Below are 251,489 nucleotides of genomic sequence, written 5' to 3'. Positions count from 1 at the left end.
GTGCCAAGACAGGTGAGGTCAGGGAGTCTAGAAAGTTGGGGTGTCCACCCGTCCACCATAAGCAGGCAGAGCATACCAGGCTGAGCACTGGTGCAAGCTTTTAAAATCTCAGGAAAAGAAAAGGAAAAAAGACCCAAACTGGTGGAAAAAAAAAAAGGACAGTTCCAAGACCAGGACTAAAATACCTGCCCTTTCTTTACCCCTGTTTTTTCTCGCTTCCTTCTCTCATGTTTTATACAAAAACTCAGCCACCACAGAGAACCTTCTAGATTCCAGTTGGAGCCTGGGGCAAGGCAGTCAGCAGCTGACTGTAAATAGCACTGTTTCCCTGCCACTGTCATGCTGGGTTAGAGAAATGGTTTTAGCCTCTGGGATTCTCAATCTGATGTTTCCCCAGTGAAATATCTGCATTTATATTTATAATGGGGAAAAAGGAGGAAATGAGTTTCATGGGTCATGGGTAGGTCAAAGTGGGCCAGCTGCGCCGGGCTGAGTTTTGGAGCAAGCTGTGCGTCCAGCAGTCCGGGAGCTTTGGAAAGATGGCCATCTGGGGTCACTGGCCCCAGGTCCTGAGTACCAGCTCTTTTCCAGTGCCCTTTTTTTGTACCCAGGTATACAAAATCCAACAGTAATGAAAGTGAGGAGACGTTAGGAAGGAACATTCTAGCTGGATGACGTTGGGCCTCAGTTTACTCATTTGTGAAATGGACCCCCAGATGTCTATCTCACCGGGTCATTATGTGATAACTAATGCCAGCATACTGGGGGCACTCAATAAATAAAGTGTCTCTTTTTTTTTCCTGAAGGAGTACAAGTATTTTTTTACAACTATTATAATTTATTTTTATTTTTGTGTCTAAGAACATGGTTTCTCCTACCGACGGCTCTTCATAAACACCCAGCATTTCATTGTCTCATTTCCACTTTCCTCTTCTTCCTCCACATCGCCTCTCTGAACACTTCACCCCATGTCTTTGAAGTGCAGCCTCAGGAGGACTGCCCTGGTCACCGGTGTCAGGGACTCAGCTCCGGGAACCTCTGAGAAAGTGGCCGTCTGGTTATGAATACTCCCCTCCCGTCAGGCAGACAGACTCCAGGTTGCTAGCTGGTGGTTTCCCAGGCCACAGACCAGGCGACTTTTGGGAGAGTCTTCTACGAGATGGCAGACTGACCAGAACTTACTCCAGGAACTTTGCTGGGCAGCTCAGTCGCGATCTAGAGCTGACCTTAGAGTGAGGAGGTGTGGCATGGCCATGGTTCAGAGGGCTGCCCCTGGCTCCGGTCCTGCAGCTAGGCACTCAGCCCTCTGTGGGAAGGCACTTGGCCACCTTCTACAGTGGGCCAGGCCCTGTACTGGGCCCTGGGTACCAGAGTGACAATCTTTCGGGGTGGCAGATGACTGGCAGGTGGCCTGGCTCTGTGATGGGTGGGGCAAGGCTTCTTGCTAGATGATGCTTAGTAAAAGGTTAGAAACTAGAAACCGAGGGGAGAACAACCAAGTTCCCCATGGAGGGTACTGCACAGGTGTGTGTGTGCGCGCCCATGCGCATGTGTGTGTGTGTGTGAAAAACCCGGGTGAAGGATGGAATCATACATTTGGATAGCAGCCAGCAGGTCAGTGGACCCAGAGCTTAGCTCTGCTTGAGGGAACGGCATGTCCCAGGTGGCCCAGGCAGGTCGTGACCAGGGCCCTCTAAGCTCGGTCACATCACAGCATCCGGGTCCTCTCCTGCAGGGCTGAGGCATCACCCAGGAACTTCAAGCCTCGTTCTGAGACCTCCAGGCCCTTCTTTCCCACCAGCAAAGCCAGGAAGTCAGTAGGGTACAGACAGTGACCTGGGGGCAAGACAGAAGAACTGAATTCAAACCCCTTTCCTGGTTCACCTTTTTGAATCTCCACAGCATCATTGACAAAATGGCGGGAACGGCACTCACCCCTAAAGGTCAGGACCTGAAGATAACCAGGGACGGGTGCCTTTATTCCCGCCTGTGTGGCATGCGCTGAGGCTGTTCCAGCACTAGATGGCGCTCTGCCCCCACACACCGGCTCCTTCCTGGCCCAGGACCGGCAGGGGACAGCTTCAGCCACCAGTCTGGGCATCTGGTCCCTTTAGTGCCCTCACAGTCTAACTCTGCTCAAAAGGCCAACGTCAGCCCCATGCAGGTTCACTTTCCTTTTCTTGCTTCTTTGCTTCTGCTTAGTTTTGAATGGATGCCCTGAGCTTTTACAAATCCTGTCCTGCAAGTAACACATAGCTTTTTTGTTTCTGAAAAAGGCAAAACTATGTTTTCAAGCTTTTATTGTAAAGGCGTCTCCTTGAGAGACACAACCATGCCCAGTCCACTCACCCATGAGCCCTGCCACCTAGCTTAGCCCCTAGCTTGATGCCGAGCTCATGTTTGAGGTTCACCGAATGAATGGACAATTTTTGAAGTAATTCAGGTGAATCCTGTCACAAAAGAGTCAGTGTGTATTCGAGATGCTAACCGAAGATGTTAGCATATAAGGGTTGCTTACAGAAACGTAATGATTGTCCTTGAAAAAGGTCCCTCTGATGTGACCCAAGATAGTTCACTCTGGGGTCCTGGGCCATACCCTGGTCCCAGGGCCAGTTCAAACCACCCCCCAAAAGCTCATTAGACTCTCCCTGAAGACATTCTTATTTTGACATTTTGGGGACTTGGACATCATTTTCTCTTACGTATTCAGAATTCCTCCTCCCAAAAGCATTAACCATCTGGGACAGGTTCCGGAGCCTTTTACTTTCCGCGGAAGCTATGTGAGCCGTGGGAGGTAGCTGGTCCTGGGCCAGATCCAGACTGAGGTGAGGCCAGGTTGGTAAGTCCTCCTCTCCACTCTGAGCTCACTCAGCCTCTCCTGCTTGCAGAAGCAGAAAAGGCCAGACGTGGTGTAGCCCAATGCAGGCCTGGTGGGGGTAGTGGAAGGTAGTGGAAGATAGTGGAAGGCCTCACCTTTCAGGGAGTCTGGTTGTTTTTTGTTTCCCTGACCAGCTGTCCATGGGGCCGAAGATGAGTTCCCTAACTTCCTAGCTCAACTATTTTAGGAAGTTATGTGTGCAGTTGGGGGAACTTGGATTGTATAACTTCTAAATCTGCCTCTGGACAGAACAAATTTGCAAGAGCACAGCCTGGCTTTAAAAAAAGATGCCTGCTTGAGGCCAGCTCTCCCATTTCCTGGTGTAAGTTCCCTTCACGAGTCCCAAATGTTCCCGTCTGCAGTCCGGAGGGTGCCCTGTGGATCGCATCGGATCACACACTTCAATAGCTCAGCCCAGAACCGGGCCTCTGCTGTGCCCTCTCTATTAGGGAAAAAGCTAGATGGTTTCTTAACCGGGGCAAAGCAGAGGCCACAAGTCTCTGATGCTTGATACCCAAGCTTCCATTCTACTTAGAAAACATCTCTTGGAAAGCTTTCATACAAAAGATCTGGTTCCCAGATTCATTTTCATTCTGGCTGAACGAGGGGATTGAAATGAGGGTTGTTTTTGTTCTGACTTCCCTCCCACTGGCTTCACATCAAGTCTCCCCCAAGAGAAAACCTCAACATGCTTGACATTGCCCTCACACAGCACTCAGACCAATTTGTTCATCAACAGGGACGGTGGGATGCAGCCCTGTGGCCACCTAGCGGGCAGCAGCTCAGACCCAGCGGGAGGGCCAGGCGTGGGCCCCTAGGTTGCTTCCTCCAACCTTTTACCCTTGGTCCCTCACACACTAGGGGAAGTGAGCCTGCTTCAGGTTCCTTGGCAAAGCTGGCCCGTGTGCTAAACCTCACTCCCCAGAGTGCGGTTGGGGGTGGCCTGGGGGCAGCTCAGATGGGTAACTCACCAAGAACCTTCTTTTCCTGGTCTTTGGCAACTTGGGAAGGAAGAAACCAGAGATTGTGAGAGTGCCCTTGGCCTGGGGTTTAATGCAGAGAGGACCGTGGTATTCTTGAGGTGTGGACACTCGGCTCCTCAAACTGCTGCCATCTCCTCATGAGTGGAGGAACTTCTCGAAGGAGCGGGGTGCAGGCAGGCTTCCTGCGGACTCTAGGAGTCTGTGATAAGCTTCTGGGTTTGCAGACGTTACGGGGAAGCGGTGCTGTGAGATGGTTGCTCAGGCCTGCTCATTGCTCCAGATCCGTGCCCCGTGAGCGTGAATGTGTGTGTCCCACACCCAGGCGTGCAGGAGTGGTGGCGGCTGCAGGTCAGGCAGGGCCGGGCTGGGAGGCTTGGGAGCTGGCAGGAGAGGTCTGAATTCAGTGAGTTGTGCTGTGAAATGTGGGGTCTCCCGGGGGGGTAGAAAGGATCCTGGGAGGAGGTGCTGGCGACATGGGAGACGCACTTGACCAGAAGCCAGTTGGCTTGTTCCGACCTCTCCCCTGCCACCGACAGGCCGTGCGACTGTGTGGCCTCAGGAACATTGTTAAACTTCCCGCAGTTGGTGGGAACTCCTGCCTCATAGGATGGTGGTGGCAAAGACTAAATAAGATTTGGAGTGTGAGAGAGCTTTGCACACTGTATAGTGGCGGTTTCGCACACAGCCGAGGCTTAGTGCTCTAGGAACAGACCTGGCATCATGTGCATTGGCTGGATGTTTTGAGAATATTTGACTCGGCTCTAGAAAATAAGGGAAGCCAACGGATGAGACTCGATCTTACTAAGTGAGGAAGCAGACGGCACGTTAGACGGAGATAGAGGGCTGCTGGGGTGTAAACAGATGGGGGGAGGAGCGGAGTAGACACAAAATATACCTGAATGTACGTGAGCCACGGGGAGCACCAGACACTCGGGATACAGCAAACACATGAGAGGCCCCCGAGGCCCTCCGTCCTGCGTCGTTTGCCCATCAGTGCCCCCCCATGGCTCCACTGTAAGCCCGGGAAATGCAGTCTGGGAGTCCACGCTCCCAGCTGATGACCTGGCTCGCGGCCACTGTTGCCGGCCAACCCTGTCCCTGGATCTCTCTGATGGAGTAGCTGTGTCATTGGGCACCAGCCCGTTCTGGCTTGTAGGCTCCTTGCTCAAACCTCAAGTCTGGTGCTTGCGACCCCACCGTCAGCAGGAAGGGCTGATGTGGTGAAGACAAGATTCAAGGTTTGGGTAGAAGGGACCCTTCCGTGCCCACCCCCCACCAGTCCACCACACCCAAACCAGCTGCCATGAAGAACACCGAGCAATGCCAAAGACCACACCGCCTGGACGATCTGCCGGTAACCCCCACTACCTCCTCCCCTTGCCCTAAGCAAAGAGCACAAAGAAAACAGGGTCAGAGTCCAGCCTCTGCTACGTACAAGCTGGGGGAGTTAAGTGAGGCAAACTCTATGTCTTGGTTTATTTGTTAATAAGCCCAGGCTCTAGTGACAGCTAATGTTTATTCAACAACTAAAGCACAGATAAGGCAGCTAGTCCTTTATTTTTTTTCCCCCCATAGGTACTTGATTTTATTATTTACATAGTTTTTGTTTAAAAAAAAAATAGGCTAGGCTAGATCCTAGGACACAGAGATGAAAATTCAGCTCCTGTTCTTAAGGACGTTGCAGTGTGGTTGGAGGAAAATGCAAGAAAGTCAGCCCAGCGCAGGGTATAGAGAACACACGGGAGATCTCGGACTTACCTGGGAGTCTTGGAAGCATTCCTGGAGGACGTACTCAGCATGAAGCCTCAGAGACGAACCCCAGGACAGAAGGACGCCCTGGATAAGAGGAATAGCATGGGACAGGACCGAGCTTGAGAAAGCAGACTCCTCAGGAGAGGGACTCTGGCTGTCAAGACAAGCGGCTGTAGCAGGGTACATGTTCTGGAGAGACTGTTCTAGTAGCTTAGCAGGGGTCAGGTTGGCAGAGAGAGAAATGGGAAGCAGTTTAGAGAACATCAGTGGCGACCCAAGGTCTACAGGAAGTAGGAGGTTCTCATGACTTCTCTCTTTCTGGGCCCTCTCCCCCGGTTCTTAGAACCCCGGAAGTCCTCACAGGTGCCCTTCCAGTCAGATCTACTGCCTGTCCTCACTCTCATGGCTGAGGAATGAGTTGTTCTTATGAGAGATGGGGCAAGGTGGCTGCCCCATCCCACCTCATGTCTCAGAGACCCAGGCAATGGCTTATTGAAAGGGCGATAGGACAGGGCAGCCCTGGGAAAGGGTATACAGGAGGTGTCCCCAAACCCTGCTGTCCTGCCCAGGCCATACTCCATCAGGGGAGTCTTGAGGGAGCTAGGGAAGAAAAGGGAGGAAGAAGAGGCTAACACCTGACTTCATAGATGTGTCTCAGCTTTGGTTTTCCCCAATTAGCTGGAAAGGTATTTCTGTCCAATTCATTTTTATTTTTTTTTTTTTTAGATTTATTTATTTGAGAGAGACAGAGTATAAGCATAAGGGGTAAGGGCATAGGGAAATAGAGAGAATCTTAAGCAGACACCCTGCTGAGTGTGGACTCAGGGCTTGATCTCACAATCCTGAGATCGTGACCTGAGCTGAAACCAGGAGTCTGATGTTCAACTCACTGAGCCCCCCAGGCGCCCTTCTGTTCCACCCATCTTGTGAGGTGTGTGATAGACATGGTCCAAGAAGCAAACGACACGTGCAGTGAATAAGACAAGGCATTTTCTACCTAGACTCATGCCAATAAGACCAGACTTTCCGGACAGGAGCTATAAAACTTGCCTTTTGCTACCACAGAGTCTTACTGAACACTGTGGGGCTGTTGAACACAGGACTTCCTTTCCTGGGGATGATCTTTTGGAGGAAACCATCTTATTGTCAGAGAAGCTATCTGGGCCCAGTCAGGAGAGAGAAATGCACAGGATGGTGAACAGGAAAGCTTTTCTATGAAGACTTTGTAACTGTAAGGGGATTGGAGTAAGGAGAGATTGGGTGAGAAAGCTTAATGAGAGAGTTAAACAATACAACACCGGCAGGAATAAAGTCATGTGCTCCCCCCACCCCCAGGGCTGAGACAGGGTAGCCAAGAGCTAACTTCCTTCCCCCTCACAGAGCCGGCCCAGACTTTGATGAAGAGGGCACATCTGTGGCTCATGAATGGCAGAGAAGTCCCTATGGTGCCATATGGCAGAACCTATGGAAATGTGAACCCTGGAACTTGCCGGAAATGTGCCCTCTCGTGTGCCAGGGAAAGCTATTCACCAGGAAGTGTCTCCCCGGGGTATTCCATTGTTCATCTCTCTTTAAGTGTACTTTCCTCACACAAAATATGAAAAGGCATGAGTTCAAGGGTTGAGATTTAATCAAATTAGTCATTTTTACTGCTTCATCAAAGATATTCTTAAGTGAAATTGGCATATATTCCCCCCTTTTCACTGGGAGTGTGGACTGGGGTGAGAGTGTGGGGTTCGGTGACAACTGGATGGATTGGGTGCAGGACGCCTGCTGTTTACCCACACTGCTTCTGCACCATTGGTGTACATGCTGCCACAATGCACAAGGACAAGAACAGCTTAGCACTATTACTCAAACGGTTTGATCCCTCTGGGCCCTGGAAGGATCTGCAAACCACCCTTGGAGTTCTGTGGGGTTCCATGACTTGCCCATATACAACCAGAAACTAGGGTCAGGATTCAGACTTTGGGCTCCTGGCTTCAATCCCTGTGCCCTTTCCCCCAAAGCTGTTGAGAGACCCCAGTACATAGCATCCCTCTTCCTTGTTCAGATTCTCAATAAGTTGAGAGATAAAAGAAAACTCGAGTCTAACTGTCATTTTCATTACTGGTAGAGGCCACGCTGGGGGACATAGCATCAGGTCTGGTAACCAGGTGGGTTTGCTAATAGCAAGTGCTCTCAGCCGTGCAGTGCCGGCCATGTGTGCATACAGGGTAGGGAGGGTGCAGGGAGCACTGCATCAGGAGTAGGACTCGTGCAGTCGGCTCAACCCCAGGAAGGAGAGTGCAGAGCTGAGCTGAAGGTGGTCAGTTATTCCCAAGTCTTGACTGTCCTAAGAGATGGGAGAAGCCCAGCCTTCGGACAGGGTTCTCAGACACTTGCAGCCCTCCCATTCCACAGCTGGGATGTCTTCCCTTCGCCCCACGGCTGGTTCCTCATTCTACCCAGCTGAAGACAGTCTCCATGTGGCCAGTTCCCCGGATTTCTCGTCATTTCTTGGGTATGCCTTTCAACGGTCTACATTCTACACTAAAAACAATCCGATGCTTTTTTAGATAGAGAAAGCATGCTGGAAGTCCCCTTGATGAGAGGCAGTGGGAGGCTGAGGAGGAGAAGCAGCTACTTTCTAGCTGGGTCTCCGATGACCTGTGGGACCTTCCCAGTTCAACGCTCAGCTGGTTGGAAACCCCCAGGTCAGGGCACCCAGAAGTGATCCGTCTCTGGGAACCCGGGTCCTCACCCATCACGCTCACGTATGTGGAGTGAGGTGTCCTGGGAATTCAATCCGTCCACTGTCAACGGAGGCTGTTCCTTTGGAGTGACCAGGTGGGGACGCCCGCCCTCCGAGAAGGGCCACCTCTGGGCACCTGGAAAGGCAAACAAATCATTACATGGCTAAACAGTGAGATGAGCCAGAGCCGCTGTAGCGGAGGCCTTTCCAGTGATTAAATATTTGTGCTGCCAGCTGTGCACTCCTGTCCCCCCGGACAGCCCTCTGCCACGGCACTGAGCTCTGCTTCCCCGCCGCGCGCCATCCGCTGTCAGTTACTGTCACCCGTCTGCTTGCGCGCATGTATGACACCGCCGTCCTCCTGCGAGTGCACGGAGCTCGTGGCCGTCCACGCTGCCCAACTTTCCAGGTGATTCTATGTTGGTTTGCGTCGCCGAGTGTGCAGGGTGGGCCCTCTGGCACCCGTGGGTGCCCTCCCTGTTGTGCCTGCAGCCGAGCTCCCTGTAGGCAACACACCCCTCTCAGGAGTGCGGGTTCCCCTTGGATCCGAGCAAAGAGACTGTGACCCGCCCTTGAGCTGCATGGAAAGCCTGGCATGGGTGAGTTTATTTCACTAATAACTGTGCCCTTGAAGCCTACTGGCCCTAGGAGCCCATGGGAGCTTAGATAAATACCATTTATGCCAAAAGTAATAGCAAGTGTGCACGGGACTTAAGCAGAGCCAACCTTTGACTTTAAGTTTGGGATTTTGAAACTCAAAGCTCTTTCTCCCTTACAAAGAATTAAAAAAAAAAAAAGGTAAACAAACAAATTTTGTTAATAGGCATTTAAAAGCTAATCTTTAGGAGAAACAAGTCACTTAAACCCCAGGTCTGCATCTTCAAGTGTGAATCCCTCCTTAGAGCCCCAGACTTCTGAGGTTCCTTTTGGGGACTGCCCATGAGTTCCCTAATGGCTCCGTCTCCTCCCTGATTGTACAAGCTCTCGCTAGTACGGCCCCATAAGGAAAGGGGGCTGGAAAGCAGTCCGTTTGCTTCAAAACTGAGACTCTTCCTGACTACCTTGGTTTTAAACCGTGAACTCCAGGAGTGTGGGTGATTTACATGGTGTGGGTTGCCTGGACACCCCCCAGGGTGCCGACTGGTGGGGCCTTACTTAAATCAGAACCCCGTGGGGAGGTTTGAAACATAGCTTCCAGGGTTCTTCATCATAGCACATGACACTTTCTTTTTCTAAGATGTTTATTTATTTATTTATTTAAGATTTTATTTATTTATTTGACAGAGATCACAAGTAGGCACAGCGGCAGGCAGAGAGAGAGAGAGCAAGGGAAGCAGGCTCCCTGCTGAGCAGAGAGCTCGATGCATGGCTGGATCCCAGGACTCCAATATCATGATCTGAGCTGAAGGCAGAGGCTTAACCCACTGAGCCACCCAGGTGCCCCAGATTTTTATTTATTTATTTGTCAGAGAGAGAGAGTGAGCGAGAGAGCACAAGCAGAGAGAGCAGCAGGTAAAGGGAGAAGCAGATTCTCTGCTGAGCAAATAGCCTGATACGGGTCTCAATCTTAGGACCTGAGCCGGAATCATGACCTGAGCCCAGGACAGACATTTAACCATCTGAGGCCCCCAGGCACCCCCAGACATGGCACTTTCATGGTATGTCACGTTCGTCAAGTTTATAGATGACTCTGTTGGTTGCATCTGCGGTTGCTGCTTCCCTGGGCGTGTAGGGGGCACCTTCATTCACTAATTACATCTGAAATTCTGGGCCAAGATGTGAAAATTCAGCTTTTTCATGAATGCTCCTATATTCATGAAAAATCACTAAAATGCTTCTGATGTCTGCAGAGAGCTGTGTTTCAGAACCTACCCACTTCTCTGTTAGCTTCACATGTTCTGTCCTCCTTCAAGAGGGGCTCTGGTCAGGGGTGTTCAGAACACAGCAGACTCCTGCCAGACCCCTGCCAGACGGGCGCTGGCCGTGAGCACCTCCCGGCATAATGGAAAATGCTGGTTTGTACATTTCCTCACCCTCGCTCCTGCGCTGCTTGCTCAGACCTGTGCTTGGTCCAGAGCTGCCCAGTGCCAAGGGGACCTGCAGACGCTGAACCTGACCCATTGGCAGCTCAAGGAGAAGGTGAGGAAATGAGCGTTTGGCTTACTGGGGCTGGCACACACATTAATTTTAGGGTCTTCATCTGCTTTGGTAGATAAATCACAAACATTTCCATGAATAACCACGTCTGTTATGCAAATTGGTTTCCAACCGCTGGTCTGCTGAGAATTATGTTCCGTAATTACAACGGTTATTTACTTATGGGTAAATCAGCTTTCTTACCACCTTCTCCCTTTGAGAGGAGCCTCCGACTGCTGCCGGAGCCTGTGGGTCTGGCTGGGCTGCCGGGCTCTGTCTCTGTGAGCCTATGGTCTGAGTTTGCAGGTCCTGGGGCCAAGGAGAAGCTAGATACGTTCAGCCAATGAGTGGAGATGAGCTCCCCCCTCCACTTTGGCTTCTCTGTGCTTAGATGTCTAGGACACGGTCCTCAGGGGTTTTATAGCTAGCTGGAAAAAAAAAAAAAAAAAGAAGAAGAAGAACCCATGTGGAACAAATATATGAGAATGAAGGCCTGAGATAAAGGATTCTACCTAGGATCGATGTAGTAAGTATTCATCAAGGAAGACATCCTGACCTGGCTTCCTGGAGGGGAAGTCGCCCTGGGCTTTAGAAGCTGGGAAGGGTTCATGGAGAGGCCCCAGGTGGGAAGGCATTGCATGCCCCGAGTAGAGACCGGAGGACGGATCTAAGGTAAAACGGGCTGTCTGGGGGCGGGGGTGGGGGGCCTCCCATCCTGGAAGGAACGGACGTGAATTGAGCCTCTGCTCTCTGGCTGGAGCCACATCATATTCCTCTGGTTAGCCTCCAACAGTGGTGAGGCAGGGAGGGATAGCTCCAGATCAGGAATCAAGCAGGGGGATGTTAGAACAGTTTGCCTGAGGTTATAAAACCAGGAAAAGGCAAGGTTGGAAAAGAAGGCAGGATCAGAGGACAGTGGATGTTCTAGAATCCCAGGGAGAGATCCTAAAACATTCGATGAAATGAAAAACAATGGCAGGGTCATAGGGAAGCTCTATTTTTAATTTCTTGAGGAATCTCCACACTGTTCTCCAAAGAGGCTGCACCAACTTGCATTCCCACCAACAGCAGAAGAGGGTTCCCCTTTCTCCACATCCTCTCCAACACCTGTTGTTTCCTGTCTTGTTCATTTTGGCCATTCTAACTGGTATAAGGTGATATCTCAACGTGGTTTTAATTTGAATCTTCCTGAGGGCTAGTGATGATGAATGAAAAACAATGTTGCGAGGACCAATCAGGGGAGACAGGGTGGGCGGAGGAGTGGGGACAACAATCTCACTTTCTTTTCTGGATCTCTTGACTTCCCTCCCCAGATATCTTTTTCACCTTGGTTTTGTAAATTGAACCCAAGGAATGTTATCTGTATATTTTTTTAAATTTTCAGTATTTCACAGATAATGAAAATGAGACCAAGGAAAAGTACATCACTAGCCATATGTTTGTTTTCCTAGCTAGCTACAGAGTGCTGACTCTCTTGTGCTGTGATGTGTCCCCCTCTCTTAATTATAATTAATAATGGTACTCATGTCATAGGAAATTTCACTTTACACTTTCAATACTGCCCAGAGCGTCTGGTATAGTCCTCGTCTTCGAACAGCTTCCATTCCAACAGGGAAGCATTCAGTGTCTACTGAGCAAAGGCATAGAAGAGGGACAGGACGATGTGCAGAAAAGCCCTCTTAGTCTCCCTGGAGGCTGTCTTGGTGGGAAAAGATCAGAAATCTCAAAGATTCAGTATGCTAAAGAGTGTGAGTTCTGCAAAGAAGCTGCTGACACATAAAACTAAAAATCCAGCCAGATAAACCAAATACAGGATTTCCCCCTCACTATCTAGCAGGTGGAGGGCAAGTGAGCAGAGAAGGGGAAGCTTCTGAGAAAGTCAGATGAGCTATGGAAAAATAAAACAATTTTCTGTGCATAGTTACAGTGTCAGTAACTGTGTGGCTCCGTTAATCCCATGGGCACAAGGACTTTTATAGAGGAAGCGTTTGTACGTTACTCATTCATACCTTTATTCCATGTCCAGAACTGTGCGAATAGAGATGGACAGACCCAGTCTGGTTCTCTGTGATTCACATCCTAGTTAAGGGGAGCCGAATATTCAGGTTTATTAAGATCACTGTGGAGCTCCAAGTAGAGCTAAGTGTCAGGTGTTACGCGACACCAAAGGGGGCTCACAATCCAGGATCGAGAAACACTTCCAGGCAGAAGCAACATCTGCCCAGAATGCTCAGCCACACCGGTCTTCTTGCAGTTACAAGTTCCCTGCTGCTTCAGGGCACCTTCATTTGCTGTTCCCTCAGCCTCACATGCTGTTCCCTCCCATGTGACTGTCTCCTCCCGTATGTCTTCAGTCTCGGCACAAACCCCACTCTCTCAGTCTTCCCCTGGGTAAACCTCCCAACCGATGTGGTGATTCCTGTGTTGTTTTTCTTTCCTGCTACTCTATTCCTTTCTTCTGTAGCATGAATGTATCTGTATCTCTGTGAATCTTTATTTTTTCTCAAATTTTATTTATTTATTTACTTATTTACTTTCTTATTTATTTATGAATAAATATGAGCAGAAGGGAAGGGCAGAGGGAGAAGCAGACTCCCAGCTGAGCAGGGAGCCTGATACAGGGCTTAATCCCAAGACCTTGGGATCATGACCTGAGTGGAAGGCAGATGCTTAACCGACTGAGCCACCCAGGTGCCCTCTATGTGAAACTTTTCACATCTCTTTTCCTTGCTAGCATGTAAGCTTTTCAAAGTACACTTATCTCCGCTGCGTATGCAATAGTGTCTGCCACACAGAGGACTCTCGGTAAATATCAGTGGGACATATGTGTGACCTTACCCAACAAAGGCAAGTCAGTTTCTTCATCTGCAAATTGGGATTTATGGACCCACTTTCTAGGGTTTGTGCAGTGTGGTTGGCTGAGTAACGACTCCCAGAGATTTTCACATCTGCATTTCTGGAAGCTGTGAATTTGTTACCTTAAATGGCAAAAGGGGTTTTGCAGATATGATCAAATTAAGGATTTTGGGGTGGGGAGATTATCCTGGAATATCCATATGGGTGTGATGTGTTCACAGGAGTCCTTGCAAAAGGCAGGCAGGAGACCTGCGGGATAGATGGGGATGTGGTAATAGAGGCAGAGGGAGATTGAAGGTGTTACATGGTTGGCCCTGAAGATGCAGGAAGGGGCAACAGGCCAAGGACTGCAAGTTAGAAAGGACCAGAAACAGATCCTCCCTTGGAGCCTTCAGAAATAACCACCCTGCTGATGCACTGATTTAGCTCTGGAAGGCTCACTTTGGACTTCTGACTTCCAGGACTATAATAGAAAAAAAAAATGTGTTATTTTAAGCTTCTCAATTTGTAGTAATTTGTTACAGCAGCAATAGGAAACTAATACACGTAGGGATCAAATAAGATAATGTGTGGGAAGACTCTTGGAAAAACACAAAGCGAGGAATCATTATTAGTTTATGACGGCTCACCCTTGTTTATTACATTTCTGTGTGGTGCTTATGTAAGTTCCAGCTACCCTAATGAGGAGAGATGCTTGAATAATAGCCCTCCACCCCAAGGAAGGGTATTTTTTCATAGTTTATAATTGCCATAGAGCTTGAAAATCTTCCAGGTCTTATAGTTCTTAATTATGCTCTCATGCATATGCATCAATTACCCACATGCTCCTACCTAGCTTGTTACTGCAAAGATACTTAAAAAAAAAAAAAATTTGGAACAGTTTCCTCTGCATGCATCTCCCTCTGAAAATATCCTATGAAATATTTCACCTCCACTGCAATAATCTGCTCCAGTTGGGAAATGCTTGCCAGTCTTCCCTGCTCGACAGAATTAAACCTCCACCCTTGTCAGCAGCCTCCGTGCCTGTTTGTTTTACCTGCCAATTCTCCCCTCCTGACTCCCGGTGGCTTAATTGCAGGTTTGGTCCTCTGGGCTTGTGTCTGCTTTGCTGGGTATGATCTGCAATCCAGTAGGGGCCAGGGAGTACCTGACCCAGGTGGTTATACTTAAATGCCAGCAGAGGGGGAGGAGAGGGTGTTGATGTTTTTGCTTGCTGTTTCTCCCTGTAGAAATGGCTCTGCAGGGAGTTTCTGTGCTCCAGAGGCCATTTTATCTGCAAGCAAATGACTTTGTCAAGCGATAGCAGCATGTCACTCCCCAAGTGGCCGTCCTGGTGATTTTCAGGCCTGCCTGACTCGGTTTACCAACCCGTGAGTCAGTTTTGTTCTTCCCTGAGCCTTTCTTTTCCCTGTGTTCCCTCTCTCCTTGACTGCTCTTTCTGTGTGAGAGATGCCCCTAGGAACTCTGCCTGTTTGTTCCTGTTGGGAAGATCATAGATCTTCATGAAGCATTTTCTTCCCATGGACCCATGCCATTCTATTGCCAAGCTAAAAGGCAGTGGTCTGTCTCAAGTTTTGACTGTCATGTTGAGCTTTAAAAAAATGTCGCTTGTGAAACAAGAGATCTCACCTTTGGAAACCTTCATTTTATAATGTGAGTCGTGTCACTGGGTCAATTCCTTATCCTGTGTTTCCTTGTCTGTGAGACGGAGGTCACGATACTAGAAACATGGCGGAGGGTTGAATTCATGGGGAGGGTTTAATTAATTAATTAATTAATATGTGAAATGCTTGTCACGCACAGAGCACAGTCACCTGGAGAATGCTTGTTTCCTCCTTTGTCCCCTCACCCCACTTTCACACTCGAGGGGTTTGAGGGGTGTCCAGACCCTCCAGTGAGGTGGCTTTGAAGGGAGGTTCCCAGCCCAGAGAGTCAGATTTGGTTGGTCTGGGGAGAAGCCTGGGAGTCTAGCTCCCCCAGTGACATGGATGCTGGTGGGCTTCGGACCGCCTCAGGGACTGCTCCTTGGGCTGTGAAGATGATAAGCTTGGGCCGTAGCATTCGAAGGGTAGCGCCAATGTGATGTCAACTTCTATCATGACAATGCCTGTCACGGAGAAGACATCCGACACACACCGGCCAGTGTTAGATGAGTGTCTCTGTGCTCTTTCAAGATAACCTAATTTATTTTTTCAACTTTTACTCCTCACCGGGCAATTAGAAAGCTATGTATAAAGCACACTAGGACTACAACCCATCTCCTGAACTGTGGAACAGGTTCGCAGGGAACAACTGGGGTCCCCAGTCTCCCCCATTCCTGCATGTCCACATCTAACCATTATGTTCAGTAAGCCTCAGCTCAGAAGTATGTCCTTTCTCCATGGTGCCTTTCCTGGTTAGAGCTAACACAACCCTCCTCCACTTCAGCCAGTTTCTCTCTGTCCCATTTAAAATAGGTTAACTCAAAAAAATAAAAATACATAAACAAAATAAAACCGGTTAATTCCTACAGGCCATGCATGTCCAGTAGCTCTCTCACTACACTGCACAGCCCTTGCTGGTTTCTCCCTCGAATATCTCTCAATTCCATGCCCTTCCCCATCTGGGCATCACGGGCCCTGTCCCAGCCCCCAGTCTTGCTCGTACCTATGACATGGCTTCTCTGATCTGTCCACATAATTCTTTCCCCTTCCAAATTGTTTTTCTCTTTGCAGCCAAAGGGAGTCTTGGAATACAGGAGCCTGATACTCTCAGCGGTCTGTTAACCTTTCCTCACCCACCTGCCACTTAGAATCCTCTGGAGGCTCTTCTTCCCTGGGCTGCTGGGATAAAGTCCACAGATCTGAACATGACCTTGAAAGTCCTGTGGAGCTGAGCTGCCCTTTGCCTCTCTAGTCTCACTGGACATTATCATCCCTCCACTCGGGACAGCCTCTTCTTCCTCAAATGCAACACACTGCCTTTGGCTACATGCCTTCGCACGTGCCAGCCTTCCCCTCCTGGAGTGCTCCTCTCACCCTTGCCCCCTGGCCTAGGGAACTTTGTTTTCAGCACTGAATGCAAACGTCACATCCTTGGGAAAGCCTCCAGTTCAGCCCTCTCCCCAGTCTAGATAAAATCCCTTGGTTCCGTGTTCTCCTCTAACTGTTCCCTCATTGTCCTCGTCTTCCTTTGTAATCATGTCAATAGTACAGAGACTCGGTTAATGTATGTCTCCAGGAGACCAGGGACCTGTCTGCGTTTGCTCTGCTGGGTCTCCTCTGCCTAGAAGGTCAGATGTAACACACACCAGGTGAAGAGTTGGTAAATAAGGGAATTATGTACAGCTTTTCCTTTGAGTGGGGGCTACTCTTGAACTCACTCCAAAAGCACCTGGTTTTCTTAAGTTCTAGGGATCAGAATTAAGCCATTGGTCTCTAGAAGTCAGAATTGAAATATTTGTGAAAACTGGTTTATGGTTTAACTTGGACTCAGGCAACCATGCTGATTGATGTGTTATGACTACCTTTATTAAGGATAAGTCCTCTAATTCCCAAAGGAAGTAGATTTTGCTGACTAAATGACTTACAGAACAGACTTGCATAGACAGATGGCTATAGGGTACTGCATCAACATGAGCTGGGGAGACAAATGTTTTCCAACAAGCAGGGAAGCAGCTGTGTGCTCAGATAAGTGGGGTGCAGGCAGGTGATCATGGAGGTGGCCATGTGGAATGTCTGGATGGAGATCCTGTGCCATCATATACCACATTGTATATGGTATCCTCCCTCCAAAAAGGAATCTTGGACTATCATGTGAGAGTAACTGTGGTTGAAGGCCGCCTGTGTGGCTCAGTTGGGTTAAGCATCTGATTCTTGATTTGAGCTCAGGTCGTGATCCCAGGGTCCTGGGATTGAGCCCTGTGTTGGGCTTCCCACTCAAAGGGGAGTCTACTTATCTCCCTCTCCCTTTGTCACTCTTCCTGCTCATGCTGTATCTCTCTCTCTCTCTCTCAAATAATAAATAATTTTTTTCTTTCAAAGAGTAACTATAGTTGAGGGTAGGGAGTATAAAAGTCATGGTCAGAAAAAGACATTCAAAAGGTGTAAAGAAAGCATGGAAAAACAAAGAGAAGTATTGAATGACAGGCAGCAAGCATAGAAACTTCAGGAAATAAAGGGGCTCAGGAGATTCCCCATCTTAGAAGCTGCAGTCGACATAGCTTGAGTTTCTGCCCCTGCCAAGGCTTCCTCTTTGGCCAGTGGCTCCCAGCCCAGATGGAGGAGGTTGTCCAAGGCAGTCATGACTATAGCGTGCGACCTGCTCCTCCCCCTTAATTCTTATATAATTGTTTGGTCTAGAGCAGTTTCCTGAATCCATTAGATTCCGCTCTCAAAATCTGGAAGTGGGATAGTGAAGGGACTAAGAGAGTTCTTTGTCATAACTTGGGCCCAATGTGTAGATAGAGCTGGGGTCAGAGTCAGCCCAATGTGGGGCGGAAGCTGAGATTACAAGTGCAGTAGCCAAGAGTGACAAAGCAGAGAGGAGAGGATAGAACAAGCTGGAGAGAGGCTGAGATGAAAGACTGCTCGTGTCAGAGAGAACCAGAGAGGGTTCTGTGCCTTTCAAGTACTTAGATCCTCTTTCCAAGAGGCCCAGCTGGGTCAGGTGACCACAAGTTCCATACCTTTTCAATAAACTCTTCTTTATGTGGGCTAGCTTAAAGGCGTCTCTCTATTCTTTATTTTCAAAAGAAATGTGAGAAGCAGTCAGTGATTGAGCACATGCTGGAGTAAAGAGTTTCCACTTGAACTTGAGATGTACCTGGGAGGGCTCAACTTTCCTGAAGAGCCACAAACATGGCCTCAGAAGACACAAGCTGGAAAATCCATGCTTGCAGCTAAGCTGAAAGCTAGTTCTTGTGTGTACGCATATAGCTGGCATTCTCTGTTGCACTTGAGTGGGGAGATTTTCCTGCCTGGACATCAGACCCAGCATGAGTTGGGCTAACGGGTCATTATGGAGGAACCCCTGAACCTGAGGTCCAACATGAAGAGTCTTCTTTGTTGCCTTGGGAGATGGTAGTGGGAATGACAGGCAGAAAGAATTACTTTAGCTTTTCCCTCTTCCCCTCTAATCACCACGTGGCCTACCAAAGAGCTTGTAGTCCCTTCCCTGCTCTTCTGGATTATTTCTAAGGTCTTACCACCATGCTGATGCTCTTGTAAAATCACACTGGTTGCTATTCCCCTTGGATGGTGTCTCAGCCACTAGCTCTAAATGCTTCAGATGTTTAAGGCAGGAGATTAAGCACCCTCTTCCTTGGCCTTGGTGTTGTCAGCTAGTCAGCAAGTGTTTACTGAGTATCCCCGGGTGCCCAACTCTGCACCAGGTGTTCCGTGCCCTTGGCGTCTATGTGTGAAGAAAACAGTTAATTGACTACTGGATGTGCTATTTTGTTGGAAGGTTCTGACGCTTTGGTGAGCATTGCCAGGGCAACCAGACCAGGAGTCTCTTAATTAATTAATATCACAGTGATTGCACCCAACTCTAGCTAAAGAGGAGAGGAAGCTGGTTGAGATGATTTTCTTCTGGGTGAGGGATGGATGAAAGAGAAACATGGAGTTTTATAGCATAGTAGGGGGGTTTGTCTCATTTTAAAGTCAGCCGGGGAAAGATACTGAAAGAACTGGCAGGAACAGGGGCAGGGCGGAGGTGGGGATGAAAATAGTTCAGCTCATAACCAGTTGGATGACCCGCGGAAAAAGAGCTGAAGGTTAAAGGAAACCATCACTGAAGCATCTATCAGCATAGAAACTCAACTTGCTGAGTTAGTCAAGTCTAGCCTTCTGATCAGTGTTCCCGAGAAGATCCACTAAAAAGGGCTCTCAGGGAAACAACTGGGCATTAACAAAGAAAGACACGTACATGTGTGTTTTGTGCATTTTAAAAAATATCTTGTGTGTGTGTATGTGTGTGTATAATAACAAAAACTGATTAGTGATTGTCCAACTTCCCAATGGGAACACAGAATTAAATAAAACAAAGACTGTGCACGTGATGGTTTTTTACGAAAGATGCAAATTCCTTCTTCCCACAGTGCTGGCTGCCTTTTTGTGCTTCGGTGCCATTCTGCAACTAAGGGTCTTGGGACATAGAGTGGACTCCAAAGGAACTCACTTGTAGTTTAAACCGAGCCAATCGGATTCTTTCTCTCTTCAGGGATTTCACTAAGAAACTAAATTAGTCAATAATCAGGAGCTTGAATTGGGGAGGGGACTCAGGGGAGGTCACAGGGACTAGTGCTAGGCAGCCATTTTGTTCTATGAGTACCCAGAAGCAGAGAACAAGCCTGGGGAGAGAAGGAGGATTTATTCCCTCCCTCATTCATTCTTTATTCACTTAAAACAATCGACGAGCACCTTCTATGCATCATACTCTCTTTAGGGCACAGGTGATGTAATGTTGCCTAAACCAAAGTCCCTTTCCTCATAGGGTCTGCATTCTAGTGGGGCAAGGGAGAGATCTAGAATAAATAAACATAGCCTGTGTGCTCAGGCCATCGTAAGTGCTATGAAGGAAAAGAAAGCCCGAAGGTCATAGAGGTTGATATTAATGGTCGTGAGGCTACTATTTTTGACAAGGAAGGAGAGGTAGAACAAGGGACCCATCCACGTGGCTATCCAGGGGGATATAATGAAAACAGCCGCTGAGAGGATTCGTAGCAAGGCTTCATGTGGTGCTAGAGAAACAGAGAGAGAAATTCTTCTGAGATTTGGCTGTCCTGATCGTCCTTACTGTCCTTCTGTTAGCTACTCAGCTATATATCCAATGAATTCCTCCTTTTTGCTTTTTGCTTAAGCCAGTATGAGTGGTTTTCCTTTCTTGCAGTTAACAAATTTCAAAGTCATCTACAAATCCACAAGGTGAGTCTACAACAGTGATAAGCTCTCTAGAATTTCTGTTAAGGCTCCCTGGTCGGAGCACAGGCTCTTTATCACCACCGATGATGGCCGTAAAGGGCAGGGGCCTTAACCAAGGGGCAAAAACCAACCAGTCTATGAGTAAAAGAGGTGTCAAGATGTAATAATGCTGCAACTGTTGTTTTTTTTTTTTTTTTATGCCAGTTCAGCAAGTCTTGAAAATGCAAGGAATTAGAGTCTTGAAAGCATTAAAAGAATATTTGCACCAGGATTATCCCATTTCATCTGGGGGATTTGGGGAAACTTAAAAAAAAAAAAAAAAGGCTTTATTTATTTATTTATTTATGGAATGAGGGCCTCTGTTGGTCCGCAACCCGGCTGCATCTCATACAGATCACTGTTGATGGCTCTGAGTGATGCAACATAGAAATGTGTACGGTTTATTTGACGTACAAATGTGTACATGGTACGATTTATTCTTGGCCTCATGACCTCACTCTAGCTAGAGAACCAACTGACAAGATGGAATCTCTCTAGAACTATGTGGGCCCCCAGGGTACACCAACACTCCAAAGCCAAAAATGGAACACAAGGCAATTTTGTGGCCGCCACCGGAGTTACGCTATAGGAAAATAATATTTATTGAGTCCTTTGGTGCCAGATGCTTGGCATAGATTTCCTCCTCCTGCTGTCCCTAAGGCATGAACCTCCTTCTAAAGATGAGGAAACTGAACTGCAGAGATTCCGTCCCTTGCTAGATCTGTCAAGTTTGGGGTTGGAAGCTACAGGACATTACCATGACTGGTAGAACAGAAACAGAATATCGAGAGGAATTGGGGTGAAGCTTCCAGGGGTACACCGAGCCTTGCACTGCAGAGGGGGTCCACTGAGCAAAGCTACCGTTACCCTTATAGAACTGGGTGCCAGGGTGCGCCCGGCTGCCATGTCCGGCAGGTATGCGGCCACCACTGCTCCGGCCACCACTGCCACCACCATGCCTCTTTTGCCCCCTAAAATTCAACCTTCCTGCTCTCACAACTCCCACAGCTCTCTTATCTTATCAGCTCCCACGGAAAACTTTGGCAAACTGGGTTCTTGTTTTGAGATTATAAATCTGGGCTCTCATTGCAAGGGAGGCTAGAAAGGGCAGTGGCTGGTCTTTTCAGCTCCCAAGACAGACCGGTTCAGTCCCTCATGGAAGTGGGGGGATTCCTCTAAAATAGAAAGTGGTTCAGATGTCAGCAGCCAGACACAAGTCACATGCCCACCGGAATTGTCAATATGGCTCATTCCCAGAGGAGTGGAGTGGTGCTCCATTTCCAGCCTATCACTTTCCATTCCCTCCTGTAGGGCTGTCGATGGAGTAGAAGGAGATGCTCACTTTTAAAAAATGTATTGAACAGGAGTGCCTGGGTGGCTCCGTTGGTTAAGCGTCTGCTTTTGGCTCAGTTCAGGAACCCGGGGTCCTGGGATCAAGCCCTGCATCGGGCTCCCTGCTCAGCGGTGAATCTGTTTCTCCCTCTCCCTCTGTCTCTCCACCTGCTTGTGCGCTCTCTTTTTCTGTCAAATGAATAAACAAAATCTGTAAAAAAAAAAAAATGTGTTGAACAAACATGGTGCTGAGTATTTTCATTGTGTCACTACGTGGTGAGGGGTACAAAGGTGCAGAAGACGTGGTCCTTGTCCTCAGGGTGTCAGCCCCTCTAGCCGGCCTCACATGGTCCTGAGCAGCAGTGACAGATGTCGAACGTACTGATTACCTTCTGTACCAGGGACGTCGTATTCACTGTCTCTAAACTCTGACAACAACCCGCCAGGAGATATTCTGAATGCCATTTTGTTTTTCAGATGGCGACACTGACATTCAGAGAGGCTACATAACATGCCCAGATCACACAGATAAGAAGCAGCAGGTCCCAGATGAGAACCAGAGGTTCTGTCTGACCAATTCAAACCTGAGGGCCCTGGGGGACAGAGAGATCAGTAGCCACAGCTGCTGGCTGAGCTGGGATTTGAACACAGGCCTCTGATTCCAGCCCCCGCAAGCTAAACCACTAAGTGAGATTGACTCCATAGGTTAATGGTCTGCCTCTTTTGCCTTCATTGGTCTGGATGCCTTTTATTCAGTCTTGAGGTTATAGAACTTGTCCTTTCCAGTTCCGTCTTTTTGAGAGATGGTGACCACCTCCGCTGATTCTAGGATGGGGCGTGTCGCTAAACCAGACCGCCCAACGCTCCTCTGAAGGCAACTAGAAAGAATCAGGGCACCGGCCAGCTGACCTTGAAGGTCACTTCCCTGTCTGACTCCCCGTGAAGAGGGCTCATTCCTGGAGTGTGTGGCTTCTCTAAGACAGAAAGCTCTAGATTTTAACTCTCATCTGTGAGACTGTGGGCTTTCCGATCTCAGACCAGTCACCCTGACCACTGGTGAATTCCATCCCTAAAGGCTGAGGACAGGCTGCTAGTGGTGATAAAGTTTGTAATGAGGGAAAAGGATTGCGAAGAAGAAACAGGCTCAGCGCCTCTGGTGGGGGTGTCGAGAGTGACGTTGTGAGGGCCTGGCTCCCAGCTGGACAGGCCTGGCTGTGCTGAGGGTAAGAAGAGCAGATAGTCTTCGAGAGGTCATGAGAGGTTGAGAGACAGAGACAGAGACCCAGAGAATCAGGCGGACTTGGTTCTTTAGCCCATGACTTTTCTCCCATCTTGCACGGCTGGTCCAGGGTCCGCCATAGTTACCCAGCCTCAGTTCTCCGGTGGCTCCTCACCGCACCAGCGTGGTCTGCATATACGCACGCAAGCACTTCTGTTGTCCTGTTAGCACTATCCGTTCCTGTAAGCTGGAGCCCACACCGCCCCCCACCCCCAGCGTACACACACAGGTGCACACACACACCACCCCATGCCTCCTACACACACTCCCACACCACACACACCATACCATCCACACCATACTGCCCTACATCCCCCCACACATCCCTGCACACCCCCACACTCCCCCACACTCCCCGACACTACACCCCCAAGTACACTTGCCCACATCACACACACCACACCATCCACACCATACCACACACATCACATCCCCTGACCGCCCCACCACATGCACACACACCACACACATACTACTAACCACACCACACACATCATACCACACCCACTGTATCCCCCAAAACCACATACATACCCCTCACCACACCACATACAACATACCCACCATGGCATGTACACACAGTACACACACACCACACCCACCACAGACACCCCCATCCCCCCCCATCCCCCCACCATACACACACACACACACACACACACACACACACTCCTGATCCCCACCCCCAACCACACATCCTACCAGTAAAAACCTCAGAGCCAAGGCTGTACCCTGGAGATTGCTTTGTCTTTGAAGAGTCTGAAAATAAAAACCCATCAGCCATCAAAGATTTTAATTATTTATTTTTAATTACACAACCAATGCATGAATATGTTCTACTTGTAAAAAATTCACACAATACATATAAAATCAAAGTCTCCGTCAAGTCAAGAATTTTAAGTAGTTCCAGTCCTCACCTGTCAGACAGCAGTCTGCTGTGGACCAGCTCTGGGGAACGCTGGGGAGCCCAGCAGGGGATTAAGGAAACATGGAGCCCTTGTTAGACAGGCAGGGGTGAGGACACTGGGGTCCCTTGTAAAATAGAAGGGGGGTCTCCAGCTGACTAGCTCCTTTCTGCTTAGAAGCTGTTGACGCTGCCAGGAACATGCTCTTAGATTTTTTTGAGTTTGCTTTTTAAAGAACAAGGAAAAGGAGGCTCAGACTCCACAGAGATGTGCCCTTTCCTCTTACACTTGTGGCCTCAGGCCAGCCAGACCCACAAGAAAATGCCCAGCCTCCCGGCCTGCTGCCTTCTGCTCCGGGAGGCTGCCTTCCCAGCCTGGGCAGATGAGAGAGAATCTTCCTCAGGCTCACCCTGTCCCACCTAACTTACTGAAATGTTTCTCAGTATTGGCTCACACCCTCCTTGAGCTTAAGGGACCCGGCTATATTTGGCCATCGGAAGTGGGAGAATTTTTGTCAACTCCACCTCTTTCTCCACAACATTCTATTAGTGGGTGTTTCCTGATGACTCAGTAAACCCATGTATACATTTGCTATGGAACTGAGAGGAGATGAATCAAGGGTTTTGAACGAGGACTCAGAGATGCATTGAATTGGAGGAAGGTAGAAGCAGAATCTTAGAGACCATCGGTTTCGTTCTTCCGTTGACAGCTGAAGACTCCAGAGAAGGGGGGTGTCCGATGCCCTGCGTCCCATAGGCAGCGCTGAGAACTAGGATTCCCGGGGTCAGACCCTCCGCTCGGTGCTCTCTATTCATTGCACCAGAGTAGGAATCCACGCGGTCACCGGGATCTACCCGCAATGATTCTTGTCCCCACCTGCTACATCACTTCTATCCACCTTAGAGTAGCTTTGCAAAGACATCACATGAAATAAGGACTGTTGAGTGCCATACAAAGCGCCCATTAATTTCCCAGCAGCTCAGCTATTAGAAAGACAAGCGTTCTTAATTAGTCACCTTACAATAGTGTCTCTCAGAGCACAGTTGTCACCTCTCTGGATAAACATTTTTGGGAATTTGGACAGGAAACTTTATTGTTTTGTTTCGGTCTTTTTAAGTCCCCTAGAAATTTGCTTACGGATGAAGTGTCCAATTATCTTAGGAAACTATTTTTAATTCAGTTAGGCGTGATAATGGTGTTGTGGTTATGCCCATGATGTCACTAATTTTCAAAACTGTGTGCTGAAGTATCTGGGGGTTATTTAGGGTTATTGTTTTAGTGTTGTGTATCATGATGTCTGTAGTGTATTTTTTAAGGGTTCAGGAACTGTGTGATGTGCATACCTGTGCAGGCCCACGTGTATATGGCTAAACATTAACCACTTCTGAATCTAGGTGGTGGCTATGTTACAGGTGTGACCGTTGAGTGGATATAATCTATCTGTGTGTTCGAGAACTTCTACAGTAAAAATGACTAGTAAAACTTTCTCCAGGTGATTCTGATTCGCTCCGCTGGTTTGAGAACCATTATGGAGCTGCACTTACCAATGACAGTACATGAGTGGAACAGTCTTTTTAATTCCCTCCTTGGTGTCTCATTAGAATTGGATCCACTTTTCCCCAGCAATACTGGTAAGGTTCTATTTCCTTTTTCTTTGTTTTGTCTGTCTGAGTCATCGGCAGAGCCAAAATATTGATCTAATAGGCTGTCTTTCTCATTTCCAGGCAGGCCGAGAAGCGTAACGAACTCAATTGGAACCTAGGGACTAAGGCCAGTAGTTCCCAAACTTGGGAGCCTAGAAACATTACCCAGGGAATTTCAGCAGGCTTAGGGTGAGACATAGCTATCTGATTTGACAGCCATCAGAGGTAATTCTAATAACGTGCATCTAGGTTTGAGACCCATATTTTTTATAATAACGACCACAAAGCCAAGGTCACAGGTTTGATTTCGAGCTTAAGAGGTACTGAACTTTGCATGAAGAAAAGTTCCATTCCCCCAATGACATCTTGCACACCTTACCTTATTCTACCAATTTGATTATTTATTTTTCGTTTTTAAATATTTTATTTATTTGTCAGAGAGAGAGAGAGGCAGCGAGAGAGGAGCACAAGCAGGGCAAGTGGGAGAGGGAGAAGCAGACTTCCCACCCAGAAGGGAGCCTGATCTGTGGCTTCATCCTAGGGCCCTGGGATCATGACCTGAGCCAAAGGCAGACGCTTAATGACTGAGGCCCCCAGATTCTCCTGTTCTCCTGAAGGTTTTGGGGAAAGAAATTAAAAAAAGAAAAAGAACCAGGATAAAGAAGATAAATGATCAGAGCAATTTACTGTTGCAAATACATATACAATTTCCCTTCTTCTTCTGAGGACCTGCTACATTCTGTTGTAGAGGGGGGCTGTATTTTATTGTTGGGTGAAAAGAGGCCTTTATTTGTCATTCCTGGATTACCCTACGTATCAACTACTTCAGGAATTTCGGATGGAAAGGTGAAAAAGTTTTGTCAGCATCAGTGAATTGTAATCAAAATGAATGGGGCTTTTAATGAAAAACACCTGATAAAAATTTCCCCCACAAGCCTGAGAGGAGAAATTGAATGTCAGGAGACAGAAAAATTAACCACTCCCCCTCCTCCCCCAACCACCTTTACGGTGAACCCTTTCTGGGGCTCCTTCTGCCATGAAGGAAGGTGGGAGCCGCCCTTCAGTGGAGCCCTGATTCCTGCGGCACAAGGCAGCGTCCCTTGGTCTTACGTAATACGTCTTTGCAGCTTAAACCTTTAATTAACCAGAGATGTCATCAAGAAAAGTTTGCCAAGGAAGAGGATGCCTGGTTTAATTAAAAAGATCTTTAATAGTTATTAAGGAAATCAATTTGGAAGTCAGGCCTAGAGCGCGGTGATGGGGGAAGAAATCAGTGAGAGGAACTTGGCCATCTCTTGGGGTAATGGATTTTAACCCTTGGATCCGCGTGGCCTCAGAATCCCTGGGGCAGCGGTGCAGGGATTCAGAGGAAATCTTATCAGCCCTCATCGCTTTAGAATTTACATTCAGGATCCAAGAGGCGGGTCTGCCTTACGGACGCGAAGCCTAACCTTTCTGGAATGCAGTTATCCTGGCAATTGAAGGAAATAGGAAACCTTTATAAATTGAAAATCTCCTACCTCATAAGTATAAGCTATTTTTTTTTTTCAAAGAGATGCATTATTTCTCCCTGGGGATTTGTGCTTGGACTGTACATCAGGCTTCTTTCCATTACCGTGCAACCCCGCCTTCTTCGGATCAAGCTAGAAAAAGGGATTTGGCTCTTCGCAGCACAAGAGAAATATTATTTTCACTTGTCTCATGAAAATGATGACACAAAAGGTGAAATAGCCAGAGGATGGGCAAAATAAATTGTCGGGGTGGAGGAAAACTGCACAAGGGAAGGAGTTTTTCTTTTTAAAAAATAGCATTTTGCCAACAGGGGGATGATGTTAATACCATCCTCTGATGCAACCCAGTTGAGTTCAAATGCTAAAAGCACTTTTCAAATAGTCTATGTTTAATTAATATTTGTACAGCACTTAGAGAGAGAAACTGAAGACAGGTGCAGAGTATGGCTACAAAAATAATTTTTCCTGTTGCAATGTAGACATTTCTCTGGTGGGCCTAAGAGCCTGTCCCTGAGACGCCAGTCATCACTCACTGGAAACTCAACAGAGAGGAGGAACGAGGTCTTTGAACCCTCAAGCCTGCTCCCTAATGGCAACTTCCACTTTCTCGAGAGCTGGACACAGTCCTTGTATTTCTATTCCTTGCAGGAAATTGTCCAGAATCTGCACTCCCAATGGATTTGTTGATTGCTCTACTGATTACCTGGAAATCTCTGGGCTTAGCAGTGTCCCCCCCCCCCCCCCCCTGCAAAGTGCCTTAGCTCCCTGTTTCACTCGAAGGACATGGCTTAGGGAATTTGGGCGGGGGGGGGGGTGGATCTGCCTAGATACATGATAACCCAAGCTTTAGTAACAAACTTGTTTTCTTGCTGTACCTAGATCATGTAGCTTCTCAGGCTCCACTTTTCTTAATTACAAAGCAAGGAGCACTGAACTAGATGTTCTCCAAGGCCCCTTCTGACCCTAACATATTCCGATCCATTATTTCCCCTTGGCCTGAACGGCATGTATCTGTTCTAAGTCAATAGAATGACGGTGCCTGGGAAATATCAGGGCTTATTAAAACATTGACGGCTGAAGGATGGGTTGTAAACCGGCCAGCAGCGGGCTGGCTCTGGACTGGACATCTGTTTAACTTAGCCCACCTGATTATCTTCCCCCTCCCCAAGGGTGGGAATTGAATTAGTTACCAATAGTTAAAATCCAGGAGATGTCTCATAGTTATCTAGACTTCTATTTCTGTTGAGAAGTTGGAAAACTCAGGCAATCATCTCCACTGCCAGTGATCAGCTGGAACTGCCTCCATGTGTGGCTTGCACCCTCCCCCCAAAACTGTGTCCTCAGCACGAAGCTTGAATGTCAGTTCCATTGCTCCCACTTAATTCTTTTATTTTTTAAAGACTTATTTATTTGACAGAGAGATCACCGGTAGGCAGAGAGGCAGGCAGAGAGAGAGAGAGGGGGATGCAGGCTCCCAGCTGAGCAGAGAGCCCGATAGGAGGCTCCATCCTAGGACCCTGAGATCATGACCTGAGCCAAAGGCAGAGGCTTAACCCACTGAGCCACCCAGGTGCCGCATTGTTCCCACTTTACTTACGCTCTTGTGTCCCTGACCCTATCTTATTGTACTCGTTCATGTTTCTTTCGTGGCCTGTGGAGGTACAGGGGTGACAGGAAGAGGTGGTTGGAGGGATAATTAGGGTCTGATGTCAGGAAGCCCTGTCCTCTGAAGGGACACCTGGCTGCTTTCTGGGATGTATGAGCAGCTAGGTGTGTAAAATACCTTCAGGCAGTAAAAGGGATTGGACCCTGATGTGGGCCATAGAACTGTTTCCTATTTTTTTTTAAAGATTTTGTTTATTTATTTGACAGACAGACATTACATGTAGGCAGAGAGGCAGGCAGAGAGAGAGGAGGAAGCAGGCTCCCTACTGAGCAGAGAGTCCGATGCGGGACTCCATCCCAGGACCCTGAGATCATGACCTGAGCCAAAGGCAGAGGCTTAACCCACTGAGCCACCCAGGCGCCCCAGAACTGTTATAAAGCTTGCTCAGTTTGTCCACATTGCCTCCTCTTTGGAGAAATGTCTTGAATATCATTTACTCCTAGAAGTGCCCCACATGAACATTCAGATTACCTTGAGCTCAGCACCCACACAAAAGTACTTTTAACAGCAAAGACCCCCATGTTCAGTCACCTAAGAAAATCAATCTTGTGTTTGGCAACATCATCAGAAGCCCTCCTGTCCATTAGTGTGGTCATCTAGTGTATTGTCTAAAATAGCACTTTCTTAACAGTCAAAGGGGGTACTGTTAATAATCACGCCGAGAAAGTAGGAAGAAACCAGGATTTTCTCATGCAACCTGGGACATGCGGTCACCCTGCTTGATATCTAACATCTACTAATGACCTGGTTACAGAATCTGCCATTGGCCCCTGGAAGTTGTCCTGGGAAGGAGGTCTGTCCCACTGGAACCCATACTGGGTTTCTCTCGCTGTTGATGATCCTGCCAGATTGGAAAGAACCCACACAGTTCTGTTCCTTCTGGGCCTCCAGCCCTTCTACCTTTCACAGGTGCCTCTAAGCATAAGCCTCCGAAGTTCTGTCTTTGACAGTCAGAGAGGATGCAGATGGCTGTCCGAGCTGGCCGTCTGAAATTCTGGGGTCCCGGAGAGTAAATGACAGCTGACTTTGAATCCCTTCATTCCTTCTGCTTGTGCTCCCCTCTTTCAGAGACTTTTCTAGGTAATTCAGGTTAAAGAATTTTCCTCTACTTTTCTTTAAGCTAATTGGGTCACCCCTTCATGCAACTAGAACTTTGTACTTTCTTTGGGGGTAGCAGTGTGGGGGTGGTTCATGGCTCAGGTCAAGGTAGGACACTACCACTGGAGACAGAATCACTTTCTACAACCAGTGAAGACCTATCGCTGTGGCAATGGTAAGTTCTCCGCTTGGTATTTGGGGAAGAAACAAAGAAAGTTTGGGGGCATTTCAAATAATGAAAGAGGAAGCAGGCTTTTGAAATGCAAAGATATAAATCCCTTTCGAGGAAGCAAATTACACCTGGGGAACAAAAGGGAGGAGGGGCGGAAGGGAGTGGGATGGTGAAGAATTGTTTAATGGATAGAGAAAGATCCAGAAAGGTGATTCTCAGATGTCTTAGATAAAGCCACCCATCTACGCATCAAAGATGAGAGGAAAAGCCAGTGGCTTTATTCTTCTGACAAAGATGCACCAACGTGGCAGAGAGAGGAGGGAGGAAGGTTAGCAATGGCTCGTGCTCATTCCCCATGCAGCTGAAACTATTCTCTCCCTCACGTTATCAAAAGGCCTTGCAGGAGACTCAGGGCATGTGGTTGTGACAGAATCTGCAGTGGCAGGGAAAAGGGAGAGGAACACAGAGGAAAAGGGGCTGATGTATTATTTACAGTTGGAGAACTCGAACAGAACAGACTGCAGGGGTCGGCCCGAAGACCTCTGTCTGTACGACTGTGGAATAAAGACAAGACATCTCTGAATTCTTGGTGTGCTCCTTCTGCTGCCAGGGCCCCCTGCCAGGGCTGGGCCAGTAGGCGCACATGCCCTCTCTCCACTGTGCCACAGTCTGCCCTCCCCAATTACCTCTTCCCATGGCCCGAAAGGGGGAAAGACCTCAACAGAAAGCTGCCCCCGGCCTCTGTGGGTAAGAATCTCATTAGGTGGGCACAGAGGGCATCTCGCTGGTGGTGACAGGTCTAATAAGCATGCAGATGGAAGACCCGCGTGTACGCACACTCTCTCCCTTAAGTGACACAGTGGGCAGAGAGGAAGGATGCAGGAAACCGGATCTGAAAGGAACAAAAGGCTGCAGGCTCCGCAGCAAGCTCGGTGAGAATGACAGGAGGAAACCAGAAGGAAAAGTGTGAAAGCCCAAAGCCAAAGCCACTGGAGAGCATGTGCCTTGGACTTCCCAGCTTCTTCCTGTTTCCAGCTTACATTTGCTCCATATGCTGTTTTACACAGCTTTCCGGGGCCATAATGGGTTTTATTCCATAGTTTTTATATGAACATGAATGACTCACATCTGCTCCAATACCCAATTTCCTCTCTAATGTCTTCGGCTGTGAGGAGAGAACAGCTTACACGGAACTTGCCAACGACAGGAGTAGCAGAGAAGTCCTGATCCAGGGGTGAGGAACGTTAGGACCCTCCGTGCGTGAGCTGGAAGGGCCTTTGAGAGGGCATGACGTTATGGATGGGGAAACTGAGACCCGGAGAAATGAGGAACTGGCTCAGGAACGTCAGGACCAGGGAAGCGGATCTGTTTTAGGGCACGGGAATCTTCCTAATTCCTTATTCCTAATGAGTGTACTTGTTTAATTCATCTTATTTCCTGCTATGTTAAATCTTTTGCTAGGAGCTTTTCCTCCCTGTATAAGCTGTGATGAGAAAAAAAGTAACTTGGATTAATCACCAACGATAGCTAATCCCCCACTGCGATCAACTGTGCTCTGCATTACTTAAGCTGGTTATTAAAGTTTTAAATATCCACCAGAGTGTGGGGGACCCGGTGCTGGGTCCTGGAAGAGACCTATGGGGTTGGGTCCTGTGTGGGGACTCCCCTGGCTTCCAGATGTTTCAAGTCCCATCTGAAGTGGATATCAATCCTGATGACAGTTCTTGGTCTGACAACCCAGACTAATATGGCTTTGGGCTGGATCAGGTAATGACACTTGGCAAAACTGGATTCCCTTGACAGCTTCCACAGGCTCAGGGAATCATCTCCACTTGAGTAGAGGACAAAATAAGGATTTAAGAAGCAGGCGCCTCGGAAGGCACTCCCTGCTTTCCCAGACATTGTAGTCCCTGTGTGGAGCTGCTGTGGGAAACCCGGGGCCTCAGTTTCCCCAGATGCCCAACACAATGATGCCCCTCAGCCCCTTGCAGCAGGCACTATCTCTAAAGCCTGGCGGTTGTGTAACTGTCGACCATCTGTTACCCAGGAGCAGTGTCACAAAGCGCTGAGCAATGGACTACAGGCCGGTGCGGCAGCTCCCGCCTGGAGCCAAGAGCATCTCCGTGGCTTGCCTGGGGGTCCCCTGCAGAGCCTGAGGAGCACACTGCGCCAGCCTGAGCCTGCAGGCCGAAGGTGAGGCCCCTGGAAGACACGCAGAGGGCTTGAGATGCTGCAGGGATGGGTTCTCCTTCTGCTCCCCTCACTCCTCCCATTACAGTGATCTACCTGGATTTTTGCCCAGCCAGAGTGGCGGCTGGGGAGCCTACCCCAACACTTGAGTGTGCAGAGTTCTAATAAAGTTGAGTTCTGGAACCCCCCTCCCTGCTCCCTACCCTTCCCCCTGCCCCACCCTGCCCCCAGGTTCTATGTGATGGTCTGAGAGTTCAGCCGAACCTTAGGACAGGCTGCCAAGAGTGTTCAGCTTTTGTGGGCTCTTTGATTTCCACCTCTGTTCCCAACCCCAAACTTTTTATCCACAGCCTGGCCAAGGACGCGTTGGGGCTGTGGGGCAGGACTGCCCTGTGGCTGGATGAGCAGGTACCAAGCACAGGGTGCTTCTGGCAGATTCCTCCATATCTGACTCCACTTCTTGGGGGCTCTATTTTACTGGAGAATGATTTCCGAAGTCCTGCTCCACACCTGCCCCACCTCCACACAGGGTATGGGGCTCCCCCTCTGCCAAGCTCTGCAGGGAGAGGCAGGTGGTGGGGGCTGGGGAGGGGGGGCTGGACAGTGCTAGTTACATCATCCGCGCCTCCCCATCAGTCAGCTCCCCTCCAGCTCTGGCTGGGGACATGAAAATGACACTGGCATTTTCTGGCAGCTGCTGTCCCCCAGGCAGGACAGAGTTTTTCATACCCTTCTTTGAGGGATCAGGTGATCAGAAACACAGCACCTCGAATTCAGCCTTCACAACTATTCCCTCATTGTCAGAAGTATTACCATCCCCACCACTGTATAGGTGAAGAATCCAAGGCTGGGGAAAGGTAAAGGACTTGCCCACTATTCACACGGCTCCTAAATCTGACCCAGTCCAGGAACCCCTCGTCCAGTGACAGCAGCATGATTCCAGCCTAGTGGAGGCCTACAAGGGAATCCAATCCCTAATTTGCTCTGCATCTAGACCCAAATAGTTTGCATCTGCAAAAAGGAGGAGAACGCACTTTCCAAGGGCGTTTGGGAAAAGGCGGCTTTTCCCAGGGTCATTTTCCAGGTACACCATGAGTTGGCGCAACTTTGGACCCCTGCTTCCTTACAGGCACAGAGCCCTGATGCTTACAGGGAGAGAAAACCCTTAAGGGAGATAATTGCGCCTTAATTTTAAGACAGATTTCTTTAAAGTTAATTTTAGACCTGCTCAGCGTTCCATCGTTCCATTAAGCGGAAAAAGTTGCCAGGCACCTTCAGGCAGGCGTAGAAACACCCTGGGGAGCTGGCCGAACTCGGCCTCGGGCCTAAGCGGCCCAGGACAGCGAACCATGGTTGGGGGAGCAGCTCCGCCAGCGCCCGCGTCCCGCGATCCCACAGTCCCACGCCGGCTCCCGGAAGGCAGGTGCATTGGGGGCGGGCCCCGGGAGTGAGCTCCACGTGCAGCCCCCGCGGCGAGCGGGAAAGTCCTCCCAGGCCCCGCTCTGCCGGGCGCGGGTCGGCCCCGAGGTCCCAGCTGGGCGCTGGGGTGGCGGGGCGGCGGGGGCACAGTTCCTGCCCGGCCCCGCCCCAGCCCAGGCCGGCCCGGGAGCTGCGTGCGGGGCTCGGCTCGGGCGGCCCCAGAGCAGCACGGTGCGCCTCGGTCGGCGGGCGGCGGTAGCGCCCCCTTGCAGAGCCCCGCTCGCTCCCGCCCGGGCTTCCTCGGAGTCGCTCTGTCGGGCCCACGCTCTCCCTTCGCTCCCTCTCCTCCCTCCTCCCTTGTGTTCCTCCCGGGGTGCCGGGCACAGCCTCGGATTCCTCCCTCCCCGCAGCTCCAGTCCGTTTCCCTCGCGGCGGCGGCGGCGGGCGAGGCTGCGGCGGCGGCGGCGGCTCGGGGAGCATCTCGGCTGCCACTGCGCTTCTCCGGCGGGAGCGGGTGTCCAGCTTGGCTGCCTTTCGGTCCTTCCCTGCCGCTCTGCGCCCCGAGACCCCTGCCCTTGCTCCCTTTCCTCCGAAGCGGGCGGGGCCCCTGCCTAGCAGCTTCCCGCCGGCCCTGCACCGGGATCCCGGGGCCGCGGCTCTCGCGGACTCCTGCCCCTCCGACCCTGACCGCCAGGGGGTGCCCCAGGGGCGTAGCGCCGCGGAGAAGGCGAGGCAAACGGGACCATGCGGCGTCTGACTCGCCGCCTGGCGTTGCCGATCTTCGGGGTGCTCTGGATCACCGTGCTGCTGTTCTTCTGGGTAACCAAGAAGAAGTTGGAGGTGCCGCCGGGACCTGAAGTGCCGACCCCCAAGGTATGGGCTTGGGCGGCGTGGTGGGCGCGGGGCACTGGTTTGCAGGAGTGCGCGCAGCCCGCGCGCCGGGCTCGCGGGCTCCCGGGAAGCCGGGGAGGGGGTCTGGGTGCCGCGGGCAGGTAACAGGGCGCCGGATGCGGCCACAAGGCGCTATTTCTAGATTTTAAGAAGCTCTGGGCACCGCGGGTCCCGCGGAGCGTGGGAGTGGGAGTGGGTGTGGGTCGCGGGCGCGCGCTCGCGGACAGAGAGTGGCGCCGAACTTGGGCAGCGCGCGGGGGTCCCGGGGCGGAGGGGGCGCTGCAGACCAGCTGCCCAGGGGTGGCGGTCGGTGGACGCCGCGGCGAGTCGCGGGCGGTCGGGTCGGGAGGGCAGGGCAGGTGGGTGCTGGCGCCCGCGGGAAGTCTGGCCGCGGTGCTGACCTCCTTCCTTCCCGCAGCTGCCAGGCCCGACCAGGGGAGGCCGGAGGCCCGGGGTGCGCCGTGCGCGCGTGTGCATCGCGGGCGAGCGCGTGCAGCCTCCCGCAATCTTGCTGCCGGGGCCCACCGGCCTGTCGCCACCCGGCTTTCTAATTGTCCCCGAGCTCTCCAGCTGCGTGGGAAGTTGAATGTGCCCTGAACGCCACTGAGGAGCCTGTAAAAGCAGACGCCTTGGTGTTGGTGGGGAGTTGGGGAAATGAGGATCGAAGTGGCTTTTCCAACTCCTGCCCAGCCGTTCCTCCCAGCACAGGCAGAAGGTTCTCCCTTCGGGCTCACTCTTACCTGTCATTCGGAGCCCCCATTTCTCCTGCTCCCCTCTTTCACAGACCTCGCCACGGGACACAGAAGGAGGCCTGGGGGTTCCGGGCCAGGCAGGCATCATTTATGAACGGGGTCCAGAGCAGCCCTCCAGGGACTTGGGAAAAAGCCCTTGGAGGAGGTTATGGTCTCAAGCAGGAAGCTAATAAAAGGGGGGAGGGGCCGAGAGGGGAGTCTCCCCAGTAAGTTTGGTACAGAGGACCCACTCTGTGTCTGGTACACTGTGGGTGCTTCTTCGTAAGTCATTGTGTAAGTTGGGGGGGTCTCCTAATTTCATAGATTAAGAAGCAAGTTCAGTCTTTGTACCTTGCCTTAGTCATTCTGATTCGAACTCAGACCTCAGATATTCAGAATCTTTCCACTATATTAAGTTATGTCTTTCAGAGCCCCTTTTAGCTAAGTGTTCTGGCATGTAGGTTTTGGGATCTCACTAATGCCGAATTTATTGGTAGTGTGCTGTGTGCCAAATAGTGTGTTAGGGGCTATGGGTACAGAGATGTAGAACTTGCTCTTTGAGAATAGGAGATTTGCTCAGAAAGGGCCCAGGACCCTCCAGTTTGCAGAGGGCCATCAGGGTTCATGTCTCTGGGCATCATGGGAGCCTGGGGCCTTCCTGGAGGAGAAGGATGTAACAGAACTGAGTTGAGAAGGATGAACAGTAGGTTTGCCAGGAGGTAGGGAGGGCATTCCAGGTAGAGGTTAACTGTACCCAACAGGCTCAGAGGAATGACACAGCAGGTTGTGTGCGTTTGGCATAATTTGAGCATAGACCACGTGGCTGATGGCACGAGTGAGACTGAGGGCAGGTGGATAAGGGTCGGATTGAGTAGGACCTTGTGGGTGCTAGGGGCCCTTGGAGGGGTAGCAAGTAGGGGAGTGACGAGATCAGACTGGTGATTTCAAACAGCCTTTGGAGCACTGGATCAATTTTCTCACCTCAGACCTGCCTGTAGATCTGGAGAGCTTTTCTTCTTTTTCCCCCGGGGTGGGTCTGCTCCTTGTGTTGCGGTTAATGAAGCCTGCAGGGACATGAACTCTCTCCTGTTTTGCGTTGAACCTCATTACCTTAAGCTTACTTATTCTTAGTTTACACCAGGGAGCTGGGACAAGAAATCTCTATCCCTCTTTGTGCACTCTGTCTTTCGTCCTTACCCGCCTCTCCTTTAGTGTGCGCTGAACACACAATTATCGAATGCAGCTGTGTGCCCCGCTCTGTGCTAGGTTTGAAGGTTGCTGGGATGAGGACACTGGGTCCCTGCCCCCTTCCAGGGAGGTGGGAAGCTTCACAAATTCCTGGTTGAGGCAGAATTACAAACAAATGAGTAGTGGGTGGGGTGGAGGGAGTAATCTGATATTGGAATTCTGGGCAGAGTGCTGTGCAGGCATGGAAGAAGGGGGTCTTCTGGTTTTGACCCCTTGCTTTTTGTCTTTATTGCTTATTTCTGTTTTTTCCCCCATTTTCTGTGTTCTTTAGAAACACAAATTCTATAGACTTCTAAAATCGTGATTTCTTTTATTATTAGGCACCCTTATTAGTATATTTCTCCTTCCTGTTTTTCCCGTTTGTCTGACTTCACATGTCCACATATATTTGTTGTGTGTATTTGTGTCTGGCACACGTATCTGGAGAAAGAGATGGAGAGACAAAGAGTCCTTGGCGCCAGAATGATTTTATTGCCATGATGGATCTATTTCTGAAATTTGCACATCTTGCCCAGAGGAGTGTGGTTGGTTCCCAGACCCGAGTGCATGTCAGAATCCCCCGGAGAGCTCATTGAACACATGAGCTTTGCGGGTTATTGCCGTGATTAGGATTCTGTGGGTCTGGGAGAAGGTCCCAGAATCACTGTCTTTACAAGTGTTCCGTGTAAGTCGGAAGCCGCCTATTGATGGATAACATTTGGAGCTAGAAGAAGAATAGGAAGTATATTGATTTTTTTTCTTTTTCTTTTCTTTCTTTTTTTTTTTTTTTGCAGTTTAGCTGGCCCCATGTAAATATGGCTGAGTGAGTTCCGCCTTCTGGAGCTCCTCAGGGACCACGCTGGCATGAGCGTGTGTGCACATGTGAAATAACGGTAGCTAGAATTTATGTAGGGCTTCACATGTTCACAAACTCTAGTTCATGCATATTAGCTCATTTAATCTCCACAACAACTGCAGGGGTGGAAAATACTTTTATGCAGTTAAGACTGGATGATGAAATTTTACAATCGGCCCAAGCTAACAAGGTTATTATTAAGTGGCCACATCAGAGCTAAGAATGGAACCCGGATGCCTTAGGGAACTGCCCACTCAAAGGCCCAGTCCATGGTGCTCACTATGCTATGTGGACTGCCCGGGTCTACACTTGTGGGTGATGGGGGGAGGCTGGGGTATTTATAGCATGTGCTTCCCAACCTACTGTCCAGCATATCCATGGCTCAGTCCTAGGTGCTTGCCTTTGGAAAGCTCCAGGGAAGGCCGAGGGTGTTGGTGTACTTGGAGGGACGTCTGGCTCTGCCCTTGGAGGAGATCTCCTGGGGCAGAGGAGGCTCCTCTGACTGGACACACTGTGGTGGGGAGGGTCCCCTGGGAGGCTGCATCCAATGGTTGGAGCACCCCTGGTTTAGGAATCATTGCCAAGATAGAGCTTGTTTCCTCAACAGCAGAGATTCCGATGGGACACTTGTCTATTGTAGGGAAAGAACTCCGTTTTGAGCAAGTGCAGTACCCTGGCTTTTTCTAAGAAATAGTCCTGGGGGAGCTCTTGCCTTGGGTGTGTGGAAGCCTTCAGGAACTTTTCGTCTTGCCTGGGCATCTTCCCACTGTGGGAGAGGGTGTCAGCTTATTTTCCAAAGCATGAGCAGTGGGCTCCTTTCCTTTAAACAATTTAGAGAGGTCAGGGGTTTGGTGGAGGGACCAGAGACTGTGGCCGGGGCTTCTGGGCCCAGGTCCCCTCTGTGTAGCTTCTATGTAGCAAGCTGCCTTTCCTGGGGTCTAGGACAGTCTCTTATTCCCAGGCCCTTCCTTGCCTTCCCTGCCAGCTTTGGGAAGCATCCTTATTCACCTAGTGATGGGATCTCTAAAGTGGGCCTGATAATAAAATAAAACCCATGCCTTGTCACAATTCTGCTGATGTAGAGAAGGCATGCTGCACTCCTAGTTTAAGGAAATTAATTGGATTTCTTTCTTTTTCTTTTCTTTTCTTTTTCTTTTTTTTTTTTTAGTTCCAAGAAGGTCTGGTTCTATTAATAGCTCAAGTAAAGATTTCTTGAAGTTTGACTTTTTAATGTTGATTTGATTCTTTTACTGCCCCCCCACCAAATTCTGCAGAGCTCTAATTCCTAATTGAAAATCATAGAACAAGTTGGATGTCTTAATTCAAACTGTATTTCAGTGATAAATACTGTACCACTAAAAATATGTGAAACATGTTTTTATTTCTTCTCTCCCCTATCATTTGTTTGCCATTTGGAGAATTATACAATAACCGACAGAATTAAAAAAAAAAAAAAAAAAGGCAGCAAATTTGTCTCTGACTTCCAAGAAACTAAATTTAGTCCAGGGGCTTAGGGCTTAGTAAAAGCAAAAGAATTTGAAGCCTGAGGGTACTTTTTGAGGAAGGTACTGGAAATGTGAAGGCTTTGAATAAAGTGCCTCGGGCCCATGTAGATGTATTTGTGCTCTACTAGAAATAGAGCAAACACTATTAGAAAGGAGCTTGTCTCTCCGTAATATTTGCATACCACAAACGCCTGGAGTATGTGACACTGTTATTTTATTCCCCATTTAGAAGATGATTTCTCCTGTTTAAAAAAAAAATTATGAATTTTAGAAAGAGTGACCCTATTAATCTGCGGATACTCTGAGCATGCATATTGGACTCTGTCCAGGGAATTTTGACTCTGGCACGACCAGAAGTAGCCCGCTGTCAGATGAATGTTCATCCTTTCATTCATTCTTGTGTGTGGGTGCCTGTGCCCTGCGCTGGGCTGTTTTCCCCCCACTGTGGAGGTTCCTAGAGCAGGTGGAGGGTCGTGTTGCTTCGGGGTCCAGCAGGGGTCGCTATAAGAGGTTGGGAAATAAGAAAGCAGCAGGTTGGACTGTCGGGTGTCCAAAAATGGCATATCTTTGCTTTGTAGATATGAACAAGCTGCTTTTTTTTTTTTTTAAGATTTTATTTATTTATTTGACAGAGAGAAATCACAAGTAGATGGAGAGGCAGGCAGAGAGAGAGAGGGAAGCAGGCTCCCTGCTGAGCAGAGAGCCCGACGCGGGACTCGATCCCAGGACCCTGAGATCACGACCTGAGCCGAAGGCAGCGGCTTAACCCACTGAGCCACCCAGGTGCCCAACAAGCTGCTTTTTTAAAAAACCCTGCCCTCTCCCCCAGTCCTTCAAATCCAGGCCATTAGGCTGGTGAGAATCTCTTCACCCTGGGTTGTTTTTGGCCTGCCCAGGTTGTACCTGTGTCCCAGCTTGCTTTCCCAGCCAGCAGCACCCCCCACCCCCCCAGGACCCGACAAGAAGCCCTGTCCTAGGGACGGATGGATCTGTTCTGAGGGACCCTCTTTGAGTCAATTTGGGGAGCTCTCTGTCTCCCTAAACCCTGTTCCCCTGAGTGGCCTCATGCCTTTGGAAACTAAGACCAGGAATCCCTGTCTCAAATGTTCCTGTTGGCGTAGAATGATGCCAGCTCAAATCAGAGAAGACAAGGGGCAAAACCAAGAAGAGACATTAATGTCCCTGTCACAAGCCTCCCCAGCCTGTCTAGAGACAACCCTTTATCCAGGTTGCTCTGTGTTCGTATCATTTTAAAGTGTTAATTTCCACTCATCAGAGGTCATTTGTAAACAAAGCAGGGACAGAATGAGGCTACCGGGGCTGGTGCCCGAGGCCCAGGGTTTCCGCATGGCCTGCTTCAGCGTGTCTCGTCTACCTCCCTTGCCTGCATCCTCTCCCGCAGCTTTCCATCCCAAATTTCCTAAACAGTCTTAGCCATTTCCAGGCATGTGGGAAGGGATGTGTTGCCGTGCCCTTGTTGAGGGTCTGATGTGTACGGTTCTGTCGCTCTTCCAGAGCATCTCCAAGTCCCCATTGCATTTCTGGAAAAGCATCTGAATTAGAGAGCGGGGATCTGTCCCCTCCCCGCTCCTCTCTTCGGGGCAGTCTGTGAACCCTGCCATGGCTTTGCACATTCCGCCCCAGAGACCAACACTCTAGACCCACCATCTGCTGGGGAAGTGAGCGTGGCCGTGCCCGCTGCCCGCACCGGCGGGCTGCTGACTCTTGCCACGGGCTGTAGCGCCCTGAGAGGGTGATTGGCCTCCCTGCTCCCCAGCAGCCTCAGAGACACGCATGGCTCACTGGAGTCGGGAGACAGAGTCCCCATCCTCTCCTGGGAGCTCCTGTCCTGTAATCATGTGCAGTTTCACCTTCTGGCTTTTCTTTTATGTGTGGCAGCCTGTCGGCGGGCGCCAGGGGTAACTCAGGTCCTTTCTCCCAGGCCCAGTCTCCCCAGCTGTGAAATGGGGGTGACTTGCCATGGCCCCGGGGCCCGTCTGCCACTTGCTCCACCAGCAGTCTCTGTCGATTCGGGTGACTTGCAATTCACTCCAAAGTGAGACCTCATGGCTATAAATAATTATGCCACAGATACTCCGTGTCTATTACTTATCTTTTAATTATTTTACCAGAAACGCTAGATTAACCAAAAAAATAAATCAGTCTCCGAGTCCTCAGATGTTGAGCTGATTAAGAAAGAACCCCTTTGGGATATGTGAGAACACACACGCGTACTCGGGTGCCCTGGGGAGTTCTGCAGAAGCTCTGGAAATCTGCTGGCTCTGGTATTTTGGTATTTCAGAATAAATGGCCTGATGTGACCTTCTAGGGCAGCAGCCTTTACTTTTGGCAGCAGCTGCTGCCATCCTAGGACCTAATGAACGTGAGGAAGCCAAGAGGGGGGAGAGAGGAAGAGGTCTCTATGGCGTGAGCAGGGGGTCCTCCGTGCTCCTGCTGTCTTCCCTGCACTGTGTTCTTCCTCCTCTTATCTGCATCTCCTGAAGATCTGGTGGGGTCCAGAGTACAGAGCCCCGGGACACTTGGCTGAGAGCCCCAGGAAGAAGTCTGGAAGGACAGGAGCCTGGGACTTCCCTTGCAAGGCTCTAGCCAAGGTCAGGAGCAGCCTGCGTCCCTGCCGCTCTGGGTGAAATAGCGCTTCTTCATGAAGGAGAGAAGTGGCTGCCTTGCCCTGGGCCACCCTGGACCATTCCACTTGGATGCCCTGAGAGGGGCATCAGCCCTTCCCCGAGGGAACCCGGGAGCCCGCTGACCCCACTGCCTCCTGGACACTGCCGCTTCCTAGTAGCACGTCTCTTCCGCATACCACGCCCAGAGACAAGATTAGGCACTTAAAAAAATAATTAAATTCTCCTCATGTCACTTGTCTTCGTAACTGTAAGCACTACAGAGATCTTTCAAGGAAATGCAGGGAGGAGCGGCACACTCACATGTTCCTGCCATTGGGTTTGAATTCCCAGATGAGGAGAACAGCCACCCAGCTGCCTCCTTCCTAATGATCCCGGCTGTTCAAAGCCAATTTGCATCTCATTCCGGCCCAGGAGAGAGAGGGAAGCATCTACAGACCGGGTAGGACCACCCCGTCTCGACAGGATCTCTCCGAAAGAGGGTCGTCGTCTCTTTCCCTTGTCGCACTAAGGTTTAGAAATTAGGATTTTCTTCCCCGTGGTCGGGACTTGAGATTTATGTAGCTTCTCTTGTTCCTCGGAGAACAAGGTAGTCATTCATTACTTCCCTAACCCCCCCGCCCCCTCGCCACCCCGAGCCACAGAGAGGCTGGTCCAATCAATATTTATGCGCCCATCACTCGCAGCTGCGACATGCAGGCATCGAGGACGCCGTATTCCTTGATGGCCCCGGAAGAATTAGCTGGTGCCTGTAGATCAGGCTCATTGTTTTCCGGGATCTCGGGGAGATCAGGGCACGTGGTGCACAGATCAATTACGCTGCCTAGATAATTGGCTGCTAATAGATGGCCAATTGATGGCTGCCAGCTGGGGGCTGAATGACTGGCATTCTTACGGTGGGGCTGGGGTCTTCATCAGCAGAAGAGCGGCCTCAAAGCCTTGGTTAATTAACGGTGAATCAGGAACAGGACGTGAGCTGAGTGGGAGCTTCTTTCCCATACTACGTCCTGTGATGTTTTGTAGTTTACACAGTGTTCGCATTCACAGATGCCTCATTTGATCTTTCCTGCCGCCCCATGGGGTGGAGTTATTATTACTCTCCCTTTCTGAAGTGGGCAGGAGGCTCTGGAAGCACCCCCCAACTAGTAAGCGGCCTTGACCTCACTCTTTTGACTCGAAAGCTTGCACTCGCTCTATTATGGCCATGCTCAACTTCTGGTTAGCTCCCCGCTCCGGGGGAAATGAAACCTATTTTACATATGTGTATATTGTATGTATGTTTTCTTGTGGACGAGAAGTTAATGTTCTTGCTTAGAAATGACTCCCGACCTCTCAAACACCAGCATTGCTTTTCTGCATGCAAGAGGGAACTGAGAAGTGGATTTTAGGCGCACCAAGGAGCCAATCTCAGGAGGGCCACTGGAGGGGGCCAAGAGGACTTTGGGTTTTCTTTTAGGATGGGCCGAGTGTAACTTGCCCATAGGCCCTACAGAACCGTTCCACAGGATGTGGGAAGATGCTGGGCTTGAGTAGCTCTCTCCTTGTGCGGGTGAGCCCATGCTCGCCAGCCGGGTCCCTTCTGGGTTGGCGGGGGTTGAGGGGGGGTGACAGCAGGAAATGAGGCTCTGCCGTCAGTCAAAGTCAACAGGACTGTGCAATTAAGACAGACACCGTTGCTCTGAATCCCTTTCGTGATGAATGTAGTCCTTAAACAATCAGAAGCAATTCCCCTCTAAGAGGAAAAATGTCCTTTGAAAGAACCTCATAGGTTCTGTTGGAGATGCAAGGCAGGCGTGTGGGGGAGGACTCTAGGGAAGGGTCTTTAGGACACGTCACCTGAGCCTCTTTCTGGACGACAGAGGGCGCTCTGCCTGTGTCGTGCTCCTGGGCTGTGAGGACCCTTGATGACTGACTGCTTACTCCTGCTCTGTAATTGGGTTGCTGGCTGGACCCAGCACGGGGCTCCGCTGCTTTGTGGCTGCTTGAGAGGACCGGTGTGAGTTACAGTTGCTGCCCTGTGTGCGTGGTTCAGGGGCCGAAAGCATGAAATCAGGAGCTGCTAATGTCTTCCTGGATATTTCGTCAGTAATTCCGATGAACTACCGGAGGGCTCCTGGTGGTGCTTTTCTTATGTGGCCTGAATGACAAAGTCAGTGTCTGCTCCAAGATCCCAAGCAGAAACACGACTTTTCCACTCCTGTCGATTTCCGCTGAGCGCGGCAACATTAGAGGGAACTGTATTTTTAAAGCGCATGCATGGAGTTAGAAGGAAATAAACGGAAACCTCGAGCTTGATATTTTCCCTCTCCACTCGTAGGTCCCCATGATTTTCTAAGCATATTTGCTCAATTCTGGATAAGATGACTTGCTGTAATTCTCCCTGCCTCTTTTAAAACTCACATTACGGTTTCTGCTCTGGGTTTTAGCTTTTCCCTTAAAAACGAGGAATATTTTTGGAAAGCTTCTTGGTAGCGTCTGCGAAAGCCTAGCATAGGTACACACCTATGTGTCACTCCTAACTGTGAGCCCAAGAGAAGCACAGTCGTATTTCAGTGAATGTCACGCACCTGAGTAGGAGTTGGCGGGCTTTTTCTGGAAAGGGCCAGATAGTAAGTATTTTTGGTTTTTTAGGTTATACAGCTTCTGCTGTATCTACTCAACAGTGCTCTATCTACTCAACAGTGCTCTTGTAGAGCAACAGTACGTAAACAAATGGGTGTGGTTGTGTCCCCCAAAACTTCATTTATGGACACTGAAATTTGAACCCCATAACTTTTGCATCTTATGAAGTATTCTCCTTTTAGGATTATGTATTTTCAAATATTTGTACGTGTGAACTGCTTTCTTTGCAGTTCACAGGATGTGCTAAAACAGGTCAGGGGCAGGCCAGACTTGACACTGGGATTCTGTTTATATTCAGTATGGAAACAGGCAAAACTCATCTGTGATGTTAGAAGTCAGTTTCACAGGGACCTTTGGTTGGAGTCTGTGACAGGAAGGAGGCAGGAGTGGGATGCCTGGGTGGCGCAGCCAGTGAAACATCTGCCTTCAGTTCAGGTCATGATCTCAGGGTCATGATCGAACCCCGAGTTGGGCTCCCTGCTGGGGTGGGGGGAGTCTCTTTCCTCACTCTGCCTCCCTCCAACCCACTCATGTTCTCTCTCTCTCTCTCAAATAAGTAAATAAATAAATAAGATCTTAAAAAAATAGGGGACATTTGGGGAGAACTGGTTCTGTTCAGTTTCTTGATCTGGGTACTGGTTACTCAGGTGTGTTTACTTTGTGAAAATCCATCCGACGTGTGCCCTTTTCTGTGTGGATTTCGCTTCAGTGAAAAGTTAAAAAAAAAAAAATCTGGACTGCATGTGTGGCTTCTGACTCAGATTTTAGCACCTTCTCTGGGGTCAGAGCATAATGGTTTTTATTCTTTTTGTAGCTCTTGATTCCTGTTTCCCAGATGAGACGGTCTCTGGAGAAAGGTCTTGGTATGTCTTTCCGGTTTCCCAAATCTCATTCCCTTTTATAATCAGGGAGATGTTTAACAGCTGGTGTGGTCCAGCCAACCGAAGTTTTTCTTGACACCAACTCATGTAGGTTCTATTTCTTCAGTAATTTGAATTACTGGTTCAGCAGGAAACAGGAAGAACAATAACTTTGTAGTCAGAATGTCATCCAACTCTGTATTGTTTACTTTATTGTAAATACTGGTCCACAGGGGTCAATAATATAGTTTTATATTCCTTAAAGAAGGAAAACCAAAGTGTGTACTGAGTGTTAATCCCTTCATCACTGGATCATAGGAAGATGGGGAGGAGTCCAGGAGGGTGGGTGTGGCTGGAAGGCTTTCAGGACAGTGGGAACTGTGAGTAGGACGTTAGCTGGTGTCACTGTCCCATACTGAATCCATAGCGCTTCTGGGAATGAGACACATCTTGTTTCGACCATAAACTATTGGATGCAGTGGTTTTATGTCGGAAGCCAGCTCTTCTAGGACAAGTCATTTTATAACAATATTCAAGGAGGAAACTTTACAACAGTTTCAAAGAGAAATATATTGCGCTTTCGGCACCGTTTGACAGCCTTATGAGCACTTCGCTCCTGTGGATGACTGGAAATGTTTCTGGTCCCAGGGTTGAACTTGAAAAAAGGAAATCTGCAAGTATCACGTTCTTGTGAGCACAGAGGCGTGCTTCAGGACTGATCGGAGAGGGGGCAGTGAGAATTGATCCACAGATGGGAAAACGCTCAGGCCGTCGTAGATGGCTAGCTGCTCCAACATCATCTCTCCGAGAGGAGGACTCCCTCATCCCGCATAATAGCACCAATTATTCCGTTGTTTGTGCTAAGGAGTTGAAAGCTATCGTGTGCCGGGGAAAATACTCAGCACGGAGCAGTAATTACGGATCAGCTGATGATAAAAGATGCATTGGATTGACTGCTAATTAGATTATTAGCACCAAAAACAAATATCTGCTATTAATACCATAAATAAGCCACGTTTATGATATTTTCTACTGCAAGTGCATATTTCTTTTTATAATGTGCAATTGCCTTTCTTCTCTTTGGGGGCCAAGACTTTCAGTTTTCCCCAGCCATACTAAGTATATTTGTTCATTGAGCTATAATCCGGGTCATCTTGTTTTCTTCCAGTCTCAAGCAGCGGGATCGAGAGAGCTGGTATGTGTAGTCAGTGCCACACATCAGGTCCTGAAATGTGTTAGATCCTTCCAGAGAAAAAGCATCCAGGTCTTTCCCACTGGGCACAGCATTATTGTGAAGGGCAAGGAATTGTAGAGTTTTCCCTGTGAGATCAGTGCTGGAGTTCATTGCCAAAGAAATGAGCCAGTTGCTTTTTTGGTGGCATTTTAAGATTTGGTCCTTTTTGTCCTGGGCTCAAGGTGGATGGGACAGACACTTGGGTGTTTCAGTTGCCAGCACCCCCCTCCCCCACTGAGTTGGCCATCTTTCTACAAGTAAGTTGATGGTGTGTGCCCAGCAGTGTGAGACTCCAGCTGTCTTCCCATCTTGGGTGGCTGTGAGTTTCAAGGCTAGGACCATTGGAAAGAGCCCTCGGGAGCTTCCTGGGTTGCCTGGAGAGAGAGGCCCACTCCAGCAAGAGCCAAGGGACAGCTCTGGCCATGACCTTGGTAAGCGGTGCAAGTGACTGTCGAGTGTCTTGTGTGAAATTGTAGAGATGGATTTGGTTCAAGACCACCATTATGTGCCAGGAGTCTTTGCAGGAAGGAGAGTTTTCTTTGGGGGGAGGGGTGCATGACTGCCTGTTGGGAGAAATGCTAGGTGCTTATCTGAGTTAAGTCATTCATTCATATATTTTTTTAAGATTTTATTTATTTATTTGACAGAGAGAGAGATCACAAGTAGGCAGAGAGGTCACAAGTAGGCAGAAAGGCAGGCAGAGAGGGGGGGGAAGCAGGCTCCCCGCTGAGCAGAGAGCCCAATGTGGGGCTCAATCCCAGGACCCTGAGATCATGACCTGAGCCGAAGGCAGAGGCTTTAACCCACTGAGCCACCCAGGTGCCCCAAGTCATTCATTCTTAAAACCATCCTAGGAGATGGGCAGGCTCCTCATCACAGTCACGCTGGGTGTGGAAGGCTGGCGCCCTTCTGATTACACGGTGTCTGAACTATACAGGTTGTTCAAATGTTCTCTGGGTGATGCTGATTAGCCTTATTTTACCGATGAAGACCTTGAGGTTCAAGTTCCAATAACTTGCCAAAATTAGTAGAGCTGGTAAGTGGCGGAGCTGAGACAGGTCTGGGTGATTCTGGACCCCATGCTGGGGCACCGTCAGGATGGTTCACAAGGGGGGGGCAGTGAGTTCCTTGAAGGAGTTCCCCCTTTTGAGTGCCTCGCCAGTGTGGAGTGACAGAGTGAGCAAATGCCCCTGTCCCTGGGTCACACTCGTCAGTTCATCCTGCAAGCCACTATGGGGTGAGTGTGAAGCCCACTGCCGGCGGTGTCCCAGCTGGGTGCTGCCCTCCTTGCCCAGGGCAGATCTGGGGCAGTCGTGGAGTATGGAGGTGGGGCTGCCTTCTGGCTCCTGGCTGCCCTTCTAGAACCGTCTCCCTCCTGGATTTTATATCGTGTTGTGTATTATTGGAAGGATACAACTGTGTCTCTACGATGGCTTTTTCACAGTGAAAGGGACTGAAAGATGAACAGGAATCTTTTCTCTCTTTTGAGTCAAAGTGGAACGTGAGGCCAAGGGGAGAGAGAAACCTTATTTGACTTCACGGGATAAAGGTTTGAGAAGATTGCCTTTGAATTTACTAGTTGTCTTTGCAAGGTTGACTTTCTTCCCTTGATCATGTCCCTCTTGTGTTAGCTCAGAAAACTCAGTTGAAGGTCAGTCTCATCCTGAAAAGCTGTTTCACTGAAACAGGAACCTGTTATTCCACAAGGCCTCTTATTAGAAGCAGCAGCATTTAGGGGATGGTCTTTGAAAGTCATTTCGGTGATTTTTGAAGAAATACATTTGCTTGGATCTACTCATCCCCAACGTGTTTGCTGTTTGAAAAGCATAGGCGCATCTAGGTGGCTCATTGGTTAAGGCTTTGCTTTTGGCTGGGGTCATGATCCCAGGGTACTGGAATTGAGCCCCGCATTAGGCTCCCTGCTTCTCCCTCTCCCACGCCCCTTGCTTGTGTTGTCTGTCTCGCTCTCTCTCTCTCTGCCAAATAAATAAATAAAATCTTAAAAAAAAAAAAGGAAAGCATAACACTAGTTTCAGGAGGACAGGAAAGGAAAACCAACTTCAGGATAGAAAATAGGGTGACAGAGCAACCCAGTTTGATTGAATTTGCCAGGCATGACTGTTGGGTTTCTATACTTTTGGGGTACCCAAGACATGGCCCACAGCCAGTCCCTTCTTCCTGTTGTTTATGGATGGCTGGGGAACTAAGAATGGCTTTTTTAAAAAATATTTTTTAATGGCTGGAAAAAAACTTGGAAGAAAAATAATATTTTGTGACACATGAAAGCTATATGAGATTCAAATTCCAACGTCCATAAATAAAGTTTTATGGGGACACAGTCATGCTGGCTCCTTTATGTGGTGGCCTTTGTACTGTAGCGGCAGAGCTGAGCAGCGAGGAAGGCTGGATGGGTTACAAAGCCAACATTTTAAGGGGCCCTTGAGAGGAAACATTCGCTAATCCCTGCCCCAGACCTTTGTTTCTCCAAGTAGGACTTCTGGGCAGGGATGTTGATTCCCCTGAAAGTTGGTTAGAAATCCTAAATCTCAGGCCACCCCTACCGATTATACACCTGCATCGAGGCACAGCTCCCATGTGGTTTCTGTACAATTCAAGTTTGAGAAACGCTGGGTTAGAGGTCAACTAACTCTTCCAGAAAGCTTGTGTGGGACAAACTGAGGTCTAGAGTCGGTTTCATTATTTCCCTATTTATTGTGGATTCCACCGGATTGGATCATTCAGGACTAAACTCCTATCCTCCCCCGCCTCCCCATGTTGGACTGGGGATTCTTCTGCTACTTTGAGCTGCACAAAGAGCCAGTGCCTTGAAACAGGATAGGAGTTTAAATTCTTGAATCATCTTGAATCTTCCAGGCATTGTGGTCAGAGCGAGAACATCATTGACCAAAGCCTTTCCTCCGTGCCTTGAAACAGGATAGGAGTTTGAATTCTTGAATCATCTTCAGTCTTCCAGGCATTGTGGTCAGAGCAAGAACATCATTAACCAAAGCCTTCATGGTTGTGCTGCTCCCAGGCTGGTGGGTTCCGTGTGACACCAGAGGCCCCCCGCACTCAGGGTCCCGCCTCCTTAGTGTCAGCAGCGAGCCATTCTTCTTGGATCTTGTGACCCTCTGAGCACTCGCCCCCCTCTCAACTCTTAGGACTGACTGCCTCAATTGTCTTTCCAAGTTGGAGGAATTCCCTTTTTCCGTTACACCCTGGGTTACGTATTCATTCAAGGACATTGGCTTTTACACATCACCTCTGCAGAAGCAAGGGAGCATTGAGCCCTGGTTATGTGCTGAGATGGGGGGTTAGGGTAGGGCTGGGGTTGGAGAAAGTGGAGAAGAAATATAATGAATATCCCAATACATTATCTCACCACACTTGCGGTATATTATGATACAGTTGATGGGACAACCCATGGCATCTAGGACAGTAGTAGACAGACGGTCTTCCTGTAGAAAAAGAGGTAACTCCTACAAGAATTTAGAGAGAGGGAGACTGTGTGGGTGACAGGGGCAAGGGAGGTCTTCTGAGGTGCTGGGACTCCCAACAAGAGTGACCAGAGGTCAGTGGAAACCAGGTGTGGAAGAGTTTGAAAATAAAGTCATTTGCTTATTTTTGCTCTAAGATGCACGTTATGTCTGAAGGTAAACAGCTATCCCCAGTTGGGAATATTATACCCCTACCCCCTGGGGACTTGGTTCAGTAAATGTTTTGGGTTTGAGAGTTTTAACTGCTCAGAGTATCCTCATTGCTTTTAAAGTAGCAATTCCTTGAAATTTGAACTTGATGTTCCCGGTCTTGAATGAGAGTAACTGTGTATGTTCTCCATTTCTCACCAACGTCCATTCTGTTTTTTTCTGACCACCTGTTTTCATCTTTAATTCATGTGGCTGCTCTTAAAGAAATGCTCCCTGGAAAAATCTATCTCACCTGTCTACATTCCCTTGAGTGAAGGCTTGGCAGGGCTGTGGCCAAAAGTCACCTAGAACAGTCATGTCCTCTGAAGGGTATGCTTGGGGTCCTGAGTCCTAGAGACTTGAGTCGGTGCACATTAGTTGGAGACATGGAGGAATGATGACATCCTGGCTGGTTCCTGGGAGGACGGATCACAGGATCTAAAGCTTCCCTTCTTCTTGTATATACCAGGTAGCCCAAGGCTGATGGCGTTTTTGCATTAACTGTGATGTGTGGCTGATCCACTGTGCCTCTTTCCATATCACCCTCTTGGGAAGGTAGATTAGGAAAGAACCTAATTCAGTGGACACACAAATAGGTTCATGATGTACCACGTTAAAAAAAAAAAAAAAGTAGGATTCAAAATTGTGTCCATAGTAGGACCTTATTTTGTTTAACACAAGATGTATATGGAGGAGAAAAAAAAAAAAAACTTAGAACATCAAAAGGGGTGATTTATCTAAATGGGATATTGTCTAGGCTGTATTTCTCATTGCTGCTAATTAATTAATTGTTGGATTGATTGATTTTGACTTATCTGCTCCCCAGTTCCCTCCACTCCCACGTCTCCCCACTTTTACATAACAATGTAGTAACCTGGATATGTAAACTTCAGTATCTTTCTCTGTGCACCTGTCATTGGTACAGAAACAGAGATAAGCCTTTACAGATCTGTTATGGCCGTTATTACAAAGGAGAGGAGAAATTGATCGTACTGTGTATCTCTTTGCATTTTACTCAGCGTTTAATCACATAGCCTAGAAATCCTCAGGTCAGCCAGCTTGTTTTTAATGACTGCCTAATATTCTGTGGTATGGATGTGCTTTATTTCATTCCCTTTTTTCCTTTTGGTGGGTATCTATTTTGTCTCTTAGCTTTGTCACCAAACACAGTGTTGCAGTAAATATCTGTGCACACACATTCTCCCATGTTGGGGCTTTTGTTTCTACGTGATGGATTTTGAGGAACGGGAATTCTGAGTCAAAGGGAATCTGATTTTTATGCTAATGGGTATATATTAAGATTGCTTTTAGAAGTGGTGTAATCATGCACATTTCCACCAGCAAAGGGAGAGTTCTCTCTTCCCAGCATCCTCTTTAACATAAATGTTCTTCTTTCCCCTTTGCCATTCGAAAGGGTGGGAAACAGGATCCTATTTTAACGTTACATTCCTCTGACCACCAGGGAAGTTGGATATGTTCTCGGATGTTTATTGTCCTAAAGATCTGCACTTCTGTGATGGATCTGTTCATATCCTCTGCCCATTTTCCCCTGGGCTGTTTAGCCTTTTCTTGTTAGTTACAAGAGCTCTTTGTATGTGGTAGACAGCTTTTTATAGGTCATGTGTATTACAGATTTTTTTTCTAATCATTTGTTACACTGTTGATTTTGTTTATGGTGTATATTGCCATATACTTTTTTTTGCTTGTTTTCATATAGTTAAATATGTCTTTTTAATTATAGCTAATGACCATTCTGTCTCATTATAAAGATCTTCCTGATGTCTAGGTTGTATATAGAACATCCTAAATTTCCTTTTCTACATGACTTAAAATATTTTTAAATCTTAAGTCTATCTGGAATTAATGTTTATGTCTAGTTTGAGGTAGGGATTCAACTCCGTTTTCTTCTAAATGGGTCTTCATTTGTGTCAATATCAGTAATTAAAGAAAATATTATTTCCTCCAGTGACTGACACACTACTTTTGTCATATATTTATTTCCCATAAATATTGAGTTTTAGTTCTGGGAAATCCATTCTGTTCTGTTGACCTGTATATCTCTTACTATGCCAATATCCTACTTTTACTGGAATTTTTAAATTAAATCCAGTAGTTACTTGAATAATCCATTAGGTTTCCTAGGTATAAAATCATATCATTATCAAAATGAATTAAGTGTATCTCTCTTTTGGAATATCTCTTGATTATTTCATTATCTTGTTTTGGATTAATGAGAACATTCAAAATGCCACATCTTGCTAATACAGAACTTTTTCTTGATTTTTGATGCAAATAGCTCTAATGTTTCACTATTTACTATCCTCTTTTCTGAAATACTCTTTATTGTATGCTAGTAATTTCCTTTTCCTGTTTTACCTCATTTTTTAAAAATAAGAAATGATTTTTTAAAATTTTTCCATATCTTGATTGAATTATATAACTTTTCTCTTTTTTGATGTAGTGAATTATTTTGATTTCTTTATATAAACCATCTTTGCATTCCTGGAATAAACTCTATACAGTCACGGTTTATTTATTTATTTATTTTTATGTTGCTGGATTTTATTTGTTGTTGTTTATTTGGAATTTTAACATTTGCATTCATGAATTAGATTGATTTATTTTTTGGTACTCTATCAGAATGTGTATTTAAGACTATACTGCTTCCATACAATGAATTAGGAAGATTTTTTTTTTAATATGTGGAGATAGTTAAATAATTTGGGTGTTATCTGTTCTTTAATGACCACATGAAACTCAGCTCAAATGATCTGGCCCTGATGACTTCTCCAGTGGTACCCCTTGACTACCTTAGGAACCTATTTTTTTTTTTTTACAAGATTTTATTTACTTATTTAAGAGAGAGAGAAACACAAGCAGGGGGAAAAGCAGAGGGAGAAGTGGACTCAGCAAGTGGACTCCTTGCTGAACAGGAAACCCACAACGCAGGGGTCATTGAGCAGCACGATGAGATCATGAACTGAGCTGAAGGCAGATGCTTAACCAGCTGAGCCACACAAGCAGCCCCTTGCATGCCTATTTTTATTTTCAGTCCAATATGGTAATGTTTGTATTTTAATAGGAGTATTCTACATATCATGATTTGTGGACTAATTGATATATTGAAAATTTACTATTTATTTTTATCTTTCTCCTTTATATTATTTTCACTAGTTTAGCCAACGGTCATTGGCCATTTCAATTCCTCTGTCCTTTTTCCATTGGGACATCTTATTGTGCCATTAACACTGACTGTTACCTTCCTTTTCAGGGCACTGAAATACCTATTTCCATGAAAACAAAATATCAGCGAGTTTTCCCTGCTAAGAAGTTTTCCTCGCCCACTCATTATCAACCTGAGGAGTTGAGCCTCGTGTGACAATTTTTACTTCCTTAGGCTTGCTTCTGCTGAAAGCAAGTGGAACTTCAGACAGCTTTTACTCCCTTCATCTTCTACCATCCTAATTTCCAGGCTTTGCTGAGATAATTTAACACCTCTAGAACTAAATGTCAGGTTTTCTTTGCATAATGCCTCTTTTTCAAGTACTCTTATTTGTGACTTACATTACACGTTCCAAGCACTTTATTACTCTTTAAACATAACAACTCACAAGGTTCACCACTGTATTCTCTTGATCTTGCCTGTCTTGAGATTTCTGTTTGAATTCATTCATTTTTTTTTTTTTTTTAACCTGAGCATTTTCCTCAGATGGCGTGTGTGGCTTATCTTTCCTGTGATTGCCTTGTATACCCATGAATATTCTGCAGCTTGAACAGGTGAGTAACATCTGGCTTGGCTACCTGCCAGTCTGTGGATGGCTTCCCACTGTCTTTCTGATTTTGGTTTTGCAAATGGCAGGTATACTTGAAGCCTGATTATTTTTCCTTTGTAAGTTATCTCTTCTTTCTGATTGGGGCCTGGGGAGATTTTCTGCTTCTCCTTGGAACTTAGGAACACACCTTGGGACATGTCCTTTTCCACAACTCTTACGAGCTTGGTACCATTTGTAGACTTGGGTCTTCCTTCAAAGGAAAATCTCTACTTTTATTACTTTAACTCTGTCTGTTCTTTTTCTGTTCATTTTTCTTGTACTGTTATCCACAGATTAGGTCTTTGGGGGTGGATATGTTCTCCTGAAATCTTTTTGCCCCTGATCTTTAGGTCTTTGTGGTTCTGCTCTTGTTGTGATATTTTTTCCTATTTGATCTTCCAGGACACTGATTCTGGTCTCTACAGCAGTGATCCCTTTTGTCAACTCATCTGATGAACTTTTTAGTATGAAGATCATATTTTTGGTTCCAGGGAGTCTATCTGGATGTGTGTGTTGTGAATGAATGTCAGGAAGTGCTATTATTTTTGTTCTTTGTGCCCTCCAGCAGCTCTGTTTCATCAGCAGCCTCCCCTTTCTAAATGTTTTGCTCCTTCTTCCCTCTGGCTTCTGGTACCCTCTGTGGGTGGCTCTTTCCCTTTGTCTGTTTGGATGAAGCTTAGAACCAGCTGTCTGGCTGTCTTCAGATAGGAGCAGCAGGGAGTGGTGATGGTCTTGTCATCTTGACTTCTGTACTTTAGGGTACTTCCATTTGGTTAGTGTCATTTCCCTGAGACAACAGAAGGAACCCGCTGAATCGCTCTCGCTCCAGGCTAGAGAGGAGTTGATGGGCCTGTTCAGCTTCCAGCCCTACCTCTGGGCCAGGGAGATGGAAGGCCCTCTCCAGAGTGCTCGTGGCAGGGAGAGCTGCCTTCCTCCCCGGGCTCCATCTCACTCTTGGCTGAGCTGTCCGTAGGATTTGGGGGCTCTGCCCTTGCTCTGCACCTCTGTGCTCTTGTTCCCTCTGCTGTCTTTGCTGTCTCTGATGTTCTGCCTCAGCTTTCTCCATCCAGCTCTGCAGGACCCTTGCTCCCCTCTCACAGGTGACTCTCACAGACTCCCCACCACCCTGCGTGCTGGCCTCTGGGCCCGCCAGGCTCACGAGAGCACCCTGCAGTTGGACTGAATCGAGAGAGACGACAGCTCCGGATGTTAGCAGGCACACATTCAAGACTCTGTTGTCCCAAATGGCTTCCTCAATGTCTGAATTTTCAGTTGTGAATTTTCAGAAACGTCTGTGCAAGTTCTGTTCTAAGATTTAGGTTTCTTTGAACCTAAATCATTAACTTAATGATTTAGGTTCAAAGAAGTTGAACCTAAAGAAGTTAATGTTAAACTTAATCATAATTAAGTTCTGGTAGGAGGTAGAGTCTTTGCATCAACTTTCGTATCCTGCCACATCCTGGGAGAGGGGTTTTGCTTTGGTTTTTACTGGGAAATGGTTGCTGTGATTCTATCGCCACTGCATAGAGTAACACTACTGGATAGGCCTCGCTCATCTGGACTTAAGTGGCTTCCTTATGGGGCCAGTTGGGAACTTCTAGGCTTCATTCATCACAAAGTAAGAGTTCCAGGAGGATATGAGGATGAGATTCTTTAACCAGAGAAAGGAGGATTTGATGTAACATGAGCATCAAAGTGAAGAACCTGGGGATGGCAAGAATGAGATTTGAAGTAAAATCAGGGACAAACTCCATGGTGTTGTGGGCCGATGAGCATAGAATTAGATCTTGTTCCCTAGAGAGGACAGAGTGCTTCATGGACCCTAGATTGCTGGGAAATCAATAGGCCAAGTTTTTATCAGATGTCCCTCAAGTGAGGAGAACTGGAATGAATGATCATAAATAGGTCATGAATGTTGGCCATTTTTCTTTGAAGACTGGGGCATATTCCAAAGATTACCTCATGAAGAATTCAGGAGGTCCTCACCCTTTTCAAAATGTATTAAATAACTCTTGCATACAGAATAGTGTTCCCAGTGCTGCCAGATCTCATCTGATCTCCACCTGACACTCTGTGAGGCAGGTTTTTCACACTTTACATGACTAAGAAGGGAGTGACTTATTCAAGGTCATGGGTCAGTAAATGCCTGTGGCACGCCTTTGAGAGTGATCAGGGGGCCTGACTCGGATGGGACAGTGTTGTTGAAAAGCATAGGTTTGGCGGTGCCTGGGTGGCTCAGTCAGGTAAGCATCCGACTTCAGCTCAGGTCCTGATCTTGGGGTCCCGTGTTGGGCTCCCTGCTCAGTGGGGAGTCTGCTGCTTCTCCCTCTCCCTCTCCCCTCCCCCGGCTTGTGCTAGCTCTCACACTCAAACAACTAAATAAATACAATCTTTAAAAGGAGAAAAAAAAAAAAAAAGAAAAGCATAGGTTTTGGTTGAGGATTTGTTCAAACAGTGCTCAGAGTAAGAAGGCAAGGATGGCGTGTTTGCCTTCCTGCTCGTGCCTCCCGGCAGCAGCATTTCAGGAATACTTCTGCTGGTTGGGCAGAGTGTGACCGCTGGCCTTCTCTAAAGGGTGGTCTCTCAGGGAATTTGAGACTGAAATGGGAGCTCAGGTCCCCTGTGGAACAGGAAGGGATACAAAGAAGGAGAAAGAAGCAAATCTACAGAGCGCTAGGGAGAGGAGGCACCCAGCCCCCCAGCTGGAGGCAGCTACCCTCTGTGGCTCTGGCCTGTTGCTAATGGTGCTTCTGGTGGACTGTTTAACACATGGAAAGAGAAATAAGCTAGGAGAAAGAAGCAAAACAGACGGAGGAGGAGAAGGAGGAGGGGGAGGATAGGGGTGAGGGGGAGGGGGAAAGGATCAAATGGAAACTCAGCTTGCCTAGAAAAAGTGATCAGGTGGGGACCTCCATTTGGAGCAAGACTGTAAGCAAGTCCCTGTTGACCTGTATCCTCTTGCTTCACGTGGAAAGGTGAAGGGCGCTCGGGGTGCGCTCATGCTCACAGGGACACAGCCGGGATTCTCCGGGGGCCGGGCTCAGGGCTGAGCCTTGTGCGGTATTTTGTTATGGTTTACTTGCTGTTTGATGGGCTGTAGTTTGAAGTCCTGGATGAAAGCCACACATGGGGTTCACACAAAAGATGTCCCAGACACAGCCGTCTGGGGAACAAGCAGACAGTCCTCCCTGACTCCTCCTCCCCCTTGCCTTTGGCTTTTCTGCTGTGGATTCAGTGAACAAATTGAATTCGACCCCTGTTTAGAGACTTACCTGCCAGTGTGACGAGCGCTGAACTCGCGTTGGGGGAATAAAAGTACAAGCAGGCCCTTTGCCCTGGAGTCTTGTGGCCTCTAGCAGGGTAGCCTTCCTGGGAGACGTTGTCTTGGTGTCCTCGGAGCTTGCTCACGTGGGCTTCCTGGATCTGCATGCTGGGCTGCTCAACCGTGGCCTTTCCTCGACCGCAATCTGGAAGGTTCCCTGGAGTTTCAGAGCTGAAGTGAGAGGAAGCGTTGTGTTCTCTACCTTGCCCTGGTTTGTGGTCTTTGAGGCTCTGGAGTCCTCGCTGTTTAAAATTCTCAGGCTCTGCTGGCGAATACACCCTAAGAGTGAGGGGTAGTTTGGCTACCTGTCTTACAACTGGAGTACAACCCTCTCAGGGATGTGGCGTTCTGTTCCAGGCTCCCACCTTTTCCTTAATTCCCCTGAGTCCATTTGAGTCATATTTTTGAAAATCATACTAAGAAGATTTTTCTGCTTGAATCCAGCACTGGTGGAAGTTGCTACAAGGTTCGCAGATTCAGTTTTTCCCACTCAGAGAAAAAGACCAATCAGCTTGACATTAATTCCCCGGAATTTGAGAACAGATGGTTTTCTGAGCACTTAGGAAAAAAATGGGGTGATTGCCAGAGCTAGCCTGCCCTCCCCCCCAAGAACATAGCATGCTTTCTTCCCTCTGGGAGGTCCACTGGGAGGTCAAGAGAAGGACACAGCAAGAGATGGCCAACACCTAGCCCAGGGGCCGTAGCTCCCTCCCCTGGCAGTCCAAGGAGCCGGCTCCAACTGTCCCGTGCCAGCATTCATCCACAGTTTTCATGGAAGCCAGCACATGCTCGGCATCTCCTGTTACACCGTGATTTTGCTTGTTAAAGATTGCCTTCTGGATTAAAAAAACAGGGTTCTTTTGTGACTTTTAAAATCCCTGGCCTGTTCCATCTCCAAGATGCCTCGTGTTTGAGAGACCTGTCCCCCAGAATCACAACGAGTGGGACAACCTTTGACTTGACGAGCCAGTGAGTGGAGTGCCTAGAAATGGGAGAATCTGTGTGCTTCTTGCATTTATAGGGAATACAAGCATTTAAGAAGTAAGAAGGGGAGAAAGAAGGATCTCGTCTAGGTGTTCAGAGGCCTGGAATATTGTTTCAGAGAAAGGAAATACAGAAATTAAACCTTTTTTTTTTTTTTTGAAAGATGGGACTCAAAGACAAGGAAAGAATGGATTTGTTTTTAACGATTTCAAGTAGAATTGAGGCTGTTCCTGCAATTGTTGGAAATAAAATTGGTTAGAAATGATGTCAGCAGAGAGTGGGGACTGTGAACCAGGAAAATAAATGAGCTCTGAAATCACCTTCTATTTTATAAATATTGTTTCTGGAGCTGAGAAAATTGAGACAGATTATTCCTCTTTCTCTCTCCCAAGCTATGGGTGGAAGAAGCCCTGAGTATCCCATTTGGACCTCGCAAGGAGCATCTCATCTTGTCCTGGCGCGCTAAGTAGCTTTGTCTGCATTTAGACACACTCCATTTCCCCTTCAAGGACCACTATCAGCAGTAGCCAATTACAAACACACCTCATAACACATTATTGAGACACACTGCACGCAAATAAGCTGGAGAGATGTTTAATGAATGTACTGCGTCGTGTCCGTGACAATCTGTCCGCACTGCCGTAGGACAGAGGGGCCCGGTCCTGTGTGTGTGCATCTCTGTGTCTATGTGCGTATGAGCGTTGCATTTTCCGTGCGTCCTAATTAGACATAATTCGAGCCAAAGCAGTTCACACTTTCAAGGAAGGAGAAAGGGCATCGTTTCCCATTCTGACAGGCTCCTTTGAAGCCTCCGATTCCTCGTCTTTGGTTTTCTAAAGCTATCAGCGCTATTAGCTGCCTGAATTCATCTCAGAACGAGGAATGATGCATTTTCAGACTCACTGGGTGGCTTCTTTCTTTTCGCTGCTTCTCGTGGAGAGGCGAAAGGTGGGCAATTGCGAGAAATGTTACTTAGGCAGTCACTTCCTTCCCTTGTGCTGCTGCTGGCTTGGGTGTATAGTGCGAGTTTGCTGGGTTTTATTTTTCTCTGCCATTTGCCGTTGCTGTTGGTCTTGGAGTGACGATGGCATTTTACCACGGTGACAGCTGCATTCCAGGCCTGGGTGGAGTGGCAGCTGATTCACAAAAGCTCCAGGCCTTCCCTTATGGTGTTGGGGGTCTGGGTTCTGGGGGTGACACCACAGTTAGGCTCAGGGGACAGACCAGAGTCTTCATTTGTTGAGGCAGGGAGCCTTTGAGTTTATCTGACCTGCTTGCTCCCTAGGTTTAAGGATACAGACCCTGGGGAAAGGAAGTGACTTTCTCAGGAATACTCAGCAGGCTCTTGGTAGAACTCACCTGGAACCTGGAACCTGGCCTCTTGGCCCCTACTACTCCAAATTCCTTGTGTTCTGTCTGTTCCAAGCTGCCTGCTTTTGTGTCTTGAAATGTGAAGCTCAGTAGGGAGCTGCCCGCAGGGATGCTGGGTGCCTACTGGACCCTCCTGCTGTGAAACCCATCACATCTGTGAGAGAGCATGCAAATGATTAACACTTGCCTGGTGCTTGTTCCCCCAGGAAACCCTTCCCCTTCCAAAGAGCCTTCTGAAGGAGGACATGGGGTTTCAAAGAGCTATTTTATCAAAAGATAGTTCTTATCCTCACTCTTTTGGAAAAACTGAATGCCCAGTGTCCCCACCAGTGTTGCCTTTCTTGAGTTTCGCTCCTGTAGTTCTGGGCCTTCTTCGAGGAGGTAGCAGAGGGAAGAGAGAGCTAGCCTTTGTGTTTGCCTTTAAGTCAGCCTGAAATGTTTTCAGCCAGATGGAAAACTAGGTTGGGTCTTCCAGAGTCTGTTTGTATAGTTGAGTGGGTGACGTGTCCAGCCTCCCAAACTTGGAAAAATTTACTGTTCACACTTCATTCATATGTTCCTTAGTCCTTGGCAAGCGAATTGCTTTTGAAGAATTTATGTTCCCATCTGCCACTTCTATTAGTAAGGGTGATATTTGTGACTTATGCGGGGATGGTGGAGCCCTGAGGTCTCGGTGATTGAGTGCTGCCCATCTGCAGCCTGAAACCTTGGGGTTCACGGGGGGTCAGAGGCAGGAGTCTGGGTCTGGTATTTCCTGAAACACTGCCTGGCTGAGAGAGCCTGTGTTTGCTCACAGCCAGGCGGATGGTGCCAAGTAGTGGCACATTCCTACTGTTACTTTTGCAGCCAGCAAGAGAAATGAGACAGGGCAGCCAGCAAATTGGTATTTTGAAGAAGCTGCTGTGTCTTTGGGTGTGAGTGGGGGTGTGGGTGGGGAGGTGGTGAGAGTCTAAGGCGTGGGGTACGCGTCTAGTCCTAAAGAACCAGCTGTTTCCTGGCTCAGGGTTGGGGAAGAGCAGATGCTAAAGGAGTAAGAGAATGAGAGGTAAAATGATCAGCACCATGGAAAGCGCCGTGTTTCTTGCCTTGGAGGAAAGCCTTCCTAGCAGCAGGGAGACTAGCCTTGTGTTTGCACCTTCCGTTCTCTGTTCTCCGCGTTGATCATCTTCAGAAGGAGCGAGGAGAGGGGCAACTGGTTCTTCTGGCAGTTCTGCTAATGGCAGACCGAGGCTTAAGGCACGGCTGGTTTGACATGTTGTGGTGAGCAACATGCAAATAGCAACCAGCAAATAGGACTTATAGCATGATACGGTTTGTGTGAGACAACCTCTTTTGCTTTCTTCTTTGGGATATTTTTCAAGAACAACAAGAAGAACAATTAAAAAAAAACTTAAATGTCATTTTCAGTGAAATTAGAGAATAGATATAACCTCTGGAATCTGAAGTTGGTGTAAGGGTGACCCAAGCTGCTAGGTTGGGGAGGGACCACCAGATTGGGAAATGGTGGGAAATGTGTGTGTGGAGAGGTAGAGAAGAGTGGCAGGAAGGCCTTGGGGCAGCAGATGGCCGAGAGTGCCAGGGGAGTGTGTGACCCGGAGGTGCAAGGACATCCTGATGAACCTCAGCCATATCCCTTATTTGCAAACACTGGGCAGGGATTGGCGTGAGCAGAATTGAAGGAAGGTGCCTCCTGAGTCTCTTTTGCTTCAGAGAAGCAGAGGAGGTGGGTCGATACAAAGCATCCTCTGGAAAAGGCCTAGTTGCAGGAAGTAAAGATTGTGACAGTAGGAAAAAAGTCATCCTTCCCTCCCTTCTTTCCTTCTTTCCTTAATGTTTTTCTTTTTCTTTTTAAAAATTTCTTTTTCATGTTTTAAAAAAAATTATTTATTTATTTGACACAGAGAGAGAGACAGGGAATACAGCAGGGGGAGAGGGAATGGGAGAAGCAGGCTTCCCACTGAGCAGGGAGCCCAGTGTGGGGCTTGGTCCCAGGGCCCTGGGATCATGACCTGAGCTGAAGTCAGACACTCAATGACTGAGCCACGCAGGTGCCCCTCCTTACTATTTTTCTTGAGGTATAACATGCAGACAAAAAAAGTATACAAATATTCTTTAGCTCGCCAGCATTTACACATGTGTGTCCTTGTCGAACCACCACCTAGATCAAGATCTAGAGCATTTTTGGCATCCCAGAGGTCTCCCTGGGCTTTCTCCCAGTCATTATCCCTCCCACAAAGAGAATTTTCTTTTAATAATGAAATGCTGCCCTGGTCCTTCCTCCTATTCCATGGGAACTTCCTGCAAAAAACCAGACCAAGAAAGTCTACCTTGCAAGGTAAGAAAAGAGAACTTGGGAGCATTGGTAAAAATAGAAGCAAAGGTATTATAGTGAAAAAATGTCAGCAGTAGCCACAAAAGTTAAGGAACTCCTGAAATAATGAACACTCCTAGGAAAATGTTCTTAGGGAGCAGATGAAAATTGAAGTCAAGGATTTCACAAAGAATTTAAAGACCTCAATGAAGCAATTGTTTCTGTGAAGAAAAACTACAAAGCAGTAAAAAGAATTCTGGAAGGGATGACAGGATGGCAAGAGGTAAGGAAACGTGAGCTGTCAGTACTCGAGGAAAAAGGCAAATCTATCTCAGAAATGAAGATCAAGTCTGAAGGGTCTCAAGGGAGAATAGACACTGGAAAATACAGTGTGGAACGTAGACAATAGAAATGAGAAAGGTGGATATATGGAATTGAAATAAGGCAAGCATTCATGAAGATTAGAAAGAAGGTAATAGATACAGAAGACAAGCAATGGAAATGCAGCATACGTGTAATTTCAGTCCCTGAAGGAAAACACAAAATGATTGAGTAGAACAAGTATTTAAACTATAAATTAGGAAAGCTTTCAGGATGTAAAAGAAGACTTAAATCTAAATGTTAAGGAACATAAATGTGGGTGTTGGAGAAAATGACCCAGAGCAGTTAACACCAAGATATACCCTTGAAAAGTTCTGACATTGAAGATAGGGAATAATTCTCTCCCCCTCCCTCCCTCTTTTCTCCCTTCTTTCTTTCCTTCCTTCCTTCCTTCCTTCCTTCCTTCCTCATTCTCATCATCCTTCCCTTCCCTCCCTTGCCCTTCTTTTCCCAGCAGGGTAGAGGGTAGGCATGGAGGTAGCATGCATAGAAGATGGCCAGAATGACTGGAAGATTTGTTATGGGGGCAAATAGGTTAATTTGTTGAGCAAGTAAATAAATATAGAGAGGTTAGTAGGACCCATGTTCTTCACTGTTTGAGAAGAGATTTATAAACATGTCAAGAGGGAGGATTGGAAAGAACTGGGAATGCTGGACTGGAACTAGAAACATCCATATGTGTGAATCTACATACATACATACATTTCCTTACTCATTGTGGTGAAATGTCTAGAAGCAGAGGAACTGCAGTAGCCCTGAGTGCACACTGAGTATGCATGTCTTTCTAAATAACATCCCCCACTAAAAATTACTGGGGCTCCTCAGAGAGGTGGTTGGCTTACAGGGTGGGGCAGAGAAAGGATGAAATGAATCTGCAATGTTCTGTTTTGCAGAAAGTCAGGAAGGGCTTAGAACATACGAAGAGGACACAGAAGCCAGCTTGGAGTTTCCACAGGACACATTGAGGAATAAGAGCACGAGTGTCAGATTATGATCTATTGACTAAAGCAGGAATCCATGAGTTCATACTCTTATAAATGAATGAATGAATATATAGATAAATAGATAAGTTAGCAAACAAATACGCAGGAGAGAAGAAAAAACTCTTCCTTAGAATGGAGTGGGAATACATTCTGATAAATGTAGCTGGTAAATGTAGAAAAAACAGTGGAAATAGATACTCACCTCTTGGTAACTATTATGATGGTAGGTGAAACAGGCAGGTGTTGTCAGTGGATGCTAAGTCATGTGGTGGAGGTATCTGAGAAGGACCAGTCTATTGGCACAGTATTGGACTAGCCTCCGACAAAATTGTAATCAAACACAATGGAAAGATGGTGAATTGTCGGTGGTGAAACCTGACAGACACCACTGCTATAAGTCAACGTCATGGGCCGTAGGATGGAGTACCCTGGATGGGGTATGCTAATACAGCATCATTTCTGTTGTATTTCCACCAAGAATGCATGGCTTCCATCTGGTCATGGGGAAATATAAGATGGGCCTGGACCCTACAGGATGAAACTTGTTTGAGATCTTTAAGGACTTAAGAAGCAGAGAAGGACTGAAGCAGAGAAGTGTTCCAGGTGGGAGCAGACTAATGAGACATGGTAGCTAGCTGGAATGTGTGTTGGGGGTTAGGATCCTGAACCAAGAATGAAAAAGAGACATTGTTCCAGCTGTTGGAGAAATCTGAGTGGGTTTGTGGGTGGGTCTGTGCTGGACAAGTGTTGGTGTTATGGCTAAGAGGGCTGTATGGTGGTCAAGTGGGAGAAAGGTTCCTGTCTTTGGGGGGCATATACCAGACTATTTAGACGTGATAGACATCCTGCCAAAAGAATACTTCTCCATCCAAAAATGAGGAAAACAGACTTAAACGTTATCATCTAGAGACTCGGTGTGGAGGAAGTATAAACATTTGTATTGTTCATGCAAAAAAAAATTTTTTTTAAGGTTTGGAATTCCTTCAAAAATTAACAAAAAGACCATAAAAAAGAAATAGTAAATAAAAAGAAGGAATTCATTGGGAATCTATGCAAAGAAATCAAATTACTTGTGGGGGGAAAAATATCAGGTTGGTCCCAGTTTCCTTAGCAGCAACATCCAATGCCCCAAAGACAGTGAAGCATCTGAAAGATAAGCAAAGAAAGAAAGTGTGAGCCAAAATTTATATCCATCTTAGCCATCTTTTGAGTATAAAGAGTTTTGAGCCTGAGATAACTCAGGGAATATTGTTCCCATGAGCCCTTCTTGAGCAAACTAGCAGAGGATGAACTTCAGCCAGCAAAGAGAAGACTGAGGGTGAATGCTGAATATTTCCAACCATACAATCTACACTAAAACTAAGACAAAATAAATACAAGCATTAGAGAAAGAGAGGAGAATGTTCTGTGCCCTGTGATGATGAAATGACACAACCATCACATTTGGGAAGGCTGGGGGGAGGGAGAGTAAATTCTCTGAATGCTTCATTCTATAATAACAGGGACTCAAAGGATGTAATTTAGAGCTGACAAAAGGAGTAACATAAGCATAATTAAATTTAACAATAAATGGTAAACATTAATAAAGATAATATTATTGCCCAAAATCAGGTGGTAGAAGAGAGAGGCAGCATAGCCAGAGTCAGTGGTACCCAGGGGCTATGTCATATGTTTATGGTCTCCCTGCCCATGTGCAGCGGACACTGTGTTAACATCTCCAAAGTCTTTCATATAACTGCCACCCGGGGCACGTGTGTCTCTCTGTCCCTACTCCAACAATGCTTTTGCTTTGCCTCTGCAGAAAGAGTTGAGGGGAAAGAAGAGAAAATAGACCAATTTTATCTTTGCTTATAGTATAAGATTAATCAGTCATGTCTAAAGACATAGGTTAAGATTATTAGCATTGTAGTTAGGAAAAAACCATGAACCCTCTCAGAAGAACCACAACAGTGGAAACAATCATAGGAAGACTAAAAATAATGCCAAGAAACCAGAAAACATGATATAAAACGAGAACAGGAATAAACCTATTTGTCATGTTGCTAAATATAAGTGAGTTTATTTTAAAAAGGTTTTCAGATCGGATCACAAATCACAACCCAATTGTATATTATCTGTAGAGACACCCCTAAAGTAAAGTGATGCAGGAAGGTTGGAAATACAGGAAGGATAAGTAAAGGAATGCTAGGGAAATATGGAAATAAATGGTAGTAATGATGAGCTTGCATCAAACGAAGTAGAATTCAGTTTAGAGTGCATTTGATGAAATAAAGGAACTTCATAATGCTAAAGTGTACATTTCACAATGAAAAAAAAACATAGCAGCAATATTGAAAGGTCGGATTTCAGGAGATGCGAGGAGAAATAGACCAAAGCACGTTAGTAACAGATCACTTTAATTCACATGTTTCAATCTCCAGATAACTGGACAAAGAATAAAAATCAATATTGAAGACCTAGTTAACATACTAAAAGAAGATCCCATGGATAAATAGCAAACCCTGTAGATTAAATGAAGAGAACACATCTTTCAGGGGCCCATGGCACATTCACAAATATTGACCATCTATTAGGGAACAAAGATAACTTCAGCAAATCCCAAAAGATGGGAAAAAAATAGAAGCAGTATTCTTTGATACAATTAAGCTAGAAATTAATATGAAATCAGAAAAGCAAAAGAGCATCACACTGAATGTAAAATCAAATCAAATTAAAAAAACACTTAATGCATGGCTTAAAGAGGAATATAAAAACTGAAATCACAGATTTTCTAGAAACCAATGATTAATGAAAACACCATCAGAACAGATGTGTGATAGCTAAAGCTGTACTCAGAGGAGAAATGATGGTCCTAAGTATTTACACAAAAGAATGATAACATATAAATTAATCATCTGAGTCAAGGAATTACAACAGAATAAAACAGATTATGGCAGAGGGAAAGCAGAAGGAAGACAAAGATAAAAGTAAAATTAATGAGTTAGAAAAGAAACAGTTGAAATAAATTTCAAAGCTGATTTTGGGGAAAAACAATGGTAAAATGATAAACTACTAGTTAATCTAATCAAGAGAATGTGGAAGCAAGTACAGATACATAAAATAAGAAATGATATGTGGGAAATAATCCTGTAAATAGGAAATTAAAGGAGTCCCAAGAGACTGACCCAGCTGTATGCAAATATATTTTTTGAAAGAGTCCTTTTATTTGTTTATTTATATATTTGACAGAGGGTTACAGAGCCAGAGTGTACAAGCAGCGGGAGCAGCAGGGGGAAAAGGAGAAGCAAGCTTGCAGCTGAGCAGGGAGCCCAGTGCGGGGCTTGATCCCAGGATCCTGGGATCATGACTTGAGCTAAAGGCAGCAGCTTAACTGACTGAGCCACCCAGGTGCCCTATGCAAATACATCTGAAGGTCTAAGTGAACTAGATAGTCTTCCAGGAAAATAAAATTTATTCAACTGATCCCAGAAAGGAATCTGGGATTTCCAAAGTGGAAATTAAAATGCAAAAGTCAGGGAGCCGGGTGGCTTAGTGGTTAAGCGTCTGCCTTTGGCTCAGGTCATGATCCCAGGGTCCTGGGATAGAGCCCCACCTTGGGCTCTCTGCTTGGCAGGAAGCCTGCTTCTCCCTTTCCCACTCCCCCTGCTTGTGTTCCCTCTCTCGCTGTCTCTCTCTCTGTCAAATAAAATCTTCAAAAAAATAAAATAAAATGCAAAAAACAAAACAAAACAAAAACCAAAACCTAAACTTTCAAACAGGTATACCTACCCCAAAGAAGAAATCACCAGTCCAAATGATTTTACAGGGAAAATTTATCCAAAGAACAGGTAGTTCCAGTATGTTCCAGAGCATAGACAAAGAGAAACAGTTATAAGTTTGACAAAGAAGGCACAAAGAGAAAATCAAAGACTAATCCCATTATGAATATTAATTCAGAATTCCAAGAAAAATACTTCAGCAAAACAACTTCAGCAATACATTTGAATACATATGTCATAATCAAGAGGGTTTTATTCCTAGAATGCTGATACAGTTGTACACTAGTTAACATTAGCGGAAAAAATATTCATGGTTATCTTCATAGATTCTAAAAAGGTTTTTGAGAAATTTCAAAGATCATGTTTTAATTAAAAAAAAACAAAAACAAAAACCCGAGACAACAGAACAGCTGGGTACCTTCTTAACAGGCTAAAAATACATGCACCTCAGACTAAAAGCCAGCATCAGGCTTCATGGGGAAACAACAAAGGAATTCCACTAAAGTAAAGAACAGGGATCTACACTATTAGTACGAGGATTCCTTTTGCACTGGTGATGCTTGCCAATGCACTAGACAAGAGAAATCAATTTGAAGAGAGATGTGCAGAGGAGGTGTGGGTCAGTGTATGTGCAGGTATTATGATTGTATGGCTGGAGAACATAAGAGAAATCACTGGAAAACTATCCCAAACAATAAATGAATCCAGTAAAGTAACTGTGCAAAAATTAGTAGAAAGAAATTAATACCTTCCATATATACAGACATCAGATAAAATATACATAGGAGAAACCTCAGTTATAATAACCTCAAAACACATAAAATGGTGATGAACTTGGCAGATATGTCAGACATATAAGTTTATTTAAAAGCACCACGGAAAGATATGAAAGGAGCCTTGAGCAAATGGAGCGATGTATCATGTTCATGGATAGAAAAACAATAGATGTCATTCTCTTTCATTTGTAAATATAATGCAATCTAAATAAAAGTACCAGATGCCCCTTTTTTTTTAATCAGCTAAGTTTTAAAATTCACACACACAGAAATGAGAATACTCCAAAAAAATTCTGAAAAAGAAAAGCAATATGGGAGGACTGACCCTTCTAGATGCCACTGTATTTTTTAAATACACAGTTCTTTTTTCCTAAGGTTTATTTATTATTTTAGAGAGACAGAAGGAGCACACACAGGGGGAGGAGTAGAGGGAGAGAGAGAATCTGAAGCAGACTCCCTGTGGAGTGTGGAGCCCAATGCAGGGCTTTTTCTCATGACCTTGAGATCATGACCTGAGCTGAAATTAGGAGGTAAACACTTAGCTGACTGAGCCATCCAGGTGCTGTGATGCTAGAACTTATTATAGTGCCTTATATATGGAAACAGAATGTATGCACAAACAGTTAAAAAGGAACTGAGTGGGGGCACCTGGGTGGCTCAGTGGGTTAAAGCCTCTGCCTTCGGCTCAGGTCATGATCCCAGTGTCCTGGGATGGAGCCCCGAATCGGGCTCTCTGCTCAGCAGGGAGCCTGCTTCCTTTCCTCTCTCTCTGCCTGCCTCTCTGCCTACTTGTGATCTCTGTCTGTCAAATAAATAAATAAAATAAATAAATAAATAAAATCTTAAAAAAAAAAGGAACAGAGTGAATAATCTATAAAAAGATCCCAATTGCACATGATCATTTAGTATTTGGTAAAGGTGGCATCTCAGATCACTGGAGGAAAAGTTTAAATATGTGTTGTTAGGATAACTGGTCACCCTGTGAGGGAGAAAGAACACTGGATCCATAGCTCACAGCATACAGACACCAGGATGAAATTCAAAATAAAAATAACATCTAAATGTTAAAACTATGAAATACCAGAAAAAAAACGTACCAGAAGATAGCACAGAGGAGGCCTTTTTAACCAAGATTTCAATCCAGAATCCATAAAAGAAAAAAATCTGATATATATGATAATATAAAAATGGAAAGAAAAAACCAACAAAATCATCTGACTGGCAAAAAAAATTGACATAAAGTAAACTAAAAGACAAATGACAAAGGACTAATCATTTAAATAAAGAACTCCAAAGAGTCAATTAGATAAAGCCCTTCAATCTAATAGAAAAAAAAAAATAGGCAGAGTATATAACTAGATAGATCATGGACAAGGAAATATAAAGCGTCCTAAATGTGTTAAGAGATATGCTCAACCTTACCTCGTAAAAAATCTATTTAAATTTATATCTAAATACCTTACTTCATCTATCAGATTGCCGGATGAAAAATGAGATGGAGAACAAGGTGTATACAATACTAATTTTAAATGAAAGATGATGGAGTGGGGGTGGGGCGGAATTAGAATGTATTTACATTTGCATCTATATGCATAAGAAATTCTGGAAGGAGATACAACAAACTAACAATGGTTGCCTTTAAGGGTGGCGATGTGAACTAGGGAAGAGCCAGCATAGAAGGGAAACTTTTCGTTGTACGCCTTTTTTTTAAAAATAAACCATGTAAATGCATTTTTTTTAAAGAAGAAGATTATCACACTTCCAGGATTTTGACATATTCACTGGTACTTTTGTCGTAAGATGACGCATGCCCCCTTGGCTGCACGTACAGAAGAGGGTGTAAATGCTTCGAATCCAGCCAAATATAATTTGATCCAATCCTTTCCCCTCCCTAGTAATCCGCGAAGGATAGAAGCTGGAGCTCCGAGCTCCGAGTTTGCCATGAATGTTGCAGGTGAAATCAGCATCATCTCGATTCGCTAACTTTCACAGGCACTGGAGTGTTTGTTTGTAGAACGTGTGTGCTGAGCGTGCAGTCTGCAACTCCCTTGACGATTTGGTATGGATCTGAATCGAGTGTTAGTTGCTTGTTTTGCAGCTTTTTAATAGAAATGTAGGATGGTGATTGATACAGGCTTGAGATTACTCAGCTCCCTCTTAAGATGTATGTCTGAGCAGCTCCTACAAAGGGAGCATAGGACATCACGTGACGGAAGTGAATGGATCATAGGGATTGACTCACGAAACTCCCCCAGTTCACTGGTGAGGAAACGCTCCAGGCCAGGTGCAAGGTGCTCGGCTCGTCAGCCGTGAGCTAGAGCTTGAACCTGAGGTTCTGAGCTGGAACCTGCCAGTTCTGGGTTCCTTCCCATCTGCCCATTCCCCATGATCACAGAGGTCTTGGCTGGGTCAGTGCGGGGTTCGCACGGGGAAAGCGCAGTACCGGGGTGGCGGGTGAGGGCCACTCTGTTAGGAGGCTTGGGGTGTGACCAACAGGAAGCCTGACCCAAATGGGCTTTTACAAAGGAGAAAATAGCTAGTCAAGCTGTGAAGTCTGGTTAGCACCCTTGGTTTCTCTCTGGAACAAAAACCCTATTTTATTTTCTCATAGCCTGTAACACTCTTGAATGAATCTTCTGGAATTTGCTTATTTGGTAGCTCCGTGACAGCGCCGGCCTTTTATGGCTCATCCAGTCTCGTGTCTCCCATGCCGAGAGCATGTTTTAGGTGTTCCGTATGTGAATGCTTGTGGAAGGAGTTAAATCCCTGCCCTTGAGGTGCAAGGTGAAGGAGTGTGTGGGTCAGAGAGAGACTGCGCTCAGAAAACGTTCATGTGACGGTTCATGCTAGGGGCCCTGGAAAACCAAAGTCTGCTGTGCCTCACAAACTGGGGCAGCCTTTGGCTCTCTCTTCCCTTGTTTCCTAGAGAATGTCTTCCCCTTCATGTTTTCCCTTCCACAGAAGCTCAGGGAGAAGCTTTCGTAACTGTGATTAGTGAACCTATGTTACAGGAGCAGTAGGGCCTCGAGATCTCTCAGCTCCGTAGAGAGGATGGCAGACTCTCCCCCAGTCCTGCCCCAGCGCTAGAGGCTCCTATGGTTTCTCCTTGGGTTAGAACCAGGATTATGCTTGACGGTATGCCATCTCAGAGCGTGAAAGGAGGAGTCTGGTTTGGGGAGGACACTTGCAGTGGGACACAGACAGACAGAGGACAGGAATCCAAAGTGGGAGTCCTGACTTACCTGTAGAGACTGGCGCCTGCCCTCGCCATACTTCTCCAGGTAGGTCAGGTTGTACTTTGGCTGAATGGTTGTAAAGGTGGTTGTGGTGGTGGTGACCATCTTCCCTGTGTGTGCATTTCCATGGTGGTCACAAAGGTTTTCATCTAGGGCAGGTGTAGTCAGCAGATTCTAACTGGAAAACACAATTGTCGTTTGCTAGGTGCATGACCTTGGGCGAATCATTTAACTTCCTCGTCTCAGATTACACACCTACAAAGTGGGCATCAGAGCCCTTTTTCCTGTGTGTTTCCTAGGATTGATGTGAGAATTTAATGAGACAAAGCAGAGACAGAAGCTAGTCTTTCAGTGACCTTGTTTTATCCCCCCAAAGCAATAGATCTTAAAGATCTTCTTAGACTAAAGCCCTCGGTTTTAGAAGAAGGAACCAAATGACAGGAGGTTTGGCCAGGGTCCTAGCCTTAGCTAGTAGAGGAAAATGTTTCTCAGCCTCCCTGAGAGTACTATGGTAAGTAACATAATGCCCTCTCTCCCCCATGTTCCCCTGAAAAGATGTCCTCTCCCAATCTCCAGAAATTGTACAAGTCTATTACACGACAAAGGGGACTTGAGTTGCTAATCATTTCACCTTAAAATAAGGACAGGGTCCTGGATTACCCTGAGTAATCCTGAGTGAGTCCAGGGTACTCAGAAGAGTCTTTAAAGTAGAAGAAGGATGGGGCACTTGGCTGGCTAGGTTGGTAGAGCACACAACTCTTGATCTCAGGGTTGTAAGTTTTGTTTTTTTTTAAAGATTTTATTTATTTATTTGGCAGACAGAGATCAGAAGTAGGCAGAGAGGCAAGCAGAGAGAGAGGAGGAAGCAGGCTCCCTGCTGAGCAGAGAGCCCGATGCGGGGCTCCATCCCAGGACCCTGAGATCATGAGCCAAGCTGAAGGTAGAGGCTTTAACCCACTGAGCCATCCAAGTGCCCTCAGGGTTGTAAATTTGAGCCCCATATTGGGTGTCGAGATTACTTAAAAATAAAATCTTAAAAAAAAGTGGAAGAAGGAAGCAGATGAAATGATCAGAGTGATTCACTGTGAGGTCTCCACCCCCTGTTGCTGGCTTTGAAGGTGTAGAGGCAGAAAAGAGGCCAAGGAATGCAAGAAGCTTCTAGAAGCTGGATGAGGGAAGGAAACCAGTTCTCCCCTGGAGCCTCCAGAAGGAAGGCACCCTTGCCAGCACCTTGATTTCAGCTTCACTGAGACTCGTGGGACTTCTAACCTAGAGAATTATAGGTAAATCATTGGCATTGTTTTATGCTACTAAGCTTGAGGTATTTTGTTACAGCAGCCCTAGAAAATGGATACAGGTATGATTACAAATGAGAGAACTGAGCAGAGAAAGGTAGAGACTTTTTCTAAGTCATAAATCTCAGCTACTTCGGGAACTTTTTCTAGAGAAAGAAATTGATGTGTTGAGTGTATTTAATAATGGCTCTGAGAGATGGCCTGGAAGAGATTAGGATATTAAATAGATGGTCTTAGAAAGAAATCTTCCTCTCTTTCTGGCTAGCCAGCATTCCACCCATGGAGGGTCAAGAGTTTTAAAATCTATTATGTTCTCAGTGACCTGGTGTAATCATTACTTGTCCTGATGAGTAGGCGGTTTGCCTTTTTTTTTTTTTTTTTCCCCAAGACCAGAGAACATTTTAGTGGGAGGGTAAAAAATAAGAAGCTGGAGCAGAAACCATTTGTGTGTAATTGGAAGTAGAGACTTTGGTGTACATCCTTTTCCAGGATGATTTCCCCTGTGTCCAATTAGCTCTAGGTAGGAAGGAGTAGCTTAATGCAGAGCCCACGCTGTGCCAGCAACTTCTCTTGCTGTTGTTCTCTTGTTGGGGCTGATGCACGTTGGTGAGCACATCTGAGCAAAGTTGCCGTTCATAGACACGGAATGCTGGCTGGGTGGGATCCTGGTGGGCATTCTACCTAGCGGTATTTGTGTTGGTGGCATTAAGATATTAAGATGACAACATTTCTACCAAAATTAAGTCACTTCTGTGTTGTCTGGACTCTTCTATTTATACCTCTTTAACTCAGCACGTTGTCTGTACCCTTAGCGACTCAGCTAGGATATGCTCATTGATCCCACTCCAGACTTGACATTTGCCTGGTGGTTCTTTTGCATCAGCTCTTGGCCTCTTCCTCATTTTGATCTTGCTAGCCCTGCCCTGTGGCTCTGACCTTGCTTCCGGTTCAGTCTGCTCCCGGAAAGACAAGCCACTAAAGCCAGGAAGGAGAAATAGCCTGTGTGGAGCCTGGTATCTCCAGGACAGCAAAGGGGCCAGAGCCCAGCCTCCTGAACTCCCTCCCTTGCCCCTAAACCACATTCTCCTACAGCCAGTCTGTGTGGGGACATCACTGCTGGACTGGACATGGCTATGCCTTCCAGTCTCCAAGCCAGTCTCATAGTTCTTTGGGGGAAACTAGTCATGAATTTCTGTTTTCTCTATGCTAAATGCTGACAGCAGAGAAGAAGCTGAGACACCTGGGAGATGGTGACGTCTGGCAGGTGGAACAAAATGGATCAAGGGAGACCCAAGGCCAGACAGTGACTGAGGGCACCTGGCCACCTGGTACCCAATGTCCAGTTCCGGTGGCTCCCTGATCACACAAATAGCCCGCAGCTGAGTGGATCTTATTGTACCAAAACGGATGTGAATTACCTATGTTCTGTGGGTTTCTGGCCAATCCATGTGCTTGAGAGAGGTTTCTCACATCTTGCTCAGGATAGTTGAGCCCAGGCCCATGGACCAGCCAGGCATCTTTACTGTTCTGTGCTCACGGATGGTTTTCTTTCTGAGCAGAGGCAAGCCTGCAGAAGTTTCTCAGGCCATTTGCATTCAACACCTGCTGGAGGCTATGGAAATAAAATGATGTATACATGATAGATAATAATAAGAGATGTAACACTTGTCATTTGCTAACAGTGCTATTCATTATTCTTTGCAGCAGTGGGATGTGATAGACTCATGTTATCTTCTTCCTGAGGAGGAAAGACATGCGCATGGGGTGTGGGAATCACATTTCGTGTCTTTGCTCCCTGCTTGGGACGTGAAGTTCCAGAACCCCTCAGACGCTGCCTGGAGAGGTGGCCTGGCCTCTCCTCTAGGTTGGCTGAAAAGATCGGAAGTCCCAGTCCTGGCAGAGCCTGGCCAGGCCCTCAGGCTTCGATCGACCTGGTCCCCTGAGTTGTGGCCGAAGCATGTTGCCCAAACACGGCATCCCAGGATGTCCTGCCCTGTGGATGCTCGTGGGGTAGTTAAGGAGGTCTTGACGAGAGGAGTGCTCTTCCGGTCGTCACCAATCACTAAATTTCATACTTATGACATTGTGCATTCCCTACTGTGATTATGTGTAGTGTTAGGGAACTCAGGGCTTGAGACAGCTCAGACAGCCCAGGCACTTCTTGATACGGAGCTGGAATGGGTCTCTGGCCCCATGTTTATTCCCTGCAGCCAGAGAGAAGGATCCTTATCTTCTTCCTTCGTGACATGTCTTGGACAGTTGAAGGCGCCCCCTTAATTAACTCTCTAACTCTCTATCTTCCTCGGATACACCCATGTCTGAATCCCAACATAGTCCTTTTTGCCCTCCTGAATAGGATCCACTTCGTCTGTAATCTCTCTTAAAGTGGAATTCCCAGCCCAGCATCACCCAGCTTCTTCCAGATTTTTTTCTAGGAGTAGCCGTGGGGCAGGTAGAAAACTTTGGCAAACTTTCTAACTAAAGGGCCAATTAGTAAATCATTTGGCTTTACAGGTCAAATTTACAGGCTTTGACAGGTCTTTGTTGCATCCTCTCCAGTAGGTTTCTGGTGTAGCACGAAGGCAGCCACAGACAGTATGTAAACAAGTGAGTGTGGCTGTATTTCAATCAGTCTTGATTCATGGATGCTCTAATTTGAATTTCATGTAACTTTCATGCGTCACAAAATACTCTTCTTTTGACTTTTTTTTTCCATCTGCTTAAAAAAAAAATGTAAAGACTGCTCTTAGCTCATCTGTCATACAGAAACAAGTGGTAGGTTAGATTTGGGTGGTGGGCTGCATTTTGCTGACCGCTAGTCTGTGTTCTGTCAGTAAGGTCCCTCAGTCGAAACAAAGACAGTTGCTTTCACCCAAGCCTGAAGTAACACCCCTGCTGAAGGAGGAAAACATGGCCCTCTGCCGAAGAGGAGAAGGGGGAAGTCAGAGGGCCAGTTAATGTAGTCTTTACAACTTTAGTATGAATTAGCTCTAATGACTTCCTGTTGTAAAAAAAAACACTTGCCAGTTTCTCAAACATGAATTATTTGATTCTGTCCTCAGAGCACCTATGAAATGGATACTTTCATATCTACCTTCACGGATGAGGAGAAAGTCCCTTGAAGCTTAAGTGACTATCTTGGGCTCCACAGTTCAGAGATCTGAGGCTTGATTCACGTTCTCTTCCTACCCGTGTTAGAGTATAACAGACCATTCCTTGGGTACCTGCTTGTGCCTGGAACACTGCCAGAGAAGGAAATATGGATGGGTAAGGTACAGCCCCAGACGAGAGAGCGCAGAGCCTCATGGGCTCTGGTGACAGATATTCTAACCACTCCTTGGTTAGAATCTCCTGGAAGCTCAGAAAAGGGGACCCTCCCCTAGCACGGCTGTAGACTGGAGCACTTCTCGAGGGCCATTTTGCTCTGACAGAGGACATGGGGTGGGCAGGCTTGCGATTCTGGTGTCGGGAAATGACAGCTTGGGGGTTAGAATGGAGGTCTTGGGGAGGATAGAAAGTGAGCGCCTTTCCCCGCCTCATGAGCTTGCCTGTGGCAGCCTCGTTGTCAAGCAAGAGTTCTCTCGACCAAACCTGTTTTCTTCACATATAACTGGTAGGTGTTAAAGAGGGCGGTGCGGGACCTTCTGAAACTGATGGGTTCCTGGAACAGAGGCTTTAAGGTGCACTCAGCCCCCCAGGCTCAGGCGGGGAAGGCCCTCGAGAGTGAGCTCCTTCTGTTATAAATAAGATCCGCGTAGTTGGGATGGAGGGAGCATGCCGGCTGCTTGTTATTTCTGGGACCCCTTGCATGAAATACAGACTCCCTAGCATCACCTGTCAGATCTGGCAGTTTTTGTTTCATTAAAAATAAAACAGAAAGCCCTCTAAGCAGTGGCATTAAAGAACATCTGGAAAATAACCCTCTGCTTTCCCAGGGAAGATGTCAGGACGTCCAAGGCAGGACTGATGAAAGGATTTTTGAAGCAGTCAAGAAAAGAAAATGGCTCAGGCTTCAGGGAAGTTGGTATAAGAAGTGAGGGGAGGGGGAAAAAAAAAAACTGACCTAGAAAACATGTCTGTCTTCGAAAACAGTAGTTCTGGTGGCTAACTCTTACTAGCTGATTGTGCTTAATATGTTTTGGTCCAAGATGGCTGTCCAAGCAGACAGTAACAGATACTTTTCCTTTGTGAGCCAGTTAACAAGTAATTAAGCCTCTTTGGCATGAACATCAGTGGCCATTGGTATCGTGGGGGGTTCAGAAGAAGCAGACGCCCCCCCCCCCCCATGGCTCATTGAACTTACAATGGAAGGCTAACAAAGGATTGGGCCGAGGTGGAGATTCCAGATGCTGTAGGAAAAGGGAAGGGTCGTGGTAGTTGTTAGCAGAGGCCTTTGAGGAGAACGTGGGACCTGATAGAATTTACATCAGTGGAGAAAATCAAAAGGACATTTAAGGAAGAGAAAACAGTGCACCAAGATACTCTCTTCTCCTTGCCTACCACATTCCCTACTCATGATCTTGCCTCATCATTCCTTGAGAAGACTGAGTCCATTCAATCTGAGTTCATCTTTCCCCTCCCGGACTTTAGAACCTTCTGGCATCTGTATCCACCTCTCTCCCTCCTGTAACAAAGGAGGATTCAGGTCCCCTCTGGTCTAAGGCCGGTTCTTCCCTGTCTTGGGGATCTCATCCCCTCTTGCTCTCCTCATCCATGTTGTCCTTCCAAAGCCAGCTCATCTCCCCTGGGCACCCAAGTCCTCTTTCACTGCGATAGAACATTTTCCCGTTAGTATATAAATACATCTGGCATCACCTATGTTAAAAATAAACCCATCTGACTACACATTCCGCTTTGCGTCAGTCAGCTCTGTCCTCCATAGTCCTGGGCAACAGATACCCGCAGCATCACGGGGGCGGACAAGAAGGATGTGTGTCCTTGCTCCTCGGCCCGTGGGCTGGCTAGGGCTCCACAGATCTAGGCGGGGCTCCCAAGCTGTGGGTTGTCTGTCTAGTCTATGCCACAGGTCATCCATCCTCCCTCGTCCAGAGGCTGCCCAAAGTATGTGCTTCTTGTGGAGGAGGACAAGAGAGAGACAAGAGAGCAAGCCCAAGCAAGCAAGCATATCTTAAGCCCTTGTTGAGGGCATATCTGCACCTCTCATGGGCCAAGTCACGTCGGGTGTCCAAGCCCAGCATCAGTGGCCTGGGGATTACACTCCTCTCATGGAGACCGAGAGAGGGAGCGAATGCTTGCTGAACAGAATAGACCATGTTCTTTCTTCTTCACTGTCTTTGTTCTGGTTCTCTGGATAGCCAAACTTTTGGAAGGGGTTGTCTACGCAGGATGTCCTCAGTTCCTCCCGTCCCTTTTCCTCTTCCTCTCACTCCACTGGTTCTGCCACAGCGACCCCTCCTGGGCCCATCCTGTCCAGGCCAGCAACACTGTCCCTACTGTCAAGGCCAATGCATGTGTTTCCATCCTTGTCTTATTTCCTCCACCTAGTGGGTCCCTCCCTCTTTCTCTTTCTCTGGAGCAGCTCCTGGTTTTCCTCCTCTCTCCCTGACGCCTCGTCGGCCCCCAGCTCCGTGGTCGCATTTCTAATAAGTTGGTCTGGAGCTCCTCTTCTCTTCTCTGCTTTCTCTAAACCCCATCACTGTTCACAGACTTTGAACACAGTCTCTCTGTTGGTGACTCCTGAATGTCTGTTTGTAATTCAGGAATCTGATTTCTAGCCTTTTCCCGAATTCACCCATTGTGACGTTTGACATGTGGATGTCACAGTCACTCCCAAACTTAACACTTCCACATGGAATTGTTCCTTCCTCTATAATTTGCCACTCAGTGTCCTCACTCTCAGCTAAACAGACCACGATGGCACCTGCCTCAGAACCTTCGTGAAGACTGTTTTTTAAGCCTGAAATGCCTTTTCCTCTTCTCCGGATCCGTGCTCTCCCTCTCGTGACTGGTGTCTGGTCCTCATCCGGGTCCTGAAGACACCTGTCATTACCCCAGAGAAGCCTTCCTTCTCCCTTCAGTCCTCCACCATGCTGCCTCATTTTTGTAGGTGTTTTCCTAGTTAGCATCATGGGTCATTCTTTTTTTTTTTTTTTTTTTTTGATGTTTTCTGACTCTCTTTGAAGGATGTGCACTTCTTACTTAGCAGACAGTCAGTAAATATTGGTTGAATTAGTGAGTTTGAAAGGCCCTTGGAGAGTGTCGAGCTCCCTGTCTGCCAGGCTGCAGGCCGTGGGCCCCCAGAGGGCTCTGGAAATGTGACCCCGGGTCCGAGGACCCACATAGAACTCCTGTCACTGCTTTGCTGTTGGATCACAAGTAATAAATCTTCCTCAAAGGTGGATTATTGTTTTTCAAATGATGGCATTGTAACGAATAACGTACAAATTCATTTGAAGGTGTTTCTAAATTCATAGGGCTATTTTATCTCACCTGTGAACATAATTTGTATAACTTCTATCTTTATAGCTCATAACCACAGCTGCAGAAGGAGGAAGGTACTTGCTCAAGGTCACATTCTTCTGCAGTAGAAAGGCCTGGAGGGGGTTGAAAAGGAAAGGTCAAGGGACTGGGGAGCTGTAGAGCCTGGTGATTAAGAGCGAGGCCGTGAGGCAGACACTCTGAAGGTACCTGGGCGAGCGAGGCGGTCCCCTGCCCACGGGCCTGAGCTGGTGTGTGTGGTTGAAAGGAAGGGCCCGGGTAGGTGGTAGCAGGTGTCCAGGTCAAAGAGCTAGTGACTCCATGTTCCTGAAAAGCAAGGTTAGCCTGGAATAGAGTGTGGTCCCAGTGCACTGAAGGCCTGACAGCCAGGGTAGCCTGTGGTGGTGGCAGAGCCGGTGTCACCTGTGGGTGAGAACTGAGCGCGTCCGTGAGAAGAGCCTCCGGAAGCAGGAAAGAGCTGAAGGGTCACGGTCATGCATGGAGTGGGGAGAGCATGGCTGCTCACAAGCATAGAGCAAGGCAGAGGGGAGTGTTGGCGTGACCCGGAGGGAGGTCTGGCAGAGGTGGCAGCGTCTTGTGCGGGATTTGAGATTCCTCTGGTGAGCACATGGGTGCCCAGGCCAGGGTGTGGAAGAGACTGAGTTTCTGGCCTCGCTCTCTGTGCCTCTGGCTCCATCCCTGTTGCTGTCCCGTGGGTAAGGCTCCCTCATTGTCTTTTGGCTCAGATTTGAACTCATCTGTGGTTATACCCAGGGGCATCTTTTTTTTTTTTTTTTAAAGATTCTATTTATTTATTTGACATAGAGAGATCACAACTAGGCAGAGAGGCAGACAGAGAGAGGAGGAAGCAGGTTCCCCACTGAGCAGAGAGCCCCATGTGGGGCTCGATCCCAGGACCCTGAGATCATGACCTGAGCTGAAGGCAGAGGCTTAACCCACTGGTCCACCCATGTGTCCAGGGGTATCTTTTTGAAGCACTGGCTCCGTCCTTTCTCTAGAAGTCTCTGTCTTGCTCCTGGACCACTTCTCCGGATGCCTGAAAGATGGGGAATGAGGAGTGGAGACTCTGAGTTGGGCTTCTCGCCAGACAAGTCAGTCTGGTCTGGTTAAATGCCATCAGCGGGGGCGCGGGCTCTCTTCTGTCTGTCTTGTGGGCCTGGCACCCTCGCCTGTTAGCAGATGTCTGCTTGAAGTGTCCCCCGCGTGTGGAGGGCTGCACTGTACCCCCTGCAGGGCGGAGTGTGACACACGCACTGTCTTGACCGCTCCCACTGGTGATGGCTGAGCCGGCTCAGAGAGACAAGGCTGAGGTGAAGCGAGGTTAAGTGACTTGCTTCAGGCACTAAGTTATCAAGCAGCAGAGCCATTATCCCAGTCCACACGCATGCTGCTCCTCTGCCGCCACCTGAGCCCTGTCCCCAAGGAGGTCACCAGCCCCACGTCCATGACCCAGGCACGCTGAGCTTTGGCTCAGAATGTCGAAGCCGTTCATAAACGTGGAGGAGCTGGTCATGTCTCCTGCAGGGCTTCCCGTGCCACACTGGACGGCTGGCCCTGAGGTTTCTGCTTTCTTGCATCAGCCATGTTAGTTCAGTGCAAGCTCTAGTCCCTCGTCCCCGTCCAGAGCCACACCTTCAGGGTTCCAGAATCGACTGTTTGAGCTTCAGCCAACACACCGAACCACCTGATAGCTTCCTTGTCCCAAACAGCTCTCCTCTGTTAGCCTTGTCTTCCACTTTTCTGAGACTCTCTCACAAAAAAAAAAAAAAAAAAAAAAGGAGGAAGGATAGTAATGCAAAATTTGGAATTCTGTGTTGAGGACTGAGGACGAGGGTGAGCTGAGGCTGAATTGGAGGTTTGGAACCCAGTGCGCTTTCCCCTCTGCTCTGTGCTGCATGCCATCAGCCTGGAGAAATGGTGTGCCTCAGTCCATCCCCAAGCCCCTCGGGGAGCTAAGGGGGTCCCTGGCTGCTTCCCAGGAATCAGCCTGTCACCAGGATTTTCCAGGCCTTTCGTGCTCCCCCTGTCTGAAGGGTGACACAGCAGCAAGAGAGGAAGCAGGCACCTACAGCTGAGTGACTGCCCTTCCCTTGGGTCACCCAGGGGGCTTGGTGACAGGGTTGTGGGGAAGGTCTTGGCCCGCGGCTGCCTGACATGGGGAGTGCAGGGCTGCCCGCAGAACCACGGTGTCCTGAGCCTGTTCCCGGCCAGGCGCCCAGGCCTTTCCACAGACGGACGGGCAGAGGCGAACACTCGGGGAAGGGTAGGGAGACCGGCTGAAAGTCCATGATCCCAGGCCCGGCCAGTCCCCACGTCCTCACTGTCCCCTCCTGCCTCCTGTTCTGTTTTCTTTAACCAGAACCGTCAGGAGGAAATGATCAGACCGGCAGCTTGTTAACAGTCATCGATTCACTGCGTTCCCTTCACCAGGTGCTGTGAAGAGACAAGCTAGACGCGGGCCTCAAACAAGAAAACCCTGCTTGGCCCTGGAGCAGATGCGTGCCTGGCTCCCTGACTCTACTGGCCTTTGATCCCCACAGCTACAGGCTCTTGGGGCCCCCCTGCAGCTTCTGGCCCACCTTCAGGCTCTGTGATCCATCTGGGTTTTTCTCAGGGAGAGAAGGTCCCACCATCCCCGTCTGCCTGGCTCTTTCTGGCTTTGGCCCTGAATGCGCCACATCTTGGGAAACCCATCAGTCCCAGGCAGGCTAGACAGTTGGTTATGCTAGCAGGAACACTTGATCACTATCATTGCCAGTCATAATAGATACCGAGCACTTCCTCATGCACCAAGCTGACCTGTGCCACACGTTCTAAAGCTTTGGGAGGCCAATCCATGCTCCCTTTTAGGAAGCTGAGACAGAAGTTGCAGCTAATTTATGCGGCTAACCTACCATTTCCCTGAACCCCTAACTTGTGTGTTGAGCATCTATCTGGTCAGGTTCCTATGGGGTCTCCCCAATCCTCTTGTTCTAAAAACTGGTCTCCTCCTAGCTTCTGCCTTGTCCTGGTCTGTGGCTATCAGCCTCTCCTCTGGCTGAGGTCCAGTGAGAGCTCCAGCCCAGTGTGACCACGGTCAGCCTTGTTCCTGACCTCCATCCCAGAATTCTGTAAGAGCCTTGAGTGTCACACGTGAATTTCAGTCCCCAGGCTTGGCCTTGACACCTGCATTCTGGATCCTGGTGGCTGTTTTCACCTGCGCCTGCTCATTGACATCTCATGTAATTTATGGAATATTGACCTGACAGTGAAAAACAGAATGGTTGTTCAGGGGCGAGGGGGCGGGGGGGGGGGCGGAGGCGGTTCTAAGGCTGTGGGTGGTTCACCCTCATGGTCGCGTGGCTGACCGGGAGCTGTGCTCACTGCCGCTGCCCAGTGTCACGACAGTATCGTTCTACGTATTGCTAGCCTTAGAAAAGATCAAAGTTCAAAATGTAAAGTATGCTTTATGTTGAATGTGTATCGCTTCGCACCAGGGCAAAGTCAGAGGGGTGCCAGGGAACCTGCCCTAAATCAGAGACTGTCTGTAGCTGGTGCTTGGTTGGCCTTCCTGGGATTATCTGCTCCTTGTCCTGTTGGCATAGCATGGGGAAAAAGTTCTTTTCATATCAGCCTCAGCATCGCGTCACTCAGCCAGGAGACCACTGAAAATAACCTCAGGCACTCCAGAGGCCTGTATAAATGACTTTTGGGTAGGGTGGGCTCTCGATTAAAATCGAATTGATTCAGATCATGATTTGAATCACTAGTCAGGAAGAGTCGATTAAATCAATATTTTCCCTTCAAAAATGCATTCGTTTTTGATATCATTTTAATGCATAGTCTTCACAACTCTGACAGAGATAGATGTGGTTTTCATTTTTAGAAGTTACATACCATGCATTTTTAAGCCGTGATTTATTTTGACATTTCATTGAATCAATTTTGCAGCCACTTCTGAGTCTTGAGTGATGACTTGGTTATTTTATTTACCAAAGCTAATCAAACAAATGTGTATAATTTTCCCAACAAAATAAGCATGTGCACTTTTGAATGTTTTAACTATTTTTTTGCTGTAAATGTAAAAATGTGTCTTTGCTGAGATAAATTAGACTGTTTGGGGGGGCAGATTCAACCCAAAACACTTATCTGTTTTGGAGTTAACTCAGTCTTTACCTTTCCTTTCTGCTTATTTGCATATTAGAAGAGAAAGACAAGCTTTCATGGCTCCCAGATGATTTTTATTTTTATTTTTTCAAAGATTTTATTTACTTATTTGAGAAAGAGAGAGTACACACCAGTGTGAGGAAGGGGCAGAGGGAGAAGCAGACTCCCCACTGAGCAGAGAGCCTGGTGTGGGGCTTGAACCCAGGATCCTGAGATCATGACCTGAGCCGAAGGCAGATGCTGAACTGACTGAGCCACCCGAGGCATCCCCCAAATGATTTTTAAATTTATAATGAATTCGTCTTCTCTGGAAGACATTCTTGGATGTGTAGAGAAGAGATAGTTATGGTCACATGAACTCGATTGATACCCCTCTTCAACGTTGTTGAGAAGCCATGTGCTTGATGTCTGCGAGCCATTGGCATGGCCTTCTGGAAGCCTTACCAGTGTCTTTTGTGATTGAACTTTACCCTATCTGAAACAAATTCTTTTTATGGGGATCAGTGGATTTTATTTTAAGAAAGTATTTTCACAGTAACAAATCATTTTTAGGGTACACATTTGGAGTCAGACACAGTCTTAGAGAAAGCTGTCTTCTGGGAGGGCTACTTCTCTTCTGTCAGCATCAGAATGTTTGGGATGCATACGGCTTTAGAGGCCCAGATGACGTAGTTGGGTTTATGAGTTTGTCTCTGTATTATCTGATTCTGCTCCTGGCATCATCTCTTAGAACTCAGCTGTATGCATTCTCTGCCTGCTGGAAAGGCAAGTGGCTGTTGTTACCTGAATGGATAAAGAAAATGTGACACAAATATACAATGGAACATTATTTGGACATAAAAAAGGAAATTCTGTTATTTGTGACAGTATGAATGAGCCCGAAGGTCATTACACTCAGTGAAATATGCTAGACACAGAAAGAGAAGTCTACGTGATCTTACTTGTGTGTGGAATCTAAATAGTCAAAGTCACAGAGGCTTAGTAGAATGGTGGCAGCCGGAAAGGGAAATGGGGACATACAGGCCAAGGGTACAAAGTTCCAGGTGTAAGGATGAATGAATTCTGGGCACCCAGTGTACAGTGTGATGACTGTACTTAATAATGCTTTATTTTTAACTAACTTATTATGATTATTATTTATTATGTTCAGTTAGCCAGTATATAGGCTTGGAATTTGCTGACAGTAGACCTTAATTGTTCTCACCAGAAAAAAAAAAAAGGGAACTATGTGATATGATGATGGTATATTATGTTAATAAAAGAAAAAAAGGACCTGTATTTTTTCAATTGTTTAGTTTTTTTTTGTTTGTTTTTTAGGACTCGGAATATAAAAACATTTTGTTTACCCTTTCCATATAGTCCTAATTGAATAGAATCATATTATTTTAGAGTTGGAAAGAACACAGTGATTTCCTAGTCCTGTCCTCAAACTAACTCTTTAATGTAAAGAGTCAGTGACTTACACAGGTGACAGGCCTGGGATGGGAAACCATGTCCTCTGAGTCTCCTGGAAGAGGGTGTTTTCTGTAATAAACCATGCCTGGACTTTGGTCATTTCCCCTCACAGTCTTCCTCTTCTGGAAAGAAATGATTCTTTAAATCTCTTCTCCATACACCAGCATCTAACTTTTATTCTTTTACAGCTGTCCTTTGCTGGACTTTGATGGTGTTGTGCATTGAGTTAACCATCGAATGGTTTCTTAGCAGGGATGCCAGATTCAGCAAATAGGACTAGAAGACACCAGTTATAGTTGAATTTCAGCTAAACAATGAATACGTTTTTAGTATAAGTATGTTCCAAATATGGCATGGGACATACTTATACTAAAAACTGAACAGGGGCACCCTGTATTTTATATTGTGATCCCATTCTCCCTGTTATTCGGGGTATTGTCTTTTGTTTGGTTTCCTGTGATGTCTGTAAGGTGTCAGGTAATGTACAGAATCCACCTTCTAGGTGGCCAGACATCTTGAGTTGTACTTTCAAAATATATTCTACTCTTCTTTGTTGTTTTAAAAACAAAACAAAACAAAACAAAACAAAACAAAACAAAACAAAACCATTTACTTTGGTCCACTCTGGTTTTGCCCCCTGTAACGTTTTCATGAATATGCACCACTGGAGCCCTTCCAGAAGGGATCCTGATGCTTGCAGAGCCCATCCCTGCCCAATGCAGCCTGCGAGGCCCCAGACTGCAAGGGGCTGGCGGGATGTGGGACTGCCAGGGGCCGGAGTGGTATCTAGAGCATACCGCCTGGGCCCCCCTAGGAGCAGCGGGAGGTTCAGTGAGACGGGGGCTGAGTGACCTGAACCTTACTGGACCCAGAACGGGAGATCGAGACCCCCGTGACCCAAGAAGCCTGCGGAAAGCTCGTGCTGACACACTCCATCAGCTGGTGGATGGGAACCTCACCGGGAAGCTGATTATTGTGAGATGCGTAGCTTTCTCACTAGAGGGGCACATCTTGTCTGTCTGTCTTCCCTCCTGAAGCTCTGGGTTCAGAAAAGCTGTTTTCCCAGAGGTGTGGTCACCTTAGTCGTAGGTCTTGGTATGCATTTCCATTTCTTGTCTCTTTCCTTGAGTTGAAACTGCTCTGCAGCTGAGGCTTGGGCCCAGCCATCTTGCTCAGAAGCCACCCCCAGGTCCCCTAGTGTAGCTCCCCTGCTCTCTCTCCAAGGCCTGAATTTGCAGACCCACGCTCCTCTGCTCTGTGAGCTCCCTGTTCTCTCTCCAAGCCCAGTGCTCCCACATATGGATCCTGTTCTCGGCCTTGATATTATGTGCTGGTGCCCCTCCCTGCTGCTTTATCCTGATGGTCTCTCCACGTTGTCCAGCTTCTGGACCTTGGCCATGGGTGAAAAGCCTGCCTTGAGTGCAGAGCGTGGCCCCCAGGAGCTGGGGCTTGTGACCTCCCTGATCGGGGAGCTCTGCAGGGCTGGGCACGGCAGGGTATGTGGGACTGATCTGAAGGGGGTCCGCCAGATCCTTCCAGGATGGCTTTGATGAGAACTTCAGACATAGGCCTTTAATTCTAAAGTCATCTAGTTGGCGTTGAGGCTGGACACAATTTTCGGGGAACCTTTAAAATGATAGGGTTTCTTTCCCAATCTGTGGTCCTTTAATGAGAGAAGGGCTGATTGAGCCTGGAGTTAGGCAGCAGACCCAGTGAGCTTCTGATTGATTAATGTTATCAAGCCCAATTACTATTTTCAAAGCCTTGCCGAACCTCAGAATGTCATCGAGGAGGATCGTTACTGATCGAGTTTTCTCGAACGGAGCCTCAGCTTGGCTTGCCAGAGCCCACACCTGGCATGTTCCACCTGTTGCCGCGGTTGACTGTAGCATGTAATTGGTCCTGGCCTTTGTCAAGCCTCCGCATTCCGGACCCAGCCCAGTCTCCCTGCAGCCAGGCTCCTCCACATTACCCCGCCCCTTCCCATTTCCCTTCTGGTCACTTTGGCTGGGACAGAGCAGCAGTCCTAGCTCCTTGAGGACTACCTCAGCCTCTGGGTGTGCGCTGATCTGTCCCAGACCCAGGGCCCCCATGGGCCTGGTGTGACCAAACCTGGTCGCGTTCCTTGGCCAGGGCACTGCAGCCTCTCCCTCTGGCCTGTCCCTGGACTGCGTGTGGATGGGAGGCCGTGGTGCAGCTGCCCTGCCCATTATGCGCTGAAACCCAGAGGTGAGGAAATGGAGTGAGACATGTGTGTGTGTGTGGTGTGGTGTGGGGTGTGTGTGTGTGTGTTTTGCCAATACTTAGGGAAAAGCCGGTTTAATTAAAGGCAGATCAGGAGGTAAATAAGGATTTCTGGGGATCGTGGAAGGGGACTTCTGGGCACCTTTGATGTCATTATTGGATGACAGAACTGTTTATTATTTTAAAGTTTATTTTACAACTTAAGCTTTCATTTGCCTTCATAGGAGGAACTCTTAGACATCAAATGAGATTAGCTGGTGTCTTTGGAGGTTTGTAACAGGAACGGAAATGAGGAAAGAAATATTTAGAGAGAAGGAAGAAGTCTATCCGGAGATTGTTGAGGGGAGAAGAGGGGCAGATGTTGCAGAGGGAAGCAGATGTTAAAATGGAGAGAAAGAAACCACTGGAGATGCCAGGAGCTGAGCTATGGATCATAAGAGATGGGTGTGGATATTGGATTTCAGAGCCTCCTTGAGGAATACAGGAGAAACTAAGTAACAGGACACCCACAGTTTGCAATTAAGATGAGGCCCTTTAAATTCAGACAGTTCTTGGGGCACCTGGGTGGCTCAGTGGGTTGTGACTGCCTTCGGCTCAGGTCACAATCTCGGAGTCCTGGGATGGGGTCCCACATCGGGCTCCTTGCTTAGCAGGGAGCCTGTTTCCTCCTCTTCCACTCTCCCTGCTTGTGCTCTCTCTCTCTCTCTCTTTGTGCCAGATAAATACAGTCTTTAAATAAAATGCAGACAGTTCTTGAGGACTCAAGTTTGTGGCCATTGTCATGTTGCTTAAACCTAAACTCTGCACCTGCTTTGACTCTCTGTAAAATGGGTCTCATAATGCCCATCCTCATCATTGCAACAGTCAAATGAGATGATGTTTGTAGTGGCTCAGCACTGTACTTGGCGTATCAAAGCACGAGAAGCTGCAGTTATTGTAAGGGCCATTGCTGTAATAGCACAAATCAGAGTGATCGTTAGTGCTTTTGTCATAAGGGATACGGTGTCATTGTGCAGAATTCACATTTGCATAGGACCCCTTAAAGCTGGGTTTACATAAGTTGCTGGAGCTCAGATGGTCTAGTTATCCTCGGTGACCTGATGTCTTAGCTCACGTGGCCAGTCCCATTTATATGTGTTGTCCCAGTGTACTTGTTAGCAATGGCTCCTTTAATTCTTTTTAAAAATTTTTTTTATTTTTATTTTTTAAAGATTTTTAAAAATTTATTTATCTGACAAAGAGCAACACAGCAAAAGAGGGAATGCAAGCAGGGGGAGTGGGAGAGGGAGAAGCAGGCTTCGCGCTGAGAAGGGAGCCTGATGTGGGGCTCCATCCAAGGACCCTGGGATCATGACCTGAGCCGAAGGCAGATGCTTAATGACTGAGCCACCCAGGTGCTCCTCATTCTTTTTTTTTTTTTTTTTGTTTTAAGATTTTATTTATTTTAGAGAGAGAGCAAACGAAAGAGCATTCAGGGACACGAGCAGGGGAGAGGCCAGAGGGGAGGGAGGAGCAGACCCTTCCATGAGCAGGACCTGAGCTGAAGGTAGATGCTTAACTGAGTGAGCTACCCAGGCTCCCCACTTTCATTCTGAAATGTTCCAGTTGGATGACAAGTCATAGAGTTATTCTATGTATGGCTTTTACTGTCTAAATCGGTAAGACAGTGTTTTTGCATTATTCATGGTTTCCTATTTTCTCAAAGAGATTTTGAGTTTCTTGAGGCCACTATATACGTGCGTGTGTGTGTGTTTATATACATACATACATGGATCTGTGAATGTGTACACACACATACACACGATGTCCACATCTGCATTGGTGTTTCGACAGTGCATGTCCCATAGCGGTGTTGGTGACCTCATCCTTCGGGGGTCATCTCTGCAGGACCCCCTTTTGCCCCTCTGTGGGCCTCTCACAGAGAGGGGTCATCAGAAGATGGGGGCTGCGAGGAGAGCTGGAGAGAGGGTGTTCATAGGAACAGAGCTGGTTCTGACGCGGGAAGCCGGTTTGCTTTCTTCTCTCCTACCTCAGAGCTGCAGGCTCCTGGGCAGTCTGAACTTTTGGAGGCTCTGTTTGTTCAGAAAGAAACTGGGGGCCACAGATGAGACCCTGAAAGCTTGTTAGAAAGGCGACTTGGCATGGCTCCTGACTGGGTGCCCAGCGGACAGGAACCTTGAGCAGGGCAGATCTCTGCGCGTACGTGGGCAGCCTTGCATCCCTGCCTGTTCCTGTTCCGCTCCTTTCTCCTGTTCTTCCAGCTGATGGTTACACACCAGTTTCCAGGTCCATGGGTGACCTGAGCATGCGCAAGTTCGGGAAGCTTCTGGCCAGGTAGGTGGCTGGGTCAGTTCCTTCGTGCAGTAAGTATTTACAGAAGGGGCCTGTGGGCACTGTCCTGGGCGTGGGGAATTCTCTGGCTGATTGCTGGATGCAGTCTCTTGTCTTAACTCATAACTGCCAGAGTTTTTCATAGGGTGCATTAGGAAGGTTGCTTTCCCTAACTCATGAATGCATAGAATTTTCCAGAGTCGCAGAGCCCAGCCTCTGGGAGGAGCTTTCCTACCACAGGCTTTGAACTTCTTGCCTGCCTGGAAGTTAAATCATGTTATTCAAATGGGATATTTGTGATTCAATAATCAATTCAACAGTGAAAGGAAAAAGAGCAGCTTGCCAGTCCCGGCAGAGTAAATCCTCCCGTAAGCATATGAGGAACAGCGGCCCCTAATAGCTCTTGTAAACATGCTGTCACTCTCGGGGCTGGGCCGGGTCCAGCCGAACCTCTCCTTGCCATGTGTCTCTGTTTCCCAGAAGCCCTGTGAGAGCTTCCTGTCCATCAGGAAGCCCTTCTCAGACCTGTGTCTCCAGGCCCCAGAGATGGTTTCTGATTATTTCCAGAGCAGTCCACCAGCCTTTTTTGGATGGCGCATCTTCTGGATGGGCGAAGGGTAGAGGCTCAGAGAAGCGTGAGACACATTTGCATGTGGCAGATGTGTGGGGATCGTGGGGCCCCTATTGTGTGCCAAGTCCCCGTTTTACTGTCCCGAGTGCTCACGGCAGCTGTCCCTTGTTAGCTGCATTTCTCAGGCGAAGAAGCTCAGATTTGGGGAGGTCAAGGGATTTCTCCAAGGTCATGGAGCTGAGATTTAGGTCCAGATCTGTTTCTGCTGTGTTCTCTGCTCAGCGTACGGTGACCTGAACATCTCCGTTAGACCTGTCTCCATTCGATCTCACTGTGTGTAAACCCCGACTGATTATTACTATGCGCAGAGAACTCAGGGCCCCTATAATACACAGGAAGGCAGATAGTCTGGGGGATGGCAGAGGGACCCAGGTGGCTATAGAAAGACATTCTATCCCAGATGCTGCTCTTCTCTTCCTTTTGAGCCTTCGGATTTGCTTTATTTTTTCATGGCAAAGGCAGTTTATCTATGATTTGTCTATCTTCTGCCTAGAATGCAGACGCCAAGAGGGCAAAGGCTTTGTCAGTTTTCTTGACCATTGCATTCCCTGTGTCTAAACCAACACCTGTATACGGCCAGTGTGCAACAAATGTATATATGTTTAAAGATTTGTTTATTAGAGAGAGAGAGTGAGCGGGTGCCCAGGAGGGAGAGGGAGAAGGGGGAATCTCCAGCAGACTCCCCACTGAGCCCAGAGCCCGGCTCAGGGCTCCATCTCATGACCCTGAGATCATGACCTGAGCTGAAATCAAGAGTCAGATGCTGAAGTGACAGAGCCACCCAGGTGCCCCACAAATGTATTTTTCAAGTCTCATCTTGATAATGAACTTGTTTGGAGTGCATATAATATGCCAGGCACAGGGCAGAGTTATTTATGTTATCCAGATCTCCAAATCCCCATGGAGTGAGTCCTATAAATATCCCCATTTGGCAGACAAGGGCTCTGGAGCACAAAGTGGTTAAACAGCTTGCCCATGATCCTGCAGCTGCTTAGCTGGGGGGCCGGGCTGTTGACTCCGGATCAGATGCCCTCTGACGCCACCCGTGGGGGACCACGGGCTACCAGCACTGAAGCTGCTGGGGGAGGGACGTGCCCAGCAGAGGTGGTCTGACCCCCACGGTTCCTGCTGCTTCCTCCGAATGCGGGTGTTTTTCTAACGTCTTCCGTGTACCCAGCACTTAGCTTTCCAGGGCAAAAGCCAGTGTCTCATTGTTGTGTTGAGAACATAGGGTTCAAATAAGACATATAGACAGTTAGCAAGCCCAGTGCGGGAAATGTGTGGTCAATGGCAGGAGCACTGGGCTAGAGTCTGGTGGCTTGCGTCACCCTGTCCTGCACGGCTCTCGTGGGGTCGTGGCGTGCAGAGCTTCCCTCGTCCTCTTGCCCCACGGAGAGGGCTGAGAGGCAAGTCCCGCCATCCTGGTGCACTGAGGCGAGGGTTCCTGTAGTGGGAGCAGGTGTCCCCCGGGGTCTCCTTCGGCTCTGAGAACCTGAGTCTGTGAGTCTGTGAGTCTGTGAGTCCAGTGAGGTGGAAGCAAAGGAAGGCAGAATCTCAGGGAACCCAGGGCAGGGGGCCGGGGACATGGGAAGGAGAAGAGAGAGAGCAGGAAGCAGGGTGGAGTGAGGACAGACAGGGGACAGGCCAGGAGCCCAGAGGAGGGTGAGGATGGGAGAGAGAGAGAGGAAGGCCACAAAGGGACAAAGAAGACAGAGAAGGGGAGCAGGAGAGGAAAGTGAATGTGTATGTACTGTGTGTGTGTGTGTGTGTGTGTGTGTGTGTGTGTGTGAGAGAGAGAGAGATGGAGAGAGACACGGTGCAGGAAGGAGCCTGGAAGGAGGGAGGGGAGTGAGCTCCTGTCAGGCTGAGCTCACCCCTGCCCAGCATCCGCATGCCCTCCGCACAGCTCAGGTTCACAACCAGGCCTCGGCGCTTCTGTCCCGAGACGCTGGGTCTGCCCAGGTTCACCCGTTCTTCCGTGGGTCTCTCCTATCCCTCCCTTCCTGGCTCCTTCCGATTCCCTCTCCTTTCTCCCACACAAGGGTGGTTCCCCCACAGCCCTGGGTGTCTCCTGGTGATGTCTCCACTGGGGCTGCTGACGGGTGCCTCTAGTTTGGATCTGCGTGTCGGGGCAGCCCCTAGAACACAGCTGGGCTCCCAGAGTGTGACGGGAGGGTGCACAGCGAGCTGTTGTCACCTCGATATTCATAGTGGATTTTGAGCCAGGAGCTAGCAGTTTTCATGTTGAGGTAGGCCTTACCCAGCTTTGTTCCCTCAGAGCCCAGACACCCCCTGGGGGGCCTGAAGGGACAGAGAGAGACACAGAGTTTGGAGGTAAGAGGAAGGGAGGCCGGGGCATAGCTGGTCAGGTGAGGAGAGCAGCCAGGGAACAGCTGGGAAGGGGTGGGCGGTGGGGGCAGGGGATTCCTGAAACGCGGGGAGCCAGGAGACCCTGTAAGGCAGGAGGGGCCGGCTGGGGCACACAGAGTCAGAGCCTACAGGGCCTCCACCCCGAGGCCACAGTGCCACTTTGGGTTCGACTGAGTGGGCAAAGAAGGAAGCCGGAATGGCTGTGATGAGGGAGGCGCTGTCACTCGATGCCAGTTTTGGAACCAAGCTGCTCTGTCTACCCTTGGTGTCACCTCTGAGATAGCTGCCCTCAGAGCTTTTGGCTCTCCACCGAGCTCTGCTGTCCTCTGGACTGTGTTCAAGAAATAGCTGCAGAAGGTCAAGTGCAGGGAGAGCTCAGAATCAGGATGGTCATCCTTGGTTGAGTCTGCGTCTGCTTTTTTTTCCGAGTCCAAGGAGGTCATGAAATCTTTCTGCCAATAACGACAGCCTTCACTGCTCCCGCGGGCCCAGGGTCCAGCCCCGAGGAGGGCCTGCCATTCTCCATCCCTCGAACGGCAACTCACCCCAACTTGCAAATCTGCATTTTTGCCATCGGACGAAGGGATTTTGGATTGTCCAACCGACGCAGTGCTTGGCGCATTTGCCTCCACGCTGGAATTTGGATGCACCTGAGAAAAAACATTGAGAATCAGGATGTAGGATTTCAAATTAAAATGAAAAGTGTGGCTGTGCTGGCTCATGGCTGTCAGCCGCCTCCCCTAGAGCACGCTTGATAAATCACGGCTGAGCCTTTCCTCAGGCTGGTAGAAAACGGATGAGTCACGGGGCTCTGAGAGCCTAACTGCAAACCTGCTTATGGTCATTGTCAAATGGGCAGGTGGAAGAAGATGACCTTTGACTAGGGCCCTCCTGGTGAAGTGGGGGGGCTAAAAGCATCTCTGTTTCTAAAGACAAGACAGCCGGGGCAAACCCAGCATGGTGTTGCCATTTCTATGTTTCTTCTGTCATCAGAAGAACATGGGACCTAACCCCCCAAACTGACCTCCTGGGTTTGTTATGAGATCCTAGGGTCAAGTGCTCGGCCCCTACTGGATTTGTGACAGGTGCTTGGTGAATAAGCATGTGTGCAGAGGGGTCCCCGGTTAACCCCGGGGAAGAAGACCTTGAACGTGTGTCAGATTGTGCGTGCTGCCGGATGGGGGTAGGGCCTGCCTGGACGTCACTCCGGCTGCGGCTCACAGTTTGTATTTCCTCCCGGAGGTTCTTGGAGGATGCTTTGTGGACCCTGGAGGGGAGGTGCGGGTGGATGGAGGGACGACCGCGGCTCTGCTGTTGATTGACTGATTCAGCCAGCTCCTTTCTTCACCGGGGTTTGGACCAGCCTTGACGGATTTCTCTCCTCCCTGTCACCACGCCTGCTTCTCACGGAGCAAGGCAGTTCATCACCCCATTGGGATGGGAGAGACAAATGACAGCGGTGATATGAACTGGGGAGGATTAGATAAAACCAAAGAGCTATCACACACAACGGTGGACAGTCATTTAAAAGGAAATCCATCCCGATGTTGCCCGAGGCCTCTTGGGAAGAAAAAGACATCTTCGTACCGCGAGTTCCGTTTTCACTGCTGGGGTCGGCCTCCGGGGAGTCCGGGCCCTGCTCCTGCGGTTGGGCAGGACCCTGGATTAACAAAGAGCAGCCTTACCGCTCTTTCTGAGCCACTGACCTTCCTCCGGCCCTTCTCCAAAAGGGCAGATTAAGTGGGGAGTCATTCTAACATCTTATTATTATCATTATTATTTTTAAAAAGAGCTCTATCGAGATGTAATTTACATACCATGAGATCCGCCCCTGTAATGTGCATAGCTCAGTGGTTTGGGTGTGTTCCCAGGGTTCTACGACCATCACCGTAATATAATTTTAGTGCATCTTCCTCCTCAGAGAGGAAGCCATGTACCCATTAGCATTCACTCCCCACGCGTGCCCCCACTCTGCCCCCAGCCCCTCGTGACCACTGGTCTGGTTTCTCTCTTGGTGGATTTGCCTGTTCTGGATAGCACATGCAAACAGAATCTCCAATGTGGCCCTTTGTGACAGCCTTCTTTCCCTTAGCATCCTGTCCTCCAGGTCCGTCTCTGTGTTGCTGCTGGAGTCAGTCCTTCAGTCTTTTTAGCTGGCAGATAGCATTTCCTCGTACGGATGTGCGTTTCGTTCACCCATTCATTAGCTGGCGGACGTCTGGATTGTTTTCACTTTATTATGAATAACCCAGGCTTGGCTTTGATGCTCTGGGGCCCCATTGCTGTCCTGCGCTGCGGGGGACTTGCTTCTGGTTTGGATCATCGGGGGTTGGGAGGGGAACAGGGGTAACTCTGCACTTCTTGTTCCTACTTGGAGCAAGTTTGTCGTCAGTCACAGACCTTTCTTGGGGTGCAGCCCTTTCTGTTCCTTCAGAAGCAACGATAATATAGGTGCAGGGCTGGGTCCCTGGTGATGATCAGAGGTTCCTGTTTGGGGAATGACTTGGGAGTCCCTGTCTGGGTGGCAGGAGGGGCGGGGTGGGGGTCAGGATGGGAAGTGGAGGCTCCTGGGTTTTGATGCTGTTGCAGAATCCACACCCACACAAAGGAAGAGCAGACTTGGGCGGGTACCTCTCACCTTTCTGTCTGCATCTCCCCCAGATGGTGGCCCATGCAGATAAGAATACTGTACCCGTCCAACCTGCCTGGGTTTGGCTCAGCCACAGGGTGACATTGAGCAGGTCACTGAGCACATGTGAGCCCCAGCCTTTGTCTGAAAAATGGGGTGAGGCATGCCCACTTCATAAAATGTTAATGAGAATTAAGGGAGCGGATGGTACTGGAAGCAGAGCGCGGCATCGACATGAAAGGTCATTTTTATTGCACGAGGAGGCATGGACTCCTAAGCCCTCCCTCTGCAGTAGGGACAGGCTCCTCTCTCTTTGAAGCTGGTAAACTGAGGCAAGGGAAGCAACCTCAGTCTCAGAGCCACTGAGGACAGAGCTGGAGATGATGCCTGGTTTCACAACAGATCTGGTGTCCTGTGGCCACCCTGCCTTCCTGAGCCAATGTGGTATCTGCCTTCACAAAAGCCCCTGGAAGGAGGAATCTGGAGAATCTTTCCTGTCTGTGCTTAGGATGTGGTACATAAGCCTAGGCCTTCTTGGATCTGTGCTGTCTCTCTGTGTCACTGCTGTTGCTGGGGTGGGTGTCCTAGCCCTGAGGGGATTAGACGTACCTGCCCCGAGGGGGGTAGGGCTGGTGCCCCAGCACCTCAGCGGGACCATGGGAGAGGTAAGGGGTGGCCAGTACCCCTCCGAACCTCCCCCTTCTCAGCCTGACTGGACCTGGGAACTGGATTTCCACAGACCTGCGGCCTCCCGCTTGGACTTGGTTTCTCCGCTGTTTCTGGAGAGTGGCCCAGACTGGGAGGGCCGGCATGTTGTGTCATAGGGGTAGGCCGGCCGTTGGAAGGCCAGGCAGCTGGCACAGGAGGTCCGAGGTAGGGGAAACCCCCACCTGCAGCCGAGCCCGCAGGCCACTCTGTGCTCCGCCTCTGTGCGGAGACCCATTTTTGTAGCCGGTTTTATCTTTCCGGCAGGATCGTTATGATGATGACGTTTGGGCCAAGATGTAGCTGCTGTCCAGCCTATGTCAGCACTTCCGAGGTGAAGAGCTCTAATTAAAGGCTTCCCTGCACGGCCCCCTCCCTGCGTGCTCAGCAGAAGTGACATAAATAAGCCCCTTGTTTCTCTTTCACAAGCTGAGACCCTTAAAGGTGGCTGGCCACCCCCCAGCCAGGCCCCTGGCAGCTACCCGGAGTCCTCAGGCAGAGCAGGTGAATAATGGCCGCTGTCCATGCCAGAGCCTCGCTCCTCTGGCTTCTGACAGGCTCCCGGGTACTTTACAGCGGGGGCGGGGGCTATGAATTCTTCCTCCGTCTCCCTCTGCCCGAGCTGCTCTGGCCCCTGGGGGGGTCTAAAAACAGCTTAGTTGAGGAGCGGCTGGAAAGCAGCTAACAGTAGGCACACACAGAATGGAACGTCCACAGACTGATGATAAGGGGAAACAGGGTCATGGGGAGGGAGTACAGTCCCTCCCACGCAGTCAGATGCTGTGTGGTATCCAGCTCTGGGCTAGGCACCTGACAGCTCTGAATTCATCTCGCCTACATATCAACTGTGTGAGCAAGATAAAGTAAGTAAGGCCCAGAGGGGCTGAACCACTTGCCCTAGGTCACACAGCTAGGGAGATGCTAGAGCAGAGATTTGAGTCTTGCGTTGAAAGCCTGTGCTCTGGTCGTTGTGCATTCTGCCTTCCCATGGGCTGCGTTTTCAGCAGTTTGTGGGGACATTTTGGTAAGTCATAAGGCACAAATGTGTCTGAGCTGGAACTCAAATCCAGCTCAGCCTCTGGCCTCTGGTCTTGCTGTTCTGCTTTCCCTGGGCACCCAGGAATGGTTTGTTGGACACCCATGATTTATTGGGCATCTAGGGAGGAGACGCAGGAGGTTTGCTATAGTCATTCTCAAAGCAGGAGGCTCCCCAATGGGCTTGGAGGGTGATTCATTTCGCGATGCTTCGATTCACATAATTTTAAAAATCCAATGTGGTGAGCAGGATCTGTAAATCTGAGACCCAGGAGGGGCCATTACCAAGTTGACGGGGCTGGGAGGTGTACAGCAGCATTCACTCATCCAGGGCCTCCCTCGTGACCCCAGACGGGTTCTGGGTAAGCCAAGCCAGCACTCTGCTGGTGGTGCCTGTGTCTTGTTCCCTGGGATTTGCCAGGCACTGAGCTGAGTGTTTCACCTATGGTATCTGCTTTGCCTTAATTCTCACTCTGCTGCCAAATATTCTCCCTATTTTTGCTCTGCAGAAAACGGAGCTCGGAGAGAGTCAAAGACTCATCTAAGTTTATGCAGCTATTACATAGAAGGGAAGGATCTGGACTGATTCACAGAGGTCCTTTTCCTGTGATCACGTTAGCCTCTTCTGGAGGGAGGGGAGAGGACTGGGGTCAGGGGGTAGGGTGGGGGGCTGCGGCTCGAAGACAGAGTGTAGAACATCAGACATCCTCTCTGCCCTTAGGGCCCTGAGGACTTAGAGCATCCACGTAAAAACAGTCAAAATAATAAAACAAAAGAGGATGATAAAGGACCAGGAGGGACACACAGGCTGCAAATTTTGTGGGAGTCCAGAGCGGGGCGGTCTTCAGGGCTGATCTGGAGGGGAGAGGTCGGTGTGGGGCTTGCCACAGCCTCCTTCCTCGCCCCCACTTTTCATCCCTCGAGTTGAAGCATAGCCAGCCTGGAAGTGTGAGCGCTTAATCTGCCGGCAATGAAGGAGGAGATGAATCTCTTTAACCGTGCTCACAGTTTTTCACGGCTCTCTCTTTCCTCGTCCCTGTTTATTCTGGAGATCGATACAGACAAAGGCAAAGTTGTTCCCTGGGAGGGCCTGGCTGTGTGGTTTGAAAAAAAAAAAATATCCTTCGTCCTTCTTACCCGGGCTCCTTGCCTGTCCCCCACGGCATTTATTTAGAGCGGAGCCATTTCTGGCCAGGGGTACCAGGTAGCGATGTTGAACTGGGAGCTGTAATGGCTGCAGCCTGGTCCGTGGCTGGGCTAGTGGAGGACCCGGACACCCAGATGGCATGGGCATCTGACTCAAGGCTCTCCTCTCTTTCCTTTAGATAGGGATGTTTGCTTTCTGAGCCGGAAGCAGGAGAGGGCAGCCCTCCGGAGACAGAGCACCCCCTGGTGGGTAGAGGATCGGACCCCCTGGTGGGTGGGGCAGAGGACCCCCTGGTGGGTAGGTAGGTGTTCTTCTGGCTTCAGGTCTCAGGGTGTGGGGGTGTCTGGCAAGATCCAGAGGACTATCTAAATTGTACCAATCCAACAGGAATCAGTATCCTCCGTATCACACATTTTGATGTGTGAACATAGCCTCTGCTGTTCTGTAAGCTGGTTGAACGATCTGGAGAATTAGAATAGACATTAACTTGCAACTCTTTTCCCTGGAGGAATCCTTTTAGTTGGTTGGAAGTCTATGCCAGGCTGCAAATGTGAACTGTATATTGGGGGGCTCTGCTTTTGGGGAACAGGGTTTGGGGGTGCTACTGCCCCCCACTCCTCTCTGGGCTACCATGGGACCTGGGGCTCTGAGGAAGGTCAGGGAAGCATCAGAGGAGTCAGCCCCAGAGGTTGTTTTTCCAGTTCTGAGGTTCTAGAAATTGACAATCTCATGTTATTCTCTTGGGTTTGTGCCTTTGTCTGCACTCTCCAGGGAGTCAGGGGAAGCGGTGGTGGCAGGGACTCTGTCTTGCCTTTGTTGTGTGTCCCCACACACAGTAGGAACATAAAAGCAGATTTGTACCCCACTGAGTTGCAGTCTCCATTCTCCCTAACATCGGGTGTTTGCAGCAGGGGTTCCGGGGGACAGAGCTGCTCCCCACCCCACGCCCCGCCCCAGTGTGGATGTGACATTGTTCTGAGTTCTGGAGGAGTTGGCCTGAGCCTTGCCATTCCTCCCGCTGCCATCTGGGAGAGAGAACACTCGGCCAGATCTGGAGAAAATGAGAATAAAACCTCAGCCTGGATGTTTCCTCCTGTTGAACTGTCTTTTCAAATCTTTTCCATCCAGGCAGAATTACTCTTAAGTACTATGAGGCAGGGATTCAGTTCATTCTCGAGATTTTATTGGAACCTTTTGGTTCGGGCACTGCATTAAATGTTGGGGGTATGAGTAACTTCAGCTGTGATCCTGTTCCAGGACTGTTCAGTGTGGTCCGCGACAGGAGGCGCCTTGGGACAGAGGGCGGGGTTAGGAGAGGTCGCGGTCAGTGCTCAGAAAAGAGGCAGGTATGGAGAAATTTGCAAAGCTTTCCTCTGAAAGGGTCCAGGGAACCAGGCTCAAAGTGTAAGGGGTAAGGGAAAGAGCCTTCTAGGCAGGGGGAACCCTGCAGGCCTGTTAGGGTAGCATGGTGCTCTGGGGTCGTTGGAACATTGGGTCTGCTGAGAGAGTTCCTGGAGGTGAACCTGGCCAGCAAGTTTGGGTCCCCAATGGAAAACGGCCATATATGCTACAGAACGAAGAATTTGTTTCCAGGAGGAGAAATGTGTGGTCATCGCTGTTTTGGGAAGATTGCTCTGGTATTTTGGAGGCAGCATACTGGAGCAAGGAGAAAGGGGGGCTCCGCTGTCCTTGGGGGTGTCGATCGGAGCCCAGACTGAGACGGGGAGCTTTCCTCTCAAATGAGAGACAGGGCAAGGGGATGGAGGCCAGAGATCCCTGGAAGGAGATTTAATACCTCCGTCCATGCACGTGAGGGCCGAGAAGACAAATGAAGAGGCCAGATGTTTGGCCTGAGACACTGGGCAGAGGAAGGAACTTGGTGGTTTCCTTGACTGGAGTCAGGCGCAGAAGGAGTGCTATGGGAGTGGAAGGTGGTCGTGAGGCAGCCAAAGTGGGCGGGGTAGGCGGGGCATCCCAGTGGGGTGTCCTGCAGGGGGTCTGCGGGGCTCTGGGGCCCTTGGCATAGGGATGAAGGCTGACTGGGTGTGGATGGGCCCTCAGCACTTGAAGGATGGGAAGAGAAACACCGACACTTTCAATGGAAAGGGAGAGGTGACCTGCTGGGCCCAGAGCACCGAGACTAATGGGGAGGGCTGTTTAACTTAAACACGTCACCCCCACTGAGCCCGTGGCTGGGCCCCCAGGGGGGCACAGTGACAGCCACTGGCCCATTAAAGTTGCAGCTCCCCGGTGCGGTGCAGGATGGGGGCGGGGGGTGCTCACAGTTGCGAGGAGCTGCTCTTAACACCATTTAGTAGCAGGACTGTAGCTAATGGTGAGCAAATGTTTTATGAACAGTTTCCTCGTGCTCTGTGAAGGCAGATTCAATTTATTCGGAATGGATTTGCTTTCCCCTATTAAAGCTCAAGGGTGTATAATCAGCTTCTTCCCTCCACTGGAGGGCTTTCTCTCCGGCAGGAGTGGGACCTGTTTCAGTTAAATAGGGAGCCCTGGGGGGTAGGCGTGTGTGTCGGGGGGGTCTCGTGTGCAGTGATGGCAGAGCAGGGACCCACGTGACTGGTGTGTGGAGAGCAGAGAAGGACAATCTGGATGAGCTCCGGGGTCTTGATAGATGCTTCTCAGCCCCAGTAGAAAAAAATCGTGACCTCCTTGATTCCAGTGGTGGCTGGAATATTGGCTTCCCCGTCACTCGTGGGCAAAGCCATTTAACCTTCCTGCCTCTGGTCTCTTCATCTGTGAAGTTCAGCTAATAATACCTCTCTTCCTCTCAAGTGTATTGTAGGAATTAATGGCCATGGAGCGTTTCAAGGGTCGGGGCTAGGAAAGACTCGGGATTGCGTCCACACTAAGCATTCAAAGAGAGTCAGGAATTCCCCGTGATGGGGAGGGAAAGTATAATTTGACTTTACCAATAAGTCAGACATGAAGTTGGATTTCTGAGGGTATTTATTCAGAAAAAGTAACATGCTAGGTTAAGTACGTAAAGCATTGAGCTGTTTCTGTTTAGGCTAAAAGCGGGCCGTGGTTTCTGTTTTTATTTTTTTTTATTTTTTAAAGATTTTATTTATTTATTTGACAGAGAGAGATCACAAGTAGGCAGAGAGGCAGGCAGAGAGAGAGAGAGAGAGGAGGAAGCAGGCTCCCTGCTGAGCAGAGAGCCCGATGCGGGGCTCGATCCCAGGACCCTGAGATCATGACCTGAGCCGAAGGCAGCGGCTTAACCCACTGAGCCACCCAGGTGCCCGGTTTCTGTTTTTAATTCAGAGGAAATGAGCTCTTTTCTCATGGATGCTGGACCACCAGGCTGTCTCACCTCCCCTTTAAAATGAAGGTTAAAAAAAAAAAAAAAAAAAAAGGTGTCTTTTGGCAGATAAACAGACCATGCTTTCCAGCCCTTCAACTTTTACTTAAATGTAAGATGTTTCTTTCATCTTTCTGCGTTTCCTGGAATTATTTTCTCTAAATTACACAATTAAACCAGAAACGCTCAATGACCAGTAGATGGATGACATCCGGGCCATTTCTGTTCTTCCGTGAAGGGCCCGTCTTCCCAGACGATTGCGGGGTGGGAGGGGGGAGTTGTTGAGTCATTTATATCTGCTGTCTTTGGTTGTTCTGTTGGGAAAGAAACGAAGACATTTAGAAAATGGGAGAGCTAGGTCTGGTTCTGGTAGTTAGTGAATGTGAGATTTTGGACAAGTTTCTTAGTATCTCTGAACTCGGTCTCATCCAAGAAAGAAGTCGTGTCCTCACGCCCACTTGGTGACGGACAGATCAGATAGGACATCCTCCGTGAAAGCTGTGTGCTCTCAGCTGTGGGCATTTATTGCCAAGGGGAAAGAGGAAGGAAATGAAGAGGACATCTGGGGGGGTCCCCAGGTGTCTTCCCTGAGTGATTCCTCTGGGGTCAGCCTGACCCCCTTCCTTGTCCCTCGAGGATTGTCCCCCTGGCTGCTGATTCTTGGCCCCTGAGTCCTCTGTACCCCCCAAAAGATGCCCCCCCACCCCTGCCCAGAGTGGTGTTGGCCATTCTGGACGAGGGATATTCTTGATCTGCTCACCAAGGACAAGCTGCATGTAACCTGTCCTTGGAGTTCATCGCTAGTTCTAAAATGGGAGGTGATTCCCCTGGCTTCCATGGACCAGGCATCCTGCTAGGTCTGTTGTACACTGTCCCCCTGAACCCTCACAAACCCCAATGATGAGGCAGGTGTTGGGATTCCCCTTTCATGGACCAGCAAGCTTAGACTGGTGGGACACCTTGCTCAAAGTCATGGAGCTATGGACGGGTTTTATCAGTGGGGCTCTTGCAAGCCACAGTGGACACACACGGGGACTATGTCTGAGGGGCCCTTGATGAAGGGGCTTCTGAAAGATCTGTGGGCAGGACAAGGGAGGCAGCAGAGGACAGAGCAGGCCTCAGGGACCAGCAAGAGTGGGAAGCATTTACCCACTAGGGCAGGACAGGGGAGGGTCCGCGTTCCTGGAGTGGGAGAGGTCAGCATCTGGGCAGGGCACAGAGCAGGTTGGAAAATTTCAGAGACTATATATTTGGGGGCACAAATGGAGAATGACCAGGATGCAGACCCCAGACTCTGACGTCAAAATCAAGGCTATAAGCTGACCAGTATTTCCCACTCCTAGTGGAGTGCTGTTGTCCTGTGATGTCCTAAGCCTCCATGACAAAAAAGAGAAGCACCTGGTGATCTTCCTGGCATTATGAAGAGGGCTGTTGCGGGGCCCTGGCTGACTCAGTCGGTGGATCGTGCAACTTGAGTTGGAGCCCCACATTGGGGGTAGTGTTCACTTAAAAAAAAAAAGAATGAAATTTGAAAGTTAAAAAAAAAAGGAGGGGGGCACCTGGGTGGCGCAGTCAGCTAAGCGTCTGCCTTCGGCTCAGGTCATGATCTCAGGGTCCTGGGAAAAGCCCTATGTCATGTTCCCTGCTCAGCATGGAGTCTTCTTCTCCCTCTCCTTCTGCCCTTCCTCCCACGTGTGCTCTCTCTCTCTCTGTCAAATAAATAAATAAAATCTTAAAAAAAAAAAAAAGAGAGAGAGAAGAGGTCTGTTTCTTTTCCCTTGGTGTCCAAGCCAGGCCCGGTGCCTTTTTGGGCAGAGCTGGCTCTTCTGGGCCCCAACTTCACACATACACAGTTACAGGTGTTTGGAATTGTTTTTTCCATCTTTGTTACTACCCCAAAATTATAGCAGTTATTAGACTACTGTAGGATCTTGTTGTTGAAAGCATTAATGAGGAAATACAGCATTACTCTATTAAGTTTTTTTAAATTTATTTTTTATGAACATTTAATGTATTGTTAGCCCCAGGGGTACAGGTCTGTGACTCGTCAGGCTTACATACTTCACAGCACTCGCCATAGCACATACCCTTTCCAATGTCTATAACCCAATCACCCTCTCTATCTCCCTCTCCCCAGCAACCCTCAGTTTGTTTTGTGAGATTAAGAGTCTCTTTTGGTTTGTCTCATTCACGATCCCATCTTGTTTAATTTTTTCTTTCTCTACCCTCCATGTTGCCTCTCAAATTCCTCATATCAGGGAGATCATATGATAATTGTATTTCTCTGATTGATTTATTTTGCTCAGCGTAATACCCTCTAGTTCCATCCATGTCATTGCAAATGGCAAGATTTCATTTCTTTTGATGGCTGCATAGTATTCCATTGTATACATATATACCACATCTTATTTATCCATTCATCTGTTGATGGACATCTAGGTTCTTTCCATAGTTTGGCTATTGTGGATGTTGATGCTATAAACATTAGGGTGCATGTGCCCCTTCAGATCAGATTTGTATCTTTGGGGTCAATACTCAGTAGTGCGATTGCTGGATCATAGTGTAGCTCTGTTTTCAACTTTTTGAGGAACCTCCATGCTGTTTCCCAGAGTGGTTGCACCAGCTTGCATTCCCACCAACAGTGTAGGAGGATTCCCCTTTCTCCGCATCCTCGCCAGCATCTGTCACTTTCTGACTTGTCTATTTTAGCCATTTGACTGGTGTGAGGTGGTATCTCATTGTGGTTTTGATTTGTATTTCCCTGATGCTGAGTGATGTGGAGTATTTTTTCATGTTATCTGTTGGCCATCTAGATGTTTTATTTGCAGAAATGTCTGTTCATATTTTCTGCCCATTTCTTGATTGGATTATTTGTTCTTTGGGTGTTGAGTTTGATACGTTCTTTATAGATTTTGGATACTAGCCCTTTATCCGATATGTTGTCTGCAAATATCTTCTCCCATTCTGTCAGTTGTCTTTTGATTTTGTTGACTATTTCCTTTGCTGTGCCAAAGCTTTTGATCTTGATGAAGTCCCAATAGTTTATTTTTGCCCTGTTTCCCTTGCCTTTGGCTATGTTTCTAGGAAGAAGTTGTTGCATCTGAGGTCGCAGAGGTCGCTGCCAGTGTTCTCCTCAAGGATTTTGATGGATTCCTTTCCACACTGAGGTCTTTCATCCATTTAGAGTCCGTTTTTGTGTGTGGTGTAAGGAAATGTTCCAGTTTCATTTTTCTGCATGTGGCTGTTCAATTTTCCCAACACCATTTATTGAAGAGGCTGTCTTTTTTCCATTGGACGTTCTTTCCTGGTTTGTCAAAGGTTAGTTGACCATAGAGTTGAGGGTCTATTTCTGGGCTCTCTATTCTGTTCCATTGATCTATGTGTCTGTTTTTGTGCCAGTACCATAATGTTTTGATGATGACAGCTTTGTAATAGAGCTTGAAGTCTGGAATTGTGATGCCACCAACTTTGGTGTTCTTTTTCAACATTTCTCTGGCTATTCGAGGTCTTTTCTGGTTCCATATAAATTTTAAGATTATTTGTTCCATTTCTTTGAAAAAAATGGATGGTTTTGATAGGTATTGCATTAAATGTGTATATTGCTTTAGGTAGCATAGACATTTTCACAATATTTATTCTTCCAATCCATGAGCATGGAACATTTTTCCATTTCTTTGTGTCTTCCTCAATTTCTTTCATGAGTAGTTTATAGTTTTCTGAGTACAGATTCTTTGTCTCTTTGGTTAGGTTTATTCCTAGGTATCTTATGGTTTTGGGTACAATTGTAAATGGGATTGACTCCTTAATTTCTCTTTCTTCTGTCTTGCTGTTGGTATACAGAAATGCAACTGATTTCTGTGCATTGATTTAATATCCTGACACTTTACTGAATTCCTGTACAAGTTCCAGCAGATTTGGAGTGGAGTCTTTTGGGTTTTCCACAAAAGTATCATCTGCAAAGAGTGATAGTTTGACTTCTTCTTTGCCAATTTGGATGCCTTTAATTTCTTTTTGTTGTCTGATTGCTGAGGCTAGGTCTCCTAGTACTATATTGAATAGCAGTGGTGATAATGGACAACCCTGTTGTGTTCCTGACCTTAGTGGAAAAGCTCTGTTTTTCTCCTTTGAGAATGATATTCATGGTGGGTTTTTCATAGATGGCTTTGATGATATTGAGGTATGTACCCTCTCTCCCTACACTTTGAAGAGTTTTGATCAAGAAAGGATGCTGTACTTTATCAAATGCTTTTTCAGCATCTATTCAGAGTATCCTATGGTTCTTCTTCTTTCTTTTATTAATATATTATATCACATCAGTTGATTTGCAGATGTTGAACCAATCTTGCATCCAGGGAATAAATCTCACTTTGTCATGGTGAATAATCCTTTTAATGTACTGTTGGATCCTATTGGCTAGTATTTTGGTGAGAATTTTTGTATCCATGTTTATCAAGGATATTGGTGTGTAATTATTCTTTTTATGGGGTCTTTGTCTGGTTTTGGGATCAAGGTAATGCTGGCCTCATAAAATGAGTTTGGCAGTTTTTCTTCCATTTCTATTTTTTGGAACAGTTTCAGGACAATAGGTATTAATTCTTCTTTAAATGTTTGGTAGAATTCCCCTGGGAAGCCATCTGGCCCTGGGCTCTTGTTTGTTGGGAGCTTTTTTATGACTGCTTCAATCTCCTTACTGGTTATGATTCTGTTCAGGTTTTCTCTTCCTGGTTCAGTTTTGGTAGTTTATACATCTCTATGAATGCATCCATTTCTTCCAGATTGTCAAATTTGCTGGCATATAGTTGCTCATAATATGTTCTTATAATTGTTTGTCTTTCTTTGGTGCTGGTTGTGATCTCTCCTCTTTCATTCATGATTTTATTTATTTGGGTCCTTTCTCTTTTCTTTTTGATAATTCTGGCCAGGGGTTTATCAATCTTATTAATTCTTTGAAAGAACCATCTCCTAGTTTTGTTGATTTGTTCTACTGGGGTTTTTTTTGTGTTTGTTTCTATTTCATTGATTGCTGCTCTGATCTTATTATTTCTCTTCTGCTGGGTTTAGGCTATCTTTGCTGTTCTTTCTCCAGCTCCTTTAGGTATAGGGTTAGGTTGTGTACTTGAGACCTTTCTTATTTCTTGAGAAAGGCTTGTATCACTATATATTTTCCTTTCAGGACTGCCTTTGCTGTGTTCCACAGATTTCGAACTCTTGTGTTTTCATTATCATTTGTTTTTCATGAATTTTTCACCTCTTCTTTAATTTTCTGGTTGACCCATTCATTAATTCTTTAGTAGGATGCTCTTTAGCCTCCATGTATTTGGAGTTTTTCCAACTTTCCTCTTGTGATTCAGTTCTAGCTTCAGAGCACTGTGGTCTGAAAATATGCAGGGAATGATCCCAATCTTTTGGTACCAGTTGAGACCTGATTTGTGACCCAGGATGTGATCTATTCTGGAGAATGTTCCACGTGCACTAGAGAAGAATGTGTATTCTGTTGCTTTGGGAAGGAATGTTCTGAATAGATCTGTGATGTCCATCTGGTTTAGTGTGCCATTTAAGGCCTTGATTTCCTTGTTGATCTTTTGCTTGGATGATCTGTCCATTTCAATGAGGGGGGTGTGTTAATGTCCTCTACTATTATTATATTATGTCGATATGTTTCTTTGATTTTGTTATTAATTGGTTTATATAGTTGGCTACTCCTATGTTAGGGGCATAGATATGTAAAATTGTTAGATCTTCTTGTTGGACAGACCGTTTGAGTATGATATAGTGTCCTTCCTCCTCTCTTATTAGAGTCTTTGGCTTAAAATCTAATTGATCTGATATAAGGATTGCCACCCCAGCTTTCTTTTGATGTCCATTAGCATGGTAAATTGTTTTCCACCCCCTCATTTTAAATCTGGAGGTGTCTTCAGGTCTAAAATGAGTTTCTTGTAGACAGCATATTGAGGATTTTATTTTTTTATGCATACTGATACCCTGTATCTTTTGATTGGGGCATTTAGCCCATTAACATTCTGGGTAACTATTGAAAGATATGAATTTAATGTCATTGTATTGCCTATAAGGCGACTGTTAACCGTATATTGTCTCTGTTCCTTTCTGGTCTAATACTTTTAGGGTCTCTCTTTGCTTAGAGGACCCCTTTCAATAGTTTTTGTTTGTCTTGGAACAAGATAGCCTTGCTAGATACACTATTCTTGGCTGCATGTTTTTCTCATTTAGTGCTCTGAATATATCACACCAGTTCTCTCTGGCCTGCCAGGCCTTTGTGGATAAGTCTGCTGCCAATCTAATATTTTTACCATTGTATGTTACAGACTTTTTCTGGGCTGCTTTCAAGATTTTCTCTTTGTCAGTAAGACTTGTAAGTTTTACTATTAGATGATGGGGCCTGGACTTATTTTTATTGATTTTGAGCTGGGTTTTCTGTGCCTGCTGGATTTTGATTCTTGTTCCCTTTGCCATATTAGGGAAATTCTCTACTATAATTCGCTCCAACATACCTTCTGCCCCACTTTCTCTTTCTTCTTCTTCTGGAATCCCAGTTATTCTAATGTTTTTCTCTCTTATGGTATCACTTATCTCTCGAATTCTCCCTTTGTGGCCCAGGAGTTCTTTCTCTCTCTTTTGCTCAGCGTCTTTATTCTCCATCATTTGGTCTTCTAGATCACTAATTCTCTCTTCTGCCTCATTTGTCATAGCAGTAAGAGCCTACATTTTTTATTGTACCTCATTTTTTTTCTAATATTTTTTTAAGATTTTATTTATTTATTTGACAGAGGGTGATCACAAGTAGGCAGAGAGGCAGGCAGAGAGAGAGGAAGAGAAGCAGGCTCCCTGCTGAGCAGAAAGCCCGATGCGGGACTCGATCCGAGGACCCCGAGATCATGACCTGAGTCAAAGGCAGCGGCTTAACCCTCTAAGCCACCCAGGCGCCCTTTATTGTACCTCATTAGTAGCTTTTTTGATTTCAGCTTGGTTAAATTTTAGTTCTTATATTTCTCCAGAAAGGGCTTTTCTTTCTCTAGACAGTGTTTCTCTAATGTCTTCCATGCCTTTTTGAGCCCAGCTAGCACCTTGAGAATTTCATTCTGAACTCTAGATCTGACATTTTACCAATGTCTGTATTGATTAGGTCCTGAGCCTTCAGTACTGCCTCTTGGTTTTGTTTTGTTTTGTTTTGTTTGTGGTGATTTTTTCCGCCTTGTCATTTTATCCAGATAAGAATATATGAATGAGAGAATAAAATACTAAAAGGGTGTCAAAGACCCCAGAAAAATGTATGCTAACCAAATCAGAAGAGACCTCACATTTGGGGGAGAGGAAAGGGAGTAAAAAGAAGTTTAAAAAAAGTTTAAAAAATTAAAATATACATGTATATTAGACTCGTGAATAGAACAGAGCCATCCACTTGATTTTGGGTGTATTTTGGTCTCTTAGAAGAAACTACCTCCCAAAATTTTAAAGAAGGAAAAACATATATATACAAAAATAAGAGTAAACACAATGAAGGGATGGAATATGACTGTAAGGATGAAAATTTAAAAAAAATTCTGAAAAAGGAATTGATTAGGTAAGTTGGTTGGAATAAGAAAGAAAAAGAAAGTGGAGAGAATTTGCTCAGGCTGGAGACTAGAACAGAGCCCTGTGCTAGATTTAGGGTATATTTTTATCTCTTAGAATAAATTGTATCCCAACATTTTTTAGAAGAAATAACCCTACATGTATATAAAAAAAAAAAAGTTATATACAATGAAGGATAAGATATGACTATAATAATGAAGGCTTAAAAAGGTTTTTTTAGAAAGCTATTGTTAAGATAAACTAGTTAAAATACTTCAAAAGAGGAAAGAGGAAAAGTTTTAAAAATTAGAATAAGAAAAAAAAATAAAAAAAAATTAATTAACTTTGCAAGACTAAAGAATCATGGGGAAAAAGCCTTGAATTCCATGCATTGCTTTCCCCTATCTCTGGAGTTCAGTTTTTCTCCTTGATCTGTGAACTTAGTCTTGGCTGAATATTCTTGTTGATCTTCTGTGGGAGGGTCCTTTTGCCATGATTCTCAAACTTCTTTGCTGGAGGTGGAATTGCACCGCCCTTGCCAGGGGCTGGACTAAATAATCTGCTCAGTTTCGCTATTGGGAACTTTTGTTTTCTGAACGCTTTCCATAGAGTTCTGGAGGATGGGAATGAAAATGGCGGCCTCCCAGTGTCTGACCCAGAGGAACCGAGAGCTTGGGCCCCACTCCTCAGTGCGCCCTTGCAGAAAAGCGCTCAATCACCCCTGTCTCCCTGGTCTCTAGCTGAGCTCCAGGCTCACCCAACCTGTGACCAAGCGTTTCTTTCTCTGACGTATGGCCCTGTTTGGAGTCTCCAATCCCAGCAGATTCCTGCCTCCAGAGAAGGAAGGTGAGTCTCCCCAGATCTGACACTTGTGGGTTCTCTGCTCAAAGAGCAGTGGCCCGACTGTGCCTTAGATCATGGTTTAAGATAACCCGGAGTTGAGAGCTCACTCCTCTCCTCCATCTCTTTAGCCGGCTTCCCCACTCCAATACCTGTGAGCTCTGCCACACTCAGACACCCCCATTCCTTCTGTGACCCCATGGGACCTGAGACCATGCTGTCCCCATGAGGGCTCCACCCCTGCTTAGCCTCTGGAGCAATGTCCCTTAGTGGAGCAGACTTCTAAACATTTGGATTTTGTGCTCGTTGCTCTACTGTTTGCCAGGAGCCGGCCCCTTCCCCCACGGTCTATCTTCCCGTCTCTTCGGATTCACTTGTCCCACATCCTTCCTTCCAGAAAGTGGTCGATTTTCTGTTTCTAGAATTGCTGCTCTTCTTCTCCTCGATCTTCTTTTGGTTTGTAGGTGTTTGGAATGATTTGATAACTATCTAGCTGATCTCTTGTGACTGGAATGATTTGATAACTATCTAGCTGATCTCCTGCTACCAGATGTCATCTCAGTCTGCTACTCCTCCACCATCTCGACTCCTCTCCTACTCTAATAAGTTTAAAAAAACATTTTGGAAAACCACATTTGAATATGATTTGTTTTATTTGTATCAGTGTGCACTTTATTTTATGCATTTATAAGCATTATTTTGAGAAGGGCTTCCCACGGCCCGCATACACACAGAAGGTTCCAAAGGCCCCGAGCTGGAGGGTCATGACCCTAAGCATGTTCCTCCCTGTGGAGGTACCAGACTGTGGTTGGTGATACCTCAAAGGTCTCAGTCACAGGACCTGACCAGTGATTCCCTGAGACCCAAGGCCAAGAGCCCTAGACAAGCTCTATGGTCGTTCTGGTGCTTTCTGTCTCTGGATTCACTGACCTCAACACTGATCCTTTCAGAGAATCAGGCTTCTGAGACAAATGCTTCCTCAGAGTGTGAACTCTTCATCCCCCACCTATCCTAGAACCACTAGGGGAGCTTATTAAAATATAGACTTCCAAGACCCCACCCCAGGCCTAAGGATTCAGAATTGGGGGAACAGGGCCTAGTAATCTGTAGTTGATACATTTCTTGGGTGATTCGTAGGCATATTGCTGTTTGAGACCCAGAACCACGGCTTTGGATGGCTTGTGCCCGGGGGCTTCTAATTTGACCCAAATTTCAGAATTGTAAATTGAATTTTCAAGAACACATCTAGCTTTTAAACCAGGCTACACTCTGAAGAAAAGCACACAGATGAGGAGACTCATGGCTTTTCACATTGTACATACACGCCTCTCCGGGGGCCCGTCTGGCATTGCTGAAGGTCTTCTGCTCAGGACAGGCTGTGGCTCTTTGCCATCTTCTCTGGCTGGGCCACTCTTCATAAGAGAAATAAAGCAGCTAGTTGCTGTACTATGGGGGTCTCTTCCCCTGCTGGAAGGTAGGAGATGTTACAGATCCAATGTCCAGTTCTTCAGGTGGCCAGTGGTGGCCAGGGGCTGGCCAGAGGGGAGCCTGTCCATTGACTATGTCCTTCTGTGACACAGGGAGCACCCTCTCCCCATGACCCAGTGCTCTGCAGGCAAGTGACACAAACATTTGAGTGGCAGGGGATGTGCCAGGGCTTTGAGAGCAGATAATGACACAGTGGCCCCTTTGACCTCTAGCAGCTAGAGTAACAGCTGACCTGGACTCTTCTGTTCCAACCCTGAAGTTTTGCATTGCAAAAGCCAGTCTGTGGATCAAGGGAAATGACAGGTTGTGGCTTATCCAGCACCTTTAGCCCTGACATTGCAAGTGCTGCCCAAAGGTCAGCTTTCAAGGGATAACTGCCTGTGTCATTGACACTCTTTGAAATAAACTAGAATAAGTGGAAAGAAGTATGCTGGCGCCTTGCTAATAGGGGTGCACTTTCCAAATTTTCATTAGCCCTTCTGAAGAGTGCCAGTGTTCCATGGATGGTCCCTTCGATAGCAGTGAGCCTGAAGACACATTGTATCTGTGCTGTGAATGATAATTTCAGCTTTCATTTAAATTACTCCGTTTCCAGAGCATGATTTTTTTTATGAGCACTATTTTCATGGCTGAATCCTCCATTGCTCAGACGGTTTGGTGGACAGAACTCTGGCTCAGTTTCCTGCCTGTGGTTCTACAGGGGCCTACGCCTCAGACTTGCTCACCAGAAAATAGGCGGTTATTCCTGTCTCTCCACCCCAAAGACCTGTTAGTACTTCTAATTTCTATGGTTTCCTGTCTTGAAGGACCTTATCCACTAAATAAGCGGCTCTGATGTTATGATGCTTTTGTTTTCCCACTTTCAGGAACCAAAATGTATTTACTAAGTAGAGTTTCTGATTGGTATGGGAACCAGGAACACTAAAGGCATCGGTATCATTCCAGTCAAAGGCAAAGATGTAATGGCCAGAATAAGTCCATCCATAAGTTATTGGGACTTCCATCTTATCTCTAACCACTAAAAACAAAATAAAACAAAACAAACAAACAAAAAAACAAGAATAGCCGTTAAGTAGAGCATCTCAGGGGATCCAAGCATTTGTCACACGTCCTTGAATTGGCCAGTCTATTTGTTTCTCTCCCTTAATCAGGCAGGACACTGACTAGCTCTGCTCACATGCACAGAGCCTAATGCAGTGCCTGGCTCAGAGGGGGGCCTGGGCTAAATTCAGCAGGTGAGGGAAGGATGGAGAAATGAATCATGTTCATTTGCACTCTCCTCGGACTTTGCCTAATGACCCCATGGTGGGCTTCTTACTCAGCAGTGACAGGCTCTCCAAGGTGGGCAGGAACTAGTATGAGAGGTCTTCCTAGCCTCAACCAGACTTGCTAGTCACTTGAACACTATGGTCTGAAGACCAGCGTAAGAAGAAGATTAGTCCTTCATAAAATAGGAATGCCCTGCCGTGTCTCTTGTTCTGCAAGCAAGGTAGCTAAGAAGCCAGTGTAATCAGAATAAAATTGTGTTTGGACTCAGACCACCCATGGAACAGGTGCCTCGGGGAAAGTGATGAATGATCCCATGTGGGATGGTCCCTCAGTGTAGTTGGGGGGGTCTTCTTTTGAAGGGTGGTCCTGCTCCGGAACCACACCTGGCTAATATCTTACCCATGGCTATCAGTGTTGGAGATGAGCAGACAGGAGGGCCTGACAAGGCTGGTGGGGACAGATGGGCTGAGAAGAGTCCCACTCACCTGGTGGAGAGCTTACCCAGCTGTAGGTGCTGGTGGATGAGTTTCCACCTGCAGTCAGCACAGGGGTCAGGGCTGGAGGTGTCTCCTGCCACACACCCACCAGGAAGGGTATGGTACCCAAGGTCAAGTGGCTGGGATTTATGCTGGGATTTAGGCACTGGACCTGAGGATGTGCAAAGGTTCTCTCCTGGGTAGAGCACTAGCACAGGCCTTCAGGCACAGGAAGTGGGATGCAAGGCTTAAGCCTGGAGCCCAGTGTGGGGGCTGGTTGGGACCTCTGAGGCTCTGCTTTTGTGTATCAGGCTCAGTCCCTCCGCTTCGGGTTGGGCCTGGGCTGAGTGAGGAAGAGAAAGGTGAGGCCCAGAGGCTGGCGACCACCTCGAGCCTGATGTTGTAGCTCTCAGGCTTCTCCTCTCTTGGAAGTAGGGAGGCCAGGTAAGATCGAGGATTCCCGGTTAGAGGCTCTGAATTTCAGAGAAACAACAATTTTTTAAAACTACAAATGCATCTCCTGCATGAGATGCATTTGTAGTTGATCTGAAATTAAAATTTAATTGCGCATGCCATGTTTTTATTTGGTAAGTACGCCAATCCTAATTTGGAGGCCAAAGTCAGAAGCTCACAAAGAAGACCACATTTCTACAGCGTGTGCTGCTCAGCTGTCCTCTGCGGGCGAGGTGGACGGAGCTGGGGTGTCTCCTCTGCCTCCCGAGCACACGTTCCTCTGAGTTGGTAGTAGATCTGATGCCAAGGGAAGGGGTGTCTTGGCTAAGTGGAGGAAGGGTGTCCTATGTCTTCCTGGGGACCGGGCTTCTCCAGAGAGCAGTCAGCTGCCCTTTGCTATCCATCCTTGAATAAGTGAACCAAGTGAAATGCTTAGCTTTCCACTCTGTTGTTTGACCTTGAGTATGTCCTCTGGCAGCACGAAGGGTGTGACCTCGAGATGTCATGCACCCAATGGTATGGGTCAGTGTTTGTGTCAGGTGAAGGTTCTCTGCTTCCCAGAGAGGGGTTCTAAGGCTCAGAGCACAGGAAGATGAGTGGCTCAGGGTCGTGTGGGGGCTGGGGATGCAACCCACGCCTGGGGTCTCCTGGGTCAGCTTAGTGCCCACAGGTCCTGGGCTGCCTCCCAGATGCCACTCTGCGGGCCGGACAACTTACAAGGACCCACGGCCTGCCCCCGGGAGGTGGCTAACACAGCACCCCTCTGAGCACCCTTCCTCTGGCAGACGGCGTATTTGTTCTTTTCACTGAGGAGATTCCGCCAGCCCAGGGGCGCACGTGAGTGAGCGGGGGAGTAGGACATTGACTGATGTGTTGTTATTTTTGAGCTGGAAATGAAAGGCAGGGGCGGGGGGGAATGTCCACTGAGCTATTTTCTGAAATGTTTGTCATTTCCTGTCACTTCTGAGTTCAGGGAAAGACATCTTCTTAAGACAGTCAATACGAACTCTTTATTTCGGTGACTGAACGCTGCAGCTGTGGGAGCGCCCGTGGTGGGGTGTCACACCCCCTAAACCACAGAGGGACGTCGGCAGGATAGTGAAGGCCACTCACGGGTGCCTCTGCCCCTGCCTCTGACGTTCTGGACTCCCCGCTTCTCTTGTATCAGTCAAGGCTTTCTAGAGAACCAGTGTTGGCCTATGTGTGTGTCTGTAGATCTGCATCTACATCCATCTCTCTTTCTGAAAGAGATTAATTTTAAGGCATCGACTCACATGATTGTGGGACTGGTGAGACTGAAATCTACAGGCCTGCAAATTCAGGGGAGAGCTGATGCTTCAGTCTTGGGTTTGAAATTCCTTGGGCAGGCCAGGCAGGATGGAAATGTGAGGAGGGTTTCTGGGTGGCCATCTTAAGGAGAATTCCTTCATCTCTGGGAAGCCTCGGAACCTTGGTCTTTGTTCTTTAATTCATTAGGTGAGGCCCGCCCATGTGAGCAAGGGCAATCTGCTAGACTCAAAATCTGTTGAGCTAAATGTTAACCTTCACTCAAAGTCTACTGAGTTAAATGTTAATCACGTGGTTAACATACCTTCTCAGCAACATTGAGACTGTTGGTGTTGGCCCGAAAACGGGGCCATAGCCTTGCCCAGCTGACTCAGAACAGATACATCACCATGAACTTGTCCAGACGTGCTGAGTGTGCAGAGCCAGCCAGAGGTGCAGGGGGAATGTCGGCCACTTTCAGGAGAACATTTCTCTCTGGTTAGGGGCTGGGCCACTGGCTTTTCTATAGAAGGTTTGCAGAGGTCAGAGTGTCCATCTTGATTTCCCCTTCTCTTCTTATTACTATGTCACAGTCTTTTTTGCTTGGGAGAGATCTCTCTGTGTTCTCTTAAGACCTTCAACTGATTGGACATAGCCCACCCAAATGACAGAGGGTCATCTGCTTGACACAGTCTACTGATGGTAAATGTGAATCTCATGCAAATCATACTTTCATGGCAACATCTAGGCTGGTGTTTGGCCAACTGGACACTATAGCTTACCCTGGTTTAAACACAAAATTAACTGTATACCTTCCCTATGCCACGTGCTGGCAATTGAGAGACTCTGTTGTTGCCTTGGGTGAGAAGGTATGACCACCTGTATTCAGAGCAGAGATTTGGTGTGGTGGGAGCAGACCAGGAGCTGGAGAGATGGGGAAGGGACATACCTCAGTGGTCATATTCACCCGATCCACCACCCCTACCCAACAGAAGCTGGTATAAGATAGAAGACATTGGGAAAGCCCAAAGCCAATTTCAGCAGAGGGGGTGGCCGGAGGGGGTGATGGGGAATGGGGGATGGGGGATGGGGAATGACTGCCAGCCTTCCCCTCCCTGGTCAGGGCTGTTACTGTTTCTTCATGGGCCGTGGTTGAGAATTCCAAACACACCCAGCTGGGGGAGGGTTTCTGTGATACCCCTGGAAGCAGGTTCAAAAGGATTCTGTTGATGGGCTGCCTGATGGGAGTCCAGGGTACTCCATGTGGCTTAAGGCTTTCTACCTGGTTCATTCTACCCTCCATCCAGAGGCCTTTTCTTGGGATGAAATGGTCTCTCTGTACGGTCTTCCTGTCTGATTCCTTGCGCTGCCCCCAGACTCCACTCCCGTGATATGGAAACCCTTTTATCCCTAGAAGGGCAGCACAGTCAGTTTTTCAAAAATTAAACTTTTTAGTTTAGAATTCTCTTAGATGCACAGAAAAGTTGCAAAGCTAATACAGAGAGTCCCTGCACACCCCTCACCTAGCCCCCCAACCCCATAATGTGATCATCTCACGCCCCGTGGAACATTTGTCATAATTCGGAAACCAACACAGGTGCATCACTACTCACTCCAGACCTGATTTGGCTTTCACTTGTTTTTCAGTTCCAGGCTTTGGTGCAGGGTGTCACATTGCCTTTAGTACCTGGGCAGGTGTGGTCTGTGTGCCACTCACTCCGCTGGCCGGGCCCCGGGCTCCCCTCTTCTGCTCCTTAGCCTGCAAGTCCCTGGCTGAGAGTCACTGACCAGAAGCTCATGGTGCTGTCTGTTGATGTTCATTCATTCAGAGGCCTGACCGGAGCTTTATTCCCTCTGGCACGCTGGAAGGAAGGAAGCCATCCTGGCCACCTGGTAAATATTTTACAACATCTAATGGAATCGAGTTGTTTAGTCTGCAGAAAATAGAAAGGCATTAGTTAAAGAAAGTAACAAGCTGGCCGGTTGCTGAGTCTTCAGGTCTAGTGAGAGGTCCGGGAGCCTGAATGATTTCTATTTAAGGGGTTTTAGTGCTGACCTAGAGCATCCCAGAAGCAATTGGCTTCTGTTGCTTCTCAGGATAGCGCCCTTGCCAGGAGCCAGGCTCCTATAACCTCAAACTCATGAGGGACCTTGCTGGGGTCCTGCTCAGTTCTGTTCCCAGAATAGTCCTCATTCCCAGGTAGTCCTCCCCTCGCTTCTTCCTCCCCAGCTTGACTTTGGCCCATGCCCCTTGGACGCGTCTTGTGGGACTGTGGAGCCTATCCTGAGCCTGTCATGTCTGTGTGCTTCTGGAACCCTGGTGAGCTGGGCCCAGCCACCCAGCCCCTTGCCCATAGGACCCGGCCTGTGGTACTCAGTACTTGGCCGAGAGACAGAGCAAAACAGGGCCACTGGTGGTGGCTAGCCAGGGGGAAGGCCTACATCCCCACACGGCCACATGTGACATTCTTTTCCCGCTCCTCCAAGCACCCCCCACCTCCTGGTCCTGCTCCTACTTTTTCACACTTTGCCCCCCAAGAGTTTCATTTCACAGAAGAGTGAGATAAAAATGTTTATTATTTAAACCAAGGCATATAAAGGCTGTAGTAAATTGTTTTGATGCCATTTACAAGCTGTGCATTGTAGTAAAGTTTAATGTGAAGTCAGAAGGGAATCAGTGAGGGAAGTCTGAGCAGAATCTCGAATGAGGGGGAATGGATTTCAGAGGCCCACGGGTCTGCAGTTTGCTCTCTTCCTGGTTCGCCATTCTAAGAGGAGCACTGTCTGCTTCGGTCCTCCCTGCTCTGCCCTGTGGCTTCCTCTGCCCCCCCTCAGCCTGCAGACCTCCTCTGCCCTGGACCCCCTCACCTTCCTCACCCCTGCCACATGCACACCACAGTTCAGGGCTTCTCCATGACCAAGGGCCAGAGACGGAGCCGCCAGCGTGGTTCCAGGCCTCCACTCAGTGCCGTGATGGCCCCGCTAGCCCTTGGTCACTTGAGAGCCAGGGCCTGGAGCCAGCTCAGTCCTGGCCTGAAGCATTAAGGAGCATTTGACTGGACTTCAGAGATTTCTGAGGAACCTCGGGTCATCTTTCTTGGTTCGATAATCGTTCCCACTTTGAGCATTTAATGAATTTTGTGTGTGACACCTGAATGAGCTGAAGACACAGACCCTCACCTGAGATGGGGGGTCTGAGGTGGATGACACTGAAGTGGACAGTCAGATGCCCAAGTAGGGCAGATGAGGATTGTCAAGGAAGTAAGGAAGTGGGTATCTGTGTTCCGTGACGGAGAGCGAGCTGGGTAAAATACACTTTATGAGAACACGCAGGGCTTGCAAGGACAGCGCAGGGTATCTGTAATGGCTGGGCTCCTCCCTTCTCATTTGTGAGGGGGGGGCTGACTGGGCAGGGGGAAGGGGGAAGGGAGAGGTGGATAGGGGAAAAGGGGGGGACTTGTGGGCTGGAAGGAGCCTTTGTCCAGTGAAGGGGTCCTAGCGGGAATGAGCAGGTCAGGGGAAGGGCCTTGACTTCTGAGGAGCAGTAGGGCTTGAGTTCAGTCTTGATCATGAGGGCAGGAGGGGCTTCTCTGGGGTCTGGGGCAGCGCATTGCCTGGCCCAAGATCGAGAGAAGAACAGCAGCAGCACAGAGTGAAGGAGTCAGCTCAGAGCTCTAGGACCTTCAGTGAGAAGAGGATGAGACCGTGGTTCCTAGTGGGCATTTCTGTGTGGAGGATTGGTGGCAGAGCTGCACAGGAGGATGCCGGTATTGGTGTGGGAGGAGAAACAAGGCAGGAGCTGGCCTGGGAGGCTGTTCCAGGGCCTGGTCATCTCTGACTCCTGAGGATCTGGCCATTTGCTGCTTTAGTGTCCACAGGCTGGTGAGTCGTCCCTGTTGGAATTGGATGGGGGCGGGGAGAGGTCCTCCCTCAGCCTTGGGCTTCCAGAGCAGATTTTGCAGTCCAGGTCCCAGTAGGGGTTATCAGCTACGAGAGTAGAGTCCTGTCATCCCTAGTCAAGATCCTCACAGGGGAGAAGTGGGTGGTTTGAGGCACACTGGGACATTCCTGTGTCCCCTAGCCAAAAGCTACAGAGCCAGTGATTCCTGATAGAAAGCAGGAAAAGCGGAGCATCATGGGACTCCTGACCCCAGCCCTCCTGCCTGGTGTGGGCAGCACATATGCCCAGAAGCCCTCCTCAGGCGTTGATGAGGTTATCCCTGCCGCTGAGCATGCCCGTCTAGACCCTGGCCAGGTGGTTTCAGGGCCCTCATGTCGGGATCGTTTCTCCCAGAGGGCCGGGAGCCTGTTCTCGGATGTTTGGAGGCATCTCACATGCTCAGCACCTTTGGATGAGAATGTTCTAAATCTACCTATTATAGACCCTAAGCCGGAGCCCCGAGGGACTGATGTTGGCTGCCAGCCTGCGCTCCCAGAATAGGTCGGGCGCTGGAACTGGAAACGAGCCTGGAGATGAGGTGGGTGGGCGAGCTCTGGCTCCCACAGCTCATTTCTGGCTGGATGTGCCCTCTTTCCAGTTGTGGCGAGTAAGAAGTTTCTGGCACAACTTTGTCCCCTTATGGCATGTGACTCACCCTGTGGAGCTGGCCAACATGCAGATTCCAAGGCCCACTGGCAGAGTTTATGATCCACCGGGGCCCGGGAATCTGCATTTTGGAAGCACTCTCCTGGGAGATTGTGTCGTGCAGCCGGATTTGGGACCCCTGGCTCTGGTGCCCCCTCTGCTGGAGAAAGGAGCCCTTCAAGGTCACTGGAAGGGAGACTGGGTGGGGAATACCTTAGGCTCCTGGCCCTTGTTTTGAGTTATGCTGTGGTAAGACCTGTTACCTCTCTGGGTCTGATTGGGGGTGTGGGGGAGGTGGGACAGCAGCCAGGGGCTCCCCCACGCTTCTCTTGGCAGCCCGACGTCTGCAGCTCAGCCTCCTGCTGGGCAGACCTGGCCCTGTTCTCTCCTGGAGGAGTGTTGGTTCCCTCCACTGATGGCAGGCACTGTGCACCCTGTGTTTGTCAGAGTTCTACCAGGAAGGTGGTCGGCGCTGCGGGATTAGCCGTGAACAGGGGGGGAGACCCGGATGGAGTCTGTTTCTGGCCGCACCGCCTCCTCCTCGCATCTGAGCCCAGCTGAGGGGCTCGGCCGCTGTGAGCTTGAGCTTCTCCATTTGCCAAAGACGATTTCGATGTTTGCCCTGCCTGCCTTCTAGAAAGAGTTTAAAACGAGCTGAGAGATGGGGGAACATCTTGAGAATTCTGAAGCAAGGCCTGTGAACTTGACATGAGGGACATCCGTGACTGGGCTGGGCAGTCATGAAGAATGGTGAGCGCAGCAAACCGGAGAGCAGAATTCAATTCAATTAGAAAAAATTGGTAGCGGAGGCTCCAAATTATGCCAATTTAAGGGCCAAATATGGCTTGTGAGCCAACAATGAATCCTACGGTAAAGCGCCATTCAAAAGCCAGGTGGCCGTCATGAATTTCCATACCACACGTGTGACCTTTTCCAAACAGCGCCCTACCAAGGAGTTGATGCCTGTGCGTGTATGTGTGTAGGGGCTGTGAGAGTGTGGGCTCCTGGACCGGCCTCCTGAGATCCAAGTCCATCTCTGGTGCTTGGCCACATTATTTCAACTTCCTCTGCTTTCTCTCTCTCTCTCTCTCTCTCTCTCGATCTTTCCATGTCAAATGTGGATGATAATGACTCCTATTATCGGCAAGGATTAAATAGGATGCCCATGAAAAGCTTAACCTAATAACAGTTTGTAACCTAACCTGCCCAATAAAAGTATCATACTATTATTATTATTATCACTCTTGTATCGTAATATTCTCTGCTTTGTTGCACAAACGGTTAAGGGGTGCATACAGTAAGAGCAGCATGATGGTAATATAGAATAAGAGATAGAGGTAGAGGGTAGGAAGTTAAGAGCAGACAGAGGTCACCACAGAGGTCATTAGTGGTTCCTGCTGCAAGGCGTGACCTTTTACTTTTAGTTTCCAGATAACCACAGAGAACGGGAGAAATAGGCAGTTGCAAGCTTCTTATCAACATGGGGGAGGGATCACGAAAGTTCTTTCTGGATCTGGGCTTGTTTTTTGTTCCAGAAGTAGAAAAGATTTCCATCCTTGAATAATGGGCTGCCTGGGAAACCCAGGGCCGTGGGGTTTCTTAACAGGCCTCTCCTCATTGGTGGACCTGAGACCCGCTTGGCACCTCAAGTGTTATTGAACCTCACTCAGTTGGACAAGCTCCTAATCCTGGCTGGGGATGATGGCGGTGCTTAGGTCCCTGGGTGCTGGGATGTAGAAACGGCCCCCTCGTGGCTTACCCCTTTAGAGTTCAAAGTTTGGGCTAGTTTTCTCATCTACCCACATGCCCCAGATTATGGGTGGTGTTCATAGATTTCAGCGGTCCCATCCTCACCTGCGCCTGTACCTGAGCCTCTGCCTGCACAACCTTGTTATTCTTCTCTTCCCAGCATTCACATAGTTCCTGACGTCTGCCTCACCTCCCTTCTTGAAGCCCTTCTGAGGGTTTTCTAGATGGTGATTTTCTATGACTTTGTTGGTTTGAATTTCCAGTGCCTTTGATGGATCTACCCAAATGCACCTGAGATAGAGTGTAGTGAGGATACCATTTCTAGAAGACTCCTTTCTGGTTTGTGCACTGCTAATGTAGAGTACTGAAGTAAAAGCTTCTAGAATACAGAAATCATGCCTCTGTTGTCTTGCTCTGAATTACATCCTGGGCCCAGAGGGACACTTAATACATCAATGTCTTGATGAAAATGGGGGTGTTATCGGTAGATGATAATAATCGGGAATGCGAGAGAGAAAACGTTACTTGATTTGAATGTGAACCTTGGGTTTTCAGGGGAAAGCAAGCTCTATGCACATTTCCAGGGGTGCATATTTTAAGGGGGCGGCGTGTTGAGTTTGCAAGCACAACGCCGTTGCTGGATGAAATGAGCCCTGTGCTATTTATTGCTGAGTCCTTGCAAGTGTTTCTGCAAACTCTGATGTGTCGGGACAAAAGGCCTGTCTTCACAACACTGTGTGGCTTTTAAGGGTTTACGAATGGGAACACCAAGAAACGATCCCATGCAAAAATTGATCTTTGAATGATTAAATGGTCTTCTAAGAAGTTGCTAATCCTTGGCTCTGTTGTTGTAGAGGACAGTGTATGAAGTCAGCAGGCAGGAAACTTGACGGCATTCTCAGAGGCCGGATCCTCCTGGTGCTGCTCTCCACGGTGCAGCGAGGCCTCCTATAGCCTAGCAGACCCATCCCCTGGTCACCTTTTATCTTTCCCTTCCCCCTATTATTTCATATTGTTGTGACTGTGATTCCACAACACCTTGTAGAGTGACATCTGAAGCCATATTCTCTTACCATTCTTTGTCTACATATTGGTCTCTCTGGACTGTGGGAAGGGACTGGTGTGGTGTGATGTCTTACTAATCTTCATATACACAGGACCTCCCATGTAGCAGGTCCTCAATTTGTATCTGTGGAATGAATGAAATAATTTTGGGAACGCACCAAGAATAAAACCACGTGGTCCCTCCCTGGTAAGGCGGAGGGCCCCAGCAAGTTTTAAGCCCCTTGTCTGGAGCCCCATGGGCAGACATGGCCCTGCAGGTATTGGGTCCTTTGTCTTCCGTCTCCAAGGACAGTGTTTCTCAGGTTGGGGTTATTGAGCTGTTGTTTTTCTCCCCTTGTTTGTCTGCATGGTTTTTTTTTTTTTTTTTTTTTTTTTTTTTCATCTTCATTCATCCATTTATTGACTCATTCCTACGTTTGTTTCTTGAACAGCTTACATTGAGTTAGGTACAAAACAACACAGATAAAGAACTCTAACAGAGCTTTTATTTTAGCAAGGGAAGATAGCCAGTAAATAATAAGCATGTTCGAGAAGGCAAGTATACGGTATGTCAGAAGGAAATAAGTGCTGTGTAAAAAGGAAACAGGAGAGCAAAGTGGAGGATTGGAAATACCGAGGGGCAGGTGGTAGGCTGTCACATTTCAGGGGGTGAGAGTGACAAAGGTTTGAGGTTTGAACAAAGACTGGAAGGAGGTGAGGGATTCAGTCTTGCCAATATCTGGGGGAGTGTGTTCCAGGCAGAAGAAAGAACCAAGGCAATGGCTCTCTCATGAGAGTGCACAGGAAACCTCGAAGAACAGCAATGGGCTGACATCATTGCTGTGGTGGGGCCAGGTGAGGGTAGGAGGAGCAGGTGGGGATGACATGAGACAGGTCACCAGAACCATGTCAGGTAAGGCCTTGTAAGCCAGAAGAAGGACTTTGGGTTAGATCCGGAAGAAATGAGGAACCACTGGTGGTGGTTTCTTCCTCACCAATTCAAACACCATCCTTTTCGTAATCCCTTTAAGATCCATCACCTCCTATATGACATCTACCTGGACTAATTTTACCTGGCTGAAGTCTCCCAGTTCATTCCATATTCATACATAGATTTGCTTTACCTAACACAGCAGAGGAGTTTGTGAAAAGAGAGGTGTAAGTCACCTTTCCAAAAAAATATTGAAGCCTATTTTATATTCACCAGGGGAGCTAACTATTTAAAGTGCCCTATTATTAACGCTTTTGTAAGGTGACGAATCCTTTTGTTCAATGACTGTGGATCTCCACTAATTTATCAGTTATGAAAGATCAGGGCATAAATGCATAAAACTGAGCACACACTTGTATAATATGTCTCTACACATGAGGTACTTGCTAAGCATCTCATCTGAGAGCCTCTTGGGACTTCGGGCTCATGCACTCTCACCTGAGCTCATCATGTTCCTCCTGAATCATCTTCCTCTTGTATTCCTTGTTGCACGTGGGCCTGAAGCCCAGAGTCATCTCTTGACATCCGCTCTCCTCCTTCTCCCCCTGCCCCCAGCTCACCTTCTCCACCTCTGCAAACTCTCCTGCATTCTCTCCATGACCCTCTCTGCTTCTGTTATAGTTCAAGTGCCCAAGACATTTTCGTGGACTTCTCAACACTTCGCCCTGTAACTGCTTCATCCGTGTTCTCCAAGGCCTCATCCCACATTCAGCTATTCAAGTCAGCTGCTCAAAGCATCCTTCTTACCCTGAGCCTTCTCTGTTCAAACATCTGTAACCTCCCCATCACCTTGCCTGGAGCTTACAGCCTAAACCCATGAGCATGACGTCCAAACCCTGTCTGTGACCAACCTGCACGTACCTTTCTGGTCTTCTCACTGCCACTTATCCCATTCATCCTCATGCACCATAAGGGGCATCCATGAATAAGCACTTCCCACACCCCTACAGCCCAGAGCATGAGCAGGTGGGGGCCCGCACCTTTACCACCCCTGCCCTGCAGTGCCCCTCCGGCCACCTTATTCTGCTCAGGTCCTTTCCATTTTCCAAGACCAGCCTGAACGCCCAATCCTCTTTGAAGGCATTCTTTTTGATGCCTTCTCACTCCTCAGACAGAAATGACCCCTCCTTTCATAGTACTTAGCAAGTCACTTTTATAACGCATGTCACTCTTCTTATGTTTTGTTATTCTACTTGTCATGCCTTCTTCACCAGCCTGCATCCTTCCTGCCCACTGGGTGCTGTCTTAATCCTCACCTCTGTGTTTTGTGCCTTATGTGTAGTGAGCATGTAATAATCATGTGTAGCATGATACTAAGGCTGTCCTTGTTCTGACTATGTTTTATGGTTGACATGGGAGGCCCACATTAAATTGTAAGGTTTGTGAAATCTAGAACTATCTTTGGCTTTTTTTTTTTTTTTTGTACCCTCATCCCTTACCATGCAGTCCCCACAGATGGCATTTATTGGGCTAATTCTCCATTAACCTTTGTGTTTCAAGGTTGCGTGATCCTAACAGTAGAAACGCAGCAAATTGGGAATTCATCCCAGGCACTCTGGCCTCTGGTTTATTTATTTATTCATTCATTTATTTATCTCTCACGTAGCAGGTATAAATTCCAGGCCACAACAGTAGGGTGCAAGAAATGTCACATTTCTTTATTTCTCTAAATCAAATTTAATCGGTGCCAAGCTTCCACATGCTGAGCTGGCAGGAAATTTAATCTGTCTTTTGAGAGACCTCTGCCCCCAACGGCTCCCTGAGGACTGTACGGAAGAAGCCTTAGGGCTCTCACTAGTTCTGAAGAGCTGCATGAAGGACCCTCTTGTTTGGGATCCATGCTGGTCATGTCTTACCCCACGTGGCCTACAGGCCAGTGTCTTCTCTGCTTCCATATTGAGAGAGCTTAAGGGCCCAGACTGGAAGCACCAGTTTTGTTTTGATTCCTGAGAGCCACTCGCATAGTCCCAGGGCACTGCAGGAAGAAAAGCTCCAATGCCCACTCATCGTACCTTCACAAATCAGGCCCATCTCAGTTTCAGAGTACATTCTCATCTTCCTCCAGATGACCGGGAGAATACCTTTCGTTCCTTTTAGCCTCTTTCAGTATGGTCAAAATATTAATAGAATGATTTTCCTATCGTAATAAATTGATGTAGGCTCAGTATACATCATTAATCTGTGACAGTAGAGAAATAGAAAGAAATTGGGGAGAAATCAGGGAAAGAATGCAAAGTTTCAAATAAAAAGCTCAAACAATAACTATTATAGTTAAGCTTCACATTTGACTCTAAGCTTCCTGGTTGCCAAAGTGAAAAGGGAAATGTGGTCTCATACCTGTTACCAGAAAGGGAAGAAAATTAGTTTCTCAAGAGAAGCATAATTTTTTATATTACTTGGCTCTAAAATAAATTTTTCATGTGGTGAAGCATTATAAAGGGATCATGACTCAGGGGTATTGCATATAGGCGTCTGTTTCTTGCAGCCTGTAGCTCTCGATAACCACGCCCAAGGATAAGTATGCCTATGGGCCTGCACATAGGAGCATTGACCACACACGTTGATCTGTACTTTTGCTACCTTTATGTCCTGTTCAGACTTTTAAACATGACCAGATATTACTGACATCACCAGTGCCCCACAGCCTAAGCAGAACAAAGATTGAAATAAACGTTTACTGAAGATTGTAACTTACGTGACAGAGAAAGATGATTGGTGTGATCAAGCAGGTTTTGCTCCTGATGTTTCCTTGGTCTGCTGATGGTTTTGGCCATTTCCTTCCCCTGTTAACGTCTCTTCGAGCAAAGGGGCTAAGACTTTATATTCATCACTGAATTGCCAATGCCAGGCATGGTGTCTGATTCTCACAGGTGGTAAACAAATCATTGTTGAATTAATAGGCTTGTTTATTGCCTCTTTCATATCTGTAACATCGTATTTTAAGTTACTCTCCTGTATTTCAAGAATAATATGGAGGGGCACCTGGGTGGCTCAGTGGGTTAAGCCTCTGCCTTCAGCTCAGGTCATGATCTCAGGATCCTGGGATCGAGCCCCACATCTGGCTCTCTCCTCAGCAGGGAGCCTACTTCCCCCTCTCTCTCTGCCTGCCTCTCTGCCTACTTGTGATTTTTCTGTATGTCAAATAAATAAAATCTTAAAAAAAAAAAAAAGAAGAAGAATATGGAGCCAAATGAGAAAATAGTTCCTATAGGGTGGACCCTTCCCCACCTCATACATGACAGAACTAAGGAAATAGGCTTAATGATCCATCACTGACTTAGGGGACATGGGAGGAAGAACATATTATACTGTCAATGAGGACAGTGAAAACTGGTGGCCTGCTTGGTAGAAAACATGAAGTTGTGGTATATAAAGCAATAATTATGGTATTAGAAAGTACAAACCCTGATTCAAGTCTTAGAGTAATTCTTTACTTGCTGTGAGACCTTGGTCAGATCATTTCATTTCCTCATCTGTAAAATGAGGAGGGTAGCATCTATTTCAGTTGTTCTTTTCTGCAATAAAAAGCCTCCTTATAAACTGAGAATTCTAAGGGGATGTTTCTTATTATCCTTGTTGTTGTCTGTTTTAAGTGAGGGGTAGGCATCTCAGGAAACGAAATTGTATGAGCAGAATCTTACTAACCAGAATGAACTTGATATATTCAAAAATCAGTGACTGTGTTAGAATAAATGAATCCAGCAAAGTTGCAGGATATAAAAAACAACACACAGAAATGAGTTGTGTTTCTGTACATTAATAATAAGCACTTTGAAGGGGAAATCAAGAAAACAACTTTATTTATAATAGCATCAAAAAGAATAAAAAATTTAGGATTAGACCTAACTGGGGTAAAGACTTGTACACTGAGAACTACAAAACATTCCTGCAAGAAATTAAGGAAAGCACAAGTAAGTGGAAAGACATCCCCTGTTCATGGACTGGAAGACTTAATATTGTTAAGATGTCAGTATTACCCAAAGTGGTCTGTTAATCTATGGGGTCAGATCCTACAAGATTTCCATCAAAATCTCCATGACATTGTTTGCAGAAACAGAAGAACCCATCTTAAAATTCATATGTATGGAGTTGGTTTGATTTGTTGTTGATTCTCCAGTTCTTTAAGGTGTAGAGACAGCTGGTGTGTTCTGGATTTTTCAATTTTTTTGAGGGAGGCTTGGATGGCTTTGTATTTCCCCCTTAGGACCGCCTTTGCTCTATCCCATAGGTTTTGGACCGAAGTGTCTTCATTCTCATTGGTTTCCATGAATTGTTTCAGTTCTTCTTTGATCTCCTGGTTGATCCAAGCATTCTTAAGCAAGGTGGTCTTTAGCTTCCAGGTGTTTGAGTTCCTTTGAAACGTTTCCTTGTGATTGAGCTCCAGTTTCAAAGCATTGTGATCTGAGAATATGCAGGGAATAATCTCAGTCTTTTGGTATCGGTTGAGTTCTGATTTGTGACCCAGTATGTGGTCTATTCTGGAGAAGGTTCCGTGTACACTTGAGAAGAATGAGTATTCTGTTGTTTTAGGGTGGAATGTTCTGTACATATCTATGAGGTCCATCTGGTCCAATGAGTCATTCAGTGCTCTTGTTTCTTTATTGATTTTCTGCTTCGATGATCTGTCTATTTCTGAGAGAGGCGTGTTAAGATCTCCTACGATTAGTGTATTCATATCAATATGACTCTTTATCTTGATTAACAGTTTTCTTAAGTAATTGGCTGCTCCCATATTGGGAGCATAGATATTTACAATTGTTAGATCATCTTGGTGGATAGTCTCTTTAAGGATTATGTAGTGTCCTTCTGTATCTCTGACTACAGTCTTTAGTTTGAAGTCTAATTTATCTGATATGAGAATCGCTACCCCAGACTTCTTTTGTGGCCCATTGGCATGAAAGATGCTTCTCCATCCCTTCACTTTCAGTCTGGGTGTATCTTTAGGTTCAAAATGGGTCTCTTGTAGACAACATATGGATGGGTCCTGTCGTTTTATCCAGTCTGCAACCCTGTGCCGTTTTATGGGTGCATTTAGGCCATTCACATCGAGAGTGATTATTGATAGATACGTTTTTATTGACATCGAGTTACCTTTGAAGTCTTTCTTTCTGTAGACTGTCTCTATATTTCTGTTCAATGCTATTCTTAGGATTTTTCCTCTTTTATAGAAGCCCCCTTAATATTTCCTGCAGTGTCGGCTTGGTGGTTGCATAGTCTTTTAAGCGTTGCCGGTCTTGGAAACTCTCTATCTCTCCATCCATTTTGAATGTCAGTCTTGCTGGATAAAGTATTCTTGGCTGCATGTTCTTCTCATTTAGTGCCCTGAATATATCTTGCCAGCCTTTTCTGGCTTGCCAGGTCTCTGTGGACAGGTCTGACGTTATTCTGATGGGCTTCCCTCTGTAAGTAAGGAGCTTCTTTGCCCTGGCAGCTTTCAAGAGATTATACCTACCTGATACAATTTGACTATCAGGTATCATGATTTTTTTTGGAATATATAATCTTGGGTGGAGACCGTTCAGCCTCTAGTACATGAATGCTGGTTCCATTCACGAGATTGGGAAAATTTTCATGAAGGACTTGTTCCACTATATCTTCTAGACTTCTTTCTTTCTCCTCCCCTTCAGGGACTCCAATAATTCTGACGTTGGAACGCTTCATGGCATCATTCATTTCCCTGATTCTGTTTTCGTGGTTTCTAAGCTGTTTGTTCCAGGCTTCCTCCTGATCCTTTCTCTCTGTTTGTCTTCCAGATCACTAATTCTATCTTCTGTATCAGTTACCCTAGCTTTGAGAGAGTTTAGATTAGATTGGAACTCATTGAGAGCATTGTGAACCTCTTCCCTAGTAGCATTAAGCTCCGCCCTAACATTGTGAACATCCTGTCTGGTTGCTTTCAGTTCAGCCCTAATCAATTCTGTTTGGTCATCCATGGCTTTCTCCAACCTAGCTATTGCCTAGATAATTGTTAGCCTGAATTCTCTTTCTGACATATTGTCTATGTTGATAGCCATTACTTCTGTTGCAGAAGGTCCATCCTCTGTATTTTTCTTCTGTTGGGCATTCCTCCTCCTAGTCATTTTGGTGGGAGATGACTGAACAGATGTAGCTGGATGTATCAACTGTGGTACAGTCAAGGTGCACCCTGGAACACTTCTGAGCAATCAGGATTCCCCACCCAAACGAGAGACAAAAGAAAAGAAAAAGAAAAAGAAAAAGAAAAAAGAAAAAAAGAGAGAGAGGGAGAGACAGGAAAGAAAGGGAAGATGAAAGAGAAGCTTCAGCCCAGATGGGCCCCAAGGTAAGATTTATGAAGTAGACAAACAAAAAGAGACAAAAAGACTGATACAAGTATATGACAAGAGAAAAAAATATATATGCAAATAAAGGAAGAACCTCATCTAAAAGAACCCCAAGTGTAAGATTTATATGCTATCAGGACAAACACAAAAACAGAGAAACACTGGTGGAAGAAGATGGAAGAGTTCTTATAAATTCTCAGTGTGTGCGAGGAAGGTTGTTTTGATTCTTCCTGGATATATCTTGATATCTTTGTTAAAGCACTCAACTTTCCTAAGATAAAGGGGATTAAAAATTGGTTTACATATAGTGGTAGTATTGATTAGGGAAAGGGGATTACTTTGAAGTTTAACTCTATATGAATATTAGAAGATAAAAATAAAAAGGAATAAACTAAACTAAACTAAAATTTTAAAAAAGGAATTCAAAAAATAAAAATGCAAAAGAAAAACATAGGTGTATGTATCAAAAAGTTCAGGTTAGAAGGATATTATGGAATTTGATGTACTGTACAGCTCACTGTGATGGTAAATAGGTTAAAAAAAATTACCTATGTGTAAGAAAAAAAAAATGAACCCGAATAGTGGGAACAAGTGAACAATACAAGTTTTGCTATGAAGTAGTGGTTGTTCTCCTGTAGTCCTTTTTTTTTTTTTTTTCTCTTTTTAAAAAAAAAAAAAATTATATGTAATCTCAGGGGACTCTTAATCCCCAAAACAATTTTTTTTTCAAATTTTTCAAGAAAAACAGAATTGAATGACTCATGTTCTTGAGTTCAAAACATATGATAAAGCACAGTAATCCAAACAGTGTGATACTGGCATAAAAGACAGATATAGGCCAATGGAATAGAATAGTGGTTTCAGAAATAAATCCTTTTGTATGTGGGCATATGTTCTTCAGCAGTGGTGAATGCAGAAAGGACAATCTCTTCAACAAAGGGTGCTGGGAAAACTGTACACCTGCCCACAAAAGAATGCATATGGACTCTTACCTTATACCATAGACAAAATTTAACTCAAAATGCGTTAAAGACATAAACATAAGATCCTAAACTATAAGATATAAACATAAGATCCTAAACTGTTTTCCTCTTAGGAGAAAACAGGGAAAATCTTCATGACATTGGACTTGGCAGTGAGTTCTTGGACAGGACATGAAAAAAATAGGCAACAACAGCAAAAATAGATGAATATGACTACATCAGCTTAAAAACCTGTACATCCAAGGCCACAACAGAGTGAAAAGAAAACCTATAGAATGGGAGAAAATATTTGCCAATCTTTTATCTCACAAGGTTTTAATATCCAGCATATGCAAAGAACTCTTCCAGCTTAACAATAAAAAGATCAAATAACCTGATTTAAAAATAGGCAAAAGGCTCAGATAAACACTGCTCCCCAAATGATATACAAATGGCCAACAAGCATAGGAAAAGATATTCAAAATCCCTAATCATTAAAAAAATTAAAATAAAAACACAGTGAGATATCACCTCACACCTAGTGGGATGGCTACCATTAAAAAAAAAAAGAAGGTGCTCACAAAAGCAGAAAATAACAAATATGGTTGAGGAAGAAGAAGTTGTACTGTGGGTGGAATTTTAAAATGGTTCAGTCACTATGGAAAACAGTATGGTAGTTACTAAAAAATTAAAAATAGATCATGTGGTAATGTGATTCAGCAATCCTTCTTCTGGATACATATCCAAAAGAATTGAAAGCAGAGTCTGGAAGAGATACTTGTACACCTGTGCTCATGGCAGGCACTGTTTGTGATAGCCAAGAGGTGGGAGCAACCTAATGTCCATCAAAAGATGAATAGAAAAGCAAAATGTATACAATGGAGTATATATATTGGAGGACTGTGCAGCCTTAAAAAGGAAAGAAATCCTGTCACAAGCTACAGTATGGTTGAACCTTGAAGATACTATGCTAAAGGAAATAAGCCATCATGAAAAGGAAAAACGACTTATGATTCCACTTATGTGAGTTATTTAAAATAGCCAAATTCATAGGAATAGAAAGTAGAGGGTAGAGGAGTGTTGTTTAGTGAGTATATGATACAGCATTTCAGTTCTGCAAGGTGAAAAATTTTGAGCTGTGTTTCACAACAAGATAAAAATTCTTAACACTATTGAACTGTAGACTTAAAACAGCTAAGCTGATTAAACTGTATATGCTCTTTATCATGAATAAAATAGCAAAAAAAAAAAAAAAAAAAAAAAAAAGCCAGCCATTGGAGCACTTCCAAAATGGCAGAGTAGTAATTTCAAAAAAACCAGCTCTGCCATAAAAAAAATGAGAATGCTGGCAAAAATTGTCAAGACCAACTTTTCTAGAGTTCTAGAAATTAACTGAAGGCTTGCAACAATTTCAGGAACATTTTTTTTAAAGAAAAATAGCTGAATATTAGTAAGGACAATGAATTTTGTGACATTTTAACTTACCCTGTTCCCATTTGCTGCAGCTCTGCAATATTCTTTTTTTTTTAAAAGATTTTATTTATTTATTTGACAGAGATCACAAGTAGGCAGAGAGGCAGGCAGAGAGAGGAAGGGAAGCAGGCCCCCTGCTGAGCAGAGAGCTCGATGCGGGACTCGATCCCAGGACCCTGAGATCATGACCTGAGCCGAAGGCAGTGGCTTAACCCACTGAGCCACCCAGGCGCCCCTCAGCTCTGCAATATTCTTAAAAACCAACAGCCTAGAAACTACAGTAGCTATGCAAACCAGCGGACTAGCTACTCTGGAGGGAGCAGAATGGGGTTGGAGCTTCCCCCCACCTCCCCCTCACCCCACTGTAGCCCCATCTCCTAAGAGTTTTCACTATGTGACCTGTCTGGCAGCTCCTTGGAAATGCCCCATTCTTGGAGCTTGTCTTTATTTGACCTGACTCAGGGAGCACTTAGTGCAAACATGCCTATCACCAGGGCATTTGTTTAAAAAAAAAAAGCATCAATTATTTAGCATCACTGTGGCATGAAACAATGACACCAGTTGGGGAAAATAAGAAGCTAACCAAAATACTTAAAAGAAAAATCTGTGGAGTGAGATGTCAACAGGGGGCTGACATATTCTTGCTAACTTAGAAAGCCACACACATATGCTGAGCTGTGTGCATGACCAAGAAATATCTGAGGAGGCCTTAATTTCTCACCCTTGGCTGATTTTGAGACTTTATGCAGGCAGAAAGTGAAGGATGAGGCAGAGTTGTAATGCTGAAGGCATGCCCCAACACATACAGAGTCTCTCAGGAAAGGCTGGGACTATGGTGGTTGCATTGATAAAAAAAAAAAGAAAATCCAGATTTTATAGAATCAGTCCAGGAAAGTCACTAAACACACAAATAGTCACAACAGCAGCAACCACAAACCCTGAAGTACGGAATTTACCTGATTTCCAGAGTTGCCATATTATATAATTTAAATATCCAGTATTCAGTAACACCAAAAATTGTGAGGCGTTCAAAGAAATAGCGAAACATGGCTCATACACAGAGGCATGAAAGGAATCAATAGAAATTGCTGGCGAGGGACCTCAGATTTTAGACTTAACAGACAAGGACTTTAAATCAGCAGTTATACGTACGTTTAAAAAACTAAAGGAAACTGTGTCTAAATAATTAAAGGAAAGTATGCAAACATTTGTTCATTAAATAGAGAATATCATAAAGAAGTAGAAATTTTCTAAGAACTAAATAGACATTCTGGAGTTGGAAGATGTAAGAACTGAAAAATAAAATTCACTAGATAAGCTCAACAATAGATCTGAGCTGGCAGAAGAAAGAATCAACAAGGGGCACCTGGGTGGCACAGTGGTTTAGGCCTCTGCCTTCAGCTCAGGTCATGATCTCAGGGTCCTGGGATCGAGCCCCACATCTGGATTTTTGCTCAGCAGGGAGCCTGCTTCCTCCTCTCTCTCTGCCTGCTGCTCTTCCTACTTTGGAGCACTTCCAAAATGGCAGAGTAGTAATTTCCAAAAAACCAGCTCTGCCATAAAAAAAAATGAGAATGCTGGCTTTTTAGCTTTCTCTCTCTATCTCTATCAAATTGATCTCTCTCTCTATCAAATAAATAAATAAAATTTAAAAAAGAAAGAAAGAAAGAATCAACACACTTAAAAGTAAGCCAATCAAGACTATCCAGGCTGAGGAATAGGGTGAAAAAAGAATTAAGAAGAACAGACAAAATATCAGAGACCTGTGGGACACCATAAAACATACCAATATATGGATTATAGGAATCCCAGAAGAAGAGAAAAGAATGTGGCAGAAAGATTTCAAGAAGTGATATCTAGAAATTCCAAATTTATGAAAAATATTAATTTGCACATTCAAGAAACTCAACAAATCCAAGTAGAAAAAAACTCAAATCTACACCTAGACACATCATAATTACACTGTCAAAAGACAGAGAAAAAGCAATCATCTTGAAGGCAGTAAGAGAGAAGAGACTTGTCACATGGAAGAGATCTACTAAGTTTAACAGCTCACTTCTCATAAGAAATCTTGGAGTTTAGAAATTGGTGGTATGAAATATTCAAAATGCTGAGAGAGAAAGACTGTCACCCAAGCATTTTATATTCAGTAAAAACAATCATTCAAAGGTGAAGGAGAAATTAAGATATTCTCAGATAGACAAAAACTGAGGGAGGTGGTTATTAGAAGACCTGCCCTATGAGAAATATTAAAAAGAATCTTTTAGGCTGAAATGAAACCTCACTTAATGTAATTCAAATCCACATGAAAAAATAAAGAGTAGTAGTAAAAGCTACTACAGTGTAAATGTATTTTTATCTGTCACCCTTTTAATCTCTTATTTCCTTCAAAAGACAGCTGTACAAAGTAATTATAAAACCATGTTGAAAGGCTTATAATGCATTAAGATGTAATTTGTACTGCAAAACTAGAAGCAAAACGGGGGGGGGGTTGGGTGGAGCAATATTGGAGCAAAGATTTTCTATCCTATTTAAAATAAGTTAGCATTAATCTGAATGAGGTTGTTATAAATTAAGACATTAATTATAACCTATAGGGAACCCACCAGGAAAATAACTTTTTAAAAAAACTGGAAAAGTGAAAGGAAAAGAGAATAAATATGGTGCACTAGAAAACATCCATTTAACATAAAAAGAAGGCAGAGATGCAAAAATAAAGGAATAAAGATATAAAACATAGAGAAAACAAATAGCAAAATGGCAGTCATAAATCCTACCTTATCATTAATTACATTAAATTTAAATGGACTAAACACTCCAATAAAATGGCAAGATGGATTTTTAAAAAATCCAACTATATGCTATGTACAAGAAGACACTTTAGATTTAAAGACAAAAAGAGGGTGGAAGTAAAAGGATGGTTAAAAATAGAACATGCAATCAAGAACAAGAAGGATGTATACTAATATCAGGCATAATAGACTTTAAAACAGCATTTTTTAGTAGTGACCAAGACAAACATTTTATAATGATGGAAGAGTCAATTTATCAGAAAGACGTAACAGATATAAGCATGTAATCACCTAACAGCAGAGCCCCCAAGATATGTGAAGAAATAACTAATGGAATTAAAAGAATAAAGACAGTTTGACAATAATAGTCAGAGACTTCACTACTCCACTTTCAATAATGGATAAAGTCAGCACATGACCAAAAACGAGATAGAAGGTTTGAACACTCTAAGCTAGCTAGGTCTAACATATCTGTAGAACGCCTCACCCAACAATAGCAGAATATGCATTCTTCCCCAATGCACATGAGACATCCTCCAGGTAGACCAGATGCCATGCCATGAAAGAGCTTTAGTGCATTTTAAACGACTGAAATCATGCAAAGTAGTTGCTCCAACCACAGTGGAGTGAAATTGGAAATCAATGACAGAAAAGCATCTGGGAAATTATACTCCTCCATAACCAGCAGATTAGAGAAGACATTCCAGGGAAGGTAGAAAATACTTTGGGAAGCATGAAAACAAAAATACAACATATTTGGAGCAGCCACTCTGGAGAACAGTATGAGAACAGGTCCCTCAAGAAGTTAAAAATCGAGCTACCCTACAATCCAGCATTTGCAGTAGTAGGTATTGACCCAAAGAATACAAAAATCTGAATTCAGAGGGATGCACGCACCCTGATGTTTATAGCAGCATAATCTATGACAGCCAAATTATGGAAACAGCCCGTGTCCATCAACAGATGAATGGGTAAAGAAGAGATGAGGATAAAGAAGATAGGAGAGTGTCTATCTTTCTCTAAAGATAGCTAGATATAGATACAGATATAAATATATGGAGAGAGAGAATAGAATATTACTCAGCCATAAAAATGATGAAATACTGCCCATTTGCAATGGCGTGGATCAATCTAGAGAGTATTATCCTAGGCAAAATAAGTCAGAGAAAGACACCATATGATTTCACTCATGTGAAATTTAAGAAACAAAACAGATGAACAAAGGGAAAAAGAGAGGCAAAGCAAGAAACAGACTCTTAACCACAGAGAACAAACTGCTGGTTACCAGAGGGGGATTGGCTGGGGCAATGGGTTAAAAAGATGGTGGGGATGAGGGAGGGCACTTGAGCTGAGCACCAGCTGTTGTATGGAAGTGTTGAGTCCCTACATGGTACACCTGAGACTATTAGAACACTGTATGTTCATTAACTGGGAATTCAAATAAAAGCTTTTTAAAAATGTGTGAACCCCCCCCCTAAAAAAAGAAAAGAAAAGACAACATACCAAAACTTAGGAGATGCTGCTAAACCATTGCTTAGACAGAAATTTCTGGCTGTACGGGCTTATATTTAAAAAGAAGAAATATCTCAAGTTAACATAAACTTCTACCTTAAGAAAGTAGAAAAAAACAAATCAGACAGAAGGAGAGAAATTAGTAAAGATTAGAGCAGAAATGAATCAGAGAAACAATCACAAAGATCATAAGTCAGTGGGTGGGCGAGTGGCAGGAACTCTCCAAGATCCCTCCAGGCAGAGCTGCGAAGGATCGTGGGGCCATTTTGCAAGGCCCTGGCACTGGACTAAAGCACTATATTTTGACATATGGGCTGGGCAGAGTCCTTGAAATTTTCCCTTGGAAGAGTAACAACATGAAATAAGTGTGCAAGGGTGCCTCGGTGGCTCAGTGGGTTAAGCTGCTGCCTTCGGCTCAGGTCAGGATCTCAGGGTCCTGGGATCGAGTCCCGCATCGGGCTCTCTGCTCAGCAGGGAGCCTGCTTCCTCCTCTCTCTCTCTGCCTACTTGTAATCTCTCTCTGTCAAATAAATAAATAAAATCTTTAAAAAAAAAGAAATAAGTGTGCAAAAGGATTGTTTGGTGTCAGTCTTCATTCCTGGGAGGTACTTTATAATGGCTAAGGAATGAGATCAGCAAGGTGGAGAAGCAGTTACTGGGCTAATCCAGGGAACTAGAGACAAAAGCCTAGAACAGAGAAGGACATGGAAGAACAGGTTCAGTATAGAAGGGTTTAGGGAGGAAAGTAGACTTCATAGTATTTTTTTCTTTTTTACGATTTTTATTTTTAAATAATCTCTACACCCAATGTGAGCCTCGAACTCACAACCTGGAGATCAAGAGTCACATGCTCTATTGACTGAGCCAGCCAGGCATCCTCATTTCATAGGATTTGATAGCTGTTTGGGTCTTTGATCTGAGAAGTAGGAAAGGAGAAAAACTGAGTGTAGTCTTGGCTTCATAATTTACTAGCTTTTTGATCTTGGGCAGGTCTTCAGAGCCCTGATCCCTTCATCTATGAAATAATAGCAAAGCCTGCCTGGCCTACATTTTAGGGCTTTGTGTATGATTTAAATGGGATAATGGGTATAAAATAGGTGTAGAAGCCACTTGTGAATGCTCGATCTCTTGACAAGTACGAAGACCTGTCTTCTATTATCATATAATGAGTTCAGTTTCTGATGTGCATTTTCAATAATGAGAACATCTCAGTGGAGACGTTGTGCGGATGGTTGGAAACGTGGGAGGGAATTGTGCAGAGAAATTAGTGCCAGAACTAACATTTGGGCATCACCTTCCTGTCTCAGGAGGGGAGGGGGGTGGGGGCGGCGTGGGCAAAAACTCAGCCAGTGGAGAAATCCAGACGGTTAGGGGCAGAGGCAGGCTGGGGTAGAGCTGGAAAGGAAGTACCAGGTGCCCCAAGTTGCAGATTGTCATTACCCCTGAGGCGTGAAAGAGAGGCTAGCAGATCCTGGGATAAGCCGATGTCTGTGATCTGTACACGGGAGTTTCTTTAGGAAATCAAGCAGGCAAAACAGTATTGTCAGAATTTAGCTGGAGAATCTGGCGTAAGGAATGGTAGGCAGCAGGGTAGCCTATTCATTCTAAACCACTGGCTTTGGAGGAAAGAATTCAGATAATTTCAGAGTCTTGAGTTGAAATTTCATGTTTTCTTATTTTAATAGAAACTCTGTTGTGGTTCTGTTGTTGGAGGTGTCAGGGTCCTGACGGAGGCCACCAGGGAAGACAGGGGACCCCCTCTAGTCCCTGCCTCTGGTGCACTGCATTTTACAAGTAGGAGGCGTGCTACACATGATGGGTAGAGGGGAACCCTCTCCATTGGAGGCAGGAAGGAAGTGCCTGGCAAATCGAGATATCCCAAAGCCTCAGGAGCTCATCTCTTCCCCATGACTCAGCCCGAGCACCTGCAGAAGCAGCCCACCCAAGCCAGCAGAGCTCATTTCGGAGACCTGATTCTTTTATGGCCATCTGTCCCTTTATGTGCAGCACCAGCTAGATTACGCTCAGTCCTTTCCCCAACCCAAGGATGTCCTCGGTTGTGTGGCACTGAACTTGGGGGTGAGGTGTGACTCTGGGCCCCTCCCAGCTCAGGGATGCTTTGGGGATTGACTGATCCAGGAGTCCCTGAGAGGATGGGAGGCAGCCCACCCCGGCACCCTCTCCCACAGAACCCAGCTGTTTTTCCAGCATGGGCTAAGTGCCACTCAAGGCAAGGCTTCCTGGCTCCCAAGTGCGGGACACACCTTCTGCTCTTGACAGCAGACCTGTGGGAGACTGATACGGCTTTAATCACTCAGCAGTGCTGCTGAGCTGTGCCAAGGAGAGGCCTCCTGGCCTGGGAAAGAGAGAAAATCTCAGGGCAGCAGCGGGAATATTCTCAACAGCTAAGCTGGCAGGAAGATTGCAGAATCAAGTTGTGCACTTGCTTGCACAGACCTTGGGCTGCTTCACTTTCTTCCTGGCCCCAACATGCTTCTTAATATGCTTGACCTCAGAAGGCACTAGAAAAGTAAAAGCAGCAAAAGTTGTTGAGCCCAAGCTACCCAGAACTGCCGACTTTATTGGTTGCTTGCAGCTTGAATGAAAATGTCCCGGCCTTTGGTTGCCATTCAGGATCTTCTGGAGCCTGGGGCTCCGGTCCTTGTGCCTGTGGTCGCTCTTGTTCTCCCTGCGTCCCATCCTGACTTTCTCATCTGCAACCCTGAGCCCGGATGAGGATGGTCATTCTGGGATGTCATGGCTTGGAGGTTATCTCGAGTAGACGAATCCTCAACCAGCCATCCCCACCAGTTCCCTGGGGACCACGAGCACAGAAGACTTTCTGAGAAAAATCACTCTCCTACGTGTGCGGGCTTGGGCCTGAGCCTCTGCTGGGTCACCCATCCTGGGGATCTGGCCTGTTCACAGTGGGCCTCGGGGACTCCTGTGTATCCATCAGTCTGGCCCCTGGGTGTTCCTTCCAAAATCCCACCATGGTTTCCATATGACATTCCTGAAGGACAAGGCTGCCTTGTTCCACATGAAGGAAGGTCCCTGGTAGGTTAGGATGGCAGCTACAAGGACCTCCTAAAGGTACAGGGAGAGGGGGCAGGGAAACTCATCAGTGCCAGAGACAGAGCCCCAAACAGGAAGACGCTTACCGGAGAGAGAACATACTGTGTGTCTGTCCCATGCTCTGCTCCTCTGTGAGAGTGTGGAGAGAGGGGAGAAATCCTCTGTCCTTCCCTACAAGTTGGGAGGTATAGCCAAGATCCTGCACCCAAAGCCACATTTCCTTATGGGGTTCTGAGGGTGCTGGCTCTTCTCAAGGCTTAGGCAGGACATTCAGAGCCTTCCCTTTTTCTCCACATGATGGTGTCTGGATGGAACCCAGTGTTGCAAATGTGTGCCAACAAGACGATGTTGGTGGCCGAGGTGGCACAGGGACATCGGTCTCTGTAAGAACCACAGAGCTTGTCTAACCCTTCATTTTACAAATGGTGGGTTGGACGGGAGGAGGAAGCAATGAGCCCAGGTGGGGAGATGTGATGGCCTTGGTAGATGAGCGGCTAATCAGAGAATCCGCAGCACCATCTGCAAAGGTAGACTGGGTCCAAGTAGTGTTCATTACTTGAGTGAGCCTGAAAAGGGTTTCCTCATTGCGAGTTGTGATGATGATATCATACCTAAATCTAGTCGTTTGAAAGCAATGCTCTGGTGACCTCAGAACAAAAGTGTGTCCGAGTCTTGGGCTTTATTTTATTATTATTTAAACATCTTTATCATGTGTGTGTGCTTGCTTTCAGGAGCATTTCCTGTCACCTGTGGGAGGCAGTGGTAGGCGGGAAGTAATGGGACTTGCTCCCCAGCCCTGGGGCCACCTGATGGGACTGCTAGGACCATGCAGGCATTCACCCCTGAAGGGATCTCCAGGTGTCAGGACCAGACTTGGATGTCTGGAGTTTTGAGAAAGGGCTTGCAGACCCTTAAAGATTATGATGTTAAGTTCCCTGAACACACAGGTGATCTCCGTTAGAGGAAATTACATTCTTGTGTGAGCATTACGAATTTGAGCTCGCTGGCCTGAGGTGTGAGGTTTTGCCAGCATTTTGGGATGTCCTCCTAACGGTGACAGAAGTGTCTGCCCACTCTGCACTGTAGGCAGCAGAGACCATTGGTGGTGGTTTCTAGAATTCCTACATTTTCTGGTTTTCTGAACATCAACCATTACTTCTTAACTTTTGCTTTCTCAGCCTTTTCAACAATTTCCTGAGCTTCTAAATGCCTCTGTCAGATCGCTTTGGCTTCCAATACGTGGCGTGGTCTCTGACTCAGATCCTTTGTTTTTCTCTTCTGTCCCACCGTGGTGCCCGGCCTGTGTGATTTCCAGGAGGGGGTGGACAAACGCTGCCCTGTCAGGGAGCCTCTCCTCCACGGGCCTCTAGGAATGGCCGCGGTCCCCACGAGTCTCGTTGGCTCCAGTCCCAGCACAGGACGTAGGCTCTGGAGGCCCATTGCTTCCCCCCAGGCTCTTCTGAAATCACAGAGTGGGCAGGCCCGTCCATCCGTAAGGGATTTCTGATATGCTTCTGCAGCGATGAGTACCCTTGAAGTCATCTGATGGGGATTTTATCCATTCACTTAGCTGCTTTTCGGCTGCTCACTGTCCAGAAATCACACATGTAATAACCCAGGACGTTTGTACGAGAGGCTCTCACAGAGTGCTGTCCTCAGGACGACAAGCTGTGGCCGCACAGCTGTGGCCTCAAGCTTCGGCCTCTCCCTGGAAGGACTGTGAGAGGCGTGTTGATTAGGATGTAGACTGTGGGTCCACCAAGAGGGAAGCTCCTTTCCTCGCTCTATAATCCAAAGGTGGGCCGGGTTGGGGGGGATTCTGTGGTATGAGGTCACATGGAGAGACGGGCTCTGCCTTCTTGCTCCTCCCTTAGAGTGTTACCCTTATCGTTCCATCCATGTCCCAGTCGAGGAGCGAGGGATAGTCAGTATCCTTTTTGAAGGTCATGACCTATATGTGGCCCACAGAACGTCCATTCCCCTTCCATTCGTGATGTGGTTCCCTCTGGCTGTGGGGCCGACGAGGGAGAACAGTCGCTGGCCAAGCAACCATGCCTCGCTGGCACTCAGGGGGTTTGGTACCAAACGGACAATGTGGGGCAAGAGTCAAGGCCAGGGGCTTCCCTGGGAAGCGACACAAGACCTTCTGCTGCCGGTGTGGGGCTGGCTTGGTGGAAGGCCCCAGGCCGGTGCTGGGAGTGGAGGCCAGTGTTGGTGGCCAAGGTGACCCAGAGACGGCAGTCTCTACAAGAACCACAGAGCTTGTCTATCTCTTTATTTTACCAATGACAAAACAGTTCCAGAGACCGGAAGTGACTTGCCCGGGTCCCCCTGCTAGTGAGTCGCTGACACGAAGCCGAGCTCCTACCGCGCGCCTGTCTGGGCCTGTGGTCTTCACGGTGGGCACGTTAGCATTTTGCAGGGGTGGGGCACTTTGGTGAATGGGGACTCTCCCAAGAGAGCTGAGGGGAGCAGGAGCACAGAACGGCTGACAGTCCCTTCGCCTTCTGTCTAGAAAGCAGTGTTTCTGATTTTGTTTCTGTTTTGTTTTTTAACCTGGCCAGTCTCTCTGCCCCAGCTCCTCCCAGGCATGGCTGCTTAGCCTGCGAGCTGTCCTTCCCTCTCCCCACCTTCCCTTCCCCGCCAGAGATCCTGGCCATGAAATACCACCTTGGCCGAGGCGGGACATTCGTCATTTTTACATCTCTACGTCCTAGTGTCTTCTGCTCCCGGTGACAAATAAATCCCCGGGCTGATGGCTGGCCCCGGCCATTCATTAAGCAAATAAAGCCCCAGTGTGTGAGTCGGGGACTCGTAAATAATCCCTGGTGTTTTATCCCGTCGCCGGCTGCCTCCCCAGTTTTGCATATTTATAATATAGGAGCAGTAGTTCTGACACAGACTGTTATGTGCGGGAGACACTGGGGAGAAGGCTGGGCAGCCGCTGGCTCTAACCTGGATGGAGCTGGCCTGTGGGCTCTGACCCCGAAACTCTGACTCTGTTGTGTTGGGCCCAGACCTGGTCCTGGATGGACTGGGTTCTGGTCTGGCTCCGAGTCGAGGCGAGGAGGCACGGGGAGACCTGAGGCAGGTGATGGGTTCAGCCCATTCTGTCGTGGGGGTAGAGGACCAGTGGAGGAGGGCAGTGGCTGGAGTACAAGGAGGCCTCCCTCGGCGAGAGTGGTGGTCGAATGTGTCCCCCTCAGAGAGGCCAAGCACCCTCATGCCGGTCCCTCTGGGCAGCCTCCTGTGTGAGGGGCCAGTCTTCTAGCCCTGAGGAGCTGAAGGAAGATCAGGAAAAGTTCACGCTAACAACAAGGAGGACGGGGAGGATCATTAACAGGAAGATTTAACGTTAAAAAAGGGTTTCACATGTCCAAGTGCACTGATATGTGTTATTTACCAGACTGTATATGTGCCTGAGCAGTGGACTCAGCAAGACTCACTCTCCTGTGCAAGATGCCCCCGCTGCAGCCACCTTGCCCCCAGCACGCATGCATGAGCTCACGTGCATGCGCGTGCGCACGCTCGCACACAGACACACACACAGACACCCATGGCTCTCTGCGTGTCATATCCCCCAGGCAGCCGTGGTTGCCTAAAGCCTAAAGCCAGAATCAAAGATTATGGTTTATAGAGGTGTGTAGTCTTCGTGGGTTCGTAATGGTGGATGTGAATTTCATTTCAACTCCCATTTAACTACATAGGGTGGACCCATGAGATTCTGGCGATAAACGGAAACAGAGGACGGGCATCTAATACTATATCCCTGTCCCAAAAGGGGGGCTTGGGAATACTATTAAGCTACCGGTATCCAGGTACCAGGTTTCTTCCTAAATTTGCCAAGAGTTGGCTGATCTCTCCTATCACCCCTTTTGTCTGGGGTCTGTGTGTACTGTGCTAGCACCCCCGATGTTAAAGATTGGAGCTCTGCCTGGGCCCCGTGACTTCTTAGAGTAAGAAAAGACTGAAAGCAGAGCCTGTCTTTTAGCCCCAGGGAGAGTATAGTGCTTTTCTTTAAATATGGATTATGGGGCATCAGTGAATTATACATTTTAAGGGGTGGGACAAAGTGAGAGGGCATTATAAGCAGGAAGGGAGGGCGTCATTCATAAAAGGTTAGTCCCTCTCGTACTGGTCGCTGTATGTGCCGTGTGGACGTTCTCCTCACAGTGCGAAATGCATTTCTCACCTTAGGTTGCACTCAAGAAGGTGGGCAGCCTGGGAAAGACTGGAGAGGAAAGGGCTCTGGACTCAGAGTTGAGGGTCCTGGGTTCACTTCCCAGCTGTGGCCTTAAGTTCTTGTGTTTGCAAAACCTGCCTCGGGCCAGACCCCTGTCTTTGTACATAAGCATGGTGGAAATGACCAGCCATGATGGCATAGGTGGGATGCTAGAGCTGGAAGACACCTTAGAAATGACCCAGGTCTTCGTGGGATCTCAAGGTTGGAGGTCATGAAAGACCTGTCCATAGTCATCTGGCAGGTTAGTGACAGAGGCAGGACTGGAGCCCACTGTGATTCTTGGGCCAGGCCCCCTTCTGATAAGTGATAGGCACAGGGGCCTTGGGAATCTCCTTAGAAGCAAACGTCTTCATGCGGCAGCCAGGATTGGAGCTGGTGTCACCCCATTCTAGGTCCCATTAATCTCTAAGCCGGGGAAGGATGGCCCCTTAGGCATCACAGGCCACACTCCAGCATCTGTCTGGGGAAAGAAGACAAGATACTCTACACCCTATTAAAAGCAACAGGAGGGTGTCAGGGAGACAGAACATAGCTTTCCATCTTGGAAGCCAGCCAAGGCATCCTCGTGCCAAGATTAAGAAGGATAATAACAACAGCCATAATAGTGGGAAGAAAAACACTTCTACAAGGCCTCAGGGACCTGGCAAAGTAATAGGAGAAGGGAAATCAAGATGGACACTCTGACCTTTGTAAAGCTGTGGAAAAGCCAGTGGCCCAGCCCCTTACCGGAGAGAAGTGTCTTCTTAAAAGTGCCTGATACTCCACGTGGATCTCTGGCTGGCTCTGCATACATAGGACATCTAAGGATAAGCTCACGGCAATGGTTGAATCTGTGTGTCCTGTTGTGGGGAGGCTGTGGGCCTCAATTTTTTGTGCAACACCAGTTTAGATGTTACTATTAAGGTATTTTAAACATGTGATAAACATTTAAATCAACAGATTTTCAGTCAAGCAGATTACTCTCCATCATGTGGTGGGCCTTGTCCAATCAGTTGAAGGCCTACCAAGCAAAAAGTGAGGTTTACTGAAGAAGAAGGAATTCTCCTCAAGGTGGGAGCACAGAAACCCTGCCTGAGCTTCCAGTCTTCCAACTCAAGACGACAGCACCAACTCTTGCTGGTGCCGATTCCTTAAAATCTCCCATCTCCCTCTCCATATTACAGAATGGTAGTGATGGGCAGGTCCCTTGCATATCCTGATGCCAGCCCCTCTCACAGACTAACAGAATGAGGTGGGGAGGGAGTCGAGCTCTAGAATCAGACCTCCTGCATGAGGATCTAGGCTTGACAACTTCTTGGTATTATAATAAATCTTTCTGCCATAGTTTTTTCACCTCTGAAATAGGTATAATAATGAATTATGAGAAAGATTAAATGTAAAGTATTTAATCTAAGGACTTAAGTCACTGGTGGCTAGTTTCATTATTATCACAGAATTTAAAAAAAAAAAAAAAAGTTGCCCCAAATAGATGAAGTATGTGGCCTGCTACATATAGAGTGTCTACATGATAGCTGAATCACATGTTATATATTTTGACTTCCTGTCTCGGAACTGCTGTACTGCCACAAGCCTGCTGTCACTGCTGGGAAGATGGTCCCAGAGCCTGCTGTGTGGGATCACTCTCCTCAGAGGTTTTCAGTGGGTCCCCCACTGCTTCTCCAAATAAAATCCTTACTTTCAGGCTTAGCAGTAACTCAGCAAGTGTTTATTGCAAGGGATCACATACCAGCCTCTGGGCTGGGTGCCAGGGATACCCAGTGAAGCTTTTGCCCTCATGGGGCTTACATTCTAGTGAGAGAAGACAGAAAGCAAAAGGATACATAAACTGAATGAATGAATATGTAGAAAAACCAAACAGAATAAGGGGAAGGTGGTCCAGATGAGTCCTCTAAAGAGGTGAGGTAAGATCTGAACAGAAGGGAGTGAGCTAGGCACATACCTGAGGGGAAGGCATTCCAGACGGTAGGAACAGCAAGTGTAAAGGTCCTGAGGTTCCCGGGAACTTGGTGGGCAGCAGAAAGGAATAGTGAGGAGCCTAGGGTGACTGGAGTAGAATAAACAAGAGAGGAGAAAACATAGGAATCTTTGGACCATTGTAAGGACTTTGTGAGTGAGGTGTGCAGCCAAGAGAAAGTTTTGTGCAGAAGTGCCATGTAATCTGCCTTTTGTGCTTAAAGGATGACCCTTGTTGGTTTCTGTGTGGAGAAAGACCTCTAAGGAGAAAAAGAAAAAATGGGGAGATCAGTTAGAACTCAGGTGAGACAGGCTGGTGTGGGCCAGGAGTAGGGATGGGGGCACTGAATCATATGGGTTATATTACAAGTTTGACAAAGGATGTGAAGAGTGAGACAAGGAAGAGAATGGGGTGATCTGTACACTGAAGGCTGGAGAAGTGGGGTAAACAGATTCCCTCTTACTGAGTGGAGAAGGCTCAGAGGAGCAGGTTTGAAGAAGAAATCAAGACCTGGGTTGGAGACTTATGTCAGGAAATAATTTAGACCTTCCAGTGGAAGGTGCTGGGTAAGCAGTTGGACGTGAAGAGGGAGAGAGGTTGGAGGTAAACATAGAAATTTAGGAGTCCTCTTTATGTTGAAATCCTTGGTTCTAGAGGAGATCATGAAAGGAGTATGTGTGGATACAGAGGAGAAGATGGAAGAGGACTTCAGTGCTTAGCAAGGAGGAGACTGAGCAGGGGCAGCCAGAGGTGGGAAGGAACCCAGGAGAGAGTGGTGTCCCTGAGGCAAAGGAGGAGAGTATCCCAGTGGAAGGGCTGAAGCTACCATGCAGTGAAGCTGCTGGGTCAAGAATGAGAGAACTAATAATTGTGGATTGTCTTCAACCATGTGGAAGTCATGGATGACCTCCATAAGGATCATTCATAAATCATGGATGGCCTCCATAAGGATCTTTCATAAATCATGGATGGCCTCCATAAGGATCATTCATAAATCATGCATGGCTTCCATAAGGATCATTCATAAATCATGGGTGACCTCCATAAAGATCATTTATAAATCATGTATGACCTTCATAAAGGCCATTTTGGTGGAGACATGGGGTGAGAGCCTGATGGGATGGGGCTCAGCAGAGAAGAGGAAGAGAGAATGAAAGCAGGATTCTTTGTATAAAGGTATGCCAAGAAAGGTGGTGTTTGCTGGAGAGGGATCTGGGGTAAAGGGAGAATTTTTAAAAATAATTTTACCACTTAAGTATAGTTGACATACAATGTTATATTAGTTTCAGGTGTACAACATGGTGGTTCAACAGTTCTATACATTACGTAATGTTCACCATGACACAACATACTATAATAGTATTGACTATTCCCTATGCTGTACTTTTCTACTCTCTTTGACTTATTTTATAACTGGGAATTTGTACCTCTTAATCCTCGTCACATATTTCGTCATCTCCCCCGCTCTTCTCTCCTCTGGCAACCACCAGTTTGTTCTCTGTATTTATGAGTCTGTCTGTTTTTTCATTTGTTTTGCTTTTTAAGATTCTGCATGTAAGTGAAATCATATGGTATTTGTCTTTCTTTGTCTGACTTACTTCACTGAGCATTATACCCTCTGGGTCCATCCATATTGTCGGCAAGGTTTCATTTTCCTAATGGCTGAGTAATATTCCATTCCATTCCACCACATCTTCTTTATCCATTCATCTACTGATGGACACTTGGGTTGCTTTGATATCTTGACTGTTGTAAATGGGCTGTAATTAACATGGGGGTGCATAGACCTTTTCAAATTAGTGTTTTCATTTTCTTTGGCTAAATACCTGGTAGTGTAATTGCTAGATCATATGGCATTTCTATTTTTAATTTTTTGAGGAAACCTCCATACTGTTTTCCACAGTGGTTGCACCAATTTATGTTCCCACCAACAGTGCATGAGGGTTCCCTCATTCCGCATCCTCACCAACATCTGTTATTTCTTGTCTTTTTGATGCTGGCTATTCTGACAGGTGTGGGGTGGTATCTCCTTGTGGCTTTGATTTGCATTTCCCTGATGATGAGTGATGTTGTGTGCCTTTCCATGTGTCTGTTGGCCACGGGTATGTCTTGTTTGGAAAAATGTCTTTTCAGGGCCCTGCCCATTTTTGACCAGATTATCTGGACTTTTTGTTTTTTTGTTTTTTGTTTTTTGGGAGTTTCTTTGGTGTTGAGTTGTAGAAGTTCATTACCTACTTTGGATATTAACCCCTTATTGGGTATATCATTTGCAAATATCTTTTCCCATTCAGTAGGTTGCCTTTTTTTTTGTGGATGGCAAAGGAGGGTTTTTGAAAGACAGTAAATATTGTTCCAGGATTGTGTGCTGATGGAGACAAATGATCCAGCAGAGAGGGGAAATGTGATGATGTAAGACAGAGAGGACAGTTACAGGAAAAAATTCCTTGAGGGACCAAGAGGGAAGGAGATCGAAGTAATATTCCCATACTCTACCTCACTAGTGTTATTTTTCAGCCACCAGAACCTTTCCCAGGCAAGATGTAGAATTTTACTATTCCTTCAAAGACATCTTTTTTCTTCCCCCTCCATACTCTGGTCAGACTCTTAACTAGAAAACTGTCTCCCACATCTCAATCTGTTGAAATGTCCGTTATTCAAGGTCCGCTGACGCATCCACAAGTCCCCTTTCAGACGTGGTCCCTGTTGCCCATCTGTGCCCTTTGTTGGGGATGTCTCCAGCATGAGCATCCGTGTTGACTTATCCGCTAAGCAGACAGCTGCACACCAGGGCTGCCAGTGGCTGGGAGGCAAACGGAAGAAGTCAGCTCCCATGAGCTTACTCTGGCATCTAAAAAGATACAAAGGCCCTCTTTCCGTATCAGGGTATCTGTAAGTCTTGGATGTCAATGTGTCATGTTTTAATTTAGAGTTATCTGTGGGGAGGGGTACCATAATTTCTTCTCTGCTTAAACCCTAAAGATCCTTAAAGATCCTTCCTTACATGGCCCTGCTTGCTTCCCTTTTGCACAGAGGAAGCCAGAAGCCCGTTGAACAATCATTGTGTCCCACCAGTCTTGCGACCACTCAATACTTCCTTGGCCCCTCAGGACTCATTGGTTAAGTGTGAGGACACTGTCTGGTACAAGCGTTATATGGCAACTGAAGCCGTGCATTCTGACTTTCAGGAAGGTGGGGTGTTGTGAAAAAAGGGGCCTCAATTGAGAACCAGGGTTGAGAGCAGACTTCAAGGTGAATACAGGTCAAGATCCATAATTCTCAGCCCAAGGGGAAATTGACCCAAGCCAGGTAGTAGGACAGGGCTGGGGCCCAGCATCCTGTCCTCCCCCACTGAGGAGGCCCCTGGAGGCTCAGTGGCCATACTTTGGGTCTGGCAGCATCCACATTAAAAAAGAAAGCAGGCTTTGATTCACCTGCTTTATCAGTATTTCTCTTGGTCCAATCAAGTCGGTGACAAAGAATGGCTCTCCCGTCATCACTCCTTTCCTCCCCTTTCTGACCCACACCTAACACTTATACGCGTATTTGCAACAGCACATGCAGGGTCTCTGAAGCAAGTCCAGCCTCGAAGACAAGAGTTATTTCAGGACCACAGAGGAAGAACACCAACTTCCTTGTCTAAGCACCTGCCTTTGAAACCTTCACTGGACACACAGCTTGTCCAGGTTTTACTCATTGTGGCAACAGCCCTGTAAAGGAGATACTCTATCCCCATTGGATAGACGAGAAACTCAGCTGCTGATCCACAGAGAAGGGAAGACCGCTCCCAGAGGTACGCAGCAAGGGCAGGGCAGGGTACACGCTGTGTCTCCAATCTGCCCCTTCTAGGCTTGGGCTCTGGTGCCTTTCCGACGACACCAGGGGTTGGCAGGCTTTTTCTCTAAAGGGCCTGGTATTAAATATTTTAGATTTTGCAGGCCATATGGTCTCAGCTCTGCTGTTGTAGTGAGAGAGCCCTGGACAGCGTGCTAACGAGGGGATGTGACCGTGTCTCTATAAAACTTTATTTATCAGAGCAGGTGGCCAGCTTGACCTGGCTCATAGATCTGAGAGGGAGACCCTCGGACCTTCTCCAAAGCTGCCCTCACCTTGATGCCCTTTTGTGATCACTGCTTCTCATGAACCCCAGAGGGTCCCTCCCTTGCTTGCAAACCCGCTCCTCTGTGCCATGCCCGCGTGCATTTCCAGCTATTGCATGAATCTCTTTTGGCTCCAGGATGGGAATTCGTGCTCCTGCCTTCCCTCCAGGCCCATTGGCAGGTGATTAGGAGCCCAGCTAGACATTTCTGACAGCAGTGGCTGGCAGGAGGGACCGTGTGGCGGAGATAAGCGAGTGTGTGCTGGGGAAGGGGATGGCCATGTGGGACGTGGGTTTCAATCCTGGAGAGGAGTAATAAGCATGTAATTGCCTTTTCAGAAACGCTCAGGCTGCTGGAAAGCCTGGGTCTCCCACACGCTGTACGCTCTTCAGAGCAGCAGAGACCGGCTCACCCAGAACGGGGATGAGCTGGATGAGTTCCGGATCGGCAGGTGGGCTGCCTTGTCCCAGATGATCACTATAAACGGTGTGATGTCTGGGAGCTAAGAGGCCGAGTAGGACAAAACAGAGAATGTAGGCTGATCCCACTGGCAGCGCGCTTCCCGCCCCGAGGGGCGCAGAAGCACATCTCCAGGGGGCCAGTCCCAGACTCAGCAGGACTGTTGACAGGTAGAGAATTCAACAGGGGCCCCTGCCTGGCATCTACAGATGAGAGCATCCTTATGTGCTGCCGAGGCCACCTGGAAATCCAGGCACAGGTGGGAATTGTCCAGCCTTCAGCTTTGTCCTGTGCAGAAGGGTGGTCTGTTAGTCTCGAGGCAGGGAGATCAGGGGTTGCTGGGGATCGATCCCCCGCTTCTTCCTAAACCTCTCTGTTCCCTGCTGTATTGTTGACTCATGTGGAGGTATGAACGTCGGTAGCTAGGTTTTAGATAGAACAATTACAAAAAAATAAGCTTCTACTTTGAGTTCAGTCCCCTTTTGATGAGCACCATGCAAACTTACAGGCCTGTAGATGGAGTATATTTTTCTGTCATGGGAAAAGATCCAACACTGCTTTGCTGGGTTATAGTAGCAAAACACATCCCTCCGGTGTATGTGTTCCCGAACCTCTGGCCGTTTCCCTCGTCTGTTCTGCAGAGACGCTGTCTGCTGTGGGCACTGCCTGAGCGCCTCTCCCCCCCCCAGCTCCAGTCTGGTTCTGTACCGAGTCTCTGGGACACGTGCAATGCTGCTAGGTTGTCAAGGCACTTTTGCTCGCGTCCTGTTACTTCACTCCCGTGATGACCCCGTGACCTGCGCGGCTCCAGTATCCTGCTCTCCGTTTTACAGCGTGGGGAACGCAGACGGCAAGCTCAGTATTTGGAGTCGCCCAGGAAGCAGATGCCAATGCGACTAGGATGCCAGCTCTCTTGCCTCTGCCCCAAGCTGCCACAGTCAGGACGGTCTGGGCTCCGGGCTGGGGTGCGGGCCTCTGGGCAGGAAGCCACAGCTACCTAACCTCAGCAGGAAGCCGTTGCGTCCTCTGGACCTGCCTGGTCGTGACCGTCATGATGTGTCTCTGTTGACTGCAGGTCCCTGATGTGGGACTGGGCTGTGTGATTGTGTGGGGGACCCCGCAGCCTCCTGCCTAGTCCAGGCCCTACAGGGCACAGAGAGAGTCCCTCTAAGTGGTCATTAAACAAGTGAATGTCAGGTGACCCTCGGCCCTCACAGATAATAGCAATGACAGGAGCTGGCGAGGTGTGTCCGGTGTCAGAGCCTGGCATGGCGGGTCCTGGAGGAAGGGTTCTTTACCAATGAAAAGGAAAGCAAAACCGGTTCCAAATAGGCTCCGGGGATGACACATTCTCAGCCTGAGCCCCATCTTGAACTAAGACAGCGCTGGTGTGTACTGACCCAGAGCTTCCACTGTAGGGAGGCATCTTCCCTCTGTCCGTCCCTGAGGCCCTCTACCTTGCAGGTGTTGTTCATGCCAGATTTCCATTCCTGTGGACTCTCAGCCAGAGCAAAGTGTATGTGGCCATCATTCTTCCTGAGTCCTTCGGAGCCGGTGTTCTCAGGCACTGGAGATGGCAGGGGACAGAGCTGCTGGCCTCCCCGCCCTGTCCCTGCTCCCAAGGCTGCTATCCACCCCCTCACCCCCCGTGCAGACCCAGAGCTGTGCTGCCCCTGAGGCCCAGGGCGGTGGGGAGGCTCACCTCACCCTAGTCGCTGTAACTACAGATGCCCTTATTACTCACGCAGACAGCTCACCCTTGTTTAACAACATATTAAACCATTAGTCTCCGTGCCAGTGGGTTCAGCTAGTTCACAGTGGCAAAAGCTGATCATTAAATCCCCTTTTCCCTGCTTAATCTCTTTTAAATTGGTTGCTTTTTAATTTCATCAAGTGCCCTCTTTCTCAACCATTCCGTCACCCGCCCGGTGTCTCAGCACAGGCTTGTTTCCAGGTGAGGGGAGCGGGGCCCTCTGCGTCTTCCCAAGGCGGAGAGTGTCGGGGGGGGTGGGGTGGCTGTTTGTGACTTCAGGGTCACCGGAGCAGGACCTCAACAGGACCTTCTCCCTGCAGAATGGGCCCCCAGTCCAGGGGCTATGAATGGGTTACTGGTCCTGTTTCCCTCTCGCTCAACTCTGGCTCGTTCCTGAGGCAGAAGATTCCAGTCTTGAAACCTTTGCTTGGTCAAGAACCTGGGTCCCCTGCAGGTAGAAATAAAAATCTTGTGTTTTCTTAGCAGGAAATCCAAATACTTATAAAAACGGATAGTGTGTTATGTGCATTATTACTTAAAGTAACTTCGCATGTCGTTAGGGCTGTAATGGAGTCTGGAGAATTCGTATTGCTGGGCCTGCGCGAAATGCTTGTGGTGGGCGGGAAGGGAAGGTGGCGGGGGTGGCGGTGCTCAGGGTCCACTGTGGCTCCCGAGCAGGCCCTGTGGACCACGGGACAGGAAGTTCCAGCTCTCAGGGTTCCAGGGCTCAGGGCATGGGGATGGAGGGGCTTAGAGTCATAGGAAGTTTCTGAAAATGTGGAGGCAGAATGGATATATGAGACAGAAGTGCCGTTAGCAGGATGACCACAGGGCCAGAGAGACTGGGGTACAAATGAAAAGTCTGCCATGGTCAGCTGGGAGGCCTTTGCTCATCCAGGAAGCGGTCATGGGGTTACTCCCATTGGAGGGCTGCTCGAGGGGTCAGGGGAAAATGAACATAGCTCACCTAGTGCAGAGCCTGGCTCGGTGAGGGCTGATGGCTGACGTCCACTGAGCAATACCTGCACGCCAGGGATGGTTCTAAACAGGACAGGTATTACCTTGGGTCTCGGGTCAGGATCCACACTGCCAAACTTTGTGAAAGTGACGTAAGCCAGAGCTCTCCCAGGAGCAGGGGCACGAGGGAAGGCGGCAGGGCAGCGGGAGGATAATTGCCCTTGCTGTGCAAAGCTGGGGCCTTGGAAATGAGCTTGGGTCTGGTCCCACGAGGAGCCCAGAGCGAAATCTGCTTCGCCTTGGCACTGGCTGCTCCCTGGGACCCGGAACGGAAGCTTCAGGAGACACTGGTCCCACTCGGCCGAGGGCAGTTCTCTGAGGAGTTGGCAGCCAGTGCCCTCCGTTGCTAGAGAACGGGGGATATAGGCACGGTGGATGGGGGGGGCCCGTGCACCCACCACCGTCCCCTGCTCCATCCAGTACAACCCATGCACCATCCAAGTGTCTTAGGGATTCATGTTGGGTAATTTCTAGGGAAACCTGTGAGGGAGGGGCTAGTGGAAACTAGGGTTGTTCCTGGGGCTGGACCTGACCCCTCGTGTCACCTTCCCCACCAGGCATCCTAGATTCCCTGCACTCCACCTGCCCTGAGGGCCGGTCTAGATGGCTGGCCTGGCAAGGTGACCTGGACTCTCATCCCCGAGGCCCTGGTTCTGTTCAGTTGGGACCCATCCTCTCAGCCCCCAGGGAGTCACCTGAGTGCCAAGCATATGCTCCCCATCCCCATCACACTGTGGCCCAGCTCCTCACCTCACCTCAGTTGTCCTCCTCTGGTAGCCATCCTCTGGGCCTGCTCGTCTCCTGGTAGGAAGAATCAAAACGAAAGAGGTGACTTTGGGACCTCTCTGGGACCCAGTAGGTCCAGACCTTGAGAGCCTCAATTGTGAAGGAAAAAGGCACAAGCTCCCCAAGTGCGGGAGTGGTGAATCTGTCCACTCCTATCTCTATTCCTTGGTACTCAGACACGTGAATCTCACCTACTGACCCACTGACCATAAAGCCCCATATCCTGGCCGCTGGTGCCTCGCAGCTCCCCAGGGGATGGTGTCCTGTCCCCTAGGCCATCATCTCTGTGTTGGTGTCTCAGCAATATTCCCAAGAGACTGGCCAGTTCTAGATGGCCTGGTATGTTTTAGGACCAGTGGATCTGCAGTCTTGTACCTACTGCTTTCCCCCTCTTTGACATAAAACAGGTCCCTTGGTTTGAGACCATGGCATGGGGAATTCTGGCTGAGAGGTCAGACTGCCCGAGAGCTGCCTCTAATGGTACCTTTATGACCCTAGACACAGCCCTGCTATTACCAAAACCACAGTCGACAACCTCACCGGTGTTCCCGCTGACGCACTTTGTCTTTTCTGGGATCCAATTCCAGATCCCATGTTGTATTTGGTTATGTCTCCTTAGTCTCCTTCCACGTGTGACAGCTTCCCTGGCTTTCCTTGTCTTCCCTGACCTTGACACTTTGAAGAGTACTAGTTGGTTATTTTGTACAATATCTCTCAATTGGGTTTGTCTGATGTTTCCGCCTTAGATTGAGCCTTTGTCAAGAAGGCTTTGGAGGTGATGCCGACCCCCACCCCGATCGCACCATTTCGGGAGAAATGTGATACCGGTGTTTGAGGACCATGGTGGGCACCACGTCTGGCTAAGGTGATGCCTGCCAGGTTTCTCCATTTACAAATATATGTTCCCTTTGTAGTTAATGAAAATCTTGAAGGAATGTACTTTGAAATTCTGAAAAAATTCTGTTTCTTCTCAAAATTTTTTTTTTAAAGATTTTATTTATTTATTTGACAGAGATCACAAGTAGGCAGAGAGGCAGGCAGAGAGAGAGAAGGGGAAGCAGGCTCCCTGCTGAGCAGAGAGCTTGATCCCAGGACCCTGGGACCATGACCCAAGCCAAAGACAGAGACTTCCCTCTGTTTCTTCTCAAATTTTAACCCCCTTATTTTAACATAGATGATTGTAGTTTTTATGCTGTTTCATGGACACTTTTCAGACGAGATCGGGCGCATTCAGGGTGGTATGGCCATAGACCATGGACACTTTTCAGAAGGAGGTGTTGACTTCTTTGTGCAGTGCTCCAGTTGGGAGAGGAATTTGGGGTGCCCCACGCAGGGGGAGGAAGCTACCTCTCTGCTTTCACAGGCAGGGAGTGCCCTGACACCCTGCAGAGCCTTTCTGAGTCCTTTTCTCACCCCCTCCCCTGCCAATTTACACTTGCTAGCTCGGTCTCCTGTTTCCCATGCTGTTCTCCCTCCTGCCTTCATCAGCTTGTTGATTATTTGTGATCCAAAGACTTCATGCTAGGGATGCCACCCGCTCAGAAGTCTGCACTCTCTGGGCATGTGGTAGACCCAGAGAACTTGGGAGAGACATCCCTGTATTTCCCTGATGAAGACATAGACTCTGATCCCTGAAGAGGAGCAGTTGTGTAGGGAGGACCCAGTGCCAGATCTAGAACTTCGCTTCTTGACCTTTCACGTTCTCCATTCATTCTTCAGGGCTGGTCATATGGAGATTCCCCCCAGGCCCTCAGGAGCTGGCTGCTACCTGTCACAGACTCCTGGTGGGAGGTGACGTCCTCACATTCGGTCTTGACCTTCTCGACCTCCATCCTGAGGAAAGGGGGGCTGCTGTCTGGCTGGTTGGAAACAGGGGATCCCACACCCCTCTGTGGGGAAGGCTTCTCCCTGCTCTGACTTGCAGCACCCAGGAAAGGGACCTTTGTGAGAGCCCAGGGTACCCCCTGAGCTCTCTAGACCCAAACCGTCCTCCTCTTGCCTTTTGCCCGGTGGGGGAGGCGTTGGCGCGCCCATTTCCATTCTAGTTTTTATCCTCTTCTTTGGTTACCTTCACCTCTCAGCGAATTGTGACGTGCAAGTCCCTGCTTTCCGCAGACGGAATCTTCATTTAATCCTTGAACCCTGTGAGACAGGCATGATTCTCCTGCTTTGCAGTTGAGGGAAACTGAGGCTCAAGTTGGTTAAATAGCTTACTCCAGAGTGCATCAATAGTTAAGTTTAATGGCCATTCCCACAGCTGTTTGGGTTTGTTCTCATCACAAAAGAGACTCAATGCTCTACTGGTTCGTATCCTTCATTCCCTTTTCATTTCGAACTGTTTCTTCACTGGCCGCAAGTTATCATCTAGCAGATTCTTCAAAACAGGCTCCTGTGTGCTGTCGCCCCTGCTTTTTCTCTGATGGTGAGAATGTCAGCCTCTTGCCTTCACACCCGATCCACACCCTAACAGGGGAAGATGCTCCCAGGTCGCATGTGAAGTGACCCTCTTTGGCATCTGTCCTTTGTCCTCTGACGGCAGATGCTGCTCTAAGCGAGTCTGAGGTCAGCCGGTGTTCTCCCTTTCGCGGGTGACTCGTCAGGTCTGCCCCGATGCTTGCTGACCTCTACCTTGATTTTCCGAGCTCAGAACCCAAGCGAGGACTTGGCTTTGCATATCCGCTGGTCCACATCAGAGTTTTGTGGAACCGTGCAGCAAGCTGCTTCCTTGTGCACTTTCTGTTCTTGACTCACTTCAGGAGTGTCATTTAGAAAAAAGACAAATACCTTGCGTGTGTTTCGCCCATGTCTCTGCTTCATGTTCACCAGCTTTCTGATGCTGGCCACCTTTGCTGTATCTACCTGGCTTTTCTCCCCTCCAGTTGCACTGATAACGGAAGCCTTTCTCCCGGGCTGTCACTGAGACTCACCCTGGACCCAGCACTAGCAGGTGGCAAAGCAGAACTGGGACCCTTTCGCCCGTACAATTAATTAGATTCTCTGCAGAGTCTGCCCCTGCTTCTTGAAATTTCTACACATATTTATGGGCTCTGCAAAAGTGTGTAGTGGTTCTCCACTGTATAAATAACCCTGCATGTCACTTCTTTGTTTTATCATCTAACCTTTTAGCTCTTGTCTTAGTGAATTCTTATTCTTAGGTTGTTCTAGAACATGAAGCATGTTCAGGTAATTTCTTTCTGTTCCTTAGGTCCTGTTTTCTTTCACACTGGGGTTTCTGTGTGTGTGTGTGTGTATGTGTATGCGTGTGGTAGAGTTTATTATTATTATTGTTATTGTTTTTGTTATTGTTATTGTTATTTTCATGCTATGCTCCCCTTTCTGTTTTTGTTTCTCCTCCCAGCAACATGACTGCATTTTGGCCATGCCCTTGGTCTTCCATCTTGCTGGACTTCCTGACCCTGATTTAGGACAGGGCATTTCTTGACCGCTTTCCTAGCATGTCTGAGCCCTTTCACTTCCCTCCACAAGGCAGAATTAGAGGGCTGGGGGGAGCTCTGTGTTCTACTTCCTGCAGCCTAAGTGTGCTGGCCAGGGGAGGGTGGAGCGGCCGAGCTGGTCTGGGGCCGCGAGCTGTTTTTATGAGGACACCCCACCCCACCTGTGCCAGATGCTCCTACCTCTGAGGCACACACAGCTTGGGGCGGGAAGACCCAGTAAGCAGGTAATTCTAGTAAGTGCTGTGACACGAGGGGGACATTTTTAGATTGCTGGGGTCAGATCGTCTCAACTTTCTTTGAGCACAGGTGGTGGCAGTTTAAGATGAAAGATACCAGTAAGGATCCCCGTGTGTGGGGTCCAGAACCGAGCCAGATGAGGCCGGAAGTCGAGGCAAGGACTTACAGCCCATGCAAAGGGATGGGACCTGACTGTATTTCAGAAGAGTCACTCCAGCAGCACCGTGAAAAATTAAATGCAGGTCTAAAGACTTCAGTTCCCCAGAGAATATCTTTGGGGCACCTCTGCAAAGAGGCCAAGGAAATATATTTTGTGCTCGGAGCTGAGGCATCAAGGAGTCGAAAAGTTCCTAAAATGGGCTGACATCCCCACCCTTCTGGTCCTCGCCCCATTTAACACACCCTCGGCTTCTGGGCAGATGCTGAGACCCCCGACTTTCTCTCCCAGGGCTGTTCCTCGTGGACCTCTGCAGACACTTTCCAGGTCTGCCCAGATGGCAGCCGGGGCGAGGGCTGTGCATCTGGACAGCGTGTCAAGACTGTTGTCTTGTTACAGCGCAGCCCAGGCCAGGGACCAATTACAGGGTCCCTCTGCACAGCATCCTTATGACTGCGCTCAGCATGAAACAGGCAGAGGCTGGCAGAGCTGGGAACTGGCTTCCACCCCTAAAGGCCAGCCGGGCAGGAGGAAGGAGGGCATCATCGATTTCTTCCCTTTCGGGCAGGCAGGTTTTCCCCTGTGAGCCTGTCTTTACAAGGAGGCACCCACTCCTCCACACTGGGCCTCACAGCCAGGGGCCTCCTGGAGCTTCAGGGTAGCACTGGATCTGGAATGCTCTGAGCAGAAATTTGCATCTGTGTATCCAAGGATATCTCTCTGGGGAGAAGGCCCATGGCTCCCATCACTTTGCAAAGGGGGGGCCCTGTGTCGTCGGAGTAGTTAAGAAGACCTTCTCTCTCTCTCTCATCTTTACATCTGATGGCCGGGGGAGCTCAGCAGAGACCCAGAGAGCAGACGTGATTTGCCCAAGGACATAAGGACATCCACTTCCGGGGTGGTGGCAGAGGCCACCAGATCTCCTGGCTCCCCCCAGGACCCTCCTCACTGCCTCTTTGGTGAGACCCCTTCCTTCCTGTGCTGCGGACTCACGCGTTTCTGTGCTTTGCTAACACAGGAACATGTAGCTGCTCTGTCTTGAGTGCTTGGTGTATGCACAGCACAGTGCTCTATAGTTCACTTGTGGTAGTCCATTCGTTCATCAACCTGCATCATGGTTTCAGAGCGTAGGCTGGTGTGGTGCTCTCCGTTGCCAGGGAGAGGTTAAACCACTTGCCTGAGGTCACAGAGGTAGAAACCAGAGGAGAGGGATGGCAAACCCAGCCCTGTAGGGCATCTACTCTTCCCAGGCCCCACTGGCCACGTCCGTGTTAAAATCCTGTCAGCCTGGCCCATCCCTGAAGGCCCAAGCCAGGACCTGCGTGCTTCCCAAAGGGTTCTGACAAGCCCAGCCCTTGCTGCCTTCCCTCCTCTGGGCAGACGGAGCCCTGACAAGTGCTCTGCAGGCAGATGGCCCTGATTCCCCAGCCAGGCCTGCTCCTTCCTTGCTGGCTGCCCTCGGGCGAGTCTCCTTCTCCTCCTCTAGCCTCTGCTTCTCGATGACACGGGAATTGTGGCATCCAAATCCTGGGGCTCTTAATGAGATAATTCATGTCCGCACAGTCATTTATTCAACAAATATTTGAGAATCTGCCATGTGCCAGGAACCGTGCAGGTGATACCCGTGGTGAGGGAGAAGACAGGGTTCCGGCTTTCAGGATGTCAGTGGCTGGTCAGAGAGGCAGATGCTTAAGAGATGTTTAGTCAGAGTGAGCTGGTGTAGGCCGGGGTGTCCAGATGCCTTCAAGGAGAGGTACACGGGTCTAGGGTCTAGGAGAGTGTAAGGAGAGACGGATTCAACCTGAGGTCCGGGGAAAGGCTCTTTAAAGAGGCGGCACTTCATCTGAGCCGGATGGATGAGGAGGAGTGGGTCAGGTAAAGACTGTTCCAGGCGGAGAGGCCCCACAGACATGGAGGCCGCTCAGTGGAGTTGCCGTAGCAAAATACCACCCACTGCGGGGCTTAAACAACAGAAATTCCTCCTCTTGAGGTTCTGGAGGCCTGGAGCCCGAGATCAAAGTGTTGGCAGTGACATTTTTCCTTGAGGCCTCTCTCCCTGGCTTGCCACCTTCCTGCTGTGTCCTCACATGGCCTCTTCTCTGTGTGAGGACACCCCTGGTGTCTCTGCCTCTTTTTATAAGGACACCAGTCATGGGGGATCAGGGCTCCACTCTGATAGCTATTTTAACATAATCCCCTCTTTGAAGGCCCTATCTCCAGCCAGTAGCAGGAATTAGCCCCTCCCCAAATGACCTCATTTAACCTTCATTACTTCTTTAAAGGCGCTATCTCCAGATATGGTCACATTCTGAGGTCCCAGAGACCTCAACAGAGGAATCTTGGGAGGGGGAGAGACAACTCAGCCCAGAACAAGTGGGAAAGAGCCAGTCTTGTTTTAGAAGCTGAAGAGGCCAGGGAGCTGGAGGAGAATGACCAAAGGGGACAGGAGAGTGGGAGGGGGCTGGAGACTTAGCAGGGCTTGGGGTGGAGGGGTGAGGGCACAGCAGAGTGGGGACACTATTCCGAGTGCTGAGGGAGCCACTGGAGAAGTTTGGAGCTAGAATGGGAAACAGAGGATCAGGTGTGATTTTAAAAATGTGTCTCTGGAAAATGGGTGCTTGGGGCCAAGAGTTGAAGTTCAGAGTTGACTCAAGAGGTGGTTGCTGTAGAGATAGCGGGAGGGAAGGAGGATAGATGGAGACCCGTGTTAGGATGTGGTGTTGGGTTAGGTATGGGGGAGGGGTGGTTCAGGTGATCAGGCTGAGAACAAAGGTGAGAGAGAAATAAGTGACAGAAAGAAAGATGGTCGGATTCCTCTCGGAGTCACTTCATAGATAATGGCGCCATTCCTTCTAATGGGAAGGACAAGAGGAGGTGCCAGTTGGGACGGGAAGATCGAGCCTACTTGGGGGGAGACACCCCCGTGAGCATGTCAGGCAGGCCTTTGTGTAGTGCAGAGGCAGAGCAAGGAGGTCCAGGCTGCAATGCTATATGGGGAGCTGGCCAACTATGGGAGGCGTTGGAGGCACAGAGGTAGAAGAAAGTCACCTATGGTGAGCAGGTGGGAAGCAGGATTTAATCCGTGAGGATTCCAACATTTCGAAGCCAGGGAGGGGAAGAAGCCAGCAAAGGAGATGGAGAAGAGACCAGAGCATGAGGAGAGGAGGAGGACGAGGAAGCCAGGAGACCTTGGCTGGTAGGTCTGTGGACCCCTTTCCTTGCCATTCTCTGCTTCTTATTGAATTTTTTCTTTTTTTTTTTTTCTATTTTATTTTATTTTATTTATTTATTTGACAGACCGAGGTTGCAAGTAGGCAGAGAGGCAAGCAGAGAGAGGAGGAAGCAGGCTCCCCGCAGAGCAGAGAGCTCAATGCAGGGCTCGATCCCAGGACCCTGAGATCATGACCTGAGCCAAAGGCAGAGGCTTTAACACACTGAGCCACCCAGGCGCCCCTGTCTTTTTTTTCTGAATAGCTGTTGGCAGTTTCCCTCAGGTGATAGAACTCAGGAAATAACGAGTGAATGAATGAACACACGTGCTCAGAGCAGAGGAATAACTGCCAGTCTTATGAATGGGCCTTGGTGGTGTGGGTGGGGGCAGGGGGACAGGGCTTGTAACTACCCTCACCTCCCTCCTGTAGCCCAGGTACAGATTCTGTCGAAGTGGCTAGGCTGGGTGCGAGTCTGCTGGAAACCCACAGCCCTGTGGAGCAGAGGGCCCTCTGTGGAGCCACACCTCATGCCTGTCAGCGTCCTGTCCTGAGCAGGACTGAGCGAGTCGCCTTGGCTGCCTGTGCAGGGAGCCGCCTCCCCCAGCAGGTCGCCGGAGTCCCTGTCGCCTTTCCTCCCCGAGCAGTGTCGACTGCACTGTAATCACACAATTATGATGCCATTAAAATGTCACATTTGGAGAAATCCATATAAACAAAGCATTAACAACCCCTTGAAAATTGCAGTCTTTACCACTAATGACCTACTTTCTCTACACACCGTGCCCTCCCGCCACCCCCACTCGGCTGCTGCTTTCCCCAGCCCTGCGTTCGGAGGTGCTCCAGAGGGTACGGTCTGTCGTCTCTGCTGTCGGGAAACCCTTGATGTCTAATGTGCCGGCAGCAGCTCTGTGACGGGGCCAAAGGCAGCCAGGCCAGGGGAGCCCCGCGCGGAGCCACTTAGTGAAGGTGACCAGAGGAAGCCACACCCAGGCAGGGCCAGGCTCCTGCAGGAAGGGCCCTAAGAGAGAAGCCGGCCCTTGGGAAGTTGAAGGAGGAAGATGGTGTTGAAAAATCTGAAAGGTCACTTCATGCCTTAGCTTGGACCTCCCTTCCCCGCCCCGTCTTGGGGCACCAAGCTAGAACCAGACAGGTAGTTCTCAGATTCACAGCGTAACACAACACGGGAAGAAAGTGTCCTGCTCAGGACTGTGAGCAAGAGGGCTCTGGATCCCTGCTGCCTCGAGTCCAGGAGGAGACATAGGTGGGCTGGGCAGAGAGGCCCCGGCCAAGAGAGACTTGATGGTTTTAACTTCGTTTCCTAGAAGAGTGCTCTGGGGAATTTCACATACTGAATTTTCTTTGTCACCAGAATCTAATTTTAATGCATGAAGAAAATGGATTACTTAGAGGAATGTTATATATGAGTGCTCTTATAAAATAAAGTGAATGAGTGCTCTTATAAAGTAAAACATAAACCAAAACAGCTCTGGCAAGTAATTAATCTCTTCCAATGTATCTGAATTGCAAATCTGGATTCCCATAGAGTCCCGGATGTGATTAAAGGGAGAGGGTGCCTAATTCTGACAAAGCAAAGAGGAGGCCGCCATGGATTAGAAGCAGTTGGGTTAGCGTGTAGGGGTTTTAAATAGTGCTCTGGCACTTTCCACCCCCTCTCAGTTCAGGGCTCACCTGCAGAAGGGATCAGGCCCCATACACCCTGATGAGTGGACAAGAATGGTTGGTGACCAGCATGTCATCTGGGGAAAGCAGTTATTGGTGCTTCCTGAGTGAGGGAGATGGGGGGGGGGGTCTTGTTTATAAGCAAGTGCATCCTAAACTCCCTTTTTCTAGTTCCTGTGACAGGCCATGGACCATGTTCCCACTGCATCCTGAAGATGGTCAGTATTTAGGACAGGCCAGGAGGGTTTCTGTTTTTCAGCCCACTGCGATGATCACTGGCTGTGTCGCCTGTAGCACTCAGCTTGCCCTTGGCCAAGGCAGGACTCCCACCCTCACCCAGATTCAGCAGGCAAGCCGTCTGGGTACTCGCGTCTTTTTTGACAAAAAGATCTCCTTTCATAAAAGCCGACCAGCGGTCCCCCATGGGGTGCTGTCAGATAAAGTCATTTCAAAGTCATGCACACCAACCCCACACCTACATATTCAGCAGCTGACCTAGTTTTGAAGAAGCTGGAGGGTATGTGGATGTCACCTTATTTACAGAGCAGCTAGAAAACGCGCTAAGCTCTGGGCCCCTGCTGCACGCGGTATCTGGGGAGATCTAGCCTGCGCGTTGGAGGTGTGGAAGAGAAGGGAACAAATTCTCCTCAGCCGAGAGCTCGGGGCTTCTTGCTAATGTCACCTTTGGGGAATGAATGACAGGGCTTAGGGGATACTGAAGCCTGAAACTCCTTTTCTAGCCAGAACTCAGTTTAGCGTGCAGATTAGGAAAGGTGTTTCCAGGCTAACCTGGCAGAGAGTATAGGACTAATCTGGTGGAATCCCTCCTCCCTTTTCCCTCCTCCTCTCTAGGCGGTACTGGGCAGTGGCCACTCCGCCAGTGACCCCCTGCCATGGCAGGTCCCTCTTAAGGACCCAACAGAGCCCCCATGTCTGGGCTTCATCCGAGCATCTCTACTTACTTGGCCAAGTCCCTTGAGACTCTCAAACCTCAGTTTCCCCTTCCGTAACATAGGATTCATAAAAGCACCTGCTTCAGGTTTGTCCTGAGTGTGCGATGAGTGACCTTTCAGGACAGAGCCTGGTGCACAGTAAATGTTACAGGTGTGAGAATTGATCACCTTTTCAAGTCAGCCCTTTCCCTGGCCTTCCATAGCCATCTCTATCTTGATTTCTCCAAGGTCGCCTTTGCCTGGGCAGAACATACAGGGAGATTTGGGGAGGCTGCAAACCTTGCCAAACACATTCCTTGTGAGTAGAGCTGTAGGACTAGCCAGTCCAGCCCTCAGGAGCCAAGTCCCAGGAGGCCTGGAGAAGACACTCTGGGACTAATGTGTTCGTTGGAAGAGACAGGCCCGCAGTGGAGCAGAGAGCCCTGGCAACCAGGTTCCTTGGTTTGTTGGGAAACTTGGGGTGTTAAGCAGGTTCAAGTTTCTGACCTCACCCCCAAGATTCCTCAGTTCTCTCCTCAGAATCGCCCACATTGTTCTGTGCGGTCCCAGGTCCCACCTGCACACCTGTAAAATGAGGATTAGCTCAGAGGTCCTGCAAAGTTCCGTTTATGTCCTTCCAAACGAAAGGGAACCCTTAGCTGTTATACTTCTTAAAATAGTTTTTTGTCTTATCATTTGCATAGCCCTTGGGTAGACCCACCCTGCGGGATCCCAGGACACATGACATGACGTTGGTAATGACCTAGGGCTTTCCTCCCAGTGAACAGCCCGGTGATGCCTATAGTCATTCACTTGTGGATGCTGTCAGAGACCCCATTTCTACCACAGGGAAGGAAGAAGCTAAACATAGATTGGCTGACTATAAATTGCTTTTTCTCTCCATTAGTATCCAGTACCCCCCCAAAATAATAGTAACTGTAGTAATGTTGACAATAATAATATGTTACATACGCATTATGTTTTGCCAAGCAATTTTTCAGGCCGTATCTCATTTCTGAGATCTAATTTGGGGCCTTTAAAATTGTGTGGGGTACCCTCAGGGTGGAGGGAAGGACTGACCACAAGCAGTTGAAAGGACGCGTGGAACACAGCCAGGCTCCGGACCCAGCTTTTCCTGACTTGCATTCTCTTCCTGACATCAAAGAAACGGTGGAGAAGGATTATAGGGTCATCCCTAGTGTGGCGCTCCCCATTCTGTGCCCGTCTCTGTTCTCCCACACACAAACCCTCTGGTGGCTGTGATTCTGTCCGGTGAAATTGGGTTGAAATATACAAGGAGCCCCCTGAAGGAGAAAAGAAATCACGGAAGCGTCCTCTGTAGTAGGAGCACTGTTCCCTTCCTGTCATCCTTCCCTCCTTTATCTTTCTTTACTTTTCTCCTTTTATTCCATGACTGCCCCCAGGGTCACAATTTGGTGGCCTTCAGGCCAAATGTAGCCTGTGGGCATATTTTGCCCAAAGAGGAAATTGAAAGAGCCTTAACTAGACAGGTTTTGTGTGGTATGTACAAGGTATTCATTTCTGTTCAAGGCATTTCTATTCTCAGTGACCCTGAAGGCATGTTCTTTTGTGACCCCTGCTAGATCAGCCGTTGTTCAGTAGTGTCCCTTGACAATTGCCTGGGTCCACAGCTGTTCCTTGAGGCAAAAGAGCTTCCTGATGATGCCTGGTGATACTTCCCAGCCCTGCTGGGGCAAGGGAGGGGAGAGGAGTCTGACTTTGGAGGAGAGATTTCTTTTGTCACTGAGAAATGCAAATCTTGTTTTTAGTGTTTTATTCTTTCTTTGGAGAACTTGCTTTCCTTGGGGGTAAAGCCCTGACCTTGAGGCCCCATCTCAATCCTGCAAGAGGCCACTGTGGCCACATTGGAATATGGCTGCAGCATCCCCTTACAGGCCCTCCCTCAGTCTGATGAGGTGACCGGGCACCTAAGATGACTCACTGTCCATGCCAGAGACCGTGTTGCATGTCCTGTCTTGTCTGGCTGGAGGCTTCCCCTCCCGAGCACACTTCCGGTTCTGCTCTTCCCAAGTCCAGATTCTCTGCTCCGTTTCTCCAGGGCACAATTCCATCTCTTGGTGCATTTTCTCCTCCAGCATCAGCCTCCTGGTTGGGGGCAAATCCAACTGCCTGTGTCACTGACAAATCCTCTTTCTCCTGAGCCCCATGGGGGTACCTGGCTCCCTCCCCTTCTGATCTCTTGCTTTCTGGGTTCCAGACCTGGAAGGGATGAAGCTTCTGCTGTTCCGGGGGTTGGCTTACTGTTCTAGTCTTTGAACACAAAGAAGAGGATACAGAAATGAATGCTGTGGGCTGGGCCAGCTCTCTCTCAGTCCTCATGCCCACCAGCAATTGGGAGGGATTCTTTTTTTTTTTTTTTTTTGAAAGATTTTATTTATTTATTTGACAGAAAGAGAGAGAGATCACAAGTAGGCAGAGAGGCAGGCAGAGAGAGAGGAGGAATCAGGCTCCCCGATGAGCAGAGAGCCCGATGTGTGGCTCCATCCCAGAATCCCAGAATCCCGAGACCATGACCTGAGCCGAAGGCAGAGGCTTAACCCACTGAGCCACCCAGGCACCCTTGGGAGGGATTCTTTAAGCAAGCTGTAAGCTGTTGAAATGCCTGTCCACCTAAAGGAGCTCTGGGTTGAGTCTTTCTTTAGTGGTGGAATTTATAGGACGTTGGGTGGGAATGTGCAGACACGTCGGCATTGCTCACGCTCCCTGACACCTGCGGAGGGGACAGGCCCTCTTCCCCAGTCACGCAGACTTAAATCTCCCTGGTACCTCCCTCTCATGCTAATTAGTAAGCAAATTAATCTCCATATAAGGTCCAAATTGTGTGAGTTTGGTTTTTTTCTATTCCAGAAACAAAAGCTGGGCTGCTGTCCATTCCATTAATCATATTATATGTCACAGTTGGAGTTTTTAGGCAATTATAATAATTATCAGAACTTCTCCTCTTCCAGAAAGCTCAAAGCCTCCCCGCAAAGCCGTATTTGCGCGTGGTGTGCAGTTGGGATACAGGTGGTGTGTGTAGGGGCAGTGGCAGGGAGGAGAGAGCTGGGCAGTAGTGGCTCTTGCTGGCAGAGCCTCAGTGACACTGACTAGAGGCAGACGGAGAAAGATACCAGTGTTCCAGAGGGTTCTAGGCATGGCGTCCAGGCTGGCAGACCTTCCAGGGGTGCAGAGAAGCCATAACAAGCAGCTCCCAGCAGACCCATTTTGTAGGTGCCTAGCTCTAGGGCGGGGAAGAGGGCGATGAGAGCAAAGTAGGGGAAGAAATGGACAGAGCAGGACTAGAAGAGTAAACTCATCCCTGCTGATTACACGCTACCTCATTTGGTCCAAGAAATAGCCTTTTCCCCTCCATTATATGTCCATTCCATCCTCCATATTCTTTAAGGAGTGTCTTTCATATAATTAATACTAACCATTAAACTACAGCATTAAAGGAGCAATTGCCTAATTCTGAGGAAAATTTAAATTTATTACCAGCACCCGAGATAAAATGAATACTGAAGAGAAGGAGAGAAAATCCTGCAGAAGATAAATAGAAAGCCAAGTGGGATATTGACTTGATCCTTCTCCAGTGCAGGGTAATTTGGCTTCTAAAGTGAGTTAGATCATAATAAATTAAATTTAGATTTCTGCACATCAGTTAAATAACTCCCAAGACAGAATTCCAGCCAGAGGAAGAGGTGATAATACATGGTGGAAATATTAAAATGAAGATCTTATCTAATAATCCATAATTGATGTGCTGTCCCTAGATGAGGGAAAAGGATTTTCCAGCTCTTTCCTTTGCCGTGAGCCCAGGTGAGCAAGGGAGGGGCTGGCCGGCCCTTCCTTCTTTGCTGGAATTCGTCTTACATGCTCTGGCGTGAAGGAGTCCATTCCCAGGGTTGTTCCTTTCCCAGCCCATTCACCCTGGACAAGATTTGCATAGAGATGTGCTGTCCTCTTTACTCTCTGGACTGGCCCTTGGGAAAATAAGGCCCATCCCCAGCTGGGTGGGTATTAGAATAACACTGGTGTGAGCAGATAACTTCTACATGTTTGGTTATCACCATCCAGCAAGGGAGTAAAACGTGGCCGTGGATGAAACTCCTTGATGATGTCGAAGGAACGTGAGCTTTGAAACCAGAAGTCCTGGGTCAGAGTCTCGGTAGCAGACTCACTATGTCCGTGCTCTTAAGCAGGCTCCTTTGTTTCCTTGACTCTCAGTTTTCTCGCCTGTGAAATGGGAACAACACAGCCGGCTTGCCTGCCTCACAGAGATAATACAGATGCAGCATTCCCGTGAGAAAGCTTTGCAGATAAGAGTAAACTTTTTTGTTTGGCCTGTTTGATATTGACCATCAATTGTTACTATATTTTCTCATTTCTAAAAGTGATGCTCAGTTCCTTTTCAGTGAACGTTGGTTCTTTGCTGATTCTTTATTCCATATTTTAACCATTTTATCCACAGTTATGCTTTCTTTTGTATCTGTGATTCTTGCATCTGAAGTCTTTGGAAGATCTAATCTGTTGTTTATAGTTTCCACTTAAAGGACTTATTTCACTTATTTTGGAAAGCAAGAGAGAGAGTGCAGTGGGGAGGGGCAGAGGAGGGAGCGGGAGAGAGAAACACAAGTAGACCAGTGTTGGGTACAGAGCCCAACACAGGTTCATTCTCACAACCCTGAATTCAGGACCCTGAGATCAGATCTGAGCCAAAACCAAGAGTCAGACGCTCAACTGACTGAGCCAGCCAGATGCCTTTGATCTTTTTTATTGTGATTTTGTCTTTCAGTGAGCTTTGTGGAACTCCTAAGGATGTAAATTGGAGATAGTTTTCTCCAGGTAGGATTTACGTTTGCTTCTGGTAGGAGACAGATTCTGGTTTAATATTAGAAGGAAACTTCTAGAAGTCGCAAGCCTTTGAAGTTTGGAGTGGGTTCCTTGGGACCTCTGTGTCCCTGGCTGGACCCAGGAGGGATGTCCACTGGACAGTGGAATGTTATGCTGGAGTGTCAAATATTGAATGGGTAGATGAATTCTGTCATCTTTAAATAAGCCCTATCATTGTTTTCAGTTCTTACCTACTGTGTGTTAGCCTGGCATCTTCCAACCTTCCTGCAGGAATCTGCCTGTGGAGTTGCATCCTTTCTGCCCTGGCTTGGGGTGAGACCAGTCTTGCACTCAGGATGAAGAGTGGTGGACCAGTGCGGGGATGGTGAAGGAGACACAGAAATCCTCTGAGGGGGGAGATCCCAATCAGAGGAAGAAGTTGGCAGAGAAAAATAATGGGAAACACATAGTCTTTGAAGATGGCCAAAGGAAATGGCAGGAAGGCTCTGGGAAGGCAGTGTCACCTCGTGGTCGGGAGCACAACAGTGGAGCCAGGCTCCATGGGTTCAAACCCTGGCTCAAGCGTGTACTACCTGTGTGACATTGGCCAAGTCACCTGATCACTCTCTGCCTTGGTTTCCCCAGTTGTAAAATGGGAATGGTAAAATCGGCATCTGTGATTGTGAGGATTAGGTGTGAAAGTTTATGACATGTGATAGGTACCCCTAGAGTGTTAGTTGTTTTATCGTAGGGTAAGTTTGAGAAGTTTTATTAAGGATCAGCACTGTTCAGAGAAGGATAGAAGTTTCTTCAAGTGATAGAGACATTCTCATTCTAATGGTAGGGGGTGGGGAAGAAAAGACCTAAGGCAATGAGAGAACTAGTAGCTGGGGGAAAGAAGAGAGGGAGACAAACACATTAAAATCATAGAGAGCCCCATAATCAGTTCTAATAGCGCTGGAGCCAAATAATCAGCCTGCACGAGAAATGAGAGCAACAGGCCAGGGAAGGTCAGAGGAAAGGGGACTCGGGGCGTCTCCTGTAAGTACAGTGGGAGGAAAGAAACAAATGTGCTTCTGCATGTTCATTTTTGGTGCCCAGTTATTTAAGCAGGCTTTGGGTGATGTAATCAGATCCATTCTGTTGAAAAGATCATCTTGGTTTTCTGTACATGACATCATACTTACAGTTGAAACGCATACACTCTAGGTTGAATAAATTCTGGTCAGAGATGCAAGGAAGATTTTGCCTGTGGGTCGTGGGTGGTTGGGGGGGGGGGCCCACAGGAGGGGTCAGAGCCCTGGAGCGGGAGCTTGCGGGGGTTCCTGGTGGGAGAGAACCGTATTATCACTTCCTGTAACAGCAAAGTTTGCGAAGGTGCACCTGCGGGTCTAAGCAGTGCCTTGGGTGATCACAGGAGCCAGGAAGCAAGGAATCCAAAGTGTCGGTACCATGTGCTGCCCTCTGGGTCCTCAGAGCCTGAATATGGGGCCTCGTGAATTGAAGAGCTTGGAAACCAACTCCAAATTAGTACTATAAGTATCTGGGGGAGTCTGGGGCCCTTTAGAAATCCTGGGAGGGCCACAGCCACTTCCCTCTGCGGACCAGCAGGGAAAGAGGGGCTGGTCCTTCCCAGGGGCTTGGCCTCCACCTCGCTCCTCTCCATTCGCTCTCCGGAGAGGACATGCCCCCGATTGGTTTCTGTGATAGAGCAAACAGAGGCATTGAGAGGTTCAAGAAGGATTCAATCAGCAGTCCCTTCACTTTCTAGCCATGAAGCTTGGGCAAGCCAGCCAGCTAGCCTCTCTCCCTGCTGATCCCTCTCTGTACAGATGGGGTTGTGTGTGCATTCTGAGGCAATATGTGTGGGATGCCTTGTAAAACAGAAATTATTATTCAGATGGTAATGTTAGTATTTTAAACACAGTGTCACTATTATTTAATACATCCAGATATTGTTGTAGGAAAACCAAGCTCCCAGGCCAGGGAGTTCCCCCCCAGTGGATCTCGGTGCAGCGAAGTGTGAACCCGCTCTGTGCACGTGACCATCGGAGGAAGCGGTCCCCTCCGGGGAAGTTTTGAGTGATTGTTCAGTTTTTCTCACCAGCCAGGCTGTTACTCTGGCTCTGAGCTTTCTAGGGTCCAGAATCACAGCTGAGTTCCCATGGCCCCCTCACCAAGGAGGCAGAATCTGCCAGGAATGGTTTGCTGCCTGTAGGGTGGTGATTGCTGGCCTTGAGCCTGGTCTGGTGTGAATAGAGAGTAGGGGACGAGGCCACGAGGTCTCTACCTGCCTTTTCTCCAGCCCGTCCCTGGGGCCTGCTCCTCCATCTGCTTCTCCAGCTGATGCGTGGAACCTTCTTCCATCAGTGCCCCAGCACCGCCCCTGTTCAGCCCTCCCTTTCCACCAGCCTCAATTCCTGAGCTCCCCTCCCAGCTGAGCTCCTTGTGGCAATCTCTTCCCTCCACTTCGTCCCACACCTGTGGCCAGAGGCCCTTCCCCCTGACCTGCTTCATACAGACCCAGCTGTGTTGCAGAATTCGCTTTCACTCATGCGTTCTTTGCGGTCCACATTCTGGCTGCCCCATTCCTGAGCTAGCCCTGTCCTCAGCTGATTCTCCCTTCCCCAGGTCTTCCTGCCCTTTATCTGGGTTTTCACTACACACATATTTCCTCTCCCACTTCCTCCTAAGCAAAGCAAACTGCCTGCTCATCCTTCAAGCACAAACTAATTTGACGCTTCTTCCAGGCAGCCCTCCCCATTTCCCTCACTCCTCTGGTAGAAGCGGTAAAGGAGTTTTCATGCATGTCTCTCTGCAACCTTGCAACCTACTGGAGGTCTGGGACCTTCCATCTCTGCATCTCCCCTCCGTAGCACAGAGTGTTGGAGGAGCTCACCCCTGACTGAGAGACTTGCAGTGAATCTAACTGGGAACGAGCCAGTGGGGGACGTTACCGGGTCCCATGATTTCAGGGGTGACAGCTGTCAGTCTGTGACATTGCACAGCTCAGGCTGGGTAGGGCGTGGAGGGGGAGGGTCTCACACTCCACCCCCTGTGTAGCAGCAGTATCCAAGCACATTCATAAAATCAATTATTGGCTAAAACTCGCTGGTTTTCAAAGCTTCATTTTGTGCTATTAGCAAGAGAATGCTGTTTCAAAAGGAGATAACAGAGAGAGAGAGGCAGATCAATTACCAGATAAGATCGAGTGGTGCGTAAGATAAATGTGCACATCATGAACCACCCCACAGAGCCACCTTCTGGGGTTGGGGGGCACCTGGCCAGACATCTGCGGGGCCTGCCCTGAACCTTTCCTTCAGGTTCCGCATGTCCAGAAGGGCTTCCTAGTCAGCGATGAGGGAGGGGGTCCAGGCAGCTTTTCACATTTGCACCGCAACCAGGGGTCAGTAACACACGAGTGAGCATCCCATCCTTGGGGACATTGTTAGCCCCAGGGCCCCGGCCCTCACATTCTAGGGCAGAACCTGGTCAGTGGGTTCTCCCCAGAGATAGAGTGCCAGTCTCCCCTGGCAGGGACCATTAAGGGAAGCAGCCAGCATGCAGAGGCTCCGAAGCTGAGAGCTGGCGTGGTCGGGGCAGCCAAGGCAGCCCGGCTCTGGGCTCGAGCCACCCCCTCGCTGTGTGCATCCCCTTGCCTTCTCTGCTGTGAAAATGCACTGGTGGCCCAGGAGGCTGAGCTCTGCTTTCGGCTCGACCCCTGTCCCACCTGTGCAGACAAACCCAGAACTTTGGTGAGAACTTGTCTTCCCAGCTCAGCACAGTGTTCCGTCTGGGGAGGACGGAACAAGATCATGAGTCCACAAGGTACCTTGTTCCTATTTCTAAAGCACTGTTCCTGCACTGATGCTTCTTAAATATAATCCCAGCTTTAGGGGCACCTGCGTGGCTCAGAGTCAGTTCCGACTCTTGATTTTGGCTCAGTCCATGATCTCAGGGATGGAGCCCCCTTTGGGGCCCCGCACACACAGAGTCTGCTTGGGGTTCTCACTCTCCCTCTGTCCTTCCCTCTGCATGCTCTTTCTCAAATAAATAAATAATCTAAAAAAAGTAATCAGAGATTCCTGGGTCGGGTCAGAGGAAGAAGGGGAACATGCAGGCCTCCACCCGGTGGGGAGCACGTTCTTACAGATGGATCGCCTGCGTCCTGTGGCAGAGGGGGGGATGGCGGTCCTAGTCCTTCTGTACCTGCTCCCAAGCCAGCGCTTTTCAGCCAGGTGTTCTCAGATTACCCTGGTGAGGCGGCCTGCGGGCTCAGGGTGCTAGAACCCAAGTCCCAGCCCAGCCAACTTCCTGAGGGTGGGATCCTGAGCAAGGAGGTACTTAGCCCATGGAGGCTGTTTTCTTGTGTTGGTCCTGGGACCACATCCTGGGACGGCCAGTGGGAATGAGTAACCGGTTCTAGCACAGCGCCTCGTGCACAGGGCTCAGCAAACAGCAGCTGCCCTCACCGCGTCGCCCTGTGTGTTATCATCGTTGCTGAGGTTTCATTAACCTCTGGCCCCATCCTTGGGCTAAACTGTGCCGGGGAAAACCTGTTCTCTGCAGCTGGGCAGCAACAGACGGAGAGGGCTGGGGGAGGGCTGGGAGCTCTTCTCACTGACTTCGCATTTGTGCTCCGCAGACTTTGGACTCTGACTGGGAAGACCCGTGGGACCAGTTTGATGAGCGGCAGTATCTGAATGCCAAAAAGTGGCGCGTGGGCGACGATCCCTATAAGCTGTATGCTTTCAACCAGCGGGAGAGCGAGCGGATCTCCAGCAGCCGGGCCGTGCCCGACACCCGCCATCTGAGGTACCTCCCCCTGCTCTCACTTGCTACTCTCTCCCCTACCCGGTGGTGATGACAGAGCAAGGGCAGGCTGGATTCGGGGGATGGGGATGGGCTGTACCAAGAATCGGGGCAGGCACACGCAATCTGCAGGCTGGACTCGGGGTTGCGGGGACCCGGGCCAAGGATCGGGGCAGGTACATACCATCTGCAGGCTGGATTGGGGATGCCCAGGCCAAGGATCGAGGCAGGCATGCGCCGTCTGTTGCCGGCCGGTCAGTAGTTAAGGCTCTCTGCACTCCTCACTGCTGTGAGCCACCCCCCAGGCGCCTCCAGGGGGAATAGGGGAGACCCCTTCGCCTGCACTTTGCCCCCCTCACCCAGTGTCCACCCCGAAATCATGGAGCACTAGAGACCTTATAGCCTGGGCCTGGTTTCCCTGGCAGATTCCCATGGCCTGGCCTGGCACGGCTTTCAATGGGAGGGAAGGCAAGACCCGCAGACCCCTGGGAAGTCAGGTCGGTGGCTTCGTCTGTCGCTGGGACAGGTCATTTCCTCAGACAGCCCAGTTTCGTCATTTGAGATGCGGGGCTTCTTCACATGTCCCTGCTGTCTGCTGTGGCGCACCCTGTTTCCCAGCCTCTGTTCTGCTGTCTCCTCCTCCTTTCTGAGTCAGGCCTGCCGAAAGCTTCTTTTCTCGGGGGAAGGAGCCTTTGTGAAGGTCGGTTGCCTCATTACCAGTCCCTCCTAGAATCAATACAGTCCTTTGCTTCCTCATGAGGCCCGAGTAAGCTGGTCCATCTCTACCCCAGCCCCTCCGAGCTGACCTCCCTGCCTACAACGGGGAGGCCCAGCTGTGCCGAAGGCCCCCAGGGCTGTGTTTCTGTCTCCCATGGGAAATGCACTTGGCACCAGCTCCAAAGAGCAGACAGGCGTGTTCGGGGTGGAGGGGCTTGGAGGTGTGGTTAAACCCAGAGGCTGGCCGACTGGGGGCAGCTTCTCAGCTTTCTGTCTTTGTTTGGGTCTGGGGAGACCTGCTTGTGGATACTGGGGTGTCACTGGGAGCAGGTCAGTAAGAGTTTTCATGACTTAGGATGCCGGTCAATCTGGTGATGCTTAAGTTGTCAGTCTGTGAAGGGGGGTGGACTCAGTTTCCCCAGCTAGGCTGTACAACCCAGAGACCTTGACTTACATAACATGCATCTCATGGAGGGGCTCATGTCAGTCACCATCATTCATAAAAGGAGCCAGAGCCCCGATCCCCCCATAGGGCCCTGAGCCATAAGGCATCTGTGGCTTTAGAAGTCTTTGGAAGACTCCAAGAGTCTGCAAACTGAACACCCCAGCCTCGAGGTACCCACGAGAGTCTCCTTAGCAGCAGGAAATGCCCTACAGTCAGAGATCTGGGGCACTGGCTCTACCTCGAACATTCTTGGCTGCTGGCCTGAAAGCTTCTTCAAGTCAGAGTCTTGTAATATTGCTGTCAGAATTCCGTAGCCCTTATCATCGCCCTTGGCATCTGAGAGAATTTTCTTTAAAACTTAGGTAACCTGGGGGCAGCTGGGTGGCTCAGTTGGTTAAGTGTCTGCCTTCAGCTCCAGTCATGATCTTGGGGTCCTGTGATCGAGCCCCGTGTCAGGATCCCTGCTCAGCAGAGAGCCTGCTTCTCCCTCTCCCTCTGCCCCTCCCCTCCTGCTTGTGCTCTTTCTCTCAAATAAATAAATAAAATCTTTTAAAAAGGATTAAGTAATTTTATTTCCCTGAGCGGAGACTACAGGTAGAATGGAGAAGAAGGCTGAAAAGTCCCCCATCTTAGGCACCTGGTCCCTCCCTTGTCCTGAGTCCTGATGGTGAGAACCTCTAGAAGGACGAAGGGCTACCTCCCAGCCAGGAAAGGAGCCGGTACATTGGGACACGAGCTCTGTAGAAGGGAGGCATGGAGTGGGGGGTTCACTGAGCAGGCAGGTTCCAGGGGATACCCTGAGCAGGACGAATTTCTGTGTTCACCCTCATCTGTGATCCGAGAGGCAGAAATGAAAGTGGTTTAAGAGGACTGGACATAGGTGCGGGATGTGGGGGAGGAACTGAGACCGTCTGCCAGGATTCTGGTTTACCGGGTCCTGTTCGGGGTTCTCTCCCAGTGCGTTGTATCTGTCAGGGAAGTTTGATCTGCTGGCAGGGTGGCAAGAGGGACGGACAGGATTTAGATGGAATCTAAGGCCCCTTTGAGGAAGACAAAGAGGAAAAGTCTGTCAGCCATATGTGTGCCTCTGGGCGCTCACCTTGCCCTGTGGGAGTGGGGATTGTGTGACTCGGAGAATTTCAGATCTGGGGATCCTGATCCAAAAAAGCAGAGACAGGAGAGGACAGGGGAATAGGAATGAGAGCAGGCACATGGGACCAGGCAGCCATGGCGGGGCTGTTGAGCACCGACTGTGTACAAAGCCCCAGGCTAGTGCAATGGCGTCAGCCATGTCTAGGCTGAGGGTGGTAGGGGGCTGAGTCTGTGCCCAGACCACTCTTGTGCTAAAGAGAGTTCCAGAGACTGCCAGCGAAGCCCAGGATGCTTCCCTCAGATGGGCCCCCCCACCCCCGGGGATGGACTTTCTGTCTACAGGATCTCATTCTTCCAGCCCTCGATTCCCAGGGAATTGCGTCCGTGAAGTTAAAACCACCAACTAAATCCCTTAATCCTGTGGCGCCAGCTTTCCTGTATCCTGACTTCATCCTGAGGTAATGCCCGGGGCCGGCCTGCCTGGGCTGCCAGCACACTAGGACCCGTCTTGGGGCCTGCTCGTCCCTGCTCTAACCAGCTGTGGCTGCTGGTGACCTGTCTCCCGTCGCCCAGGGATTCAATCAGGGGCTGGCATTTACTGTGAGGGCTGTGCTGTGCATTGTAGGATGCTGGGCAGCCTCTCTGGGCTCCACCCACCAGATGCCAGGAGCACCCCCCACCATGTGACGTGGCCAGCTGTCACCGGAGGGACAGAGGGGCAGCGAGACCGAACCCCTGCTGCAGAGCCAGCCCCACTTCTTACCTCAAGACTGAAACATCAACAACCCCGGCAACAGAACGAGGCCTTCCACCCTTTAGCAGAGACAGCTTTGCTGGCTTCCAGTCAGTGCCTGGCAGGTGATAGAATTCCGAGAAACACTTGTTGAACAAAGGAGAGGGAGAGGAAATCTGCAAAGACACTTGACTACTTTGCCCCATGTGTCTTCTGTGCAAAGAGGGAAAGAGGACAGAGAAGCAGCCCCCCAGCCTCCTCTCCTTCCATCCTCGGGGGCTTCAGATGAGGAGGCAGGAGAACGGAGTCCGTGAAAGGAGTTCTCATTAGTGGGAAGAGAAGAGCAAAGAAACAGCATGGGGGAGTGGCCTGAGCTTATTAAATTTGCTTCCAATTTTCTTACCACCATAATTGGATTCTGATTTATAGGACACGTGTGGACGAGCGCCTGAGATGGAGCTATTAGCTGAGCATTAGAGCACACGCTGCGGGGAGGCCGGCGTTGGGGGGCATCGCCCAGGAATTCAGAAATGCCACGAGGCCGGAGGAGGCAGCAGGTGGGGGGAGGGGACAGGGCCACAGAAGTTTTTGCCCGATAGGCAGCTGAGCCGATGGAAAAGCCAAGCACACTGGCAGTTATGGAAGCCTTCCCAAGCACATCGTGGCCTGGCCCTGAGCAAAAGCAGCCTCATAGAGGCCGGGGCTTCATCTCCCCATGAGGAATAGAACCATCACCTTGTCCTCTTGGTCCTCCATGTCAGGGAACCCCGGGTATTTTGTGGGGATGGCTGGAGTCACCTGGAGAGCAGAGTGACCGAGGCAAGGAGGTGGGCTTGGAACTCCCCATTCCCAGGCTTTATGGGGTGGTGGGCAGTGAGGGATGTCCACATCCAGGCTAGTTTAGTAAGTGAGTATCTCTGGTTTCCAAAGGATCTGCTTCATATTCACCCTTGGGAGTTGACAACCAGAACTTCCCTTGCTCACCCACCCCTGACCCAACATGCGACATTTTCACAGTCTCGAGATGGACGGCTGCTGTCATCGGCCTTTCAATACATCTTGGCTGTGGCTCAGTTTCCTCATCCCTGATCCAGGCCAGTGGGAGGCATGGGAACCAGGCCCAGCAGTGGTCTTCCCTCTGCACATTCTCTCCCAGCTTTGCTCTCTCTTTACATTGGACTAGAAGGCCTTGAAGCTTTATGGGCACAGTCACTGCACCTTGCAAGTCCATGGATCCTGCTGCAGCCGGTCTTCTCGTTCTGGAAGTATCCACGTCCATGTGCTCGGCTCTCCCACCTGCCTCCGTGGGAATCTCTTGGTTGTGCTGGTGTTGGAACAACCTCTTGCCATCTTGTCCCCTGAGACCCTCAATCCTGTTAACATGGATGAGAGAGCCCTAACTCCTGGGGTCCCGCCAAGGTCCACTGGGGTTGCAAGAATGACGACGAGATGGCAATGGTGTCACTGTGTCAGGGTTACAAAGGGACAGCATCTAGCCAGGTGATTCTGAGATGATTTCCCAGCAGAGTTCTCCTGTTTATCGAGCACGGATGGTCCAACAAACAGTCCTTGTTTTCCAGTTGTCCTGCCCTCACCACTGTCCCCACATTTGGGTGACAGCAGCTGGCCCTGCCCTCATCCAAGCAGCACAGAAAACATCTAGCAGACAAGAAGCCACTCGATAGAGGCACCCCCCGCCCCCGGGGAGGGGAGGGCAGTATTTTGATAAAGCAAATGTATATTTTTTGCTGTTGCCTAGCAATACTTATTATGGGGTTGCTTTGACTGTGGGGGCGCAGGTGGCAGGGTGGACTGCGCCCAGGAACCACGAGCTGGAAGACCTTGCCGCTGGGAAGCCTCATTAGGTCACGTCCTGCTGGCCGGCGGGCGCTGATTTTTCCCCTCAGCCTACTCTCCCAGCCTCTGTCCAGGGCACGGTGCTAAATGGTTCAAACAGTGGGATACCCATCGCTTGCCTGGAGGGAAAATTCCACACTTCGATAGGTCTCACCAGGAAGACATTTTTCCTTTGCTCCTTTTCATCCTGGGAAATGAAGGGGCAGCGGCCCAGTCTGGGATCGCCAGTCTCCCTCCTCGTATTTACTCGGTTGGAATGGCTGCCAAAGATCATCATCATTTCTCTCCTTGTACTCGTCACTTAGCAGTAATAGGATAAAAATCTTTACGGCTGGGAACGGCTAAGCATAAAAAATGTTCATATTCCCTCCGAGTCAAGGCTATTCCACGAGCTTAGCACCGAGTTGGTGATTCCGCATCGAGGCGGAGGGGACGAGAGAGGAAACCCATCACAGACACTTAGCTTTTGCAAACATGCTCTCCCCATCTGCTCTGTTCTGGTCCCTCTTGTGCACCATTTTTCAATACAGGAGTTGGTGAGCCTGTTGATAGGAGCTGTGAGTGCGCCTCCCTCTAGAGCATCCTGGAGTCCCAGGGAGCCTTGGATGGGGGCAGCAGAATGAGTTTCTGCACATCCTAGAAGTGGCTTTCCAGAAGAATGGCATCGGCTGCCCTGGGGGCTGTCTGAGTCCCTGGGGCAAGGTGTAGGAGCGGGTTCTCACCACGGGGGAGGGGAGGAGAAACCACAGAAGCTGAGCTGGGAGGTGCCTCTGGGCCAGGATTCCTTCCACTCCTGGGCCTCTAGGTCCTTGTTTGCTAGCCCTGCTTCTCCACCTCTGCCTCTTCTGTGAGTTTCAGGCAGATTTCCCAAAGAGGCAGCATCTCAGCCTTTGAAAGGGGACTGGTCAAGAAACTTGTGGATGAGAATTCATCTGAACGAGCTTCCTTCACTAATGTCTTCTCACCCCTTGTTTGAGCTCATTCCCACCAGCGTTGACATTATGTGTTGTGTGCATTCATTCATTTTCCTGTTCTTCCACTCATTCATCCACTGGACAGGTTTATTGAGCAATAACCACATGCCAAGCTCAATGCTAGGAATTGGTCCCCCTCCCAGGGAGCTCATGGTCTATGGAGAAAATGCACATGGCACTGATTCCTGGTGCTCAACTGTGAATTGCTCTGAGGCCTGTCGTTGAATCTGGAACTAATGCATGGACTTCCTGTCCTCAATTCCCAAGTGCCCATCTCCTGCCCTGTCCTGGTTTTGGTGTCACTATTTCTGTCTTGGACATGGAGCAAACCATATGAGTTGGGAACTTTCCTGTAAAAAAAAAAAAAAAGAAAGTTGAAACAGCATTAAGCTGGTTTACCCAGGAGAAGGAAGAAGGCATTTGCACTTGGACGGGAGGCAGAGGCTTTTGGAAGGAAATGGCACTGGAGCTGGAATTGGGGGCGACAGGTAGGATTTTAACTGGTGGCAGGCATCCCAGATTGAGGGAACAGCATATGCAAAGACAAGGAGGTGGAAGAGCCACACTGTTTTGCAGGAGTCAGTCCAATTTCCTTGGAGTGTGGGTGATGGAGGGGAAAGTAATTCTGGATGGGAAACTTGGGGTTGGGTTGTAGCCAAGTCTTGAATTCAAGGTAAGGAATTTAGAGTCAGTTCAGTCAACACTGGAATGCTTGGCCTCTCATCGTGTCATAGCCTCATCATCTCAGTAACCCCAGGAGATCTCCTAAACAACGCATCCCTGGCCAGTCCTGGGTCAGTGGAGCTCCTGCCGAGATGGACGGGAGGCCGTGGGGAATACTATGGTAGGTCCGAACAGAACAGTGATGCCCTCTGCACCCCCAAAACCATCCCAGTAGGGTAGAGTGTGACGTAGGATCTTGGCTCTAAGGCATTGACATCCTCAGGTTGGGGGTGCTGGGTGCTACAGTGGGGAATTTGTTCCCCATTGTAGGTGGGAGAGAAGTGAGAACTGGTCTGGAGGGAATAGTAGATGGTGAGGTCCGGGAAAAGGAGTCTGTCCAGTCTGACTATTGGGTTTGGGGCTGAGTACCAGTACTGGCTACGAAGACTTGGGCAGAAAAATAAGACTAGCAGATGGAGCGCATCCTAGGTAAAGAGATCTAGGCTCAGGGGGGTTAGGGGACATGTCCAGGATCACACAGCTAGTCAGTGTTTGGCTGAAACTCAAAACCCAAGTTTTCTGGTTCTAGGTCTGTATGTAGATATATATATATATATATTCTGTCCCGATTAAAAAGCCTGGATTATGTCCAAGTTCACTGAGCACGCACATGTTTTACTGGTGCTTGTAGGGCAAGGAGAAAAGATGATGTGTGAGGGTTCTGTTTCCCAGTTGAGATAGTTTGATACTTCGATTTGAGCTTTGCTTGGGGCATGGATATAACATATTTCAGGCAGCTGACGGAGTCAGTAGTTTCTTGTGTTCTGTCGCCAAGACCAAGAAGAACCTGTGTGCCTTGAAAGGCACTAAATGGTTTTAGCTGTGGAGGCACATTTTCCTCTCTCCCCACTGGGTTTGCCTCCTTTATTACATGTTGCCTGAGGAAGGAGATGATGGAAAGGAATGTGGAAAGATACAGAGAAGTGGGTCAGTGCCCAGAATTGGGAAACTGGTTTGGAATTAAATATTTCCCTTGCAGAATTTATCCTGCCAATTATTGAGTCTTAGGTTAGTAGGTGTTAACCTTAAAAATCGAACAACAAAGGCGTCAAGCAGCAAATGAGTTTGCTCAGGAAGAGCAGAGATATCACAGTTTGGGATCTATAATCTATGGGGGATCCACAGGCAAGTCTGGAGAACGAAGGGGAGAGCGTCCTCCAGTGGGAGAAAGAAGGAAGTCGGAGGGACAAGTCGTTCGGAACAAACGTTCATTGGAGGAAAAAGAGTTTGAAATGGTGGCAGCTTCTCATTGGCTGCAGGCAAAGACAGCCTGAGGTTTCCTTTACTCATTTTCACACCGGGACATATCCGTCAATAAGCAGTCCAGACACTTGCTCTCATGGGGCTTCCTCAGGGAGGCAAATCTGCCAGCTGGGTGACTGGGAACTCCTCACTGCCCTCCGAAGGCCACCCATCCCTTCTCACCAGAGGGCCACTCCCCTGGGAAGAATGTTCCCTTCACTAGCCTTGAAAACAAGCCCTGGCCCGTGGACTTGGGGGCCAGTAACACCAAGGAGAAGGTGCCATCATGGCTTTATCCTCTAAGTTATCCTTTTTTCCCCCATTCATTGCCTTTGGAATAGACATTTTTAAGAAAGCAGAAGGCTGAAGAGGAGACCCTGGACTTCCACTGTGCATCCTGGAATGTTCTCTTTAGTGCTAGACAGCTGGAGTGCTCAGGGGAAGAGAAAGCAATACAGAGTTTGGCTGTGGTTCTTGCCTCTGATCGTGGGCTATATTGAATCCTTTCACTTCTGTGACTTTTGAAATATGTCTGCAAGACCAAAATATTCCTCAAGATCCAGAACCTCTCTTCGTCTTACTTAGAATCAGAGTCCACACATATGTACAGAAAGGTTGACACTTCATACATATGCCGCTTGAAGAAATTTCCAGAGAGAACACTCCCGCATTCCCACATCAAGCACCTCCATCAAGGGAAGGGTGACTGTTAGTTTGCCAGAAGCACCCTGTTGTCCCGGCACCTACTCCCCACTGTAGGTAAGACTGTCCCAACTTCAAATGCCAGAGTCTGGCATTGCTTATTTTTGAATTTTAAATAAACAGACTTACACAGTATGTGCTCTTGTGTGTCTGGCTTCCCTCAAAATTAAGTGTGTGAAACCAGCCATGTTTTCCGAGATGTGGTGTATTTATTTTCACTGCTGTATAGTATTCCTTAGTGTGAGTCTATTGCAATTTATGTATCTGTTCCACTGTTAATCCTCGTTTGGGGTTTTTCCAGTGTGGAGCTCTGATGAACCATGTTCCTTTGATTAATCTTGTACTTGTCTTTTGGTGAACACGCATGTCAACCCCACCCACCGTGTACGTGTCTGAGAGTTCCATGGCTCCACATCTTTGCAGTCAGTCACTGGCTATTGTCTGTTTCACTGGAGCCTTTGAGAGGCTGAGTCGTGGTATCTTCCTGTGGTTGGGGTTCACCTTTCCCTGATCACTGAAGCAGGGCACCTTTCAGAAGTTCGTGGGCCATGCCAGTCGCCAGTCAAGCATTTCACACCTGCTTCTCTTTACCTCTCTAGGCCCTTTGCCCAAGAACGAAACACTACGCCTGACTCTTAGTCTGTCCTCAATAATTTCTCTACAGAGTGTTTATGTCATTTTCTCCCACATCATGGCGGTGCTCGATAAACGGGAGGGAAGCCACTAGACAGAGCGTGAGAAGCCGTGGGTCTTGTCTAAGATAGTGCCCAACACTTCAGCCCTCAGTGTGTCTGTTTCCTCACAGGTAAGAAGAGAGACGTAGCTCAGAGATGCTTATTAAGGTCACTTCCAGCCTTGTCTGCTGGTTGAAAATACTGGTGCTGATAAGAATGTGCAAGAACTGACTGAGGGACTGAATCTGATTGGAGGCTATTTCCAGAAGCACAACTCCCTCCAGCTCAGCAGCACACCCCCCGCCACCATAGCCCTGGATGAATCCTTCCCCTCGCACACTTCTCTTCCTAAGGAGACTCAAGGGCCTGCAGGACTACAAGAGCTGTCCTTTATGGCCGGCTTGCCCATTTCTTTGCGCCCTTATGCCTTCCCCTGGGTGGAGGTCCCCAGACCCCCCCACCCAGCTTGAGATGCCAGCGTAAGCTGCTTTGATACCATCTTCCAACAACAGAGCTATTTGCTCCTGGAGTGGGCGCGTCCCAAGGATGGCGGCTTGACTGAAAACTGGGGACCTACCCACGGTTTTCAGCGTGGAATAAGGTGTCGGAACATGTGAACTTTCTCCCTTTATACCACAGAATGTTGTCATGTTGGGTTCCCGTTACCCCCCAGCGCTTTGAAGAACCATCGGCTGGGGTGACGTGCCCCTTCTCTGCACCTCTAATGCCAGAAAGAGACGGGGCTGGCAGGACGGGCCCCGGGTCCTCCTGAGGGGCTCAGGCACCTGGTACAAGTCCTCAGTAAAATCTGAACCTTGGCCATGCTCAGAGTAAGAGTAACCACACCTTGTAGCTCCAGAAGACTGCACAGAGCCTTCTCACGTCCCTTTAAAAAAAAAAAAAAGGATTTATTTATTTATTTATTTGACAGAGACAGAGACAAAGACAAGTGAGGGAATGCAAGTGGGGGAGCAGGAGAGGGGAAAATCTGGCTTCCCACTGGATGCGGGGCTCGATCTCAGGACCCTGGGATCATGACCTGAGCCAAAGGCAGACACTTAATGACTGGGCCACCCAAATGCCCCCCCCATCCCTTTCTTAGCAGCGCTAAAGGAGCCCTGGCACCATAGCTGGTTAAGGAGTGGCAGGGCGAGGCATCCTAGCCCTGTGGGCTTTGAGATTGGGTTGCCTGTCATGTATCAGCTGCTCCTTGGGCGAGTTACTCAAACTCCCCGAGCCCCAGTGCCTCATCTTGAAATGGAAATAATAGTAAAAGCCAGGGTTGCCCTCAGGGGGAGAGAAAGAATCCATGCCGGAAGCCAAGCACAGTCTTTAGCCCCGGGTCAGCTCTGTCTGTTAGCTGCCGTGCTGAGTGTCCGGTGGCCCGAGTCCCAGGATCCCTGGGAGCACCCAGACCCGGGGACCTTACCGAGGCTCGGCAGCAAGCCTGGGAGGCAGGGCAGAGCGGGGGCCGGCCCTGAAGGAGCAAGGAGCTACGTGAATGAGTTTGGAGAGGCCCTGGCTCTGTGCCCAGTCCCCCACCTCTGAGCTGGGGTGTGCTCCAGGAACAGGGGGGTGCGGGGGCGGGGAGGGTGCGGGCAGAGAAGTTCTGCTCGGCGCTTCCTGCCTCTCAGCCTTGGCTCCTGGTGCCGAAACACTTCACTTGCCTGAATGTCAAACTTAACTTAAAAAAACCCGAGCGCAAAATAAGCAATGAGGCAAGTGCGATGCCGCGTCTGGTGAAATGTGTACTTTTAAAATAGTGGGGAGAGAAGCCAAGGCCAGCAGAGGGAGTGATTTCAGGGCCGGGGGCCAGGAAGCAGTACTGTGTCTGACAGCAGATGAAAAGAGCAGAGGAGGTGACAGCTGGGGGGCGGGTGGCTGTGGAAAGCCGGTGCTGGCCAGGGTGACAGACAGTGGGATGGAGTGACGCGAGCGGTGGGCCTGGGGGCGGCTGGAAAAGCAGCTGAAGTAAGGCACAATGTGACAGAAGAAGGGGGCCCTGTGGAGTCACGTAGCAGCAGGGTTTGGTCTGGGCCAGCAAGGGCACGGTCAGCTAATGTCCCTGTGGTTGTCCTTGGTGTCCCTGGTGCAGCAGGGGAACCCTGATATTTGACTGAAGCAGGGGTGTCTGGACAGCTCTCACCTCCTGCCCCCACCTGACCCTCTCCATAACCCTGACACCGGCCAGAGCCGTTCCTCTGCTCTCCTTCCCTGCTCTGCCACGTATCCCCTTGATGCATCATATGGACACATCTTTTTTTTTTTTTTTTAATTTTACTAATTTGTTAGAGAGAGCAGAGGGAAGGGCACAGGGAGAGGGAGAATCTCTAGCAGATTCTGAGCTGAGCATGGAGCCTGATATGGGGCTCCATCCCACGACCCCAAGCTCATGACCTGAGCTGAAATCAGGAGTTGGGCGTTCACCTACTGAGCCACGCAGCACCCCTGGACACATCATTTATTCCTAACCCCAAGCCTCACTGAGCCTGCCTGTACCACCTCTGGAGACAGCAGGCATCCACTTTGCTCTCACCCGTTCCACCTCAGGACAGGTCCCACTGTTGACCTTGGACCCAAGCCCACACCTTTGGAGTCTGACTTGGCCCACCCTCATTCCATTGAGTGTGCCTCCTACATAGCCCTTGGACCTTGGCCTTGCTTGGTCCTCAGCGGCTGACCCCTCTCACCAGGGTGACTTCTGCGGCAGCCCCCACCGCCCTCCACCATGCATCTGGCCCCCGACCAGTCTGTCCTCTGCGTTTTTTCCATGGAGATCTTTCTAAATGCAGACACTTGGCTTCCCATCTAAAATCCTTCTAATGTCGTTGGCTCGCTTCTCCCGGAAGGCCGGTCCACCCCAGCTAGTCAGGGGCTGTGGCTCCCTGACGGTGCTCAAGGCATCATGGCTTTTCATCTGCGCTGCTCTGTCTGCGCAGGGCACTCCTGCATCTTTCAGGAACCTGGGGTGAGGTGAAGAGGGTCTTTTCCAAGAAGACATCTCGCCCCCTCCCTCTGAGTTCAGTGGCTCCCCCTCACTCCCATGCTCACTGTGAGCACTCGTTACCCCAGGGGCACACATCCATCTTCCCCACCCCCCCGCCCCATGACCCAGAGTGACCGGGTGAAGGTGTGCCGGCAGCGTGCCTGACCCATAGCCTCTCATCGGTACAGGTTGAGGGACTGCGGACCCAAAGCATACCTCGCTGGCTTCCCTGTCAAACTGTCTCCTGAAAACATGAGGCTTTGGGAGCACAGGTATGGGGAAAGAATCCTCGAAACAGAGGGAGAAAATCAAATCCTGGGAAATTTAAACCCACCTTCACTCAACAAAGGATTCTCCGTGTTAGCCCATAAATCCGGGACCATAATCAGCCAATGTTTATTGATCAAAGTATTCCCCTGGCACGTGGCAGGCACCTTGTATGTGTTCTCCCAGCCCAGCAACCTTGCTGTGATTCTGGTTGAGAGATGAGGACATCGACTCCAGTCGGTTGACTAAGTTGCCCTTAAGAAATGTAAAGAATTAGGAAAGTGGGCCCTGCCCATAGAGAAGACAGCACAGCTTTGCAGACAGGGGAGTAACTCCCATGAGAAATGTGGTAGGGGACGCTGACGTGGGTGGGCATAAGGCTGGCATTTAGGCAGCCCTGGACAAGAAGATGGGGTGTGGGGGATGGGGAGGCGTGTGGAGGTCGTGCTCAAGGGAGAAATGAATGGACCACGTTAGCAGGACTGGAAGGCTCAGGCAGGGGAGTTATGGGGCAGGGCTGGGGGTTAGTGTGATTGGGGGGCCTTGGGATGCAGTCAGGGCTTGGCTTCAAGGACCCAAGTGAGGCTAGGGAGAGCAGGGAGGGAGGAGATGTTGGGGTGGCTCTGCAGGCAAGAACAGTCAGGGGGCTTTGCAAGGGTGCAGACCCAGCTTGGGCGGGCAGAAGTGAGAATAAAGGAGGCAGAATGTGGGGCAGGACCGACTCAGGATGGATAGATGGATGAACTGGCTAGGAGGAGAGCTTGGGAAGCTGTGAGAAGCCTTTGCTTTTTACCTCCCCCTTCGGACCTTCCAGAAGAGCACACTGTTATAAGTCTGCAGGAGAAGAAGTGGGGAACACTTGGCCCTCAAGCAGATGGTCCCTGAGCTCAGTGGCTGCAACCCTGGATTCACTAGGGCTACAGGTTTTATCCCAGCTGCTTCAGTCTGAGGATTGAAGGCAAAAGGTAAAAGGAAGGACTGACTATTCCCTGATCCTTGAGCTGGAGAGTCTGAGAAATATCAGGGAATTGCTCAGGGAGCATCAAAGGGAACTGCTATTCTTTAACAGGTGAGGGACAGCTCAGACTTGTGTTTTTTCCATCTTTCCAGAACATTCTAGCATGTGTCCTTCAAGACCAAAGGCAGGGAGAAAGGTGAGAGAAAGGCCGGGAGCCACTGACTCACATGGCCATCCAGGGGTCCCCAAGACGAGCATGTGAGAGCACAGAGTTTGGAGCCGGCCCATCTGGTTTTATCTCGAGGCTCCGCCGCTCACTGACCTGCCCTCACAGTCCCCTCTGCGATGAGAGAGGAGGACTTCGGAGAGTCACTGTGCAGATCTCAAGCTCTTGGGAGAAGACCTGAGGCAGAACCAGGGGTCAGTAGGTGTTGTGTGTTATTACTATTGTGTAACGTGATTCCAGCAGGGCTAAAATAAGACTTGAAGGAACCCTTGTCCCAGACACTGAGGAAATCTTTTTCAGAAACATTGCAAAATTAGGCCTTGGCCCAGCTCCACACTTCCTGGTCCCAGCTACACTCCGCCTTTGTCTTTTGAGAACATCCCCCCACCACGTGTGTGCACGCACACATTAAGCACACGAGCACAGGCGCACGCGGCTGCCATCTGGGTGGTTCTTGGTACCGGCGAACGCAGGTTCTGGCAATGTCCCGAGAGAAGCCTCTTGGCTGTGTCCCGAGAGCCGTCACGCTTCCTGGAGGGACGGTCCTGCCGCCTCCCTGTGGCTTCCCCCAAACTCCGGGCTCCCACTCGTTTCAAAGGAGCTAGTCCACGTAACGGAGCAAAATCAGTTGTCTGGGCCAACAAGGGGGTCCTCTCTAGTGGGGAGAAGTGGCGGTTTCCAGAAGGCCTAAGTTTAGCCTGACGTATCGGCATCCCCCAGTCGGATGCGAGTTCTGAGCCAGTTGCACAGGCAGCAAAAGTACGTGAGGAGATAAGTGGGGGCCTGAGATCATAAAAACCATCGCGAGCTGTGAGGCTCAACAGCCCCAAGAACAGACTTGGGGCTGTTGGTTCTGGAGCAAAGAGTAGAGGCTTCCTGTCTTCCGTGTTCAGTGTGCATGGCACATGGGGTGGCGGGGAGAGGGGGTGTCGAACCCAGGCACGTCATAATTTAGTGGGCAGACCTCTGAGCTGTACTTTCACGTGTGAATTAGTACAAATCTGATCCTTGGTGTTGGGGCAAGAGGGGATACCGTGAGTGAGTTGTTCTTAAAGCTTAATTCTACAATTTAAAGGGTTTTTAATGGTTCTGAAATTGCAGCCTTTTCTAGTGTTTAAACAGCCTTTTATGAAAGGATGATATTAGATGATGGGATTTTTAAAATATGTTCTCTCCCACAAAATGTTGCAAACCTAATAATGGTCTTTATAAATTTTTTAAGGTTTTATTTTACTCGTACGAAAGAACCCAGCATCTAGAAACCATTGTCTGGCACTAAGGGTGAAATCTGAAATTGGATTGTATACAAGCTAAGCTTGAGGAATATCTAGGACAATGATGTGCGTTAGAAATAGACCTAAGCCACGTAGGCAACATGAAATCTTCTAGTAGTCATGTTTTAAAAAGCAAAAGAAACAAGTGAAATTAATTTTAATAATACGTTTTAACTCAGTACACCCAAATATGACCATTTTGACATACAGTGAGTATGATGAGCTATTTTGCATTCTTTTTCATACAAAGTCTTTGCCATCTTGCACATATTTCACACTCCAATGCCCAGTAGCTACTGCATTGGACAGTGTGGGTCTGGACGAAGTGGGTGTCCAAACCATGTCTGGCAACCCCGTCCAGGTAGGATTCAGTCTGTCTCCCCTCACTTGAGAGAGCAAGTGTTCATCATCCTTGAACACTGTTCGATGGACATCTCGATGAACAGTGTTTTCACCTCCATGAACAGTGTTCTTCATCCCTGGGACTTTGGTAAACAAGGAGAACATCTCGGCTCTTTAAATACAGGTGGATATTTCCAATTCCAGCATGTCAGAGCTCTCCACAGGCATCAGATGACTGTCCCCAGTGTCTCCCAGGACACCCTTCATGCAAGGCTCCCTGTTTGTGCCACCGAGGCTCCATATTCCAACTTCGGTCTTAGTGACTTGTTTGGTCTCTCTTCTCTGTATGATTGACCTTGAGACCTTGCTCAGCTTAGAACTCAGGAGTTCCCCCGAGCTGGTGTAACTCATAACTTGTCAAGGAACGCTGTCCCCTCCAACTTCTCCTCAGTGGGCACCCACCTGCTTCCTCCCTCACAGATGCATCCACTCATTCTTCAGACCTGTGTTGTATGTCTTATGTGTTAGGTTCTGAGGTCCCAACTACAAATGAGTCCTTGCCTTTGGTGCAGCCAATAGTAGAGGGGAAGATAAGTAAGTTCACAATGTTTGGTAATCGATTACGAGGATGTCCTCGGAGAGCACCTTGGAAAAGCCTGGGGAGATCAAGAAATGCTTTCCAGGGAAAGTAACTTCCAAGCCAAGATTAGAAGAACAGAAAATTGCCTGACCTTGAAAGAGAGGAGAGTGCATTTCAGACACGGGGAGGGAGGTCATGCCTGTAGAGGTCCGTAGAAAGAAGAGTGGGTCAGGCAGAACCTGGCCGAAACTTGGAGCATGCAGGGGAGGAGTCAGAAGTGGTGCTGGGTCACTAGGATAGGAAGCTGTGATTAAGGGTTTCAGCTTCATTTTGCAAGCAGTTAGGTAGCGTTGAAACATGTTAAAAATTTGCAGTTTGGAAAGATCATTTTAGCTGCAGCATGCTGGATAGATTGTAAGGGGATAAAGCTGGCTGAGAAGTTGCTGCAGTAATGCAGACAAGACATGATGGGAATGTGAAGAAACAGCCAGGTCATGAGATAGGTAAGAGGGATTGACAGGCCTAGGCCTTTAGTTAGGTTAGGGGGCTGGGGAGAGGCAGGATTTGAGAATATCTCTTGGATTTGGGCACATGATAGATGGTGGGTTGGGGAACAAGGCACAGCAGACTTGGCCAAGGTGCTGAAGGCAGAGTGTAGGTGAAGAGGTCACCTCATGGGGACCTCCAAGGGAAGGTGCTCTTTAGGATTAGGAATAAGGTTGGGGACATTAGCAAATAGATAGGAAATTGAAGCCTTGGGAAAAAGTTGAGTAGTCCAAATAGAAGGAAGACTGAGAAGAAGATGGTTTACTAGAATTTGCAGGGGACACTAGAATTTCAGATGAGGGAAAGAAGAGGAAAACCCAGAAGAGACAGCCTAAGGAGAGGATAGCCACACTAAAGTGATTTCACCAAAGCCAAGGGCAAAGAACCAAGTATTTAATAAAATGTGTGACCCTCCATGTCACATTTTACAGAGGTAACAAGTAAAGCAAAGACTGAGAAGTTTCCATTAGTTTAGCGACATGGAGGAGTGGTAGGGATGTTGGTAGTAGGATTTGGTAAGGAGAGGGGGTGAGAGGGCACTGGAAGGCAGAAGTGAGCGGAAACCCTATGTGGACTGAAGTGTGGGGCCTCTCTGAGTCCTCTGACAGGGGCCCCAAGCTTGGTTCCTTGAAGGAAAGAGCAGGTTCAGTGGTAAGGCCCAGAAGATCCTTGCCGGACCACTAACTAGCAGGGTGGCCTTGGGCAGCTCAGTTCACTAGAATTTCCTCATCAGTGAATATAGAGGGAGCCGGAAGCAATGTGTTCTAAACCTGTGTCCCACACAGTCCTCCCTGTACATCTGGTAAACATGCACATTCCCGCTATGTGTAAGGCGTTGTGTGCTAGAAGAAAAGAAAAAACGCACGGGTGGGCGGGGGCAGGTTTTGAGATCAAAGCTGGGTAAACAGTAGGCTAGCAGGTCTCAGAACCTGTAACACGTTCATGTGTATTGGCGATCACCAGAAGGGTGATCTAGCAGTTTTCCAGTATTTCTCATTTGCCCAACTGCCTTGACTTGTGCCAACTTGTGTGTTCAGAGAGCAGGCATAGGCTTCTCTTGGAGACACTGTCCACCAGGGGTTGCCCAGCCAGATGCTCTCTGTGGTACTTCCTAGTGTTGCAGCAACTCAGGGGTTTGTCTGGAGTCCAGGAGAGAAAGGTCTTCCAGCTGCCAAGGGCTGCAAAACAAAGTAGAAGTGGAGGCTGGGCCTTTAGGGGAATCCAGATATCATGGCCTCTTTTTTTTTTTTTTTTTTTTTTCTTGAAAGAGTAAGAGAGAGAGAAGGAGCAGGAGGGAGAGGAAAGGAGAAACCAAAGCTGGCTCCATGCTGAGTGCAGAGCCTGATGCAGGGCTCGATCCCACGACCGCAAGATCATGACCTGACCCAAAACAAAGAGCTACCCAGGTGTACAATATCATGGCCTTTTATAGCATGGTGCCCTCTTTCCCCAGTGAGCATCCCAGTCTGTCAGCAGAGATGCCTGGGGGACTTCTTACATTTGCCAGGAAAATGGGCTTGTAGAGCTATTTTCTGGAAACACTGTTCTGATCTATGGGCAGCCGTTAATCTGTTGGTGGAAGTGCCCTCGCAGGGTCAACATGTAGATTGTCTTAGAAATGTGATGCCACAGGGAGTCGGTGGCTGAGAAATCCAGGGGGATGCCCTGAGGAGGAAGAAATGAACGGCAGGTCCTGAGCTGGACTGACAGCAGCAACTCCCATCCCTGGGAGAAGTGAGCAAAGAGACAACTTCTTATGTATTGTATGGTTCATATTAAGGGAGTTGAATCTATAAAGATTGGGACAAGCCCAAAAGGTACTACTGGAGAACTTTTCTGTGTGTGTAGGGCCCTCGGGCATCCATATCTAGCATCATCATATCTAGACCCACCAGAGGGTCCTGTAGGGGCTCTGGAAGGACCTTGTGGGGTCAGCTACCAACTGCCCAAGAGGATTTATCATTGACCCCCAGGGAGTGAGAAATGCTGCTGACCTTGTTTCTTCAGGTACCTATATTCATTGTCTCTTGTTGCATAACAAATTACCCACCATTTAGTAGCTTAATAGGACATTTATTATCTCAGTTTCTGGGGATCAGGCATTCAGGCGTGGCTCAGGTGTGTCCTTGACTGCAGGCTCTCCCAGGCGGGAATGCAGGGGTCAGCTGGAGCTGCTGGCATCTGAGGGCAAAACCAGGCTGGACCCTCATCCCATCTCCCTTGTGTGGTTCTGGGCAGGATTCCAGTCCTCACGAGCTATTGACCCAAGGCCATGCTCACTCATTCCTAGCCATGTGGGACAGCCCCACGTGGCAGCTTGCTTCACCAGCATGTACAAGCCGCAGGGATGGATGTCCCGATCTTTCCTAACCTGATCACAGACTTGGCATCCCAACACTTTAGCTGTGTTCTGTTCCTGAGAAGCCACTCACCGGGGTCAGCCCATGCTCAAGGACTTGGGAGTCGGAGGCATCTGCTGCCCACCACAGTACCCGACCAGGCTTCAGGGAAGCTCATTTCCCAGCCCTGGCTCACGAACCCTCTTCCCAGCATAAAGGAATTTAATAATGCGTTCAGCAATTAAAATGTAGCAGCACAATGGAGTAACAGATCTCACTGTTATTCTTAGTATCATTTATGAGATGCAGGATTTCTGTAATCCTAAATGAGGACAGCTGTTGAGGCAAGACCTAGGAGCACTCTATGTTTATGTGGATGAACAAATTAATCTGCATGTGAAATCCCAGTGAAATTGACATGAAATAAAAATTTCATGCCTTACAGTGTATCTGTGTTGCCCATGAAATGAGATTAAAAGGAATTTCTGATTCTACCGTTGTCATACTTTTTATACTGCTTGCATTTTTCTCTTCTAAAGACTCGAGTTTGAACCCAGAAGCCAGGTGCAGGTTTGGCATTTTGTACCTTTTGGCCATCTTCCTTCTCCGCTTGGCTGGGAGCCGGGCCGTCTTCCTTACAGAGAACTGATTCGGGAATGTATTAGCTCTAAATGTATTCACTCTCAGCTCTAAATACAGAACCTGTGATTCTCAACGCAGATAGCATGTTCGCTGTCCCTGTCCCAGGGCAGCTGACATTCTGGAAAGGTCCCTGGGCCTTGAGCTTTGCTCCCCTCATCCTTCTGCACACCCATCAGCTTTGGGGTGGGTGTTCGTGTCCTGGGGACTGAGGGGAGGAGATGCTGGTCTCATCAAGGCTGGAGCCATGACATGGGGAGATGAGACAAAAGTGTGGGAGGGACAGAGGATGTGCCCCCATGCCTCTGCACCTGGAAATCCTCAAATTGTCGCTCCCTCGGGGACAGACAGTGTTCTCCCAGGAAACGGGCCTTACCCCCACGCTATGCCTGTGTTTCTCTTGGCCCTCGAGTCCATAGAGCTTGGGAAATGGAACACACAGAGAAGACAGCCCATTCGTTCTCTCTGCCTGAGTCTGCCCTCTGCCACGTGGGCGAGACTGTAAGAGTCACGGTCACTAGCTATTTAGAAATAGGTGTGCACGGTTTGTCCCTCCCCCGCCCAGGGCCTCACTGAAATCACCCCTCTGCTGGCCGCATCCAGGCAGAAAGTAGGAGTCCCTGTCAGGACTCCCCAGTGGCGGCTCAGTCAGCCATTTCCCTGTCCTCCTCTAACTGCCCAGGAGCAGCAACCTGTCTCTCCCCTCTGGGCAGGTGGCTGCAACCGCTAGGTTCTAGAGTTCCATAGAAACTGCTTCTTGGGTTGGTAACTTGAGTGGGGACACATGGGTTCTCAGGGCATAGGGCACGCAGATGGGACTTAGCAGCAGCTGGAGGCTTTTGGATATCCTAGTGCTTGGAACAGTGCTGGCGTGGAGAGGTAGTGGCATGGTGACGAGGACAGCTAGCAGGCCTAGGTTCAAATCTCTGCACTGGCTACAAGTTACTTAACCTCCCTATGCCTCAGTCTCCTCCTGAGTGAGTCCATCAAGCAGTGGCCCCTCATAAGGTTGTGGTGAGCATTTAAATACACAAGGTGCTCTGCACAGTGCCCAGCAGCAGGCTTCACTGAGTAGTAGGGTTTTTTTTGTTATTTATTTATTTATTTATTTACTTGGTGAGGGAGAGAGAGAGCGAGCACATGCACCCACAAGCAGGGGTTGTATGCCGGGGGAGAGAGGGAGAGACAGAATCCCTGGCCGGCTCCACACACAGCACGGAGCCCGACACAGGGCTTGATCTCCCTACCCCGAGGTCATGACCTGAGTGAAGACCAAGAGCCAGACGCTTACCAACTGAGCTACCCAGGCGCCCCTGAAGTAGTAGTTTTAAAAACACGATGAGGTGGAGTTTTTATCCCTGTAGACCAGGAGCTGAGGCTTAGTGAAGGGAAGTCGCTGCCAAGCCCCCAAGTGGTAACACACCCAGGTGTCCCATCTCAGGCCTGTGTGATCTCCATTACATTCTGTGACGTATCTGTATGACCTTTGCCCTTTTTCTAACTGCCTTCGATCTCCCCTCTGGGACATCGGAGCCCCCCCCCCACCCCGTCGGGAGCATCTCTTGTCTCACTTGGTGCCATTGTCAATTGTGGGGGAGTCCAGGGGCCTTCCTTTCCATCAACATTTTGGTGACAATAATTATTATTATTATCAGAGTCCCTGGGTCTGCCTCTCCATCACTCCCTCCTGCTTTGACTTTCTGGAGTCAAACACCAGATGTTATCATTTATGGTCATGTCTTTTCTTCCATAAGGGTAGCATGCTGTAGGAGAAAGGTGTGTGTTCAGGAGTCAGAGGACCAGGTTACCAGCCCCAGCAGGCCCACATGGGACCATCAGGATCCTCTGTTGCCCACTGATAAGTTGGGGCTGGTGGGATCATAACAGTACTTAGAGGCAGCTGTCCATTTCATGAGCTTTGGCAACAAAATAAAAGGCAGGTGCATGGGGCGCCTGGGTGCCTCCGTCGGTTAAGCATCTGCCTTCCGCTCAGGTTGTGATCCCAGGGTCCTGTGTCAGGCTTTGAGCTCAGCGGTGGGGAGTCTGCTTCTCCCTCTCCCCCTGCCCCCCTCCCCGCCTCCTTGTGTGCGTGCTCCCTCTCTCAAATAAATAAATAAAATAATATATTTTTTTTTTTAAAAAAGCATGTGCACCTTACATTTCTATGGGAAATGACAGTGACCTTCACTTAGCATGTTTCTGACATACCCGCCTTGGCACCTGTTGGAGTGTAGGGACGGGGCAGGGGTGGGTAGGGGAGCAGGGACCAATGATGGAGAGCTGGAAAGAGATGGAAGAGGAAGAAGTTCCTTCCTGCGCCTGGGGCTGGTGTCTCAGAAGCTCCATGGAAGCGTCTCGGCCGGTAAGTGGTACTAAGCACTCAAAAAGTTGATGGTTCAGGAAGACACACCTGAACTTGGGGAAATTGAGAGCCTCAGTTGAATTTTTCAGAAAGAAAAAGGAGAAGCACAGAACAAAAGAACAAACAAACAAAAAACCTGCACATGGGGAGTGAGTTCAGTGGAGTGTACGTTATTCAGGAGGTCGTGGGGTCGTGGGGACAGCAGCCCCGGCGGGCGGGCTGGCGTCAGTCTCCCCACACTGTGTGGTCCGCCTTTCCTCTGAGCTCTGCCCCCACCACAATCTTTCCTGCTCACTCGCTCTTCTCGCCAGTAAAACCCCTGAATCTTTAATAAATTATAAACATGCTTTCCCGTCCGTCTGCGGGCGCCAGATCTCAGCATTGGCAGCTTTGACATTCCCCCAGAGTCCTAATAGATCTTGCCATTTGATTAATCTTTTAGAACCTTCTCCCAGAGAGTCCAGCTTCTGAGCTGACTCCTCACGGAGTCCAGTCCGAAGGATTTTTCTCCGCCTTTTGGCCTTGTTGCTGCCAGTGCCAATGTCCCCAAGCAGGGCGGTGGGGTGTTGGTAACAGGGGGGCAGTTAGAATTCATGGGACCTGGGTTCAGCTCGCCTGAGTCATTCTCCAGGTATGTGACCCTGAGTGAGATTCGGAGCCCCCAGGTCCTCTCTTCTGGGGAGTGCAGGTTCTCAGAAGCTATTTTGGGGGTCTGATGAGACAGTGGAAACTCTGTGACCGGGATCAGAGGGAAGAATCCGTGAAGTCCAAGGAGCCAGGCTGCCTATGCCACCGAGGTCAGAGCAGTGCCCTGCTGCCCACTCTCCCTGGGCCTGTGTACGCTGGAGCTCTTGAGGGGATCGCCGCCCCCCAGATAAGAACCGCCCCCATCCTTTATCCTGCAGGAGTGGGGAGAGGAATGAGGTCCCAGAACACGATTGCCCGGCCTCCCACCAATGCCTGTCACACCACCAAGTTCTGCCCAGTTTAGGAGGTTGAACTGGGTCGTCTCCAAGGCCCCTTCCTTTTCGGAATCATGAGTTCATGGTTCTAGTCCCTAAGTGCAGAACAGGATATGGAGGCTGGTTCAGCACCCGGAGCCGTGTTAAAAAGAATTCTCGTGGCCATTTACTCAGCTTCTGTTAAACACCTCGCCCGTTGTCTGCAGTCTGTGGTCTTCGCTGCAAGCCTGTAAGGGAGGTTATCTGTCTGCATTTCAGAGGTGACACACTGAGCCTCTGAGAAGGCAAACGATGTGCCCGAGGGCCCACAGCACAGTTCTCGGTGGAGTCAGGGTTCAGACTGACATCACAGCCCGTCTTCCTTTCTCTAACACCGAAGCTGGCTGCTTTGCTCTCCCTGCCTCCTCGCACCCCTCGGGGCCTCTCAGGGCCCCTCACCTTCTGTCAGACAGGACAGAACCACCCAATGGGAGCAGTACTCTGCACATTTGAACTCGCTCTTGAAGATAACGGCCCCGACGGGCTTGTCAAGCTTGGACTATTCCCTAACAACATAGTAATAATCTAGGGGGAAACTATACAAGTTAAAAATTGTTGTCTCCACTTTCCAGAAGGAAAAATGGAGGCTCGGAAAGGTCAATTCAATGTCCAGCCACACAGTCGAGCTCATGCTGCAGGGCGGTCTTTGTGGGGTTCTGTCACATCAACCATCTTTATTTGGGGTCAGCTACAGTTAGAGCTTCTGATTCCTGTGCTCCCTTACGCAGGAGAGCCCAGCCCGTGTCCTACAGATGAGCAGACAGCAAGCTGGAGAGGAGGTGCCTGGCCCGTACTCCTACAGCCAGTTGGTAGGGTAGGACCCCCCCAGCAAATATTCTATGAACCGTCTCATACAGCACTCAACCTGGGGGTCCAGAACCGTGCCAGGGCTGGGACACTGTACCCCATTTCTCTCTGTCCATCCCTACTTCATTCAGCACCTCCTCGTCCGTGAAGACTTCAGCAGCCCAGGCAGCGTTGTGCCTGCCTCTCTGGTCTGCGGGCGCCATGCGTGCGTGCTGCTGGGCCCTTGTACATTTACACGCTGCCTCCCCCAGCTGCATTGACCGAGGCAGGAGAAATGGCCTTTGTCCCCGGAGGCTCTCTGAGCGGCTCCCACTACCGCCGTCCCACACCAACTTGCCCTAAAGAACTTCCGTCACCAAGGCTGGGGTTTGGGGTCCCTTGGCCATCCCCATGGTAGTGCCCAGCCTCTGCGCCTTGGCCCAGCCCTGCCAGTCATGGTCTTGGGAGTCACTTGGGTCAGTCTTTCTTTTTGTCTCCTCTCTGACAGAGACGATGAGGTCCTGCTAAGCTCTCAGCTTTATTACCTTCCTAGAAAAGACAGATGATCACCCCTCGGCTCCCTGACATCCACCTCCTTCCTTTCAGCACTCACCATGCTCACTGCTGCCTCCCCCGCTGCCTGGGTCTCCCCAAGGCCCTCCACACCCTCACGGCCCCTGTAGCACAGCAGCCGAGGGCCTCCCTCCCCACCCTACCAACCAAGTCCATCTCAACTAGACTCCCGCCCTTCTCCCTCATTGCTCCTAATTTAAACTCAGGTCTCTATATAAAGATAGGCAAGTTCAAGACCTCTTCTCCCTGGGGGCCATGTCCAAACATTTTCCTTCCCGTTTTATGATAGCTAGCAAATCCATATAAATCACCGCTAAAACTTAGTAGCCAAAAACCACAGGAATCGTTGCTTATCTTCATAGTAGTTGTGGGTCCGAAATTCTGGGAGGTCCGGCGTGGAGCCAATGGGACTTCTGTCATCTGCTGGCTGGGCTAGCATTGGGGGACTCCCTCCTGGGGTGTCTCATTCACGTGGCTGGCAAGTTGGTGGCAGTGGGGGCAAGAGGCCTCTCTTCTCCCATGCATGAGCATCTCTCCACGGGTCTGCTTGCGTGTCCTCAGCGGCTGGTTTCCCTCCAGGTGGCCAAAGCAGAGCCTGCACTGTTTCTAGCCTTGGAGGTGTCACCCATGGTACTTCTGTCATAGTCTGTTGGTTGTGGGAGCTAGCCCCGATTCAGCGAGGGACAGGACAAAGCAAGGCATGAGGACCAGTAGGTGAGATTTGCTGGATGCCTTCTGGGATGCTGGTGGCCACACCTTCAAAAACCATCAGTTCTTAAGTCAGCAGCTGAGCTAGGAATGCATTTCCCAAATCTCTTTCTCCCTCTCCCTGTGAATGGGCATCTAGTATGCTGAACTCTTGTTTTGGGGACGTGGAGAGAGACAAGCATCCTTTCCTAGAGATAGGGGACTAGTTCCCTAGAACTCATAGTCAGGTGTGGAAGACTGTCCCATCTCCGAAAGTTCTAGAAGAGAGATCTGTACAGAATACAGGAATACAAAGGACAGGTCATTGCTTATGTGGGGGGAATGGGGAAGGCCTTCACAGCAGGAGGGACATTTGCTCTGGGTCTCGAAGGATGAGTAGAAGCTCATTAGGAGGAGAAAGCAAGAAGGACGCTGCTCCGTGCAGAAGTCCTAGGATGAGCAGTGAAAGAGAGTTCTGGAAGCAAATGATGCTGCCACCAAGGGAGGTCTCAGGGGGCTGTCATAGGGAGTTTGGACCTTCTGCAACAGGAGCCACTGAGGGCTTCCGGCCAGAGGAAGGCCTGCACAGAGCTGTGTGGTGGACAGGATGTGAGTGGCAGGGGCAGAGGGTGGAGGCAGGAAGACCAGTCAGCAGGTTGCCCCAGGGATCCCTGAGAGGAGTGAGGACTCTGGGAGCCGGGCCCATGGGAACAACAGAACAGGAGTGGATTCTGGAGGGTTTTCTTAGTAGACGGAGCTCACAGGATGTGGTGAGGCGTTGTCTTTGGCGGGTTGGGAGAGAGGCGACGGAGAAGGCCTGAAGGTCGTGACTTAACTTTCCACTATCTTTTCCACTGGGGCCTTCCTTTCTTAATTCTTGGTTCCTGGCAGGTGACCCAAGCCCAGCTGTGCTCACAGGGCCCCGCTTTCTCTGCACAAATTCTCCTGTTCAGTGTTTGCTTTTGGAGGAACGTGTTCAAGTCTCAGGGAGGCCAAAGGAACGTCAGGCTCGTTGGCCTAGGATTGAGATGAAGCACTTTCAGCCACAGACTTCTTTGAGAATCCAGTGAAGAGTATGAATCATCTTCCCAGAGAAAAACAAAACCAAACCACAGACAACCCACACATTTGCATACACCGCTTTGCCAACGGTATCAGCGGGCTCCCGGGGCCCTGGAAGTCCAGCCTTGGGTCTCAGACCCCCAAACTCAAAGCCCTGAGCCGAGGACAAAATTAGAAAATGAAGAGAAGAAACATTTGACTCCCCAAATGTCTGTTATTTACTTCCTCGTTTAATACCACTCCGTGTAATTGGACAGCCCCTGGAAGAGCTGGAAACAGGAGGAAGCACTTACCCAGGGATAGTCCCTGGTGGCACCAGCATCACTTGGCGGGTTTATTTTCATTATTATAGTAATTTTCGGGCTGCAGGCTACAATTTTCCCTTGCAGCGAGGTATTAAATTGAAATTACCCCAGATGTAATTGTCACACGAAATGATCCTGGACACGTGGAAATGAAAGCTTTTTCAAGATGGAGTTTTATTGTCTGTGCCAGGGTGTGAGGGCTCTGCCTGGTTAAACTTGCCAGATTGCTGCCTGTGTGGCAGGAGGTCAGGAGTCAGTATGCGGGGGATGGGCTGGAGCTGCTGGCCCAGGACACGGTGAAGCCTCTGTTGACCTGGATGGACACAGACCAGGGAGCAGAGCCCAAGACTTGGGGGAGGCTTGGTGTGGCCACTAGGAGTCCCTGTGCATGAACTCGTCCCATGTTTATGTTCTGTATGCTAACTTAACTTGGATCCAAGCCCAGGTTCCCCTGTGGAGGTGGGCAATTGAGCTTCAGTCATTCTGGGTTCTCCCTGCCCTGGGGTCTTTACCCATGCTGTGCAGCTGGGGTGGTCCCCCCAGAAGCCAGGCCTCTGTCTGTACTGGGGACCGCCGCAGTGCCCTTGGTTCCAGCCCTTTAGATCTGCTTTGCCCCCCAAGGCCTTATGTGTCCTCATGCCTTTCCTCCCCCAGATGCACCCTGCTGGTCTACTGCGCTGACCTCCCCCCGACCAGCATCATCATCACCTTCCACAACGAGGCCCGCTCCACCTTGCTCAGAACCATCCGCAGGTAAGACGACCCTCCTCCTTGGCCCCGCCAGGCCCCTCCCTCAGGAGGGGGAATGGCCCTGCGGGAAAAACATCGGGCATTTCTGACTCCATGCCCACATTGTCTGACACTCATGCATCCATTCCGTCACTTCCCTCACTCCTGTGGGGGAGCATGTACCCTGTCTCGTAGGGGAGAGACAGAGGCCTGCTTTGCTCAGCAGCTTGCCTGTCACTGGCAGCCACAGAGAACCTGGAGCTCTCGCCCTTGACCATGGTACTAGACTGCCTCTAGAATGAGTTCTAACTCCCACAGCTGCCAAGGTTGCGGAGGCTGGCGAGGCAGAGTCCATACCTAACCCCAGCATCAGGCTGGATTAGAACTTGTGTCTGCCAAGTGCCGCCTCTCCCAGCACCCGTCTCACCACAGCTTCCCACATGGCCAGGAGCCGTGGTACACACCAGAGCAGCCCGAGGGCAGTGGCTGACCTTTGCTTTCCTGGCCATCTCCTTTCTCTTCCAGCCCCAGCCCCACTCTGCCTCTCCACCCCCCCTCAGTTCTGAGTCTGGGCCCCACTCATGCTCTAACAGGTGCATCCTTCTTTTGGCCCATGGCGTGCATGAGTCTGAGACAAGCAAAAGTCCCAGCACCAGCTCCCAGCAGAACTCTCCTCAGAACACAGATGGAGCCCTGGGGGCCTGGCCCTGATTGTTTCGGCTCCCCTACAGAATACCATGTCCTTCTGTAACTCTGGAGCTCCCATACCCCTCTTCCCTTCTCTCCATCTGTCCCCCCTTCCTCTTTGGGGTCTTGGGCTGCATTGGCATCTCAGATGGTGGCAGTAGTGACCATTAGTCATGAGGCCCCTGGTGTGTAGACATGCCTGGGCTCATGCTTTCAGCTGGGAAGGTGTGAGGCTGCTGCTGTACCCAGTCTACAGCTGAGAAAACTGAAGCTCAGAGACACTCAATCAAAGCCTCCTGTTGCTCAGCAATGGTGGCGAAGCTGGGTTCAAACCCTTGCTCTCTGACCTCAGTTCTTCTCAGCATTCTCCGTGGGCCAGGCTGGTCTCCGGGTGGTGTTCAGCAGCCCTGGTGTTGGGGCTGACCCTGGGACAGAGCACATGCATACCTCCATGCCCCTAGGACACACGGCCTGCATGAACCCATCCCTGTCTGGTAGGCAGCACAGCACAGGGTCGCTGATCCTACAGGGAGGGAGGGCCTAGAGAGTACAGTCAAGCATGGCAAAACTGCTCGTCATTTCCATCACGAAGCCACACTTTCTTGTTCCTGGCAGGGGACAGTCAGGGAAGCTCCAGGTGGGAGGAAGTCAGTAATAGGCTCACCCTGATGGCGGGCACCAGGTTTGGGGGGCCACCTGTCACTTACAATGAACGTCCTCTGTGCAGTGTCCATGCATCCCATGGAAATGCAGGGATGGGCCTGCCCGAATGCACATTGTTTCCCCGTGTCCACCTGGGCAGCTCTGTCTGTGGCCCAGATGTCCCTGGCAGCTGGCTGGCTCACTCCTTCTGCCAGCTGCTTGCCCTGTCTGTCCTGCCTGCTGCATTCACCCCCACCAGTCCGGAGATCCGCACCTGATTTCCCAAAAAGCCTTCAATCTTAACGCGAAGATGTCCTGAGTCACTGTCAGGAGTCACCATGAGCCTCGCAGTAGACGAATAAAGTACTTTTCGGATTTGTAAACCTGAGCGGGTGTGTGAAGGGGCAGGGGTCTGGGAACCTCCGATTTACCTGGGTCTTTTCTGGTGTGGGGAGAGCGTGGTTCCTGGCTGGGCAGGGTGAGCAGGTGCACTGTCAGAGCTGATTGCTTTGACAAAATGCCAGACCCCAGCCCCACTGCCGTCATGGTCTGCCTGGGCACGAGGTAGAGTTTCTAGAACAGACTTAGGGCAGCCTCTGCCTTTCCCACCATGGTGGTTGTTCCACAAGGTCATGTCTGGGCATGTATGCCAGATGTTTCCATGAGGACACTATAGGATCAGAGAGAGGCCCCTTGCCTTCTGGGCTGGCCTCTCTTCTTCCTTACAGGAGTCCTCTGACATCAGACACCTCCACCCCCTCAACACAGACACACATACATATACACACACATTTAGGGCCTTCTTCTGGGCTCTTTACTGCCCATCTCAACTCTAACACTTAAGGCATTTTTCCCAGATGTCATCTTCAGGGAGCTCCTTTAGGGCAAGGACTACATCTTATTCATCTCTAAGTTCCCTGAGACTCAGTTGCCTGGTCAGGGAAATGGGAATCATGACCATAGCTACCACACAGAGTTGCTTTGGGTTTAGTCAGCTAAGGGACTGACCACTGTGGCTAGCAGACATTAGCTATGTCTGTATCTGCACAGCGCCTGGGCTTTCAAAAGAAAAGAGACTGTGGGTCCCTGGGGTTCAGTCCTTCCTTTGCCACCTTGTAGCTGTGTGACCTTGTGCAGGTCACTGATACCATCCGTAAGGGCGGGGCTAAAAATATCTTTCGCATTTCCAGTGTTTGCAGTTCTGTCCCATTTCCCAAAAGAAGACATTACGCTGGGACATTTGGGGGTGTTCAAAGACCCTGTGGGGCTCTCAGACCCCCCATAATTCCCATACAGGGTCACTTCAGCTGCTGCTCACAGACTCATCCTTTCCAGCTCTATGGCGTACTTTCCCTTCTCCCGCTACTCCTCCATCTCCTCATAATTGTAATAATGATGGATTATAATAATGTTATTAATATTTTAAATGTACGCTGAGCTTTATGGTTTCCAGAACACATTTCTTGTCACTTCGACTGCAGTCCCATCTGGAACCTGCGAAGTCAGGGGTGCATGAGGTGAACGGAGACCCCCTGGCCACTGGGCTAGGAGGCACGGGAGCCAAGACTGGGGTTTCGGACTCCCTGGGGAGTGGGGGTGGGGGCACAGCTAAGGGCACAGCCCCAGCGACTCTGTCCGCCAGGCTGATGGGGGCTACCCCAAGGCCTGGTGCACTGTGTTCTGAAAGGGGGCTTGAGGCCCTTCAACACCATACTTCTCAGAAGGCCCCCCAGGAAGTCCCAGGCCATACACCAAACTGGGTGCTTTGCCAGGAGAGCCCATGGATCTATTTCCCACCTCTGAGGAACCTCTGATATAAACCAGGCGCCCAGGTTCCGATCCAAGCGTGATACACAAAAAAACTCAGAATGAGGGGGAACCTGTGTGTGAACCGGCAGGCTTTTCTATCCTAAGCAGGGTAAAGGGGAATTTTAGCGGGGGAAGCAAGGAAGATGACTTCTAGAAATTTCCATGGCAGGTATTATTTCCTTGGGATTCTCTACCGTTCTTACACTCCCTATCCCGAGGCACAAATAAATCAGTAGCTCTGAGATGGGACTGAATGAGGATCACTTCCTCTCCTGTTGTCCCCAGTGCAAGGATCTTTTCTAAGGTATCCTCCATCATTCATGTTCCAGAATTCTGATGGCTTTGCTGCCGGGCTCTCACAAAAAGATGCTCAAGGGTAGGACTGAATGTAGTTAGTACCCTCTCTTCCCCTCCCTTCCCCCAGCACTTGGCCAAGCCTTCGTCCCTCTGTTCATCCCTGCCCGAGCCCTCTTGCCTGTTGAGCTCCTGAGTTAGCTGTGGGACTGGGGGCTGGAAGGGCACACACGGTGGCACTCAGAGCCAGCAGAAGCCTGATGGGGATGCTGACGGGGGAGGGAAAGAGTCACCCCCCAGATCAACGAGGGTGTTTCTTTCCTTAAGCAGAGAGAAGATAAGCCCTGAGGAACGGTTTATCTTGTCTGGTACTGCAGGGGGCCCCTGTGTATATGTGAGACCCAGGGCTGTCCCCTTCCTTTCCGGGCATCCTTCACCCCTATCCACCCCCGGAGAGGGCTCAAGAGCTTGTGCAGTTGATCTCTTTATATCCCAAATCTCCTTAACCGTTGCTGTTTTGTGAAACTACCCTGGATTTCAAGGAGCAATGTCTTAGATTAAGGTGGATAAGAAATGGGACCCTGGAGCCAGATTTGCCTTCTTTGCTACCCACCATGGGACCCTGGACAAGATCCTTGACCTCTCTTCCCAGTTTCCTTTTCATAAGACGAGAGCTACTGATAACTGTCTCACATGGTGATGGGGAAGAGCGAGTTCAGGTGGGTAAAGTCCTTGACACAGCACGTGGCACAGAGGGAGCCCATGCAAGTCACAGCAGGTGTCGTGATGGCCCTGTAGCCTGGATAGGCAGCCGCCTTGTGTGGCTCTCCGGCCGGAACCCACATCAGAAAGCCCTGGAGCTTCCCATCCTCCGTATTCTAACTCAGTAAGTCCAGAGTGGGGCCCAAGCACTTGCCTTTCTAATGAGCCCCCAGGTGACGTAGACGCTGCTGGCCCTGGGATCACCCTTTGAGAACTAGAATCTTCCTTATTATCCATACCCAGATTCTGAAAGCAGCTGCGGGGCCAAGCTCAGTGCTCAGCACCTTCCGTGTAGCTGAGGAAGTTGGGTGCTGCAGGTTCAGTAGCTAAGTACCGAAGCACCTCGGCATTGATGCTCTTGAGCCGGCATGGGTAGAGTACTTGACCCCAAGTCATCCAGGCTGCAGAACGCCCAAACTGAACTGCCAGCTGGGCCCCAGGTCTTCATTCCGCTGGTATTTATGGAGCAGTTGATAAACCCAGCCCGCGTAGAGCACCTCGGAGTTCACAAAGCAATTTCAAATACATTTCCTCATTTCAGACGCACAAAAGCCTGTGAAGTAGGTCAAGTATTAATATCGCCTGCCTTTACAAGGAAAATGTAATTACAGATGAAAACGAAGGCTAGGAGCAGCCTGGCGTCTTGTTCGGGATGGCGGAAAGCCTGGCCTCCCACGCCGCTCACACGGCCGTGCCCCCCACCCCCACCACCACCCCGGGGAGGCTCCGTGTGGTCCTGCTGCACGGGCACGGCAGCTGCCAAGCGGCAGGTGAAGGTGGGTGCTGGCTGCACAGCCCCCCTCTGGCAGAGAAGTGAGCTGTGGCAAGGGAGGCTCCGTTCTAGAACAGTTCCCAGGCAGAGTGGACCCCGGTACGCCAGTGAGGCAAGCACTCAGTCCCTGGCTGAGGCTGTCGCAAAAGGGCATGGAACAGTCCTGGGAGAGAGAGGCTTATCCGAAGCTGGAGGAAAGGGAGGTTTGGCTCCGTGGCAGAGGGGCTAGCGAAGCGTCCTGGGGGACAAACTGGGGACAACAACGTTGGGCGGGGGAGCACAGAGCAACCAGGGGCAGGGTGATGGGAGTGGCAGTGGATGTGCAGAAGGAGAGCTCTGGGGAGGACCATCTGGGGCCAGGTCAGCTCCCCTGGGCTACACTTGACCTTCCTCCTCCAGCCACCCCAGGAGCCCAGAACACCTGCCCTTCGCAGGCCCTCCCGGTCCAGACCCAGGTTCCTGGAGCCCCCCGCTCTCACGCCAATTGCTCTGATTAGAGGAGCAAAAACAAGCCAGGTGTTACCGGGAAATGGTCTAATTAGCACTTAGTGCTGACGATTTCTGGGTTGTTTTCTTTTTTAAACCCTGGACATTTTTTATTCGCTAATCATCTCTCAGTTCAACCAGCACAGAGCTGCACACGATTTACCTTTTGATGTTCACAGAAGAGAACTCTTGAATTTCAAAGAGCCGGCAGGGATTTGGGGGGAATCGCACGCAGAAGCTGCAGCTTTAATCAAACCTCATTAGAGGCTATTCTTCAAGCAGGTTTTCCCTCTCTTGCTGCCTCCCTCCCCATCCCCCCTCCTTTTCTGATTACAAGACTGGTTATTGGGTCGGTGTGTGTTTTCTTTGGGACTCTCAATTGATCCCAAGTGGTGAGGGTCTCCCCCAACCACCGCCTTCCCCTCCCTGTCCCCACCTCCCAACAGCAGAGCTCAGGGCTTGGAGTCAGGGTTCCTCTCCCACCTTATACTAGTTGCCATGGTGAGAATTAAGGTTTCATAAATAAAAGTAGCTCCAGGCAAAGTTCTCCTCCTGGAGAGTCTCTGCACTCTGCTTAGACAGGGAGGCTCACCAGAAACAGAGCTCAGATCTGCCCTCCTGAGGGAACTCACAGCGCCTCCACCCGCAGCACCATGTGAACCCCTCTGACCCGTGCAGGACCATGGGCACCCCACAGTAAGTGGTGTGGCCCCAGAAGTTGTCTGAGGAACCGTACAGTCTGGGGATCTTTGGAAGTGGGTTACAGCCCCCTTTGGGAGACCCCAAAGGAACATGGAAACCCAGCCTCGCCCTGGGAGTCCAGATCTAGAGCCCAGGCCAGCACATGAAGTCAATCCCAAGATCGTTCATTCCTGCCACCCCAAAATAGCAGTAATTGCCGCTTCGAGCCATACATGGTGCTGAATCCTCTAGAAACAGTTTCTCTCCAATTCTCCCAACAACCCGGTGAAGTAGGTGCGAATGTTCTTATCTCAGTTTTATAGATGGGGCTTCTTGCTACACAGAACAGTAACTAGCCCCAGATCACACAGCTTGTAAGAAGGAGCTCCTAGACAGTGGGCTGCTGGCAGGCAGAGAGGACATCCCCTTTGTTCCTCGTGGACCCAGAGCTGAGCGCATAGGAGGTGGGCACTATGCATCCCTGGAGGGAATGACGGGCCACGGCTCTGGGCTGGCCTCTGGCAGCACAGAGAGTCCTGATAGGGACCCTGCCCCCAGGGACATGACCATCCCATGGGGCCAGCAAACCAGCCCTCAGAGTCGGGCACGATGAAGGCCTTGGGAAGAGGAAAGAGTCAGTGCTCGCTAAATAGCAGGTGGCTGTGAGGGAGGGGTGCAGCGAACGGGTCCTCGTGGCACAGGAGGAGCATTGCGGACCACGGCATCGAGGGAGAGAGGGGTCCCCATTGGGAACAAGCAGGATACCACCAGACGAGGGTTCTGGGCCTGAGGAGGCTGCCAGTGGGGGCCCTGGCCACACGGTGAAGAGCGAGCAGGCTGAGGGTGTGGGCGGGGGTGCTGGGGAGCCACTGTGCAGGCTCCGTCAGCTGGTCTGTCGGCGTTAGTGAGGGAAGTCTCACAATGCGCCATCCGAGATCGAGCCTTCAAAGGCTCACTCCAGAGGCCCTGCAAGGACCGCCCACTCAGGTCAAGGCTGCTGCAAAAAATGGGGCAGAAGTTGACCGTGGCAAAGGTGGACTAGGTGGAAGTGGTTTGAGTGACTTTCTTTTGTAGACAGGCAAGTCTCGGTCACTGACCCGGTATGAGGTTTGGGGCAGTGGCAGGGGAGGGCAGTCACTGAGGATGACTCCTGGGCTCCCATTTCGGCATGGGGCACCCACGGCTGTGCTCACTAGGAGGAGGCAGGATCGTGTCCCAGGGGCTCACAGGTGAGGCGTGTGACTGCACGAGCCTTTTGGGCTGCCCTGCATTTTCATTCCTCAAATACAATGGTGTCTGGGTAAAGCTTGGTTAATATAGGCGTTTGCTGCTAGACGTCATAATTCTCTCCCTCCTTCCGCCTTGCAGCGTGTTAAACCGCACGCCAATGAATCTGATCCAGGAGATCATATTAGTGGATGACTTCAGCAATGACCGTAAGTATATCTTCGCCCCCTTGCTCTGTTAATGCAAGTTTCTGTTCCTGCGTAACAGGCAGAGGCCAGGCCACTGATTCTCCAGGGAGGGAGGAAAGCCTGGGTTTATAGCAGGTGTGCAAGACTTTGAGTGTCCATCAGGGGCTCAGGAGGGAGACATATCTTACATTTTAAAAACAATGTCTTGGATTCCCGGTTGTGTGTCTTTGAGGACTTATGCAGTAGATTTAGTTGATCCTTGATTGGGTTGGGGTGTGTGTGTGCTTATGTGTGTCATTGTCACCTAACCTACATTCCTGGACATGGGAACCTTTGGAAGATTGACCCTGGGACCCAGAGCCCAGAGCAATTTCTATCACTAGAGGTTCCTGACTTGGATCTGTGGTCATCTGCTAGCCTGATCACAGCCAGAAATACCCTCTCCTTTCATTCCCATGAAGGACTGGGTGGGCTCCATGGGAGAGAGGCTAAGGCTGGTAGACCAGTGAAGTGAAACCAACATGGTGGCAGCCCAGGGTTGATAAATCCAGCAAGGGATGGGGTAAGGAGGCAAGGCAGAGACAGTTCTGGGGTGATACCTAAGATAGGGTCTCCTCCTGCCCATCCTGATACATTCCCCTGAATGGGGAAAGTTAGGTCAGCTCTGTGTGATGGGGCACAGTGGACAGAGTACTCAACAGATAAGGTCTCCAGTATCGGAAGTCCATAATCAAAAAGGAAACGCCAACATTCATCTCATCCATTGTGTGGTCTCCCAGCAGTTTTTGCTAGACCCCACTAGAGTGAGCAGGACTCTGGTCTCATATTTTTAATGGTGTATGGAAAAGGAAAAGGGTCTCCAGGTGACCATACCATACCAGGTGTCCCCGTCAGGAAGTGCTTCCTAGTAAGCACACAGGTGCTGCTGTGTGACCTGTTCCAAAGAGGCCGCCTTGCGGTCACTTGCACAGAGTGGGCCACATTGCATATGGATAGAAGTGTTGGGTCAGCCTCATCCAAAACCCACAACCATGCTGGCGTCGGCATGGGGCTCTGTGGTTGGGAGCAGGGACAGCAGGCTGGGCTGCGTTGCCTAATCTTCGGGTTCACATTGCTCTAGCGAGTCCCGGGGTGCTCACACCACACATAACCTTCTGTCTTCACAGCTGAGGATTGCTTACAGCTCATCAAGTTGCCCAAGGTGAAGTGCATACGCAATAACGAGCGGCAAGGTGGGTCTGTGCAGAGGGGCATGTCGGGGGGATGCATCCGGCTGTGTGTTCAGCATGCAGGGGCTGTCCTGTGGCTCCTCCGTGAACTTTCTGGAAGACAGAAGGACGGGGCACCCACGTTTCTGTTTGTTCCTACCACAGGTCTGGTCCGGTCCCGGATCCGGGGTGCTAATGTGGCCAAGGGCACCACTTTGACTTTCCTGGACAGCCACTGTGAGGTGAACAGGGACTGGCTCCAGCCGCTGCTGCACAGAGTCAAAGAGGTGAGTGGGGCCGACTGAGGGTCAGGGGCTGTGTCCCCACCTTCCCTAGGCTCTCTCAAGCCCGTACTTCACATATGCCGCCCCCCACCCCCCAGGCCCTCTGGGAGGGGCATGAGACTCATCGCTGGCCCCATGTTATATAGATGGAGACACTGAGATCCACGGTCCCACAGCGGGCAGTGGTGGGGCAAAGTTGGGGACGTGTTTCCGTTTCATGCTGTTACCCGCGGCAGGCCTGCGAGTAGGGCTAATGGCAGCTGCTGATACGTGACGCCTGCAGCTTCTTGGGTGAGAGAACTACCCAGGAACTGTTTCTCCCTGACAATAGACTATTCCAGAAAGGGAGCCCTGATGAGTGCCTTTTGTGACAAGGAGGCAGCGGAGTTAACTGATTCTTGTCCCCAGTTCCTGAGGCTTCTGTCTTCCTTCCACCCATGCATCACCCTTGCCTGGAGGCTGAGGCAAGTGGACGGGCTGCTGAGAAACCTGAGCTCCTGGCCTCTGCCTGCCCTTAAATTGCTCCAGAATTCTGCATGCTTCCTCTCTCCATTCTCAGTCGCTCCTTTTGAAAGTGAAAAAAACCTTAATGTTCCCCATTCGTTCCATATTCCACAAAGACCATCCACCCCTGACCTGATCGACAGAAGGCGCTTTGTTGTAGGAGCCTAGCATTTGGGCTGTTGCTGTCCTCTCTGAGTTTCTGACTCCCGCAGCTGCTCTGTGAAGTACGAGGCTGGGTATTTTTGAGATACCCATTTCACAAATGAGGACACGGCGTGGGGGGGAGTGGTGTAACTTGGGCTGATTTTTCCTGACGGGCACCACGCACACCAGAGCCCGCACACCGTCTCCCCTGAGGCGTGGTGATTTCCTCCTGGCTGTCTGCAGCAGCTACTCTGCTTCCCCTGCCCTCCCCCCAACCCCGCAAAAGGACAGCGTTGACCAAAGAATCCCTGTGTGTGAACCACTCAGAGAAGTGGGAAATCCTTCCCGACTCTGTTCGTTCTGGTGAGAGAACCTCGGTGTGTGAGCAGAGCTCTCACACGGGGGCCCTGACGTGATCACACGGGATCCTCTGCCCTGAGATTGAGAGGGACACTTAGTGCCCTATAGGAAAATACCCTCTTCCCCACTTTCTGCCACAATCCAGGTGAAGAGGTCTGCATTGAGAAATAGATTAGGAACAGACCATGTAGTTGAAGGGTCCAGATCTTCCCCTCTCTGTGTCCCAGAGGGGAGGGGCACTGGGGGTGGGGCAGAAAGTGCCAGCCATCTGTCACGTGGTTGGTCCATGCCCCCCCCCACCCCAGAACAGTCGCCTCATTAGCATAAACTCAGGTCTGGTGAGAGAGGATTGCTGTGGATCACACAGATGCCCCATCACCCCTCCACTCAGGAAATCCCAAAGGTTTCAGAAGCTCTTGTTTGATGAACCACAAACAAAGACCACATGGAGATTTCGTCTTGTATCACAACATCACGGTATATACCACATTGTTAATTGTTTTAATTCGAGTATTGTTAGCATAGTGTTCTATTAGTTTCAGGTGTACCATATGGTAACTCCACAATTTATCTGTTGCTCACTGCTCATCCCAACAGGTGTGCTCCAAATCCCCTTCACCTGTGCCACCCCTCCCCACCCACCCACCTCCCCTCTGGTGGCCATCAGTTTGTTCCCGGCAGCTAAAGGGCTGTCTCTTGGTTTCTCTCTCTCTCCTTTTTCCTACCTTTGCTCATTTGTTTTATTTTTTAAATTCTACATGTGAGTGAAATCACACGGCTTTTGTCTTTCTCTGACTGACTTATTTCACTTAGGGTTATACCTTCTGGATCCATCTGTGATATCGCAAATGGCCAAGGTTTCATCTTTTTTATGGCTGAGTACTATTCCACTGGATCGATCTCTCTCCCTCTCTCCCACATCTTCTTTATCCATTCAGCAGTTGGTGACCCCTTGGGCTGCTTCCACAGTTTGGCTATTGTAGATAGTGCTGCAATAAACATAGGGGTGCATGTATCCCTTTGAATTAGTGTTTCCGTATTAGGGGGCGTAAATACATGGTGGTATGATGACTGTAGGGCAGCTCCATTTATCACTTTTCGAGGAACCTCCATACTGTTTCCCAGAGGGGCTGCACCTGCTTGCATTCCCACCAACAGTGCACGAGTCTTCCTCCTTCTCCACATCCTCTCCAACAGTTGCTCCTTGCCTTGTTGATTGTAGCCATTCTCACAGCTGTGGAATTGTATCTCATTGTGGTGTTGATTTGCATTTGCCTGATGATCAGTGATGATGAGCATCTTTTCACGTGTCTGTTGGCCATTTGTATGTCTTCTTTGGAGAAATGTCTGCTTGGGTCCTCTGCCCATTTTTAATTGATGGGGTTTTTTTGTTTTGTTTTTGGTGTCGAGTTTTGTAAGTTCTTTATATTTTTGGAGACTAACTATCAGATAGGTCGTTTGCAAATGTATTCTTTCATTCAGTGGCTTGTATTTTAGTTTGGTTGATTGTTTCCTTCCCTGTGCAGAAGCTTTTTTATTTTGATGTAGTTCCAGCAGTTTATTTTGGCTTTTGTTTCCCTGGCCTCAGGAGATGTATCTAGAAAGAAGTTGTCCGATGTCGCAGAAATTACTGCCTGAATACCACAGTTTGTTTATGCATTCCTCTGCTAATAGACATTTTGGGTTGTTTCCACCTTTTTACTCTTGTGAATAGCACTGCTGTGAACATTAGTATTTAAGTTTAAGTACCTGCTCCCAGTTCTTTGGGATCCATACCAATGAGCGGTATGGTGGGATCATGTGGCAGTTCAGGGTTTGACCTTTAGGACGCCTGCCCGCCCCTGCAAGCTGATGTGGCCCTGCAGGATATATTAGGGGGACTTGCTTTCCTCAGACAGCCTTAATGAAGCTTGCATCTTCTACTTTCTCCCTGTGAGTGCTCCTTGCATTCCACTGCTCCTGTGGGAGGCATTTGGCTCCACAATAGGGCTCACCCTCCCCGGTCCCCACCACTGTCTGACCTAAAGCTTTGGTAGCAGAGGACTGGTTGGACAGACTTGGGGCTGTGGTCGGACTCTGCCCCTTGCAGGGGTCACAGCAGCCTCTGTGGGCTGCAGAGGTTTTTACCAGACGCTGACTCCTGTTGATGGAACATTCAACTGAGACTTCCCCTTCAGGACAGGGATGTGGGCGTGTGTCAGCCCGTGTTAACACGTGTCTTTGTGTCTTGTCTCAGAGTAAAACGTGATTTGTCTTGTAAGTGGAAGTGGAAATTTTAAGCTGTAATTGGAGTTAGGAATTTTCAAAAATAGAAAGAGATAAGAAAGATCTGGGTTTGGGCTGTCAGAAGCTGTCCTCAGCTGGTCTTGTCCACATGGAACCCTCTCGATGTCCCGTTTCTTCCCTTCAGTTACTCGATGATACTTGAAACAAGAACCAGGTTGGTTTTAATTTTTTTTTAACAGAGGCCTCTTTTCCCCCCACTACTTATCTACATATTTCTTTAGTTGGAAAAAATGATTTTGAGAAATTTCAGTCCCTGTAACATTTGGTAAATTTATATAAATAATGGCTTACATATGCTTCAAAGACTTTCACACGCCTCCCTCCCTTATTCCATCCAAAAGCCCTGTGAGGAAGTCAAGATAGTTTTTCAAATAATAATTTGTCTTTGCTTTATAGTGTGTGCTGGTGTGTTTAAGGTGACATGGATTCTAGATGGCGGAGTCAGGACAAGAACTCAGGTCTCCTGTCACCTGCTGGAGGACCCTTCCTTCTCCTGCACCCATCCCCCCCTGGCTGCCTCAGGGGCTGCATTGCAATCCCCTGTCCCCTGTTCTCCATTTCCCTAGACCGTGAAGCCTTATTCATCTTTGTACCTGTGACAATTCCTAAACTATAAGAAGTGCTCTGTAAAGCCGGTTGATCAAATGAGTGAATGATCTCTCTAGCAGGTTTTGTTTTTAATTATCATTGTTACTATTTTTTACTATTTTTTAGAGGGGTGGCAAGGAGCAGAGGCAGAAGGAGAGGGAGAGAGAGAATCTTAAGCAGGCTCCACACCCAGTGCAGAGCCTGACCTGGGGCTTGACCTCACGACCCTGAGGTTATGACCTGAGCTGAAATTGAGAGTTGGACGCTTCACCAGCTGAGCCCGCCAAGTGGCCATCTCTCGGAATGTTTTCAGGGCCTGTTCCCAATATGGTTTTAGTTATATGAACGGGCGGAGAAAGGAGATGTGTCCCGCAGGGAGCACTGATGGCCATTGGGTGGTGCCTTCGGTCTCTGTGATTGCTGGGCTCCTGTCCATGGGGCAGGGTTGGGGCCTGGGCTCTGATTTGTGTTGGGGAGAGGGGAAGAAGGGGTGCAGTCCTGGGTCTGTCAGGGGTTCGCCCAGCTGCCTGATTACACCTACCTGTGGGCCTAGCCTTAGAGACCAGCTTCCTGGAGCACACAAGCAGGGACCTGTGGTGGGTCTGGGTATCCTTATGGAGAGTCCCTCTATCCCAGAACTGTGGGAGGAGAGGCCATCTTTCCCAGCAGGAACCGACCTGCCCACTCTGCGGCCAGCCTTTGACCTGTGTCCTCTTCAGCCTCTTCAGCCAGTGCCAGAGGATCCCCTGTGCTCAGCAGGCTGAGGGCTGGTGCTGAGGGCTACACAGGCGGACCGAGCAGGAATGACCCCCTAGGTCCCTCAGAGAGGTTTGTATCTTGGCTTCAAGGCCCATGCATACAGCCTCGTACAGCATCTTTTGAAGGTCGTGTCTCCACACAGCTCTTAGCCCTAAAGGTCCCTCATCACCTATCTGGTCTCCATGACTCAAGCAGACACTACACATGAGCTGTGGCAAGGATAAGAGAAGGGCAGAAGCCCTCAGAACCTATAGGGAGAGGGTACCAAAACCCCCCCACTGGTGTACCCAGTGCACCCCAGAGGCTGAGTCCCTGGGCGGCTTCCCGGAAAGGTTGTGGCCAGAGGTAAGCAACCGGCATTTTATTTCATATTTCGGTTTCCAAATATTGAGGAGAATTTAAAAAACCAGGATTGCAGTTAGGGGACCCCCTGAGACCACCCTCAGGTTTAGTAATTCACTAGATGGACTTGGAACTTAGCAAAGCTGTTCTAGTCATGATTGCTGTTAAAACAGATGCAGGTGAGACTTCGCAGCGGCGAAAGGCACGCAGAGAAAGTTCCAGACATGAGCCTCCGGTGGACCGCCCCCGGTAGGGTTGGACAGACAGCACTTCCTTCTCCCAGCAATGGTGTAGAACACGTACAGGTCACTGAGAAACAGGGAAGCCCACCCAAGTCTTGGAGTCTGGGCTTTGTGTCTGTTTTGGAGAACAGTCATAGAAATATGGCTGACCGCCCCCATGGTCTCCATGCGCCTCCAGAGGTCAGAGTGAGCTGGTCGCACGCAGACCAAAGCCCTTAGCCTAAGTCACACTGTTAGCATAGACTGTCTGGTATAACCCAAGGCATGCAGGTAAACAGAGGCAGGACGTTCTGAGGGCTCAGAAGTTACTGCCCAGAAGCCAGGCAAGGGCCAAACATACCTGTGGGCAAGGTGAATCCTTGATCATACAAGCCTCCATGTAAAGCTACAGAGACCCCAAAACTCAACAAACGAAGGCAAAATGAGAACTATGTCTGACTCACAGAAGTTTGGTCTCTGAACTTGTAAGAACATGTCAGAATTCAAGTTCTGGGAGTGTCTTTGGGGTCATGTCCATGGGTGGGAATGGGTGTGGATGGCTAAACGTGCTTGTGCATGCACACGCACACACACACACACAGACGCAGGGTGACACTGCCTGAGGAGAGCCCAGAGAGCGGAGGCAGCTGGTCAGGTGTCATGCTGGCTGCAGAAGAAGCGTCTGTGCATGTCCCCGAGGTAGAAGCAATGCATCAAAAATGAGCATTTCTTTCCACACGGGCCACTCGGCTTCCGAGGTACCTTGTCACTGTCAGAATGAGTCACACGTGGAAGCCGAGGGCCAGACCAAGTCTGAGAACATAAAAGCAGGCACCTGGTGAGTCTGAACTTAAAATAAGAGGACAGCCTCATTTGAGAGAGAGATTGAACCAGGAAATGAAATGGCTGTAAGGAGAAGCAAAGGCTTGCACCCGTGCCAGGGGTGGGGAGTGGGGGCAGGAGGTCGGGGGGAGGTGGGGGGTGCAGAAGACTGCAAAAGAGGCCCTGCCTGACTTGCCCACACCTGCTGGTACTCCTGGGCTGCCTGGTTCTTGGTTGGCTGAGGAGTGGCCTTCCCACTGCTCCCTGCCCCTCCTCCTGTGAGCCAGGTACCAGCCGTTCACCCAGAGCCGTTCACCCAGAAACCCATGCAATGCCCTGACAGCCCCCCGGCACTAGCGAATATGTCTTGCATATTTTGAAAGCATTTCCTGGGTGGCTTTGATGCCTGTGGACAGGATAGTCTGTGGGATGCAGCAAGTAAGGAGGCTGGAGAGGGAGATACAGGCTCTTTGTGGATGGTCCCGCATGCCAGGCTAAGGAGCGTGAGCCCTATCTTCTGGGCAATTCAGGGACTGAGCCACAGAGTGAGATTTTCCCATCCAAATGACAACTTCCCTGGCCACCAAAGGGAAGAGGGTGAGCTGAGGTCAGGAGTCCACCACGGTCCACCAGGTGTGAGGGAAAGGGAGAAGCACACCACGTGCAGAAGAGTACTTCTGGAGTTCGAATTGGCAAGACTGATCGGGGTGATGGGCAGAGGCAAAGCTTCTTTGCGCTGGGAAGCAGAGGGCTGCGCAATTGTTCTGTTAGCAGAAATAGGCAACCCAAGGGAAAGGAGCATGTTTGGAGAGAAGATAAGGAAGCTGTCACTGAAAGCCCATGTGAAATCCCCATGGAAGGGGCCAGTGGCCTAGTCGCTCCGAGTCTGGGAGCAAGGGCGTGTAAGTCAGGGCTGGAGGCACAGATCTGTGAGGACCACAGATGACTTCTGAAGGACGGAGTCTCCAGGGATGCTGTTCCTCACCTTGCCTAGAAACATACGCATCAAATGAAAATTTTGGAAATACCAAGGTGTTCTTCCTGTGCGGGTGTGGCTTTGCTTCATGAGACTACAGACTGAGGTCACCTTCCCGGCTGCCTGTGGCTTCTGCCTCCTTGGAGCCCACCAGTAGTGGAGGACTTCTAAAGCCCCCTTCTTCCTGCCTTTCCCTTCCTCAGTGTCCTCACTCTTTGGCCCCTGCTGGGTCCCTGCCATGCTCCAATGGCTTTGGGGGCTGAGGAAGCCACCAGAAGTCAGAGAAAGGTTTTTAGCATTTTAGGCATTAGAACCAGGGCAGTCACAGTCTCCAGTGCTCTATTTTATAGATGAGAAAATTGAGATCCAAAGATAAAAGTGCTTGGTCAAGGCCATTAAACCAGCCTGGCATTATCAGGGCAGGGCCCTCCCATGCCTGCTGACACCTGGCCTGGCTCCTTGATGCCCCGGACTGAGCCCAGAGTCTGCTGTCTTCCAGGACTACACGCGGGTGGTCTGCCCTGTGATTGACATCATCAGCTTGGACAACTTCAACTACATCGAGTCTGCCACGGAGCTCAGAGGGGGTGAGTGGGACCAACGCCTTCTCCCCAGCAAGGAACCACCGCTCCCCCTGGTCAAATCTTTCTAGGGGAAGAATGGGGAAAGGTCTCTAGTTGTTTGTCTGGAACATCCAGCCCTGTGTCCTATAATGTCAGCAGCCCAGCGGTAGCCTTACCACTGAGACAATGAATGCAATGGCCAGGGTCCCGTGCGGGACACATCCAGACCCCAGAGCTCTGGCTCCAACATGGGCTCATCCCGGGATGAGGAGGGAAGGCGAGGACATCCTGGTTTAGGTGGGGCTGACCTGTTCCGGCACCGCAGTCTTGGGTACCACACACTCTCTGAGACCCACCATGGTTGTGCTCAGGACCTAGTGCTGGTCCCCAAGACTGATTTGAGATGACTCAGCCCCATAAAAACCTGCTTGTACCTTCCCAAGACTCCTGACCAAGGGCCACACCCATGACTGTCCATCCTGTCCCCCTTAGGTTCTGTTGAACCTGACTCTATCATCTGCCCTGTATCCCCTCACCATGCCCAGCAGGGGAGGCTCAGAGAGGCAATAAGAAGTAGAAAGAAACTATGAGAGGGACACCCAACTGCCTCCTTGCTGATGAGCCTGGGTGAGACCTGCTGTCTCCAGGCCCACCTTCCCTGGATGTGTTCACAAGCTTCTAGAAAAGGGATGTGTTGTGCACATCAGCTGAGTGGGTGTTGTTCTAGGGTTTGACTGGAGCCTTCACTTCCAATGGGAGCAACTCTCCCCAGAGCAGAAGGCTCGGCGTCTGGACCCTGCTGAGCCCATAAGGTAAGTCAGGTCAGGGGTGGGTAGCATCACCACTGGGTCCTTTTCTCTGTCACATCGTGGAGCAGGCATTTCACATTAGATGCTCAAAAGATTGAGAAGAGACCAAAAGAACCTTTGGCAGGCCTGCCCTCCTTTACCCTTACTTTAGGAGTTTCTGTCTTCAAGGAGACTTCTCCTAAGGGGACAGAGGCCTGGTAAGACCCGTACTAAGGAGCTGCTCGGTGTGGTCCTCCCACACACGTCTTACCGTGTACTTCGGCTTCCCATTAAATGCTGGAGGGTCCCAGATGGTCCTGCTTGAGCCTCTGACAGAGGGAAAGATGGTCTGTTCAGGCCAGAGCAGGACTGCTAGGTCTTAGATGTCAGGATTCAGACGAAGAAGGTCAGTTCACTTACCGCCAACTCCTGCTGCTTAGTAACCCCCATGTCTGCTCAGCCCCATGCGAGGACGGGATGTTGCATTGACTCTGGGTTCTTCAGCAGGGCCGCGGATGCTTTCTTCTGGTCTGCATTCTCCCTTCACATAGGAGGCTCCCAGCACATGGGTTTGGGGCCTCTCAGAGGACCGGGGTAGACTGGAGCATGATGTCCACCCCGTGGGGGAGCCTGGGTTCTCAGCATTGAGGGCGTATGGTCTGTATGTTCCTACCAAAGATGGGCACACCTGCCCCAGAACCACGGATCTCCACACTGACCCTTGTGGGCCTTGGGTGGGGTGCTAGGTGTCCAAAGTGCTTGGAGAAGTATGCAAAAGGCCCCTAGGGTACACTTTCTCCAGCCAGTGGCTTAGGGTGCCCCAGATTCTTCGTGGGCATCTCTGTATCTCCAGAATGGCTATATGGTAAACGTTGGATCATTTGCACTGAATCAGCTTAAGTCAGATGGGAAGCAAGGAGCTAGGAAGAGCTGAATGCTGACGCTTCTGACAAATGTGTAACTAGGAACACTTCGCCGGGGACCAATGTCTCACCCACCTGCTGGCCCCTTCCCCCTTCCCAGCCTTCATGAGCTGGAGCAGCACCAAGAGGGAGATTGGAGCCAAACAGCATGCTGGCTAGTGGCTTCTACTTCTGAACCTCTATCATGTGAGGCAGCTTCTCAGTTACCCCCTGTGGGCGGCCCCCGATGGGGCAGCCGGCCAAGTCAAGGACAAGGGCGGCTGTGCTGGTGCAGCTTACCTTCTCTGGCCCAGTGTGGGGGTGTCTCAGGGCAGCTTCTGTTCTTGTGGGAATATCTCTCTCATCAGAGAGCGAGTGTTTCCCAGGCTCAGTCCAGGGAACGCCCAGGGGTCGTGGCCCTGGGAGACCGGGTTTCTTCACCTGCTATCCATCAACTACCTGACATGGGAGAAAACTCCCTTCGCCCTCTGGCCCTGCTGGATGAGGAGCCAGGTCCCTGCGGGCTCACCTGCCTTTCCCTGCTGTTGATCCTTCTAGGTACAAGTCCTGGTGCTCACTGGGTTATCTGGTTGGACTCTGTTGGGCTCACCTGCCTTCCTTGGCAGCACTTTGCTTTCCGAGTGGCTTCTCTGGCTTCTCTCTCAGTGGCCAGGGGCAGGGGAAGTGGGGGCAGAACCCCAAGGAAGAAGACGAAGGGTGTACTAGTTAGTTGGGGCTATAGCAACATGTTACCCATGAAGCGGCTTATCGGCAGAAACATACTGTCCTGCAGGTCCAGAGGCTAGAACCACAGAGTCAAGGTGTCAGTGGGGTTATTTCATTCTAAGGGCTATGCCGGCCTCTTTCCTTGGCTTGTTTTCTTTCTTTTTTTTTTTTTTTCTTTTTAAAGAATTATTTATTTAAGAGAGACTACAGGAGCATGGGGGAAGGGCAGAGGGTGAAAGGGAGGAAAAGTGGATTCCCTGATGAGCGGCGAGCCTGATGCGGGACTAGATCCCTGGACCCTGAGATCATGACCTGAGCCAAAACCAAGAGTTGGATGTTTAACCCACTGAGCCACCCAGCCGCCCACTCCTTGACTTTCAGATGGCCATCTTCTCTGTGTCTCTTCCCATTATGTGCTCTCTGTGCACGTCTGTCTCTCTGGCTCCACATTTCCTTTGTGTAAGGACACTAGGCATGTGGGGTTGGGGGCCACCCGGATAACCTCATTTTAACTTGATTACTTCTACAGAGACTTTCTCCCCAAATAAGGGCACATTCCGAGGTACTGGGGGTTAGGACCCAAATATATTATTTTAGGGTGACATAACCCCTCACTGAGAGTTAAAGGGGGAAGAAAAGGGAGAGAGAGCCCAATCTCAAAGCATGGGTATGCATTAACGGGTGCTGCCTCAGTCCTCCTCCTCTGCCGGGGCTCCCAACAGTGGAGCCCCCAAAGAGAGCCACGCTGGGCAGAGCCTATGGGAGATTCCAGCAGTGGATCCCCGGGCCCTCAGCACAGCGGGCTTCTGAGCAAGTTCTGGCCCCCTACAGAAGGCATGCTGATGAGAAAATGAGCCTGTCAGGATTTTTAAAAGGAAAAACCCTGGAGTCTGTTCTTGTTTTAGGTAACGCATTGACCCTCGTAAAGTGGAAAAGCGGTGGAGAGAGAAGTGTGTGGGATTCTGCCTGGTGGGGCAGATGACTGGGATGGCGGTCCCTCTCTGCTCTCCCATGACCTTCTCTTTCCCTTCCGAATGCACAGGACTCCCATCATAGCTGGAGGGCTCTTCGTGATGGACAAATCTTGGTTCGATTACCTGGGGAAGTACGACACGGACATGGACATCTGGGGTGGAGAGAATTTTGGTGAGTCACTGTTTCTGCATCCAGGGGCCAGCGGCATCTCTGTGTCCTGGGCCCACACGCACCTGGGATGAGGGCCTGAGGGGGGCAGTAGATCACTCCTTGGGGGCAAGGGCAGGTGGGGCACAAGAGGAGTGGTTGCTGGGAAGCTGGAGGTAACGGGGCATTTCTCCAGGGGGAAAGCCTCCCTGGGAAGACCATCCGGGGCAAGTTGACAACAAGCCAGCTGGGAGCAGGGAAAGGAAAGGAACATTGGTCATGCCAGGAGGGGGCTGGGAGTTTGACAGACCTAGCTCCACGATTTTCACAAGAACCCCAAGAAGCAGCCCCGTGTCATACTCTTTTTTTTTTTTTAAGATTTTATTTATTTATTTGACAGAGAGAAAGATCACAGGTAGGCAGAGAGGCAGGCAGAGAGAGAGGAAGGGAAGCAGGCTCCCTGCTGAGTAGAGAGCCCAATGCTGGGCTTGATCCCAGGACCCTGAGATCATGACCTGAGCCAAAAGCAGAGGCTTAACCCACTGAGCTACCCAGGTGCCCCCTCCCCCCATGTCATACTCTTAACACACGAGGCAGCTGTAGGGTAGATCAGTGTTATGAGAGAGACTTCTCTCTTTCCTGGGGCTGCAGAATGAGCTCTATACTACTGTGGTTTGGGAACCTGCGCCCCCTTCCACCCTCACCCCTTTCTCTTTCACTGAGATAAGGGCCAGAAGCTCCCAGGCTTCCGTAGTGAAGACCCTCTTCATTAACGCATTAACCCATTAACCCACTGCTGAGTGCTGTGTGCACGGGGCAGCCAACAGATGTTTACCAAATGTTACAGGGGTCTCCATCAATCCTCTTCATCCCCAGGCGCCTACCCCCAAACCCCCGAGTTCAGTGCTCCAAGCTCAAGCCTGCCTCGGGCAGGGATTCGGCTCTGTTTTGTTCCCAGACGTCTCCGGGGTTTCAAACAGCGCCCCCATGAAGGAGGTTTCTGTAAACTTGTTGAATGAAGCACCAGAGGAGGACAGCAAGAGGCGGGCGGGTCACCGGGCACTGTTCGGCACGGGTCCCCAGACGGTGGCACGGCCCCGAGAATGGATGATCCGTGGGGCCCGTCTGGCATCCAGCAGTAATCCCGTGCATCGTCCTCTGCCATTGTTTTCTCCTGTCCCTGCCTCTGGAGTATTTTATGGCTTTCTTCCTCAGTCACTAGGAGTTATTTTCCAGAAATTTATGGCTGCCAGCCTGACCCACAGCATCTGTTCTCCCAAACTGGGCAGTGTAGAGAAATCCATCAGACAAGTACCATTCAGGGCCCGGATTAGAAGCTCAGCAAACAAGCAGGAAAAAAAAAAAAAAAAAAAACCCAAGTCCCCGAAACCAAACTGATTCCCCTGCCTGGCACCCAGTCTTGGAACATAACAGGGAAATGGGTTACAGGTTCAAGATCAGCGCTGCCTGCACAGGCCCAGGAGAACCTGGGGCCCGATAGGGTCTTGTCCTTCCCTCTCGTGATCCGTAGCGAGGTGCTCTGGCCTTTCATCCCGTCGTCAAGTGACTCCTTCCTGCAGCCGGTTTGACAGACAGCAGTCCTCTCGTTTCTGCTCCAGTGCCATTTATGACAATAGCGTTCACCGCTTCACAGTTCGGCACACAGTCATTGCGAATTTGTGTGTTGAATTGTTAGAAAATGCTTCTAGCCCATCTCGCTCTAGCCTGTGTCTGGCAGGGCTGACACAGCCTCCCTCAACCTTGCAGAGGGAGTGTGACCTTTCCTCCACGTGGCAGTCACTTTGGGATTCAGGCGGCACGTTATTTTTCATGATGGCCTGTTCTGGTCCAGCCTGCCCGTCCCTTCTTTTGATGGTGGTGTGGACGCGCACCTGCGCCTGTCCAGGGGCAACTTCGGCTGTTGCCTCCCAGTCGTCTGACGCTCCCAAGTGCTGATCGGAATGGGGAACGAGGGAGGGGCTTCTGAGAAGCTGTGGAAGAAGCATTTTACAGTCCATCACAGAATTTTTTAAACCACAAAAAAGTATTGCAGATGGTTATCCCAGGAGACACTGTTTTTCTCCCATCACAACATTCCGTTATGTTATAGCCCACTCCCAGTGCTTTAAAAGCCATTTTTGGACCTTTTTTTTTTTTTTTTAAGCATTTTATGTCAGAAGATGCAGTACTTTCCTGATAGTACGTAGATCCTGTGGGGCAGTCCAGCTCTGCCAGAGAGCATAGGTAGGCACCTGAGGGCATGAACATGGGGATTTGGAAGAGCCCATCAGGATGGAGTGACGATCGGGGGTTTGCTGGGACTGGGGAGCACTGGTTCACCTTCAGAGGAGAGTTGTACTGAGGGAAAGAGTTCTTCTCCAGGGGATGGCAGGGGGCCTTCTGCACCTCCTAGCTCACCACATCCTGAGAGCCCCGGTGTCACTCACATGCACTCCTCTCTCCATCCCCAGGACTGTTCTGTTCCCCTCAAAGCCAGCCTCCCACTGGGCCAGAGAGCACAGTCTGAAATGCCGTTCCCTCCCACTTTCCAGACCAGGCAACTGCTGCGGCTGAAGCTTGTCCTGTTCCATAGGGAGTATGGGAAGTTAAGGACACCCCCTCGGCATTTGCGGTCTACGGCCCTGGGTGACCTCGGTGGGCCTATGGCTAGTCCTTGTTCAGCAGGAGGGCTGGATGCAAGATGATTGCCCCAGATGGCGTGAAGTACAGTGTTATGGACCAATCAGATGATCTCTGCTCAAGTCCCATGTGTTCATTGCAAAATAATAACAGAGCTTCCAGGCCCAGGAGTGCTGAGAACTTAAAAGTTCATTAAAAGGAAGGGTCTCTGTAGGTGCATTTCTATGTGTGGACTTAGGGATAGCAGTAGCTTAGGGATACAGTAGCTGTAACAGTAGGACTGTTACAGAGTAACAGTAGGGATGACCTCAATGCCCACCGCGGCCCGCACTACGCCCCGTCCTGAGCTGGCCAGGGTTACAGTGGGTCCCTGCTGCTGTGGGTACAGTGTGTGTTCATACATGGGACGTGTGGCTCCGTGCAAGCTGGAATCATTGCATTCAGTGGAGCCTGTGTCTCAAGCTCCCTCCACCTTCACTCAGAAACCAGACTAGGAAATGGAACTGGAACCTTGGTGGGTCTGGCCGAGCTATGGTGTACGGATAGCTGTAGTTTGGCTTCCAGGGAGAAAGCATCCTCTTCCCCATCCAGCAGTCGTGGGCTTGGCACATAGACGCTAGGCTGGTGGAGGGCAGGGACAGGGGGCCCCGGGGCCCTGGTCAGACAGCCAGTGGGCTGATGAGGTCACAGGAGGAAAGAAGTGAGGGTGGAGGGTGGGGAGATTTGCCCTCAAGTAGGAGTCTGACGTCTAAAGAAAATAAGATAGCGGTGCCCCCCATGAGGGTAGAATAATTACCCGTCTCCCTGTCTGCAATTCAAAGTGGATTAGGGCCTGCCTGACGCTCATCACAGGGGAGGTTGTGGCGGCGCTGACTCAGCAAGAACCCCCTACAGAATCCCTCCATCATCTTTTCGCCCCGTCCCCCTCACTTAAGAAAGTGATGACTCGGCAAGAGCCCCAGACGTGGAAAGCGGAGGGTCTGGACGACGCCCCACACCTCCCCGCATGAGCCCCCGCCGCCTGGCGCCTTTGGATTATGAGACTTTCCCCAGAGTCAGCACATCCCCGGGAGGACAGTCATCCTGACATCAGTGGTGTTGACGAGGGCAGGCAACTCCACTTCTGGGTGTTAAATATCCCTGTGAACCATCACGCTCATCTGCACACTCCAGACTGCCCGAGTCAGGCCCTGGGTCTCCGGCCACCACCTTTCTAATACGCAGGACCCTGGAGCCTAGAAGCTGTTCTGCCTCTCAGGGTGCAGGCACCTTGGCGAGGCATCAGCTGCACTGAGGAGGTGCGAAGACGGACATCTGTCAGGACTGGATGGAGGTGCTGGTGGTCGCTAGTTGTAGAGGAGCCTCTCTTGTTGGCCTCTGAAAGCCTCGAAGGCAGTGTCTTTGTACCCGGAGCGGCACTGGTCGCCGGAGGGCTGAGTTATGGAGCGGGGAGCGGTGCTTTAGCCCCCAGGCACTGGATGGCAGGGGTCAGGTCGGACCGCTGCTGATCATAACATAAGGACATCCACAACTATGAACATGATCATTAAGATGACTAACAAGCTACCACCTGAGGGAGGGAGACCAGAGTATAGCCCCGTCTCACCAGGGTGGATGAAGAGATCCATTTTCCCCCCATGACTCAACGTTTGCAGAGTTGAGATACAGGGCAGTTTTCAGCTAAAGCACCAGACGCAAGACAATGAGGGCAGGTTTGACAGGTGAGGGAGTGGAGGCAGGCAGCAGTGGGCTGTGGACGGGCGGCCGGGGGCAGAAGGTGCACATTATCTGCTGGTGTCCAGCGCCCCTCAGTTGAGCGTCACATGGCCCGTGGAAGCCTGTGCTGGAGCTAGGACAGAGCTGGGGCTGGGGAGGTAACAAGGGGAGCCCCTCAGCTTCAAGTGAACCATGAGGTCAGCCGAGGAAACAGGGTCAGGGGGACCCTGCAAAGACAGAGCCTTGGAGGGTGGAGCCTTGGAGTGGAAGACTGCCAGCAGACTGGAAGGAAGGGGAGGGACCAGGGTCAGATAACTACTTTCCAAGGCGGGTCCTGTGTCTACAGTGGCAGAAGGCAGGACTCAGGGATGCGGAGGGAAGCGAGATGGCAGGCAAGGGGAGCACAGAGAGAGAAACAGGTTGCTGGGGTAGGAGGGGGTGGGGGAGGGAACCGAAGCATCGTTTGGAGGGATTCGCTTTGTAAATGAGGAGGGACATATGTCTTATTTGAATACATGGAAAGGAAGAGACCATGGCCAAAACGTATGCGTATTTTGGGAAGAGGGCTGGCACCAAATTTGTAGGTTATATCTAGTAAACCAGATCTCCGTCTCTAGTTTTGAAAGATGAGATGGTTTTCCTTTTTTGGAATTGGAGCAGACCGTATTTTGAGATCCTGGGGAGGAAGGGATTGGAGCACAGCAGACTTTTGGAGCACACTGTTTAGGAAGACGTCCTGAGACTGAAGTCACACACGCACTGACAGTCCCACGGGCTGACCCCTGCAGCCAGCCCCGCAGTGCACTCACGGCAAGGTGGAATGGTGGGGGGTGGCGGTCAGCTAAGCTCTCCCATGCTCCGTGTCTCACCCCCACCCCCACGAATACCAGTCTGGGACATGTGAGCTCCACAGTGCCCCAGCCAAGCACCATATTGCTACGTATTGGGGGCTTGATAGAAAGTCAAAATCTGGAATGTTATGTCCACAAATTTCAAGTGGCGTTGCTGGCAGAAGAAGAAAGCTGGAAGCAGGCACAGGAGGCCAGTACTAACAGGGTCTGTCTTTCAGAGATTGGCTTCAGGGACGTCTGATCGTAGCTGTGGCTCATCTTTCCATCCTACTTAAGTGTTCCCCATAGTCTCAAAATTGTTTTTCATTTGACGTGGATGGCCGTCCTGCAGCATGGCCCCTCGGTGAGGTGAAGCAGTTTTCCCCACGGACACGGCCTGGGGGCTGCTGCAGAGTCGGGGGCTGCGGACCCCAAGGCCAAGCTCTTCCTGTCTCCCTCCCTCTGTGTTCTTGCCGTCATTTGGAAGCAATCCTGAAAGAGTTCTTTCTTTATCCTAGCACACACACATTGTCCCTACCGTGTCCCCGAACTTCCTGGGAATGAGCTGTAGCCCATTTGGGACAGCACCTGGGCACGCAGAGAGCCAGGTGTCAAGAAGGTGATGGCAATGGGTTTGGTGTCCACAGAGCCTTGCCTGCAGCTCAGGTACACAGGGAAAGTCTGGTTGAGGACAAGTAAGTGAGAGAGCCGGTGAGGATCACGATGAAGACATCATGTCCAGATACCTGCTTGGGGAGCTGGACAGGAAGGAGATACAGAGCAGGAAGTGGAAAGAGAGAGAGAGGACCCAGGTGAAGGAACCCAGGGAGGTGGTGCCCAAGAAGCTGGAGGGTGCCATGCATGTATATGGTAAGAAAGCACTAGAATACTCACATCCTCCTTTCCTACTCCTGGACCCCAGCCTGCTTCCATGTGCCCCTCCCCCACACATGCAGGAGGAGTCACCCAGGGCATGGGTTTCTCCTGAGCCAGCCTGCCCTCCTATTTGAGCTTGACTGCAGAAGCACAAACCAGGCAGGAATTCGCAAGTGGGGAAACTGACGTTTGCCACCAGCGGCGTACCCTGTGGGATGCACGGGGTGCAGTCAGTAAGGAGGTGCACTGTCTGCAGAGAAGTTAAAGCCCTCACAACACTGTCGAGCAGTCACTGATATTCCCCTCCACCACTCTGGTCTGCCACTGCTTCCTCCCGGGGCAGGGGCACTGCCTCAAGCCGCTGAGGACCTTGGTCCCAGGGGAGAGAGGCACACCCCGGCCTAATCCCGGCTGCCTCTGGGGACTCCTCTCCTCCTGCAGCTGCAGCAGCCAACCAGGAAGAGATGGGCATGTGTGCAACATCCCCGCCCTGGGAGGCGACCCCAGCAACAGCTCAGCGGCTTCCAGCATTTTCTAGGCTACTGCCAAGACGTCCCCCCGCAGGCTATAATTCAGGCATCCTTACGGAGGGGCAGAATTGTGGTCCAGGTGTTGGGAGCTGCTCTCCTGGATGCCTCGTCCAGGAGCTTGCTGGGAATCCTGCCCATGGGTATTGCTGGCCAGTCAGAGTGTGAACCTCACCACCTCCATGACAGTCTCTTCTATCTGGGTCTGGACTGTCGCGAAAGTCTGCTATATTCTTTTTTTTTTTTTTTTAAGATTTTATTTATTTGACAGAGAGAGAGAAATCACAAGTAGGCAGAGAGGCAGGCAGAGAGAGAGGAGGAAGCAGGCTCCCTGCAGAGCAGAGAGCCCGACGTGGGGCTCGATCCCAGGACCCTGGGATCATGACCTGAGCCAAAGGCAGAGGCTTTAACCCACCGAGCCACCCAGGCGCCCCAAGTCTGCTATATTCTTAAACGGAAAATTCTTTCTCCTTGGTCCTTCCTGGTTCTTAGCCGCCAGGGTCATCTAAGCATGTCTAATCCATCTTCCATGTGTCCAGAAGCAGCAGTCTGGGTCACCCAAAGGCTGTAGCAGGGCCCTGCACCAGGCTGGTCCCCAAATATGGCCCTCGCCCCCCATGAATGTGCTCCTCCAAGCCAGTCCCTGTGTGTTTCCATATTCACGTGCATCACCCTTCCAGCTCTGAGTTATCATCAGCCCCGGCTGCTGAAAGGGAAACTGAGGTCACCCAGCCAGCAGAGCACACAGTCTGACTCTGGAGCCAGCTTTTGACCCCCAGTCCCAGGCTGGATGCGGCGGGAGGCCCTGACCCCTTCCTTGGGCCTGGTGCCCCCGATACTGCCATCCCGTGTCCCCTCCCCTCCGGAGAGCACAGAGCCGTGCTGAGGGGGCACGACTATCTTGCAGAAATCTCCTTCAGAGTGTGGATGTGCGGCGGCAGCCTCGAGATCGTCCCCTGCAGCCGAGTGGGCCATGTCTTCCGCAAGAAACACCCGTATGTTTTCCCGGATGGAAACGCCAACACGTATATAAAGTAAGTGCGAGTCCCAGGGGTTCTGTGGGGGCAGCAGAAAGCCTGGTGAAGGGTTGTGGCTGTCCCCAGTTGTCTGATAGGTTGGTAGGTTGCCTGAGTGTTCTGGGCGCTCAGGAGCCACAGTCGTGCTCCTTGGGACTCTGCCTAAGCAAGGGAGGTCGGGGAAGCAAGGCCCACCCAGCAGCAGGAGGAGGCGGTCTGAAGCTCTTCACCACGGACGTCCCCGCGGCTTGCCGAGGACTGCGAGTCACTGGGCAGCACTGTCCTGTCGGGCTTTGGATGTTTGGGGTTGTTTGGGTTTGGGGGAGAAGATTCCATTTTTGCTTCCAAGTTCCAGAAGATCTATAGCTTCCTCTTTCAGCCTGGGTCCCCAAGGGAAAGGTCACTGGAAGGATTTGAGAACGGGAGAGCACAAGCAGCTACTGCTCACATGCTTAGCCCTGGCTTCTTCCCTAGGGTGTCTGCACCTCCTGCTAGGGGACGAGATGAAGATCCTGGGGTCTCAGTACGTCCGTGGTGTCCACTTGCTCATTCCTGCTCTGTCCCTTTATACGGCTTCTGTGATTCCTTCTCCTTCGGGCTTTGCCTCTGTTTTGGGAACATTTCACGTATGTCCCTCTTTCCTCCAGCTTCTCACCTTTTCCCTTTATCCCCTTTGTCGCTCATCATCTGACGGCTTCGCTTACCCATTTACCCTTCTTTTCCCTTTTTTCTTTTCTGTCTTATCCATTGGGGGAGGGGGGAGCTAAGCATTTCTTCATTTGGGGCGTCATTTTCCTCATCTGTGTTCTTCTGTCCTCGGTTTTCACACATATGGGCGGGTATGGGTTACATCCTGACACGAGCATCCTGGGGCCGGCATGGCGCTGACCAAGGGGGAAAGTTAACAACACCTTTTGCAGAAACCTCTGGGCGAGGGTGGGGTGGTGAGAAATCCGGCGGGCACTGAAGACAGGGCTGCCTTGGGCCTTGGGTTTCCAGGAGGAAAACGTGAGCAGGCGACACTTGGTATAGAAGAGCGATGGGGACAGTCCTGGGCTCCAGAACATTCTCTGTCTTTGAGTCTGGGCCCTAGCCAGTGGGTCAAGCGGCATACAATTTGCTGATGGTGAGGCCCCAGGCAAGGAGTCAGCAGAGCGCTGGGAACTGCCTTCCCTGCACCAAGAGCAGGCTGCCGGTGTGACTGTCATTTCCGGTCCACTGGCTGGGACAGGTTTGCCATAGACCTCCACGGAAGACCTCTGCTCCAGACAGAACCGGAAATCTGCAGGGGCATGCCCTGTTGAATGAGGCCCCAGGGTCACGGATGTGGGCCCCAGCGGGGACTGCTCCTCCACTGCCCCTGGTGTCTGTTTTCTGATGGCCTCTTTCTTGCCCAGGGCTCTTCTGGTACCACTGCCTCCCTGCTCGCTGTGCAGGGACACACAGCCTCCATGGCAGTCTCTCTCGTTTTCCGTGACCAGCCCCAGAGCAAACACCTGATGGAAAAGCCTAGTGAGCTGGCCAGATAGCTGACAGTTGGGCTAATTACTTGGTTCTTGACACATGTACCTTGCTCTCGGACGCTGTATGTGACCGGCTGTCCTGCCCAGAGCTGGGACCCCAGCCTTTGCCCTGCAGAAAGGGGGAACACCTGGAGAGGGAGCCTGTGTGCAGAGGGAGGCAAGGTGGCCACTGCCGGCCCTGCCTCTCTCCTCCTGGTTCCTGGCAACACGGGCGTATGTGGTGTGTGGACTCTCCTCTCCCAGCCCCCTCCTCCTTTTTCTTTTTGAGCTGCAAAAGTTCCATTTCTGGCACAATTTTTCAGGTGTTACCTTTTGAGGAAGAGTTTGTCCTGTGTCTTGGAGTAAAGGCCCCTTAGGAGGTTGGGTGGGATGTGGCCGGGCTGAGCCCCGGCGGAGGAGAGCTGTTACTGGATCGTGGGGGCCCCTGGCTAGGTGATGCTGCTGCGTGTGCATACAAACTCCTCTGGGACACCCTCTGTCTCCCCAGGAACACCAAGCGGACAGCTGAGGTGTGGATGGATGAGTACAAGCAGTACTACTACGCTGCCCGGCCGTTCGCTCTGGAGAGGCCCTTTGGGAAGTAAGTGCCCCTTCTGGCTGCTTTGCACGGGGGTCAGGAGGAGCGCTGGCTGCTGACAGCCAATGTATCTGGTCGCCCAGGCAGGGGCCGCTCTCTTTCACGTCTTTTCTTGTTCCTGCCCTCCTGGGGATGCAGGATTTCAGCAGCTCTTGCAGAACAAGTGGCAACATGGGCCACTGCCCCAGGAGGTGATGTGTGCCTTGCACCATGGAGGGATGTTTCTTTTTCCATAAAGGTGGGGTGTGGGACAGGACGGACTTAGTCCCTCCAGCTCAGAGCTCCTCTTCCTGGCTCTGAGTTCCCCAAGGCCAAAGCACCCTCCTTCCTCCATGGAGCAGTATCCTACAGGTGTCCCCAAGAGTCGCGCTCCGGCTTCGTCCAGGTAGACGAGAACAGGGAAAGAATTCTGTGCCGAGGCCACAAAGGCTCTCCTGGGAGTGCTCCCCAGACTCTGAGAAGTGGGTTTTGTTGCCTCCATTTCACAGGACAGGAGACTGAGTTTTCTGCAGATTAAGCTACATGCCCTGATCGCATCACTGAACCGGGGGCATGAGGCTCTAACCACCCCTGTCCGATCCCCAAAACCATATGTTGCATTCTCCACCACAGAACTGAGGAGAGAAAAATGGAAACTTCATCTGTGTTAGCATCTGATTATTTGGAGGGACAACCAGTGGCCTTTTGTCATGCCGATGTCCCTCCGCCAGACTAAGGCTGGGGAGTGGATGGGTTTCTCCCCCCTACACCGTGTAGGGGAGCCTGTCACTGCTCCGGAGGATTAAATCAGACTCGGCCAAAATGGCTTATGTCTCTGAAATTATAACTCCGTGTTGTCGCCCGCAGTTCAGTCGCTCAAAACCTCACAAAGCATTTGTCCCGAGTCCTCGTCAGACTCCCGGCCCACGGACCACGGCTGTGGGTCTCCCTTTCCTCACCTCTCCCCACCCCTCCCTCCCCTGCTTGGTTTTGGCTCTCCTGCTTAGAGAGAGGCTTAAAAGACATCATCCTCAGATCTTTGGCCCTGTTGTGCATCTGTCAGCCCCTCAGGCAAAGTTTTCTCAATCCTGGATGCACCTGACTTTGTACCTTTCCCTCCTCCCTTCCCTGCACAGGCTGCTGAAGGTTCTGGAAAGTATCAGCCGGAGCTGCTAACACACCGTGGCCATCACTCTTAGGCAGGACCTTAGTAGACTTGTCAGTCGTGCTGCCTTTCCCGGCCATCATTGTCCCCAGTCCCCATTTAAAACTCTCCTGTCTCCCCACCCCTCCCCCCAAGTCCACCTGTCACTCACAGCAGATGACATCTGTTTTACAGCTGAAAGAGACGGCATTGACTTCCCAAGACAAATTGACCTGGATACTTTGCTCTCTCTGCCGCACTCTTCTTCCATCTCCTGAGACAGGTGTGCCCCCTGCCGTGTGAGACCCGCCCTCCACTTGTAACGGGCTGCCCTTTATCTGCATTCCTTCCTAAATCAACACTTGTCCAGCTCCCTCTGCCTGGATTCCTCCTCTTCTGCCTCCTGGCTCAGGGCTTCTTAAACTTTAATACACACAAATCTCCCGCGGCTTTTGTTAAAATGTGGTTGTTGATCCCCTAGGGTGGCATTTCCAGGAAGTTCCCAGGTAGTGTCTGAGGGCCTGTCTGGACAGAGCAGAGCAGAGTTCCAGGCCAGGCCGGTGCTTCCCAAACTAGCCTGCACCCTGCAGTCACCCAGGGGGCTCCGGAAGCTATGGGTGCCGCTCCCAGAGAACTGCTTGGGTCTGGGGTACAGCCTGGGCTGGAGAATTGTTGAAAGGCAGCCCCCTGCCCGCACTCCCCAGGACTCTGATATGCAGCCGGTGTGGACACCAGTGTTCTAGGAGACCCTGCCTTCTGCTGCCTCATCCCTGATCTGTCTTTGCTAATGCACAGTCCCCATCAGCATTTAAACTGATTCAGGGTCTCACATCTTAAAACTTAAATGATTTAAAAAGGAATAGGAGGGAAGAAAAGAAAGTGTGCACTTTGGGGAGCTCATGCCCCACCTCTCCTGAGTGTACTTGGAGACCTCCCCTGTCCCTGAGAGCCCCTTCCCGACCACGATGACCGTGCCTACAGTCTCCGCCTGCCTGGTCCTGCTGCGGCCTCACTTTTCTCTTTCCTGCCGTGTTTGTGGTCCTCCCCGAGGGTCCGTCATCGCCGTCTCTGTACTGCGCATTCCCCGTGGCGTTCACCACCGCTTCTGTACTGCTGACTCTTGGGTCCCTGTCCCTGACCTGGGCCTCTCATTCTGAGCCGTAGCCCCTTCCATCCCACTGCAAACTGGACATCTCCACTTGGACAACTCCCAAGCTGCTCCAGCTCCAATCCTAAAGGGAACAGCCACGGTGCTTCGAAACATGCTCCCCCGCCTGTCTCCCCCAACTCCAGGAACACTCTTCCTTGTGTCCTCTGGCCCAAGTCACAGGTCTGGGTGTCGACCTTGACTCTTCCCTCCCCCACCTGCCCCGGTCAAACAGCCCCTGAGCCCTGGTGCTGCGGCCTCCTTCATGCACGCAGCGCCAAGGTTTTTTGCTAAACACTGAACATTCAACTCTAAAGAAAAAAAACTGACATCATTCTTTGGCTCATGTTGCTTTGAGTCTGGTGAGGAAAGGTGGTTAGCGCTAAGAAGCCCAGTGTGGGCTGGAGGAGGTGAGGCTGGCCGAGCAGGGCCGGTCCTGTGGGCTTACCCAGGAAGCACAAGGTGCAAATGGGGTAAGGAAGGTGGTGGCAGGGATAAATGGAGGGACTTGACCTGTTCCCTTCTCTCCATTCCGCCCCCAACTTCCCTGCCTGAGAGCATGACCAGCAGCTGGCTGTCTGCAGCCCCCTCCCACAGCTCTCCCTGTCTCCAGCCTTGCCCTGCCAGACCCAATCGCCCCCCCCCCCCCGGTGAGATGCTCTTAAAGTTCAGATGTCCCCACGTCATGCTTTGCTTAAGCCCAGAACATACACACGTTCGTGAGTGCACACAACTCAGCCTCGCGCAACACTCTTCTCTGTTGTTCAGAAGCCCACCGTTGAGCACAATGCCTGGCACACAGTAGGTGCTCAATAAATATCTGATGAGTAAAGGTGTGACTGGGCCCCAGAACCAGCCACAGAAGCTGATTCTTTGAGGGTGGGGTGAGCAGGAGTGGTATTCTTTGGCTGCAGAAGCCAAAGAGAGATTTGTGGGTAAGTAGACTCAGGGCCCCAGTGGTGAATCAGTGACAGACATACTACATGTTCTCCTAGCCTTGTTTTGAAAGAAAAGTAAAACATCCCTGAATTCTGTTTTTGAATGAAAGCACAAACCCTCTGTGTCGGTACCACACCATTGTGAGCTCCTGCTGTGGTCTTCTGTAGCTCTTCCTGGAGCTCTGGAACTCTCCCTGGGTGAGTTTCTCCATCACCCTCAGGAGAGACATGCTGGGCACAGCATGTGCATTTGTCTCTCAGCCTCATTCCTGCCTCTGACCCATCTCTCTGTGTCTCTCCCACCCCGCGTCCTGCCAGCATCGAGAGCAGACTGGACCTGAGGAAGAATCTTCAGTGCCAGAGCTTCAAGTGGTACCTGGAGAACGTCTATCCGGAACTCAGGTACACGCCCTGCCTTCTGACTTGTCAGGAGAGACCCTCAGCTGACTGGGTCTGGACAAGGGACATCCCGTGGCCAGCTGGATACAGGGTGTTAAGTATAGGGAGGTCTGAGGAGACCAGTTGGCTCCCCTTATTCCTGAAATCAGAAGAGGAGTTATGTTCATCAGTAGCTTAAGGGCTGGAGGTTAGCAGCATTTCGCAGCTGCTGGGATTTGAGTCCCGGGTGTGACCTGAGGCTAGCACTGTCTCCGCGCCAGGCTCCATCTCCCGTGGTGGCTCCTGGGTCTCTCCTCACTGCCTTGTGCCCAGAGGCAGCTGCCAACCCCGGGCGAAATGTCCCTGACATCCTCAGAACCCTGCCTCTACCTCTCTAGTGGCTAGTGTCACTCAGCCAAAGGGCAGTTGGTTCTCACGTCTCTGTGGCTTTCCTCCAGAATCCCCAGTGATTCCTCCATCCAGAAGGGCAGCATCCGACAGAGGCAGAAGTGCCTAGAGTCTCAAAGGCAGAAAAACACAGAGACCTACACCCTCAGGTTAAGCCCCTGTGTCAAGAACAAAGGCGAGGATGTAAAATCCCAGGTAAGTAACAGGCGAGGGGGGCCAGAATGTGTGCGGGGACTCCGCCTCCGCCACCTGCTTTTATATGACATCAGGTGTCCAGTTATACCCAGAGCCTAGCCACAGGGCAGGAGAAGTACGACTTCCCCTCACTCTGGGACCCGCCTCACTCTACTGGGTTTCCAGAGGTGTCGAGTTTCTCTGAAGGACAGAGATTCTCCTGCAGTCCTCTTTTCTCTCTCTTTTCTTTGCTGGCTCCTCCGCCCCACTTTGATGGGTTCGTGGTGAGTGCTCACGAGGGTTCTTAGGTCACTATTCTTTTCTCTGGAACCGGTGTCTTGGAGATTTTATCCAAGCTTCCAGCTTTGGCCCCGCCCTCTCTTTGTTTCATCAATGCACAAATCCTAGTTTTTATCCCTCCACAAACTGATCCACTCACTCCATAACCATCTCTGTTCTCTGCTAACTGGGAAGACACGGAGATGAGTGGCTAGGTCGCAGGTCTCTGTGGGCCCTCGGGGGATCGAACACAGGAACAAGCAAGTAAGCAGCTGTTCTGTTAAACTCTGTCCTGGATGGAGTTCAGTCCAGGCTGCTCTAGAAGCAGTGAGAGACGGTCTTTGCCATATGCAGAAGAGTCAGGGACGTCTTCCTGGAGGATTTGATAATGAGCTGCATCCTGAGAAAGGAGTAGAAATGGGCTCTGTGAGGAGGGGGAGAAGGAGCAGCCCAGGAAGGAGAGCACGTGTGAAGGCCTGGGCTGGGTTGGATGGCTGGCGCGAGCCTGTGGCCACCGCAGCATTGTCTGTGGTTCTAGTGGATGGACGGCTACGAGCAGCAGCCTGGCCCCACAGCCACCTCCCTGTCCCACTCCTCTCCATGTGACTATCTTCGCCCGAGCTCCATGGCTCCAATCCCCACTGTCTGCCCTGGCTCCGTTTTCTCCTGGTCGGCCTTCCTTAGCAGTGGCATTGGTGAGGTTTTGGGCCCAATGGTTCTTTGTGTGGGAGGCTGTCCCTGCTCTAAGGCCCACCTAGCAGCATCCCTGGCCTCTGCCCCCCAGGAGCACCTCACATATGCCAGCCCTGACTAGCGAGCTGTCTCCAGGCTACACCAGACACCCCAGGGCCAATAAAACCACCCAGATTGGTGGGGGGGCTGGGTGGCTCAGTCGTTAAGTGCCTTGGGCTCTAGTCATGTTCCCAGGATCCTGGGATCGAGCCCCACATCGGGCTCCCTGCTCAGTGGGAAGCCTGCTTCTCCCTCTCCCACTCTTCCTGCTTATGCTCCTGCTCTCACTATCTCTCTCTCTCTGTCAAATAAATAAATAAAATCTTAAACAAAAACAAAAACAAAAACCACCCGGATTGGGAACCACCGTGTTATGTGGCCCGCCAACGCTCGCCCGCGAGGAAGGAAGACCACCGACACAGGATTCTTCTCTATCACGCTTTATTGAAGTGCACTTGGTTGAGGTTTGTAGGGTGATGGAAGCAGGAAGCGCCTGGGTAGAGCCAGGGCTGCACATATATACAGGCTAGCTGGGGCGTGTCTCATTCTGGGGTACGTGGCTCACTATGGTAGGTCAGCCTTGTTGCTGGGCAGAATAAGCTTAAGGCCACGCGTCCAACCACTTGTTTACGAGGCTCTCCGGCGCCATCTTGTAATGGCGGCAACGGGTTGCCACATCTCCCCCTTTTTCTTTTATTTTGCAGTCATGGCTAAAATCAGAGGAGTGTCCCCTAGTAAACATGTCCTCCTTTGCCTAGGGACGGGAGAGAAACGGAGGTACCCGTATGCAGACACTCATGACTTTCAGGGTGGCTCACCCTGTGCACTCCTAGGTGCAAACCACCCGCGGAAAATGCAAGGTTGTCTCTATTCGGGTGCAATGGGCTACTCAAAGCCCTCCGAGTGCAAGAGCACAACCTATGTTTCATTTAACATGCTGAGCCAAGCTTGGGGAGATGTTCCAGCCTCCATAGCGGCAAAGGCACGCGCTATGGCCACCTTCTCTCTTCTGCGAGCCCTCATTACCCTCAGAATTAAGAACAAAGCCACCAGTAGTCCTGCAAACATTAGCATGCCCATGACTCCTACTCCGAGAGTGGTAAAGCACAAGGTGCCTTGAAGGTTGAAATTTGTAGCGTTATAACGCTGTACCTTATTATTGATTTGTTTACAGGGTAAATCAAAAACACATTCTGGAACATACAGATGGGGTAATATTTTTGTCGCGTTTGTGACTGGCATGGGGATGGGCCATGTTCTTGAAACGGCCCAAAAGGTAGCTCCCTCAACTCTGGTCAGGCAGATCATCAGCACTATCAGCATCTCCAGGGTTGGAGTCCATGTCTGCTTCTTTGGTGTTGTCATCGGTTCTTTCATCCAACTTTCGCGTCAGTCGTGATGGCACCCACACCGGATCCGAGCGGTCCTGTGGAAAAACACAAACAGCTCCCCTGGATCTCCTAATCACGGGATCCGGTCCATACCATTTGTTATCCAGGATATCTTTCCACATTACACGTTCCTTTATGGCCTCAGCCTCTTCTGCGTGTCTATCTGCCGCACTTTTGCCATTGGCATCCAGAATTAAAAAATTGATAGTAAAGATTGCTAGGGATAGGCGATCTCGAGGGGTCATAACCGCCTCTATTCCCCCTTTTTGTTTTTGTATTAGTTCTTTAAGCGTGCGGTTAGCGCGCTCAAACCCAATCCCTTTCTATCATTTTTCAAGCTAGGACTGACTAGCTCTGATTCTCTCTGCAAGTATTTACCTAGGCCTTTGCCTGGCATATAGCCTTGTTTCATCATCAAATCTTTGCTCTGTTTGGAATACGTTCCCTCATTAGTCAGAATTAGATTTAATTGACTCTGGACATCTCTTCCCCAGAGATTGATGGGAAGGTCCAGTACGAACGGCTGAAAAGTCCCTTTGTTCCCTTCCATCCTCCAATGTAGAGTTTTTGCACTAATCTCAGGTGTGTTTTGATAGCCTAGCCCCTGTAATGTTTGAGAGGCCTTTTGCAGCGGCCAATTCCTTGGCCAGAATCGTTGGCTCATGACGCTTCGGTCGGCCCCCGTATCTATTAGACCGGTGAAGGCCTTTCCTTCTATCTCCAAACTACACATGGGGCGACCTGTTAGCTCCAAAGATAAGTAGGCCATATCGACTCCAGAGGATCCAAAGCCCTTATCTCCTCTGACCTTATTTTGGGCGGGGAAACGGTCATGCAAGGATGAGAGAACTACCAGCTGGGCTATTCTGTCCCCAGGGGCAATGGAGACAATGCCAAAAGGTGAGTGACACATAACCCTAATTGTACCCTGATAGTCTGGGTCAATGATCCCGGGGAGGACCAATAAGCCCCTCATGGTGCTGGATGATCGGCCTAAAACCAGCCCAGCCGAGCCTACAGGAAGAGGTCCTGACATGTCAGTAGGAACCGCTTGTATACCCATACGAGGGGTTAAAACCAGTCCGGCGGTGGCGCAGAGGTCCAGCCCCGCGGAGCCTGTCGTGGCTCGTCGGGTGCTCTCGGCGGCTGAAGGATCCCCTCCTGAAACGCCCCATATATTTTCGGGCCCTGAGGGCGTGGGCCCCTCTGCATGTTTTTTGACTCCGGGACATATGGGTTATTTATAGGTTGTCCATTAATGTCTTTTGTGGATCTACACTCATTGGCCCAATGTTTCCCCTTCTTGCATCTTGGGCATGTCCCTGGCTGCTTGGTATTTGGTCCCTTTTCCCTGAAGCCTTCCTTGTTAGGACAGTTTCTCTTTACGTGTCCCGGCTGTCCGCAAATGAAGCAGCCATCACGTCTCCCGTGCTTAGTAGCCGCTATCATAGCTCTGGCCAGTCCTTCATTGGTGAGTGGTCCTCCTATCTCTCTGCAGGCCTTTAGCCACGCATCTAAACCTTTTCCTTTCCATGGTGTGATTGCTCGCTGGCAATCCTTAGTGCATTGCTCATAAACAAGCTGTTGCACTAGAGGCATGGCCTCCTGAGCGTCTCCAAAAATTTTTCCAGCTGCCTCTATCATTCTAGCCACAAAATCTGAAAAAGGCTCATTCGGTCCTTGGATTATCTTAGTCAGGTTTCCTGATACCTCTCCCCGTTTAGGTATCATCCTCCATGCTCTTTTAAATATTTCTACGATCTGCTGATAAACAGGCACCGGGAAGGCCGTCTGGTTATTAGCCCACTGTCCCTGCCCCAGTAGCATATCAGCAGTCCAGGGTGCTGTGTTTGGTGTACGAGCATTCACTCGCGCCTGATTATGCGCGGCTTCTGTAACCACTGCTCTATAGTCTAGATACTGTCCTGTGTTTAGGCACGCTCGAGCTATCTCCCCCCAATCATTTGGTGTCAGGGCTGCGGTGGTGATCCTATCCAGTAAAATTAACGTATACTGTGCATTGGGCCCCCAAGTACGGGCGGCCTCTGCTAAGTCCTTCAACTGTTTGTAGGGTATGGGCTCATGATATCTTTGCTGGTTTTGGTTTTCAAAGACAGGGAACGCAACAGCGTCCAGCGGGGTGAACTCGGCAAGGCATCTGAGCGTTTTTCGAGAGAGCCTATGGGCCCCTCCGTTCTGCTTGCCTGGATAAGGCGGAGGCGGAGCTCTTGCTGGAGGCGGCAGTCCGTATCGCTCCTCCTCATATCTAGCCGCCTCTTCCTCTAACTCCTCCTCCTCGTCCTCCGTTAGTGAGTCATCTCCCGAGTCCCTCTCTTGCTTTACACTGAGAGCGGCGAATTCCTCATAGAACTCATCTAAACTCGGGTAGATGGGTGCACTGGGGGCGGTTGCCTTATGTCCTTTGTGCTTACTTTTATCATCTGTTTCCTTTTGTTTTTCACTTCCTCTTTTATATCCCTTTTCTGACTTCTTCATTTGTTTTTTGTTTCCCCCTTCCTTTATACTACTTGATTCCGAAAGGCTGTCCTGATGTTCCGCTAAAGCACGCCTGCCCTTTTTCAGATGCTCTACGTGTTTTCCGTCCCGTAAGCACGCATGTGCCTGTATGGGGCTCACGAAGTCTGGATATTTGCACTCACGTATCCAAAAGCAAAAAAGCAAGGCTACAACTGCAAGGACAATTATAGCTATAGCAGCTACCCAAGGCTCAAGTGTCCAAAATAACATACCGGGGAATACTTACCGGCGCCGACCACTTCGCATGTAGAGTTCTGAATCCTTTCTAGGCTCCCCGCGGTGTCCGCCGAACTATCCCGGGTTTCGGCACCAGCTGTGGCCCGCCAACGCTCGCCCGCGAGGAAGGAAGACCACCGACACAGGATTCTTCTCTATCACGCTTTATTGAAGTGCACTTGGTTGAGGTTTGTAGGGTGATGGAAGCAGGAAGCGCCTGGGTAGAGCCAGGGCTGCACATATATACAGGCTAGCTGGGGCGTGTCTCATTCTGGGGTACGTGGCTCACTATGGTAGGTCAGCCTTGTTGCTGGGCAGAATAAGCTTAAGGCCACGCGTCCAACCACTTGTTTACGAGGCTCTCCGGCGCCATCTTGTAATGGCGGCAACGGGTTGCCACAGTGTTAGGTTCAAACCCTAGCCTCTAGTAGCTGCCCCCCCCCCTGCCGACACATCACCATCAGACCATTGTTCTCCACCTCAATGCAGTCTCCAGGGGCCCCCGTGGCCTCCCTCAGAAACACACCCCTTAGCGTTCAAGGCCACGCAACCCTGGCCTCCCACTCGCAGTGACTTTTCCCAGACCCGTCTCTCTGCTCCAGCAGGACTTGGGAGGGGCTGCCTGAGCTGGACAGGAAAAGGGGAAGCCAGCGGAGGTCTCGGTCTGGCTTTAGGGATGGTCACAGGCTGGGAACGGCACTGTTTACTCAGGTGGCATTTTGTAAATCGTTGTGAAGAGCTGAGGCATGTCCCTATCTTCTGAAGCCGTGTGTGGGCGAAGCCCACATGTCCCCTCTGAAGCCGTGTTCATAGGGGATCCCAACGGCCAGAATGTTGTCACCCTCCACCCCCCGATCCCTGAGATGGAAGCTTGCTCGACCTGCCTTCAGCAAAGCAGTGGCTTTCCTGGTACTTAATGCACAAGGAAGTAGAAGGAGGGGAGCCATAGTTAAATCTGGGTCTCTCGGGGAGGGGCTCTCCAGTCTCCAAAAGATGCCAGGCCTTTACTTAAGTGGAGAGTCAAAGTACCCATTGTACCTGACCTTCCAATGGCACGAGAAAGGGGAGGAAAAGCAGTCATCCGTGGGAAACTAAGGGTGATCCTAGTAACAGTCTTTGAGTGAGCCAAGAGTCCTTTCTAGATGCTAGGGCCAAGCCATCACTCCTTCTCGCTTTGGAGAGAACAGTTGAGTTTGCGCAGCAGGAGTGTCAATTCTGGGAAAACGGAAGAAGACTCTGAGATCGATGTTCCGTCCGCTTGCACAGAGGACAGTGAGGGCCCGTGGTGCTCCTGGCCCCTGGCTGTGTGTCGGGGGACAGGGAGGGCCTGGGCTGGATTAGACTCAGCTCCCTTCTAAAGCGGCCCATGGCCAACCGCGGGGCTGGGATGCACGTCCAGGTTTTCTGAAAGTGTAAACCCGCTTTAGACAGATAGAAATCTACATAACTATTTCTGCTAGAATAATCCCCGCGTGTACATGTGTGTGCATGTGCGTTTACACATGCGTGTGAGCCCTACACCCTTGTAGGGCTGACCTGTCTACCTTTCTCGGCCTTTCAGTAGCTTCCCTCCTTCCGGCATAAGAAAGACAGTCCCGTCTTTGTGCTCGCCAATCCTTTCTGCCACCGCGGTCGGCCTCCAGGAGTTCTCTCTCTCTCTCTCTCTGACCCTGCTCTGCCTTCTTGGCCCCTCCTACATTTCATTTCTCCTCTTGCACAGCCTCTTGGCCTGTCCAGAGCGGGTCTCGCCCCTTTGGGCTCAGCTGTGTATAGTAGGGACTCAGTCTGCCTTTGGGAGGACTGATGCAGGGTAAGATCTACCCGGATCCTGCAATCCAGTTCAGGCCATTTGGGTGGAGGATTCCGGGGTTCCGAGATATCTGGAGTAAAAGAAAATCACGGGGTTCAAGCCAAGAGCTCAGAATTGTGCTTCTTGCTGGCTACGTGCTCTCAGGGGTGTGTCCCCCGCCGGCACATCGGTGTCCTCATTGCTGAAATGAGACAGTCAGACCTCGGCCTCGGATGCAGGTTCACACCCCTGCCCCACCCCCCGCCCATCCATCCCTACCCCTGTCTTACTTCTCTTTCTTGGCCGGCTTGTCAACCTTGGGAACAAAATGTTTAATCTTGGTGTGTACAGAAGACATCGGCAGGCTCATGCCTTGGGTGGAGTACAAGAGAAATACATCATCAGTTTGCAAACCTGCTGAGCCCAAGAAGCCTCCAGGTTAACGAGTTTCCCCTTAACTTTATTGGATTCTCTGGAAGAATATGTGTGTGAAAGATGGAAGGAAGACAGGTGTACCAATCTCACTGCTATCCCCAATTTAAAGACAGGGAGAAAAACAGAAAAACTTCACAGTGTGTTCATCTACCTGCATTCCGGGCAGTTTGGGCTCCTGGCTTGGGAAGGAAGCACATGGGCAGCTGGACATTCGGGTGGGCAAGAGAAGGTGGGCCTCCTTCTCCAGCCCCAGCAGCCACTCTCCAGCTCAGCAGAGGACCCAGCATCAGATGTACTGGGTGTGGGGTTTTAATCATACGCATATAAAGTGTATCTGACAGCTTGGGTTGAAGGGATAGGATGAACCAGAAATAAAAGACCCCAACAGCGAGTCCAGGAAAGGTCCCAGTCAAAAGCAGGAAGCATGTCTCTGAGCCCGCTGAGTCACCCTGCTGCTACTGGTCAGCAGGGAGAGGCAGCAGTCTGTGTCTGTGCAGCTGACATTGTCCCCAGACGGTGTGTTTGCATGGTCCTTTGGGAACTGGTTGCACCAAGAGGCTGGCTGAACTAAAGCGTAGCCACTTTACGTTCCAGACACTGTGTCTGAAGAAGGCTGCGGGGGTGTGTGTGGCCGTCAGTGTGACCTAAGTTCTTCAAGGCCAGTGGTGGCCCCAGAGGCTCTAGGCTCAGGTTCAATCTCACCGAGAGGGCCGGGTTCATAGTCAACCCTGTGGTCTGCTCCTGGCGTTGCCTAGACTGACCCCTGCTCTCTCTTCCCTTCCATGAAGTCGTACTCGCCTCCCAGGATCACTGTGAATGTGAAGCATCTAGAACCAGAGGCCCTCAAAAATGAGCGGGTTTGCCCATCTAACCACAGCACACCCAGCAGTGTTGCTTGGCATTTGGGGTCTTTTCCCCGTCGGGTGTAGTTCCCCACACAGAAGAGCGTGTGGACGGGGAGCTCACCACCATCAGTAACTGACTCAGGTTTATGTGTTCATGAAAACACAGCCCCTGCCTTCTCCCCACGTGTGAATGTTTGCCCCCTCACCCAACCCTGGCTCCTCCCACGTGTCACCAAAGCACTGTCCCCGGAGACTGCGCCGGAGCCAGCCACTGGCCTGCGGGTTCCACAGGCCTCATCTGGGTTAGTTATCCCACGGCCCTCCGAGCCCTGTCCTGTTGGCCCCGCCGTCTCACAGATGCGGTAAGTGAGGCTGAGAGAGGTGGACCCGCTCTCCCTGGGTCAGACAGGAGGAATGGCAGGCCTTCCGCTTCTAGGGACCAGGCCCTTCCCACGAGGCAATGGTGTTTCAACCCCAGCGCTGTTGGCATTGATACCAGATAATTCTGTGTTGTGGGGACTATCTGTGCACTGTAGGGGTTTGCCAGCATCTCTGCCCTCACCCGCTGGGTACCAGTAACACAACCCTCCCCCTAGTCATAGTCATCAGAAAATCATGCCTCCAAATCAAAAAAAGGCCTCCAAACATTGGCACATGGTGGGTGGACGGACAGATGGACAGATGGTTGGATAGAAAACAGAAGCGAGATCAGCCCAGTCGAGAGCTGCTGCCTCCGGCTGGGTGCTGGTTGCCAGGCGGGGTGCTGCGGCCTGCTTCATCCCAGCCCTCAAAGGCTACATCTGGCTGGTATTGCCCAGAGAGGAGTGTCCTGCCCCCACCTGCCAGGCCACTCCCTCCTCTACACGCAGGGGCCGTCCTCCAGAGTCTCCCACTAAGCACAGAAGGCCGTTAGCCTGTCCAGCCTGGACCACTGCACCCCATCGTTGGCTCCCCTCTTCCAGGGCAGGGGCAAAGGAGCTAGAGGACTAGGAGTGAACCTTCTCCTCAGCCCCTTACTGGCCTGTCCGTTAGAGGGTGAGGCTGCCCACGCCGCCTCTGGGTTACCTCCCATGGGTAGGGCCGTGTCTGTGCTCTGTGGGCCGGGGAGGGCTGTGACTTGGCCAGACCCCCCTAATGAAGCCGTCAGCCCATGGCCCAATGTACACTGATCCCTGCCGGGCCAGCCTGAGCAGCCCCTGCTACCTTCCTGAATCCATTTCTGACTCTGGGATTCATTTAATAAACCCATTCATCACAGGCCATTCTGGAGGCCTGACAGGCTGCAGAGTGGGAATCGGGGAACCTCTCATCGCTCCCTGCCCCCACCTGCTTCTGTGTTCTGCTTCCCTCGCTCCTGTCTTGCAGATGTGGCCGGAGAGCTGTGTTCCTCTGAGAAATTGTGAGGCTGAATTAGTTCACTGCCAGTAAAGCACCAGCTAATGGAAAGTCCACTTGGTGTAAAGGCTTCCATCCCCCCTCTCTGTTGTGTGCCTCCTCCCCTTGGGGATCTTAAGGTGATTTCTTCCGAGCCCAGCCCCAGCCGGGTACCATCTGCGCTCCTTCCCGAAAGGCATTAGTGGACGGCACGTCTCAGATGTCAAAAGAAGGACCACTCCCCTCCCACCGTCACAGCACCCCCCCACGTCCAGTGTTTAAAGCCCCTGGGTTTTTATAGAAGAAGAAATGCCAAGATGAGATTTTCAGAAATTGTGGTATATTTCAAGTGTTTATGTTTAATTTATGCTTTTAACATCAAAAAATACAGAGTCAGTGTATTGTAGTAATCAAAATAATTACAGGATTTATTTTTCGAATGCTAATTCATGGCTCACAGCAGCTGTGTGGGGGGTAATGGGTCGGAGAGACGGACCTTACCTTCTTGCCACATCTCTGACTGTTTAGGTTCATTTCTCGACAACGGCAGCAATCTAAAGCTGAGGCTGGTTGTATATGGTGGGCCCGGGCAGCCGCTGGCTCCCTGGCAGACCTGCCCTTGGACTTGGGCCTGGGCTTCAGGCCTCTCTCACCCCTTCCTGTACGGAATTCTCTGGACCCATACCCAAGACTGGCTCCCACCTTCTAGATCACACTCCTAAAGACCAGAGCCCCAGAATCTCCCATCCAGATGGCCCGAGCCTGATATCAGGCCCTGCATAGATCTCCAGAGGGCACAGTGTGCCCCTAGCACACACTTAGGCCCAAAGGGGGCTTTTAAAGGGGAGTGGCCAAGCGAGCGTGGGTAAGCATATAGGGGAGCTGATGATGGGGCGTGGAGCCAGGATGGGGAGAAGAGGGGAGCAGGCCCGGGAAGCCAGCTGTGTGTGCCCCTCTGATGCGGAGTCTGAGCATGTGGGCCTCCATTCCTACTCTTGCCCCGTGCCCATCCATATTGGGGAGGGGCCTGCTCTCTGCTCTCTTGGCTGTCCCCTCCCTCATCCCCCACACAGGGTGTGACCTTTGTTTCCGGTCTCCTGGGGCTACCAGTGGGAACTGGCTGGCTCTCTGCTGTGGAGGTGGAGGTGATCTATAGTGTTCTTGTTTACAACCCAGAAGAGGGAGCTCGGGGACAGACATTACCTGTGATTACACTGGGATAGAAGGAGCTGGGACTCTGGGGGCAGCAACAGCAAAGGAGCCAGAGAGAGTCGGTCAGAGAGAATTGTATAATTTCTGTGAGCCTCTCATCATGCAGAATGGGAACGATAATAATAATACCTATTTGGGATTCTTATGAAGGACAGGATTCTTATGAAGATTAAAGTCATCTGTGCTAAGCCCCCAGGACAGTGCCTAGACATAGCCAGTGCTCAGGAAATGCTGGCCGTCGGTAACAAGCTCGTGATTACTGCGTCACCTCTGTGCACACAGACGCCTTTGCCTTCCAGCTAATCCCGGAGGGACGGAAATGTCATGTATAGCGTGGTGATGTTCAAGTCCAGAGGAGAACTTCCTGATACGTCCCAAGGAGTACATTTCATTACATTTAATATTAAAAAATTTAAATAGATCGAGATCTAGAACTAGATGGTAGAGTAGCCTGTAGCCATCTCTAGGCTTCAGGAATTCTCAGCTCACAGCCAGTATTGTATCCATCTGTATTTCCATCCCCCTGTCCCCCAGGGAGTGCCTTCTGGTCTAGGTCTTCTCCCAACACTGGCAGTTTGAAAAGGGACATGAGAATACACGTGCAGGACAGTGGCTCCCCCTAGGCTGGTGGCACCATCCAGGTGTCAGGGACAGAGAAGGTCCCAGATCAGGAGAGGCAGGGTTCTGCATCCAGGTGGTCCGGTGAGGCAGCAGCAGGACACAAGCCTGGGGGCAAGGAGGGGGACAGGCCAGGGCACAGAAAGACATCGAAGATGTCACCAGATGGCCGAAGTCAGGAGGGGTGCGGGGGCAGGAGGGGGAGGCTGCCGTGAGCTAGAGCATGTGCAGAATGAGGAGCACATGACAACAGTCAGCTTACGGGACACGTGGCCCATAAGAGCAAGGGCCCCAGCTAAGGGACCCTTTTGTCATTCTCGGGCCAAGGAGAAGCAGCTGACCAGCGGCCTGGTCCAGGGGCTGAGGGTCAGCTGGGCAGCAGGCGTGGAGTGGAGAAGGTGCCCAGCACTTGACGGGTCCTCTCTGCAGCTCTCCCCAGGGTATCCAATTCACCGGTCACCTTCTTTGCCCCATGGTAAGGCTCCTACTTCACAGCCTGGGAGAGATCTTATGGAGGCTTCCATTTTTGTCCTTCTGACCTAAGAACTCAAAATACTTTGGGAGCCTTAGCAGCTTGTCACTCTCTGATCTCTGGCACTGCATGGAATAACCAAGAAACATTCTTTGTAATGACCCTCAGAGGAAATGCCCCTTTCCTCTCCCCACACTCCTTGTCCATGGACTTTCTCAGCTTCCCTCCTTGCAGGGGCTCTGGGGCCCAATGTTCTGTTCTGGAGTGCTGGAGTGCACGCCTCTGCGGGGATCATGTTCTGCCCCGTGACGTGCTCTCCCTCTGCCCTTCCTCCACTCCCTCCCTCGGCACACTCCCTCTTACCTCCCTCCTCACACCTGCCTCCTACCATAGCACTCCTGTTCTCAAGCCACTCCTTTTCAAGGAAGGGACATTCTAAAGACAGCTGGGGGTGGCCTGCCGGGCAGCTGCTTACACTGTCAAGGGTGGGCAATAGACACACATCCAGAGAAACTAGAGACCCCACGGCTGGGCTGGAGCATTGTTCAGGCTTCCCCTCCTCAAGCCCAGAATTGTTCAGCAGCCCCCAGAGGTGGCCTCTGTGCCCAGGCCAGTCCCCTTCCCAGGTGTAGGGCTGGGGACTTCAATAAAAACATGATCTGGGAGTTTCTGGGTAGTGGGTCCCATTTTCCAAGGCGACCTTGTTGACAGTCTCTTCCTGCTGGGACCTCCAGTGCTTTTTACTCTAATTCTCACATAGTCCCAGATGTGTCTCACGAGGTTTCCAAGGATCCTAATATGAACCTTCTGGCCTCTTCCCCTCCAGATATGGGCCTTCACGTACACGCAGCAGATCCTCCAGGAGGAGCTGTGCCTGTCCGTCATCACCGTGTTCCCAGGCGCCCCGGTGGTTCTTGTCCTCTGCAAGAACGGAGATGACAAGCAGGTGAGAGCTCGGCGGGTGCCCTCGGGGCGTGGTCGCCTTCAGTGACAGGCAGTCCTGTGTAGGTCCAGGTCTCATGTGCAAGACCAGGGAGAAACTCTAGAGGTGGAGGGGCTGATCAGAAAGGGGCCCTTCTGGTTAGGGGGTGCACCTGCAGCAGCAGTCAGCTTGGCTCTGGATGCCTGTGGACCTGGCTGGGCCCCAGGGGGCATGTGTACCTCATACTTGCCTGTCCAGTGCCTTCACCAACCTGGCATCCCTGAGCAGGAAGGCATAGGGACAAAGCCTTCAGGACCGCAGGAATCTTGGCCTTTGGGGGGCCTTGGGCCCTGGCAGGATGTCCACTTTGGGTGTGCCCTGTGCCCTGTCGGGCCTAAGCTGTTGATCCCATGCAGTCACCTGCTCCCTGGGCATTGGCATTAAGGAGACAAACATTCAGATGCCATTGTCTGGCTCACCGGCTGTGTGACACTGGACTTAGTTTCCTTCCTCTCTGAAATGGAGGTGATGAGGCCCCCCACATGGGGCAGCTGTTGAGAGAGATTAACGGAAGTGGGCCATTGTCCCCGTGCCGTGGTGGTTCCCCAAACCATGTTTGTCCCCTCCTTCTTTGTCACGTGAGGTAAAGTCTCGGGGGGGCAGCGGCACAAGACCCCTCTCTCTGTTTGGGTCCTTTGTGTGCCGAACGGCTATGGAGGAATCCAGGCTGCTGGCCTCAGGTGCTGCCCAGAAGCCCCTCTGCCTTCCTGCGCCCCTCCTCCACTGGCTCCCACATCTTCCCGACGTGCAGACACTGGCCGCACATCGTTTCTTTGGTTGTTCCCATGACTCACGTGCTTCTTGTTCTCTGGCCTATTGCTTGGAAAGTTATTAACTTCTAATGAGTTTTCCTACCAGACATAATGATTTTGCTTTTACTTTTTTATCCAAAAACAAAAAAAACAAACCAAAAAACAACAATAATGCCTGGAAAAGCAATTAGTTGCAGTTTTATTCCTCCACGAGACTGTGAAAGTCAAGTCTCTGGGCGACCCTAGCCATGTGCCATAAACATGCCTGATTGTTCTGGAACTCCTGACATCATGGGTAGAACCTGGGCCCTTAGCCAGAGAATCCTGGTTCATGCTCTCTCCTCTCCATCTTCTCAGCAATGGACCAAGACGGGCTCCCGCATCGAACACATAGCGTCCCATCTCTGCCTAGACACGGACATGTTTGGTGATGGCTCTGAGAATAGCAGGGAAGTCGTGGTCAACCCGTGCGAGTCATCACTTATGAGCCAGCACTGGGACCTGGTGAGCTCTTGAGGACCCGAGCCGGAACCAGTGGAGCTGTGGGTGCCGTTTCCCCGGATGCCTAGCAGACTGGAAATCAGGCTACAAGCAGCCCACAGCTTCCGTAGATGCTCTCAACGGGGAGGTGGAGGCAGAGCCCCCGGGCAGGAGCAGATGTCTCAGGGAGGATGGAGGAAGGGATTGCAAGCCAAGTGGGGCTCAGAGACAGATACCCGTGTTCTCCATGTTGTTCTGTTCCAGTCCTGGCCTGATCGGCTCCTGCCTGAGATCTGGGGAGAGAGCTCACACGGGGAGTGTTACGTTGTTCCCTTTCCGACAGAGGAGGCCAAGGAGAAAAGCATTTTTTGTCACGAGGCCAGGACTAAATTGAGAGAGAAAGAATAGCGGTTGTTTTCAAAACAAATAAAGGAACCTTAGAAGTTTTCTCTGTGCATCTCTTTGTTTCCACTAGTGTTAGCACCGCGCTGAGCTGAGTTCTCCATTCAGAGGGAATGCTGGCTGCCATGACAGGCCTTGTGACCTTAAAAAGACACACAACTTCTCTGGCCCTCCATCTCCCAATACGTCACATTGGGGAACAGGAGCGGATCCGTGGTTCTTACCCAGGATTACAGTCTCTCACCTGGAGAAATCGTGTCTGTTCAGGGCTCCAGGTTCCTGCTTCAGGAGATTCCAGTGGGGTCCAGACTCCCCCGCTGATTCTTTTTTTTTTAATAGTTTTTTTTTTTTTAAGATTTTATTTATTTATTTGACAGAGAGAGAGAGATCACAAGTAGGCAGAGAGGCAGGAGAGAAAGGGGGGAAGCAGGCTCCCCGCTGAGCAGAGAGCCAGATGCAGGGCTCTATCCCAGGACCCCGAGATCACGACCAGAGCCGAAGGCAGAGGCTTAACCCACTGAGCCACCCAGGCGCCCCTCCTCAGCTGATTCTGATGCCCCCCTCCGCTCCCCGGTTGGAACCACTGCCCTAAATGTCTCCCTGGGCCCTCGTGGTTTTATAGTCTGTGGCCACTAGCCGGGTGTTTCTTATTCTAATAAATCCCCACTGTGTCCTGGGAATTGGGTACTGTGTTTGCCCACTCTTATTAGCTAGGGTTTAAGAAAAGAACCAACCCAGGGGCACCTGGGTGGCTCAGTGGATTAAGCCTCTGCCTTCAGCTCAGGTCATGATCTCAGGGTCCTGGGATTGAGCCCCACATCTGGCTTCCCACTCAGCCGGGAGCCTGCTTCTCCCTCTGCCCCTCCCCCAGCCCGTGCTCATTCTTTCTCTCTCAAATAAATAAATAAAAATCTTTAAAGAAAAAAGAACCAATCCATATTATTGAAAAACTCCCCAAATAAGCCCCTACATTCTCTGCCAAGGTTCATTTGCCACAAGCTCTTTGGGAATGGTCTTAGTTATCTACTGCTGAGTGACAAGTGACCCCCCCAAAACAGCAACTTAAAATGACACACATTTGTTATCAAACAGTTTCAATGGGCCAAGAATCTAGGCACAGCTTCGTGGGGTCCCCTGCTTCAGAGAGACTGAAAAGACTGCAGTCAAGGTGTTTTCAGAGGCCCTTGTCATCTCAAGGTTCAACCAGGAGGCTCTGTCCCAGGCTTGCTCCATACTTGTTGGCAGCATTTGGTTCGCACGGCCTGCTGACCAGAAGCCATCCTCAGCCCCTTGCTATAAAGCCCTCTCCATCCTAACCACGCAGTTGACCGGAGCAAGCAAGCCCAGGAGCAGGAGATGAGGATGCCAGCAAGATGCAAGTTACTGTCTTCTAGAACCTAATCTCACAATAGTCTGTCCATCGCTTTTACCACCTTCTATGAGATACAAGCAAACCACTAGACTCGATCCACACTTAAGGGGAGGGAATTACACAAGAGAGCTGATGCCAGAAGGGGGGATCATTGGGACCCATTTTGGATACTGGTTGTCACAGTAACTACTAAGCCCTACACAGGTGTCTGTCTCCTCTCCACCCAGAAAGCCTTCAGTGGAGGGCTACAGGGTAGGAAGTCACAGGCCGAGTGTGCACAACCAGAATCTTCTCTACAGGTTGTATTTGTGTATACAGTCTTCCTATGACCTTCTTTCGTTATGATTTGGCTCTTTTGTGGGGTTATTACATTCCCCGCTACAGAAAGGAGAGGAGGCCATGAGATAGACAAAGACATCTATTGAAGAAGAGGTTGGATGGTTCCTTGAGCTATGTCTACAGGGTTTAAACTGGCCTTGCAGAGAAGAAGGAAAAGTCCAGATAGGTTCAACAGCACCCCTCCCCTGAGTAGGGGAAACAGGCACCACACTAAGAGAACCCAAGGACCCAATGCCCTCGCCCATTCTTGGTCTCCGTCTGTGTCTCTGCCTGTCCTTGAGTTCCCTGGTGGCAGCAAGGCTGTCGCTTGCCTTACTTCCACCACTGGGCTGGGCACATTAAACTCTCAGTGAAAGATTTCCTAAATGGATGATTGGAAAAACTCTACCTTGCCCAAGATGAAGTAACTTTACTCACATTTTACTACCCCTAAAAAGTTACAGAGTGTAGGAGGCTCTAAATCCCTTCTTGAACACCCAAGGAAATGGGGAAACATCCCAGGAAGACAAGCATTTTTTATCTGGGCTGCTTTGATGTGGCCAATGAACTAGCCCTCAGCAATGCCATTGACTTCAGCCATCCTACTGACCTCCCTCTTACTAGTGAAAGGCCTTGGGATAATAATGAAGCATGTGGACAATAAGCCACTAATGGAGACATGGATGGTTCACATGTGAGCTATAGGGCTTGTGTCTTAAGGCTCCTGTAGCCAATTGTAGGGGTGACAACTCTGATGAGACAAACAGGAATCCTGACAACCACGTAGAGTTACCCGTTCACTCAGCTATTGGTGATGCAGCCAAAGCAAGAGTAATTTACAATTTGAAAGCAGAAATAGCAGTAGTTCCAAACCTTCCCCAGCACAAGACAATGCTGACAAGGCCCTCAATGGACAGTGACCTGCTCTAAAACATTGTGGCCTGTAGTTGCATAACTGACTGGGTGTGGCCAAGCTTTGCGTGGTGATCAAGTCTTTCAGTGGATGCTGAACAGAGCCCTCAGTCAACTTGATCATTGAATTTGGTGCCAAATTTCAACAATCTGGAAGAGCATGCTCAGTAGGCCACCAGTAGTCATAGGTGAAAGTAAAAGTTTGTCAAATGACATCAGCCTATGAAAACAGAAGGGACCTACACTCTTCATATTTTAAAGTCTCACAAAATTGAGACCCCAAGTTTGGGGTCACTACCCAGAACAGCCTCACCACATTGCCCAGTGAGGAGGTGACCAGGTATGACAGAAGCCCCCTCACCTGGGATCACATCTGGCTAGTGGACTCAGATACAAACAATAAGGGCTGCTGGGGGCACCTGGGTGGCTTAGTTGGTTAAGTGTCTGCTTCTAGCTCAGGTCATGATCTCAGCATCCACATTGAGCCTGCTTCCCCCTCCCCCCTCTGCCTGCTGCTCCCCCTGCTTGTACTCTAACTCTCTGTCAGATAAATAAAATCTTTAAAAAAAAAAAAAAAAGCCGGGGGAGAGGGTGCTGCTAAGTTATCTTACTGGTGTTTGTGCAAATTAGATGGGAGGGATTTTTTATACATATGTTTTTTATATATACTGGAAAGAAAAGAGACAGGGGCTCTGCGCATGCTTAAGTGTCTGGATTAGAGTTGGAAGGATGATGATATCAAGTGGATGGGCAGAAATGGGAGCTTTTGGATAATCCTGGGAGCAGCATAGGTGGTCAAGCTGGTGCCATATCAAATCTGAGCCTTGCTCTCTTGTCAGTTTGTTTCCTTACGTGCCGTGCAATTCCTTTGTGTGAGCTCATCTTCAACAGGAATCATTTTCTCTGGGCATCCCAGATGCCTGGGCTGTGGAGGCATTGGTCAGGGAAGGTTTGAGTCTGCCTCTGTTGGTTCTCATTGACCTTAAACCAGTTTATACATTGATTTCTCTGATTATGGTTTCCACTCTGTTAAAGTAATGGGAATTTGGACCCCACATCTACACTTGGCGCCAGCTTGATTTCCGATCTTTTGCCAGTTATCTTTTCCCTACCCCAGTTATTGTCCTGCTGTCATGCCATCACCATTCCCCCAGCTGATGAGTGGGGACTATTAGCCCTTATAAACCACCAACAGTATGTAGGGTCTTGTTTCTGGTCCCAGCCACCCAGGAGCCCGTGGCCTTCACATCTTGCCTCTTCTTGGGGGTTGGAACCCCAGCCATCTGGATTCAGTTCCCCTTCAGCTCACACTCACCACCCTGGCTTTGAATTTGCACTCATTTTTTTAAATCTGGGATTTCCCATTCCTTTCAAGTGCAGCTGCAATTTCAAATTGTTTTATTGTATTTTATACAATATTTACATATGTGTGTGGGAGGGGGCTGCCTATATCCGCTCAGACCAAAATTCCTTAGTGTTGTAATTAGCTGTCACCACTGTCTTTCCTGCTGGCTGTGGGACACCATATCTTAGTGCAGACACTCAATAAATTTCTGTGAATGAGTGAGAGAATAAGCCTCTGAT

At 49.4% G+C, this 251,489-nt stretch overlaps 1 protein-coding gene across 1 annotated transcript; it reads left to right on the top strand.

The window, feature by feature from the left end:
* Positions 1-33,639: 33,639 nt before the first annotated feature.
* GALNT14 (polypeptide N-acetylgalactosaminyltransferase 14) lies at positions 33,640-247,348 on the top strand. The gene is made up of 15 exons (XM_082744351.1): positions 33,640-34,368; positions 171,783-171,952; positions 198,696-198,794; positions 206,272-206,339; positions 207,485-207,550; positions 207,692-207,813; positions 215,312-215,399; positions 216,103-216,187; positions 218,834-218,937; positions 226,410-226,536; positions 228,529-228,621; positions 232,145-232,228; positions 232,663-232,807; positions 245,514-245,633; positions 246,779-247,348. Exons 1-15 carry the CDS (start codon positions 34,240-34,242, stop codon positions 246,935-246,937), a joined length of 1,659 nt encoding a protein of 552 aa, XP_082600477.1. The 5' UTR covers positions 33,640-34,239; the 3' UTR covers positions 246,938-247,348.
* The last annotated feature ends 4,141 nt before the right edge of the window (positions 247,349-251,489 follow it).

Source organism: Mustela nivalis (assembly GCF_964662115.1).
Source record: "Mustela nivalis genome assembly, chromosome: 8".
NCBI classification, from domain to species: domain Eukaryota; kingdom Metazoa; phylum Chordata; class Mammalia; order Carnivora; family Mustelidae; genus Mustela; species Mustela nivalis.
The sequence above is the reverse complement of the archived record's forward strand: the minus strand, read 5'-3'. Positions and strand labels throughout refer to the sequence as shown.

What these genes read in the sequence shown, in the direction of transcription:
- GALNT14 (XM_082744351.1), top strand. Translation starts at nt 34,240, where the DNA reads ATGCGGCGTCTGACTCGCCGCCTGGCGTTGCCGATCTTCGGGGTGCTC. An exon ending in TGCCACGGAGCTCAGAGGGG is followed by an intron (nt 215,400 to 216,102) that starts GTGAGTGGGACC and finishes GTGTTGTTCTAG; the next exon opens with GGTTTGACTGGAGCCTTCAC. An exon ending in GCGAGGATGTAAAATCCCAG is followed by an intron (nt 232,808 to 245,513) that starts GTAAGTAACAGG and finishes CTTCCCCTCCAG; the next exon opens with ATATGGGCCTTCACGTACAC.